At 31.7% G+C, this 233,848-nt stretch overlaps 10 protein-coding genes across 12 annotated transcripts; 6 read left to right on the top strand and 4 right to left on the bottom strand.

The window, feature by feature from the left end:
- Positions 1-8,103: 8,103 nt before the first annotated feature.
- On the top strand, positions 8,104-70,534 carry LOC136987385 (uncharacterized). The gene is made up of 4 exons (XM_067285124.1): positions 8,104-10,350; positions 37,084-37,252; positions 62,387-62,604; positions 68,805-70,534. The coding sequence occupies exons 1-3, from the start codon at positions 8,521-8,523 to the stop codon at positions 62,593-62,595; spliced, it is 2,208 nt and encodes a 735-aa protein (XP_067141225.1). The 5' UTR covers positions 8,104-8,520; the 3' UTR covers positions 62,596-62,604; positions 68,805-70,534.
- Positions 70,535-74,976: 4,442 nt separating this feature from the next.
- Positions 74,977-81,007, bottom strand: LOC136987395 (small ribosomal subunit protein uS7). Its single transcript, XM_067285134.1, has 5 exons — positions 80,890-81,007; positions 75,825-75,943; positions 75,544-75,753; positions 75,249-75,476; positions 74,977-75,117 (listed from the first exon to the last, which is right to left on the bottom strand). Exons 2-5 carry the CDS (start codon positions 75,939-75,941, stop codon positions 75,049-75,051), a joined length of 624 nt encoding a protein of 207 aa, XP_067141235.1. The 5' UTR covers positions 75,942-75,943; positions 80,890-81,007; the 3' UTR covers positions 74,977-75,048.
- Positions 81,008-88,991: 7,984 nt separating this feature from the next.
- LOC136987355 (high affinity copper uptake protein 1-like) lies at positions 88,992-115,677 on the top strand. The gene is made up of 5 exons (XM_067285087.1): positions 88,992-89,052; positions 94,729-95,044; positions 102,949-103,015; positions 106,974-107,142; positions 113,901-115,677. The coding sequence occupies exons 2-5, from the start codon at positions 94,748-94,750 to the stop codon at positions 114,100-114,102; spliced, it is 735 nt and encodes a 244-aa protein (XP_067141188.1). The 5' UTR covers positions 88,992-89,052; positions 94,729-94,747; the 3' UTR covers positions 114,103-115,677.
- A 2,552-nt stretch (positions 115,678-118,229) lies between these two features.
- On the top strand, positions 118,230-120,319 carry LOC136987358 (protein obstructor-E-like). Its single transcript, XM_067285089.1, has 6 exons — positions 118,230-118,660; positions 118,741-118,935; positions 119,047-119,238; positions 119,538-119,726; positions 119,802-120,009; positions 120,102-120,319. Exons 1-6 carry the CDS (start codon positions 118,621-118,623, stop codon positions 120,181-120,183), a joined length of 906 nt encoding a protein of 301 aa, XP_067141190.1. The 5' UTR covers positions 118,230-118,620; the 3' UTR covers positions 120,184-120,319.
- Positions 120,320-120,674: 355 nt separating this feature from the next.
- Positions 120,675-121,997, top strand: LOC136987356 (protein obstructor-E-like). Its single transcript, XM_067285088.1, has 5 exons — positions 120,675-120,786; positions 120,860-121,057; positions 121,125-121,313; positions 121,595-121,802; positions 121,865-121,997. Exons 1-5 carry the CDS (start codon positions 120,750-120,752, stop codon positions 121,941-121,943), a joined length of 711 nt encoding a protein of 236 aa, XP_067141189.1. The 5' UTR covers positions 120,675-120,749; the 3' UTR covers positions 121,944-121,997.
- A 10,610-nt stretch (positions 121,998-132,607) lies between these two features.
- Positions 132,608-136,954, top strand: LOC136987359 (protein obstructor-E-like). The gene is made up of 5 exons (XM_067285090.1): positions 132,608-132,707; positions 135,244-135,441; positions 136,046-136,246; positions 136,567-136,771; positions 136,856-136,954. Exons 1-5 carry the CDS (start codon positions 132,650-132,652, stop codon positions 136,929-136,931), a joined length of 738 nt encoding a protein of 245 aa, XP_067141191.1. The 5' UTR covers positions 132,608-132,649; the 3' UTR covers positions 136,932-136,954.
- Positions 136,955-137,410: 456 nt separating this feature from the next.
- Positions 137,411-140,743, bottom strand: LOC136987353 (LIM/homeobox protein Lhx9-like). 2 transcript variants are annotated; one of them, XM_067285084.1, is made up of 4 exons: positions 140,548-140,743; positions 140,161-140,435; positions 137,998-138,191; positions 137,411-137,896 (listed from the first exon to the last, which is right to left on the bottom strand). In XM_067285084.1, the coding sequence occupies exons 1-4, from the start codon at positions 140,736-140,738 to the stop codon at positions 137,747-137,749; spliced, it is 810 nt and encodes a 269-aa protein (XP_067141185.1). In that variant the 5' UTR covers positions 140,739-140,743; the 3' UTR covers positions 137,411-137,746. The 2 variants fall into 2 exon arrangements, with proteins under 2 accessions (XP_067141185.1, XP_067141186.1); XM_067285085.1 differs by having other exon boundaries at positions 140,579-140,743.
- Positions 140,744-141,672: 929 nt separating this feature from the next.
- On the bottom strand, positions 141,673-146,567 carry LOC136987354 (LIM/homeobox protein Lhx2-like). Its single transcript, XM_067285086.1, has 4 exons — positions 146,358-146,567; positions 145,957-146,279; positions 142,034-142,254; positions 141,673-141,941 (listed from the first exon to the last, which is right to left on the bottom strand). Exons 1-4 carry the CDS (start codon positions 146,534-146,536, stop codon positions 141,723-141,725), a joined length of 942 nt encoding a protein of 313 aa, XP_067141187.1. The 5' UTR covers positions 146,537-146,567; the 3' UTR covers positions 141,673-141,722.
- Positions 146,568-152,890: 6,323 nt separating this feature from the next.
- Positions 152,891-205,164, top strand: LOC136987371 (DENN domain-containing protein 1A-like). 2 transcript variants are annotated; one of them, XM_067285106.1, is made up of 21 exons: positions 152,891-153,039; positions 162,318-162,382; positions 165,679-165,722; positions 166,858-166,907; positions 170,336-170,443; positions 170,645-170,714; positions 173,264-173,359; positions 176,711-176,764; positions 176,861-176,922; positions 180,053-180,151; positions 180,229-180,279; positions 180,364-180,409; positions 181,646-181,747; positions 191,526-191,753; positions 191,823-191,960; positions 192,055-192,093; positions 193,613-193,681; positions 193,783-193,893; positions 200,864-200,940; positions 201,973-202,192; positions 203,740-205,164. In XM_067285106.1, exons 1-21 carry the CDS (start codon positions 153,023-153,025, stop codon positions 204,382-204,384), a joined length of 2,391 nt encoding a protein of 796 aa, XP_067141207.1. In that variant the 5' UTR covers positions 152,891-153,022; the 3' UTR covers positions 204,385-205,164. The 2 variants fall into 2 exon arrangements, with proteins under 2 accessions (XP_067141207.1, XP_067141208.1); XM_067285107.1 differs by lacking the exon at positions 193,783-193,893.
- Positions 205,165-207,340: 2,176 nt separating this feature from the next.
- Positions 207,341-208,835, bottom strand: LOC136987374 (glutamate--tRNA ligase-like). The gene is made up of 3 exons (XM_067285114.1): positions 208,717-208,835; positions 208,452-208,649; positions 207,341-208,383 (listed from the first exon to the last, which is right to left on the bottom strand). Exons 1-3 carry the CDS (start codon positions 208,754-208,756, stop codon positions 207,419-207,421), a joined length of 1,203 nt encoding a protein of 400 aa, XP_067141215.1. The 5' UTR covers positions 208,757-208,835; the 3' UTR covers positions 207,341-207,418.
- Between the last annotated feature and the right edge of the window lie 25,013 nt (positions 208,836-233,848).

The following is a 233,848-nucleotide window of genomic DNA, read 5'->3' as shown; positions in this document are numbered from 1 at the left end:
GCCATATATATCTATATACATACATACATATATAAATATATATCTATCATCTATCTTATAAAATTTGGAAAAATGTTTGAATGATGTGTTAAATATCAACTTGTCATAAACAAAATCAAGTATTTAGAAGTTATATGTTAGTTTGATACGAGGGATCGTCTCCATAAGTATATAACGACATCAAAAATTAACGGCGATCTTAAGTATAAAACGTAGCAATACAGCAATATACTTATTGCTGTAGCGAATTACTTCAGTGGACCGGTACGAATCGTTTCGGAAACTTTAGTTAAATGCACAGCGGAAATGCGCCATTCTGTTTACGTTTCGATTGCAACAAACATCTGAGAACTAAATATATAAAAGAATTTTCCTGTAATTTAATACAAAATACGCTATTTTAATTACACGATTATATATACAAATAAATCTATATATATATATAAAAAAAAATCTTCTCAAAAATACTAAAAAAAAATCATTAATTCTATATTGTAAAAGTATTATATTAGACTAAACATTATTCGAATTACTTAATAGAAATAATGTTTGAGGTTTTTAAAAGACGTAATTGTATTTTTTGAAGTTGTACAACAAGAATAAATTGTACAAAAAATGGAAAAATCATCCAGATTTAAGTACAAATTGTATATTTTCATGCTTTTTTTCCAAAGCATTCAACTTGTTATTTGTTATTTTTTTAAAATTTAAGATAGATTTGTAAATATTGTAATTTCTTTTCATTATTATTGAACATCGAGAAATGGTGAAGTTATTTAATTATATTTTTCGGAGATATATTTTATTATTATTATTATTATCATCATTATTTGACATTCAACAAAGTAATTAAAATTGATTTGGCTCTGTTAATGTATACTTCTTGGAATGATTGTACCTTGCAGAATTGGATTGTGAGGAAAAATTTGTATAGTATTTGTTTTACAAAGGCTAAACCAAGTAATTGTCAAAGATCAGAAAGTATAGTGTGTCTGTAATATATACATATGTGGTAAAGTTTGTCTGTGACTTCATGAATAGATTCTATAAATAATTTTAAATCAAGAACATTAAAAGGTTTCTCCGGTTCATTAGTATTTCGAAGAGTATTAGTTGAAAATCTGATAAAGTTGCTTATTTAAAAATAAACTGAACATTATTTTAGTAGTAAGAACAGATTTTATGGTTTGCTATGTAATCTAATGATCGCTAATTTATATTACAGCAATCTATTCTTGTAATGGTTAGAGGGAATATCAGAAAGAGAGAGAGAGGGTGGATTTGGCATCTGGGAGAATATACACATATATAATTGTAAATTTTTTTAACATTTTTTAGTATTAATATTAATGCAACATTTATAAATAAATATGGGTTTTCCTTTCCAAAAAATTCAGATTTCATATAAATCTGTAAACAGAAAACATAATAGCGGGGTCGAGGCCGAAGTTTTAAACGCGAAAACGTGTACGTCGGACGTTCGACGCTGCTTTCCTGTAAGCGTAGAAGTTTGACAATGGCATTTGGAATGCCGAGCATGATTCCGCCGACTTTCCAAACGCCATTGTCAAACTTCTAGGCTTACAGGAAAGTGGCACCGAACGTCCGACGTACACATTTTTGCGTTTAAAGCTTTGGCCTTGACCTCGTTAATATTTAACTTTTCTTAGTATATAATTAAAAAATTGTCATTTTATTAGGAAAATTTGTGTGTTCTTTCTCATTTAGTATCTCAGATATATCATCTTTCTACCCTCGTTCTACATTTCTGGTAATATCTGTCTATACGCAAAATGAAATTTGCTTAGATCTGCAAGAATCAAAACTGAATTAACGTAAGATATCTTTCTATCTTCAATGTCTAAAGATGGTAGAAAGAATCTTATATTAATTCAGTTTTAGTTCATATAGGTTGTCATTTAAGTAAGTTTTATTTTGTATGTAAATAGACAGTATACTTCCTCTTTCAAATTATACTCCAAGTCTAAATGATTTTTCTGTTTATTCTCCTTACATTATAATATATATATTTAGGGATCTATAATATATTTAGTACAGTAATTTCAGTTGTAAAGTTTCTCCAAATGATAGCGAATAAGAGAAAATATTAGTTTAAATTATTGATTTAGAACTGTGTATAGAATCTATCAACGACGGGTTACATCTTTCACGGACGCTCTTTATATTGGTAATGTCCCATTCTTTTAATATTGAAATACGTTAGTTGATTATAAATATTAAAAAAATAAATTGAATTTTGATTCAATTATTCTGTTTATTTGTTAATAAGTATATCTAATGCAAAATTTGTTTCTGCGGTAATGGTATTGGAATACTATAATTGAATTGGAAATAGTGAAGAAATATATTTAAAAATCTTAAATTTCTATCATATTAAACATAATTCTGTGATATAAAGTATTGTTAAATATTACATTTTAAATAATTATTGTGAGTTTTAGATGACTTATTATTTTAAAGTTATGTTATCCATGCATTAATGTGACCGAATACACCCAGTTACGACTGACGTATCATTGCCTCGTCAAATTAGAATAGTCTTCAATATTGTTTATAACAGCTATAAAAAAAGATAAATTAGTCATTAGATAGCAAACTATGTAATTACTATGTGAAATAATTCATATTTATGCAAGTGAAAGTAGCATCAATGTAAGAACAGTGGTGAAGCCTGAAAAGGGAGGCATTATAGGTAGGTCAGTGATATATTTTTGGCCTTTAAGCAATGCACCTGAAGTACTTTACTTACCTTCTGTGGTGTCGGCAAGCTTTGACATATACAACTTCATCAGTAGCATATGTTATTTAATTTTAAAAATGCCAAACGAAAAACTAAATTAAAAATATATATATATATATAATATGAACAGGATTGATAGGAGGGAGAAGAAGCCAAGTCCCTATAGCCCAGACTAGAATCTGCATAATAAAATTTTAATTATGAAGTGTAGTAAATTAATTTATGTAATTTCTAGCAAAGAAAACAGAAACATCATAAAGCAAGAGTATAACTAAGAGCTAAAAACTCGAGAGACCTGTACTAGATATGAATGTAAATCTACTTATTAAATGCAATTTAAAAGTTTAGAAGAAAAAGTGTGCTCGTATCTATTAAAAGTTGGTCACGTTGATGTTTGGATAACGTAATTTATACGAAAAATTCTGTGTGCGCTAATCTTGATCTTGCGTTTTCTTCAACTCTTAAATATTTAAAAAAATTTTAATCAGAGTTAGTTAACCATTACTTGGTCTTGGCCATTATAGTAGAAACATTAAACCAAATTCAATACAATTAAAATGCATTTTCAGCAATTTTTAAATAATTTCACCACTTCACACTTATACATTATATATGGCCAGTTATTACACATTTTTTCTTCATGTTTTGGGCTGTTATATTTGTTGAATAAAGAAAAAGAAAAAAGATTTTTGTGATGTACAATTGGGAATATTTTAACAAAGAAAAATCTTTGATGTTTATTACTATTATAATAATTAATGTGAAATCTTTAAATATGGATTCTGTCTGCATTGCATGAGCAATTTTTTATCCTCAGGGCTAATTTTTAGGTAGGAAAACTTGTAAACAAAAAATTGCATTTGATAGAAAAGTTGTTTTTTTGTTGTTTATATGAATGAATTTTATTCATTCGACATTACATATTATATATATATATAAATAATTCACAAAATTTTATATTGTTTTTGCATTTGTCTATTAAATATACAATGAATGTTGTCATTTTAAAAACAACCTTGTTAATTTCTTGTGTGGTATTTACCAGATCACATTTTGTCAAATGTGAATTGTACATTTATGGAAGTTGCAATGAATAGATTTTTTTTACTGTTGAAAATAACCGACTAATGTTAATTGTACAAGTTATAAATTGTCAACAGGGTAAATACGATTGTGAACGGAATTCAAACGATGTTTAATAATGTGAGTGCTAATATACTATAGAAAAAACTACGTGACTGTTTGTGTGATCTTAAAAAATCCTGAAATTGTTGGGATAGTATACAGATGAGTATTTATGTGTCTTTAATTGTATGTACAGTATAAAAGTATGGTGCTAGATTGGGTGGGGATAATATTTAGCACTTGTAGTTGTGAATTCATTAAATTTTGCTTATGTATTAAAGAATCTGTTTTCTTATAAATAATACTTTACATCGGTGATTCCCAGACATTTTTCAATCACCGTCCCCTTGTTCCGTAAACTTATTCCCAATGCCCCCAATTGTGTGGGAAAGGCTTGGAAATATTCTTTGAAAAGCTTTTCTACTACCCTCATACTTTGTGTCCTTACTGTACATTGTTGTCAACATCTGGAAAACATTAAATGCAATGTTTCTTATCCATTTTGATGGAGGAAAGTGAAAGGTTGTCTGTGACCGAAATCCATGCTTATGGTCACTGTTTAGTCCTGCCTTTGGTCCCGTTGCCTTGTTTCTTTTTCCCCTATATTACTCACTACCCCGAGGAAGAAATCACTTTGGAAACCAGTACTCTACATTTTATAAGCTTTAAATGCATAGTTTAAAAAAAAAAACCTTTATAATCAGCAATGATTTTATAATGAATAAGTGTTTTCAATCATCTTTAATGACTATCTTAGCCATCTTCAGGTTCTAGAACAGGAATTTAGAAACCTTTTTCTGTAACTGTGGAACATGATTCATAGCCGTACATAGTAAGGATTCTTGGAATAGCATCGATTCCTTGTACAGTACTTAGGATTTTTATTATACATGATGCAGATGATTAAAAGCTGTAATCTGAGAGTATTACTAGTGAGGTTGAGGCTAAAGTTTTAAACACGAAAATGTGTGTGTCGAACATTCGGTGGCACTTTCCTGTAAACCTAGAAGTTTGACAATGGCATTTGGAAAGTCAGTGGAATCATGCTCGACATTCCAAATGCCATTGCCAAACTTCTAGGCTTACAAGAAAGCGGTGCTGAACATTCGACGTACACATTTTCGCATTTAACTGGTTTATAATAGCAAGGTTGAGAACTTCGGCTTCAACCTCGCTATTTAGTGATTGAAAAATTACAGAATCATTTTCCTGGATTAGAGAATCTTGCAGAATTAGCCTGATGGCCACATACAAGAATCCCTGTTCTAGAGAATAAATTATTTAAAATGCAAAAGTCGTGGAATGTAAGCATGCGATAGAACAAAGCTAAATATTAACTTTATCATTTTGGTGATCCAATTTTTTTGAGATGTGTTACCACCATTAGACACATCTAAACAGAACTCTTACTCTTTATAATAGCCATTATTGAAATTGAAATGCATTTTGAACCTTTTTAGTCCTTCTTTGGTCTGAAATGCATTTCAATTTCAATAAAGAATACTAAAAGGTGTAAGAGTTGTCTTCTGTGTCTAACCATTGTGACAAATCTAGTAAAAAAATTGGCTATTCTATCCAATCACCAAAACAATAACGAATGAATATAAATACACATTTTGCAAAAGTTGAATAATAGTGAGGTTGAGGCCAAAGTTTTTAACGCAAAAACGTGTACGTCGGGTGTTCGGCGCCACTTTTCCGTAAGCCTAGAAGTTTGGGAATGTCGAGCATGATTCCACTGACTTTCCAAACGCCATTACCAAACTTCTAGGCTTACGGGGAAAGCGGCGCCGAACGTCCGACGTACACGTTTTCGCGTCGAAAACTTCGGCCTCAACCTCTCGCTATTATAAACCGGTTAAACATAACCTCCATAAACACATCTAACAATATTTGATTACATAATGGATAATTAAATAAAGCATTCCGATAACGAGGTTTGATACTGTCAAATATTGAATTATGAGTTGGAATGTAAATGTGACTTAATACAGAAAAATATAAATCAAACTTAATCTATAGAGATTATTCTACATTTTAAGCAGTATTTAGAAGAAAATAATAACCATCTTATTCTGAAGTTGTTATTAAATAACTAAATAGTAAAATTTAAAAGTATAGAAAGGGAGAGATCTCTTAAAACTATCGAACATTTAAAGTACAAATATGTGATTATTTAATGTTGCGAAAGAATAATATAAATATATTTCGATCTCATTTTAAATCTTTGTTTAATAGAATACATTTCGCAAATAGAGTATTTTATGCCGTTCTCTCTCGATATCGAAGACTTTAATATGCTTCTTATATTCAACAGAAATACAAAGAATTTATATTATTATGAACTGTAATGAATGTATCTAATTTTTGTTTTTACTTCACACTTGTTAAGGAAGTTTCTCAAATGCAAATCCAATTCAAACTGCTTTTGCAGAATGAAAACTTTTTAGAAAAGTATTTTTTGGGCTAATGCTTGTCAACAGGAATAAGAAAACTAAAGAACAAGAAACAGAAAGTAAATAATGTTAATAATTATTTGGCATCAAGCTCTCAAGCTTTAATTTCCTTGTTAGCTCATGATGATGGGTGTAAAGTCTGAAGACATTTGTTTCGTAAAAAGGTTTTGCTGTAAGAAAAGCAGTTTGAATTAGAATATTTGCTTCTTTCTCACAGTTTAAAACCTTTCAAAACCAATATTATAGTGTTTCAAACAAGTGATGCTCATTTTAGGAACACTTCACACAAAGAACATGGTTGCACGAGGGCTAATGAGAGGGAGAGGAAGCCAGGGCTGTAGCCCTGGGGCTAGAATCTGTATTATAAATTTTTACTCTAAAAATTAATTTACATAATTTCAAGTGCATAAAGGAAAAAAAAAAAAGAAATGTAATAAACCAAGAACATCATATCAGAAGAAAGAATAGAAGGACTCCAAAGATCACAGTCCAGTGGACCCAAGCCCCAACTTGTACTGTATTTTGCAGAACCCTAAGGTTCCACTGACAAAAATCTTGGGTTCTGCAACGAAATCAGTTTTCGAGATCACTAGTTTAATATTGATACGATTAATATTTCTTAGGAAGAGGACCCGTCACGTATTTGATTCTTTGTATTCAAATACCAAAATATTTGTTCCCGTCGGAGGAACCGTTGCCTAGGCGAGAGCGATATTTGTATACTTCAACGTTCGTTTACGACTCTCGAAGAAATTGAATGCATTTGATTATTCTGTTACCGATTTAGCTCTCGTCTGGTGACGAAATCATCTGTGAAAATTAATTCTTCATATTAATTATTGGTTTGAATTAATATATGGTTTCCTGTTATTAATCCTTTTTTTTTTTTTCTTGTGTGTTTTTACAATCAGTAAAAGTTATCGGGGTTTTGAAACTTCTTATCAACACGAAAAGGATTCTGCGACTAAAATAAGTCGGAAAACACTGTCCTAGTCCCAAAATATATGATTGCTCTTTATACCTTGATGATTATTTGAAAGCACTAGAGAAGGTTAATTTATAAACAAGCATTTCTTCTGGCCAAAAAACCAAAAAATCCTGATTTAAGTAACATGGTGGCTAAATATGTATTGGATATTTAGTACAGAATACTAACACTAAAGATGTTTTAAAGTTTAATTACATTTAAAGAGGTAAAATACTTTAAATATATATTTTTTTTACTTCATAAACATTAATTACATTTTAGATTAACTTCATATCAACATTATTATCAACTAAGAGAGATAAGAATCAAAATTTTTTGTAGTATTACACTTGGAAGTTCCTGGATTTAAACTAGTTAAGAATATTTCTACTTTAGCATAAAACCTGTAAGATATATATATATATTTATGCTGATAACTTAATAAAATATAACTGAAACGAACTTAGATGACAAATTCGCATTATCAGCCTTAAAATCTATATAAATAGAAGCTAAAACATTCATTCGTAATAATCTAGAATATCCACGCTTATTATTAACACATGGTATTTAAAGATCGCACACGTGGTATATTTAAACGAGAAAAACAAAATGGCGGAAGAAACGTAATAACACGTTAAATAAACATTACTATTATTATTTATTATTATTATTATAACTATTCGATTTAATAATTAAAAAACTGGAAATAATTAAATAAATAAATAAAAAAACGAATTAATATTTATATGTACGATTTCGACCACCAGATGGGGTAAAGGACGGTAATGTCCGGAGGTGATGTCAGAGGCGGCGGAGATATGACATTCCTTTGTCCAATTACAATAATATCCTTTATAATTCGATAAGGAAAGTTACGGGTAAAGCATGAAGTGGTGGTAGTTTTTGAGAATTAAAGATAAATCGACGAGGAACGATCGGAAGAGGAGAGCGCCGAGTGTGTGTTAAGAATGGAAGAGTAGGAGAGCGAATCGGCGAGTCGTCTGTCTTGCTGAGAAGAATTAAACGTTTATAAATAAGCTATTGGCCGTTACAGTAAAGCAAATAGTTAATTGGGACGGCGTGTTAGAATATGGAAGAGGCGAGAATGGCGTAGAGTCGTTATCGGAATCGGCATTGAGCTACCGTGGTTACGTATAGGGAGGAGCAGTTTCGATCTGCAGTTGTGGGGTGAAGGCATCGAGTCGGCCATGCCCGTTGATAGGGGACGTAGCGGCAACGTCGATCGCGAGTTAATCGACGATCCGAACATCCCAGAATGGAAGAAGTTGTTGATTATGAAGAAGAGAGCGGAAAAATGCGGCGAGGCCACCAATAAGACGAACGTAGGCATCGAAGCGTTAAGAAACGTCGCTCCACCTCTGGTTGGCGATAAAGCCGGTTTCAAGGGTGTTTACCCCGCCACGTGTGACGATCCCCCCTCGAGTCATTCGGAAAGACATCACGAAGAACTGAAGACCTTGAGAAGTTGCCCTGTGAATCAAAACGATGCCGGCGAGGCCAAGTCGAACGCCAGCGATTTAGCGTTATTGAGTGGCGGCGGTTGTGGAAGCGGTGGCCATCGTTCTCGTCGCTCTTTCAACTGGCAAAAGATGGGAGAGGACAAGAATTTAGCGAATTTGGATAGGAACGACGGAGTGGAGAGAATACCGGCTCATCCGGGACAGGACGACTACGACGATCGCGACCTGCAGTACGGCCCAGGTATCGTTAACAAACTGAAATCGCGTTTCATAAACATGACATTGAAAGAGAACGCCAAATCGCCGACTGTCGTGGATAATGGGCTGGGCATGAGACGTTATTCTAGTTTGGAGAATTTGGTAGAAAAGGAAAGCCGTATGCGCTTCATCGACTATAATAACAAAGATAGATCGAATGTATCGATAAGTAGGACGAAAGGAAGATACGCAATCCGCAACACGAATTTCAAAAGAGCCAAAAGTATGGAAACGCTTTTCACAGAACACGAACGTCAACAGTGCGAAGTTGGGAAAACGGGCAAGGGACAACGTCCCTCATCCATCGCGGGTCACCTACCAGAATCGGTACTGGTCAACGAGAATTTGATCATCGTAGAAAATAGCAACAACACCAGAGATATGGACGTCGGAGGCAAGTACGTCAAACCAGTTCGACAATTGTCGTCTTCCAATTCCATTAACGAGGAAGAGCTACCCAAGCCAGATACAGTTAAAACTTACAAGCGTATGTTCGAACCATCGGATAACAAGGTAGGTCACAACGTTAGAAGAAAACCACCCCCCGTCGTACGGGCTAGTACCAAGGCCGCCACGGCTGTTAATAAGACAACCGGTCCAAAACACAGAACCACGTCGGGTAGCAAAAGGCCCGGTCGAACTGTACCAGCCGTTCTCAATGGATATCAATATCAACCAGCCAAAAACAGTGCCAAAGAAGTGGAAGATGGTGCAATGAACGGAGAAACCGAACAGAATATCGTCGAAAACGGCGAAGTCGAAGATCGAGTCAAGTGTTCTTCGCCTGTAGACAAGGTGGCCAACAACCAAAATACGGGCCTTAAAGTAGTCGTAGTCGAAAATACCAAAATTCTACCACAACCGCAACCGTCTCCTACCTCTCCAGCGATCGTTTCACCCAAATCTCCAGAATCCGAAGATCAGGAGGATGTCCTGAAACCCAGCACCCTTTTAGGAAATAGACAGACTCTGTGGCAGAAACCTCCACCCTCGTCGACGTCTGTCGTCTTCGATTTTCGTGGTAAAGACGTTAAACCAAACATAGGACTCAATCCTACACCATTCGGATGTAAACCGGCGCGAGTATTGAGGAAGAAGAGATCCGGATCTCCACCCAGGATAGGAAAAGACGGGCTACCTGCCGTTAATGGCAACGTTAACGGCATCCTATTAGACGATAGCTACGAAGACGACGATTCCGGGATTGGTGCCGATCTACCCATAATATCCGGTATCTGTTTCGAGGGAGAAAATATCAAAATCGGCAGGGGTTCGCTGCTCAACACTAGGAACAAAAAAGTAAGTGCCATTCTTTATCCCTCCTCCCCCTTTCTCTTCCTCGTTATCTTCGCATCCGTCTTACAACGCGACGAAACCAGGATATTGATAAAAATGGACTTTAATTATAAAGAATTGTACAAATTACATTGTCTGATAAGGGTGTTTTTGTCTGGCTTTCTTCTCTCTCCCTCTCTCTCTCTCTCTCTAATCGCATTTAGTTCAGTTTAGGTTAAGAGATAAGATTTTCTAAGTGACTTTATCAGTCGATCCGTGTCATGAAATTTCCATTTCGTGATTTTCTTCTAATCTACGAAAATTTAATAATAAGTACATTTCTTCTTTTAAAAGGAGGAATTTGTTTTGATGAAAAATAGGTCGTGAAAGATGGCTTTCTAGCTCCATGCACGAAATTAAAACGATTTTTATTAATGTCTTATATCCGAATATGAAGTCCGGGTATGGTCGAAGAATGCACTTTAATAGGTATTCTGGTATGAGATTCGCTCGTATCTTGCTGTTTAATGTGTTGAACATCAAATACTTGGTGAATAATGCGATACTGGGTGCAAATATTAACACAATAGAATTAAAGTGATATATGTATTGTACATCAGAATCTCCATTAAGAATATAACCTAACAGCAGCTTATTTTTTTCTATACGTAACACCGAAAATATTGTTATACAGTTAAAAACTGTATGCTTAAGTGTTAAAATTATACAGAAAACAACGAATCAGTGTATGCTCTTCACACAGTTTCAGGATTAATTAAGCAAACCTAATGTGTATGTGACTATTTATTAAGAAGAATTGAAAATATCTGTGCATATTATACTGTACATGTAAACGCTTAAAAAAAACACAAATTTTGCCGATACAATCTGAAAAATACAGACTAACGAAATTACTGTCGCGGTATCTGTGTATACGTCTTTTAAGTATTACCTCTGTACATAGCGTTACACACAGTATACAATTGTTTAAATGTTCACTTAGAGAAAACCAAACTTTTCCATTACCGTACACATTACAGATGTATTCTGTCTCACGTCTAACAGCAGAAAATGACTCCAACAAACACCACTACTATTGTACCATTTGTATCCATTCACCGAGTTTAATTAATCTTTCCTCAGCACAACACCAACGGATAACACCTTTAACAATTGGTCTGTTAGATGTATGATTTTTAAAGTAAATTCAGTAATCAAAATGGCGAGAAGTTTCCTTTGTTCACCAACAGACGATAATTCGTGAGTTAGTGTTTGTTCCTTTTTGTTTTTTATATAGTGAAGTATGGGATTCGTGACGGGAAAAAGTTTCTTTGCTTCACAACTGCGAGAAAATGTTCACGTCAAGCTTCGTGTTAGATTAATGAATACTTAAAAAATAACGTTTTATTAGCGAAACGGTAGCATTTAGCACACCTTGACAGTTCGTTTCTGGTGTTTAGTAAACGCCTAACTAAAAGAATAATAATGCAATAATAATAATGAGAAAAAAAACCTCGACACGCCTGAATCGTATCTCAGCAAACTCCACCCCGATTCGGTTGGGAGTTTGCTTCTGAACTTTAGAAAAAACTGAGTTTTGAGTCGCTCTGTGTGTTTAAATTGGAGAAGAATGTACTTTTTTTTTTGTTTGTTTATCGTTTAACATCCGGATTTTTACAACATTCCCGCTCGTTGCTGTAGTGAATCCTTATTCTTGGATCCTCTGGGTGTGGTGCGCGCGTTATATAGAGCGTTAATGGCGGCAATTGCGTTTCCGTTCGTTTAAAATTAAATTATTAATCAGACGAAGGAAGAAGTATTTTTATGATTAATTTCGTTTTCTTCTTCGCATTGAGGAAGTTGTTTTAATCGGGCGCTCATCTAACCGTTTATCCAGAAACTCACGCTTGACTCGGTTCTCTTACAGAAACGGTTAATTGAATTTCTGTTAGATTTCATAAGAATTGGAATTTTGTGGTTAGTGAACTGTTAGAAAATATTAAAAATATATACGGTTTTTTGTATATATTTCTAGCAAATGTTTCGTTCTAGACACGTCTGCATTTTTTTGGGGGTAAAGGAGTAAACTGTACTTAAAGGGAGGCGTTACCGATACTGCCCAAGTATTGTTTCTAATTGTAATTTTTCGCCGTAGACCGGAATGGGTGTTAAACTATGCACGATTTACAAGAGCTGGCATTTCTAGAGGGAGGAGTTTCTCATTCTCTAGTTTGCGGTGCCACACCTCTGAACTGTTCAGCTGTAAAATCTAGGGTAGATCACGTGTACCTTTCTGGTAGATGAAGAAAGCCTATGATTATCTATACGCCTTCGCACTGATAATTTTATTCGTGTTATAACCCCTTTATGTGCTCGTTTGTTTGTCGATTTGGACTGTAGTTTGCTTACAGAGCAGCTCTAGAAATGAGCGTATAAGCTTGTTTCTATGTTATGTAAAGGTCATTTATAAAGATATATTAGCCTACTTATAAATTAGGATTAGATAGATCTGTAACGCTTAAATTTGCTAACTTTAAACTGCCAAAAACGGTATTAAAGTGAATAAAAAAACCAAAAAATTCTTGGGTTTAACAGTGGTAGTAGTAAGTTTAAGGTTAAGAGAGATTCCTCTTTGGAACAAGAGGAATCTCTCTTAATCAGAAGGTCACATCTCATGTTAGTGGGATCTGATAAGACATCTCGTATTGTAGGTTGCATAAGTGCTTACATTTTAACTCGAAATACATGATACAGTTATAATAATTTACAATTAACAGACCACATTAGAAGTCAGGAAAGCCCACATATGACCTGAAGGACGCAGTCTGGTGTATTATGTAATAAACTGAATTTTTCTGGCTTGGTATTGTATTGCAGACTTACGAAGTGGACTCATGACATAAATTAGATTTGAAAACCAAGTTCATTAGTGGGTTGCAAGGGCCTTGGCACTCTTAAAAATGACAATGGTAATCATTTAAATGCCTTATAAAGTAAGAAATTCATCTTTTTTTTTTGACACGATAAATAAACTTACGTATAGGTATCGTGCAAAACAGAACGACAGATTTAAACATTAAACACCCTAGATGATAAAGCAAATTTTACATCCGAATTAGCTGCAAGAGTTTAGAGCCATTTTGTGGCTGGTGCAAGTGCCCGTACACGTTATAGTTTTCACTTCGCCGATGAGATCACTAGAAGTGGGGTGTCAGAAACCATTTTATCCGTCTTCTCCCTTAATTTAATCACGAGAGCTCATTGATTAAAGTAACTTCTATACTTCCACCCACCGAAAATTAATTATAGCGTTTAAGGGAAGTGGACATTTTCTCCATCCATCTATCCATTAGATAGTGAATGATTGCGACAAATTCACATTTTTTTCTGTTGGAATTTGCAGTAGTCCCTATTCGAAGTGACCTTGACATGACGACAATACCAGGAGGAGGGGTATTTTTTTTTTTGCTAACAAGCAGCTGTTCAACCTCCTCCTCCTCGATAGGATCTACCCAACTTTTTTAAAATGGCATCGCCCGTCGGACATTTTCGTTAAGGTTCTGCTGCTCTCCGAACACTCATCACTTCGGAATTTTTCTGTCGCACCTCTTGCCACCTCCTCGTTTTAACCAAATAAGGATTCTTTATTAAAGTAGAAGCATCGGGGCATTGATTGCCACCATTGAAAATTTGAAAATGGCCGTTTACGATGCCAATCGATCGGGTTCGTTGGATTGTCTAGGTTGCTTCAACCCCGTATGATTCGGTATAACCTTGAAAATAACCAGATTATCCAAGTCGGGTCAGGTCATAGATATGCAAAAAAAAAAAATAAAGAAGGTCGAGATTCATCTGTGAATTGCATATCATCAAAACACGTGGTTAAATAAAAAAAACACAAGGATTTTGATTGCTCATATAAAGCACATACGTGGTTTTTTGGGGTTCAATTTTATACATAAATTGGATATTGTTTCATTCTCTGGCCTATAAAAGTACAAAGAAAAGAGTTTTATAAACAAAAGCAACGAGAAAAAATGATTAAAACATGTTAATGAGTCATTTATAGGTCGTAAATAGTGTATTTGTTTCAGTGTTAACAATGGTGACGTATCAGTTCTTTGTAGAAAATGAATAGTGATTGTCTAAGAATGTCGTTTATAGGCAATAGACGTTGGACTTTGATTAACAATTCGAAGAAAAACGTATATTGTTTGCTCTATTTTTAACAATGTAACATTACCGGGAATGGACCCATTCTCGATATTAATCTCCTTATACGTAGGCGAAAAAATTGCATAATAAAATACGTATAGTTACACACGTCACTTGCATGTTTTATCTTCCTTTATTTTCTTAAGGAAAAATAAGTGGGAGCACATTTATTACCCCCTAAAACTTGATGAATTTTACTGATAAATTGCCAGACTTTAATTGCATAGTAACTTGTATGAGTGCAAAATGGAGTTTTCTAAGCAATAAAAGTGTACATAGAGTTAATTATCTCTTGAACACTTGAATTATCTTTGTTTCTCCCTTGTAACCTTGACTTATATGTTTATAAATAATTTGACAGAATAGAAAATTGTGTATTACACATATACTGTATATATATTTTCAATGTTATTATATTTAAATTATTAATGAGGTTAATAGTATTCAAATGTAGAAAAAACTGTACTTTGTCACAGATGAGAATTGAGCAATTTATTCTTTGCTGGGCCTTTTGGCTTTTCTATATAAACATGTTTAGAAGTAATGAGAAAGTGGCCCTATGTGATCTGTTTTTATGTGCTATATTTTAAGTATTATCTATGTTCTATTTATTATTTGGGTTTCTGTTTACTCTTGATCTTTCTTTTATATCAAAATATCATTTTATGTTTATTTATAGTAAGTCAGATAAAGGATTTCTTTCTTTATAAAATACAAAAGTACTGTTTTAAAGAAGAAAAATATCTGTAATTTAGAGTTGTTATGACTAAAACTATAATGTATAAGTGGTATATTTTTCCAAATAGGCCCTATCATCAGGGCTAGAAAGGCCTCAATTTGTATACGGGAACGTCAAAAATCTGCTACTAATCACTCATTCCTTTGCTCTGTTTGTACATCAAGGAAAGAATTTATTTTTCTGTCAAATTTTATTGTTTAAAAAAAATATAATACAATATTTTAATGCTGTTTTGTGTTTTTAATATACTGGGGCCACAAAAAAGGCTGACTTCAATTCTAAGAGGCTCCTCCATAACCTAATTAATTGAGAAAATGCCTACTGATTATTTAGGGTCATATTGTAAAAGAGGCTTCAGTAGGCATAAATATACAATACAAATTGTTGGCCCTAAACTCTAACTTGTTTACCTTATGTGTAAATCCGGCTATGATTTAGAGATGATAGGAAAAAGTTATAAAGTTGTCTGGACTAGATATTTATATATAAATATAAATAAAAAAAAGTATATTCTATATAAATATATAGACTACACTTTACAACAGAAAAAGATAGAGATTAGGTATCTCACTCTGATATATCTTATCATTGAGAGGATTGCTTGGTAAAGAATTAACATGGAGATGAGTGGCATGCAATAAATAGATTACATCTCATGTTAAAATGTAGATACAGAGTATAAATTTGTCATCTTGTTTGATACTCCAGTTATAGATGAATAATTTATGCTTTACATATTCTTTTATACAAAATATAAATATTAAAACACATTAAAAATATTTTTCGTAGATATATTTTGTTAATTTTTCTCCATCGGTGCTCTCTATTCAATATTTTAACATAAACAGCAATTGTTTTAGGCACAAGCGATGCTTTCAGGAACCTCAGATATGTGTAATTTGTGTTACAAAAGAGTACTGTTTTGAATACAATTTTTGCAAAGTTTGTAATTAAATAAGTTTATAATTAATTCTTTACAGTGGTTAACTTGATACCCTGTATGTCCCCTGTCCATACTCATTCTTGGCCAGCACAGTTAGGATCTTGTACAGGCTCTAAATTACACGAAAAGAGCCTTGCAAGTCTTAAATTTATGCTGGTTTAGGGTTTAGCACATTGTTAATGTACGTTTTTTCGATTATATAATACACACAATGACTCGGGAATCTCTTTTTATCCAATATCACTTTAGAAATGACGTTCTTACTGTTCGTTCGGTAGACATTTTCGGTTATGTACAGTTCGAAAAGAAAATAAATGAAGTTATTTGCCATCATCAATTTTACAACGACCCCGTCTTAATGGTAGATTAGCATAACAATTCCATTTTGCTCCTATGAATCTTTTCTTTCCATTGCATGGGATTATCCAACCAGGCGCGACAATCTTGCACGCATCGTCCAACGTAACGAGCTTATCAATTAAACCGACCCAAGTTGTGGCCATCTGTATATGCGGCTATAACCTCCAACGAATGGAAGACATTTGTTTTTTTTATAATGAATTCCTACAGTCGCGATATCTCTATTTATAACCTCGATTTTTCCTCCCCCTCCTTCCACGGTTTTCACTACCACTTCTAGCGTGATTCAAGTTCATAAAAATTTCCATAAAAATAAACTTGGTTAGCGGGTCAAAGTGCAGTCGAGCAAAGATATAATCGCAAGAACTCTTTTGTGATATAGTTGGCTAAACGGTAACTAAATGCTGTACGAGGAAAAAAAGGGGTTTGTTAAAAAACCAATTTGGTGTGTCGCGTGTAGTCCACAGATCAACTACTGCGGTCATCGTGCTCTATTTCGTAAATATGTAAAAAAATTATATATATATATATATATATATAAATTTTTCATTGTTCTATCGGTAAAAATGTTCTTGTGACATAACACTAGAGTTGTGTTAAGCATACGTAGATCCATTAGATCAAAGTAATCAGATCAGCCTTCCTGATTGAAATGTGTTGTTCACTTAAGAGAAACAATTATCTCACTATAGCAGAAATCCATTCATCCACTCCGATTTCCGTATTTCGACACATCTATTAATAGCTTTTTTTTTTTTTTTAATGCGTGTGTCTAATTAGTAAGCGGGTTTACACCAGTTACAGTACTCTGCATCCAAATCTTTCACTCTACTAGGCTTGGCATCCCGTTTCGAAGGCTAATTTTTTCTTTTTAATGAGCATAAAAATAAATTTCGACTCAAACACTTCCGTATTATAACCTGTTACTTAAAGGTGAAAGATAGTTTATCAATGAATTTACCCCTATAAACTTCCTATTTATTTATTTGCCACGTCCATTATTCGAAGCACGTCTTCTTCCTCTACGAACTGATTGGTCGATTTCGAAAATTCAAATTTAATACGTCGACTCGATTGGTCGTATTTGAAATCTTAAATCTCGTGCGACGTCTCGATTGGACGAATTTAAAAATTTACTCGTACCAGATGGATTGGGATGATAAAAGAGATTGACCCTTCTCAGTTCCGTTCTCTTGCACCGCTTTTTTTTTTTCTTTCTTTTTCTTTTTGTTTATGTTTCTTATCTCCGTTCTGGTTGATAATACCGTTCGTTCCGATGTATTGCGATCTTGTCGTCATTTGCACGCGCCAAAAAGATAGCCGTTGTCACTTCCGGTTGACGGATTCACAAATGCGTTGATGGGTGCATGAGTCAACTCTTGCCTGTTTGCTCTGATTCACGTCGTGATTTCCTGCATTATTGTTGCAGACTTTTCTGTATTTTGACCATAATAATAATAATAATAATAATGATATTAACCTTATTTAATTATATTCCAGAAATTAAAGCTTTTCATACGTCATCAAATTTTATGGACACGTGGATAATGGGTTCCGTGCCCCAAAATTTAATGTTTCGTGTGTCTGCCTGTCTGCTTTTTAGAAGGAAATTTGTACCGAAAATCATTCGGAATTTACTATTTTGTAATTTTTGGTTTTAGTGAATGAACAAACTGAAAGTAATTTCCTGCTAGCCATAGTCAGGTCACTAGCCCCCACAGGAAATTTCACGTTTAAGAATAACCATTTCCCCTTAATACATTATCTGTATATGGCCTCCATAATACAATGAATTGCATGACTGAGATGATTTTTCTTTGTTGAGTGGATCCACTTCCAATACAGTGAATTGTTGACCCTGTAACAAAACCTATTATTGTTTTTTTGTTTGTTTGTTTCGTAAAAACTCTGTCGGAGTAACCAATAATTGCGTTTCTTTCTCTCATTTTACGTATTATGGCTTAATTATACGCAAGTTTAATTAATTAAATTTTAGTTAAAAATAGAAATGTTTAATGATTTAACTTGAGGGTATTAAATGCAAAATGGGTCACTGCTCATTTTGTAATAAGAAATTTTCTCTTAAATCATTACAGATGCTTTTTATAATTGTTTAATTCGAAAAAAGGAAAAAAAATATGCTCGATTTTGTTTGTTATAAGTAAATATTTAGAACGGAATTGCGTTACAGTCGCAGAATGTGATATTTTTTACCGATTTATATGTTCTAGAGACGTACGATATTTTAACTTCGCATTCTTACTTTAATTAATAAATCCGTACATTTTATACGAGTTAATACTAATCGAGGAAAACTTTCTAATTTCAACTTGTCCTCCAATATGATTTTTATAGGATTTTTAACTGGTTTTCTTCCAAAGAACGTGTCATTTAAGAAATATTTTTAATGCAAAACACGTGTTTTAAATAACGATGATGTCACTAATTTTATTACATGTGCAGTAGATAGATTAATTTAATAGATTAACTAGTCTTTGAAAGTATGAGTACATTAGGTCAGTGTAGAAATTACATATATTCACTTGAAAAGTAAGTTATGACATAGATAAAAAGAATGTGCTTGACCTCACGTGGGATCTGAATCCTTGTTCTTAGGTAACATAGTTTTTTTTATGTCAAAAAACACTTTTATTCGCACATAATAAATATAAAATTCTGAATTTTTTATAGTCTAGACCAGGCCTGGCCAACCCAAATTGTTTCGCGGGCCACTTTGATCATGCGTAACATTACAGTGGGCCACAATTTAGGCAAACATTCTTTTAAAAAGTAAAACAAATACAAAACGAATAAGATTTTACTGTTATACCAAGAGTTCGTACTCGCACTTGCACATTATAACAATGACACATGCAAATTTTCATTTATTTAATTGTTTTGGTATACACATAATGGGAAACAAAAGTTTTAATAGATGTATAATATCACTTAGCGGGCCACACAATTTAACGTGACGGGCCGCAGGTTGGCCGGGCCTGGTCTAGACGTATTCTAGACAGTAGTTGACAGAGATGAGATGAGGCATGTGACATTTACAACGGCAAGTTTCCGCTTTCCGAAAACCATAAAAACACTTGAAGAAAATCAATAAAACGAGTAAACAAATTTATTACCAGTTACTTAAATTTATTTTTCTTTCATATTTTTTACATAAAAGGCTAAATTCTGTATCCGGAGCTAAGACCAAATGGCCTGTTAGCTTTCTCCTATCTGGGTTTGATTCTAGATATTTACCAGCAAGTATCATTATTTAATAAAAGAAGCATAAATTACTTTTGATAAATATTATAAAAATATAATTAATTAGAAAGAAAACTTTACTGAAAGAAAATAAATGGTTTTCTTTGTATTGATTTAGCCATTTACATATTGCTGTTTTTTTATTATTTGTCTTTAAAACTTGTCCAGAAGAACGAAACCAGCATGTTTACCAAAGTTGAAATTGTTTTTCTTAAAGTTTAAGATAAGCTTTTATATTTTCCTTACTGGTTTTCTAGTTTAAATATAATAGATATATTTCTGTACGTTTCAAACATCGACAGCCAACCTGATATAGAGCAATAAACCAACCAAAGCCGAATTTTCGGGCTGGAATCGGCTATATTAATAATAAATTATGAGATAATTTGGCCTAACGCCTACCCCTAATACTGAATTATCTCGTAGTTTATTATTAATATAGCCGAAAATTCGTCTTTGGTTGGTTTATTCGAATATATCGCAACTCAAACTCTTTTTCGTACGAAGAAATATTACACAGTTTATCTATTAATTTGTCCTTCGTTAGTTAAATTTATTTTTCTTAAATTTTTTAGAAATTTCATTTGTTTTCAAATCCCGAGTTAATGTGATATTAATTTATTATTAGATAGCGATTTTTCAGTTTTTGCAACGATAAGCAAATAATCTGATGTAAAATAATTCTTATCTACTTAAAATAAGTTAATGTTATCATCATAATCATCTATGCATGAAATTCTATAGAAATTATTTAAAATACAAGAAAGAAACTTATAAAAAAAAATCTTTTTCATTTAAATGAAAACTAGATGCAAGTAGAGTCGTATGAATGGAGGCAAGGGTAGTGGCCTTTTTATTGTTCGATCCGAACTGTCTAATTAGCAAATTTTTTAACCTAGATTATATAGGAAGATGATTGCAGGTTAGTTTTATCAGTAATGTGGTTAAACAAGTTAGTATTTGTTGGAAGGCAGGTGTGGCTTTTTAAAATTTTGGCGTTGTTTATTGTTATAAGAGAAATGTGAAACTTAAATAAGATAGAATATAATGGAAATCTGTGTAAAAGTTTTGCAAAGGAAAACAGGGGGTTCGTCTATTTTTATAATATGTCTTTAACAAAATCGAAAAGAGAAAATATGCAATGGCTCACTGGTTATTGCATTTCCTTTCCTTACTTGGTAACTATTTCAGTTGTAAAATCGGTGATTTACTTTATTCAGGATACAAGGAATCGTGTCTTAAAATATAAACAGAAATTGTGTTTGTAAGTCAGTAGATAAATATATATAATGTATACGGAGCCAAAGTTTTTTAATAAACTAAATCTTCCAAAATCTTTTAATTTATTTAATTAACTAAACTTAATTTTAAATTATTAAGTAAAGACGGCAGCTTAATTGCCCATATTTAAACTAACTTCATTAGCTTAGTCATTCTTATTATGTCTTGAAAATAGTCTTGTTATTTAAACTTTAAGATTATTCATTCGACTTAGTCATTAGATATCTTATCTGTAAGAAATTGGAAATAATATTAGTCACAATAGTAAAGTATTTGTAAAACTAATAAGACAAAAGTCCGAAAATATGTCTGAAACAAAAATAATTTTATTCGGCTTAAATTTAACATTTCGTCGATGTATTTTGTTTCATCATAAATTGATTATTTATCAATAGCTTTATTACTCAATTTGTCGGGTCTGCAATCAGTCAACAAAAATTATTTATTAATTAAATTTTAGTTCACTTCTGTTCAGAAAAATATTTTGAATAACTGCAATGTTTAGCATGTTTACTAAGGATTTATAATATAAATAAAGGCAGCTTGATGATCCAGTTGGTAATGACGTAAACTTCTGTTTTGAGTAGTAAGTCTGGATCATATTGGAAATTTTTATGGGCGGTTTGATCCATATATGTTGGATCTTATCCCTTACCACCGGTTGTCACTATGAAAAAGATCCTCTTCGTGCCGTCAGGATGGAATTTAAAAAATATAATTAATTAATTATTAATACAAACCTTTCAAAAATTATTCTAAAGATTTACAATTCATAAATTTTTATAACAAAGTGGTGAGGTTTATAAAGTTTAAAATAAAATACAATTTTAAAAATATGCTTAGCTTTTTCAACTTTCTTAATCAATTTTTAATAATATATTATATAAAAGAATTATAATTAATGTTATTTTATTATTGACAGATAAAAAAAGGTATACAATAATTTATTATGAATAATATAACTTACATCTGCATAGAGAAAAATTTGAAAATTCTTTTCATTCAAACAAAATGCAAATAAATTTTATAGTGCTTGAATTATATCTAGATTTGAGATTGATTAATGTCTTAGAAAAGTAAAATATCGAGAATACGACAAAGAGACCGAACAGATTTTGTTTTAAAAACAACAAATATGTATTTTATTCGACGAATTTAAATAAATTGACGGTTAATGTTACCTCCGATTCCAAAATTGCGGCTCGTCTCCGATTCCAGCAAACAGTAGAAAGGAAACAGTGGGGACACAGGTTCTAACCTAACCTAACCTATTCTAATAATTTTGTTGGTAATAATTATGGTAATTTATTAGAAATAGGTTAGGTTAGAACGTGCGTCTCCACTGTTCCCTGTCTTCTATTTGCTGGGATCAGAGACGAGCCACTATTTTGGAACCATAGGTAACGTTAACCAAATTGACTAATGTAATGTGTTATTTTAAACTTTAAAATAATGATTCAATATATCTGATTATAATAAAATTTAAATATCATTTTAATTTAATGTTTAGTCTAAAAGTTCAGATGAATAATGAATGTAAACATAAAACTGTAACCAATTTTTAATATCCAAACATATTTAAAAGATGAACTATTTTTGGGCTAGTTATTAAATAATCAAATTATGGGATTAACAATGAATAGTAATATATAGGAATCAAAAAGTTTGAAATGTTATTACAGTATTAAAACGCACGAAAGGAAATTTGACTTAATTAAATAATTAATTTTTGGGTTTGTATTAAGAAACATATAGCAATTAAATTTGCTAAATGTCTATTGTCAGTTTGTGTTAAATTCCATAAATATTTCCCTCTGTACACTTATATATTTGAATGTTAATTTATGAAAACGAAACTTTATTTAATTTTATATCAAAATGTTTATCAGCTGTGTCATTTTTGTCTATATAAATATACATGAAAATAATAATGTATGACTCGTTAAATATTTTAATAAAGTATTTAATGAGTCACGTTTATATGATTTTTGTATCACAAAAATTGACTTTTTATCGCAAATTTATGTAAATAATTTTATATTTCAAGAATTTTGCAAATTATAATTTATTCGTAACTCGCTATCAGTGGTCGATTGTTTCTAAAACTGACAGATTGAAAAATAAATAAGTTTAAATATGCAATATAAAAAGTTAATATAATTCTCATCATATATTTTCATGTACATAATAATTGCCAAGGAAGCTGTTCTTGCTTCTTAGTTCTTCAAGGTTATTGACCTTGCATAGATATTTTATGCAATGCAAAGAAAGAATTCAAGGACATCAAGTCTAAAGAATCTAGGCAAAGGATCCTCCTAACAAACATAATTTTGAATTGATCGCGTATTGTAGATGATAAATGAAATTTGTAACGTAGTAGCAACCGTGAGGTGATTGTTGAATATATAAATTGTTAGTTTAAATTTGATGATTATTAGTTTTCAAAACTAGAAGAAATTCATTTTAATCTCTATCAATAATTTGAAAATGAAATACCGTATTTTACGGACTATGAGACGCACTTTTTTCTTCGAAAAATTGCCTCCAAAATTCAGGTGCGTCTTATAGTCCGTAAAATACGGTATATTGCAATTGTGAGAAAAACTGTTCTTATTAATGGATTTAAAATATATTTTTGAATTCAGATTTTTATCTTTCGTATCTTTACAAAATTCGAAATTGTGCAATAAAAAACTGACAAAAAAATAGCATGTTTATCATCATTCTCCGATTGTTCGGTCGAGATAATGATCTCACACTCTGACCTTGACTTATTTAGCATCATCAATATTGTACATATATAATAGTCTAATATATATGTATATAATTTTCCATCTATTAAGATAAATTTAAGATCTTTTTACTGTTACATTTACTAAATTAAATTCAAGGATGCATTCTTTAAAATAGGTAAAACTTAAAGCTTTCGTTAATACATTAAACGTGATAAAAAATAGTAAAATTAAACGAAGAAAATCATTATTAATGTCTGTGATAAATGTTACGTTATCGGATGTTAATATTTTAAAGATTTTTATATGAAATTATTGAAATAATTTAATTTTCTTTGTAAAATGACTTAATTTTAAATCATATTTCTGACTAATAGCAATAATTCCCTCATTCATTTAGTCACCTGAAGCCATGACAACTATTTGAATGTCATTTGTTTGATAACTGAAGCTGCTTTCGGGCATGAGTCATAAGTTTCTGCTTAATAAGGAGTAAAGTGTTAGGAATTTTCAATTCTGTTAACATAAAATTCTGTTTCACTGTTCTAAATTTCTCACAAATTTTAAAATCTTTTCAATCATGTTATGATGATTATACAAAGATATTTCTGAGAAAAATTTGATAAAATGGTATATATTAAATTTTGAATTACATTTTAAAAGAATTTTTTTTTAATTTAGTGTGTTCTCACTAATCTGAATTAATCATTGTATGTGGTTGTTCAAATTCATACTTTATATACAAAGAAAAAGAAGTCGAAAAAGAAAGATAAATACAGTAAATCCTCAATTTAATGGACTAATTGAGGAAGAGGGTATCGGTTATTTCTGAAAGTTTGTTAAATTGAATGCGTTTTAAAATTAATAACAAATTTAAAATGTGCTAGATGTGTTAAAATGTTGTTACGACCTGTATGAATAAATTAATAACAATGAACATGGAGTAATTTATACTCATTCTGACCTTTTAGCATGCTTTATTCACAAATAAAATAGTTTAACTTTTCCTACGGGATAGAAATTTTTTGTCTGTTAAATCGGGGTCTAATAAATTAAGGGTTCAATGTAAAAAATTGTATGCTGCGTTTAGTATATATTAATTTTACAAATTTGTCATCTTTTAAAAAATAAATTTACAATTCTATTTTGTTTTTGTCCGGAACTTTTAGTGGAAAAATTAACAAAATTGGTTTGGATTAGTAAGAATGCACTATAATTAACAAAATAAAAGATCTAATCACTTAAAACAATCTTTTAAATTTATATCTATAGATTTCTAGTTTGTCGAATTTCATTTTTCATTTTCGCGAATCTAAGTTAAGTTGTAATAGATTGAAAATAAGATATTTTCTAAACAAGGAAATAATGACACCATGTAATATACTCGTACTTGTTAGTATGAGTATACGAGCAAGCCATTATTTAAGGAATCGAACCTTTAATTGCCGAAATATATGCAGAAACATTATCTCCCCATTCTATGTAACTGAAGACGGAAAGATGATGCTTTTTGTAAACGTTTCAACAAAGTAAAAAAGTCGGTTCCTTAAATAATAATTTACTCGTCGATATAAGAAAGTAAAGTATTTGAAACATTACAGATATTCGGTTTTTTTTAAATTTAGTTATTACGTCTTTTAATGATGATTATTGAGGTCATCAAGATAAGAAATCTTAACTAATTAAATTATATTACGAATAAGGAAGTAATGCCAAAATGATATAACTTTAAGATGAAAATTATTTACAGAATCATCATACAATGAGTTGCTAATTTATTAATATATATACATTTTTATTGCTATTATGCTTAGTCATAATTTAGAACGGTAGATTAAGAATGATTAAATAAAAATTAAACAATAAGAATAGAGCAGAAAATATGTTTTTTTTTTTTTTTTTTTTTTTATATTCCACAGCATAGATAAAAATGTAATTTGCTTACATGAAAATCTTTAGAGTAAAGCTTAGATAGTGATCACCGATTGGCATTTAAAATCGTATAGTGGAAAATTAGAATAGAATTTATTTAAAAACTCGCTTTATTATTCACAGCTGTTGTAATTCTATATCGTTGCTATTGTCAACAAGACAATTTCAAAAATATAATTAATTTTTAAAGTGTGATTTCAAAAAAGACCATATTCTATAGAATTATAGTATTGTACTAAATACATTAGGAAGATTTACAATGATATCCGAGCAAGTTTTTTTTTTAATCAGATTTTGTTTAACAGTATAGCTTTTTTTTTTTAACTGTTAACACACTCTTCCTAGTTAAATCTAAAATTAAATAAAACTTCCTAGAATTCAGGAAAACTTTTAGTCGGACAAAAGTTTTCGGTATTTATAATGTAGTTTTTAAGCATTAAAAAAATATAAACAAAAACTTTGACTGTTTTCATTGTTCGAACATTTTAAAATAATAAATTATAAATTTATGATATATTAATATATATGTATATATATTTGAACTGATAAAATTGTTCAAAACGTTATGTTCAAGATAATCAGTTAACTGTTCTAAAGACAACTTATTGCAGTTTCTGCTATGGAAGTTTATAAGAATTGTTTAAGATGAGTTCGTCCCTGTTCAATACACCATTTACAGCATTCTAAAACATTTCTACAAATTTTAATGAGATAAAACTACTGTATATTGTTACCAAAAGTACAAAAGCTTCAGCAGTCATTTGTGTATATTGCGTGTATGTAGAAAAGATGTTATCTTTTCATATCTATAGCAGTTCTGGTCAATATATTTTTTGGTTAAGCATGAAGATGATTAATTAGCCAAGAACTTTTGCATATTTTCTTTCCCGTGCTTCATTTAGAGCAGTTATTTTTATATATTGTGTTTTGAAGCATTTAATTTTTAATATAGAAAATGGAAAAAGAACAATTATTATTATTGTTTCATTCCATTATATAAATAAAATTCATTTAAAACTCATATTTCTTAAGTTATAACCAAATTTTTTTTTTCAGTATCTTTGAGCTAAAATTATATTTTGGTTTCAGAATTTGGACTATAAAATTTTATTTTTAGCTTATATATTATCCAGTGCTTTTTGACCTAAATAAAGTATTTTGCGAGCATATAAATACTTTAAATTATTTTTTAGATATTGAATATTTGGAGTATTTAATTACAATATACAGGAAACAAGCCATTTAATATTTTTTATTATGAAAAATATGATTATAAGCCCTTCATTTTTTTTTTAATTGAAAGAAGTACGATTGCAATAAATTTTAGAAATATTCAGGATAACAGTTCATATTAAATTTCTAAAAACAAAACACGGAGAGAAAAAATTTGTTTTGTCAGAGTAATTGTTTTAAAGTAATTCGAAAAACAACTTAGATAATTGGAGTGAAGAGTTGTGCTATTCTTGTTTTTGTAGTTGTGTTGGTTTTTGAAGCTTCTGTATGAAAATCAGTGTGCACTCGGATTTAATTTCGGGAAGCCAAGTTACATGGATAAAAAAACTTTTTAATGAGAATTCTATAAAATTCTCACCTTATGTAACCACTAATTCATTAATAGTATAGAAACAGAAGACACTACACAATATAAATAAAAAAAGAAATATTAATTAGGGAAAAATTTTTAGTGTTTCTTTCCTTTTTGGAGGGTGTCAGGACCCCTTAGCCCTCCTCTGGGGTGCACCACTGATGAATATATATATATATATATATACACACAAGATAAACATATTTTTATTAACATATTAGCGAGGTTGAGGCCGAAGTTTTAAACGCAAAAACGTGTACGTCAGACGTTCGGCGCCGCTTTCCCGTAAGCTTAGAAGTTTGACAATGGCATTTGGAAAGTCAGTAGAATTGTGCTCGACATTCCAAACGCATTGTCAAACTTCTAGGCTTACGGGAAAGTGGCATGAACGTTCGACGTACACGTTTTCGCGTTTAAAACTTCGACCTCAACCTCGCTATTGAGAAAATTAAACAGAGGCTATAGTTTGTAAGTATATAATAGAAATTGAATTTTACATCTGTTAATTAGACAATTGTATTTTTGTAAATATATTAAAAAAGAATTTTTCTGCTTTTACTTTTTAATAACTCCAACATTTTCAGATTGACTTCCAACCTATACTCAGAACTACAATTATTTATAAGTAATTATAGCTATCTCTGAAGACGAATTGAAGTCAATTAGTTACAGTTATAAGTAAATACAATATAATTAATTCAAATAAAAAAAATATTTTTAAATAAACATCAGAAAGTATTGTTTTAAATACATTTTTAAATTTATTCGTACATTTAACGTCGATAAAAACCTATGAAAAGAGTTAAATATAACTTTCGTGACACACATACTTTGTATAATTATGAAGTTATATCATTTTCAAAAGAATTATAAAAACTTAATTTCTACCATTGAAAAAATATGTTGTCGAATGTTTATTATGAATTGTTAATAGGCACTTCAATGATAATGCAATAATCTATTCCGAACAAATTATTTTTATTTTTTATTAATTATATTAAAAAGTTATCTGAATACCTGCAATAAAATGTTTGATTTTTTTTTAAACTCATTTGTTAATAATTATAGTTTAATAAGTATTTATAAAAAATTAGTTTCTAAAAAAGAAAATTTATTATTTAGAAAATTAGAATTAAATTGGAAATTACATTTTTTTTTATTTCTGAAAATCATTATGTTAACAAAAATTCCAAAAAGTTAATTATAAATATGATTAAAATTTCATAAGATTTTTTTAATTGGCAACAAAATCAATTTTATAGTTATTTAATTTCAATAATAAAAAAGGATTTCATTTAAAACGATTTAAAAGGTCATTCAATTAAGATATATGCGTGCTTGTATTAAAATAATAAAATCGTCGAACTTATTTTGAAGGGGTCGTTTAGTGATTGCTGATAAATACCATATTTTCCGACGTATAAGACAACTTTTTAACCCAGGAAAATCTTCTCGAAAGTTGGGGGTCGTCTTATTGCCGGAAAGTACAGTAATCTTATACGGCGAGTATATCCCAAACTCTATATTTTAACCGTAAAAGTCGGGGGTCGTCTTATATGCCGGAAAGTACAGTAATCTTCTACGGCGAGTATATCCCAAACTCTACATTTTAACCATAAAAGTCGGGGGTCATCGTATACGCCGGAAAGTACAGTATTATCAAAACTTTCTGCTTTCTTGTTGGATCACAGGTTCAAAATTTTCTATTGTTCTATTTTAACTCTCGTCAGTTTGAAATCGACTGTAAAATAGAACAGCTGTGAAATCTGTGAGGTGATGAGAAAGTGGAGAAACTGAAAATACGTATCAGAAATCAATAGCAGTGACTTGATTGCTGATACATTTAATTTCATTATTTTATAAGAATGTAAAGAGTTGGTGAAATATGATTAAATCTTGTATTTTTATACTTTTCAAAAATTTCCTATATAAAACAGTTTTATTGAATAAAAGAATTAAAAATCGGTTTGATATGCAGATACTTTCATGCTTAGACTCATCTTCTATTCCAAACATTTTTTAATGAGTTGATTTGGTTAGAAATTGGACATATATTTATATTTAAGTTATTGATTGTCTAACTATTCATTCACAATATTATAATTTAAAATTAAATATATATTATGTTGTTTAAAAAAATCAATATATTGGTTAACCCGACACTCAGTTAACATTATAAGACTAAATTGCTGTCTTATTTAATACTTTAAATACTTATTTAATGCTTTAATACTTAACAAACTTCATTAATTATGTAAAGGAAAAAATATTTTATTTAGTTTATGAATGATTTAAGTAGAATACAAAGTCATTTGGCTGTATATATTCGAAAAGTTCACTTTATTATATTGTAGTTTTGAACATAAATCAATTGAAGTGTTCTTGTGAAATCTGTTAAAATTTCCAAATGAATTTTAACCTTGTCTTTAAGATAAGAAATTTATATTTATATACTTTACGATAATAAAGAAGATCAAATTGCACATATTTGTGAGGATCAAATAAAGGATTAGTAACCAAGATATTTAAAATAAATATATATTTTTTTAAGTTATATACCAAGTAAATTTATAAAGTAAGATAGGAATCGTGTGCCCCCGAGATTTAACTTTGCTGATTTTGTTAGACTCGATACATTTTTTGGCAGGTCGATGCCTTTATTGTTTCAGCCGTCAAATCATATTAATTAATGACTAAAAATATTCGAATTATGAGAATATTTTTTTACTTTTAGATTACACTTTTAAATAATATATGTTTTATGCGATAATCTTAGGCTCTTGTTAAGGATGTGTCTTCTCTACTTTTCAGACTAATTATATTTATTTTTCTTGGCTAAAAAAAAGTGACATTTTGGAAGGAAATAATTTTCTGAAAATTAAAAATGGGACAATGATTGCAAGAACCCGAGGTTGGAAATTAATTTTCACCTATGCTTTTGATAAATTAATTCGTATTCAAAACTGGAAAATATTTCATAACTCTCTATCAGAGATAACTTGCCCTGTAATCTTATCTTACCATAACTTATTATAGATGAGTCATAATTTTAAGAAATTATGTGTAATCATATAAACTAACATTTGTTCAGTTTATTAGATTGTTTTATTTAATTTTAAGTATAATCTTAACCGAATCAGCAAAACAACTAAACTTTTTTCCACATTTATTTTCTGTAAACACTTAATTATAGCATTAATATCTATAGATTTCAATATATCTGATTCTATAGCTAAAATGCTTGAATTATTTAGTTTATACTGCTTTAATGAAGAACAAAGATAATTTTTATTCTTTTCAAAACAGAAAAGGAGCTTTCTCATAAACAATTGATATAATTTTTAGATTAAACTGGAAGAAAAGAATCTGCCCGAAGCGGGACTCAAACTTGGATTAATGTTATCGGGTTTAGTGTGATGTTTATTTGTATATGTATACCTTGCCGGGGTTTTGATGGTCGACTGAGTGCCTTGAGTGGATGTTTCTGGCCGTGGGCATGGAAGTGTCCCCAGTCGGCACCGTAATAGCCGTTGATGGTTATGTCTTTGGCTTATATATGCTGGAAGAGGAGATTGGACCGAAGGTCCGGGTAGCGTAACTGGCAACGCGACCACACGGTAAGTGGGAGTTGCGAGTTTGAGTCCCGCTTCAGGCTGAAACAATTGATATATGAAATACTGATGAAAATTCTTAATATACATTTCAGAACATTTGACAACATTTAGGAATGTAGATTCACTATTTGAATTAATTATGGTTTTTTCATCTAAGCTTTGATTTTGATGTAATGTTGTTATTGAGTAGTATATTTGTGCTTAAAATGCAAAAATTTTCAATAAAATTCTTTTCCAAATCATCTGGATATGTATTATATAGAATAGTAGCTTTTTTTCCTTATTATACTTTCCATACTAAACTCTCTACTTTTTATATGCTTTTACTTGGGGATACAAAAATAGTAACAACAAATAAAATTGGAAATTTGATTCATTTACAACATAATAAAAGTGTAAAAGACAATTTCATCAGTAAAAATAGATAGAAGAGTCTTATGAGGTGGCAACTGTTAGCATCTTAGGCAGCTGCTCTATTAGTCTAATAATTAAGGTGGCACTGATCAGATAAAAGGTTTACCATACTTATGAGAAGTAAACTTGGTGATGCTATGAGCCAACCATACTTGTTACTGTCTCTTTATGCCTTGAGAAACATATCTTGAACACTAATTTTCTGTGAACTTATGGGGAATAACATTTGAAATGCTTTACTGTTATTTCCAAGTCTATATCTCACAATTAAATTTATTATTTGATTACAATATAGTTATTAAAACGTAAGAATATGATATTAAGAACTAATGCAATTTAAAGGCAAAAAATGAAATTTACTTTATTTTAAAGTACTTTACCCCTCGGTATTCTAATATTGTTTCAAAATTGGATTTTTGAATTTCCAGGTTCTGAGAAAGATTGTATTTTTATTAAATATGCTATTAGTTTAATTGCTTATCATTAATAAAGTATGTTAAAGTATAAAGTTTATTTTATTATTTTATATTTCCCTATGTAATCTGATCGCATATGGATCAGATTACATAGAAAAATATTTACTTATTATATTAGCAAGCAAAAACGTGTATGTTGGACAATCCGTGCCACCTTCCTGTAAGCCTAAAAGTTTGACAATAGCGTTTGGAACATCGAGCATGATTCCACTGACGTTCAAACGCTATTGTCAAACTTCTAGGCTTACAGGAAGGCGGCGCGGAACGTCCAACGAACACGTTTTTGCGTTGAAAACTTCGGCCCTAACCTCGCTATTGTCTTTTATACATTTCATCATAAAGAGAATAGAGAAACAAATTATAAAATAAGGACCTAAATATTACTCAAATCTATATGTATGAAGTACTGTTATTGAACCTTTTAGAATAAAGATGTCAGGTAATTCTGTCTTGGGCTAATGCTTATATTCTGAGGGATTGATCTGGAAAGATGCTTCTATTACTAATATAAGATTTTATAATTTTACAAAATGTTGGAACTATATTCTAGTGTAGTGTTCTGCAAACTTTTTTTTTACCAGTGATCTTCTTTTTTAGATAGAAATCTGATATGACCTCAGTTATTTATTAGTTCTAATTATCCAACAGTAATGTATTCTCAGAATTAATTCATTTGCTTTTTTTCTGTTTATACATCATATTTCATTATTATTCCAATTTTTTGTGATTCATAGTTTGCATACCATTCTTCTAGAGTACTTTCAACTTTCATGAACGGTAGAGAATATTACATGTATAAGCTCTCAAAAACAAATGAAAATTTTAACGAATGTATTTGTGTTTAAATAATAAAAATTATTTTTTAATAAATATACTTATTTTCGAGTTTTAGATGTTAAAAATATTCCAACATAAAAACCGCGGTTAATGTTACCTTAGGTAGCCAAGATGGCGGCTCGTCTCTAATTCCAGCAAGGAAACAGTGGGACGCACATTCTAACCTAACCTAACCTCTTCTAATAAATTACCATAATTATTAGCAAACAAATTATTAGAATAGGTTAGGTTAGGTTAGAACATGAGTCCCACCGTTTCCTTGCTGGAATTAGAGACGAGCCGCCATCTTGGCTACCTAAGGTAACATTAACCAAAAACACTAATAAACATTCGGGAAGCCACTTTTATTTTTTATTGTGATAAAACATTTTTTAAATGGTACAAGGCTCATCGTCAGATCCATAAAAATAAGATTTAAAGAACAAGATACTATAATGGTTTAACTTTAATCAGTTATAATATCTTGTTCTTGAAACTTTTTTTATGAATTTGAGGATGGAATTTGTATTGTCTTGAATAATGTTTTATGGCAAGTTTAAACAGAAAAAAGGTGGTTCCTGGAATGTTTATTAGCATTTTATGTGTGTAAATTTAACTGTCAACCACCGCAGTCATTTTTTTTTTTACAAAGAATATTAAAAAATATTAAAATGTTTCTGAAAGATTTTATAATATTTTTGAATTTTAATTAAAGAAAAATTTAGATCATTTTATTGTATAATTATTGATATATTTGAATGTTTTGTTCTCTTTAAAATAAATAAATACGAAATTTTCTTGGTATTGATACTTTGTAGTAAATTCTTATTTCATGATGACTAAATCTGAATAAATCATTGTTGTCATTGTCATCATTATCAATGTAATCCAATCACAGATTAGGCAAATTATCACTGTCTTGTTGTTTGTCGTCTCTGTCTCTTTACCAAACTAGCAAGCAAAATTCTTATTATTCATCCAGTCTACGGTCATGTTTTAGTCTTTTCTAAATGACTTAATTTTGTCATTGACGAAATTATATTCTTAGACCTTTCTAATGTCTTTGTTCTTGTAACAATGCAGTCTTGTACAAACTTTAGTGGCTCTTAGAAACATTGTTTTAGTTGCTTGTATTTTTCTACTATCTCATCTCTGTACATAAATCCTCGATACACATATCCGAGGCATAAATTAATGTAGGAACAGCTTTGGTTTTATAAAAAATTCAAATATTCTTAGAAGAGAATTTATATATGAATGTGATCAATATAATCTTGGAAATAGCTAATAAATATTAAGTTTGCTGTATATGATAAATTGCATTCTTTTTATGCTATATTCTTTCTTTTTTTTTCAATAGAATATTTGATTATAATATCAATAATTCAAGATGACATTGTCTACATGCACTTTGGTTTATGAAATTCTTCTGGAAATAAGCAAACAAATGTCTGAAATTCACTATTACAACAAATAAATTCCTCAACAGTTTTCGTAATATTACTGCCAAACAAATTTCTGGACTATTTATCGGACTGTAATAACTCAATAAATAATCTGGCAATTCATTTGCCATTAGTAATTGAATTGAGTTGATATATATGTTATTTCTTAATATCGCAATGGGAATAAACGAAAGTGTGCAATATTAAAATAGTAAAGGCTTAAATTGCAAGATAATATTAATTTCCTTAGTTAATTTTATTTTAAAAAAAAAATTTATGAATTTTATATTTTTATCTATCACTTAAATCTTATAATTAACAAAGATTCTGTTTATCTAGTGTGTTTGTCAATATAAATTTTACATAAAATAATAGAATTTTTGAATTTAAAGTTGGATAATGAAATCTTTAATACCAGCAAGAATATTTATTAAAGACCAAATATTTTCAACTGATTGAATTCATCATCAGGTTCCATTATTTATATTTTCAATCATCAATTTTTGGGAATCCAAAATAGCATTTTCCCAACTGAACTTACCTTTTCATCACTTAGATTAAGTTCAAATAATAGCGAGGTTGAGGCCCGACTTTTAAATGCAAAAACGTATATGTCGGACGTTCGGCACCGCTTTCCTGTAAGCCTAGAAGTTTGACAATGATGTTTGGAAAGTCAGTGGAATTCCAAACGCCATTGTCAAACTTCTAGGTTTACGAGAAAGCGGCGCCGAACGTCCGACGTACACGTTTTCGCGTTTAAAACTTCGGCCTCAACCTCGCTAATAAAAGTGAGTTCGCTCAAAACATTCCAATATATCAGCAGATCAAATTTATTACACATCAATTAAGTTTTTACATTTTTTAGTAATTATTTCACGGAAATGTCGTTTTGAAATTTGATTTTCATTTTATTATTTGCGTGTAAAAATGAAGTATTGTAAAAAGTGTAATAAAATTGAATATTCTAATCTTTTAACCATTTTAGATTTTGATAGATACCTAATTAAAATTCTTTTATAGTTTTATAAATTTATTATGGCATGTTTCAATATTAATATGAGTTTTAATAAAAACATTACTGTAACTGCTAAATTTCATAGTAATAATATGAGATATATTAGAGAATACATAATAATACATCAGAATTAAAAATTATTATAAAATGGTTAAGTTAGAACAAAATATAACAGTTTATACGTTGTTGGATAGCGTCTGTACGCAATTTGGATGTCCGTATACCTTGCTATTTCCTTATATATTGTATACATATTATGCTCGTAGCCTATTATTGTACAGTTGGAATTGGTCACTCAAAATATAACTGTTTATGGATTTATTACTCTACTGACTGGGAATTTCTTTCCACCCATGGCCTCAATCATTGCTATGTATTGTATGTAAGGGGGGGGTGAAGCTATAAGTCATCTGAGTGCAATAGAGAGCTGTGAACGTAAAGCCATTCCTGGTCAGACATTTGTTAGAATAAAGTTTTTAAGGAACAGTTATTTTAAATCCTTTATTAAACCCAACTTTTTGCATGTTATAGAAAATTTTATCTTATGACAATAGCATAATTAAATAAAATAACTTTTTAGTTCAGGTAGTCAACAGTTTTATTAAAAGAAAATTTTTGGCCAAATATCTGATTATTTTTAGCTTAAAACAACTCAATTAACTGATTAGACAGATGTAGAAAAGGTTTTAAATTAAAGAGTTAAATTTTGCGTAATCTGTTAACGGAGTTATGAGCCGAAGATGGTCAGGGACTTAGTCGAAAGCCTATTTTATATTTTTTATATATAATTATGAAGATATCCATATATATATAAGAAGTATATTGTTTGAAAAGCTATTATAAATTTGAATAAAGATAAATCATAATCAAAAATAGTTTTAAAATTAAGGTGCTTTTGATAGTTACATTTTACTGTTACATGCAATAAATTTTATCTTTATCTGATCTTATAATAATCGAGTTTAAAACTCTTTTGTAATCTGTAAGTAATTGATTTGCAGCATATATATATCACACAAGAATCTTAACGCAATGACTGTAAGAGGTTACTTGATCAATATTATTCTTTATCCACAAGGTTTTTGTTGAAGTGAAACTGGATAAATCTAGGACCTACATTGAGAAAAGAAAGAAAGAGAAAATCGTATAAATAAATTTAAATTTCAAATTTTGTATATTAGATTCAAATAGAATAAACTTTATATTTTATGTAATCAATCATGGGAGTTTCTTCCTAGCCAATTGGCTATTGTATCTTACCAGTCTGGAAAGGAGTTGCTCTATTGATTTGGCTACTGCAGCTATTATGGCCATTCATTTAGAAGGTTCAGACCAGTGATTTTTCTTTTGTGCTCGACGATAGCGGGACCGAAATGGAACTTCGGTAATTTATCTCCGAAACAATGGAACGGATAAATTATTGTTGCCGTCCAAATTTAAAAAAGTCTTTGAATATGATTTTAAAAATTTAAGAAGAATGCAATTAATCAGCATTTTTTAATATGTAAAATTACATTAATATTTCTATTTACTTTTGTCCATATTTTCACTAATATACGACATCGAAATATAACGTTTTAGCGAGTAAAACGTTAGAAATTGTTAAGAAAGTCGAATTTTAAATACGTAGTTTAAAATATATCACAGCTTCTAATTATAACAGACTCGTAGACTGTAGTAATTTGAGTTTAAAAAGAATTATTTTGTAAAGAGTAAGAATGTTAAATATAGATAAAGTTGGTTTTAAATATATTTTTACCGCACAATTGAATTTTGACCTCGTTAACAATTAAGCAATTAAACTATATTAATAGTCGGCTAAATATAATTTTATATTGACCCTTTCTTATAAAGATTTAGAAGTTATTAGAAATCTCGTAATCATTATTAAATATTGTTTTTTCTTTCTATTTTATTTTTTTTTTTTAGCTTAGAATTCAGTTCAATGACACAGCTACATCAACATTTGAATATCCATCTGAAGCATCTCTTTTAGAAGATAGTCCATCACCAAATAGTCCCATTCAATCCAGTCAAATAACAGATTCAGATATAAGTACAGTGGGAGGTATACATCAGTTCTCAGGCCATCAGTGTTAAGTTCCTTGGGTGAGTTTTTATTTTTACATAAATTCTGAATTTATCATATTAACTATTTATATTTTTGATTACGCTATTTTATATAATTCTATTTAATTATAGAAAATGTAACTTTTGTATTGAAATGTGTTGAATGTTTAATTTTATTTTAATTAATTTTTATTCCGATACGTGTACTATGATAATTGTATTGTAAAACTTAGAGATTCAACTCGTGTTCTGCATTGCTGGTTAGAATTCTTTGCATGCTGAAGATGGTGAAAAATGTTATGTAATAATTTTGGTTTTCTTAAATTTTAAATTTCAAAGCTTTTATTTTCAAATATAAGACAAAATCTTTAATCTCCAGCAATAATCAAATAAACAATTTCAACAGTTCTTAGTAGCTATCAGGTTACACATTCAAATCTTGTAAATTGTAGAACAGCATTCCGTAAGTCATTAACGTTGCAAGAAATTTTAATTTTCTTTGTAATTAAAAATTAAAATTTAATTTTTAAAGTTTTATCTAATCCTAAGAAATTAATTTTTACGCTTTTTTTAAGTGTTATTTATATATTTTTCATATATTAGTTCGCAATTACCGTAATAACTCTGATCTAGTTTTTTTTTATCTTATATTACTTCTCATTATTGTACAGAAATAATTTTAATTTTGGCATTATTGTATAAAAATTTAGTTATTTTAATCCTTTTACAATGCTATTGATTATTCTCTAATACTATAAATTAATTAATTTTTAAGGAAGTTCCTCAAATGCAGATAAATTCGAAACTCTTCTTTTATTTCTCTCCTTTTTTTAAATGTTTCCGCTTCGAACGAAACAGTTTGAACTGAATTAGCGTACTCTTGCTAATCCAAACTAAGTTGGTTTATTTTGTTGTTTAATGTTCCCCTCAGAAACAAAAAGTAATTGTAGATTATTTTTTAAAAACATGATAAATTTGTAAAATTAATATTTATTACCCGTTTTTTCATAAATACGTGTACCGGATAAACTAAAAAATGTTGGAATACAAATGCATAAATCAGAATATTAATGGTCTTTCGTAATTTTAATGACGTTTTTGTTTTACGAATACAAATTCATTAAAAACGTTAGGAAGAAATAAGGTTCTTAGTGTTATTTAAATAATTAATAAATCACGTAATGAATTGTCTGCAATCCTTTTTGAATTCTATTTATGTATATAATCCTAGTAATTTGATAAACTCAGTAATTAGTTCAGATTAGTGAGAGTACACTGTGTTTTTAAAAATTGATATATATGATTACCAGAATAGCAAACAAACTAACTAAAATAGAATAGTATTTTCTTATTTAATCTTTTTTACATACAGCCTAATTTTAAGAACTAGTGTGTTTGGTTTGGCGTGTTACATCTCTCTCTCTTTTTTATTTTTTTTCTTGTTTGCAATTTCTTTGAATTATCTATTTTGAAAGTTTTCCTTTAAAATAGAGTCTGCAGTTAAATTTGTCCTTTCATAGTCTTTTTTTTTCAATTTTCTGTAGTACAAATCTATATTTTCTTTGGCAAACTACATTCTATTAAAAGTTTTGTCGAATTTTATTGCATCTACAGCTTTCCAGATATTGAATAAACTTTTATAGCTTTCGGTGAGAGAGGTCTGACCGAGTGTTCATATTTTCAAAATGTTTTCGATTTATTTATTTTCATTCGAGAACGTAACTTATGTCGTGATCTGGCTGCGTATATTCATATATTTTTCTTTTTTTGATTATAATTGACTTATTTTTTATTACACGAACAACTTCAACTAATAATTATTAAATTAGTAATTAAATAATTTTAATTGTAACCATTATACTGAATGCACCCCACCAATATAGTAGACTCCACTTACTGTAATTATGGATACGGTTATCAAAATTAGCATCACAAAACATACAAGTTATAATACATTATAAAAACTACATTTACTGTAATCAAAATCGAGTTACTATCTTTAAGTAAATAGGCCTTTTTATGCTTTATTTTCATGGTAGCAGCTCAACGTGCGGCTGATAACACACAGTTGTTATCAGCTATTGTTATCCATCTTAACCAGTGCTTTAAGTTAATCATTTTAATTGTTATTTACTCATAATACAATATTGCTGGCATTATGCTAGCTGTTGTGAAGTTGGTAGAAGATAAACGACATTGGATTAATCAATTAATTAATAATAATAAATATAGTTAATAAGACTTTAAGTTATGTGTTCTTTAATCGTTTTAACATATCCTTCTTATATCTGCACTTTTCAAACCGGAGAAGTCCGAATGTTTAGTCTAATACGTAAAAAATATCATGCGTGATATAAATTGGTTTCTTTTGAAAATAATGAAATAGGTTTTTATGTTTTATTGATTTTTCTTCATGTATTTTATGGATTTCAAAGAGGTGGAGCTTAGCGTGTCTTTCACGGTCTCTGTTTAAAACCACGTATTGGAAAGAAGTTCAAAAAATGAATTATTGAAAATTACGTCTATTCATGATATATTGAATAGACTAACGCTACATGCACGATTCTTAATGATTCATTTCTAAGATAGAAAATTTTAGAGTTTGGATTAATACTTCGATTTAAATTGTATATTTCGAATACAAGAATTCGGTATCATGAATCGTAAGTTAATAAATTAATGAGAATTGAATATAATCAACAGTTAGTCAGCTGTTTTGTAATGAGAATATATTAAATGTAATTATATTTTTACATGTTAATGTTGTAAGATTTCTTGTTACTGTAATTAATAATCGTTAATTTTGACGTAATGAGAAATGCGGAGAAAGATTAATGTATTGATGATTTCAAAATCAAATCAATAGGAGTGTAAATGATTCAGCTGATTTTTACAAGTTAATTTAATATTTCTGTATTATTATAATGTAACGTAATGTAAGTTTTTGATTTGATATAAAAAACGTTTTGGTTTTTTCTGTTACGTAAATAACTCATTTTAGAAAGTTATAAGTGCATAATTAATTTAGATCAAACTATTTTCGATTTTCTTGGTGTAAAGTATTTTCGTAAAATTCTAGCACTTTCAAGCTAAAGTACTTTCTCTCGGTCTTCGTTTTTCTCTTAAATCTTCCTCGTAATGACATGCATAACCCTGAAAGTGTTAGTTTGAATTGGATTCATTTCATATTTTATTCATTTTGTTAACTAGAGAACAATATACAGCATTAAAATTAAATAAATATATACATATATTAAAATTATATTTTCTGTTTCAATAAATTTTTTAAATAAATTTGTATTATAAAAAATTAAATGTTTCAATAAAGGCAAATGCACTTTTGACATTTTCTGGTAAAGGATTAAAATAATTACATATCTATTAAGATTACTGTATCTATTTCCTAAAATTCTCTCATGCGGAAAATGAGTATGTAATATAAGGAAAAGTTCTTGCGCATCTCGCTACGAGAAACAGATACTCTTTTCAGTAGATTATGCTTTCGACAGTTAAAGGACATTGCCTCCTTTCATATCTTCTAGATTATTTCATTATTCAAGGACTAAACCACTTGTTTTGTACTAAATTTAGAAGAGTATATAATTCATTATTGTTCCAGAAACTTTATTTGCTTTGTTGAGTGAAAGAAAATAGTTTCTTTTCGTATATGAAAAGATATGTTTGTGTATTGATTGCACGTTTACAAAATGTTAGTGTATCAATTATTTTATCGAGTAAATTGCATTAAAAAGGTTTGAATTGATTGTTCTGGAGAATGAAAATATTTTTAAACATCTGTAAACAGTTGTTTTATTAACGAGCCGAACAGAACTGAATCGGGCTACTTTACATTACTTAGAATTTAATTATTAATAATAGTAGTAAAGTAGCCCGATTCTATGTGGCGATTGTTCGGCTTATTAATGTTTTTAAACTTTTAAAAAAATCGACGAATTAATATATATTTAACCGTGTAAATTTTAAGCACGATTAACTGTAAGAGACAGAGAGAATGAGTTTGAGTCCTAAGCTTAGACATTATGAAAAGTGCTTATACTGGAGCCTCCACTGTAGGATCAAAATTTGTCAGACCCCAGTTATGAGACTGATTTCAGGTTAAATTAACATGTTTTCTAATAATATATTGGTAAATTTATATGATTATAAAATTTAAATATAAGTACAGTACATCTGAAATTATATAGCATAAAGAAACTATTACGATATTATCTTACACGATAAAAATCTTTATTGAAACTAAGTAATTAAATAAATTTTAATTTATAGTTTTGTTTACATTTGTAAATATTCTTAAATACAATTTAATATTCTTAAAATATTAAAGGAGAAAAAATAAAGTTTTAATATTTCGAAAACTAACATAAGGAAAGAAAAAATAGAATATTCGTCATACTTTTTATTCTTTTTAAAAAAAAATTAAATTAAATGAAAAGTTTCTTTGAGTTATGATATTTAAAGTTTGTTTACTCTTCTTTTTTTTTCTTCTTTTATGTAAAATTACACTTAAAAATTCCATAAAAAATAAAATTTTTCCACTTAGAAATAATTGTAGACGTCTATTTTTCTTCTTACAACTAACTACCAGATGTTATTCATCCAACACACAATATACTTCCTTCTAAAAACAATTTACTGCTGACAAGAATTGTTCTTAACCACTTGAAATTCTTCTTTATTTATTATTAGATTCATTTTGTTACAATAAATATGTAATAATTACTTATCTTAATGATTTTAAAATTGGCTAATTATAAATATAACAATGGTATCATCATGTAATGAATACAATCATTACTACTTATTATTATTAATTATTGCTCAAAATTTATTACAATGCATTTTTATTCTTTTAAAAAATATTTGATTAATATTAATAATATATATTAAATGTTTTATTACAGACTTAAATATATACATAATTTTTGTTTATTCGAATATACTGTATACCAGTGGCGTGCCGTCCGTGGAAGCTTGTGCGATTATTTTCATATTTTAACGTGCTTTTGAATTAATTAAAATTAATATTTTATTATAACCGCATTATGTATCTTATTACAAATTTATATACATGTGAAAAACAATGATATATTTGAATATAAATTCTTATGCATATTTCCAATGTCACTATATTGTTACATACAGGACAGCTTCCACGGCGAAAATATTTGAATGGTGTAAAGCGGTCAGATTATACACATTCGCACTTGCGCTTTACAGAGCACAACCTTGTGCAGTTTAGCTCGTGGATGCAAAAAATATTGTATAATACTTCCAATGATTCCGTCCAGGGCCAGCCCATCTTCCCTATCGTCAAATGTCACCGCACGCCACTGCTGTATGTACAGTACAGCACAGCACAGTACATACATAATATTTAGTGTTTGAAGTGGAATAAGATGTTTTCTCCTCTCATCTAGCAGGAATGTGTGTGCATACAAATATAAATATATACATAATGCTTAAATATAAATATTTTACATCCTATTCTATCTCAAATCCTGGTTTAAACACGAAACACTGCAATTTTCTCTTTGTTACAGAAATAACATAAAAGCATCATATTTAAATATTTATCTTCAGAATTAATATAATTTTTGATTAATTTTGATTTAAGCTAGAAATTTTTTAAATCTCCTACTCAATTTAACTATAATATGTTATGAGGAAGAAGGATAATAATTATGTTTACACATAACGGGCAGTAAGTTGACTTTTTGAAGTGTGTTTGTGTCTTCATTTTGAAGGAATGTTTTTGAAAAGAAAACTACTTAAGTTCCAACTCGATTCATCTTGAGATATTAAATATTTTAGAAGTATAACAATTTAAAAAAAAAAACTGTTTATTTATTAAGAAGTTGAGAAAATTAACAAATTTTAGAACTCTCCCATACTTACTAGAAAACTCCTAAACTGATATCTAATTCTCCCATGTTTACTGGACAAGAACACCTTTTGGGTTATATATTAAAATTAGGCCAAAGATAAGGCAAGATTATTTTGGTATTGTTTAGTAAAAAAACATCAAATCACCCGAAATTTTCTACTATTAGAATGGAAAACTCTCAAAATCAACTCTGGGAGCTGGCAAGGTTACTCCAGCATCAGACTGGACTTTAAAAAAGAACTAGATGTCTAGTCATTTGAACTTAAATGTTTACGAATTAGGATTCAAATTTTAAATGCTTTTTTAAGTTATTTTTTTTCTTTGTTTAAAGAAGAATTAAATTTTTTGCCGACGCTGAAACTAAAGAAGTTTCAGAGACATTTATTATAAATTTTTTTCATCTTTAAAGTAAGTGGAATTTTATTAAATAAGGGAGTTGAAATAAAAAAGAATGGATGCCATTGTATATAAATTTAACATTTAAAAAAATTCTAAATTTAAGTTCCTACAATGGTTTGAATTCTATCAATTCATTATCACTGTTTAGAAGTGGATTTTATTAAGGATTTTAAAAGTTTCTTTGAAGTTAAACGAATTAAAGACCCAACTTTTGAACAAGTGCCGCGAATGCCAAGTTAAATTTAACAAATGCTTATGAACTAGAACATTGTAATGTAATTTGAAATTGTAATTCAAGATATTAAAAATTATAGGAACACTTAAAATACTTTCAAATTCAAAACTGTAACGAAATAAAACAATTTTTAAAAAACGACCAAGACGAAGAGAGCCGTTTAAATGAATACTTTGCAAAAAAATTAATTTATTGCCAGGAAATACTTTTACAGTAATAATCAGATTTCATTTCTAGTTGTGTACAAACATACATTATAATAATCAGTTTTATTGTCAAATAACCGAATCGAGTGCATTTGCGTCCTTCGCAAATATTGTAGAGAAATCAATCATATTGTATACTGTTTATCTAAATATCCCAGTTACTCAGCTGTTTGGAGTAAGGGATTTTTTTCTTCTTCTATTGTATAATGTTCTAGGAATCTCATTCTTTTATTTTCTTAGAACTTTTAAAGCCTGATTATTATGGTGATATACAGTAGATTGTAGTAGCTTGGCAGGGTTCCAGATATTAAAATCTTTTCAAGATTAAAGAAGGTACAGTACATAAATAAATATATATGTTTAACATTATTTTATCAAGAAATTTTAGAATTTTCTTAACTTAGTCATAAATCATATTCAATAGTTATTAAATTTTGGTAATTTTCTTCTTCTTCTTCATCTTAAGAAAAGGTGGATGTTTTCTGCATGTTGTTAAGCAAAGTAATTAGTTAGTTCATTCTAAATTAATAACCTATTCTATTTAATGGAAGTAATAACTTCAATTAACAATTAAAAAAATCACTCTTTATGTTCAAAGAACTTTTTTATTATTAAAGTTATTGGTTCCTTAAAGATTAAACCTTTTATTCATTATCCCATTACTTTATAAGTAATGGTTTACTTATAAAGTAATGGGCATTTATCATTAGTTAAATCTTAAATAATTTTTTAAAATTTCTTCTCAAATTGTTCCTATTGTTTATATAATAGATTAAATTCATCGTCATTAAAATTTTTTAAATTTATGAATGTTTTTTCCCCAATTCTATCAATAGTTTATATATAATTTTTATAATTATTAATTCAAATTTAATTCATTAAGTCCTAATTTAATTCATTATTAGTGAATTCTTAACGTTCTTAGTATCAATATCCAGTAAAAAGTACAATAAATTAATTACTCTGAGTGGGTTTTATCTGATATAAATACTTTCTACGTCCATTAACGTAGCACAAGGTCGATAAGATAAAAGATAAGAAGGAAAAAAATATATATATGTATTGTCATTGTTTATAATCTTAATGTTTTCTTTTGTTATTTTTATGCCTGTAAATACGATCACGATCTAAACATCTCGTCAAAGGCTTTTTCTATATTAAACAAAAACGAAGTTGGCTTAATGGTTGGATTATGGAATCGATAACTCATTGCTTTTACTCGTCATCATTTTTACTTCGATTTTTACCGTATTTAAACATTAAAAAAGATCGTAAAAACTTGTTAAATCTCGCGTATATTTAACGTTTTATTGGCGAGGTCGAAGCCGAAGTTTTAAACGCGAAAACGTGTACGTCGGACGTTCATCGCAGCTTTCCCGTAAGCCTAGAAGTTTGACAATGGCGTTTGGAATGTCGAGCATAATTCCACTGACGTTGCAAACGCCATTGTCAAACTTCTAGGCTTACGGGAAAGCGGCGACGAACGTCCGACGTACACGTTTCGCGTTTAAAACGTCGGCCTCAACCTCACTATTCATGTTAAACTAATTTAAAACCGTCCAAAACGTTCCGGTAACGCGGTTCGTTCGGTATAACGCGTACAGAATATTTTTTCCTTTAAAAAAAAGGGGAGGAAATATCGATTTTAAGTTAGAATTTCGTTGGTGCTTCCATTTACTACTCATGTTTATTCGAAGGGGACATTAGGTTATCCAAATGTTCGACTTTCATCACTAAAGCAGCCTTCTTACACGACATGCATACAACGAAAACGTTAGCAAAGGATCCCATGCAGAAAATTAGTTTTACCTAAATTTTATGCGTATATAATTTCCTTTCTCTTTATATTTTCAACTTTCGTGCAAACTTTAATGGGTAATTTTTCACCGCAAAGATTAATGACACCATTAAAAAAAATGGCGGCAGTTTGACGCGCGCTTCTACACAGATTCTTGTTGTTTTAAAACGAAACTTTTATAAATACACACCACTTTTCAACTCGTTTCATCCATCGTACAGTAATATCTTCTTGTTTTAGACGTTATAAAAGCCCGCTTCTCAACCTTTTTAACGTACTAGAAAGCGCAGCGTGCGCGTTTGTGTCGCGCACTACCGGTTGGGAAGTTCCGTTTTAAACTAATGATCGCAGCTGTTTCCCCCTTCTCCGTATTGATTTACGCATCGGGGGAATTCCGCGCATCGATTTTTTTTTATTTTCCCCTCCCTTTTTTTTCCGCGGCGTATATCCGGTCTGTGCCTAAAAATTAAAACGCTTTTCTTTGCACGAATGAGATTATTTTCTCCCACAAATTCGCGTATAAAACGTTTGTTTATGTTATTAAAATTTGCGTGTTAAAAAAGTATCGTCACTTTAGCGTGACATTCGTGGCGAACTTCGAGGTTATTGACTCTAAACGTTGTAATAGTAGACAGGGAATGTTGGGTCCATTTTTTTTTTAATTTTTTCCTCTTCTTTCATCGCCTATTCTCAGTTATAGGATAATCACAAAGTAGAATCTGCAATGTTGGCCTTATATCATAACTACCAAACCTATTATCGATCTACCGTCTATTACTGTCATGTGGTGGGAAGCTGTTTTTGCTACACAATAGCATTCCTTCTCGCCTGACGTTCATTTCCATCTGTCTATTGTTCTTTTTTCTCTGTCAACTTTTCCGTTGTAGTTTGTCAGCGATTTTATATATCTATATAAAGCATAAAAAATAACCTTCTTCCATAAGATTAAAGCTTACAGTTCTGGCGTAGTTTTGCCATTTTATTAGTACATGATTGGTTTTTTTATATATTTAATTTAATAATTACGACGAAACAAACACCGTAGTTATGAAACACCAGTTAAAATTCGTCGCCGCCGTTCTAAATATGAAAATACATACTAATCCTGAATTCTGATTGGTGTTTTGTTCATTAGAGTATTACTTATTTCAATGTGTAAAAAAACAATTCTTGTACATGTGTGTACACATAAAATATGTATATATATTTCTATATTATGATTATTATTATTATATATGGTTCCTATAAGATGAGCAGCAGCTACAAATTATTTGTGCTCGAAGGAAATGCAGACCATCTTCCTGGACATTCTTTCTCGCTTGATATTCACTTCCATCTGTCTATTGTTCCACTTTCTTTGTTGGCTTTTTGTTGCAGCTGTCAATAATTATAAGCATGATAAACAATTTTTATATTCGGGATTAGAGCATACAGTACGAGCATAATCTTACTATTTTATTTATATGTTTCCATAATTTCATATTTAATATATAAATATATTTTTAACTTGATAATTATAAGAGTTAATTTTCTATTGTTATTTGTTAATGGCATCTATAAGAGAAAGGAATTAACGTTTTCCCCTGCTGTTCTGATCATAAAAATGCATTCTGTATCTGTATTCGTGTACTGTACAGTACATACAGTATAAAATATATATATATATAACTTGATATCTGTTATCTAATTATTAGGAAATTATTTATATGGTTTGTAATAGTAAGAATGAACTGATAGAATGCTAAATGGCGCCTTGCCAGATGTCGGTAATCTTGTTTTATAACTTATATTTATAAGTATAATTCATAATTTACATAAAATATTTTTATGTAGATGATAATTAAAAGCTTGTAATACTTGTAAATATTTTTTTAGATTTGCTGGCTGAAATACGTTTAAATTTTAAAAATCCGAACAGTAAAAAATGTTTGGACATTTTTCTTTTCCCTTAAGTATTATTGTCAACAACTCAACGTAACAACTGATAGATTTTAATTTGTTTCGAATGGAAAATGATTACATCTTTGACAAATCGTCAAATGAAAAACAATTGAAAACTTTGTATTTAATTCAATGTAGCATGAAATGATATTATTCAGTCAAGCTTTAAATCTGAGGTCTTTCACACTTGATTCAAACTGGCAAAATTGGGTATATAATATATGTTAAGAGTAAAAAAATTTCTTTCTTTTTCTCTTTCTTTGTAAAATCTGTTATTAAGATCGAACGAAATTATTTGGTTAATTTGTAATTGTTCACACTGGATGAATTTGTTCCAATTATTATGTCATAAATGTAATATTGATGTACAATTATTGTTATTACCATTATGTCAAAGTAATATAGGTTGCAATTGAAGTATTGTCAATATAAATGCTCCATGCTAATTTAGTTTTACAGATATAAATGATTTTGCGTTCCGGTCGATCGATTACATCGAAGTGTACTGTACATAATATCTTTATTAGTATAAAAAAATGTTTTATTGTAAAATTTAATACAACTTAAAGTGTCTTTAAAAAAGATTTATGCTAATTTCTTAATAATTAACAGCATTCTTACAATTTACGACCTCATTAAAATTAGTAATTACCGAGAAATTTAATCTTGAAGAACTACTTAATTAATAACGTGTTAAAAATAGGTTGATATATATATTATTTTAATTAAGTTTATTTGGGAATATTTTTTCAAAAATGATTTATATTTAAAAATATCTGGTTAATGTTACCTATGGTTCCAAAATGGCGGCCCGTCTCGGATTCCGGCAAACAGAAGAAAGGAAACAGTGGGACGCACGTTCTAACCTAACCTATTCTAATAAATTACCATAATTATTACCGACAAAATTATTAGAATAGGTTAGGTTAGAACGTGCGTCCTCACTGTTTCCTTTCTTCTGTAATTAAAGTTGGATAAATTATCACTTATAATTTATCATTTAGGAAGGTTTTATTAATTTGCCCCGACGTTTACAATGATTTAAGAACTACAAAATATTTTGAAAATAAAAAAAAATTCTACGACTTAATATATCCTTTAACAAGCCATATTTTGGTAATGATTCGTAAGAATTCTATCATTTAGTAATTTGATCAACGGAGAGTTTCGTTAAACACTGTATCGTTTATTGTAATATATAGTTTAGGATACGGATTCAACCGTATATACTTCTTTATCAAAAATTATGTTTACAAGTACCATAATATGTACAAAGTCTCATTTACAAAAATATAAAACACTCGAAGTTACTTTACAATTTCTCGAAGTTGTAAATAAAATTAGAATAGTTGTCATTCTCCAAATGTAAAAATTTAATTTTTTTTTTTTTTCATCTAAAACTATATTTGATTTATTTTGAAATCAAATATATTTCAGAACAATATACAGTATATCCATTCCTTTCCCACATAAATGTATTTAAATTGAAAAAATTTGAATTTAAATCAATACTAAAGTTTTGGATTGATTTTGACAAAGTCTGCGTTTGGGATATGATTATGAAAATACCTTATCCTGTCGCCGAAGAATCAATATATTTATTTTATTTATTTATTTTTTTATTTTTTTATTTTTTTTTATTTTCCTGCAGCAACGTCGAAAATTTCAATGCTAAATTGCCTGTCTATTTGTATAAACATCAAACTTGATTGAAGAGATTTTGATTTCTACGTGAATCGCCGGAGGAAAAATATAATACGGCTTTAATGTATTCAGATTACAATAAATCTTACAAAATTTGTTTATTTTTTTTTTTTTTAATATATATATATATTAAGTATATATTTTTTTAATTTTAAAATAAATATATTCAAATTTTTTAGGCTAAAATTAAGCTAAGTTTCAATTAAAGTATAAAATTTAGTCCAAAGATAGATAGATATTTAACTATTATATTGTGTTAAGATTGATAATTTTTGATTTCGGTTCGATAATTTAAGAAACGTTTTGCAACATTCGAACATTAATTAGAATTAAATGTTTAAATTTTACATAGATTGTTAATCAGACGTAAAAATGTTTAATCCCGAATAAACTTACATGACGTATTATGAATTATTATTATACATCTATAGCCTCCCGATACCTCGGGGTGTCGCAAGATTCCCCGATACTCGATAATTTATTTAACATTTAAATAAATGATCGGTTATTAGGCGTCACACACACCACATATCGGCGAGCCAGCTGTGATGTCAGATTCAACAAAAGATTGAAAACTGCTGTTATATAGAGAGATCTTTTTTAAGATAGGCTATCTATTTTTCAGTCGAAAACTTTTCGAGTTTAGATTTTTAAAGTATCGAGTGTTTTGATATGAGTTTTATGCTTGTATTTCAAGAGGAGAAGACTACTACTCGCCGTTTGTGCCACAATACATCGAATATTTTATTATATTTTAAAAATTAAAAAATAAAAATTATTCCTATAAGTTTAATAGAGTATAATTTGTAAATTTTTATCTTATTCGGTTAAAAATTTCTGTTTTATTAGAAGAAATTTTATATGAAAAGTTTTGTAATTTTATAACTTCTTTGCATAAATTGTATATTATGTATCAGTGCTACATAAAACGCGAACTGTTAATATATCGCTGTTTCTTAAACTAGTTAATTAGTCATAGCCTGTTAAATAAAGACGACGCTTTATGAAATCCAGTAAATATTTTAATGCTTTAAGAATATTTTCAGCCTGGAATTAACGGGCCTTCGTCGGTTAGAACCGAACACCGTGCGGTACGCTTCTCGTCTAGTCTTGTGTTCAATTATACAAGCGCTAAGGTGGCTTTTCTTTTAAATTAAATGAATTCTTTTAAAATTTTTTAAAATTACCCTCCTTTTAGGTATTTTATATACATTTTTAGATATTCTTTTGGTAGCACTAAATTATTTAATTAATTATAATAGAATGGTAATTTTGTCTTCCAATCTGTCAATTTAGGTTTTGTTATCTTACCCGAATAATGATGGAAATAAACTTACTTTATATCGCGGTACACGTTCTTTAAGGAATTTTTTTATGTTTCGATTGCAAGTGTAGTAGAATTATTTGTTGAAAAAGTTCTAAACATTTTGTAAATATTTAAATATTAAGAATGTAGATTTACGTTTCTTATTCCAAAAAGAAAGAGAATTGATTAAACTTTAAAAAATGATGGATGAAAATTGAAAGAAGCATTATCTAGCGTTGTTTAGAAGAAGAAATATTTTAGAAAATTATTTAAATGAAATTGTAAAGGTTCTATATTTATGTTTTATTTAATTTACTTCTCCTTCATTTTTCATATGTATAAGTAAACAATTAGATAGATAGTCGAAAGTATAAATAATATATAAGCCTGATACTTAAAGGTAGAAATAATTTATTAAAATTTTAAGTTGTTTAAAGTTTAAATGCTTAATAAGTATTTTAAATTAACAAATAAACATTATAATGTTAGTAGAAGTATCATTCTTCTCATAATCAATTTATATTTTTATTAATTATTAATAAAATTTTTATTTAATTTAATGTAAATCATATTTACTAAGATGATTTAATTAATTAAACAGATAGAGATCTTTGTTTTAGAGTGTGTATTAATTATATATCAAAATCAATAGTGATTTACATGTTAAATCATAGTTCATTATGTTCGGGTGGGACCGATCGAACCTATTTTCATGCTCGTCATAGATATGTTATATAACAGACATAGGCAAATGCGGCTTCGAGAACTGCGTGTGGCTCTTTTTGAGTTACACGCGGCTCTTGCTGAAGGTGTTAATTTCTGTTTTTTATTATTATTTTTATAATTTTGTGAAAATATGTTTATTAAAAAAATTCAATATTTGTTTTATATTATATTTATATTATATAATAAAATCGCGTGCCTTACCATACTATCTGCCACGACAGTACAGAACTGCGGCTCCCATGCATTTTGCGAAACCTACATTTCGGCTCCCACTGAACTCATGCTTGCCCACCCCCTGTTATATAACATACCTTTGAAGTACAAATTTTAGTCTGAAACACATTTTTCAAGCATTTTTTTGTAGAAAATTTAAGCTTTGGAAGGCTACTGATATAAATAAGACACCTCACGGAATCTTCCTGCCCTTCCTACCTTTCGTTTTCTCCCAGTAATTTCTTTATGGACGTGTCTTCTCTCTTCTCTCTGTACTAATATCTATGCTTATGTTTAAATTATTTTAGCTAAGTAATTTTTTAAAATAAAGAACTTTCAGTTTTAGGAGCTTCTCTAATTTAGCAAAAGGTTAAATGGAATTTTTTAAAATTACACTAAACTAAATAATGCATAAATTTGTTTACATTTAAAAAAACTTTCATAATTTTGATTTCCTGTTTATGTTTACAATATTATCTCTTCCTGTTTACGTAGAACAGGAAGATATAAATTGAAGTTTTTAAAACTTTCTGTTAAGCATAGTGTTATTATTTACAAATTAATTCATCTTTTTTTATGCTTAAATAAAGTAACTTAGCACAAAAACTATTTTGTGTTGTTAGTTTGTATATGTACAGTTTCAACAATATCATTTATTTTAAATGTCGATAAGCGGTGAAAAGAAATGACAGTCAATTCGAAACAAAAACTGTTTGTGTTTAGTCAATGAAGTAAAAATTGTAAAGCCATGGTTCATTAATACAAAGTTTTGTATAGACAAAATTTCTGTATGAAGCTTAAATTTAACCACATTTTTAGTAAGGTTTTTTTTTTTATAGTTTGAATGAAAAGAAATTGTTAGAATTGCTGTATTTATATACAATAGCTCAATAAAATACACCATCTGACTTTAACTGAACAACCATTTTTATTATTGTCGAATGGTAGGGTCATCATCGCTACCATTATCATAACTTCTTTGCACAAATATGCGTTAAACAGAGAACAAGAAGAGAATTTTTATAGAGATAAAAAATAATATAGTGCATAGATAAATGAAAACAAACGTACAGACAATCTTCAACTCATAGATATCCTGCATAACATTTTGATACCCTTTTGTATGTCAAATTTGGATTTTTTCATATATTTTTAGCCAACAAATAAAAATTTAGTACTACTATTCGGCGAAACATTGTGCTAGATTTGGTTTCAAAATAGCAAAATTATTTGCGAAGGTTAATTTTTATCGTCTCTTTCTGTTTAACCTTTTGTTTTTTTTTTTTTTCTCTTAAATAATGTTTTATATATTGTATCATTATCATGTTCACTATAAAAAAATAACTAGAACTTTCTTATCTAAACTTTAATCCTTGTAATAATGTGTTTTTTGGATAGTTTTCTCTCGACAGAATGCCCTTTATTTTAGTTTTATCTTTCGTTTTAAATAATTTATCCTACAAACATGTACAAAGTTAAATGTCTTCAAGTCAAGCAATAGAGTTCATGTCTCTTGAAAGCATAAATTATAACATGTTGTCCATCGACTATCCAAAATGTTCATTAATTTATTATATGTGTGCGCGCGCGCGTGTGTTTTTTAAAATTTAAAACGTTACGTAATTTAATAAAGTTTTTCAACTACGTTAAAAATCAATATTTAATTTTACTGAGAAAAACTATTCAAGCTCGAAATCGAATTAAGTTTCAGCGATTCTGAACACACATGATTTGTTTAAACAGTATTTAGATTATCCTATAAATAACTTGCGTTTCTTCCTCATTTATTTACATTTTTTTTGTTTATATATAGATATATTTACACTGTTCTATATAAACTATCATAAGTAGAAATGATATTATACACTAAATTTTTATAATGAGATTAATTTATATTAAATGAAAATTTTGAAAAATACAGTGTTTTTTTTTATTTATTTTAAGTGAAAGAATTATTACTAATTTTACCATTCTGTCAAAATTAGAAATAATACAAAATATGTTTAAGAATTGAATAAACACGCAGATTATGTAGACAGGCGGTACGTAGGAGAGACGTCAAACATGTGTTGACCTTATTTCTCTCGTGTTTAATTTTATAATCATTTAAACGTTATTTTATCTTATGATTTTTTAATTAAACTTATTTCCGACCTAATTCTGAAAAATATGACATTTTTTTAGTTTAACTTTCTATAACCACGCACTGCAATACTATGACATCTTGTATAGTACTTTGAAGTTGTTTAATATGAATTAAGTACCGGTACAATTCAAGGTTCAAGGTTATTTTTGATTACAATAGTCTTCGGGCTGTTTAAAGAAATATTCCACAAGCAATTTTTTTTTTTTTTATGATAACAGGTTTATTTTACTTATATTCTTAATGTTAATAGTTGATTTAAGTGTTTAAATTCAGTTAAATGATACTTAAATATATACATTGATTGATTTCTTTAAGAAATGTATAAAATATGATAACATTTTATATATTTAATTTTTGTTTATTCTAAGTATCATAAATTAAACTAGCCTGGTTTCTTAATATAATTCTATTTAACTGTTATTGGTAATTTGTAAATAGTTTCAAAGGCTTTCTTTTTGTTAGATTAGCATGACTTTTTGGTTTTTTTTTTTTTTTTTATACTAGAGAGGTTGCGGCTGACATTTTCGATGCAAAAACGTCTACGTTGGATGTTCGGCGCCTCCTTCCCGTAAGCCTAGAAGTTCGACAGTGGCATTTGGAACATCGGTGGAATTGTGCTCGACGTTCCAAGCGCCATTGACGAACTTCTAGGCTTACAGGAAAGAGGTGCCGAACGTTCGGCGTAGAAGTTTTTGCGTCGAAAATGTCTGCCGCAACCTCTCTACTATAAAAGTATGTGTAGAATGGCTCAAATATCATATTACGTAAAAGCTTTACAAAAAATTGTTTAAATTAACAGCTGTGAATGTGTTAATTCAGCACATTCAAAGATCTTGAATGAATTCATTTAATGCACACGAAACATAGCATGATTAACCGAATTTTGGACTATTATTTGGAGCATAATTCATATAAAATTTATCTTAAATAATTGTTTAATATATAAAAATAAAATATATCAGTGGCGTGCTGTGACATTTGATGATAGGGAAGCTGTGTTTCTGTAAGAAGCCGACTTCCAGGGGCAATAAGTTACTTGCGCGTCAGTAATGGTCTAGGGTCCATTCGTACATGGGTGGTGGCTGTAGAGACAAAGACGACAAGTATCTGACAAAAACCGTTTATTTTAACATAAAATAAACATACACTATGTACAAAATAGTTTGCTTTAAAACAATCAGCCGTTCGGACATCCTGAGCGTCGATGTCTTCTTCGATGGTCGATCGAAGGTGGCCCCGGGACAGTGGCGTTGACAAGTCTGTAAGGCACGGGAGACTTCGTTCGTTGGAGTCGGGGACACGGTCTAACTCCGAAGTGGCACGGGTTACAAGTTGGCACAATAGACGAGAAATTGTTTTTTTTTTTTTTTTTTTTTTTTTTTTGCACGTTGACACACGGCATTTTGGTTATTCGGAACATTAATCGAGTGCCAGGTGTCCTCAATTGTCGGAGATTATATCAATCTACGTTCTTTCTTTCATCCATTTTGATTGGTCGTTCTCCCTCAATCATGCTTCCCGAGTGGTTGGTCCCTCGTTACTAAACGTAACGAGACTCTTACCTGGAGCGCGAAAAAAGTCAAAATCGAAGACGAATTCGATCTTCCACCGATCATAGGACGACTTTCTTCCGCGATTTATGGTTTCTGCCTGGCAGTTTGATATAAACAATGGGTGTCCGACTACAAACGACTTTTACCTATGTTTTTTTTTAAACTAATACATTTTTCTCTAAATTAACCATTTTTTTCGTGTCTTTCGTGACGGGTCAGACCTGTCTGGTACATGACATTTCCATAAAAGTTTTAAACAAATACTGGAAATGGCAAAAATAAACAATTTATGTATTTTAGTTCTAAAATACAAATAATACATACATAATACAAATTGATATGATGCAAACAATAATAGAAAAACTCGTTTTGTTTTAAATTTTTTATAAACTAACTCTATTTGGCGATTTTTTCCGCAAAGTCGTTAATTACTTTATCATAAAAGTCGCTGGTGGTCGACTCCATCAACGTATTTAAAAGCACTTTTTCTATCGAAAGCAACGCTAGCGACGACAATTTTTCCTCCGACCGAGTGTTTCTGGCCAATGTATGAATTCGCTCCGTGGTCGAAAAACTGCGCTCAACAGACCCACTGGTAGATGGTACCGTAAAAATTAATGATATTAAATCATATAATTCTTTTAGTATGTCTTTGTTCGGATCGACATTAATTATAATATGTTTTATGTCTAAGAGTTGTCAATGTAGTCCGGACACGAATATAAATATTGCGATTCACTACGTAATTTAGATAAATCAAAAAATTTCCCATAAAATTTACTTACTTTAAAGAATTAAAACACGCTTGGAAAAATTGTTAATAATTTTAATATTATGAAAAACATTTAAAAATGATAAAAATTATAAAGATTTTATGTCTGAAAATCTGTCAATATAATTATAATTTCTTTTAATTATACTGTAATTAAATATAATTTTGCAAAGAAACGTACATAAAAATAACATTGAATACTCTACTTTTTAAATCTTAAACAATTCACTTAGTCAGATAGCTCCATACCCAATGGCTAAGGGATAGAATCGCTGGAAGCGTTACACGTGTGTAGCTTCCACCGGCTAAACCGGCTGAGGTTGGTGCTCTGTAAAGCGCATGCGCCAATGCCCTCTGGCTGCTTTACACCATTCAGTTATTCTCGCCGTGAAAGCTGTTTCCGAAGCGCTTCCATTCTGCCACTGACATTCGAATGTACAATAACAATGTTATCGTTTTTTTCACATATAGTATAGAATTTATTAATAAGATACATAATGCAGTTATAATAAAATATTAATTTTAAGTAATTCAAAGTACGTTAAAATATGAAAATTTATATTTTAGAAAATACAAGGGAAGGTCATTGGAAGGTGGAATCGGCGCTTCCATCGCTTCCAATGACGGCACGCCACTGAAATATATATATATATATATATTAAAAAAGGGAAACTAAAATAGCAAGGAAACAAAAAAAGAATTCTTGTGATAAAAATTATTGTTATGAAACAAAAGTAATTGCTTAAAAGATTTCACTATCTCTAAGATAATTACTATCGAACAATTCGCTAATCATAGTCATTCATAAACATTTTATTGTACGACATTTGAAAAGCTTACATTACTGATAAAAAGTCAAAACCAAAACTATGATTATTAATTATCATTAAGCATTGCAAATTACATAAATTTCATTAATAAAAATGCTTTAATCCAGTAATTGTCACCTTTAGACTTGGCCACTTTTTTTTTTACTGGAACTTGTTAACAAAAATGAAAATGCGTGAAAATAACCTTTAAACAATGGCCACTTCAGAACCGCGACCAACTTTTTTACGTTCCCTTCAGTAGTCATTGTTTGAAGGTTTAACTGTAAATAATTTTTATGTTCCTATTTATGTAGTGTTAATGTTCCTAATGTTTTCGAGTCAATAAAGGATGCAAGTTTACTTTCAATCGTTAAAAATAAAACAAAATTTATAGTTATAATTTTAAATAATTCGGACGTTCTCTCTTAAAACATCATTGGAATTACATTTGAAATTTAAACAGAAGAAATGAAATGAAAATATAGAAAAGGTTATAATTTATTAAACTTTCATTAAATCTTTAGCCACAACATTCATTAAATATGAATACAACATACCATAACGCAACAAAGTAGTTCCATTATTCATTCTGCTATATAAATGGAATTTTTAATGAATGCGCTTTAATTGAAAACTATCTCGAAGATATTTTTAAAGAATAAATATCGAGGGAATAAACTGTATTGTTTACTGTCATTTAAGAGTTGTCTAATGTTGTAACTTATCTTTTCACAATCCTGATTATTCTGTTATTGTTATGCAAATATCCCTTTTAATTGATTATTCGCTAAAGATTATTTTCGGCATTTCGTGTGTCGCAATTCAAGTTTAATCATTGATATATCAAATAATCTATATAAAAAGTTAATATTAATTTTAAATTTTAAATTAGTCTGTAATAAAAATGCTCATTTTACTCATCTGCTTCATTTGAATTTAGTCTGTATATTTTAAATCCAAAGACAGACGATAAATGTGACTAAAAATATTTATTTATAGTTGGATTAAAGGTTGTTTATTCCGACTATATTTTTTACTGTTTAATACGTTTTTTTTTTTATTTTATTTCTTTCTAACTTAACTTAATTCCATAGAATAAATTAAATTATTTATATTTATAATTTACATATTTGATGATAATTACTTTTTAACCAAATTTAAATGATAAGACATTGTTTAATTTTTTGCACGTACGTGTACGTAAGTACTACCTGATTATGTGCGTGTATTAAACCTCAATATATTCAAACAATTGCCAGATTATATCAAGCTATATTATTACTACTATTTAATAATTAAAAGCTAAGTAATATGGTGCTAAACATAAGTATAATATAGCCTGATATAATCTGGCAGTCATAAAGGTGTTACATTATATTCATAATTACAGCTTTGTACTTTGTTCTGTTAACAATTTTTAATCCATGAATTATTCCTCTCTAAATTTCCAAACTTAAATTAATCAAATGGTCGAACTGCTTGGCACGAATGAAATATCGAGGATTGAGATTTCACATTTTTCCGATAACATATTTGATATCCCTTTTGTATTATATCATTTTGTTTCTCTGTAAGAAGTGTGTTTCTATTAAACATTTTATACCAGTGAGCGAAATCAACAGGGCTTCGTGTGTTTAAGATAATTTTAATATAGTTACTTCTTACATGTATATAATCAATTATGTTGACATTATCTGATGTTTTGTATAAAGTTTGACGTAAATTAATATGTACAGCAAAGCTTCTCTAACTCGAAGCTCCAAGGGACAGGAAAAAACTTCAAGTTATGGATGATTTGATTTAAAGAACAATACAGACAATTCCGAATAGATTTGTACTTTTACCTCTCTTGTATTATGTAAAGAATCTTTGGTAGTTTCTTTTTTCGTTTTAAACAATTCGCGTAACTCCTTTTAGCAAACTGTTCAACGTAACTAATGGAATCGAACAGTTTTGCGAGTACATCTTATTCGGATAAAGCAAGAGGACTTCTGGAACATTGTCTGAAAATTGGTGTTGGAGAGTAGATACAACCGTCCGAAAATGTTATGAAAATTCAATAATTAGGATCACTTTGGATAGAATAAATATTAAAATTTGAGCCGAGGAAGTTGAAAGTAACATAAATCAGTGTCGGGGAGCCGTAAAAAACTTTGACTTATAGGAAATTTGAGTTAAGAAATTCCAGTTGGAGACTATGCTGTTTCATTAAGACTTGCACAGTGCTTTGTTTTCTTCGAGTTACAGACATTTGAGCTAGAGAGGTTTTACTGTATTTTAAATGCATTTTTCGATATTTTTAATAATTAAACTGAAGACAAAATTATAACAAATTTGTTATAATGTCAAAAGAAGTTCAAACACAATTAAAGATTGAAAATTATATTTATGTCTATTATTTTTATCCAAAAAACAAATATTAACTTCTAAGCATGTTTAGAAGAATTTATTGATAAAATTTTGTAAGAATTACGACAAGTGTTTTCATATACATTGGGCTAAAGTTAAAAAGCTTCTTCTTGGTCACGTATCTGACAGTCTGTTCCCTTCACTAAGTCGGTAGAACGGTCCCTGCTACCGTGCATTTTTATAGCCCAGCAAAGATTTGTAGAACGAGATGTATGTCGTTACGAAGGCACGTACAATTTACTCTCATTGACCGAAAGGCAGTCACACACGAATGAATGTTTGGATAATTTTCAAAGATGTATAAAGAAAATGACATTTAAATTGTTTTTGTTCTCCTTCATTAAATGCACTCCTGCTGGACAAATCCCAGTCCCTTTTCTATTATCTCTCTCTGTCTTTCGTCTCTCCGATCCATTTCTATCTTGATATATTTTTTAACTTTATCGTGTTTTATTTTCAGTGCATAATTAGGAAATTTATCAGCAAAACGATTGACAGCATTCAAGGATATTTGATCGTTCGAGAAGCAAAGTAATAAACTTAACGCAAGCATTTATCTTTGGATATGTCAAATTATTTTCTTAGGAAAACATTGAAAATGCAGTTTTTTTAAACTTGTTTTATTAGAATATATATATATATATGTGATTATTGATAATTGAAGATAATTAATAAAGTAAAAAATATTAACGGATAGACGAAGAGATTTTTAAAATAATTTTATCCTTGTTTATTTCATAATATGATTATAAGGAAGCTGCAATTTATACTTAATGAATTAAATAAATTTAACGTAATAACTATTATTTTTTTAAATTATATATGTACTCTTCGAGTTAATCCATAATTATCTCTGTATTATTAATATTATACAAAAATCTTTATATAAAATTTTATTTTTAATGGAAATTGTTTAATAGTTACTGGCAGTATTGCATTCTAATTACAAGGTCTTTTCTGTCTGTTACGACTCAAAACTTACTAAATGAAAACAATTCATTTGTTTGCTAATTTAGTTGTCATTAGATTCAGTTCATTTGACGTAAGATTCGCAAACTCACTCCTTGTTAGTGTCTCGCATTACATCGTCATTTAGAGAATTAAATCTTCCAAATACTTATATTTAATTCTATATTTTATATTTAACAAAGGACGGAGTATTCCAATATAATAATACATTGAAAAAATACAAAGCTGTATGATCATATTTTTCCACATAAGTAAATAGATATGCATAAATTTGCATACAAGTTGTTTTGGAATAATTTAATTAGATTTTTCTCGGGATATTTATTATTTCCGAGCTGTAGATTTAGATAATTAATATGCAATGCTGTTGATACTTGATACGACAGACTATCGGGAGAAGCAATAGTATAATAATGATAAGAGACAAAACAGTCTATTATAGTAAATACGAAGAAGGAAAAACCTCAATTCCAAGCAAGGATGTAAATATAGCTGTAACATGTTACCTAGCGTACAACTCAAGTTCTGTATTTCTCTTCCAACAGATATCGTACAAGTGGATTTGATCTGTGGTTTCCAAAATCTCTTACGTACGAACCTATAAAATCGAGATCAATGGTATAATGATTTCAAATTTTAAAAAGTGATTAATGATGCTCCTTTTTTTTAAGTTAACAAACTTATTTTTATCGCATATTTAATACAAACAGAACAGAATTGTAACTGTGAGTTAGAACCAAAAATTTAACTCGTTACCATGTTTATCTTTATTATAAAATTTTTTTTCGAAAATTGACTTATATAATCAATTTTATTCTTTAGTTAAATGCTTTTTTCGGTTCCGTAATACTTGTATTTTAAAGAAACTTTTTATAATTGTTATTGAATGAAATTTAACATACAATACAATTGAGATTGAAAATAATTACACTTCTGAGTATTATATTGAACTTATTGGCGGAAAAAACAAAAGAATGTTAAACTCTGACAGTAAAAAAAAAAATACAGAGGTTTCTTTGGATCACTAGACCATTTAAAGAACATTTTTTGAACAAATAATTAAAGGAACTCGTCAGAAAATAGAACATGCTAAAAATAAAGAAGATTAATTAGTTAATTAAGTAAATAAAAACTTGCATTGATCGATTTTCTTTTAGAGACGGAATGGTCGCGGAAAAAGCTTGATCTAAAATTTAACAATTAATGCTATTTCTTAAATTAAATAGTAGGATAAATACTTCAAAAGTCAACTTTTATCTTTACGTAACTTCGGGTCATTAGAACAACAGGCTATTTTCCTAAAAAAAATGAATTTAAGGAGTATTTTTAATCATAAAAGTTTATTATAGGAGGCACAAAGATAATGTCTTAATGTGGTCTAATTCATATATACACTATTGGTTGACTCTTTGATAAGAATTTTTAAAGATTCAAATATGAGAAAAGAAACTTGTTCGACTTTATGTTATTTTAGTCTTGTCCATGATGGAGAAAAACTTTACTCCGAGGCTTTTTGTGCTAATTTTGATAAACTTTTTATAGATGTAATATACTCTTTACACTTCTCGGATCTTATTTCTTTAGTATCCTTTTTGTAGCCCTGAGATAAAGACGTAATATCATTTTTATGTGACGGAACATTTCACATCGCCAACAATTTTTCCTCGGTTCAGAGATCTTTATTGCAAAATTTTTATCAAGAGATAAAAATCCCTGGCCAAGGAAGAGTTGCAATGATTATATAAGGTTCAATTACATATAGTTTCACATTAAACTGTAACAGAACTGAAAAGAAAATACTAAAAGTAAGACTTAAGCATAAAAAATATATTATATCTGGAAAATGTTTATTAAAACTACAACAAGGCGAAAATATCTCGAGAGGTTTTCCTCCGTTATGAGATAAATCATATTATAATTTAATGTTTACAGAAGATAATTAAAATTAAAAGTTGATATCAAGTTCTTCTCATAAAAATTTTAAAATATTTACATGCATTAATGCTCAACATTTACTGTTAAATATGTAATCAGGTGTAATTTGATTAACATTTTTGTTTGTATTCTGTAGGTGGACTTGCTAATTACACTCCTACAATGATAAGTTCATCAGAAACATTCCACTTAGGAGTGACTAGACCTGTTCATAGAGATTCTGAAACAACTGTAAAACCAGAAAATGAGTTAACAGAGACCACAGAAGATGTATTAAAACCAGCAGATCCGGAAGACATGTCCTCTTGGTCTTCGTCTTCTACGACATCGGATCTTCTCTTTTAAGCAGTAATGGTAAAGATTCAAACCAGTATTAGTTGTAAAATTAATTAATATTAACATAATAAGCATTACCTTAAAAATCTCTTAATCCTCAGCATAAATTATAACTGTTTTAGACATCATATGATTTTTAGATTCATTTTCAGCATAATTATATAATTTAAATTAGTAAAATATAATTAGATTATGTTTGTGATCTTTAACACATTCGTATCACCTGTAGTACATCTGTTTCTGGTATTTCACACATCACGCAGTACAGATGGCGTGCGATTTACATCATTTATAATATAGAAATAATTTACTAATTCCAATATTCATTGTGTAAATTTTAGGTAGCAAACCCATTTAAAAACTTTTTTTGTATTTTTTTTTTATTAATATTAATTGCATGAAAACATGAAAAATAAAGTATAAAATGATTTGCAACTTTACGGGTAATATCCAGTCATGCTACAGCTATTTTATATTTAATGACACTTTAATATTTTTGATGTGACTTGATTCAATTAAATAGTAAACCCGACATCCTCATTTGGCAAGGATCCATTTTGATTCAGTCCAAATTCTCCTCGTTTATCACGGTAATACAAATTAGCACAGGAGTAGATCTGTGAGAAGCCGTAAGAACTTACATCCTTCTCATTGACAGAAGAAAAATTACTATTTATACGTTTGAAATTCAAAATGTTGTTTTTAAAAACATTTATGATGGCAAATGTGATTTATCAGACTGTCTGCAATATAATCACCTTGCACTAGGCATTGGCAAATAGTCGGGAAATCCTTGGAGAGGCTTTACTAGATCGTTTGTTTTCAAATCTATGGACAGTCTTGATACCTCAAAACAAAGCACTCCATTGTGTAGTTTGTCTACAAAATCATTATCGATGCTGGTGCATTTGATAGACTGAATGTATTCAAGCAGCATTTAGTTGTATATTTATTTTTTTAGGAGTACCAGCATATGGCTTTTATCAGCCTTAACTGCTACTATATTATCTCTTTCCGTCCATTGTTTACTAGCAGTTAATATAGCCCAGAATTTATTCTTAATATTGTATTGTAGTGCTTCTGCAGTAATTATGTTTCTTCCCTTCCTTTCGAGAATTTTCCTTTTTTTTCTTTCTCTCCCTTTTGATTACTCGTTAACTCTATTATCCTATCTTTCCATTTTGTTTTGTATATATCACCTTTTCAGCAATTCAGTGTGAGGACTGACAACTGGATTGACTGAAGAGAGCCGCATGTTTAGGGGAGGGATTGCCCCAGATTGATATAAAAATCAGTAAGGATGAGAGAGAAGGGTCTTTTTTTTTTTTTTTTTTTTCCCGCACCTCAATCTTGTATGTGTTTCAATTGGGTTGTCGGTAGAAGGGACATGCACCAGGACTAAAGAGATGAGCTGAAGAATGTGTCAGACTTTTACGAGGAACTCGAAGTGGCTCAATCTGTTCCCATTGAAATGTGCAGAATATATACGCAGAATATATTAGTCTGCGATAAGAAGTCTTATCGCAGACTAACCAGGCATGCTGTTTGAAGATACTATTTTTTGTTCAAGTTAGTGGAACCAAGGTAGTCCTAACAAGTGATGTCTATTCCATAGACTTGGCTCCCCCTTTTCTCCCTTTTCCCCCATTAACTTACTCTTCTATTCTCATTAAAGAAAAAAATGCATGCATATCCCGAAATTAGTATGTAATAAAAACCTATGTTGTCGGTGACAAAGCATGTGTTCGAATAGTTAGATCCTATGCATTAGTGAATCTAAGAATCAGAATGTAATTATCAAAAAATTGCAACAATTAGATCAAATTGATTAGTAGAGTTAGGAAAAACCAGTTGAGAATTTCAGAGCTCTGTGATTAGTAGTTATTGTTTAAGCCAACCATTTTTTATTACATTAGTTCCTTACGATCACATGTTACAAGATACTACAGTATTGACCTTTTCATTTTAAAAAGTGTTAATTTCATCCTTACCCATTATTAGTTTTTCAGTTTCTGGTATGACTTTACATATGTTGCAGTTTGGCCACAGAGCAAACATATGGCCTTATTTCATTGTTTTCTTTAACACTTTAGCGAGTTGATGTTAACCTAGCATACAGTGGCGTAGCGAGGGGGAGCAAGGGGGTGTATCGTGCACTAGGCGCCCCTTTGTGTGGTGCCCAAATAGTCTCCAAGACAAACTATATGTGTTTCTGGGGGGTGCCAATAAAGTGTCATGTCCCAGGCACTAGTTATATTCGCTATGACAATGCTAGCATATAAAAGTTTTGTCAATTAACAAATCATCTTTTTCCTCGCTTCATCAAATTCTGTCAAGTAGATGAATCTCTCTGAAAGAAGGTCAAGTTGTATTCATTTTAAAGATTGTGGCATCATTTCTACTGCCTAGAAAACTCTTTGAATTATATTCACATTCACTTAGTATATTTAGTTTTGAGCTTCATTTTGTTCTACATCATTGTTCACATGTTCTTCATCCCTTTATTGGAATACATTAAGGTCAGAATATTTCAAAACAATTCAAAAGGGCGGCACATTCGAACAGAAATATTCAGCGAAATTATTCATTTTTATAGTTTAAGTTTGAACTTTCAAAATAAAATGGAAAGTTGAACACCTGTTCTAGCATATCAGTTGTGTGCGTTTAGTCGTGCATCTTGAAAAAATTTCACTAATAATGGCCTTAAAAAAAAGCCAAAAACATTTTAAGATTAACATATATCAACCGAAGATAAATGTTAGTGCTGCTTTGATTGATTGCCTTCAGTATGGATCTAATAAAAATATATTTTATAATTCAAAGACACCAAAGTGTTCCGTGTTTAATATTTAAGGGAAAGATCTATTTATGAGTATTTATTGGCACTTTACGGGGATGGTGTTATATTAAGGTTTTCTTTAACACAAAACAGAGATTCTATAATAATTTGAAAATCGTTTAATTTTCTAATTTAAACAGCAATTCTTAGGAATTTTCTCTTCTAATAATGTTGAATTATAAGTCTCATCATCAACAAAGCTCATCATTGATTGATTGATTTTTTTTTTATTCTTAAAAAAATTGATTTAATAATGATTACCTGAAAAACAATTGACGTTCTAAATGTATATAAATTTAAAAAATTTAATTCATTTTAATTAAATTTTTCTCAGTTAAATCGATAAAAAACCATGTTAATTTAATTACAATCAATAACTCTAGAATGAATAAAGATTAGATAAAGTTGTGACTTGCTACCTTATATTTAAAGGAATGAAATGAATAAATTTATGCAAGATCATCATTTAATAATAAGCAACAATTACAAGTTACGATGAATTTATTATAAAACTTAGAACGTTGACTCATTATGATCTTAAATATAGTAACGACTTCCTACATCCCGAAAAAATTAATTTGCCAATCAAAAATATTCTATAAACAATACAAATAACTGGAAATCCCGAATATATTTAATGAACTTGAAAATGCAATCAATAAATCTTTAAGTATAGATTTATTCCTAATTTTTTATGGTAGATATCGCTTAGGGAACGGAGAGGTCCGTGGCAAAGCCTATAGTGGAGGAGGAAGTGCCAAGAGAATAAAATATAATTAAAGCCAAATTATTGGGCTGCTATCCTGATTAATTAATAAATGGGTTTATGGAGTTTTCGTTGCATAATGTGAATAAAATGGGCTCGTACCAACGAGCCAAGTCTCAACCTCGCAAACTCGCTAACTTGTAAGTATGTTACTGTTAGCCTGGTTATTGTGAAGATACTGTTGTGGCACACCTAAGTCTGATAGAACTCTGCATGACTATTTACCCTGAACTAGTAGTTTTTGAATTTACTTTGAAGCCATAATTCAATGTTTGGTATATGGAACACATCTGACATATAATAATTTGATTAAACTATAAATAAATTATCGAATGTCAGATATCGTGACACTTTTAGAAGCTTGTTATAACATTCTAAAATGTCCTTAAAGTTTTATAATTTATATGGAGATCATTTCGGCTGGACTAGTTGGACTATACGTTTTAGGGGCAGCACCATATAATAAGCGTGTTTTATTAACAATGTATTGCGAGTGGTTCGAAACACCGTGTTTGCCGTCGTAAATGTTTTTAAAAACATCGTGAAGTTCAAACAAATAAATTTAAAATTTTTTTTGTCGATGAGGAAGACTTAAGTTCCTGTAGCCCTCCCTTGTATCTGCCACTGGGTAGCATTAGTAGTTATGAATCAATCGTAGTGAAATGTAAATGAAACCAATTACATGTAATTTAATTAGTAATAAATTTAACTTAAAAGACAATTCATTTAGATACACTAAGGTAAGTAACGCTACAAATAGTCTGCCACTCTAGGAAACAGATGGTTTGCGTTGGTTTCTTGGAAGGACTCCTAATACGTTGCACCCCATCCTTCGTCAGCCGGCCATCTCATTATAGATTAGGCCGTGCCAAAGTTCAAAGCATGGAAAAAGTTCTTAGTTCCTACAAGGAAATAACTTTAAAAAAGAAGTGCTCCTAAAATGTTTTTTACAATAGCAATAAATATGAAAAGTGAGATGATGTGAATTCGTTTCTCTGTTAATTATTCATATTTTCTTGTTTATAAGATTTAAATTGAATAAGTTTATTAAAACTAATAGCTTAACAACATGGCTAAATGGCTTATCGCATCATGACAATTTGAATACGTTTAATACAGGGTGATTTGAAAAGCCACAAACATGTTAGGAATCAATGTACAAAAATAGAAGGTAGCAAAAATAGTTTATAATGTGATTGTCAAGAAAAGTGAAATCAAATGATGTTATTACAACATATGTTCAAAATGGCCTCTTCATTAATGAGTGCAGGCATGAACTCTTTTTGTATTGATTCTACCTCGTAAAGCATCCGAAAACTGATGCCGAAAATCTCCATTGTAATGTTCCTCTTTAGTTCATCTGTTGTGAGTGGATTATTTTATACATAGTTCCTTTGAGATACCTTCAGAAGAAAAATCTGGGGTGACGAACAGTGGCGTAGCGAACATAACTGGCGCCCGACACTTTATTGGCACCCCTCTCCCCCCTCCAGAAACACATATAGTTTGTCTTGGAGACCATTTGGGCGCCCCTCTGCGAGTGGCACCCGGTGCACAATACACCCCCTTGTACCCCCCCTTGCTACGCCACTGGTGACAGATCTGTCATTTGTAGGGCCACAATCCTTTAGAATTAAGACAGATGCCAAAGAATTCTAATAAGAACTGCAGAATTTAGAATTTTTTCTGCAACACGTGCATGAGAGCAAATGACAAAATAATGTTCAACAACGAAAATCCGTGGAAAAAAAACAATTATTCTGCAATATTGCAAAGTTATACTGTAGACCAATTTTATGACAGTTTTACACTACAAAATGAGTTGCATCTTGTGGCAGGAGACATAATAAAACTAACACTACAGAACTTACACAAAACTAATATTTTCACGTGCATGACTTCTTGATTAAGTTGTAAAATCAGAAATTGGATTTCACAAAAATGAATATAAAACATTTAATAATAATACAGTAGGGTCTTGCTTTAAACAGATTTGTGTTTTAAAAGGTGAATGGTTAGGTTAACTCACTCCTAGTGCTGCCAAATGTGACTTAAATCAGCAATCTGCGCTTTTTTGGCTTCCGACATTCCAAAAATGGAGAACTACGGAATGCTATTCACTGTGGTTCGAGCGTACTTTTCTCAAGTACAGAGTATGTCCTTGATACAGTGTAATAAAGTTTTACTCTATATATACAGAAACACGTTATTTATTATAATAAAAACACAAGTGAAACATTTTAGCATTTTTCTGTTAATTGTAAACAGATGCATGTCTAGGTCATCTTGGACTACTTGGGGTGGAGCAGAAATTTACACAGAATTTTGTTTTACGCTATATCCGCTAACATGCAACCATCATGTAAAGTAAGACCATACTGTGATTTGATAGTTATTTTCTTTAAATCGTACTAAACTGCTATATAAAAACTGCAAATAATCGACAAGAAAACCTTTTAGCTGCAAGGAAACGACTGTAAACTTTTGCCTTGGTTAATTTTCTTGCTGCTGAAAGGATTTCATAGTTATTTTCAGTTGTATATGATAAGATAGTAGTATATTAATTTTTTAAAACTTTAAAATTTAACACTAATGACCTTTTTTTTATTTCAGGAATCGTATTTTGAGCCGAAGTTACTTTTATTTGAGACTATTTGGTTGAATTTGTTAAGAGTCTGAACTGAATTTACTATTTTAATATCAGAAGAACGGAAGCAATGTCGATCTATTATGGCAAATAAAGTGAGATGTTGATTGATTGCATTGAACGAAACGGGACAAACTAGAATGGTTAGCAGAATCTAATTTAAACTTTAACATGAAATTGTTCCGTTACGAATCCGACAGTCACCGAACCCACTCGAGACGAGACGATCGGAGCAAGATTCCGTCTTCTGTCCGACTTCATTATTATGCAAATTGCTCTCACTGCCAAAAGTAGGAATCCGAGTTTGGTCGTGGACGATTCGTTCTGTCGAGTGAGGTTTGTTAAATGTAAAAACATCTAAGTTCGAATGTAGGTTGTTATCTTTGTTCCAATTTGAGTTAAATTACATTTTGCTTGAGTGGTTACGAACATTATTTTGCGATTGTTAAAATAACAGTTCTGTTAATCTTTTGGTAATGCTGTCGAGTAAATTTAAAAGCTAAAAAGTTCTCGGAAAAATGTTTGTACGAAAATAGGTGTGTATATTTGTATAGAATATTAGTCAATTCAGCTTCGTATTTATATATCAGATATGCTGCACGTATGTTTACGATATTGGTTTTTAAGTGAGAATGTGCTCTGGTATACATTATCTAAAAACACTTTAACTTAAATTATTAAGACCTTTCCACAAAAAAAAAATGGTGCATATGCATTTATATTCGACGTTCAATTAACATTTTGTTACGTGTATCACTAGTAGAAAACAAAGTATTACGACTTAGACGTGAATGGATTAATTGGATTTGAATTGTGTAATGTAAATTTTGCAATTGCAAGAAAAATAGAACTTGTATACTTAAAGAAATTATGCATATAAGATTATAAATATATACTTATAGATGGACTAAAGCCATTTGTCGATTGCTAGAGTAGTCCAACATATATCTTAGCAAAGGAATCACTTGTTTTTTTTTAACAACTTTGTACTCGTTCTACAATTTGACTTTTGTACCACTCAAATTTAGAGTATTTACATTTTTCAAGAATCAAATAGAACTTTTTTACATTCCCCGGAATAATTAGTATAGTTTTTGGACCAAACCGAGAAATAAACTTCTTTATTTTGATCGAGATTTACACACACGGTTTTGAAAGAATTTCATATAAAAAATGCAACTTTTGTCTCGAGTTTTATAAACTATTTTTAGGTCACATTATTAATCCGTAACTTATTATGTGGCACAGAAAACGTTTACATTTTCTGACGATCTGCCCGTTGCCCTTACACACACATATCTAACAGTGATAGAAGAGTATATTTGCATGCGTACTCCGTATCGTGTAACCGTGGTGTCGTGCTGAAAACGTGATCTGACGTCGTACGGTAGTATTTCATTCGAAGCAGTGTCGGTGTTTAAGTAATATTGATGGCATAGTCTCGTACAAATATATTAACAGATGATAATTCCTTCTTTTTGTGGACCATCTGACCGGAGCAGAACGACATACTCTTTAACAATTTTTGTATATAATTTATAACAATAATTACTTTACTTTATACGAAATAACTCGAAACAGTTTTCTCGAAGCATGTGGTAACGATTACCGTTGTTTACGATTTAGATGTATTTTTTAAATTGTGCCAGATGGCTTGTAAAATTTCAGTGATAATAAAATTTGTTCTAGTGATAAATCATATTTGTATATTTATTGTTTAATCATTAAATATATCAAAAATCATATAAACTAAGCTCTTAATTTATTTTGTTCGTGAAAACGTTACTATTGATGATATAGTAAATTATTATTTTATATAATAGGGAGTCAAAAGTTTTCATACATGAGCAAAGAGCTCACTTTATTATGTAGTCATTTGCAGTTCACAGACTATGTACTGTACGTAGAAGTTAAAAGAGTTAACTGAATGTGTATACGGGAGTGTAAGATGGGCCGTTAATACATTTGGTGTTGTGCACGTAACAAAAGCATCACAGATGGTTTGCATTTCGCAGCTTTATCCAATACATTGTGACCTTTTAAACACTCATCTCGAGACAAAAGCATCTCAAACGTACAGTATCAGTTGCAAGAAACTTCACAAACATGACTTCCCTTGTATGTTTCATGTAACATGAGCACCATGTATGTAGAATGTTTACAATTATGAATATGATTAATTAAACATTTTGTATTTATGAAAAATCAATACAAATTTGAATTGAATATTAATTTTGTTGTATAAGTTACTATAACGTAAGATGCTATACGTTTGATCAAAGTCAAAATTTTGTCATCCAGTCGACTTTTCGATAAAGTATTAGCCTACTGCCGCGGGATTCCGGGATCGGATTCAATTGAGACTCTCGTAATTTATCATGGATGGTACGGATCTGCCAATGACACGTGCAGCCAGACAGCATCTTTGAATTTGTTTATATTTTATTGAATATAAGTTAGAATCAGATTGGATGCTTTTGCTCCAATCTACCCATTTTAACTTTGATCAGTATGGACGGTTAACTCAGCAGAGCTTGCTGGCACGTCACGGGTAAGTAACGACCTAACTCGAATTACCACAAAAGCATTTGGGACTTAGATTAGATTCAAACTCCGATTCCTTGAAACGGTAAGAATGTGTTTATCGTGCAACCGTCGACCAACTTACGTAAAACCCGAGCATTTCCCGAGAAAGCGGCTTCGTCAAAAAACAGTTCAGCAACTTCCTCTTTAGCCACTGCAACATTTGGAAGCATTGAAAATAAAATTTAAGATGGCCGTCCACAAAGAAAGTTACAAAATTTTATAAATACTAAGTAATACTTCACGTTATTGTATGCCTCCGATATTAAAATATTTATAATACAGTAGATCACCGATTATCCGAAACAATTCGGGACTGGGGTTGTTTGGATAACCAATCATTTATATTAAACAAAACTGTACTGTATATATTTTGTATCGCACGTCTTACAAATACATACCTTACATAAAGTAGTACATTAAAGTAGGACTACAGTTTAGGTTGGCAGGGAGGGGGAGTGCTGCAGCGTCACGGCACTAGCGGAAATTTAAATTTGCCAATTGGAACGCTTTCGGTCGATCGGTATTCGGATAATCGATGCTCTACTGTAGTTGCAATTTTGTGACATTTCCGAGTAAATATTTATACAAAAGTAGCATTTACAAATGGCAAAACAGTAAGACCATTTCTGCAAAAGTAGAACTCAAAGTACTTTCGGCAGCTTAACTAAAGCACCCAAAATGTTAATCGTTTCCATCAAACTTTAAATTTTATCAGAAAAGCAATATAATATAATCATTCCTCAATTTGTAATTATTGCAAATAAATGAATCCCCCTTTGATCGATTTGATCCGAGACATATTAGGCTGTATATCCGACCATAATTATGGGATATAGATTGGGTTTGAATGCAATAGTATATTTATATCTTACCACACATCTAGCAAATTCCTTTTGGCTGATTCTGATTGTCTATGAGCAAGATTTGTCCTCCTATAAGTTTAATAGATTACAAATATTTTAACAGTTTTACATTTAACAATGATTAATACTGTATAGTGAGTGGTCTTTGACTCAAAGAACAATTTTCTATTATAAATAATCACATTATTTGTGCATCCTTGGCACTTCATGATTGTAAATGATAGATATTTATCAACACTAAAAAATTTTGAAGTGTTGAAATTCCATATATTTTGTTGAGAAACTATCAAAATTTATCATCACATACATTTAGTTTGGATGCTGGCACCATCCAGTGAGAATGCCACGAACTATATATTTACATTAATCTAATAATTATCTCGATAGCCAGTCGGTTGAGATAAGAGGTTCGTCAAACTGCAACGGAACCGAGTAATTGATCGAGATCACACCGAAAAGAGACTAATTAGCGAAATGCATTTCGGTCTTTGGTGGACCCTCCTCAGCCACAATATGTAGATACCTACAACAGTTGTAAAAACCTATACTGTGTATAACATTTAGCTTAATTATTACGTAAAAATTTTTAACAAATGGAAAAAACAAACTGTGATATTTAATACAAGATGGTTTAACATGTTCCATGGTTAAACCATCCATCTGATTATGTTTCTACTTGCAGTTCAACAGATACACCTCGTGTTACTGTGTTAAACGAGTCAACAGCGAATGAGTTCCCTTGACGAGAATTGGTAGTTGGGATTCGGTCACTTTCCTTTCCAAATTGTCATTATTTCTATAATTTTCATTAACATTCATAATTTTAATATGTTAATAATATTGTCTTTCGATAGGTTTTGTTTGTTTTTAATATTTGTATTGTCTTTTACGATTTCACACCCTTTGGAATTGCAGTGCCTGGCTACTGCCGAAACTAACAATTATGTTTAATTGGTCTTGCACATTCACCAATAGGTACACCTAATGGACGGACAGTTTTGCCAACGTCTTGTACTATTATTATTAATGTTCCAACTTGTATAACCAACTTGCAATTAAATGCTTTGGATAATTATTAAATACATCTTTAGTATGGCAAAATATTGAGACATTGATAATTAATGTGTCATATTTCAAAAATATCGGATAAGTATTAAATACATCTTGCATTTTTACTTCTTGGTCATTTTTATCGGTGGTTCTATTACGTATTTTCTTTATAATCATGTATAAGCGTATTCCTTTTTAAATGTAGTGGCATGCTTGCTCTATCGTGTTATTTTTGGAACATTAAAATTAATAAATACGTAAAAGAATGTAATCAAATTACGCAATCTAGTAAGTTTTACGTCCTAAGTATCTATATTTGTATTGTTGTGGCCAAGGAGGATCCACCAAGGACCGAAATGCATTTCGTTAATAAGTCTCTTCTTGACGCGATCTCGATTACTCTGCTCCATTGCAGTTTGATAAGCCTTGTATCTCGACCAACCGGCTATCGAGATAATTAAATTAACGTTTTAGAGACAAGCTTACGACTATTACATTAATCTCATCGCAATGACACAAGATGTTTATTAGAGAAAGTCAAATGATGTATCACATTTGTTTATTGAAGCATTCTGTTTCCAAGGGTTCTTTCTTTTAATAATACCATAAATAAATAAATAAAATACTTAGGACCTTCCTAAGGCAAGCAACCAAATGTGGTGATGCAATTATATAATTTCAGTTCAAAGATATGTGTAACGAAGAAAAACAGAGTAAATCACAATTGAGAGGAAGATCAAGATGAAGCTGGCGAGGAAAGATGCAGAGCATAGGACTAGATATGTTCTGTTTATTTATCTAATAAAGACGACAAGCCTAAAGGCCCAAACATGCAAATGAGTGAGTAAATTTGGCTCTACAAGTGGAAATTCATGTGTGCACACACATGCAACTTCTAAGATTAGTACTCAACATCTACAAGATATATTTAAAAAATTTCATGCGACGAGTTTTTAATCAGTTTGTCATTCAAAAGTAATTATCATTTCAATATTTTTATTGCAAATTGACATTACTTTGTTAGTTTTATAATGAAATGACATCGAAGACAAACGACGTCGTTTTGAACAAAAATTATTCGCCGATCTTTCTCGAAACACGCATCATTCCTACAACTCCAATATTACTCTAAATTATCTTCGCCCAAACTGTTCATTGAAAGAACACTGAATTAAAAAAATAAAAGTTACATTTTAATCTTCCTACAGCTTAAAATTGAGGTTTCGATGGCAAAATATTGAGACAAACATTGATAATTAATCTCTGTCATATTTCAAAAATATTTCTTCCTTTAATTTTAGATCTTTTCAGAATCTACATATGGAGCAGTTTATCTGGGATGGGAACAGATAAACTGCTCCATAAAAATTTGAACCAATCTGGACTCGAGATTGATCTGCGGAGTTACAATCCAGTGCATTCATCAAGGAAAACAAAGATTTTGTGCCATTCGCTTCGTACCTTCGACTTATCCGAGAGGAAAATCAAACTACGCTAGAAACATTTTTAGTGTTAAGATATCGTCTCAAAAACTTTGTTTACGGCACGTACTTTGCATATTATAAAGTCATTGTTTTATTTACTAAAAACAAACGTGTGACGAATCTTGTGTTCAAACACATTAATAAAATACACTCGCTCCAGTTCTGTTTCATTTTATTTTATCATCCTGGATAAGTTTTACACAGGCATTCGCAAAATATAAAAAGATTTATCGGTTGCTCTTGGCCACACGTTCCAGTTCGTCCTTCTTCTTGATGGCGTAACTGTTAGAAGAACCCTACAAAAATAATATAAATTGTTACTATTCTAAAATGACCCCATTTAAGAATACAAAATTTATCATATATTACACGTTTCGATAATTAACTTGGAAAATTACGTAAATATTTGACGCTTTGGTAGTTTTACCTTTGCGGCGTTAATTAGTTCGTCTGCTAAACATTCTGCAATTGTTTTGATGTTCCTGAAGGATGCTTCGCGGGCTCCCGTACACAGCAGCCAGATTGCCTGATTTACGCGTCTCAGAGGGGAGACGTCTACGGCCTGTCGACGCACGGTGCCGGCTCTTCCTATACGCGTCGAATCTTCACGTGGTCCGCTATTAATTATGGCATTCACGACAACTTGGAGTGGATTCTATACGATTTTGAAGCAAAAATTAAACACAATTGTCGAAACAGTCGTAAAATACAATCGCACTTACTTCGGCAGTCAGCAGATGGATGATTTCAAATGCGTGTTTCACAATTCTCACGGCAACCAGTTTTTTTCCATTGTTACGCCCGTGCATCATCATAGAATTAGTCAGACGCTCCACGATCGGGCACTGGGCCTTACGGAAACGTTTGGTCGCATACCTTCCGGCAGAGTGAGGTAAATATCTAGCATATTTTTCTTTGACGGCAATATAATCCTGCAAAGGCATTTATAAAATTTGTTTCGAAATCCTAAACGTTACAAAAATAAAGCAAAAATAACAATTACCGTTAAACTTATATCGCTGACTTGAACGTCGCTCGAGCTCCATCTGCCAAATAATTTTATTTCGGGCTGTTCTTGAATTACTGGACCTGAAGCAGGTTCATCCCACGAATCAGTCATGACTAATAAAAATATAATACAATATATATTATCATGGTATAATTCAGGGAGATAGTTACAAAAGCTCATCCACTGCTATTTTATCGAGAAAATTAAACATGCTAATTAATGTGACGGGAGGCAGATAATTCAACTTCTCAAAAGCAGGTGTATCTTCTGGCTAGGCTAACTAGGCTACATCATAAGGCTGAGTTAGCCTGACAATGGCCGTTAAACACAGATGTAAACATTTGCTTTCTTCTAATTTCTTCCCGCTGGATTTTAGTTATACGTGCAGTGTTTATTAACGAGACAGATAATCTCGTAATGTAAGCAAAGAATTTATAAACAACTTATGGATGCTTCAATGGTTGTTGGGACTAGGGTCCTGGTATGCCTCCGTCAACAAGTCAGCTAACATTGTTCTTTGTCTTAGACGGGAGAGGACAGTTGTCACAGCATAAGTCCTGTCATTGCTCCAGGAGGCAGAATTATGTTTGAATCAGCACTCCCTATGTGGAATGACCATCTCAAATTGGGCAAACGGTAATTACCACATTCAGGTTTGGGCAAAGGCACTATAAATAACGAGGTAATGTCTGACACGGCGGGCTTTTCTTTCGTGTAGTCAGAGCGATAAGATTGCACTCGGTACAACTGTCCCCATTTTAGGGGAAATAGGGTGACATTAGGGTTGCCACCCGGTCGGTATTGGATGGGGTTGATTGGCAATTTCAAAAAACCAATGTTACACAAAAACAAATAAATAAAACTGAAAGTTTATATGTTTGAACCTAGACTGTATAGCTCCAATTCCTACTTTCTTAACTACTCGGCTATTGCCAGTACAAAGAGAAACAAAACTTCTAAAAACTCAATTTTCAAAGGCCCGTTTTCTGGAAATGCCCAAAATGTGAGACCTCATTTAGACAAGGAGCTGTGGAATTGATATCAGAAGATATGCTGGGTATGTTTGGACAGAACTGGACATCTGCCATGTTATAAACAGTGCCCACATCAAACACTTGTAATGCATACGTGAAACTTTGTGCGGAGTTCTGTCTTTTTATATCATTACTATTGCCGTATGTTATTTTAGATACGAATAAATCAGCTTTACTTTTGCACCATCCTTTTTTTAATAATTCAGTTTGAGAAATAAGTAGGTCAAGGAATCCATTTTTCTTGGTGCTGAGCTGTGTGACAACCGAATTACAACTGACAGAGCAAGAGTGATGACGACATCAAAGCATGTGTGGCTTGGCCAATATAGAGCTAGTGGAAGGAACGACGAAACTAGATCGAGGCGCCTCTAGCGGCAACGCCAGGTAACAGAATCGGGGCTACAAAGCTAGCACCAGTGTTGTTCCACCTAATACTTTTGCACTAATCTAGTACATTTTTACTTGTTCCAGTATCAAGATACCCAACACCATTTTCCTTGTACTATTCATGAAATCCTAATACCTTTCCTTTTAATTTAGTAACTTTCAAAACATTCGTTTTTATTCTATATTTCTATATTTTTTTTTACTTTACTTTGGCAGTAAATAGATGCTTTTATTGCTTCCTCATTCAGCAGTTGAACATATTTTTTGCAATTAAATTTAATAAAAACTAAACTACAAAATCGAGTTCTTACCGATTCTTGTGAAGCACTGTTATTAGCAAAGGAGCTACTTAAAAGCAACAACGATGAAATGTTACACTTGGAAACCATCATCTGCTTCAACCATACCAAAACATCCTAGTGAGGAAGATTCCGACGATGATGATCTTACCAGTGATTTTTCAATGTGATAATTTTAAAGTTTAGTACTTCGTGTTCATTACTTTTGTTTCAACATTTTGTTCATTTGATTGTTGTTGAGGTATAATAGCGTTCTTGCAATATATGAATTTATCCTGTTTGAATTTTGTACACTAACACGTGTTACATGTTAGTGTACAAAGTTAGTGTATTTAGTGTTACATGTAACACTAAATATATTTTAATAAATAGAAATTTGATAAATTATAAATTTATATATTATAAGTGTATATTTAAATAATATATAATATATATGTACATACATTCGGCAGTTTACGGTCAAATTAATGCCTGCATTAGTCAATACATTCGCTTCTCGACTTACGACGGGGCTCGGTTCTGCAACTTCAGACGTAAGTCGAGAAGTGACTGTACTTACAACAAAACAGTTAGCCATCTTACATAAGCACACGCGAAGGGTACAACAAAACTAATGATGATGCAATCAATCGTCAGAAGCGTGCAAGATATATATGTATATGATATATATTTGACAAAAACTATAAAAAATTGATACATTTTTAAAATTTTTTAATGAAAGTTTTTCGTCATAACTCGAGAAATGACTGTAGATCATTAGGACTGAGCAGTATTAATATTCTAATATTTATTATACTCTTAATTTTGTACGATTTAAAGGGTGGTGTGGAAGAAGCAAACTGTATATCCATTGCATGATAAATAATGAAATTTATAACTAACCATATATATATATATATATATATATTAGAGGAGCTTCAATAAGGACTATAGCAGTAGCTAATAGTATTGTATTAACAGGGAGAACTTTTACCTTCATTTCCTCAAAATACTAATTTTGCTTCTTACTCCTTTCTTCCACAGATCTCTTAAATTCAAATATCACATCATATGCTAATTAATATCTGTCAGATTAACAAAATAATATAAAAGAAAAAAGAAAATTGCTAAAGTTTACATTTGAAAACTAAGTTTAAAATAGAGCCAACCAAGGTTTTATAACAGAAGATTGGTTAGAATGCAACACATCATTATATAGTTAACCTCAGAAATTAAATTGCAGCCAGCCATTTCTCTTTCCTCCCAGGGTATTGTTCATTCGGGAACAAATTAAACTTTGTACCTGGCGGCGCAGTAATATAGGTAAACATAGGTAACACTACAACCGACCACACAACAGTTATTTTTTGAAGTTTTGTGTGGCAGAAAGCTGTGGTTCATTATCACAGGTAGAAAACAACCGCGTTTCATTACGTATCCAACCCAAAGACGCACGTGTTTTCCCGAAGCAGTTTTCTTTGCCTGTGTACAGGTGGTGCTCAACTCAGTTCCACTAGCTCTATAGGACCACATCAGAAGGTAGAGAGGAAAAAAATGTGTACTTTAGCTATTTGGCAGAATAACTATATTCTTTGTCTTCACGTTTGTCCTCACACATAGGAACAAACATGCAGATGAAGAATATGTCTGACAAATAATGGTCATGTGTGGTAGCACCATCTGTTATCAGATTTTATTTACAAATTTTAGTTATTTGCTAATTTTTTTTGCAAACATTTTTAACAGTTAGCAAACTATTAAAAAATGTACTGTTATTGGTAATACATGTGTGTGCAAAGTTTCAACTAGATTGGAAATTGGGAAGGCATTGCTGTCTACAAGGAAAGTTGACAGAGGATGTTGAAGAGGTTTGCAGGATCGTGCAGTAATTTTCTCAGTATGATGCAAGTCTTTGAAATTCTGCCCCTTAAATGTTTTTTATGCCACCTCCTTATGGTGCCACCTCTCCGCATCATAGCACAGCATGGCCCTGGAGGTTTGTATCACTATCACTCACTTCTAGTGGATTCCCGAAACAGAAGGCAACAATTAATGTACTTCTGCAAATTAGTCTCCGCTTCTGAAAGATGAAGAAAACCGCCATCTTATTGCACAAAAATGTAAATCTGCATACAATTTAATAGACAACAAGGTGAACAAAACCAATTTCCAGTACAAAAATTATAAAATGTTTTCAACTGTGTTAAATGGGTGTAACTATGCAGTTAGCCTGAAGATGCCCATTTAATACAGTTGAAAACATTTTCTTTCTCATAATTTTTGTGCTGGAAATTAGTTTCATTCACTTTAAAGGTAAGTTCTTAAAGTCAAACGAAAATGTCATCAGTATTCTTACTTTCAGCAGACATTTCAACCGATCAGTCTATAACAAAATGGCCATTTCTAAAATCGAAGATACAAACATTGATAGTGCAGTCTTATCCGAAATATTTTTCTTAGCTTGCTTCGGGTGGACAGATATTTCTATCATTTCACCTTTTAATCCACAATTTAAACACAATCTAAACTAGATTTAGAAACATTGATATCGCCGGGCACCATTTTCTTAACGAAGTAAACTAACTCCTTTCTGAATTTTGTTTGAAACATCAACATTGAGCACGTGCACAGACTTGTTAGTGATGTGTTTAGCTCGTTCAACTTTACGAATGTACCCCAAGTATATCCGCGTTATCGATTAATAGAAAACTTCCATAACTACAAGCCAAATAGCCCTTGGCCATCGTTCTCCCGTCCGATTTAACTCAAAGCAATTTTTATGTTTGGACTGTTAAAAAAAAAGAAAGAGAAAAGAAATTTACAGCTGTCTTGCAAATATACATCCCAAGAGGAAAACTTTTTAGTGCTAAAATTCAAGTCCTTCTAGGACAATATGGAGGTAGTACTTACCTTGTAAAATGTAATGTTTCAAGACTCAAAAGTATAAGCTATGTTAAATTGTGAATTTATCCAAACTCCATCCCTTTATATACGTATATACAAAGGGACGAAAGTAATTTTTATACCCATACATTTTAAATAATGACTTAAAGCTAACATCTATACAGGCAGACAGGCGAAATAGAATACCTACATATTGAGTCTATATAGGTTAATTTTACAAATGAATTCTTTAATATTAATTACTAGTAATTATAAAGTACGAATAAAAACACTGGTTTCTTTTATTAATAGTTAGAACGTTAACTCATTATCTTCGATACGGGACATGTGGTTAGGCTTAACTAGAGTAAGATATTTATTATTATACTCTTAGAACGTCTGGCTTTTAAATATAAACTAGAGCATCGCATGCTGTATTCATCCGGCGTGAGATTATTTGAAATTCTTCATAATTACCTTCCAGTTTGAATTATATTTCAATTGCCTGGCTCCAGATAAAAATGTCTTCCTAACGAAAAACGTGGACTAAGAGCGCACTCTATCGAGAATAAAGACGAAAATTAAGTGTTGCCAGCCAAGAAAAAAGTAATTTTATAAAATTTACTTTAAAAAAATATATTAGTTTTATTATTAAAATATGACATTTTCGAACTAAAACATTATTAAAATAAAAATGTTTAAAATATACTTTTATTAGCTTTAATATATAACTACTCTACTTTTTTTTAAAACTCTTTCCGCCCTGTGGGCACTAAGACCTCTTTTAACAATGAGCCAGACCCACAATGGGGCGACCGGGTAGTGAGGGACGGGGGCCGACATATTCAATCGAATCACCCCCCTCGAATAATTCCTGGGAATCATTTTTCGACCCGTCCGGACATGATTCTTGTTCTTGTTCTTGTTCGTGGGTTTATGTTGGAAGGTATGGCGGTCCGGACATGATCCCGAATTGCAGAGCGGTAGACTGCACCTTGACCGCTCGGCAATTCGGCCGTCAGCAATAATTTATTGTAACATTGTCACAATGCCGTGCTGTAATTTTTTATCATATTTTTAATGTATTTAATTTAAGATATATGCTTTCCATCTCAAATTAGTACTGTAATGTCTTGCCGCTGTACTGTAAATCATACTTTCGCTTTAACAATAGAGTCGTGTTGGTCATCTATTAACATGTGACATATCTTCACTGGGGTCAGACTTAATAAAGATATTATACGTTATTGGTATTTACAAATTTTTATAAAATTGATCACTACCCTGAAAATTAAGCATTTTGTCATTCGATAATAATTAAAAATATAGAAAATTTTTATAACAAAATCTCGTAACAGATGGCGCTACGCACAGTTTTGTTTATTATAATTTAATTTAAAATATAAAAGTTATTTTCTAAATAAAATCTCATAACAGCCGGGAAAGTTACGCAACTCTTTACTAGATATTTTTAAAAAACTAAAACTTATTTATTCTATTAATATAGAAACTACATCTGTCTAGTTATTAAACATTTTTAGTAATGTTCAATTATTGACTTTAATTAATTTTAACTAGAAGAAAATATATTAACATGCCAAACAACCCCAAGATCTCCAACTACGTTACCCTCTCCCCCCTCGCCACCTGTCAGGACGCCCTGATATTGTACTGTACTTCAAGGAGTACTGTACGGTACATACATCAAGGCATATCGCTACTAGAGGACACCCCTATCGCTCCCACCATTAAACAGGCCGCGTTTCTTTATGCAGCGAGAGTGTAGCGAAATGACGTCACGAGCAGTGTTGGCCAATTAGAAACCAGTTTCAGTGTGTTCGCTGTAAAGCGCTTCTCGAGCGCTGCATAAAGAAACGCGGCCACATCCACGGGACGCAAAAGCCATGTAGCAAGCGTCCAACTTCCTCAACAACAAGAACAAGAAAAAAAAAAAGTTATTATTATGTTACTTTTCTAAACAACAGATGGCGTACCAACAGGAAAATTAAAGATTAGAATATTCTAATCTGTAAAAATATTTTTTATGCGAAAATAAAGATTGAGAGAGAGGCTATTGCTGTCTGTTATCTATAAAAATAATATTGCTTTATAACGGTATGTCTAAGGACATACGTACGTTGATTCGAATTTTGCTGTTAGAATCATGGTGCGCCATCTGTTGTCTAGAAAATTAACAATTTTATAACACTGTACCGTACTGTACTGTACTGTACATGATCGAATTTTTGTTTTAATCACGCAACGCCATCTGTTAAAAATAATTTTCATCTTAAAATGTATTTTTAAAAAAAAATAGTAAATAAAATGTATTTTAATGAGAATTTTGCTTAAATTCTTGGCTATTAACAATAAAACTTAATCATAATAATAACAACCATATTTTGATGCTTAAATAATTGAAATATTTCATTTAGAAAAGTAATTCTAATAAAAAAATTAAATAAATCTAAACGTTTTTGTTGTTCTTTAATTAAAAAATAATAACTTTTGTTAGTTAAATTATTATTATTATTTTTTTTAATTTAAATAATTTTTATATAGCAAGAAATAAAAAAGACAAACGCAGGGTCACGTGAATGCACTTTCCTGTACAGTACGTCACGACTAGTCAGACAAGCCCAGATTTAAAAGGCCGGTTTAAAAGGACAAAAGAAATTTCACAGCAACGGTTATAATAATAAAAACTTTTTGCGATAAACTAAAAATACAAAATTAATAATGATGTAAAATATATAAATAAATATAATACAAAAAATTATATTCAAATATTAAGATAGTTTTAAACAGTACTTAATTCATATTAATAATTGTCATTTAATTTTATTCATTAATTAAAAGTTACACTGAATCTAGTGTAGGATAAAACAATTGACGTAAATGTAGTAATAAATGAAAAAAAAAACTGGCAGCACAACATCATTTGAATTAAAAAAACATTAAATTAAAATTACCATAATATTAATAATATGTAGCATAACTTTTATGTACAAATAATTATACAACTTTTATAGTAAATAGTTCACTATCAGATAATAGAAAAATTACATTTATAAATATAACAGATGCATAGAGCCAGTCTGTATTAAAAGCCGATCTATTAGCTCCAGGCTGTTAAAAAAAATGTAATGTTGGAGTTAGTAAGATAACAATCAACAATACAGTCAAAAACATGTGTTTTTGAAGAAAAAAACGACTGCAATTGTAATTGTAAAGAATCATCGACATCAGCTAGTCCGACGTTCGACTAAAAGAATTTGCTGTGGGTCGGAATATTTATATTTCTAATTAAAATGACATTGGATAATAGAAAACAAATTGAGGGAGGCATCGACAGAACCTAAAACTAATCTGGATTGCTGGAAAATATAGCAACGGGAGCGATCTAAACACGATAACAATGACAGTGGCTATTGGCGTGAAACAGTTAAATTTATTAATACACAAGAAATACAATAAAAATGAATAATTTCCTGAGAATTTTGCGAGTTCCTGGCTAAATAATCCTGTTGGCTTCTCCGTACGATACCGCTTGGTTTTGAGTTAAACGATTTTTACATCATCATCATCCTCAATCGGTGGCTTGGCGGACAGAGCAATACCAAAAAATGATTGCTTCTGTAACTATCATCGACCGTTTGATTTGTTGATGAAGATGTCACCGAGAGAGATGCCTAAGCCAAATGGCCCCTCTGGCTCTCTGTATGACAGGACAGTTGTTATTTATGCGGGTTTTAAATCATCATCATCATCATAATCAATCTCATCTTGCTCAATTTGATTACGCTACTGCTTGGCGGGCGGCGTAAACTAATTGATTGATATATTAGCATTTCCTTGCAGGCTTGCAGACGTCATGGAGACATTCCATTCTTGTATCTATATAAGGCGGATAAGTCATTCAGTAAAAAACGTAATAAATTTAAAGGTGCGAGGCCCTAAAATGTGCCTTCTTAATGTGAGGCCGTAAGCTGCTGTTGCTTAGCTTGTGAAAAATTATTTATAATCCATCGTTTGTGTAGAGACGTAACAAATCCTTGGACAAACCGTCGTAAAGCGAACCATCCTAGCACTGTTTTATAAATCGAGATATGTTCTTGATTATATTAATACAACACTATGAAATAATTAAACACTTAGTAGTGGATTATGTTTCTTTGTGGCCCTAGGCGCAATATTATTATAAGGCCCTTTATATTCAAGTGTGTTTTATATTAAAAAGACAAATATTAACAATTTTTTCTTTGTTTCCACATCCACATAATTGTTCAGGCTGTTCGAGACGAGGCCCTTACCGCGCATCTAGTCTGCCTATTGGGTAATTTGCCACTATAAACCACTATATAAAAGTAATTATAAGATACTCCATTTTATGCAGTCATAGTTTATATCACTTGGGGTTTACAGTATATTTCTAGTGTTTCCTATTAACAAAAATAGATATATGCTAGAGAAGATCCATTTTAATAAGGTTTCATCAAATTAAATTAACTCGAGGGAAAATCGAGTCCCCTGAGAGGTCAATAGAGGTCTGGATCACCTATATTTTGAGGTCCTAGTACATTATAAAAAGGAAAATAATGTTAATGTTAATGTATATTTTTAAATGATAACATTTCTAATAAATTTCCTCTTTGAAAGTTCTGAGAGGATTTGAGGAAAGGAAGATTGTGTATTTAATTTCGTGAGGAATAACGGAATATACCTGGACTTATACTGCCAACGATAAATTATGGTGGTCTGAGGATAAGTTAAAACCCGAATCATCCAGGGCAGTAGGTTGGTTCGGCCCTCTCCAAAATTATCCTTCTACTGTGAATCTGATTGAATTTATGACAGACATTAGTTACGTGAAAAATCCTTGAAGATTGAAATTTTGGCCATCCTGGATATTTGGATTAATGTCGAAGGACCTACGTAACGTGTACTTACAATTCTGAGAGACTTAGACTCAGTTTGCCACTCTGAAAGATCCGGGTTAAAGTTCGGATCGAATCCTTATGAATGACGTGAGCCAGACATATTGGGTGCCGTCTCTTACTTTCTGGCCTCCCCATTGCGGGCAGAACTCACAATGGGATGACAAATAAGTTTAAAAAGACTCTTCGATCATCAATAATAATGTGCAGTAATAATGGTATTGTGTAGTATAAATAAACTAAAAATTCTCTTATTATGTAATGTAATGGAAGTCAGTAGTGCCATATGTTCAGGACTCACATGTTTGTTGCAAATACAGTAGACTCCCTATAAAGACTTCCTATAACACGGGTTCATATAACACGGTTTCTTATAACACGGCGAAAAAATTGCGATCGGGTTCGTATAACAGGCTCAAAGAGACTCGTATAACACGGTAAAACGTCATCGCCGACTCGTGTCGAGACAGGATTGGTCGATTCTAGACTAATAGTGAACGAGCAGCCGAACTACTTGCCGCTGTCCAGCGCCAGGCGTATATACGGAGAGTTTAGGCGGGAAAGTATTGATAAATTTTTATACATTTCTTGTGAAAAAAACATTTACAGTATTATTCAACGGCCATGAAAATTATATTTTTATGAATGATGTCTCCAAAGTTCAGCGAATTCTTCGCAGAAAGAATAATTTATGAGGAAATGCATCCGCCGTTCGATGAGTCGCTCCGCGACGAAAACAAGCATAGGCAATGGCATCATCGAACGGTGCACACTCGGTAAGTAATCCTACAATTTTTTGTTTATAGCATAATTTATGTGGATTATTCCCAAAAAATTATACGTGATTTGGAAATTTTGAGTTAAATTATTCTAGAATCGATTAATTTTATGGAAGAAACCTTTCAAACAGCCGTAGCCCCTAAACTGCACATGTGCCGGGCTGTGATTGGCTCATATATTTAAGGGACTCGTACAACACGGGTTCATATAACACGGAACGTATCTACCGTGTTATAGGGGTTCTACTGTAATTCATTTCACTTATCTCTTGTGTATCAAAAAAACATCCTTTATTGTTTTAAAAAATAACACAATTTTTAAGCTGTTCTGTTTCGTTTAATATACCGGGAGGCCTCAAAAAAGGTAAGTGGCCTGGTTTCTCTTTACCTCTGAGAGGCCCTGTCTCAGAGTACGGAGCTACAATCTAAAGTCTTAATAACTCCTGTGTTTTTTGTCGAAAATTTCTGAAATTTTACAGGAAGATTTGGGTATTTGGGACATTGACGTTGTTAAATTTTAGTGGTTAAATGTCGAGGGAGTATAGAGATAAAGGATGGTCACGTGTCATATCTCGACTGATTAAACATTTTACTCGTTATTAGCAATTACAATTTATAAAAAAAAAAATCGTCTCTAACCTCAAAATTAAACTTTATAATAATTAATAGCATAAAAAGTTTTTAAAATAAAATATCATAACAGATGGCGCCACACAAAATTTTTAAATTTTTCAACCGGAAAAGTTATGCAACTCATTGCTAGATTTTTATAATCAGGATTTAATGAAATTGCAATAACTGGGAGGGTGGAACTTCACATGAATAGGGAACAGCTGCATATAGTAAGCTTCTTTCTATGAAGTTTGCGTGTTTAATACGTCCTCTTTTTTGTTATTTCTTCGTCGTATTGCGTTTTAAGTAAAATTACATATAAAAAAAATTCCTCTTTTTATAAAATTATCCAACTATAAAGTTACATTTTTATAGTTATATTAAATTTTAATTCTTGTTTAGAATCAATATCAAACAGAAACTTTCGTTACTTCATTTAATTTAACGCAAGGACAAGGAACGAGAGAGTGAGTTGGGGCCTGAGCTAGTGACAAATGTGGGGGGGCTGTCTCTCTTCTAAATAAAAATTAATATTGATAGGAAAAATAAACTACCGATCCCTCTAAAGACTTTAGGTATAATATTTTTTCGAGGATATATAGTGTTTCTAAACGGCCAGCAGAACGTTGCCTAGGCAAAGTAAACAATTGCCTAGGGCCCGATTGCAGAATTCTTAAATAGATTTATAAATTCACATATAAATAAAATTTAAGTTCTAAATTGTTTTAATCGGCATTGCAGCATAATCATTTTTAAAGGGCCAGCAGCGCCATATTTATGAGGCCTCCCGAAGACTAGCTAAGCGAATTTTTACAAGATCCTGAAAAGGTATGTAGAGTCCGTATAAGAAAGGCTTGAGACCCTACACAGCTCTTAAACCCTTCTATTAAGCCCGATTCCTATTGTAAGTCACGTCTAACAGAGGAGGCCTATTGTAAGTCACGTGCCTGACATCGGATGGGAAAACGGAAATTAAAATATAGAGGAAATAAAAAAAAACATTATCTTGTTGCAATAATAACTTTATTTAAAAATAAAAACTGCTTAACGATATTTAATTACAAATAAAGAAACTAACTTTTTACACGCATAAAATTCCCATCATAACACATTGAAAAAATTGCCACCTGGTGAGTACTCTCGCAACTACAAGGTTGCTTCTGTGCAACTCGTTCGGTAAGTCGTGTTTATTTTTTTTGCTCCGCTTTAGACCTAAATAAACCTGCAATTTGGGCGAAATTAAGCAAAATTCTATCGCTTTATATTCACAACATACTCCGTATCTTCCCTAAATTAAAGGTCACAGGTGAGTTTATACGGATTTATATATATATAATCAATTTTATCACTTATATCTTGTTATACTGTGCATTGATTCACATAACATCTGCTTTCAAGATGCAAGTAATGTGCAATAGGTATGCTGTACAACATCCTGTTTTAGTTGGGTATTTACCTTCTTCTCAGAACTCTAACTGCATTTATCAGTATTTAAAGATAATTTTCTTCATTAAAAAAAGTTTAGTTTGATTAAAAGTATAAACAAACATTTAATTATAACTCATATTTAATCAAGCTATCCTGTTTAAACGGTACGTTAAGTGTACTGGTTTATAGTATCCGTGCGTGGGATCGAAGAAAAAGGTTGAGCGTAATTATAATTTTATTAATTTTTTTGTTTTAAAGATGTATTTTTCGCAATTGTAAAGATCGCGGGGTTGAATTCTGTCTGCCGTCGTCGTAGAATTGTATTCTGCAATCTTTTCTAGGTAATTCTCTCGTTTATCTGCGCAGGATATTGTAAATGAATTTGAGTTAAAAATAAAAAGGAAACACTTAAATTGTGACGACACTCTTTGTTTTTCAATGGAGGTTAATGAAAATTCATAGAAACATTTTAAAAATCCTTTATGTAATTTGTACTACCGCATCTTTTTGGATGAACACTTATTCATATTTATTTAACGAATTTTGTGTTTGCGCCTACAAATTCTATTCTTATGCGGTTCTTTCATATGTATGGAATAAACATCTTACGCTGTTATATATTTAAATACTAAAAGTGAATGCGAAGCCTGCGCATTAAAACTGTTGATAAAATTAGAAAATTATCAGATTGAATACAGGAAGAGAAAAATTATTGAAGTATACGTAACAGAAATTAAAATAGTCTCTCGGTAAAAACAGGAAATTAAGCTGCTTTTAACGTAAGAGTTATAAAGAGTATCAGAAATAATTTTTAATCATTATTTTTCGAGATTTCCTAGTGAAAACGGCACCACCTCTTTTTATTTTTTTCCTCGAAATTTCAGGTAGGTGATTTGGAAAACAGTTTAATCGTAACATTACATTGATAGTTACGAATAGAAAAGTCTTATTGCGATCGGTCGTTTCTGAAATCCTCAAATCATAGAATATTTAATTCTAAGATTTGAAGTTTTCAGAATAGTAATTCTAAATGAACAATGTATGACATTTAGTTATATTATCAAATAATACCATAATTATATATTTAGATACTTTAATAAATAAAATTTGTAATAAAAAATAAATACTTTATATAGTTTTTAAAATATATATTTGTCACTAAAAATTAACAATTAAAAACTTTGACACTAGTTAAGCAATTAGCAAAACTACCCTATGACTTGCTTTGCCTGTTACGATATTGCAGGAGATACTTGTAATTCTTTCCTGTGTTTTGACTTTCAACCCATTGAATTCTTGTATATATAGACAAAAAAAAACTTAAGAAAATAATATTCCTTTTTAAAATTATTCAAATCGTTCCTATTTTAATGATACTAATTACATGATTATTAAAAGTTTATTACTGTGTTTAAGTATACAAGATTTATTTATATGTTATTAGGAACATTCTTTTAATTACATTTACAGTGTAATGGAGGGAGGGGGTTTGCTAAAAGTATTGTACATCATTGTATGCAACGGGGAGAGGATCAAAAATTGTTCGTGTAATTAATGTATAGTTCTTTGTGATTTATAACTTTCTCAATTTTAATTACTAATATTAAATTAATGTATCGTGTATAAACTGTATATTATATGTTTTATAAATATTAAAAATATATTTAACTAGCAGATAAGCCTGGTGTTGCTCGGGCGAAAAGTAACGATAGCAAAGATTAAGATTATTACATTATAGCCGACCTTATCCGTTTTCTCAGAATGCAAGAATTAGGTCCCCCTGTTTCCAGACTAATTAGAGAATTTTTAGATGGGTCTAAAAATATGTTCAATTTCCGGCAAAAATGCAAAATACTGCATCTGCGCCTGTAAATCTTGCACGTCGCTTTCTCTTAACACTTCCATTCTTAACACTTTCAAAAAATATATTTAATTAATGAAATATCATTAAGAGAATATGATTACAGTATTAAATTCCTGTATTATTGCAAATTAAGTAGATATTAAAGATATTAGGAGAGAATTTAATTTCATATGAAAGATTGTTACTCTTCTGTTAATATGCTGATTTATTTGTTATGTAGAGTTCAGGTTTGTAATTGTTTAGCATAATATCAATATTTATACAATATCTAGCTTGTATCTAAAACTATTCAGACAATGGACGGTCTTTGCCGAACCCTCCGGTTCTTATCGGAACACTGAAATTAAGCAGCAAGAGGCTTAGAAATGGACAGAATTTTCCTGTGCTATTTCTTACACTGTCTAGAGTCTGCAGCTTTGGTTGATTTCTAAGTCCAGTTTAAAAGCCAGCTTCCTGATCTAACACCAATTCATCATCATTTGGAGAATTGGTGATAAGTAGGAAAGCTGGCTGTAAAGTCAAATTGGAAAAAAAGCAATCTCATAGAAAGTGGGACTAATATTGCTGGAAAGAAAAGACATGTTAAACTATTAAAGTAATAGCAAAATGTGATTTCTACATGGAGTTACAACACCAATTGAAAGACTGGAATGATACAGCAATAAACATGTCTGTTGAAGAAGAAAAATACGTTGACATGAAACAAAGATATAAGAACTTATTGTGTGATTATTTTCATAAACAAGTTCTTATATTTTTGTTTCTTGTCAATGTATCTATTTTAGAATTAATTCTTGGTATTGACACATTCCAATGGAAGCTTGTGACACGTACAAAACTACATTTGTCACGATGAACGGTCACTTTGAACGGCTCGTCATGGTTATGAAATACACACAATTAAGCAATTTATCTAAAATATCATCAATTTTAGAATTAAAATAAATAAATTGTTTATTTTTGTCATTTCCAGTATTTGTTTATAATTTTTATGGAAACACAGCATTCTTATCATAAAAATGCACGTTACTGGTATACTCAATGATGAATATATAATCCTGAAGATGATCTCCATTTATAGATCAAAAGCATTAGTCCAAAAGTTTTATTTTGGATTAAATTTCACTGGAATTCAATTAAGGCTCTTTGATAGAATGTGTTTATTGTGATTTCTACATATATTGTTTAGTTTAAATCACTCTTAAACTATTGACATTTAATTTTTTTAATATTGGTCTATTCAAGTTATTATGTGTAAAGTACTTTTATATTTTTTCCCTTTGCTATTGCTTTGTTTGACGTGAATTGTTTTGTTACAAATGACTTATTTTATATAAAGGTAACTACTGTTAATAAACCAACAATAGCAGTGAGTGAATTAGGTTTTCAGTGTTACATCCAGGGGCAGATGAATATCCAATAATGTTAGTAAATCAAATTATTCGATGACAAAAATAAAATATTTTGATTAACAAATTTAGTTTTTTATTTATATTCAAAATTTATATTTTAAAATCTAAATTGTTATAAAAAGTTTGCATCTAAATTATTGTTATTTATAATTGAATTTATCATACTCGGGGCCAGCCCACAGATAAAAATAACATGAGATATTAGATGTAGATACGCATGCCATTGCTACTAGTTGCCATTGGTCAGTGCTCTGATGGAATATGTATAAGTTTACCTTGCATCAGGATTGGCATGATTGAATCCTGTTCCCAATTCATTCTTTAATTGTTGCGTGTATGGGATTGTATGCATTGCCACACATTTTACAATCTTTGCATTTATATCTTTTACCGATTCAGTAAAAGATCATACCTTCACTTCACTTTCTCTCTCTCTACATGCCATATTAGAAATCCCGACGTCGGCGAGCACCTGGCGCAGGTTAATAAGTGGTTAGTAAGGCACCAAGGTGTATCCTGGGGGAAGTTACAACCAGAGTGGTTCCCCGTTGCCCTCTCTGGTGCGCGATGTTACGCGAAGGGAAATGCCCTCCAGGAGGTCTTGTAAGGGAAACTGGCCCCTATTCAGGTGTTACAAACGTGGAGAAAACCCGGAAAGCTCCACATGGCCAGCCTGTTCGAGCACAGCGCGAACCCGCGACAGAACCGCTTCACTTTAAGGGCCTCTTAAAAATTTTTATGCACATTTTACTAAATTATTGATGCTAAGGCTTATTGTAATTACATGCCTTAAATTTGTTGTCATCATATTCTTATAACTTTTCTGATTAATACCATAAATCTGTATAAACATAAATAAATAAACTGTATAAAAATAGGTATGCTTGCTGTTTTATTATTTGTTAAAATCCTGATTATTGTTAATCTAGATAATTTTTTAAATCTGGTCACGGCACATTTTGAGCCAAAAAGTCATCCCTAGTAGTATCTAACTTTGTTTCGTGCATGAATTAATATATGATCAGTTCATGCATAAACTGTAAAGTTGACAGCACAACAAATGAAAATTCAGAAAATTTCAATTAATCAATCAGAAATAGTTTTAAAATGATTTAAAAAATTTAATTATAATAAGTATTTAAATGATTTATTTATATACTGTATGAATTAACTGTAATATGAATTTTTTTTTGTGTTGTTCTTTTTAACTTATCACTCAATATAAATATTTACAGTAGAGAGTCGTTTATCCGAATCAATTGGGGACTGGGGTTATTCGGATAAGTGATTTGTTCGGATAACCGATTATGTACGAAAAAATATATTAACCTATCCGATGTTGAAATTTTTCTCCGTTGCGTGTCGCTTCGTGTTGAATTTTCGTCGATTTTAAACCTAACGAAAATTTTTATAATAATAATCGAGGCTATTGTATCGTTAAAAATTATTTCTTTATTTTGTACAAACAAAATAAATATATTGAAAAATATAAAAACATAAAAATTATACTTTAGAAGTAAATCTAGTATCAAAAAAGTTCGATTCGGCACGACACAGTCCGACTGGAAAGCATTCGGATAACTGACGATTTGGATAACCGGGGTTCGGATAAACAACTCTCTACTGTACTTCTTTGATAACCTATATTTTTGCATTTTAGAATCCAATAGGAATGTTCAAAAATGTTCATCCAATTTAATTCAAACTTCTAAAATAAACTTTTATATAAAAGTGATAATAGATACTGAAAATGCTGTAGCGTAGCAAGGGGGGTGCAAGAGGGTGTATCATGCACCGGGCACCACTTGCAGAGGGGCGCCCAAATGGTCTCCAAGACAATCTATATGTGTTTCTGGAAGGGGAGGGGGGTGCCAATAAAGTGTCGGGCCCCAGTTATGTTCGCTACGCCACCAATATGATTATAACACTTGTGGCGTTATAAGAGTGGACTCTCCAAGACTCCACTCCTGTAACACCACAACACTTAAGTGTTATAATCATATAAAATAAACAGGCATAATAACACTTTCATTCATAAAGAAATAAAAACATATTCCACAATAATAATAATTGTTACACGAAAAAGTAAATTTGATAGCATTAAATGACAAAAAAGAAACACAAAGATGCTTAAAAACAACTTATTAGAAAAAGATATTAAAAAATGAAATCACGATTTAACAGACTAATTTGGGCGAGGGATGTCCGAAAAGCCAAAAGTCTGTTATATAATGGAGTAAGTTTTCCAAACACATGTGTTTTTTAAAAAAAATTGAGAGAATTTTAAACTTACGTAGATACAGAATGTTTGAGTAATTAAAATTAAATATGTATGAGAAATTTAACTTCACAGAAATTTAATTTTATATATTTTTTTTATTTCATAAGTATTTTGCATTTTAAATAAATGAATTGGAAGAGTTATGTTTCAATGAATAGTGTTAAGTGATTTAAAATTATATACTATTACATAAAATATTTAAAGTAAAAAGTTTAGCAATGGATATAAATATCACTGTTTATTATTCAAATATTTTGAAATAAGAGAATATATTGGAATGAACGTTTTAAATACTTAAAGCAGAAAGACTTGAGAATTCTTAGATTTCATTTTCAGAGATGTGAAACTTATATTTTTTTTAAAAAAGCAAACAGAATTTACATACCAAAGGTGAGTCTTAAGGCTCAAATGACTCCATTAAGTTTAATTTTCTTATAATTTGACTGTTAAAGATTTTTTTAAATTTAATATTTTTATAGATATAATTGGTCTGTTAGTGATTATTACTATCGACTCACTCCGTGAGTAGAATATCTGCTAGACATTGTGCCAGCAGCTTGGAAGCGTGGTGTTGCTTCCTATGTATTTATCACAATATAGACTGTTTGTTTTTCTTATCATATCTCATATAAAGTTTATTTTGTAGTTGGTGACATCTTCAGATAATAAGACAATTGCCATTATCAAACCGTTGCTTCTTCTAATTAATCTGTTATATTGAAGGTCAACAATACAAAGCAATAAATAAAACGATAATGTTACATACAAGCATTTAAAGCTATTTTTAGTGTTTCTAAAGCAATAAACATCCCTGCATTTTAATTATGAACTTAAAAGTAACTTATAAAGTATTAATGTTATTTATACAGCTTGCCCTATAAGAAGGTATTGACATAAATATTTATGGCTAACAAAGAAGTAAGATAATATATGTGAATTATTTGTAATATATCAAATCATAAAATATTAATTTCAAACTAATTTAAACTATTTATTTTTGCAGATATTTTAAATTTATAATAATGGGCGATCATCATCACGGACATGGACACGAACATATGGGTCATATGTCTCATAACGATAAAATGACTACTATCAATGATACGACAGTGTCTTCTATAATGACGACGGCAGCAACGTTACTAGAATCTGTTATGACGACAGCTATGAATCACAGCATGCATCACATGAATAAAGAAGTTTCGGATCCAGCCAAACACGTCCATCACAATATGGCCGGATCTTTGACTACTGCGTCTTCGGATCATATCCACGATACGATCGTTCACGATCACGGCAGTCCAAATGGACACATGATGGTAAACTTCAGATATTTTTATAAAATTTTGAAGTACGGATTTAAATCTAATCAAATGTTTATAAAATTCTCTAAATGTTTGATATGTCGTATCATAAATAATGCCTATTTTAAAATATAATTCTCATTTATTCATTACACATTTGCAGTAAATAAAATAAATTTGTTTTTAGTCAAGTTATTTATAAATTATTATGAAATAATCGTAATAAATAAATAGCTAAATATATTATATCATATATAATTACATAAATATTTTTATTTTTGACTTTTTTATATTGGAATTCTGCATTTTAACTTATAGAATTTAAATTAAATTGCATTCAATGCACAAATTTTCAAAAACCTGCTGCACTACATTGAATTCGAGATGTACTTTTTCGTATGTTTCTGAACTCGGTTTGTCTTAGATTCAAAGTGTTTCTTAAATCTGGAGTATTGTCTAAAATTTTCTATTAAAGTTGCATTATTTTGAATACGTTAAATGAACTTATTAGAATAAAACTATTAAAATTCAATAAGTAATATTTCAACTTTCTACAAATTCACAAAAAATCTACTTTGAAAGGTATTTTTGCGACCAATAATCACAGTTATCTCCCGAGTAATTTCAGATTGATGAAACGTGTAATTACGTCTTATAATTTTTATTTTAAGAAGTGTTTTTTGTTAATATGTTGCTTTGAAGATAGATTTAATCAATCTGAAAGTAGTATTTATGAAACCGTGCCGGTACTTATTCTGCAACTTGAACACCAACTACATAGTGTATTTACTCGGACACATGGCAAATTTCATCACTAATTTTTATTCAGTTGATACGTGTATTAAGTGCTTGTACACGTTTCGGGCTTTTGATGCCCCTCTTCAGCCAACTTCAAATCACAGATCTTTGTAAACATAAAATTGTTTAAAACTTCTCTGTACATTAATCAATTTTCATCATCTGATGGAGAATTATACATTAAGTATTGCTTTTTTATCCATTTTCGATGACAATTCCATAAGTCTTTTTTATATATAATAATAATTTATAATACAACATACCTAGTCGATCTTTTTACATCGAAGCCAGAGGTTCTCATGGCTGAAGAGGGGTGTCAAAAGCCTGAAACGTGTACAAGCATTTAATACACGTATCAACTGAATAAAAATTAGTGATGAAATTTGCCATGTGTCCGAGTAAATACACTATGTAGTTGGTGTTCAAGTTGCACAATCTGAAAGTATTTAGAAGATTGTGATTAGAAGTTATTAGCGAGGTTGAGGTTGAAGTTTTAAACGTGTACGTCGGACATTTAGTGCTGCTTTCCTGTAAGCCTAGAAGTTTGACAATGGTATTTGGAAAGTTGGTGGTATCGTGCTCGACATTCCAAATGCCATTGTCAAACTTTTAGGCTTACGGGAAAGCAACAGTGAACGTCCGATGTACACGTTCTCGCGTTTAAAACTTCGACCTCAACCTCGCTATTATTTTGTGACTTCGATAAAGTGGATTTTTAAAAACATTAATAAACTATTATTACTTCTAATTACAATCCAATTGTATTCTCTTTTTAAAGGAGTGCATCTAAAATTTGAAACAATGCGTTATATTTTAATTATATTAAATTGTTAGTTAACGTACACGAATTTTGGATTTTTATCATTTTAAAATTAATAATAGTAATAATAATAATAATAATTTGAAAGTTGATACATTGAATGCATTTTAATTTTAATTATAAAATTAAGATTGCTTCCTGTAATTAAAAACATAAGTAATGTTTACAAACTTCTAAAGAAATATAGAATAAAAAGTTTTAAATCAAGTGCATCTATTATAAAATTGGTAAATTGAAGAATTGGATTAAAATTTAAAAATGAATAATTTCAATTTACTTCTCGAAATGCAGGTCATAAGATATAAAAATTAAATCTGTCAAATTAGTAATGAAGGATATCCTACATGTGATCTGATTAAATTGAGCCATTGACAGAAAAAGGAAAAGATTATTATCGTCGATGATGATTTTATTTATTTATCTATGAAAAATTTAATTTTTATAACAAAACTTTAATGTTGATATGATTTATTACAGAAACACAAATGCTATCAAAATTATCTACAACTATAATGTGATTTCTGTAAATATTTATTTGCATATCTGGGCATAAATATATGTAATAACAGATTTTCAGAATTTAATTTTGTTTTTTTGAATGTATATACAGGGTGGAGCATAATGGAGTCCCACATTTACGAAGTGAATTTTAAAAGAACAGTACAAGAATATGGAAAAAACTTTTTATTTATTCAAAGTACACGTAAGAAAGTTATTTTTGGTTAGGTTTTAAAAATGTTGTTGTCCATCTGTTAGCCTTCACAAACGATGCACATTTGGAGCCGTTCCTTGAAGTTTTCTTCGACTCTCACCAGCATATCCGGAGGAATTTTGGCGATTTTTCTCATGAATGGCCTCCTTGAGTTCTTGTATGCTTCTCTGCCTTGAGATACCCCCATAAGAAAAGTCTCAGGGGAGCAAGGGGGCCATTCAACGGCTTCTCGTAAAGAGATTAGTCGACCGGGAACATCTCTGTCAAAATGGCACGAAAACAACAGTTTGTGTGGGCTGTGGCTCCATCCTGTTGAAACCAAAAGCCACTTGTATTGTATTCTTTCATTTTGAGGCGCAAAAAATTCTCTAGTATGTCGCAGTATCGGTTGGAAGTTGCAGTAACAGTGATGCCCATTCTCTTCAAAAAAAAGGTCCCACGATGCCTACAGAGAACAAAGCACACCAAACGATGACTTTCGGGCTGTGAAGAGGTCATTGGTGGAGTTCTCAGATGTTTCCAGCGGTTGAATAATGAAATATCTGCTTGTTCACTGTTCCATACAAATGAAAATGTGCTTTGTCGCTACTCCACACAATACTTCTAGGAGGCACAGCTGTAAAGGTTTAACGACATCATTTTTAAAACCTAAGCAAAAATAACTTTCTTACATGTACTTCGAATAAATAAAAAGTTTTTCCATATTCTTGTACTGTTTTTTTAAAATTCACCTCGTAAATGTGGGACTCCATTATGCCCCACCTTGTATACTTTATTAGACACAGAGTATAGAGTATATGTTCAAATTTTGTCTATTTTTATCACAAATATATTCCAAAATTTACTGTTTATTAAATTATAGAATTATTTTCTGCTTTAGTATATATATATACAGTTAATATGGAATAATTACATCGTTGTTGTTCATATACAAAAATTAACAAGAGGTAATTTACTTAGGTTTTTTTTAATTAGGAAAGTGTGTTTTTTATTAAAAATTATTTTTTAAAAACTATCTTAGTAATTCAAGTTTCTGAATTTCCAAGTTTCCTTTCTCTTTTGTTTGAAGAATTTAAAACCTTATATTCTGTGTAATTTCCTGTTTTTAAAGGATATCAAATTAAATTCTCGGATTTATGTTTATAATAATATAAATTTCACAAAGATTGATATACATTTACTTAGTTTTCAATTAATAAATCTATGTTATTTTAATAGTGTATCATTTATAATCCGTATAAACATCCATATTAAACCCAATACATAGCGGGGTTATTGTATTTTACGTTAATTTATATGGAAGAAAATGTTTCGCTTAGTGAATGTTTTGTGTTACGAGTAAGATTCTGGAACGAATTATGCTCGTTAAGCGAGGTTTCACTGTATATGTATATTTTAAAACATTTGTCGCGATATCTCTAATTTAATGTATGATATATATTGTGCAATCTTTATCAATGTATTTCATACATTAAATTGGGAGAGATGATTATGAATTTCACTACCTGATGTTTCCATGATTTCTCTGTTTCATTAGATTTTGTTTTATTTTCATATAGATAACTGTATATATGTATTATATATACTACTATTTGCACCTGTTGTTTCTTGGCTATTTCTCTATACACATCTTTAATATAAGGGTTGAAGGCTCCCTGTCACCTTCAACCCTTATATTAAAGATGTGTATAGAGAAATAGCCAAGAAACAACAGGTGCAAATAATATATAGAAGAGGTCCTACAATAGCCCACATCTTATAAAATGGGAAAGACCCCTCAGACCTCAACAGAACGTACGGCGTATATATATACTACAGCAATGAAACCAAATGATTGCCGGATTTAAATCAGGCTATTATTATTTAAAGTATCTGTACTTAAGTAACTAATTAAATTGAAATTCATATAACTAATTGTCAATTATAATTTCCTAGAGCTTTTAATGTTAAATACTTGTTTTAGTTGAGGCTTGTTTCAGTGTCCTGTTGTCATCATATATTTGCTGTTATACAAATCAATTAATGATTTATTACTATTATGTTTATAGTAATGTTGAGTCAACAAATCTTCATTTTAATTTGTATTTATGCAACCTCATTTATATGATGAGTATGCGTAAGCATTAAATGAATAATTTTTTAAAAAAATATTCAAATAATAATATAAAAATTGCAAAATATTTAATGTCATAAAATATATTTTTAGAAATCTGAATATTTAAAAATTGAATGTATATTATTGCGACGTTGTCGCATTGCTGGGCTGCAATTTTTAATTGTCTTTTAATTTAAAACATTGCCCGATTTCCAGTCGTGACTTTTAAAATTAACTATATACGAGGCCTCTATCCATCAAGCTTTCCGTATCCGGTCTCAATTTCCATCTATCTAAAGCAGGGGTCACCAAAGTGGTCGATATAACATTATTAGGGGGTCAATTATCAAGCTTAGGCTAAGGATGAGGTGGAGCTAAGGATCAAGCTTATCCGTCTCACTGATTGTCAGTTACAAAAATTATTATTAACAAATATACTTGTACAATAAATGGAAAACAAATGCAAAATTAAAAGAAATGTATTAAAATAGTAAGTGCTTTGTTTTGCTTGTAACACAAACTTTTTGGTGGGGGGTCGACGCAAGGTTTCGAAAACTTATAGGGGGTCGACGATCAAAAAAGTTTGCCGACCCTTGATCTAAAGCCATTCTTGAGATAAATGAATGGAATGACGGCGAGAACGTATGTGTTTGAATTCTGAAAATTTCAGCTCGATTAATTAATCGGTTCTATAACTATTAATTATGACAATAAGTCTGTAAATTCTACTTTAGATAGAGAAATAAACTTATGAAATACAATTTAATATTATAAACTTAATACTTCACGTCTTTAAAATCTATTATTCCTCCAATAAAACAAAATTTTATTGGAGCTATTGGGCTTACAATCATTTGCTTTAAGTGAAAAATACATTGACCTTTTTTCTACATCATCAAAGGGTGTAAATCATACGAATGAATATAAAACAGGATAAATGTATTAATTAAAAAAACTTTATTTAAGTAATATAGTGTTCAATGGAAGATACAATTTTAAAAGTAGACAATATTTTATATCACATTTATCAGTTTAATTATATTTAAGCACTGTACTTTCACAAGTTTTCCTCCAATGAGCCATTAATTGTAATTAGAGCATAACGGAAACTTTCGGTATGTTGATGTAATTAATTTAGAAAATTACTTTTGAAATTTTTTAGGTTAAGGTGCGTTTATTCGTGTTGCTTATACAAATTTTTTAATTACGCGCACATTATTACGCGAAACCGTTATATTGAGAAATTAATTAATTATATTAAATCAATAAAACAAAGATAATTAATTGTTCAAGTTTAATGTTCTCTTTTAGTATCCAGTACTATAACTTGATTTGGATACCCGACTAAATTGAATCGGAAATATTTCATTTTTCAATAGTAAAATCTTGAAACTGTTAACATTTATTTACAGATAAATCCTACAATTTTTATATTATTACTTTGTATATTAAAATATTTTTTAAGTATTTCTGCAGTAATATGTGGTTAAAAGATTAAAAAGCAGCTTCTGTGATTAAAATTATTGAATATTAGAAGACTGTTTATCTCTCGTGAATGCTTGGAAGAAAATTCACGAAATATTGTTTTAAGTTAGACATTAAAGAAAGGATTATATATCTAATTAATTAATTTAAGAGAGTTAAATCATTTCAACATGGCTTATAATTTAAAAATAAAAATAATATAATTATGATTAATTTATTAGCACGAACTTTTAAAACCCGAGCATTCCTAACTAGAGATTGCATTATTGGTAAACAGTTTACTGGTAATCAGGTAAAAAAAAAAATGCATTGCTAAGTATGCTGATAATTTCATATTTTCTACCAATAAATTTGGTTAAAAAAAGAGGTGTACACACAAGCCAAGTATTAATCTGTATAACTTTCACATATATTTATGTTTTTATGTATTAAAGACAAAAGAATCAAACCTTTTTTAAACCATAAAAGTAGTTTATTCATCCTTTAAATTACTATTTAACAGTTCTTTGGAACTTTTAAAGTATCGTATTACAGTGCTACTCTGGACGTTTTGGCAAATCATTTCTTAACCCAATGTTAAATTTTAAATAACTTTAAAATGCTCCTAAAGACGAGTCAGAACAGCTCGAGTGTGGTTGGATTTTAAAAGTTAATTCCAGCAAAGTGCGGCTTTCTTTTAACACGAGTTTTAATTACGTGTAGCGTTATAATTTTAAATATCTAATGATTTGTCTAGTTGAAGTTTGTTTGTTTAAATTTAAGTAATAAATAATTAATTCATAATTTGACTGAAACAAATAAAAAAATGCATAGATAACAAGGAAATAGTAGACTAACTGCAATAACAAATAGACTAAACAGAATATAGAGTGATTTTTTATAATTTTTAAAATGGGGCAAGTCTGGAAAAAATAATTGTTCTATATTTTTAATAATACCATTGATGTCTAGACAGATAATAAAAGAGTGTTCGGAAATATTTATACAAGAACTTGATAATGCAAAGCAGGAACAATTACACATAATTTGGAGAGGAATATATGCAAAAAATATTGCCATATAATAAATAATAAGGATTCAGGTGGTTGTAATCTTCAGTTTCAATGTGTGTTGAACCTGAAAGTAATTCTTCGAAAGGATTGAAAGTACTTGTTTACAAGTAGACATAAAATACATTTATGCCTGCTAAATCATACAGTTTTTTAGATTTCCAAGATAAATATTAGATACAGTAAAACTTCTTTTATCTGTTGTTTGATTATCTATCAGTTTCTGTTGCCGGAGTATATCATAGCTGACAAATCATCTGATAGTAACAGCAGAATGTGCTTATTCCTCATTATTTTGTATTGTTGTCATCCTTATTTTGTGTAGTTCTTAATCACTGCACCAGTTCAACACTAATTACAAAAGTTTAGAAATTGTGGAAGTGAAGAGATCAAGAAATTAACCATAACTAGCCGCATCGAAGTTGAAATTATGCTATCAAAGTGCATCGAATGTTTTCAAATTCTTCACATTCTCAGTTCGAATATTGTTGAATAATTAAAATTTTAGTGTAATTTAGTTGTTATATGTTTTATTATTAAATATTATTTAGATACATAAAATGATTCATTGAAATGTATGCTATTGTTTCAAATTTTCGGTGTTCCCATTATTACTAAATATGTATTACTGGCATTTTATAGTCCTATACGTTGCTTGGACAAGATTTTTGAAACAAACTGCATTGTACTGTATTCTCTTGCCTTTGTCGACTAAATATTCTTCACAAGTTGTCTTGAATAATATGGTGTTATGGTTAATTGGTTATACATATATCAAGTTATTTAAGTATATTATAACCAGTCAAAACCTCATATATAAAACATTAATTCTTTTATAACTTCATAATAATACTTATGCTATTGATTATATATACCTATTTGAATGAATATATTTAAAACTTCGTAAACTTAATTTGATCACTAACATCAAAATTTAATTATTATTATTATATTTTTTAGATGTATTTTCATGCTGGAGTAGATGTCACAATATTATTTGAACAATGGAAAGTTACAACTGTTGGAGGTATGAAATTAGATATTAATTATTTAACATATTGTTGTACACAAAAGACTTTAAAAAACATAAAAAATACTCTTAAATTTCTTTGTACTGAATTGTAGGCTATTTTAATATAGAACATGATACACATGAAAATATCTATCATAGGAATGACAAAATAGAACAAGTATAATTATAGCATGACTGCTAGAATATTAATAGAACAAGTAAAATTAGATACATCAATAACAGTAATCTGTTTTTAACATGATTACATCAGAATGATGTTTTCCATTAATTTTAATTATTTAACCACTTTTTACTATAATATTCATAAGAATTTTAATTATCAAATTGTTTTATTTATGAATAGCTAATACTTCGTCATTCTTTTTCTAAGAAATTCGTAAACAAAACTTCGTAAAATTACTATAAGTTATTAGTTGCGATTATTTTAGCTTGCATAATTTTCATTCCAATTTTGAAACTTGAATTATAATTGTTACGAACTATTTATGCGTTACAGTAAGTTTTGAAACATGGTAATTTTAAATGTAGAAATTAATCTTGAAGTTACTGTTGTGAATCACCATTAACATCTTACACCTAAGCTCTGATACAAAAATATTAATAAACGTATTTAATATATTATATTAGATACAGCCAACAATAATGTAATAATAAATAAACTTACCTAAAAAATTAACTTGTTACGATTTTTTCCCAATGTGATAATTTAATTTCAAAAATACTTCATGACCCACAAAATTTTCTAGAATACTCCCACTAAAGTACTCCTACTCAAATTTTACTTGCCATATTTTATTTTTTACTTGTATAACTTTGGTTTGTTGAGTTTTTTATGAAGTAAAATATATATATATATATATATATCACATTTCAGTGAAATAATAACCTACTTTACATTAAATTCGAATTTCTTAATTTAATGGGGTTACTTTAATTACATCTTAAGATGTTTCTTTATCCATAAATTATATTACATGCATAAAAAATGAACATAATTCATTGTTATAGTGTTAGTTACAGGTTCTGTACAGATCTGGAAAGTCAGGGAATAAGATTTTTAGCAGAAAAAGTCAGGGAATCCACAAATATCACTGTATCCATCCGTTGCTCTCGCTCCTTTTTGATCCAATTACGTCTTTAAATTCGGTTGGGTATAGGGGGGTGTACGAAACTGGAACGACCAAAACAGTGGCAAGGTTTGTCATGCTTATATCTCGTAAACTATAAATGATAATCTAATGATTAAAATTTTGTTGGATAGAGGGTTTATGTTCATATTTAAATTGGTGGGTAGTGGAGTTGTATGTGAACACTGAAAATTGCCTAAATGCTGTGTGACGCTGCCGTGTATAACTTTGGATTGCAAAGAGATAGGACATTGAAATTGGTGTTTATTTGTACAGAATGATAAGATCTACTTAAATATTATTTAGCAATAATAACCAATAAAATAGAATTTGTAAACTTATAAGCAGATAAGTGTGCGAGTCAAAGAAAATTTTCATAATATCAAAGAAATTGCAAAGGAAATATGAACGGAAATGTAAGAACTGTGTATCATCAGAAAGAAAAATTCAAAAGGAATCAGAAAAGCCCAAAATGACTAATGTCAAATGATGCAGGTTGTATAGCGTAAGCAAACCAAGCACATCAACTTCGATGCAAATATTTTGGGTGTGCCACCACCTGAACCAATAGATATTGACTCACGATAACCACTAAGACTTTATTCATTTAAATCTAATCCTTCCTCTAATAACACAAAGACTGATTCACATCTTAAACAATTGCATACCCAACCCTCCCAAACATCTGGTTAAGTATTCTCTCTAACTGGAAATTTCCATCTTCAGATGACCCATAGAATTTCAGAAGTCCACATTTTTTGGAAGTATACCAAAATAATGCCATAGAGTTAAAGTCGTGTTTTCAAAAACACCATCAATGATGACTTGATTTCCCACCAAAACTCTGCTGCTTCCATTATAAGTTTCAGGAAGGGATGGGAAATGCAATGGCCTTGAATGGGTCTGTGCTGGACCAAAAATAACATGCAATCAATGATTTCTCCCTCTAAGTGTGGATTTATTCTGTTTAAATTATTTTGAATTTCCCGTCTCTTTAAGAAAATTCAATTTTATGATGCAACGTGAGACTTTTACTTATTTAAATAAAATTTACATATTAATTTTTAAAAAAACCATGAAATTTTTTGAGAGACATAGAAATAACACAGCTGATTACATAATCAATTTTACACAGTTTTTCAGTGTTTGTAAGTGAATAAAGTGTTTTTTAATAAAAAATTTTATATAATTGTGTACAAAATGGGCTTAAATAGACTTGGGCAAATATTACACAATGGAAAGCAGAAATGCAGAGACCTTAATAGATCAGGAAATAATATAATTGGTCAGGAAATCACAGATGGAATTACCTGTATGGACCCTGTAGTTAATTATTAGCTTATAATTAAAACCCCGTTAAACTTTGTTGTAGGAGTCAAGTAATTTTTTCTTTAATTCTGCTGTTTCAAGAAAATCTCATCCCATCCCAAAATTTTCTGACTTTTTAAATGGAAATTTCGAATAGTACAGATTTTTAATTTAAAAAATATATACGTAATCCTTCAAAAATGTATGAAATAAATTTATTCATAACTTGTTACTTAATGTTATCTGATTCTTATAACCAAAGCTTAACAGGATTTTAATAGTAAATGAATTTTAAGCAGTTATTTTACACTTTTTACAGAATGATCGTATTGTTTACATATTTATTTTTCAAATTTATCAAATTTTCAACTATTGTTTTGAAATTTTAAATTGTTCTTTTTTAAGTTTTTAGAAGTAGCACATTTAGTATATATGCGCATCTTGAGCTAAATAGCATTAGCAAAAATTACATTTGCAAATTTGAGTCTTTAAATATGCATTCGAGTATCTGTTGAGAATATATCTAGGTATCTAAGATATCAACACGACTTTCGTGATAATGTATGGTGTCACAAGCTTCTAAAGGTATTAGAACATTGCTGATACCCTGATACTTTTCACCTGATATCATATTGGATATCAGGTGCATCATTTATACTATAGTAATTCAGTTTCAATTCTGGCTTACGAAAACCATTGAAAACCATTAAGGTGTTGATTTACAGAATGATTTCTAATATTTAGAATAGTAACGTAATTTTTATGAAAACAATTTTCTCGGTTTATTAGTGTAATTTAATAGTCATTGATAAATTTAAAAACTAGATTATATAAACATCTCAATTGTGATATTTTAAGTATATAAATTAATAATGTGTTAGTTTATGTGAACAATTTGTGAATTATAGAAATATGATATTTACTTTGATTAGTTTTTGTTTATATTTTCATGATTGACAAATTATTTGTGCTAACCTTTAATATTAAAGCCAAACAATGGCTAAATTACATTGGGCTATATTAGTAGTAGTTAATTAATTTTAATTAATTAACTACTACTAATATTTAACCATTTAATTAATAATAGTAGTAATTAAATGGTAAGTAATTTGGCACTAGAGGCAGGCGTTAGATGCCAAATTACTTAGCATTTAATTAATAATAGTAATTAATTAATATAGTCCAATATAATTTGGCAATGGTTTGGCTTTAATATATAACTAACAGATTTGGATGTTTTTATTTTTAACTTTTAATCTTTTAACTTACACTTAATGATGGTACATTGATTACACGCGTAAATTGCATATTAATATCATAAAGTTTACAAACATATCTAAAGCTTACCTGAAATTAAATATAGCATGTGATTTATTTTCATAATTTGTTTAATATAACACACATTTTTAAAATTTGTAATATGTTAAATATTTTTATTCTCTAATCACATCTTATATAAAAAAAATAATTTCCAAAATAATTCGTTAGCTTTTTAATTTATTTCTTTAATTTTTCAGGTCTTATCGGTTCAATAATTGGAATATTTTTGTTGGCAATGCTATATGAAGGTCTAAAATTCTTCAGAGAATTTTTATTTAAACAATATTTTTCTTCTCTTCAATACACAACAATATCTGTTACTGGACAAGATGGAAAAACAATGACTGAAATTCATAAAATAGCTAGGTAAGAATTAAGTTAATTAACTCTTAGCTCATAACAATTACTTCTTAACTTTATTTAAATAAAATTAAATATTTAAGACATCAACTTTTTATTGGGAAACATTTTCAAGACTCTCCAGCTTCATTTTCAGTTTAAATAAATTTCTAAAATCATATAATTAAACACTTAAATGTAAAAAGGAATGATGCTGTTAGGACCGCATTAAAAAAAAACGCATAAAAAAAAATCTCACGAAACTTCACGAATGGCTGTAAATAATAGTTTTCGCGACACAATTAAAAAATATTTTTTTATGCGGTCAACAGGGACTGCATAAAAAAAGTCTCACATAGAAAATAACTCAAAACCGTACGAAATAGAATTTATTGACAACAGATGTCAACACTTGACTGCATCGTCTGGTCTATCGTCTGTTTTACATATTTTTGTCCAGGTGGTGTTTTGTTGACTTAAAAAGTAAATTATTTCATTTTTCGCATATTCATGCAATAATATTACTATAATAAGTGCATTTATGCTATAATAAGTTTATTTAGCTATAATAAGTCAACGTAAGACATGACAAATCGCACGAGACTAGTCGCCAACTATACCGCACAAATTAAAAATTCGCATTAAAAAAATCGCACAAGACCTAAAACCAGCTTCATTTTCAGTTTAAATAAATTTCTAAAATCATATAATTAAACACTTAAATGTAAAAAGGAATGATGCTGTTTATTAAATGCATTTAAAATAATAATAATAATTGTAATCACTATTGCAATGAGTTCTTCTGAAAGTCAAATTTTCTACAAGTTGTGTTCAGAAAGTTTCAAGAATGGATCAAAAAATCAAAGCATGTTAAGATATAAAGAAATTTATGTAATATTTTTCACAATCATCAAGTTCTTCGATACACTTTCTCCAGCATTTTCTCCAATTTGGGAAACATTTAGAAAAAAAACAGCTTCTTTGATTTGCTTTGACTCAAGCTATTTTCTTTTTAAAGTTTTGTTTTCAACTTTAGTAAAGAAAAAAGTCATTAGTAACTAGATAAAGGGATTAAGGTGATTTCAGACCAGTAGTCCTAATTTTAAAAAAAGGTAGTTTGAATCAGTAGAACTCGTACAAAATGAATTGAAGAAAGCTTCGCAATTCACGAAAGAGGCACTAATTTTTCTAAATGTTACTATAGTTGGAGAGAACATGTCAAAATTTAGGGCAAATATTTTGAAAAATATTAATATTAAATAAATTTCGTTATATTGGGTTGGCCTGTAAGTTCTGGCATATATTTTTTTAAGTGAAAATTTTGCATGAGAAATAAAATGTTTTGGCAATGCATTTTATGTTATTCGATAGAGAATTATGTTCTCTACGAAATAGTTTGTTTAGTTTTTTATGCTGATATACTTTTCCTTTTCAGGTCAATAACAGTGTGTCAAGTTGACAAAAAAGAGCATTTTTGACACCTTCCTAAGAGGCATGCTTCTTCTGCCATACACTTCACAAATCTCTTGAGCAGCTACTGTGGCTTTGGCACCTCAATTAAACGCAAAAAGCAGAAGGTGTCAAAAATGCTCTTTTTTGTCGACCTTGACACTCCATTTTATTGGCCTGAAAAGAACAAAAAGTATATCAGCATAAAAAAACTAAACACACTATTTTGTAGAGCACATAATCCTCTTTCGAATAACATAAAATGCATTGCCAAAACATTTTATTTTTCATGCAAAATTTTCACTTAAAAAAAATGCCAGAACTTATGGGCCAACCCAATATCTTACCATGATTTCATGTTTTGACCCATAACTGGAATTTTTTGAATATTCCTTATATTATTAAAAGTTTTATAATTAAAGTCAATTTGATACTTTATTATAATAATTGTATTTTATGTTAATTAATTAGGTAAATGACATCGCTTTGTAATGTAATTTTTTAGTTTTTTGAAGTAGTAAGTTGATTTAATTTTTTAGAATAAAAATTGTGCATTTGAAAATACTTTTTTGTTATTAAATAAAAATAACAATTCAAAAAAGCTCAGCAGATGACACTAATATTAACTAATTATCTTTATTAACTCATCAGTCAAACAACTAAAAAATTATTTCTCTTAAGTTCCTTAAACTGGAAAATAAGACATAACACTAAGTTCAAGGTCATGTACAGTACCTGGAATTTTGTGGATTTAACTTCCATTTGGAAAGAATTAACAAATTCAAAAAATAAAGTTTTAAAAAAGAACACATTATCTTTTAAATATCCTGTGCATGGGCCTGAACAAGTTGTTTTCATTTATATGAAACTGGTTAAGGCATAAAATTGTCAGTTATAACAATATAGATCAATTGATTATTTTAATAATCGATCTATATTCAATCAATAAATAATCAATTGATCTATATTCTATTCTGTTATTAAATAAGTATTAGAAAAGCCAATTATTTCAAAACAACTACCATGATATTACTGGTATACAAACTATGCAATTGCCAACAAACCAGGAAAAATTCGACTCGAAGACGACCCTTGAAAAAAGTCAATGGATAAAACCCATGACCCATGAATGGATGAAAAAAGACCCATGGATAGATGTTTAAGTGGACACCCCATATACAAAACGGATGAAAATGTTTGTTTAACGATTATTTAAATTGAATTTTTGCTGGCTTGTTGGTAATTGCATAGTTTGTTTAATTATTTTAAAGAAGAAAAAAATATTATGAATTTAAATTATATTTGTCATGATTACATTCTGTTTTTGATAAGTATAATGAAAGTTATAAGTTAATTTTGACTGATCATTATGTAATGAAATTCAATTTTATATAAAGAGAAAAACTTTTAGTTTTTACAGAATAGCAATGATGCAATTCACACAATACATATAATATTAATGTCTTAAATTTGATAAGATAGAAGAATGATCTTATAAAATAAAGCTCACATTTTTATATAATTTCTACAAATTTTTTTATCCTTTACAGTCAGGGATTATTTGTATGTTAAGATAAAATGTCAAATTGATATTCATCAGTTATTTTAGCTCCAGAACAAGCTACCAAGAATCAGTCTAAATTATAACATATCATAACATTCCACCACATGCCTATACTTGTGCAATGCAGAAAACATCTCTCTTATCCATGGATAGATGTTTAAGTGGACACCCCATATACAAAATGCTATTTTATTCATATGAAATTATAAAATATATATCTTAAATGACTTATAACTAGTGATGTAACGAATATTCGGTTACTACCCGGTATTCGGCCTATTCAGCCTATTTTTCACTATTCGGCCGAATACCGAATATTTAAATCACTATTCGGCCGAATACCGAATACCAAAAAACAGGAGTAAGAAATAACAAAAACACAGTAAATTAATCATTTTTGTAACTTTTATTAATGCTGAACATTAAACTATAATTATTAAAGTTAATAAGAAATAGCATCTAACTCTAGTATTAAATTATTTCGTAATTAAATAATATTATAGCCTTTATCTAGCCCGATATCTTATGGCATTGATGGCGTGTAGGTTAGAATGTATCGGTCATTAATGTTATTGTTTAGTTAATTATGTTATATTCGTATTCGCGTATATTTTAGTATTTTTACGATATATTTGAACTGTTCCACAACTGGGGAGAAACTACACCATATTGTGTCACCACAAAAGAATATCCTAGGGTACTATTCAGTCTACAAATACGTAGTAAAAACAAAATTTTAGTGTTTAATTAAAGAGTTAAAATGATCGATTGCAAATAAAATAACTTATAACAAGTTATAAGTTATAACTTACATCTAAATACCAACAATCATAGCGGGCTATTTACGGCTATTACATAAATTATAAAGCAATTTGGCACTAGAGGTAGACGTTAGGCTCCATCTCATATTAACTTTAATAATTATAATTTAATTAATTAATTTAAATAATTTAGACCTAATGGGAAAAAAAATCGTAGACAGCGGGCCAATAGAGAGCACAGTGCGCGATCTTTGCCATAATGCGGTTTGCGCGCCAATTTTCGTACATGCGTTAATCAAGCTGAATAGTTTGGCCGAATATTCGGCCATTCGGCAACGCTCCTGGCCGAATATTTGGTATTCGGCCACGCTCCTAGCCGAATATTCGGTATTCGGCTGAGGCTGAATATACTATTCGTTACATCACTACTTATAACATTTAAATTTGATTAAAAGTTCTCCCTATTATAACAGACCATAGATTGAATTAAACTTACTGTATTTTTGTTATCATTCAAATGATCTGCTTTTTTTACATAGGTTATATAATTTCTGTTATTTGATTTTTTAAAATGACTGTTTAAACTTAATAATAACAACACAGTAAAACAAATATTATTATTAACACGTTAACTGCCACCTGTAATATGATATTTTGCGTTTTATCAGGCTAACTGTAATATGATATTTTCCATTTTTTCAGGCCACAATGAGAAAATTTGATATTTAATATTTTATTATGATATAAATAAAAGGGTCATTATATAACAGTCGGTAGAGTGAAGATAAAAAAAATATATCAGGTTACAACAGATGACTGGCCATCGTATGGCCTGAAACCGGAGACTATAAGACCATGAAATATTTAATATTAATTACTTTATATGTAACAAAAGAGAATAATTAAACTAGTTTTCGATATTTTTTCCTTTTAACTATTCACTATTAGATATAAAATAGCTTTTTATTAAAAAAACTACGACAGCCGGCCGTCGGACCACTTCTGAGGCCATACGACGGCCGGCAGTCGGAAACAAACTTCATAGACATCCGCGAGAGGCCACCACTAGGATGTAAAACAACGTCTTACGAAGCCAGGATAATTTAACCTTGAGTGAAACTACATTGGTTATAGCGACGACGGGCGGTCGTATGGCTCTGTACGGCCTTGACTAGTACGACCGCCGGCGCGTCGGATGGCTCTGTACGGCCCTAATTAGTACGACTGCTGGCGTGTCGTATGGCAGTTAAAGTGTTAAGAGCTTATTATTTATCAGTGCTTTTATTTCATACTTAAAAATTGTGGCGTAAGTATTATCATGCGACGTATTGTTAGTTATTGGCAAAAGCAGACAGCAATTAATTTAAGATAAATCTGTTTGCTAGCGGAGTTGCGGAGTTCATACAAAAAGCATTGATTCAAAATCCTTTATAAAAGCTTGATGTTGTTAATAATAGTAAATAGTACCATAAAACATTTCATCACCACATCAAACTCATAAATGTATACACAGATTATAAGTATGAGTTAGTAACAAGCAGTTGATAAAAATATACTGTCTTTTTGCTGAAATTTGTCTTTAAAACTTTGCTGGAAATTTTTTCTGAATACAAATACAGTGGAACCTCGCTTAACAAGCATAATTCGTTCCAGAGTCTTACTCGTAATGCGAAACACTCGTTAAGCGAAACAATTTTTCCCATAGAAATTAATGTAAGATACGATAATGCGTTCCATGCTAAATAAATGCTCAAATGTTTTATGAATAACGTTTATTCAAAAAAAATTGTACAATATACACTGTTAAGGAGCGTGAATCATCATCATCTTTTCTTCTAACGCAGAATGAACCATCCTGGAATGAGAATTCGATTTGCAGAAACAAAAAGAAATCACAGCTAATATGTTTGATAAACACTCCAAACGATATGCCAGATTCTTGGGTTATGTAAATACTATAATTAAATATTAGAAATTAATTAATTTGACTAGAGGTATGCAGTTATGTTTCCATCTCGTATTAAGTTTAATAATTATAAATAGTTAATTTTTAATTCAGACATTTCTAAAATTTAATTTGGAATCAGTCATTAAATTTAATGACTGAAGAATTTGGCATATCGTATCGTTTGGTGTGTTTATTATATAACAGGCTATGGTTGTTGATGTTTATAAGTAATATGTGTGAACACAAGTTTGGAACAATGTGTGATTACAAGCGACACTAAGATGCTAGCGGAACGAGTACTAAACACAGACTGATGGAGCATGCCGCATGTGCACAATTTGGGACTTTCCCTCTCCTCATCACTCGTTATGCGAAATATCGCTCGTTAAGCGAGGCAAATTTTTACAATTTGTTTTGCTCATTATGCGAAATACTCGTTTGCGAGGTGCTCGTTAAGCGAGGTTCTACTGTATTCTATATAATGAGTGCCAGAGAAATACTGCATTGCACCTTTTGATTTATACTTAATCTTATTGATTTATTCTTGATCTATATAAATTCCCACTAATCTGTCAAGAATTTGTGTCATTTTTGTCATGCTTTTGAGATCATTTTTTTCTTCTTTGTTATCAATGCAGCTCTCTTCCTTGTATGCCTTGAAAATTTCAAGTGCTTCCATCTCTCTGATATGTACGGACATTTTTAACACGGAGACTTGCCGAAATAGCGGGACAATCCCTTCTTCTGATGCAAAATATTGAGAGGGCCATGGTGATTTTTCCTTTGCCGGATGTCGTATTTGTGCTCTTTAAGATGCTTGGATAACCACTCCAAGCATCTTAAGGAGCACAAATACGACATCTATTCATTTGCATACAAATTAATTAAATGGGAGATCTCCATCAAAGCATTCTGATGTTGTTAAAATAAATCTTACTAATTAATAATTGTAATTAAATAAATTATACTATTTAATTTTAATAATAATAATACTTTAATTTTTTAATATTTTATTTTAATTTTCTTAAATATTTAAAACTATCTAATGCGTTGTATCTTCCAGGAACCGCATGATAAGTTGGCCGCACGGAATTCAAACAATTCTCCACGTCGTTCAAATGGTCACTAGCTATTTTTTGATGTTAATATTTATGACATACAATGTGTGGTTATGCATGGCTGTCGCACTGGGTGCAGGAGCCGGGTATTTCCTATTTGGCTGGAGAAAGGCCACCGTGGTCGACGTAACGGAACACTGTCATTAACAAAGAATGTAAATTTAAATTTGAAAATATTTTCGGTGACCCGATTGCAGGAATAAACTCGATATAATTTTATATCGTTTTTGAGAAAAGTTGCAAAAATAGTTCTAGAAAATAATTTTTTGAAATTTTTTTTTTTTTTTTATAATTATTTTACAAGCATACAAAATTTTTAAAAAAATGTATAATAATATAAATAGAACCTTATTTTGTAATATTATAAAAAATTATTCCATTTTATCAGAATGCAGTTAAAATGATAGAATTTTAATTGACTTTTTCAAAGGAAAAAAAAAAAGAATATTTTATTAATATAAGTTTTAGTCATTAGCTTTAAGGTAGAATCTCAAAAATTGAAAATTCTATTAGTATCATTTATGAATATTTTGTGTTATACGCACGCACTTATATGCTTAATTAAGCGTTTGTCTTGAGATATGTTTGTAATTTAACTTCATAAGGAAAAAATATCTGATTATATTAATATACGACCAGATATCGAGTTCAAATTTATCTCATTTTCTTGGTTATACACGAATTAATTCTAAAAATTTTCCTTCTTCTAACGTCAAAAGGAATTTCCAAACACACAATTTATTATTTGTAAATTCAAGGATGAAATTTACAAAATATATTATTTTATAAATTCTTCCCTGTAGAAGAAATAAATAAGTGAATTTTATATATTGTATATAAATATAAAACTGAAAGTTATCCTCTATCTTTTATTATTGCATTCCTTTGGGTTAGTGATAAGTGATTTAATATAGTATTTGAATTAATTCCAACATTATTTTGATGTAAATGTTGTGTGTATATTAAAAAATGTTTTTAAAAACTGCAAATATATATATATATATATATATATATGAGATGACTGAATGTCTGAGTTCACTTTCTCATTTTCTAATTAGATAAAATGCTTTAAAACACAGACTAACTGTGAACTATCTTATAAAATTTATGGAAAACTGAATTACATCCATATTTAAGACATACCCACACTTTTAAACAGACTTGAAGGGAAAATTGTTAGATTATAATTAGTGGTAATTTTAGTTTAAATAAATTTATTAAAAAGCAAAAGCATTAATAGCACTATTTTAATAGACTTTTATTACAGACTTTTTAAAAAAAATGACAAATGCTCCAAACATATCTAAAACTACATTATTCCGGCTAGAATTAAGCTAATTCAGTAATAAAATTACAGAATTTGGTATAAAGGTAGGCAGTTAAGCTACCATTTTATGGTATTAGAAACTAATGTTGGTATAGATATGTTAGGTTATTAAATATCACATACCGGTTTATATCCGAATAATCCAAATCTAACAAATTTAAATGCTCTCTCGGATTTGATCCCAAATCCCTCGGAGTGGTCACTCGATGCCGTAACTGCCTTGGTTGTCCTGCCATTGCAATATGACAATAGGCGTGCACAATTCTATACTATATTATTACAAATTTAAAGCCCAATTTTATTTTATAATTTCATTTCACGAACAGTATTCTTTAAATTAAAAGTAACGATAGATTTTTTGGAATGAAATAATTTAATTTTTGCTTATTATCGTCAGATGTAAAATATTTAATAGGAAATTATAAAATTGAATTACTTTCTTCAATAAAATTGTTGAAATATTTTAATTCACAAATTAAAAATTAGTTATAGAATTGTTTAAGATACAGTAATTAGTCACAAAAACATATAAATATATTTTTTAAATATTGATTTAATTATTATGTTTATAATATTCAAGTTAGTTTTAAAGTATGTTGTTATTTTGTTATGTTGTAATGAAAGTTTAAAAATGTATAAGTCGAATGTGTCTATATATACAAAAATATAGTACTTAAAATCAAAATCAAAATAAAGAACTTGTATTAGTCAATGCGTAGAGTGAGGACATTTAGAAGTTCTGTACGCATCTCCATTATTTGTACACACACTAATTTTCCTCATTCTATTTGAGATGTGACGTTGGCTATGTTGTGGTAGTGATTAAAGTGTCTCACGATAATTGTTTGAGGCCTTAACTGTTATAAAGAGGAGGAGTTTTCTCTCGCAATGCTTCAAAGTGAATTGCCATGTGTTAAATGTGGACTTTCGAGTATATCACATTGTATTAACTATGCCCAGTTTGGCATTGAGCCGTTCTGTAACTTGGGATATTTTCATGCATGGGGGTTTTGCAACCACTCCTTAGTAAGAAAATATTTAGAAACTATTTAGTTGTAGATAATTTTTTCAAACTCGGACCAATAGATTATTATTGTTGTTTTTTTAAGTTCCTATATATTAGGATGGTGGTGGTGGTGGTGTACAATAGTTGACAAAAAAGTATATTTTATGTAACAAAAGTTATTGTTGATTTTATTTAATCTTTAATATTATTGTTGGTTTGGAAATAAAGATTTTTATACACAAGCAAATTGTTTTATATGTCAAATGCTACCTTAAACATTCAAAGAAACTATTAGATTTAATTTTAAACAAATACAAATTTAACTAAAACTTGCACTTTTCCTTTAATTTTTTTAATCAAATGTTAATGAAACTAAAACAATTATTAAAAAAAAAGTTTTTAAGGCCATTTATTCATGAAATTCAAGGGCACGAAATGTTGAGATTTGCAAATTATGAAACCGAAATACAGAACCTTTAAATTATAAACCAAAATGAAAAATATAATTTAAGAGAGCTGGATTTAACAGAACAGCAAGAATTTGGATAACTGAATATAAACTTTCTCATATATTACCCGAGAATCGAGTTTACTGAAATTAATACACTGACAAATAACTACATCATTTACAGGCAAACCTTGATATGGCACCGCCACCATGAGGTGCCAAATAAATCACCCAATCTGGTCTTCCCATAAATATTAGAGATTCATCATTATCTGTAAATTACTAAATGTCTGTATTAAATTAATGTGTGTAGTAGGCAGTAAGGGCACGGATATGAGAGACGGAATCCGGGTTCGTGTTCAAATCGGCTGAGGTTATACAGAGATACGAATAAGTCGAGCTCAGTACGCCGCCATTTTCCTCCATTTTGGGTCTGGTTTTACACACGGTAGACGTGGAGAAGGGTCCAAAAGGGCGGAGTGCTTAGCTTATATAATATATCTATGCATATAGCTGTACGATGATGAATTATACAGTGTATGTGGAAAGTTTAGAATCAGAAGAAATTCATCTTTAAGTAACACACCTCATATATTTTCAAGGATATTCTCGAAATACGGCATTTTCCTTCAAACTGCAGATATTTTTGCAGAGGAAGTACAGTGTTGAGAATTAACATGTTGATAGGTCGGTAATTCGCTCCGATTCGTAATGATTCCAGTCTTTCTGTACGTATTTGAATCAAGGTAAACGGAAAAGGAATTACCGTATCAAGAATGTAAATTTTATACAAAATTCAAAAAGGAGTTCCATCTAGAATGACACATTTTGCATTCTGTATTTCCATTACGTTACTAAAGAAAATATTTACTTTTTAAATTTTAAATTCTCATTTAAACTGCCCTACTTTGAAGAATGTTAATTGACATTGCTTTGCAGTAATTTACATAAATTTACAAAACCATTTAAACTTCATAATTTATCTCCAACCTGTAATTCTACTGGATACATTCCAGACTTAATAAATCATAAAATAAGATTTTCTTCTAAAATATTTTTGTGTCATTTAATTAAAAATTTCGTAAGTTTTATTTTTAACACTCCGCCCTGCAGAATCAAGAGCCTTCGTACCCATCGCGGGCTTGGCTGGACTCACAAGAGTGCAACGTACAGCGAAATATTCGGGCCTGTCTACTCCCGAAAATTTCTGATCCAACTGGGAGCTTCAGACTGGCATCTTTATCACCTCGACCTAAAAATATCGATGGGCGAATTGACTTGGCGTTTTTATAGATGGACAAGTGTGGCCGAAGCCACAAAAACGAGTTGTTACGTATACGAGTCCACCATCAAATAATAAAAAGTTAAGAAAAAATATCTTAAACTGGAGTCGTCTATTTTGAGTCATAAGCTGTTGTCTTGTTCTGCTTCCATCATGCCGTTCAGTATAATTTATTCCTGTGTTTAAAAAGTGAAACACGTAACTTGTTAAACGCATTCCTGAATCAGCACTTCTTGTCGCTTGGAGGCATTTAACAATAAGTGGAATTTTAAAACCGAGAATTAGCAATCCATTTACTAAATTCAAACCACAAATAGTAATTCGACAATAATAGATTAGTAAAAAAAAAAAAAAAAAAAAAGTTCAAGTGTAAAATTTAGATTGTTTTTTGCAGCGAAAGGTTATTTTTGGGAAAGTATTTTCGCAAGAATTCTCGGAGGAATGAGGAATTTTAAGTCAAACCCGTCTGTAGAAGAACTGGTTTGTAGTTACCCAACAATATTCCTAACGGTTTTCCTGACCTCAATAGAATGAAGGACATCGAGGAAGTGTAGTTTTAAGCATTCGAAATCCAGTTCTATAGTTTATTTCTCTGATTGAAAATGAAGTGGTTCGTCTGGATTACCCTCTGTTTCGGCTACGGTAAGTTTCCTTATATTCAACCTCTTTAGGGCCGTTTAATTGATTTAAAATTGGTTTTTTTTTCTTTGTACTTTTGATAGCTTTGGCCATACAATGTCCTCCCGAAAATGGATTTTTTCCTCACGAAACACAATGCGATAAATATTACGAGTGTGACGGAGGATACGCAAAGGAACGTTTATGCCCAGATGGGTTGGTATTTAACGAAAAGGGTAAAACTTCCGTGCATTGCGAATCCCCTTACGCCGTGGATTGTTCCACTAGACCCGAGCTACGTGAGTTATAATTAAAAATTAGTGCTTATATGTCTTAGTTGTGTAAAATTCAAACTTTTGTTTCGAAAGATATGCTGCCTATTCGAGAGTCTTAGATTATGTTTGGTTCAGAGCCTGCAAAAGAAAACGACGAATGCCCAAGAAAAAATGGTTTGTTTCCCGATAAAGACGACTGCGCCAGTTTCTGGAACTGTGTCGATGGTAAAGGAACAAAGTCCAGTTGCCCTCATCCCCTGGTCTTCAGCATCAAACGAGGAACTTGCGACTGGCCTAAAAATGTGGACGATTGCGAAGCGGCGGAAGGTACTTCACGAGTATTTGAAGCACGTTAAGTACAACTATATTTAAATTTGGAATTGTATTCTGGTGAACATTAACCTGATTTTTCGTATACAGTATATATATATATATATATATATATATATATATATATATATATAATCGTGTGAAAATAACCTGATTTTCGTATACAGTATATATATATATATATATATATATTCCACTACGAATTATACTAACCACGGTATAGTTTTGTATGAATAGCCAGAATACGGTTCCTAATCGGCAAGATAAAACTCATCAATTCAGTCTCCTTCTTTCAGAGAAAGAATCTAAAGATTCCGCATGTCTGAGACGTTTCGGAACGTTTCCTGATCCGAAAGACTGCAGGGCATTTTGGACGTGTGTCGATGGAACTGGTAGGCGATCCCTTTGTCCAGATGGACTAGGATTTAATCCCAAACGTGGATCGTGCGACTGGGCAGATTCATTACCAGACTGCGATTTGGGAAGTTAGTAACGCAATGCATAATCTTAGTTTTCGTATAAATTTAACACCCAATTTAACTAATTATTTTTGTTTTAAGAATATTATGACTTTAAATGCCCGGAAGACTTGGAACTCACGCAGGGAGATCACGCATATTTCCCATTTCCAAATGATTGCAGGAAGCATTTTGCTTGCATCAGGGGCAATGGCGATAAGAGTTTACTTCGTTTATTGACTTGTGACGTTGGTTTAGTTTACGACGACGAAACCGAACGTTGCACAGTTCCATCGAAAGTTCAAGGATGGTGAGTTTTATATATTAAAAATTCAATGAACGTTTTCGTTTTTTTTAAATTACAGAAATGAAAAATGTTGATACAAATTATTATATTTACAGCGAGGATTATTATAAATCGGATACATCTACAGAAGTTCCTAAACGGAAGTATAAGAAGAAAGAAGTTGAAACTTCCACGTAACAAAATATAGTTACAAGAACAAAATAAAAAAGAATGTCACATTTGTTTACAAGCGTGTAGAATTTTCTATTTTTGTAACTATCGTTCGTTGTTTTTGTAATTCTTTTTGTTAAAAATAAAAATTCGACACACAGTATTTTAAAATTCACTGTACGGTACCCGTTACTGTACTTGTAAGTATTAAAACTGAATATTTGTTCAACGTAATTTGTACAAATTCTGAAAATTTACAACAATATTTTGCGTATTTATATAAGGAAATCTCGGAATTAAGAATCGATTTTAAAAATAAGCAAAAAGAAACGGGTAATTCGGAATGAAGAACATAGGCACAGATTTTTTTTTCTCTCTTTCCTTAACCTACTAATTTTAGCAAAAACAGGTTTAACACGATGAGATAGAATCCGAATGAACAATTCCATTTTCGTCCAATCAGTTTTCAATGATTCCCTGACCTCAATCAAGATGAAGGACTTTCGGGTAGTGCCTTTTCAGTACCTTAGTTTTAAATCAAAGTGTGAACGAATATTCCTACATTCTGACTTTAAACTAAAAGGAAAATAAAAATGTATTCTGTCTTATTCCTGACTTGCATTGGAATGGGTAAGTTATAATCTAATATAAAGCAAACACAGCTGTGGAGCGAGTACTGTATCACGTTTCTGTATGTTTCTAGTTTGGGGATGGAAGTGTCCGTCTGATACTGGCTTCTACCCTCACGAAACGGATTGCGATAGATATTACGAATGCAAGAATAATGTCTCTACAGAAGGGTTATGTCCAGATGGATTCGTATTTAACACCAGGAGTGCTCCGTTGTACCTTAGGTGTGACTCACCCTTTAATGTCGATTGCTCTGGCAGGCCAAACTTACGTAAGTAGGTTCTGTAAATGATATTTCTAAAACATTTCGTGAAGATAATTAACGTTTATCTACACAGAAAAACCTTTCGCATCTGACAAATGTGAGAGACGTAACGGTTTGTTCCCCGATAAAGAAGACTGTCGAGTGTTTTGGAACTGTGTAGATGGGGTCGCATCTCAATCGCGATGTCCCGAAGGATTAGTGTACAACTCTAAGAGAGGAAACTGCGACTGGCCTGACTCTGTTAACGATTGCGATATCGAAAGTAAGTAGTATCGTAAGTCAAATCTCTCGTTTTATAATTGATAGTTATCCTTGACACGTAACCGGAGGGAGAAGAGAGGGATGATTTCATTCAATAGTATCAAAGAATTTAGCTTTTGACCTCATCGAGAGACTAATTTAGCGGTGACATATTGTGATAATGGGAGTTGAATGATGTGTTATTCGGATGTTATAAAAATTAACCGGTATTTCTAGTTACCTATCAATTATTTGCGATAATAATCGAATGCACCTGCCGAAAGTTTATACGCTTCTTTTCAGAACTTGTCGGTTTTGAATGTCCTCAAGATGTTACAGCTGCCCCTGGTGTATACGTTTATTATCCTCATCCCGACGATTGTAGAAAGCATTATGCGTGCGTTAAAGGTGAAGGCAGCAAACCATTACCTCGACTTTTAACCTGTCATTACGGTTTAGTTTATGACATCGACACAAAACAATGCGATTATCCCGAAAAAGTCAAAGGATGGTAAGTATATTCTTCTATTTACTACATCATACGATAAGTTTGACCTCACATTATTATTATAGCGAAGATTATTATCCGGAACTGTCAGCTCCTGCAAAGAAAGAAGACGAAGAGAAAGATGCACCCCTTCCTGTAAATTAAAAAAAATAACTTTATTTGTAACTGAAGAAATTAAATAAATATCATGTACCTGTACTTGTAAATTTACTTTTTGTCTTTATAAATTGTCATCGTAATGATGTAACAACAAGAAAAGTAGAGCTTAAAAACTGACAAAAGACACACTAGATACAAAGAATAGAATATTTCAACCGCCATATTAGCGAGGTTGATGCCGAAGTTTTAAACGCGAAAACGTGTACGTCGGACGTTCAGCGCCGCTTTCCTGTAAGCCTAGAAGTTTGACAATGGCGTTTGGAATGTCGAGCATGATTCCACTGACGTTCCAAACGCCATTGTCAAACTTCTAGGCTTACAGGAAAGCGGCGCTGAACGTCCGACATACACGTTTTCGCGTTTAAAACTTCGGCCTCAACCTCGCTATTAAGTCCGGTATTAATAGTGTATTAAGTTACTTTATATTGAATAATTTCCCATTATTGCATGAAATTGGATGAAATACGTAAACAAACAACTATTCTAAAGCAGAAACTGTTAACGTTACATAGCAAAATGGGTAATATATGGTAGTGTTTACGTAACGGCGTGTAAATGCGCTGATCTGCATTAGTTTGTTGGATTGAATGGGATACTTTACATTTTTTCTTCGATTTGATGTAATTTTTTACAATTAATCATTGTAAGACTGCATAAAAATCTGCAATGTGTTAACCAAACAATACTCCAGAGTGTTATAATAAGCCTCTAAGAATGCTGAAAGATTTACCGATACTTAATTATTGAGTATCGGGTGTCGTACCGTACATACATATCAAGGCGAATCAGCTAGGATACAAGCTCCAAAAAGGGTGAAAATCATAGCAATTCTAGCGCCATCTATTATCGAAATTTTAAGTTAATTTATTCAAGCAATTTAGATATGAGGACCCATGGACGTCCGTCAGGGTCAGATTTACCAATCCAGGGGCCCTGGGCACAAATTCGGTGGGGCCTCCCTTTAAGAGTAGGCAAATTTGATGATTTAGAAATATAATACTACTTTCAACTGTACTTTTAACTAGATTTCAACTAGGAAGTTGTAAATTTTATTTAAAAATAAGGTTATTGTAAACATACATATATTTTATTGTGTAAAACTAATTATTTTAATTTAATTCAAAAATACCTATGTAAAATTTTTTCCCGAAATTTTCTGATGTTTCGTAGATTTTTTCCCGGGTTTGGTTTTCTTTGCCTGTGGTCCTCATGATTAGACCACACTAGGCTGTCGCAGTAATAGGAAAAAAAAATTATGTTTAAACATAGTTTTGTGGGGGCCCTGGGCACCGGCCCCAAATGTCCCTATGTAAATCCGGCCCTGGCGTCCGTAGAAAATTTTTCGGGTGGAAACACGCTTCAAGACAAATAATTATATCAATAAATTTTTATTTATTTAATTTTTGGGTTTTTTTTTTTTCATAAGTAGATTAAAGTATGGCATCAAAGCATTCCGTGGTTAAAGACAAGGGGTCAAGGGTCATAAGTGTAAAGATACATACCTCAATCACTTTTACGATTATAATTTGTGGAATATTTTACTCGATCCCAAGGAAGGGCATGCCTCTCTGCATACGCCCATGCTAGAGCCTCTAGAATGAAGAGAGAGATATTCCAGTTTATTAGAAATATAGTTAAAAATTGTATTGTGCTTTATAGAATATATATATATATATATATTCAATGATTTGTAACAATTGTTTTTGAGGCCCCGAAAATTCGGATCCTGTTGAATCTATGATAGGAATATACGACATTACACGTTCTGTTATCCAAATACAGTCAAACCTGTTTTTATGCGGGGGATAGGGACCGCATTAAAAAAAACGCATTAAAAAAAATCTCACGAAACTTCACGAATGGCTGTAAATAATAGTTTTCGCAACACAATTAAAAAAATAATTTTTTTATGCGGTCAACAGGGACCGCATAAAAAAAGTCTCGCATAGAAAATAACTCAAAACCGTACGAAATAGAATTTATTGACAACAGATGTCAGCACTTGACTGCATCGTCTGGTCTATCGTCTGTTTTACATATTTTTGTCCAGGTGGTGTTTTGTTGACTTAAAAAGTAAATTATTTCATTTTTCGCATATTCATGCAATAATATTACTATAATAAGCGCATTTATGCTATAATAAGTTTATTTAGCTATAATAAGTCAACGTGAGACATGACGAATCGCACGAGACTAGTCGCCAACTATACCGCACAAATTAAAAATTCGCATTAAAAAAATCGCACAAATAAAAATCGCGCATAAAAAGAGCGCATAAAAACAGGTTTGACTGTATTTAGATTTAATTTCAAAGAATATCTACTTTTCCAAATCGCGTGGAAATTTGACATTGAATTCACAAGAGTTTGTAACAATTCTGGTTTCAAGTTATACCACGAATCCTCAATCGCACGTTTAAGTGCTGTAACGTTGGAAAACTGACCACCACCTGCATACACCTGTCTTGCCACAATCCCCCCATAAGTTTTCTATTGGGTTTAGGTCAGGACTTTATGCAGGCCATTTCATAACATTCACATTTTGATTCTGACACCATTTTTTGGTTGAACTTGAACAATGAATGGGAGCGTTGTCTTGTTGAAATGTCCAATTTGGACCACCTATCATTTCTTCTATAGGAAGATGTTGTCTTAATAATGCTTTAAAGTCTGATATCCAGAAATAAATGCTAGACTGGAAATTCCGTTGAATCCAAATGCTTCCCACATCATTAGGGAACCACCACCTTGTTGTCTGCTGTAAAACACTTAGTCTTGTTTTCTCAGATCATGCCAGTAGTAATTCCAGCCATTAGGACCATCTAAGTTTCATTCGTTTTTATTACTGAAGAGTGTACTTAACCATTCACCTTCCCACTGCATGTAGCTTTTGGCCCATTCCAATCTTGCTTTAAGATGTTCATGTTTGAGATGTGGTTTTTTACACACCCTTGTTAGTTTAATATAAGGATTTTTACTTATTATTCTGCGCACAGTATTTTAAAACGTATTTAAGTTAGACTCTCTTAAAACTTGTTTAACTGATAAATTTTGTTTAGATACCAGTCTAATAATACATGGATGATGTTACTTTAGGTCGACCTGAACGTGTTGCTGGCTTAAAATTTTCTTTTCTTGCCAAAACTTTATATATTACTGAAGCTAAATGACCCTATTTTGCTTGAAATTTCAGTAACTGAATGTTCACTTTCTTTCAATTTCCAAATTTTAGTAACTTCTTTTGAAAATTATTTCTGTTTTAAGTAACAAATTTGAATTAAAGATAAAATTTAAAAAATGAAGAAAGAGAAGGAGAAGGAATAGGAAAAAATAAGAAGGAAAAGGAGGAAAAAAGAGAAGAAAGAGAGGAGTAGGAGAGAGAAGAGGAAGAGAACAATAAAAAAAGAAAGAGAAGTAAGAAAATGGAAAAAAATGAGACGAGAAGAAAAGGAGACGGTGTAGAAAAAAAAGAAGCAAGGATGAAGATGAAGAGGAGAAGGAGAGAAGGAATAGAAAAAACTATAAGGAAGAGGAAAAGGACGAGGAGAGAAATAAAAAAATAACAGGAAGAGGAAGAGAAAAAGAGAAAGAGAGGGGGAGAATAAAAGAGAGAGAAGGAGCTGGAGGGGAAAAGAAAGAAAGAAAAAATAATAATAATAAAAGAATGCATTTAAATATAAAACTGAAAACTTTATTTTTATGAAACTGGAAAAATTTATTAATTTATTCTTTTAATTCAAAAACAGGTATTCTGGAAACTTAATGTAATTACATTCCGAACAATTTTATGCTAACTAAACACTTTTCGCCCACTGTTTTCGTTTGCATATCTTAAATATGTTCAAAAGATAAAGATGTCTTCCTACATAAAATATATAATAATAATTTAATTTGACATCAAATAGAGTTTGTGTAGATAAAATTTAAAAAAAAAATTAGTTTAATTTTAATTTTAAATTAAATCTAAATAAATCACTTTTGATTGAATGCAATGATAACAATCATTACCAGATAACAGGATGTAAGTTTTTGTAATCTATATTTATGAATGATGAGGAATTACGCCTTCATCTCTGATATAATTAAAAAAAACTTTAAAAACACGAATGGTTTAGTCGAGAATTATTCTGCTTATCAAACCGTGAGTGAAAACAATAGTGGGTTTGAAAATCCGGAACGGATCGTGACTGAAAATGGATAAGAAACGGATAATGATATTCTATTAGCATAAATTACGTGCCCACTCTTTGAAAGATTTAATAATTAATTGTTAGATCCACCAAAATTTTAGCGGGAGTATCCGGATTTTAGTTCCAGCAGGAATGAATCCGCTTCTCCTGTTTAACGACATGGAGAAATTTGAATCCTGTGTTTAATTTTTGTTTCTCTATTCATATATACGGCGAATGAAATGATTTAAGCCATTTTTTCCCATCTAAATAGAGAAAGAAGTGATTAAACTATAAGAAAATCATAAGAATTTCTTCTATATAAATTCTGCCTTTCTTATACAAAAAGTCTCTGAGTATCGTTCCAATAAAACAGAATCGTACTGTTTGTGAACGATTTGATATTGCGTTGCGGTAAGCAAATGTATATACGGTGAAGAATAATAGTTTTTAAGATGTTATAATTAATTTTTTAACAATTAATCTTAATGTAATATTTTTATAATGCAGTATTTCGAGCAAATTGGTCAAAACGTAAGTGTACATCAGAATACTCCGACAAAAGCAAGTTAAGAAAACTTAAAACTATGCAAATTGCTCAAACTGAAGAATCGGTTTACCTAAATTATTATGATGAATACCGCAGGTAAAACCTTTATAAAAATGTATTTAATATAAACAATACTTGTCTTGACAGCACAACATTTTAAGGAGGTGCCTTTAATAACAGCAAAGAATGTCTAATTTTATAAATAGTTAAACGTTTCCTGACAACTTAAGAATATGTGAATCAATTTTTTAAAAACTCAAGACTAGAAAAAATAGTTCTGTACGTTCAAAGGAACCATTTAGAACTATTTTATACTAGAACCAGAGAAAAATATAGAGTTGTGGATAACAGAAAATGGCTCATTCTCAAACGTTACAGTCATCTGATATTGTCAGGTCATTGTGATCATAGAAAATACATTTTAACAACGTTAAAAAGATAGAATTACACATGTATCTAATATCATTCTTGATATGTTTCACTACGCCGATCACCAAATACCATTAGATTCGATAACCTTAGTGCTCATTGTCGTCACTATTATATCAGTGCGAGTGGCGAGAGACGGGATCCAAAACATTCGGGACAGATTTCCCACGAAAAATTCCTGAAGTTTCTGACCCGGATTCGAATTCGGGTCCCTCAAAGCGGCAGGGATGAAGATTTTATCGCCTCGGCATGAACTATAATCAGTTATTAGGGTTGGAAAGAGTTTTCTCAACATTCTCAATGCCACTTAACTGGCGTTTTCTCTGTCTGGTATTGTCTGATAATAGTAATTTACCCAATTTCCTTAATAGAATTTCCTTTCATACATTAATGAAAACGTGCTTTTTTGACATACGATAAGAATCTTAGAGAGCGTTCAAAATGCCGCTACGGACAATTCTATGAATATGAATTTTTTACGGTTTGATTTCTTCGAATCTTACAGACACTAAGACTGCCTTTTATCGTATTAAATTTGCCAGGTTCACAATGGGGTAGCTGAGAAGTGAGGGTCAAACCATCCATAAAAATGTTTGATTATGTAACTAAAATCATTGTTCTATGTAAAATAATTAAACCAAATATAGGCCTAATAGAAATTCGGAGAGCTTATTTCATTTATAATTATTTAAAATACCCGAATATAAGTCATTAAACAAAATTAAGTCATCGTGCCACCTTCATTTATATTTATAAACATAGAGTTTTACTTTATATATATATATATTTACAAGCAAGTAATACCAGTTCTCAAAGACTTAAAAATATATTTAAGTTTTAATATAGAAAATTAATCAAAACCTAAAATATTTTAAATAGTTGTTTAGTTCCTTATGACAGAAACTTATCTAATACCATTATTTAACATAGAGTGGGACAGAATAGAATGTTGAAGTGCAAGATCAGCTATTCGGTGATAATAAAAACCTTGGTTTTTACATATAAATTATCCAAATATGGATAAACTTTTATAACAGCTATTTACACAATGGTTAAAAACTATTTGGTATTCTACGAATTAGAATTTAGAGGAAAAATAAATTTTAAATAACGAATGCTACGTCAACAAGAACTGGATTGAATCGTGAGGTGGTTGTAACTGCTACTGTTATGATTATAAATGTCCTACAATATGAGAAATTGCCTACACAACTATCTTCCACTTTAAAATACGTTCAATCTAAATATATTTACTGTTTAAATTTAGAAATTTATAATTAATCTCGACATTTATTTTGTAAAAATACTAAAATTAAACTGCATTTCCTGGTTCGGTCGATACGATAGGGTTCTTTGTTACAAAGATAAAAACATACCGTATCTAAATTAAGAATTGTGTAATTTGAGGGTACGTAATTTTTTCTTCCTCGAGTAAAATAAATTAAAACATTTCTTTTTTTTTTCTTTAAATTATTCGGCTTACTTGTTAGATCTTTAGAAAAGTTATATCACATCCGAAACTTGTTCGGATTGAACAGAAGAAACCTATCTTACAATCAAATATTATAAATTTACTTTTTCGTGTATAGCTTAAGGAAATTTTTAAATAAGGAAAACATATATACGCATAAGACACGAGCAAAGTGGCATAGAATGTAAAACGACGTAAAACAGAAAGTGGTTTGAGACTCAATCAGTTGGCCTTGTGTTGTTTTGAATAATAATTAAAGGCCTTTAACTGTTTATTGTAAGAGATAATATGGCATAAGATATTAGTGTTATATATATATATATTAAAAAAAACTTACTTTTGATATTTAATATTTAATAATTCCAGCAACAACGAAATTCAGAATGATAACGAACAGATAATGTCATTTAAATATCATTAAATGATTTGGTTCGTGTATCTGAAAGTAATTTATATAAATCATAATTAGATTTTTAACAATATATTAAATATTGCAAACATATACTTTTTAATTATTGATATGCTGTGAATAAAAGGCATTTCCTAAAGTAAATTTTGAGTTAAATCACATTTTTAATTTGAAATTTCTTTTATAAAGCATAAAAATTTCAATTTATTTATTTTTTCTTATTTTATTCATGCTCCAAATAAGATTTAGAAATTAAAATACATTTATAAGGTTTTTCCTCAAATGAGATTAAGAAAATCCTTATATGCTCACAAAAAATTATAGATTTATTGATGTAAACTTACAAAGATCCTTATAAATTTATTAAGTCCCTTATTGATCCTTCATTCTCTAAAATATCTTAGTTTACATGAAGTTATTTTTCTATGAAGATTTATAGTATGTATGAATTTATGTATGAGGATTTATAGAGACTTTTTTCCTCATATGAGGTTCCTTCGAGATGAAAAATATCCTTATAAGATCATATAAACTTGTATATTTATTGATATAAACTTACCAGAGCTCCTTATAAGTTTATATGAGTAAGACCCTTATAGATCCTTTATTCCCTAAAAAATCTTAGTCTCTATTTAAATGATGATTTATAGAGACTAAGACTTTTTAGGGGAGTCTCTATAAGTTTTTAGGAAAGTCTCTATACTCTATTATTAGGGAGTCTCATATAAAATGACTTATATGATGATTTATAAAGACTTTTTTCCTGATACGAGTTCCCTTGAGATAAAAATTCTTATAAAGCCATGTAAAGTTACAATACTTATAAGTTCATAGAATAAAAAAAAAGAAAAGGAAAATAATTTTGAATTACATCCTGTGTATGAAGTTAATTTGTTTAAATCCAAACAAAATAGCTGGAAGCCTACGTAACAGGTGAATGAGCTCGTCATTAGTAAAGATTCAGATTTAAAAATAAATCTGAAGGTTAAGAAAATAACAACGTTCATCCCATCTCGACGTCCTCAAAACCAGAAGAAAATAACCATGTTGGAAATACCAAAGACCTGATTTGCTCTTAGCATACATCTCGACCTTACTACTTACCTTTGACTCGACCTTCGAATGAATATGACTGCCTAACAACCTGTATTTGGCCTATTTTTCTCCATGCAAATCCGTCACGTTTTCCGGTGGCGTCACTAAACGTATCACTCCAAAAAGGATAAACAGTTTCGTGATGTGTGTCATTCTGCAAGAATTTTTTAATTATTTTACCATTTATAAAACAGGATTCGATTGTTTTAATATACGATATTACTTTCTTTAGCTTCTTTTTTTACGTTTAAAGTCTCAAAATTTTATTAAAAAAAGAAAAAAACTTACGTACTTAACTCAACTCACATTCCATATCGTCTGCTTATATATATTTTCCCTAAAAATTTAGAAATTTCCCTTAAATTGCCTTGTAATAGCGACCCCTGTTGTTAACTCACATATCTTATCGTCTGCTTAAATATATTTTCCCTAAAAGTATAGAAATTTCCCTTAAATTGCCTTGTAATAGCGACCCCTGTTGTTAATTCACATATCTTATCGTCTGCTTAAATATATTTTCCCTAAAAGTGTAGAAATTTCCCTTAAATTGCCTTGTAATAGCGACCCCTGTTGTTAACTCACATATCTTATCGTCTGCTTAAATATATTTTCCCTAAAAGTATAGAAATTTCCCTTAAATTGCCTTGTAATAGCGACCCCTGTTGTTAATTCACATACCTTATCGTCTGCTTAAATATATTTTTCTCTGAAAGTGTAGAAATTTCCCTTAAATTGCCTTTTACGAAAGAAATAAATTCTTTAAAATACAAAAGTTTTTCCTTATATTATTGAATGATATCATCTTTGAGAAATTTTATTATTTAAATGATAAATTATTAATAAAGTTTTAAATTTTTTTTCCGTTTACGAAAGAGGATTCGATTGTTTTGAAATTGAATAAAATTATATAATTTTTAATTCATTTAAAACGAATTTTTATGTGAATAAAATAAGCTTTATTCACATTTTCCATCGGCTGCTTGAATATATTTTGTCTAAAATTATATTTTAATAATAACGAAAATTCTCAAAAATCGCATTTTACAGAAAAAAAATTCCCTAAATACCGACTTTATTCCTACATTTTTGTACAGAGTACTTATTATTAATATAATTTTCTTAACTTTTTATTTATAAAACCGAATTTGATTTTTTAAAATATTAGATATTTGTTTATTTGACATCTTTTTACATTTAAATACTCGAAATATAACAAAATTTTTATGTTTACATATTTTACCTATATTTCTATCGTCTGCTTAAATTTACTTCCCTAAAATTTCCTTAAAAATGACGAAAATTCCCTAAAATTGAATTTTACAAATGAAAAAATTCCTTATGTACGTATATATTTATTTATTTAATTTTAATTAATGTAAATATTAATTTTGAAAATTATTATTATATAAATAATTATTTTTTTCAAATTTTGAAAAATTAATTAATATTTTAAAACCAGAGAAGCTTTGAAATTTATAAATTAAATTTTCAAGGAAGATTTTAAAAAAATATTTCATTATTTATTAATAAACTGCATAATCCTTAAGAACTGTTTAAAATTTTAAATTAAAGACCTTTCGTAATTTCTTTATTTAAATTTGTCACATAAATAAATAAATTAAATATTGATGTTTACGTCATCACAAAAATGTCCCTAAAATTAATAGCTGACGCAATTATTTTTAAAGAATAAATTAATTTTATTTAAATTTAATAAACAAAATTTATTTTATTTTAATTTAATTTAAGCAAATAATTATTTTACAATATATAAGAATTTTTTAAAATTATAAATATTTAAAAAAATTCGTTAATTGCTGTTTTAAAAAGTTTAAAAATATATTTTTATTATTATTTTTTTTAGAGATTTTTATATATAATTTACAGAATTATTTCAATATTTTTATTCCCTAAATTCTCTTAAACTTCCCTTATACTATAAAAGATAAAATTTAAAAATGTTTTCTTTAGAATGTATCTATCCGTGTTTTTTTTTTTAATATTATTATTTAATTTATTATTTAAAAATTAAAAAATATCGGAAAGAAAACTTAAAAAATGACATAAAATACAAACTGGTTAGGGAATTTTTTGTAATAAATTCCCTAAACATAAATAATCTCCCGTAGACATAGACATCAAAATTATTTTATTATTAAAATAATTTCAATTAAAAAAAAAAACACATTAAAAGTCATGGATACAGCATTAATAATTGAAAAAATATTTTAAAGAACAGATGTAAGAAAAAATCAAATAAAAACAAACAAATAATGAAGAAAATCGAGTTACACTCCTTCAACTATTTCTCTTTATCCTTGCCAAATTTGATGACCCAGACTAGTTTATAACGTTGACAGAATGGATAATTTCACTTATGATTCTTTAAAAAAATAAAATAATATTAATAAAATAATTTTGATTCTTTCCAACGCCTGTATTCATTTTTAAATTTTCAAATCCACCAATAGGAATAATGTACAGTTTTAACGCATGCGCTAGAACGGCACTTCTTTTTGATAAATTCCTCTACGTATGACCCAACTAGAAATTTTAATTATTAGAGAAAATGTCTTTGATGTGCTTATTCTTGCTTCTCGTAAGCTTCATTTATGCTACTGAATCAGGTAAATGTTTTATGTTATTTTATTGAGAGACTGTTAAAAAAATGGCCGCCGCTCATTCCGAAAGATGTTTTTTTTTCTTTTTTGGAAGGGATTAATCGATTTTAAACAATATTTTTATTATTTATTTTGTCATGCCTTGTTTTTTAAGGATGAAAATTTTAAATGACATTGAATTATAGGCAGTTAGCTACCGTGTATAAGTTTGAAGAGACGTGTCGGGCATTCATAGTGCCTCTTAAAGCACTGATGAAGTTGTCTTTTACTGTCCAGATAACATCGTTATTGAAGGAAAAGATTAAAAAAAAGGATAATATATAGAAGTAGAAATTCAGTAATTCATTTTTATGGCTTCCTGTATAATCAAGATTTTCCTTTCTTAATATCATTTAAATGGATGAAATGAGCTGCTGTTTTTACACCATTTTAATGGGAGCAGGTTTGAATTCTTTGATATTTTTTAATATTGCAAATTAATTAATTAACACTTGGCATAAACATATAAGCTGTATAAACAATCACAATTCTTTCTATTGTAACAGGGCCTTAATGGATGATAATTCAGTTTGGGTAAAAAATGGGGAACAACCGATATTCGGCCGAACATCATGATAAATTATAGGATTTTTGGTCAGAATATGATTTTCGGTCAGAATGTTAAGTATAAATTCAAGAAAATAGTAATTAATTTTGTTCAAATTTGGTAATAATTGAAGGTATTTGAGCAGGGTCAAGATACAAAGAGGTACTAAAATTTTATCTTTTGTATAAAAACTTTAATACGAATAAAATATAAATTAAAGTTTCTTTGATTTCAACTCACAACCCGGTTGAATTTGTTTAAAAGTAATTATTTTTGCGAAAGACCTGCATGGTCTCCCTGAAAAATATTTATATAATGCGTATATATTGAATGCCAAACGACTCTGGTGGTAAAAACATCAACTTGCTCCACTAATCATCTGTGTTCATGTACAGGTAAGGAACCCGAAAAGTAAAAGCGTTGGGGTTTTATAATGATAATATCTGGTTCTATTTCATGTATTGTCCTATTCTGGGCCTGCCTTTTTAGTAATCCTTTTCTCTCTGTGGACACTAAAAGTACCTTTTTTCATGCCCATAATGGGTCTGGCTAGTTTCACAATGAGAACCGACATATCCGAGACAGACTGCCCACGGAAAATTCCTGAAGAGTTATTCGCCCGAATTTGATTTCTGATCTCCCAGAGGGGTAGACTGACGCCTTATTTGCTACCAAGCCTCCGGTGGATGTGATTAAAAATGCTTTCTTAGCTCCTACAAGGCTGAAAAGAGTTAAATTATATACGTAACTGTAAAATCCACACCTCTTGAGCCCATGAAACTCAAAAAGGTGTGTGTATTTTACAATAATCTTACGAGGGGTGGAGAAGTAGTCTACTGAAGCACCTTTCTGTCTATTTTTGCATAAAAAAAAGGTTAAATTTTGGGGCACAAGTGGTTCCAAAATTTACTCTTTTTAGTAAACAACATAACAAAGAAGCGATACAAAATAATGTTCCTGTTGATAAGTGGTAAAAAAATCATTTTTATACCTTTCAAAGAGGAATGAAGCTTTGTGTTTATGAATGAGCTGAGTCCCCTCTCACCTCTCTTTCGCTTTACACCTAATTAATCATAATTGAATTATGTACAGTTATAATTACTTTTTAATAAAGTAGTATACAGTATTTCATATTGTAAAATTTAATTTCTGTTTTTCTTCCTTATAAATTTCCTATATAAATCCTTGATCTAGAGATTAACACTTTGGCTCTTTCGGAGATTCAAGATAGACCCATACAATTTGCCTTTTTGAGGCCCCAGAGAGGCCCATCAAGAAGGGAGCTGGAAATTTTTCTCAGGCCAGGAAAAAATTTATGAGCTTATATTGGTTCCTAATTTTGTTTTTATTAATAATGAAACATTCTATGCATTTCATTTGTCTTGAAAAAAAGAGGCAAAGGGGCCTGCTCTGACCCAGTCCCCATACAAATTCTGGATGGTTGTGGCCTCGGGACATTAAAAATATACAAAACAACGTTAAGAAATTGTATTACATTTTTTAAATAATAAAATTTGGCAAAAATAAAGGTCCTGGAACACATAAGAAATGCAATGGTACGAATAATCTGTAACAAAATTTGAGGCCCGTAGAGAATGAGGCCCTATCGCAGTGGTCCAACGTTGAATGACTCTGCTGAGAACTTTTTACTATATATATTCTAATTATTTATGTCAATTTAGTGTATTAATTATAACAATAACTAACTCCACTTCCTCCGACGTAACACCTAAATCACTTAAAATACCAACTAAATATTTCGAACTACCTATCAATTTTTTTTAAAAATTTTTTAAAATTACTAATTATAAAAAAATATTTTATTTTAATTTTTAATTATAAATATATATATTTAAATATTTAATTTAAAGAAAAATAAATAAATAAATGTAGCACTTTAGTTACTTTTAAAGCCAACAGATGGCACAACGAGTAACAACAGCTTGTCTTTCGTAGCTAAGGTGAACTTCACGTGCCCGTTTCCTTATGGATTTTTTCCGGACCCGTACCAGTGTGACAAATACTACGAATGCCGAAAAGGAAAGCCAAAAATGCGCATGTGTGGAGATGGTTTACTATTCACGGCCAAGACACCCCTGTACGAGAATTGCGACTACCCCTTTCACGTCAATTGTGGAAACAGGAAAGGAAGACGTCAGTATTTACTTTCCTTCCTAAATACAGTGATGATTTTTATCTTAGACAAGCCCTAGGCCCTAGACAAGCGTGACCTGCCTTTGCAGGTCACGCTTGTCTAGGACCTAGGGCTTGTCTAAGGGGCCTTTTACGTAACGTAACGCTTGTATCATATAATACACGATACTGCTAGCGTATACATTCGAACCCCGATTTAGCGTCAGCAATCCTCCTCTGAAATTGGCGCACTGTATCGAGTGTGGCGCTACAACGAAGTATTCATTGGGCACTTTACTAGGGTGGCGCGAGTTGAAAAGACGCTATATCGAGGTTTTATTGTGTTTATGCATGCATGTCCGAGGCCCCGAAAGGCTCAATCGGGGGCCACAGAAACGTGCCCAAAACCGCCACTTAATAAAACAACTATTAATACGACAATTTGCGTATTTAACAGATGAAAAAGCAGTTTTAAGTGTTAAACCCTTAAAATTCGCACGTAAATTACGCGAATCCTAACAATTGTAATATGCAAATTACTATTAAGAATCGTCTCGCGCGCGTTTAATTGTAATTAATGTATAAATGGGTAATTAATTAATCAATTTACTTTTGTCTCGTGCAGAAGAACCATACGAAACTCCTCACTGCCCTCATAAATTCGGTTTGTTTCCTCACGAGGATCCAAAAAATTGCAGTTATTTTTGGATGTGTGTGGACGGACAAGCTAAAAGTCTTACCTGTCAACCAGGTCTGGCATTTAATCCCAAAACTGGAACCTGTCAATGGCCTCATTTAGTTAAACGTTGCAGGATAACAAGGCACAGTAAGTAGCATATAAAGTAAATTAAAAAGGTGCAATTCGTTTCGTCACAATAGCGTGCAATTTTACGCCATTTTCTAACACTAGGACCATTCGTTTTCTTATAATAACGTACACTTTTATGTCATTTCGATATTACGTATTGCAATGGAAGCGTAAAATGGCACCACTGTAAAAAAACGGATGCACCTAGTGTCGTCAAGGTGTACGTTCAGAACGGGGGTTTCATCGTTGGAGCCGGTTCTGTGTACACTATTCAGACAAAATGAATGCACTTCGACAATTAGAGGAAGGTATATTTAACGAGAGGTCCGGTTTTTCAGTCTCGCATGGATTTCGCTGCCCCAAAGACACCCCCGTACATCTACAGGTATACGCACAAGCCCCAAGATATCCTCACCCTACCGACTGTAATAAATATTTCGTTTGTCTGTATTCTTTCGAAGTGATGCTAAGGACGTGTCAGAAAGGCATGGTGTTTAATTCGGTGACGTCACAGTGCGACAAACCCAGTAATGTACCCGAATGGTAAGCGAAACATTCTTCTATCTTTCCCCTATAAACGTTTAATTAATCGTACTGTACATATATATATATATTTTTAAATTTTAGTGTTGGTTTCTTTAAGAGAACTTCGCCATACAAAGACATCTTAACTAAGAAACTACCATCGTTATACTACATTTAAAAATAGTATTAAATAAGGTTCGACAGTACGTCAATTTGACGTCACATCTACGGTTTAACACCCGTAAAGATGACGTCAAAAAACGTATCCTAAGTTAAATATTAGCGTGAATATTCTTATGTTAATTTATCATTCATCCATTCTCTATTCTTGTAAATTTTGAAGGAAAGTTTTTAAGATATTAAAAATCATCTTTTCCACCAATAAAATCGAATGTTATTTAACCCCGTAATGACGTTTTAACGCCGTATTTATTAAAAATAATACTGACAAATGTACGATCTCGAAACATCTGTTGTAGTCCCGCACTTGTCTGCATGGCGTAGGAAGAAGGAAGGAAGTCTAATTAGTGAAGGTTTCCTGCAACGAATGTCAAGCAGGACAGCATCACACTTATCGTCCAGATAAGATTATTATAAACACCATTTTTTTTTTTTTTTTCTATCTCTCGCCAACGATGCAACAAGTAAGCAACGAAATTAAACGGGTCAACAACGCGCATTTTTATTGGACGATCCGTCAAGTACAACGAGAAAACGGATCAATTAAGAAGTCCGATCCGTTGTAACTTGGCTTTCTACAAATAGAACCTTTTAAACGTTGGCACGAGAAGGCAACACATCGCCTTAATTGGCCTTGCTGGACCACACGCAGTCATAAAAGAACCGTTTGTTACTAAATCTACCTTGACAAGCGAATGATTAATGTCGTCTGCTGCACCTGATCTAGTCTGCAGCAACATTTCAGACACACGAATTACAAACTAGAGTCGCTCTAAGTGCCTTTTTTTTTTTCCTCTTTCTCTCTTCCCTTGTTTAGTAACGAGTATCTGGCGAACTTTCCTGATGTATTATCACCATTTTTTGGCAAGGCTCGCACAATCTTTCTACTTGTTGAGTGCTGCTCTCCATGGTTTCGCGGCTCTGATTTCTTCTCCATTTCGCTCGGGCGTTCTGAAACCAAACCTGAAGAGTAAAAACCAATTGTTTTTTCTTTTCTTTTCTTTTTTTTTCTTAATTTTATCCGCGTATTTACGCCAATAAACGCTTTTAAATCCAAGATTTACCTGAAGGACCCTCTTTGAAAGTCCCGTTTTCTGTACTAATTGCTTCAGGTCCTTTGCGTCCGGATTTTGATTGGAGGAAAAGTACGACTTCATGGTTTTCAATTGGTGATTTTTGAATGTCGTCCTCCTCCTCTTGGCTTTCTGATTTCCTTCCATTATCGGATTTAAAGAAGGAACGGGAGGCTGAATTGGATCTAATAAAGACACGTTATAATAGAGAGATAAAGTCAACTACATCTTTAGACTAATTATTTAATCCTTTATCTAGGCCTATATATATAATTCAAGGACGTTTAATTTATCTATTTTAATCGCTCAAGGGTTATATAGGATCTATAAAAGGTTACAATTACGTAAATTATGGCGATTTAAAAGTAATGCTGATGACTTAACATCCGTGCAATAATTAGGGCATCTATTTAGGTATTTTGCTACGAATTTGCTCCATAATATGCAATTAAAATGAATAAAGAATGCCACTTTCCTTTGCACGTTTTGGAGCATTTTTTGGAGCGAAGTAGAATGCAATAGTGCATCCCTTCTTTGGCTTTCCTCGCATACTTTCGAACTAATTTGAGTGTATCCTTGTAAATTTAGAGAAAAACAGGAAGAAGGTGCATCATTTGCATCCTTTCTCTCTCTCTCTTCTTACCGAATTCGCTCATTTCTTTGGACCGAAGCGAGAAGAAAATGCAACATTGCATTCTTCCTCCCTCTTTCCTCGCATTTAATTAGCTTATTCGTTTAAAAATATATATATAAATCTACTTCACAAGCCTAAAATTTCGTTGAATTTTACGCAATAACCACCGGATATAGAGCAGTTTTTGTTGCAAAATCACAATTTACAAGCTTGTTTTTTTGCAAAAATTACAAATTGAATTTCTTGTAAATCTAATTCATCCTTGTTTAACGGAGTTTATTTCCTTTTTCTCTTCTTTGCGACACGAAAAAAACGAAAAGAAAACTTTGAAAGAAGTGTGAAGGTCGCCATTGTTACAAGCTCTAGATTAATGCCCCAGATTTCAAGTTATCTTTCTAATTTTGCTTATTTTTTTTAATTATTAAGCACAATAACCTACAAATTTAAAATACTAAACGTTATATTAATTATAATTATTACTTAAAAGATGATGATGATGATGATGATGATGCTCCTATTTATGTGCCACAAGATGTTCAAGTAATCATCTATTTCATAGCTTATCCTATTGAAAAAGCAGCTAATTTATCAAGAAATATGCCCAAAAATGCCAATTTCTTCATATATTTTAATTAGAATCGAGGCCTAAAAGGCTCATATATAAGCCGAGGCCTCTATAGATGCAGGGTCGGCTGGAGGTTTCGTGGGGCCTCGGGGTGAGGCCCGAAAATCCGATATCCGAGCCATCACTGGGTAAAAGGGCAAGTGAGAGGGAGCCTGGACACGAAGGGCCATCAATATACATATATAAAATTGTATGAAAGTGATTGTAAAATTTTTATTCGTAACTCGATAGGGCCTTAGTTTCGTAATATAAAAACTATTTATAAAATGAAAGGCCTCATTCCTTTCAATACAATAAGTAGAATCCTCTAGTTATATTAGTCATTTAAAGCCTTAATTTTAATTGACGATGCCCTATTCTGCATGCCTCCCTCGCCGTATAGTGTAAAATGTCTAGGCTTATTGAAAATTGTTACACTGAATATTTGCTTAGGCCTCAGTACTTCGATTACATGTCTTAATCGAGGCCCACGCGAGAATTTTTCATCAAGAATCAAACAAATTTAATATTTTGAGTGCAGTTAAAAGAAAATAATACATTAAAATAGCATAAAAACCCACCCAATTATGTTTAATTTAAGTGTAGGGCCTCTCGGAGGGAGGGAGACTTTGTTTTTTTTCTCGAATGCCCTATTATTAAAGAACGAATGGCCGTTGAAATACTTGTTAAATAAGTTTTCTTTTTAGTCGAGGCCCTCTTAAATGCAAGGCCCTAACCGAATGACCCGCAGGCTTCTCCGTGATTGGCGTATTTAAAACACAACGAAGAGAAATATACATGCGAACGTCAATTGGCATTGTGCGCTCGAATTAAGCGAATGTCGGTAGTGAGATTTACAGGAAGATACGACTGTCGAAATGTATAAAGGTAAGTTTGATTAAAACATAACACTTACCGAAATGATCACGCTCAATCTTCCTCAACGATTTGCACTTCTTAGAGGCGTTGGGGTGGGGTGCCAACTTGTCATCTTTGCCGGTCAAGACAAAATGCCTGTGACAGTAGACACCGTTCTCTTTAAGTCCGAAATAATCTCCACAATTGAAGGTATTATTGCACCAAAAACAGGTGAAGCACGATAAATGGAAGACCAGATGCTTTGCCCTCATGACCAATTCGTTAGCCAAGATGGCCGTCTGGCATCTGGCGCACGTTTTGATTGACACGAATCTGGTAACCATAAGAAAATCGTAACATGTATAACACCCATTTTTTCACTATAAAATGACTAATATACATACTTATACAATGATTAATTATACGTATAACACGAGAAACGTACTTGTAATAATCATATCTGCAATAAATATTACCGTTCTTGGAGAAGCACGTGGTTTGAGATTCGAGTTTTTGGTGGCAAAGGGAACATTTAAGGCACTGAACGTGCCATTCCCTATCTACCGCCAAAAGATAGTAGCGATCCTTAATTAATACACCGCAACCGGCGCATTTGGTACCCTCTTTCGATACCATTACTTTGCCCTAAACTGAGACATCGTGCCTTAAGGCGGGAAAATGCGTTACAGTTTGTACCGCCTCCTCGAGCTGCTTCGACCAACGGGACCCCTTTTCTACTCTTAGCAACACGCATGGCCCGACTGGATGCTTTATTGATCCATCCGTGTGTCTATCTACTCGCGTACTTCCCTTATTTTAATTTCGTGTGTCGGAATCCAATAGGTGAAGGAGCCGTTACGATCCACGCGTAAGGAGGAATTTTATAGAAATTTTCGGTATTTTACGGTATAATTTGCATAAATTTTACGCGAGAGGTTCTACGCTACGCGTTGCATAAGTGATCGTTAATTTATTTCGTTAAATTCCTCCTACTTACGAGGATTAAAGTGACTAATATAGACGTTTTTACAGTAACGTGAATTCTCGTATTGTCTAAAATAGCATAAAATAGCCTAGAAATTATAATTTGTAGCTCCATTTGTATTATTTATACCTTATTGCCGTGTTAAACTCAGATAGAAGGGCAATAGGGCTCGTTTGGCGCGCAGAGGGGCCCTTTTATATTAAAAAGAACTTGATACGAAAGTGATAAGTGGCGAAAAAATTCATTTTTGTTGGCTTCATTTTTATACTTTTATGGCATTCGAGTGGTGTTAGAATCTCATTTCCTCCTCTCTCAATGTCTAGCGTATAAAACGAGCTAATTTACGTATAGAAACAGAATTTGTGGGCCTTTTTTAGAGGTCCCGTCTCGTCTCTCAGCTTCTCTACCCTTATTCCTCTGTACAGTACCAAAATTGCAGTAAAAATCCACGCAAAATTAGCATTTTTGCACCAAAAAATCTTTCGTAAAAGGGTAATTTAATGGATAAATTGCTAAATTGTTGGAGGAACGGTTTAAATTTCGTGTTTTTCTCAACAAAATGAAGAGATTGGAGACAAAGAAATCTTTATCAGAGAACATATTTATTCATGATGATATGTAACAGAAGACAACATTCAGAGCATGTTGGCCAAACTTTGAAAATTTTGTTCTACTTGCGTTATGGGTGTCGGTTGCACCTCTAAAAGTTCCGTAGTAGACAACAAAGGGGTGCAGTGACGTTCCTGCGACGTCATCTCCACTAACGGTTTGGAATCCTGAACGACTTCCGGTCCGAGTGTTTGCTGTCTCAATAGGTTTCTTCTCCATTTAGCCCGGGCGTTTTGAAACCAAACCTGAATAAAATGTTTAAAAAATAAAAAAAACTAGAGGAAGGGCAGAATTATACACGTCACAATACGTTTAAACTCGATACAAGGCGATTTACCTGAAGGACTCTCTTAGATAAACCTGTCTTCTGCGATAATTGCTTCAAGTCTTTGGCATCCGGATTATGATTTATGGAAAAATAAGACTTCATGGTACGAATTTGATTGTGTTTAAAGGAGGTCCTTAACCGTTTCGGACGCGACATCTGGTGACCTGTCGATATATTAACATTTGGCAACTGGATGATACCATTGTCTTGGTTCTCGTCGCGGGTCGAACCTGAATAAAAGGGAAACAATGTTGCATTTAAATCGAAAAATAACCGATAAATCGGGTGAAAACGTAATTAGATTTGTGTACTTTTCAATCTTTTATTTCTAAATTAGTAAATTAATGTACCGGGTTGATCGTAATTAAAGTTAATCCCCATTTAAGGTAGTATTTAGCGGACCAAATCCAACCAATTCTGGTGGCATTTAGGTCACGAGGAAGATGTTTAGTAAAATAAATTAGTACTAAAATTCACCACTGTGGCATTTTCGGCGTTCGGGTGGTTTATCCGGAACATTTTGCAAATTTGGCAGCTTTGAAAGATGCTAACACAATGCATGGGAGAAGAATCAAAGAGGATTAACTATTTGGTCGATGAACACACTGTTCATAATGAAGAATGGGCCCCTTTGAGCGGTATCCTTTGCATTGCTAAGGCTTCTATAAAGCACGTAGGCCTACAAATTTCTTGCAGCGCCAAAAGTGCCACCGTGGTAATTCTTTTACGGAAGTGTCTTCCGCGTGTCTTGAAGTGCTACCATATTGCATCTGGACCGCTAAATAAGGGCATCTCTCTAGACATCGTTAAATAGGGGTAATTTAATTACAATTACTCGGTATAACGCTTACTTTCTGAGACTCATCATCGATCCTTTGCGAGGTACTGTACAGTACATTCCCCTACATCACAAATTATTGCTTAAATATGCAATTTACATCATAGAATATGGATTTACTTACCTTAATTTATACGAAATTATACGTCTTTAACTTGAAAGTGCAGCGCCATTTTTACCCTATATATTATTCTTATACTATAATTACACAATCCCTATATTATTAAATATAGAACAGTAGCAACAGTAGCAGCATATCTATAAACATAAGCTACAGCTTTGTGCCTCTTTATGTAAGGATAAGTAGGGCCACGCGGGAAAGGCCTCCCGGGAGGACTTTTACGGGTAAAGGGCCTCCTATTTAGGTATTACTAACGTGAAAAAACCAGTGTTCGGAGGCGTTTTCCACCCGGCACTTTACAGCGTAGGGCCTTACGCTTTTAAGGCCTTATTAGTGGATAAAGGACTTCAACAATTCTAAATCTACACAGATTAGACTTTTATGTGTATATTAAGTAAATTTAAAGGGCGAAAGACGTGTTAATTATTCAAATTTGGCCGCAAGAATTTTCAATTGGAACCGTCTTTCCGTCGAATTTATAGAAAGTAGCTCAACGAGGTCGTTAGAAATTAACTTAGAGTCTAATTTTATATCCTGTTAGAGACATTTTATCGTCAAGTGTAACACACAAACTGGCAATGAATCAGTTCACTTGTCAGCAGAGAAGAGTAACAGCTGAGTAACTTTCTTTTATCAACTGGAACCCAACCCAGCTTATAAATCTCACTTAAATAACACGACAACAATCCTAACGCCGCTAACTTTTGTAAACGACTCGCCCGTCTGTCTGTCCGTCCGTCGGCGATATCGTAATTACATCGCTATTTACGTTAATATCGTATAAAATATATAAGTAAAAACATTCACTTGTCAGTAGTAAAATACTGTAACTTTTAATATTTTGTACACAATGCAGAAGGGCCCCAAAGCGTAGAATTTTGGGGGCCTTCTAAGTAAAATAAGACACGATATACGATTAAAAAAAGAATCGCTATTGTTTGTTCTATTAGTTTTATTCGTGTATTTTAATGGCAGAGAAGAGTAGGGCCTCTACTCGACTGATCCGGGCCCCATCACGTCCCGAAAGTAAATCAATAAAACAAATAAAAAGAATTTTTTGCTGTTTGGGGCCTCCTTATATATATATATATATTAGGACCTCATACTGTCTGGGGCCCCATTACAGAATTTCTTTCTGTTTTATTGATTTTATTTATGTATTTTTATTGCTTAAAAAAACGATGTTAATCATTATATCTACGATTGTTTAGGGCCCGCTGAGATCCCAAAAATTATTTATTAACAGTTTCAATTTAAAATTCAAAGTTACCATAATGCATACTATGCAACTGCATAGGGCCCCAGTTAACTCGGGCCCATTTTGTCAAAAAGGGAGGTAAAAGGCTGGGGAACAAAATATACAGTCATACATTAAAGTACTGTACAAAATATCGGAAATGGATAACACACTATCCGTATTTAGGGCCCGAAGAAGCCAGAAATTTCACAGGAAGGCCTTTGTTGTCGCGTCTGCATAGGGGCCTATAAAATGTTGGTACTATATGTTGTATAAACTAGGCTACAGTAGCACAATATCCTATGTTATCGTACACTACTAGTGTATTCCATATATAGTATGCACTGTAATACGTATACAGTGTTATGTATTAATATATACTATATGCTGTGCAATACAGCGCAATATACGGTATAATACGTAGCGATTGTACTAACGTAACGTAGTGGCGGTAGGCTATACACTACATAATGCTATTACAATTGTTACTGTATTGTATATTACTATACAGTACTAATAAGTAACTAACACATTATATATAAGGATAAATATAAGCCTACTAGTATATACTAAATATTGATTAATATATAGTACTTAATATACAGTAGTAGTGTTGTACAGTATTCCCTCGATATAGTGAACTGTTAAAGGACCGAACTCATTCACTGTATCGAGAATTCATTATTTACATAAAGAATACTTGTTCATTGTATTGGATATTCGCTATATCGAGGGTTCACCGTATACCATACACTACAGAGTAGCGTAACGTAGCCTATATACTATTTGCCGTGTTAGTAAGCGTAACAAGCGGTATAGAAGAAGCGGTAAACGAACTTCGATTTAACGCCAACTAAATCGCTACAGCGAGGTCCACACACGGTTCCGAAAGACTCGTCCTTAAAAATCGCGGTGGGAGTAGTATAATTTCACCCCGAAACTACGCCAATATGCAAGTTTAATTAACACTTTACGCGGAATAACGATAAACAAAGAAGGGAGCGAATTAAAGGGGTGGAAAGGGGTGAAAAAAAAAGGAATTTACGCATGTATAATTTCGCTAGAACATAAATGAATTTTAGAAAAATAAGGGAGGAAGAAGAAGAAGAAGGAAAAAAAAAAAAAACAAATCATCAACAGCGATAGTTGTATCGAGTTACAAAACATCTAATTATGTGAGAATGACCAAATAGATAATCCTTTGGCGGTACTGACATAATCTGGACCGATCCGATTATGCATGATCACAGTTGTGTCGAGAGAATTAATTTTTATTGGAAGGACAGGAGCACTGATAATCCCCACATCTGAGTTCCCGCTGTAATTGGCTCTCTTGATCTTCGGCCACGTCATTACATGTGACACGAGAAAGACGTAAGCCGATCGGCTCCCTACCAATTCTCGTCCTAGCCAATCCTCTACCGACTTGTCTATCACGGCAGGCAGTAAACAACAGTTTTCGGTGTCTCCCTCTACCAAATTAAATTCTATCGTTTCGGCTTCAACTAATAAAGGAGGCATCTTTATTCACGCTTGTTTTTCGCCAAAATCTTTGTAAGGAGATTGACTTTTTTCACCCCCCCTCTCTCTCTTCCTCTCTTCTATCCGATCTCTTCCACCCCTTTTGTATATGTATATAACGTTAGAGGAGCGTAAGAAGGAGAAGAGGGGGGGGACAAACCCCGAATTTACTGGAAGGGACGGGGGGTAGAGAAGAAAATTCAATCATATCTCACCTGTATCCGTCCGTTCGTTGGAAGATTTATCTGGCAATCTGACTGGAAAATAACACAGAACTTCACACTTCGGTTTCTTTAGTGGCTTGACACTTTCTAGTCCTCCCCCCGTTGGGAATTCGTATTGCATCAGCAACTCGTAATGAAGCCTGCAATATATAATTTCGTTCCTCAGGCCGAAGTATTCTCCTTTTGCTAGTGTCTTGTTGCACGTGGCGCAGGTAAAACAATGGAGGTGATAGACGTACTCGCGTGCCCTCATGACTAATTCCGTTGCCGATATTGTCAGGTGGCATCTTGCACAGTTTTTCGAGGCGAATAACCTGTCGGAAACGGAATTTTTCTGGTTAATAAACGTCATTTTACCAAACCCCCTTAAAGTCCCTACGTTTAAAACTTACTTGTAGTAATCGACTTTGCAGTATATGTTGCCATTTCTAGAGAAGCAGGACGTTTGAGAATCCAATTGTTCCTTACACAGGGAACACTTTAGGCACTGCATGTGCCATTCTCTATCCACTGCTAACAAGTAGTAACGATCCGTAATTCGAACATCACAAGCAGCACAAGTTACAGCCATTGATTTAATCGACGTCACGTAGAAATGCCCATTGTATTGTTAAATGTATTGTCTTGGGAATAAAATAAATAAATAAATAACACTACAGTAAATTTTAAGAATTTATTTTATAAATCTATATGAATCGAGACAATGCCTAATTTTATTTTAAAATAGAAGAATTAAAAATCTAAAGAGTACGTCTCGTGTTTTCTTTCTTTAATACGTAAAAACGGCTATTTTTAAGCTTAAAAAAACACTTTTAAACCACTTTTAAAGGTATTAAATGAAGTAAAAAAGAGACGGGAGTGAAGATATAAATGATTTTTTATGAATTAATTAAAATTTCTTATGTCTTTTAAAAGGTTAAAAGAAAAATCTAAAGTCGTTACGGGACATTTTTTTACGCGTGCTGTTAAAAAATCTACGGCTTAAATAATTGTTTTTCGTTGTTATTTTTTAAATTAACAATAAAATCCTTAAAATTTTCACGGGTTTAACGTGATTTTAGTAGTGGAAAGCATCGTCCTAAAAGAGGAGGATGTAGAGGAAGAGGAGGATGAGAGATTATCCTCTTCTCATCCTCTTCCATCTTTACAACAAAATATGAAGATGAAGGGGTGATAATACTGCCGAGATTATATTGTTCTTATTAGTCTCAGTTGACTAACTCTTCATCATTAAAGTGGTATAAATGTTAAACTCCCGCGCGAAAAAGACACTTAGGTAATATCGAACACAATAAATCTTATTCGGGATAATTTAAATAATTGAAATTCTTAAGGGTACTTACTTTAAGAATGGTTTTCGAACCAGAAGCTTGCTGCTCTTTTAATAAAGTCCACCCATGACGATTTGGTCTTCGATTCTCCATCGAAGAGTCAACCTTTCGTTCACGTGACGGCGGAAAACCAATGGGAAGAGAGTTAAGGAGCCAATGGAGGAGCCAAGGAGCCGATGCAGAGGAATCTCATTTAACCCCTCATGGATTTCTATAAGTAAATATTTAAAAGTAATTCGTAAGATAGAAGAGATGTTATTCACTTGTATAATTCTCTTCTTTTGTAAGAGGTTTGAGATTAAATCTCTTGTCGTTTCAATGGGAAATGGTTCCCTTCCCTCCCCCCCGTTTCTCTCTCTCTCTCTTTTTTTTAATTGCTGCCATTTGGTCCTTTCAATAATGGCGACAATTAAACAAAAGAAAAGTCCTCCTCATTGATAGGGGAGGACATCTGTGACGTTTTAAATGATACAGAGTCGAGTTGTATGACGAAAAGAATGTCATTCGGGGTCCTTTCAATGACTTCTGAAGGAAAACTACTGATTTGTTTGGACAATAGGGCGTTTGTTTTGAAGTGTTAAAACGAGAATCACTTTTTATATACGAAGATAAAAGAGAAATTAAGAATAAATTTCTCTTTTCTCTTCGCCAAATTTAATAGTTTCAATGGAAATTGTAGCATAAGTTAATTACAATGGGGAATTTTAATTGTTGCGTGTCAAGCAAATTACATAAACCTCTATCCGGTCTACGGGACGAATTTCTAGAGGGATCTTCAAGACTTTAACCTTAAACGAAAAGACCGAAAGGAGAAGATTAAGGCTTTAACTAAAAGTTTAAGGACAAAGGCTCATCTTAATGATGTTATTGTATACAATAATGCCTAATTTTCATTCAAAATGAAGTAAATTTGTACACCTTCTCGTTATAACTTCGTGGAGCTCGGTCGAATTTTGGTTAATGTTACCTATGGTTCCAAGATGGCGGCTCGTCTCTGATTCCAAAACAAATAGAAGAAGGGAAACAGTGGGGACGCACGTTCTAACCTAACCTATTCTAATAAATTACCATAATTATTACAAACAAAATTATTAGGTTAGGTTAGGTTAGAACGTGCGTCCCCACTGTTTCCTTGCTGGAATCAGACGAGCCGCCATCTTGGAACCATAAGTAACATTAACCCGAATTTTAATTAGGGGGCCCCACGTATAGTGTTGATTTCAGACATTTTTCTTCAGAAGGGGATTGTTTTGGGGAAATCTTTTCTTATAAAAGACTGGTTCAGGGCCCCTTCTTGACGGGGACACCAGACAATTTCCCCTTTCTGCCCGTAGAATATCGCTCCACTTCTTCTCATCCATCTTTCCAAATTTTAATGGGGGGGATGTGTTTATTACACGTTTCATGCTATAACCACAATAATATGTCCAGTCTTCATCCCATTATCCTCGAGAAAATACGAACCTTTTCCTTCAGATTGGAAGATGAAAATGGAAGATTTAAAGTGAATAGAATAGGATTCGACTTCTCGTCCTTTTCCTTCAGAACAGAGGATGAAGGTAGAGGAAAAGGATGAAGAGAAAATTAATGAGATTTCCTTCTTCCTCATCCTTCTCCTTTAGAACGAATGATAAACGTAGAGGAGAATAATGAAGAGGAAGAGAATGAGATCCTCCTTCCTCTCATTTTTTTTCCTCCAAATAAACAACGAAGATAAGAGAGAAGATAATGAGATTTTTCTCCTTTTTTTTTATATCGTTTTATCATCGAGACATAGGAAGAAGTTGAAGGAAAAGGAAGAAGATGAAAACTTCTATTCTTCTCCTTTTCGTCAGGACGAAGAACGAAGAGAATGACGAAAAATAAATAAAATTCTCTTTTCCTCATCATCCTCTATCTTCAACACGAAAGACGAAAACGAAAAGAAGGACGAAGACGAAGAAAAAAGAGCTCATCTTCCGCATCCTTTCTCCTCATCCTTCTCTTCTTCCAGCGATTACAATCGACTTTTATACCCAAATATCTCATAGATTTCAATGCTGGCGTACAATTCAACTATTTAATATAATAAAAAAAAAACACAATTTACCCCTTTTTAGTAGTTATATACTCACGAACGAGCCAATCTCCGTCACATATTTAACACGTAACGACCTGTTACGCGTGTTAAACGTTCAACTAGTTATAAAGTGGCGATCAATAAACCGTAAACACCGTAAAGAAAATTGAACTTTAACCCCAATAAATTGTCGAATTTAAACAGAAAACGACGTCTACAGTAATAAATAAATAAATATTTAAAATTGGGGATTAAATTAACACTCGAGGAAATGTTAAAAATGTATATTTTTTTAAAGAGAAAAATAACAAAATTACACGCCGTTTGTAACGTATTAAAGGGAAGAAAATTGAAGGGGGAAAAAAAGGGAAAAATTTACAGATTAATTTTAATAAATGATTTTTATAAAAATATCCTTTTTAATTATTTTTAATTAATCGAAATAATCCTTAACTTGTTTATTTTTAATAACTTAAAAGAGAAATTTTTGATGGAATTTTTTTTTTTTTTTTTTTTTTCAAAATTCCTTCAAAGGTTTCTTTTTTCAATTCTATCAAATTTTCTATCGCTTCAATTTAATAATTACTTTAATTATTGTTCTTAATATTTTATCCAATGTCTTTCGTTTTAATAACAAAATGATGCTTTAATCCTTTCGATTTTTCTCGTTTTTTTTTGTAAAAAAAATATTTTACTTTTTAATTTATAAAAAAAAATATAAATTAACTTTCTCCATATCGGTAATTTTGAATTATTATTTAAATTTTTTTTAATACACTAAATCATAAAAAAATTTTTTTTGATGATTTTTCATAATTTTAATGGTTTTCTAGACAGTTTAATTATATTTAAGTTTATTTCTAATTTTTGAATTTTTTTAAAATATTTATTTTGGTGATTATAGTGTTATTTGTTATGTTAGCGCGTGCTGCCATCTGTTATGTGAAATGTGAATTATCATTATCGATGAGTGTTTATTAAAATTAAGAAGATAAAAATAGTTTTTCTCATTAAAAAAAAAAAAATATTTTACTTTTTAATTTATAAAAAAAAATATAACTTAACTTTCTCCACATCGGTAATTTTGAATTATTATTTAAATTTTTTTTAATACACTAAATCATAAAAAAATTTTTTTGATGATTTTTTATAATTTTAATGGTTTTCTAGACAGTTTAATTATATTTAAGTTTATTTCTAATTTTTGAATTTTTTAAAAATATTTATTTTGGTGATTATAGTGTTATTTGTTATGTTAGCGCGTGCTGCCATCTGTTATGTGAAATGTGAATTATCATTATCGATTTGTATTTATTAAAATTAAAAAGAAAAAAATGATCTTTTTTTAAATATTAGATAGACGTTTTGAATAATTATTTGCAAATTTTCTTAATTAATAAATAATTTATTAATTTTACCTGAATTCACAAATAATTTTTTAATTTAGCTATAAAATTTATGATTTTTTTAATAGTTTTAATTGATTTACAAATACTTTAACGACGTTTAAGTTTACTTATAATTTAGAAATAATTTTTGAACTATTTTCATTTACTTATTTCGGTGATGATAATGATATTTGATATTTTAATACGTGCTGCCATCTGTTATGTTAAATATCAACCATTGTGTGAATTATCATTATCGACTCCTGTTTATTAAAATTGGGAAGAAAGAAATGAACTTTTTCTGTACTAAATAGAAAAATTTTTAATTATTTAAAATTTAAAATATATTTATGTATATTGTTACTACTATTATTTTATTTTTATATTTTGGTATTTAAACGCGTGCTGCCATCTATTGTGTTAAGTATGAATGAATTATTAGTTATTAAAATTACACGCTATGTAAAAATTTATCTGCAGCTATAAATGTTCAAAATTGATAATATATTTATTGAAAATTACTGAAAATTTGTTGTTGAGGAAAAATTTAAATAGATTTTGCTCCTCATTTGTTATAACATTTCGTATTAAGATACGAATGACTTCAGTGACATCTGACGAGCACATTACGAAATACTTTTATGTACCATTACTGTACAGCTGTGTAAAGTTATATTGCACAAATTCTAGTGATTGTATACAAGAACCGCCACAATAATTAATAGTTTCTATTAATTTTTGATGTTATTGAAGCTCGAGATCAAAGGCTCCCGAGATCACCTACCGCGGATCCTCCAAAGATTGGCCATAGATTCATATGGGTGCAGATCTCTGTCATCCTTATAGCGACTTTAATCCATGCCGTAATAGGAGAAATTATGTCTCCCCTTAATTATAAATGTATCTGTGTACGTCTTTTTTACATATATACAAGGAAAAATTCGCACAAACTTAATCCCGATGATGACACCTGGGCACTTTATTATCAGTGAAGGTGATTTTCAATGGGTGAATGTGGAAATAGGTGAAGAGGTTGAGTGAGTGAGGAAAATGTGACACTTCAATATGAACTATTTGTGGAAAATAATGGTAAATGTGACCAGATACAAACTAGATCTATAACAGTGCATCAGGAGACCAGATAGAATTTGGCAATGATTTCCAGTTGCACAAGGCCCCAAAATTTAATCTTTGTAATATAAAATGCATAATACAAAAGTAATATAAATTTTCCTTGACTTTATTTTCAGAGGGTATACAGGGTTCCCGATAGATTATAGTCTGGATCCACCCCTGCATTTTGGTCTTGAAAATAAAAATCTTGATTTTGTCTTTGTTTCTGGGTCTTGGTCTTGAACTAAAAGTCTTAATATTAAAAGTTGAGGTTTTGTTTAATTTAATATCACGAGCAATGTTATTATATTTTCTATCCAATTCTGCCACCGATCTTTGCCAATTCTATGACACTTACGCAGGATTTTGAGGCTATAGGTGTCACTCGAGACATATTCGGGATACAGTGACTAGATACATACAGTGTGGCCATGACTTAGACCGTTTCTGATTGACTGCGCCATATTCCTTCCAGTTTCGTATTGTTACCTGTTTGTGTGTGTTTGTTGAAAGTCATTCACTTAGATATTGCATTCATAAATAACTAATTTTTTTCAACTCCTCCCCGTGGGCACTAAGAGGGCCTCTTTTAGCAAGCCCATTATGGGTTCGGCCAGGCCCACAATAAAGCGGCCGGGTGGTAAGAGACGGGGGCCGACATATCCGGACGAAACCCATTCCCGGATTCGGACTCCAGAGCGGTAGGCCGCCACCTTGACCGCTCGGCCACCCGGCCTCTATGACACGAATAATTAATAAAAAGCAATACTCTGTTAGATTTATTAAAATTTTTCACATCTTATCAGAAAACACTTTACACATACAAAATTAATATTTACTGAATCCTATATTTAAGTAGATATAGAAAAATTAATCACCATTATTATACGAAAATACAAAAATATCTTAACTTATTTATATTTATTAATACATATTTCAATTATATAATTATTAATTTACGTATTATATGATAATTCATTTTTCGAAAATATTTATTCTTTTCGACAATGTCTATGGCAGCAACCAGTCGGAAGTCAGCTTTCGGAGGAGTGGACGGACTTTGAAACTTAAAATGACTTAAAAAAACGTCACGAATGTAAATATGCTTTAAAAACTTTTTTTTAAACGCCAATAATATTAAGAAAATTAGAAAATCCAAGGAAAATATGGAATCGCGGCTAAGGTAATCTCTCTATGTATTCAATTTATGTAGTGTAATGGTATACAGATGTTTCTTTTCAATCAATTACATGTAAGCATGTCGATTACCGTGCAGTTATCTCCATTGAATTTAATGTAATCCTGTTGCAAAATTAATCAATTTTTAACATCTTACTGAGATTATAAACTGAAACAGATGGTAAACTGGTTGCGGGTGAGAGGCGTGCACCCCCAAATTTTAATTCCCGGGAGCTATATCCCGGCAGTGGTCACGTGCAGATCGTCGGTTCTGACCTTGTTAATTCCATGGGCATGGTCTACGGCTCCGATAAGGTCCCCCGACCGCACCGTTTGGAGTTTCTTTAGTAACTGATTGTATGTAATTTACCTAAATCAGAAAATTTTTCGGGGGAGCGTAATAATTATGTTAATAAATCTTTATCTTTTTGGTTTTTTTGCTAGTGTGCGGTATTGTGTCGATACTAAAGGACGGACGGAGCGTCTTGCGGTCTGGTGCGTGGGGTTATGTGTCTCGATCGTTTCGATGATTATGATTTGCGGAACGTTTTCACTCGCTCTCCGGGAGGGGACGGACGCTTCGCTTGCCTTCGGTGCGGATGCCCGTGGGTTTGTCTTCGGCTCCGACGAGTGGCGGTGCGTTGCGGTTTTGTGAGGCTCGGGCAAATTTGAATCGAGGCCCTGCATGTGATGCCGACTTAAGACGTTTTTCTTTGAGGGAAATGCTTTCGTATAAAAGACCGGTTTGGTTCTCACCATTTTGTGGGCTCGCGGCAATTACCCTTTTTTCCCGTGGGATAACGTGCTACCATCGATGATGCTCCGACGGTATCGTTTGGAGCTGCATTCGTATCCAGTAGAGGGTTGTATATAATTTACCGAAAAGTGCTTTTTTTACCCAGATTTCTTATGAAACTTAATTTGCTTTATGTTCAATATAATAGGTTTTAAAATGTTAACAGTGCATTGAACATCCACATATATGTGAATGCATAAATAGGAATAACAAACTTCTATCCATCCACTTATGCATGTATAAATGGGTGGGTAGAAGTTAGTTTTAGATAATTCATTTATACACAAGCATATAAATACCTATATCTATATTACTGTAAATTGTAAAATATATTATTGATATTTCCTGTCATAATGGAAAATATAAAAAGAAGGAAATATACTTTATATAATAATAAATTATATGTCATTGTACTTTATAATAATTTTTCTTTTTATAGCCTAATAGTAATAACATTACTGAAATTTTTGAATGATATGTGATGATGTTATACTATTAGAAAGTAATGTAATCTATGTATTTTTTGAAAATAATACTTTTTCTTATTACAGAAAAATAGCACATTTAAAATTTTCTGATAATGAATAACTTAACTCTAAAGCTATTCGGTTCCATTTTATTAAATTAGATGGTTAATGTTACCCTAGGTATCGAAGATGGCGGCTCGTTTCCGATTTCAGCAAACAGAAGCAAGGAAACAGTGGGGATGCACGTTCTAACCTAACCTAACTTAACCTAACCTATTCTAATAAATTACCATAATTATTAGCAACCAAATTATTAGAATAGGTTAGGTTTTGGAAAACGTGCGTCTCCAGTTTCCTTGCTTCTGTTTGCTGGAATCGGAGACGAGCTGCCATCTTCGATACCTAGGGTAACATTAACCAATTAGATATATCTTTTAGATGAGTCAGTTTGAATATCTCTTATTTTGTTAAGTATTTTCAAGAAAATTAATTCTTGTGAATATGTGAAGGTTAATTCTGTTCTGTAGGCAAGAGTTTTTATTAGATGTGAATGTCATTTTGATATTTTTTAGAAATTAAAGACTTAGTTTTCATATTTTAATTTATTCTTTAGTAATTACCAAGTGTGTGCTTTATACATTGCTTATTACTCGGATGTTTTCTATATTGGATGGCTGAAGCAGTAAAAGACCTTCCTGCCAGTTTGAGAGTCTCGAGTTTGACTTTGAGTTGACTCAAATTTTCATGGATGCTTCACCAGATATATTAGGCTTTATTTCTTACCATCCAATTGTCTCAACTGTAGATTTTTCCAAGGCAATATTAAGCACTTTTGAGATACCTGATCCAATTTATTTAGCTGTATTGTGTAGATATAGATAAGTTATAGATACAGCATAAGTAGCAAACAGTGAGATGAGACCCAAAAAGGCAAGGCTCTCAACCTTGACCTAGTTTGCCCATATGTTAATGTGACTCTGACCTGTCCAAACCATTCTGTGATGATTAAGAGGCCCTCAACCAGGTTGAACTTCCAGATGTCCCATTTTCTCAAATTGAGGGATCATTTTCCTAAAAGCTTGTGAAGTTAATTGTTCTTGATGTAAATTTTTATGATGGAAAAGTCTCCGAAGTACAGCTAGAGCATTGCTACTGTTTTCATAAAATGCATATTCCTGCAAGACGATCATAACTGTTGAACGACATTCTTATCTTACGATGCATCATAACTGATAAGAATGGCGTTCTACAGTTGTGCTCACTTTTATATCGAGAACATAACTGCAATGCACGTGTAACATACATGTAAAGGAAACTGTTTCTCTAAAACTATTTCTCTGTGGAACCATATTGTAGGTGTTAATTATACGTTGTGGAATTCTGAAATACTTATTCTGCACCTCAGAAATCGACGAATAATGTACAAAATCGTCGATCTATCTAACAATGAGTTGTTGTATTCTATTTTTTATGATAATATGCATTTTGAATACTTGTTCCTTATCAATTGTCATTTATCACGTGCTGAAAATTTTGTTACAAATATTAAATCAATTTATTTTGAAATTAAGAGAATTACATTAGTTATCTCTCCGATCATAGTTTGATCTAAGAACAAATAGTACAATAAGTGCTGGAAGAAATCTAGTGAGTGCCATACTTTGATGTAGATTTAAAGTATGCAATACTAAAATCCATTGTGTTTATTATAGTGGCTTTTGTACTTGATAAACTGAAACACAAAAGTACTGTTAATTAGATTGTTTTTGGTGTCTAAGAAACAACAAAGTATATATGTTAAGGTCATTTTATAGATAAATTTATGGTTAATGTTACCTTAGGTAGCCAAGATGCCGGCTCGTCTCTAATTCCAGCAAGGAAACAATGGTATGCACGTTCTAACCTAACCTAACCTATTCTAATAATTTGGCTGCTAATAATTATGGTAATTTATTAGAATAGGTTAGGTTAGGTTAGAGCCTGCGTCCCCATTGTTTCCTTGCTGGAATCAGAGATGAGCCGCCATCTTGGCTACCTAAGGTAACATTAACCTCACATAGGGATGTATCCTAAGATCATCAACTGGAATTTAATTTGAACTAGGAAATATGGTCTGATTTTCAAAGTATTAATTTATTCCGTTTGATTATTGATGTTTTTAACACTAATAATTTTAATAATTAGAACCTTGATTTAGATTTGTAAAAGGATGATTTTATAAATTCATCATACGTCGTCATAACTCTTATTTTGAAAATAGAAAGTATTACACAAACTGTTATTGTAATGGCTTATTTAAGAAGGATAATAACTGTTTTCAGGTTACACAGCTTGCAAAAATGGAACATTCTTTCAAGCTGTATAATATTTATGCTAATTTTTAAGTGATTCACTTTTTGAAAAATCATTTAATTAAAACTTTGCTGGTTTATGAAGACAGTTGTTTTCATTGATTTTAGATTATTATTTATGTAAAAAAAAAAAGCTACTTTCTTTAGGAAACTGAAAATATTTATTATGAAACAGTCTTGGCTTTGGGTCATCCATAAATGATGATATGTGGTTTTTGGCGGATTTTAACCCACCCCCTTGTCACATATCACATTTTTTTCAAACTCCTCTTTAAAATCATGTCACATCAGTCACACCCCCTCTTTTTTTTTAAAAAAAAGTACAACAATTAGAAGTAGAATTTAGTTTAAGAAGTTTTATTTACAGAGTAAACATCAAATAGCTTACTCCAAAATATTTTTCATTTCCATGCACTAGTTAAGTGTTCCATTATTAATACTACAGTTTTTCTATCAACACTTTCAGAGGGATTTTTCGTGTCAATAAATTTTTTGTCAATCCATTTGATGTCTTTGGCAGAGTCTTGCACGATCTTCACCATGAGTTCCTCTGCCTTCTTGTTGAAATGGTAACAAGTCTAAAAATTATGAAGTAAGATATTTTATGTACAAATCGTCATGCAAATTTTCTCCAATACAGTTTTGACATTTTTATTCCCGTGCAAATGTCCATAGTGACACCTCTGTGGGAGTTTTGCAGTATCGCTATTGAGAGTTGCAGAAAAAAAGAGCAACGCACGTGCGATTTTATTATGCAAGATCTACCAACAACCCAAAGCGTGTATTTAGTAAACAGTGAGATCACACTACCCTAAACCCCTCCCCTCTCTTGTTACAAATTGTCATGTTTCTTAAACTCTATAAATATTTATATATCTTAATATCTATTTCTGAATGTAAAACTATAACAAGTAAAACAGCGAAGCCATTCTTGGGACGAGACTATGTCTCGGAAAGCACGAGCAATGCATGCGCAAATCTCACACTCGCGCCTGCTTGTAGAAACAGTCTCGGCATTTTGTATTTTATTTTGATACGGTTCTCGGTCCCCCGACTAGGTAAAAGTCTGGTTTATTTTATGTGCGCATGATTTGGGGACCAAATACTGTGCCAAATCGCGACTCCTGACACGTACTCCTTCGTATCTCTAAGGTGTGCAGCCATTGACAGCAGCGCAATTTTAGAGACAAGACATAGTCTTGTCAAAAATATATAATTAATATTAATATAATTTTCTGAGTATAACCCATTGGTTGTATGTGTTTTAAAGTCAGTTTGAAAGTAGATACAGGTTATGTATTCTAACAGTTTTGCAGATTATATGCAGGAAATTACAGTTATAGTAATAGAAAATGAATTATGATAATGATAAATAATTTATACTACAAAAATTAAATAAAAATTGCAGCTTACTGATATATCGGAATGACTGAAATTACGAAATATTTCAAATTTCTAAATTTCTAAACCTAACTAATAAAATTGCTGTAATGGAGTAAACATATACAAATCACACTACTAAAAACCAAGTGATTCTATACAAAATTTATATAAACTATTGCTTAGCAGTGACATTTAAAAATTTAAATTTTGTAGGTTCACTCCGAAGACAAATATTTAGTTTTAAAGTGCTTATGAACTGATTTTATGGTTCATTTCATTCGTACAGATCTGCCATAGATTTTCTATTACCATTGGTTTGAAAGCCTTTCCAGATTAAATGGTTTTCCGGACTAAAGAGTCACGTAATATAACTCAACAATAAGTCCTAGACTGCTAATTACAATTCTCTAAAACTCTCTAAAACACTATGGACTTCTAGAAACTTCAATTAAGCATATATTAAGTTTGGACTGTGTTTCTGTGTTTTCTTACTGATCCTTTAATCTTTCTTAAAGCCAAAGCTAAGGTTAAATGCAAATGAAATGAGTCAAATGGGTTAATGTTACCTATGGTAGCGGACATGGCGGCTATCTCTGAAACAGTGGGACGCACGTTCTAACCTAACCTAACCTATTCTAATAAATTACCATAATTATTGCCAATTAAATTATTAGAATAGGGGTAATTTATTAGAATAGGTTAGGTCAGGTTAGAACGTGCGTCCCCACCATTTCAGAGACGAGCCGCCTTGTTCACTACCATAGGTAACATTAACCGTAAAATATGCAGAATAATGGGATCATCAGCAATTACAATGTAAACATATCAGTTGAACATGTTGCATGCAATGCCTTCTTTGAGTATTCGTTAAACAATAGTATGAATTTTAAATGTCATTTTGTAATTTTGTTTGGATTAAAAGAAGTTTCAGACCATTATGTGGAAAGTCAATTATGAACTTGTATTTACTCCATTAAATCACTTTCGGTACTCTGGTTTAAGCTACAAATTTTCAAACTGTATTTATAAATGTTTCATAATAAATATTTTTTTGTTTTCTAAAGCAATCGGTTTTTTTTATTACTGCTAAAGTGTTAAATTTTGTACAATTTCACCACTTATATCAGGAAATAAAATTTTTTTTATTCTTTCTAATGAAAACTGTTTGTTAAATTTTTATCAAATGAAGTGTAAAAGTTTCAGATATATAAGAGATATTATACAAAATAAAATATTTTGTGTAATATCTCTTTCAAGAAGAACAATACTTGTTTATTCCTTAGCAGTATTATCATATTAATTTTAGCAATAAAATTATAAAGATTATGATAAAATTGTCAGATAATAAATTTATTATGAAAGAGAATAACAGCAAAACTGGATAATTTAGCCTCTAATACCTAGAAAAAACAAAAAATATTACCGGTTGTGTATTAGAGTCAGGGCCGGATTAACGAATAGGCAAAGTAGACAAATGTCTAGGGCCTGTAATTTGGAGGGGCCCAGCTTTAGTGCAGAAGACTCCTCTGTTTGAAAAGGAGTTAAAAATGATTTAAGAAATAGGACAGAAAAGGCTGTATTTAACAATTCCTACTAAGCTTCGCTCGACTCGCCATTACCTAAAAAAAAAAAAAAAGGTCAACATCCACCCGTGTGTCAGAAGTAATGTACAGTACGCCACGGGATCTCTCGCGCCATCTAGAAATATTTTTAGGGCCGCGCCTCGTGGTAGTACTGATGTATGGATGGTTATGATTTATTTTCTAAATCTACACTTATACGTCGCGACATCGCATATTCGATATAGCGTTCAAGTTGCTCGAGTGCGAAGATATTGCAATTCAATAGTGTTTTATAAAAGAGTTAAAAAGGGTGACACTACGGTGTGACTTGGGGTGACTTGGGGTGACATCACGATATCCGCACCGGGTGTCACCCATGCTAGCTACGCTAATGTGACATTATATAAGATTTGTTTAGAAGCAACTTACTTAAATGGGGCCCCAATTTAAATTTTGTCTAGGGCCTGCTAGAGGCTTAATCCGGCGCTGATTAGAGTGTATTTTAATAGCATCTTCACAACTGGCTATTTCTATATTGGTTTTAAGGAGATAACTGCAGCACACTAGTGCTTGTTGATGCCTTAGGAATAGCCATATCTCACAAACTAAACACAGTATAAGCAAAAATGTCTTCTATAAAAATTTGTCTGGCATGCTTAATGGTTTCATTTATACTGTCCATCATTGGGGTCACTGGTGAATGAAAAGAGAGAATCCTAGCTGTCAACTTTGGTTGGCTTCTCTTTCTATATCAATGGGACCCACCTGACAACTCCAGTGGCACCCTGACTTTTCCAGGCATAAAGCATAATCTTCTTTGTCTAGTTTTCTTTCCTGATTAGATTAGGAAAGAAAACTAGACCTATCTACCTACTAATATATTATATACACTATATATAATGTTTTTTGCTGCAAAGAGTATGGATGGTGTTGAGTTGTTTATGATAGTATCTTCCAATCCTTACATATGAAATGTAATTTAAATGTATTGACATGTGTAGTATAAGAACCTACATTACGTTAAACAATACAAAATGTGATTATAATGTATTTATATGTATTAATGTGTATGTTATGGACAAAGTGATTAATACAGGCATTATGAATAATGACCAACAAAATTGGGCATTGTAATAAATTTCAATAATTTATCAAATTGACCGGTCATTATGAATACTGCTATCACCTAGTCGGGCAAAGTGATGTTAATAAGTTGAGGAGTGATCATACGACATACACTAGCCAATCGGCATTCAGTTGTGCGTGCGTATTGCGTTTAGTACCGAATTTGGCGGCAGTCGCGACTGTTTGTGCTCTCGACAGATTCCTCCCGGAGGGGAGCTGCCAGCAGGCCATCAATTGTTTAACGTTACTAGATATTGATACATACTAGTTATTGATACGTGTGTTCAAGAACTACCGTGAATAAATAACTAGTGACATTAAACAATTGGCGGCCTGCCGGCGGCTCCCCTCCGGGAGGAATCTGTCGAGAGTACAAACAGTCGCGACTGCTGCCAAATTTGGTACTAAACGCAATACGCACACGCAACTAAGTGCCGATTGGCTAGTGTATGTCGTATGATCACTCCTCAACAGTACATAACAAACAGTACAAAACAACTAATCATGCCACACCATTAACACATAAATGGTGCATAGGTATATAATGTTCTAGAAAAACTTTAATCATGATTTTCCTGAGAATGTCTGAATAGTGGGTTTGGCAGAGTTTAAGTACAAATAAATATTGATACTATATGTTCACAAAATTTTGTATAAATTAGTGATGACAACCTTCTTTGTGAGTCATTACAGTGAGTGACAACCTTCCTTGTGTTTCCTTGTGAGTCATTCTTGCACAGAGGGATGCCAGATAAGCAGTAGAGTATAGGTTTATAAGCTGTCTAAAAACAATGAATGATGTACACTCTCAACTTTTGGTACTTATTTTTTGGAGGCAGATGGCATTTTGGGCAAACAGTATGATATGCTGACATTCAATTCTGTATACAGAAATGAAAAACAAGTAAACAGAAAAACAGGATGTGTGACACGAGTAATATTTTTATGAAAATGAAAATGTACTTCTCTGCTCCTTACCGACACCGGGTATCACAACTATAACTTCAAAAAACGAACCTGTTACCGGTGTAAATCTTCTTATGAGCGTCTGGCTAACGTTTTCGAACCTAAAACAGTTCTTCTTCAGGCGAAGATGGAATAATTTAAAAGATCTTTTAAATTATTCCATCTTCGCCTGAAGAAGAACTGTTTTAGGTTCGAATACGTTAGCCAGACGCTCATAAGAAGATTTACACCGGTAACAGGTTCGTTTTTTGAAGTTATAAAATGAAAATGCATAGGCAATCACACTTTAAGATTATGCAGTTAATTGAGATGCTGGATTAATAAGAGTGTACTGTATCCAGTGGCATAGCGAACATAACTGGCGCCCGGGACACAACACTTTATTGGCGCCCCCTCCCCCTCCAGAAATACATATAGTTTGTCTTGGAGACCATTTGGGAGCCCCTCTGCGAGTGGCACCCGGTGCATAATAGACTCTCTTGCACCCCTCGCTACGCCACTGACTGTATCTAGAAATATTAAAAATACTTTTATTTGAGATTTAGATCTAATTAGCAATAATAAAAAACAATTATCTTCATAACAGACAGAAATACTTTAAAATTATATTAACAATTGCAATTATTTTTTAGAGAAAATCCAAAGCGAGTTTTTGAATGTTTCTGTGAAGTAGTCATTCCATCTTCTAGTAATGAAAGTAAGTATATAATAATTTTCAGAAGTTATAAAATTGCATAAAATATTGTTATTTTTTAGTAATAAGATGATAAAATTTCATGTTAAAGAAAAAATATATCTTTACTGCATTGAGATAGTATACTTAACTTCTTGTTGATAAGATAATACGTAGGATGAACATATAATACACTTCACGCCAGCGTTTATAAATTAAATAAACGACACTTTCGTGTTGCGGCGTTATTAACAGCGACTTGCTAAAATTCAGATGTACTCGCAAGCACTTTCAATAGCTTAAGCTATTGTCCTTGGGCGAAAAATCGAATACATTTATTTTCGAACAATCGGCTTTTAAACGGACTTTTCAAATTACGTAATGCCCGTAGACGGAATATAGAATAAAACATTAAAATTGAAATAATTATAATATTTTTATAGAAACGTGTAATCTCCCCAAAAATACATAAATAGCTAATAATGGTGCTGTGGCTGTGGTATAAATTAGAATGCAAAATTATAACTTGGACTGTTTAAATAATGTTATCCACAGCTGTGGGATATCCAATGTCGGTGCATTGCACGGCATTACCGTGGCTACGTAAAGGTTCTCCCGTATGAATATTTCTCTCTGATCGTTGCAATGTTTGAGCAATTTAGTGTGGCTCCAAAGTGGCAGATAATCCTGGTCTAGAACCTTTTTTGCTAATTCCGTTGCTGGTCTATTATTTCTAATATCCTCTTGATGTTCCGGGATGCGGGACCATAGCATTCTGGTGGTAGCTCCTATGTAGACAATTGCTGCCAATTAGGAATTTTTAAATAGGGTTTGAAGAGAAATAGGATGGGATTCTTTTTAAAATGCTTGAAACTGTCTTGATATTTTTTTACAAGAATAATAATCTTCATAAAGTTATTTTTGACATTATATTTTTGTCAGTTTTAAAAATATAAAATTAATTTCATATTAGTTTATATAATTGATTGTAAGTTGAGCAATATTAGAAGCTTAAAAGTTTTTTAATGCCATTAAATTAATGTTAAATTTAGAATGAAGCAGTCAGGTATTTCTTTCAAGTTGATTTAGTACAAGGACAACGAGAGTTTATACGTTGATGAATAGAGTTTACTTAAAATAAGCATTTTTAATCGAATAGTAAAATCAAATAAACAAAATTATGACAAATTAATATTTATAATTGATTGGTATTCGATTAAACAATCGTTCGCTTAATTTCGTTTTATTAAATCTTAAGTTTCTTAAATCTTAAATCTTAAGTTTATCTTTTATCATTTTATCATCATATTTTCATTATTTAGCATTTCCTATGAATCGAATCTGCAATTATTTAGAATAAAATATATTTGTAAACGTGAAAAAATTAAATGTTCCTTATACAGTAAAATAATTTCAAGAATTAAATGAAAAATAAAAAAAATTCTTCATTAATTGGATTTTTTAAATATTAAATTAATAATGTATAGGGTGGTCCATAACCATTGTTAAAGCTAAATTGAGATCTTATTTATTGTTTACAAGAAGTTAAGTCATACAGAGTTCATAGTTCATCAGTTTTGTAAAAGAAAAATAAGTTTTGAATTCAGTTTATGATTCACAATCACATACGTACCTTGAACACACACAAAACACACAACAACAAAACAGAATTAATTGAGTTTTGAGTCACTCCGTAATTAATTAAATTAATAATAATTAACTATTCATTTACTTAAGAAATTTTTGTTATGCTTAGTTTTTTATATATATATAAATTAACTATTTTTATCTATTCGGATTCAATAAAATTATTTAAATATTAATTAAAGTTCAGACTGAAGCTTTAAGTGACATTTTGCCAATATTTCTATTCTGAAAAGGTTACTTTATTTTAAGAGTATTGTGATTTAAATTATTTTATTCGTTTATTTAGAATACTTGCGAAGTAGCGATGCATATCGGAATTGAATTTGCGATCTTCCCCTAATCAGTTGGTCTAAAAAGGGAGGGAAGTGATTTTCGAAATGGTCATTTGTAGCGTGTCTGATGTGACGTACAAGTCAAAATATTTTCTTTCCTGGATGTAATATATAACAGAGAAAGTATGGCAATCGGTCAATAAATGACCACCTCAGATTTTTGGATTTAGGACCTTGAAACGTCAAGAAATGCAAAAAAAAAAAAAAAATTGGAGTTTTTTCTTTTTTCTGTATGTGTGGTTGTTAGTGTGTGTGGGACATGATTTTGTTCATCCTGTTTGAAGCGTAATAACTCCTGTGTTTTTTGTCAAAGTTTCTGAAATTTTTCAGGAAAGTTTGTTGATTAGGGGATTGATGCTATTGAATTTTGGTGATCAAAGGTCGAGGGAATGGAGAGATAAAGGGGGTCCTGTGTATCTCCATTAGGGTCAAACTTAATGCCGATTTTACTTGTTGTTAGCATTTATAATTTTTTTCATAAAACTCATCCTCGAAATTAAGTTTTTTGCTATTTTATAACAGTTAAAAATATAGAGTCATTAATAAAATTTCATAACAGATGGCACCTCCAAATGCTGCCAGGAAAGTTAAGCAATTCGTTGCTTTTAATTAATATACTTGAAATGTATTTCTGTTAATAGTAGTACCTAAATTATATAACTCACTACTCACCACACCGGAATTACTTCCGAAAAATTACATACCCAGAACCTTTTACAGTGTGGTAACTCATAAATATCGTCACGCAAACGTTTTCGAACCCCTTCTGGGCTCTGCTTCAGGTTCCAAATCGTTTCTAGATGGATGTTCGATTGCTGTTAAAAATTCGTTCGATTGGCATATTGTTGAAATATCAGTTCGATCATAATTTCAAAAGAATTTACAAAAAAATCTACGTCGCGCGTGCGTGACAAGTCGGCCCGTCCGTGTACAACGGGTTGACTAGAATGTGCTGTGAATTAACTCCTGCCAGGCTAACGATAAAACCATCTCCTCTTTAAAATTTATGCACGTGCTGGTGACGGAGGATTTAAAAATGTGCATAGTCTCCAACCAATTGAGGTGTTCAATGAGAGGTGCAAATTATAGTTACTAATTACAAAATTTATTGATTTTGCAAAATGATATATTAATTTTTTTTATTATAAATTAATAAATTTGTAAAGTATTTTCACTAAATATTTTCATTATTAATTTCTATTAAATATACTGTTATAAAATGAACAATTATTATTGTCATAATTTTATATTTTTATAATTCTGTAAATAAGTGCAGTAATTACTTTTTAAACCTTTAAAATGTGAATTATTTAAGTATTTTATTTTGAAATAAATTTTTAGATTGCTGGATTTTGCAGAAGTTTCCCGATTCTTACAATAACGAGGTAAAAAAAAATATTTTTAAAGATTTAATCTATCCATTTATTTTCTCAATGCGCTTTAAGACTAAAATACTCTACATAAATTAATTTTTTTTGTATTCTATTTTATTTACTCATTACATTTTTAACAAATATATAAAATTAATACAATTAATCTCTTGGTGAACATACACAGTACAATCTCGGGAAAGTGGATTATCTGCTGGGCCGGCACAGCCAGTAATATGGCTTAAGTGTCTTGTCTGTCGCCTTTCTGTCTGCAGTGGGAGCAGCAACAGGACTGAACATTTTTTTATGTATAGTACATCATATGTTACATACACTAGATAGACTTAGTAAGAAGAGTATTGGAGTTACAGAAAAAGACCATAAATTCAGAAATGCGTGTAAAAAATGGAGGGGTTACAGAGAAGTTAATTTCAAGTCGAAAACTCTAGTACCGTTTTTTGATTTGAAGTGTTCTTTTTGTGTTGTTATGATCACATAACTAGGCAAAAAAACCCTTTGAAAATTCAGTTTTATTCACAAAATGTTAAGAAAGCTTCAGTGACGTAGCGAACATAACTGGCGCCCGGGGCATAACTGGCGCCCAACACTTTATTGGTGCCCCTCTCCCCCCTCCAGAAACACATTAGTTTGTCTTAGAGACCGTTTGGGCACCCCTCTGCGAGTGGCGCCCGGTGCATGATAGACCCCTTGCACCCCCCTCGCTACGCCACTGGAAAGCTTGCAGAGCCAATGTTTTATTATTGATTGAGGCCCAGTTTTATTTAATCGACAAGTAAGTCTGGTTTTACGTGGGACACCTTGTAGTATAATTGTAGTCTGTAAATATTGGTGTATGGTTTGTATTTGTGCATGTATATTTATACACACAATTCCAGGCAAATAAACTTAGTGATGCCACGAGTTATGCTTGTTAATGCCCTGCTATTCTTTTCAAAAAACACTTAATTCTTGAACGTTAATATATCACAGACATTTGAAATTTATTTCTAGTGTTGTTGAGTCTACTCTGCACGAGTAAACCTTTTCGTTTTATCATTCTGTATATTTAACTTATAAATAAATTTTGAAATAAGAAATTTTTAAATTTTTACAATGTGCAATGAAAATTAATTTACTATATGAATTATAGGAAATGTTGAAGTCCATAATTGAATTTTCTTATCCTTGTGAATTTACAAAGTAAGTCATTTTTTAAGCTCTATACTTTTAGTATGCAATTATATATATACATTTGCTTCATTAAAAGTTTTTTTGATAATTTAGAGTCACTTAAAAGTTAATTAATCAATTAACCAAGAAGTTTTGGGTTAATGTAACCCTTGGTGCCAAGATGGCAGCTCGTCTCTGATTCCAGCAAGGAAACGGTGGGACGCACATTCTAACCTAACCTAACCTAACCTATTCTAATAATTTGGTTGCTAATCATGGTAATTTATTAGAATAGGTTAGAATGTGCGTCCCACTGTTTCCTTGCTGGAATCAGAGACGAGCCGCCATCTTGGCACCAAGGGTTACATTAACCTTTAAAATTTATTTTCAAAAATGCACGGTGTGTTTGAAAAGTTTCGGTAATGGTCAAAAGACCTTAACGTTCCAAGCTATAAAGAAATTTATTTATACTGCAATTTCATAATAATCAATATACTTTTCCTAACAATTTCTTTAATTCAGGAGACGTTTTGAAAGATCAGTTTCTTTTAGAGATTGAAAATAGTTTCTTTGTTACATCTTATACAAATTCTATTGATTCAAATGATTTTTTCTTTAATATTGGAACTAGTTTTTTAAAAATTGGTTCTTCAACCATTCTTATTCTCCTGATCCAGCTTCTAGACTGGATTTCTGAGTGGTTAAAGTGGCAGTCTACTTCTTTGGGGGACCTGGGATCAAATCTGGACGGTCAAAAATCCCCAGAAATTTTTTGGAAGTGGTCTGTACGGATATATTGGGCCTGGCCAAATCCATAATAGGATCAACTAAAAAATAGGCACTCTTAGTGCCTACGGGCTAGAAAGAAGTTTAAAAAAAAGATCTAGCTGCTAGTGACTTTTTACTCAAAGTTAAAAAACAAAAAGCTAGATTAAGCTGATAGAATCTTGTACAAGATAAATTGAAGAAAATGCTACAATTCCTTAAACTCGTTTTCCTAAATGTTTCTGAAATTAGAGAAATTATCGGAGAAAGTGTATATTGAAGCTCTGTGATTATTTTGAAAAAAAATTGATGCATTTCTTATATAACTGTTGTATTAGGTTAAAAACTACTTACGTGCAGAGAACTCCTTCAAAATATAAACATGCGTATGTATTAAATAATGCACAGAATCATAAAAGGTCAATACTTAATAACACATTACACCAAAGCTTTGCTTCTGTCCATAAGCTGTTTTTCATTATTTGATTCTTATTCAGATAAATATAAACTTAAAAGTGGTGGAGATTGAATGCACTCTCTGTGGGAAGTGACTTTTATACATAGTAATCGTATCGAAAATAAGTAATGTTCTGTGGCAAAACTTGTCATTTTTTTTTTATCGGTATATTTTGAGGAAAATAAACTTACAGCACAAAATAAATTACGTATCTTCTATATTTGAAGAACCTCCGAAATTAGATTACCGACCCCAGTTTGGGAACATTATTTTGAGACGTTTTTTTCATTTTTTTGATTTATCCGGACGTTTTTAGAACACATCTTGTAAGTCTTAGTAAATTCTAAATCTTGTCAAATTTGAAACTACAGTAGAGTGTCGTTTATCCGAATCAATTGGGGACTGGGGTTGTTCGGATAACCGATTATGTACGAAAAAATATATTAACCTATCCGATGTTGGAATTTTTCTCCGTTGCGTGTCGCTTCGTGTTGAATTTTTGTCGATTTTAAGCCGAACGAAAAGTTTTATAATATTCGAGGCTATTGTATCGTTAAAAATTATTTCTTTATTTTGTACAAACAAAATAAATATATTGAAAAATATAAAAACAAAAAAATTATACTTTAGAAGTTAATCTAGTATCAAAAACGTTCGATTCGGTACGACACAGTTCGACTGGAAAGCTTTCGGTTAACCGACGTTTCGGTTGACCGGCTTTCGGATAAACGACGCTCTACTGTATATATATATATATATATATGTTATGGGCAAAGTGATTAATACGGGCATTATGAATAATGACCAACAAAATCGGGCATTGTAATAAATTTCAACAATTTATCAAATTGACCGGTCATTATGAATACTGCTACCACCTAGTCGGGCAAAGTGATAATAACACGTTGAGAAGTGATCATTCGACATTTTAAAACTATCGACGAAGTAAGTCAAAGTTGTTCAAACTCTGAAAGTTCAGGTACCGTCCAAGAAAACATTATAAAGGATTATTCGATAATGCCATCCTCTCATAGCAATATAACTGATGAAGTTCAAAGATCTACATCGTCTTTACATGAAAAAAATCTAAACCAGGATGTTATTAGTATTCCAGAATTGATGAGTGAAGAAGAAACAATCCAAACAATTGATCCAAAAATAGAAGAAAAAATAAGAAATGTATCTAAAACAAGGGAGATGGCTTTGTTAAATCTTAAAAAGCAAGCAGAAAAAATGATTGGTACATCAAATTCCAAATACACAGCAGCTAATGTTGGTGATACAGTAAGGATTCGTGTACCTGATGTAGATCGAGCCCGCAGTGATGGAAAAAATATTTTAGGTGTCGTCGTTGCGGTTAAAGATAAAAACCTTTACAAACTGGGTACCAAATATGGCATATTAAATGTATTATATTCAAGAAACCAATTTACTGTTTGTAAAGAAAACTTCATTTCTGTTGAAGATGTACCAGGTGAAGAAATTTCGCTTAGAGAATGTGCAAGAATGTCATCAATTTCTGGAGGTCAAGGCTATAGTCGATGCTGCTGCAAAATTGGTTGCAAATCTAATAGATGCAAATGCTACAAAGAAAAAAAAATTATGTAATTCCAAATGTCATCAAAATCTTAATTGCTCAAATAAATAAACTATAAAACATTTAATATTTTATATAATTTATACCAAAAATGAAACTCCAGAAGTTTCCTGTAAATTAATTTTTTATTTAAGTATAAATTTGTTAATAAATACTTTTTGTTAATATTAGTTTAATTTATATAGTTAATAGTACTTTGAAATAATTTACAAAAAATAAATATTTCTAAACGAAATAAGTGGAGTTTTTTTTAATCAGATTTAAAATTCGGTACTAAACGCGATATGCACACGCAACTGAGTGCCGATTGGCTAGCGTATGTCGAATGATCACTCCTCGACGTATTATTATCACTTTGCCCGACTAGGTGGTAGCAGTATTCATAATGACCGGTCAGTTTGATAAATGAATTAATATTTATCACACTGCCCGCTCTTTTTGGTCATTATTCATAATGCCCGATTAATCACTTTGTCCATAACATATATATAAATACTTTTAAGTTAATTTTAAAATCAAATTAAATTTTTATAATTGATTTTCTTTGTGTTAGTGGTCTATGTATATGCTTATTTCAGAATTATTATTATTTTCTAAATGCATATTTATAAAAAAAAATTATTATTCTTCACTTTTTAGTATTGCAATTCAGCATTTTTCATTTGTGTTAACAAGTATCGATAGTAAGTGGACATTTGGCTACTGCAGACATACTTCGCAAGCACCTAATTTTTTTGTAGTCATTAGGTAAACTTTATTATTATTATTTTTATTTCTTTTTCTGTATAAATAAAACATGAAAATGCAAAATAAAAAAAATTATTTTAAATATTTTAAAGTTTAATGTTAAATAATTTTTTGAAATACATACACGATACGTATGTACACACGTAATGATATTCATAATTCAGTTTTTGGTTACATTATATAATAATTTTATTATTCTAGTTGTTTTCCATGGCATGAAACATTTTGTATGGTTCTCAATCATATTGCCGATTTAACAGAGCACAAAGATGTAAGAACTCTTAATGTTTATGTAATTTCTTTTTATATGTTTTAAAATATTTTTAATATGTTAAATTCATATTTAAATTTATAATTAATATGTAAATATTCAATTTTTGTAAATATTAGAGAGGTTAAAGTGCACGTATTCGGCTCAAAGTGTGAGCGCCCGCCATCTGCAATTCTAGATGGTCGATAATGGTGTTCGCTATGTCTATAATGGCGAGTAGACGATCGGCTTAAACTTCTTCATTTTTTTGTGTTTGTGGTTAAAATTATGACCTATTTTATTAAAATAATGATTACTTAAGCATTTATGAATAACATTTCAAAGAAACAGACGATTTTAATCCAGAAATTATTTAATTATTCAATTTTTTAGTGAGTGATGTGAAGAGCCTATAGAATTTACATATATTTGTCTTCATAATAGATTATCTTAAGGTAGGTTTGTTCTTCCACGGCATGTTCTACCATCAACAGCGTAAATTTTCTAAAAATTAATTTTCCGAGCTGCTTTTGAATTTACACAAGCTACTACTTCTCTCGACAAAAGTATGAGGTAGTCCGATCGTACGGTAGGAGACACCACGCTAATTAAAAATAATTATTTAGTGTTATTAAACATCCTATAAATACTTTTAAACAGTTTAATTTGTTTATTTACCTTTGCTGGGAACCTTTGATGTTAAATGTATCCGCCAATTTTTCAACAAATTTCCTGAGAGTCAATGCGCGACGTTCACCGAGTCACGTGATGTTGTGAACGAGCACTGCAAGGTCTTTTACTTGGACTGAAAACATAAACCGTGTACTTCTGCTTGCCATACAAGTTCAATGTTTGGACTTGCGCCTCAACCTCTCTATTATTGTCAAAACCAAATGAAAGGTTCAATACATTCTGTATTAGTTTAAAATTAATTTCAGTTTATTCTTATGTAAATGTTAAGTTTAATTAAAAGTTTTAACATGAAAATAGAGCATCATATTGAAACAAAACTTGAATATACTATTTAAGATTGATTTTTCATATGACTACCGATGACACTTTGATGCTTGAAACTGCTGTAAGCATGAATTTGCCTCATTTGAACAAACTTGCAGCTTATTAGTGACCATAGTTTGACAAGTCCAACCACAGTGTAAAAAATTAATGCAATTATTATAAAATTTACTCCTTGTCACATTATTGAACCAATCAATGATGAGATAAGAATCATACGTTAAATTTCATTCTCACATTCTTGAGAGAATCAATTGCTCTCGAACATGCTCAAGATAACTTACAAATTGTATTCCAGTTCACTGTGTAAATATCTGAATCGTCAACAAATCTGGTCAGTTTGATTTGAATTCCTTAGTTAAGCAGTTTATTTAATTTTGCTAAGTTTTAACAGAACTTATTATAAACTATGAACAAAGTGCAGAAGAATGATAATCCTTTAAAATTGAACAATATTTTAAAGTGAAGCAGCAGTTAAGGATGATGAAAAGTAAGCATTTTTATCACATGGTTGAAATGAATTGTTGTATTGAACTGGAATTAAAGATAGCGCTTTGTTTTTTTCTTTTTATTCATTAAATTTAATATCAATTAAATGTAATCATCACTATCAGGTTATGAAAATACTGGTAGAATCTTTTGGAATATGTAGATTGAATTCAATTGTAGAAAATTGGTCATTTGGACAAGATGTTTATAAGATTAGTCTTTTAAGTCTTGTTTGCTTGACTCATTAATACTTATCTAAAATATTTTGCATTGTGCTAATAACATATAAAGAATAACAATACATATCATAATGCTCACTAATGTGCATTGTCTAACTTTAATTTGACATTCATAACATTGCATGACAGTTTGACAGTATGCATTAATGCCAATACTATGTTTGTGCTCTAACAAGAAGAATATTCACTACATTCAAGTTGTGTAATACTTAGTAGTAACATTTATTTAGTAGTTAAACACATGCTATTTACCTACCTAAGACGATATTTCTCTATGGTTGATATTTCTATTTTTCATAAGAAAATAAAACACGAACTATTTGACAAGCAGAGTGAAGGTGTAGAGCCGATTAGCAGTGACGTCATTGTGTTGTAACGCTATGAAATTATAGCTTCACACCTTCATATATATTCATGTGTTTATTTCTTTCCCTTTTCTTAGTGGATTTGTAACTTGATTGTTTCTGTTTCTTTACATTTCTTGGACCTGGAGTCAATTAATTAGTAACTAATCATTAACGTAACACAAAGATAGCTTGATAATTCAGCTGATCATTCGGAATCAACGAAAGATAAAATTAGTGATTACGAAATAGAATATCAGATTCATTTATTTAAATCATGCATGTAGTCTTTTACATTGTTTCTCTTGGCTATTTAATTGCATTTAATTCTTGTATTAATGGTTCTTGTTTACTTCAGTAACATTACATCAAAGTGGATGTACCTTTTTAAATTTTTCTGTTATAGTTTAATCTAATTATAAGATTATGCATAATGTTGTAAACTGCGATATTATTAATAAAAAAAATTATAAATTTATTTTAGCCAGGAGATCTTTGGAAATTTCTTCAAGCTTTATATAATGTAGAAGTCCCAGAACCTGGAATGAAACTTCATGTTGCTTATAATCAGGGTAAAAGTGTAAGTTACATAAAAATAAATAATTATTGTATAAATTTTTAAAGTAATTTTTTACATGATCAGAATATCTTCAAGTTTAATTGAATTTAAATACTCTGGAAATATAGTGATGCCTTGGTTTACATGATTTTTATTTATGTAATTTCTAGGCTAATGAGATGAGATTTTACTTTTACTTGCAATTTTCTATGATCTTCTCTCTTGCATTCAGAGATTTGTTGTTTTGAAATTCAAATGATTTTTTCTATAAAAATACATTTCATTTTAAAAGTTTTAGATTATGTGATGTTAAGTACCAAGGATTTCCACTTACTTGATTTAAGGGAGTGTTATGTATTTCTGGAGTTAATCATGTAGATTGAGACACAGGTATGTTTTAAAATGCAGAATTTTCATAATCTTGAATATATTGTTCAAACATTATATTATCCTCATGTTTATCATGTAGGATTCTGAAATTTATTCCAGTTTTATCAATGTTTATTGATGAAACTGATGTTCTTATATCTACATATCAAAGGTTCTTAATTAAACACTTTAATATTCTTTTCTGTAAAAAAGCTCTACATAAAAAGTAATTTCAATTCTGAATTTATCATTAATTAGTTAATTTATTAGTTACAGCAAAGTTTGTTTCTTAGAGCCGCTGCAAACTACAGCTTTGCGAGAGCAAAACGCTAGCAAACGTGCACTAGCACACCCAATGACATCAAAGGCCCTGCTCCTTTCTATGTGCCTGCACAGTTATTCCTTTGCTAGTGCAGTGATATAAGCATACATTCACTGTTGATAGAATTCAACAGTGAGCATATGCTCAAATCACTGCACTAGCAAAGGAATAATGAAGCAGGCGTAAAGAAAGGAGTGGGGCCTTTGACATCATTGGATTGCTAGCGCACATTTGCTAGCATTTTGCTCTCGCAAAGCTGTAGTTTGTGGTGGCTCTCAAACCATACAGGCACCCTTGCTTACCATTTTTCTGCTTAATATTTTCCTAATAGAATGTCTTTTGATTTTTAACACTCAAACTTCATAGAATGTGCTTTTTTCTCAGTAAAATTTTTTTTTTGAGTATAAGAAAAGTTTATATTTATTCTAGAAAATTCAATATATCATCTTTAACAAGATAATATATGGGATATCTTAAGTTACATTTCAAATACAATTGGTTAGGACATTACATTCATGTTCAGACATTTTTGACTGTTAAGAAATATAATATACATCTCAAATACAAACACAATGCTGTGATGCGTCTTCCGGTTCCATTTATCGTACCAAGAGTTCCTATAACAAAATCTAAATATGTTTTTGTAATGTTATGACGGTTAGTCTGAAAATTGGGGAGGGCATCCTCCCGAGGGCAAGCATTGTATCATTAATCCTTGATGTTGCAGTGAAGTTTGTTTAAGCTAATTTAATACAAGTATGATAAATTATTGCTTTTTATTTATAACTGAATTCCACATGTTTGTTTGTTAAAAATATTGGTAACTTTAATTAAATGCTTAAATTCTATTTTTGAAATGTGGAAAATGAAAATGTTGTGCTAGTTTATGATGTATGCCCATCTGTGATGATAAACTTTTGTAAAGTAGAGAAAATATGATGTTCTAACAATTAGAGAGATTTCCTAATGAAAAATGTTTAAAACATTCTCTGGGAAATTTACCAATTGTTCAGTTTCTCTGCTGGTTACTCAGGTCACTATTACATGAAAATGTCTAATTTTGGACCTAGAGAATTTTTGGAGGAGGGCACCCATTCATTTAGAACTTTAGCCTAGTTCTTATTAGTCATTGGTTCCTTTAAAAATTGATTCCAAACCAGTTTCAGGACTTTTTTGATCAGCTTAGTTCCTTGTTAATTTCACATACAATGAAGAGAAAAGATGATGACCATTCTCTCTCTCTCTCTTCCTCTCTTTCTATGTCTCTATCTCTTTCTATAAGCTCTTAAAGATATTTTGTATTAGATATGATTTTTCAGCTTTGCACAAGTGCGATATCATGGTTTTTCTTTGTAATTAATGTGAATTACAAGTTCACTTTTATGCATATTATTCTTTCTGTAAAATGTAAATGTTTTTATTCTGCCGTGCAGGATTATGATTTGTCTGTGGTTTGAATGTTCACGACTGTAATTTAAAGCCGGTGGTATGCTATTACAGTTGACTGGTTGAATGTCTTTTGGTAATGCGTATACATAAACGGTTTAGAGTTATTGCAACTTGTTTTGATGTGTATATTTTGGGTATTTGTTATTTCTGTGTGGGATTTAATGAGGAAATAAGTTGTGGATGTGTTAAGTAATTCTGTGTTTATAGTGTCAATTGTAATTGTTTATTTTTATTGGCACATGTTATACTAGGTGCATTTTCATGAGTGACCGTTGTGTCAATGACTTTTTTATTTTCTATGTAATGTACTATTTGTGTTTGTTGATATATTTGTTCTGCAATGTATTGTTTGATATGTTCAAGTATTGTGTGTGCACTAGTGTTATTGTGTAAAATTGTTCTTTTCTGATCAACAGCCCCCTTTCTATAACAGTAAGATGTGGATATTTTTGTGTGAATTTGTCATTTAGTGTCTGTATTTTGCCATATTTGTTTTGTTTTGCGATAGTGTAGTAGGTACACATTATGAATTTCTTCATGTTTTGAGTCCATTTCATTTGTTTGTATAGTTTTTGGCCGTGTTGGTTAGTGGTTAGATTACCACGAAGCATTTTGACTGGGTTAACGTGTGTTATGCATTGTTTGTGAGTAATGTGGTGAATGTGTTTGTAATGAAGTAGTTACACTTGGACCAGGTCTTCATTTGCAACAGGTAGCCAAAGGAGAACGTGCATATTTTCAAATGTGAGCTTCTGCCTAACTTGTGAACATTTGTTAACCTGGATGGTGTCTAAGTCAGTATTACACTGAGAATATGTTGCAACTATTTTCTTTTTTCTGTAGAGAAGTGGGTAAGCTTAAAGTTAAATGTTTATAATTCAGCTGCCCGCAGTATGTTGAACAAATACTTGACTGCAGCTTCCCACTTTGGCTGCTGCTTATGGATCACTTGTTGATTCATTTTTCATTAAAGACTTTACTGGAATGGATGGCATTGGAAGCTTATGTTCTTCCAGGCATTGCACTATGGTTTATTGGAACTATTAAGCTCTCTCTCATCTCAAGAATGTGGTGAATAGCAAGAGAGTTATTATTAGAAAAAAACCCAACACTACTGATTTTTTTTAAAAGACATTGCTATATAATTAACTTCATTTTAAAAAATTGTTATAATTAAAATAAACTACTTAAGCATCTATTGCATCAGTATAATCAATTTAAATACATTTCAGGATTTTATTGCTAGTACTCCAGATCATCATAAATTATCAAGCATTCCTGAAGATGTAAGTGATTTCAAATTGTATCATAAAGAAACTGTTAAGAAAATATAACAACAATTTCATACTAAATGGAATATCTTTATATTTATTATCTTACAGAGGAATTTAACAGAATATTTCAGTGCTATAAGTGTCAATAATATGATGACTATATTTGCTAGGTTAGTTATAATTTATATGTTGTTGTATTCAATTAATAAATGATAAAAATCACATATTTTAATCTGTTCTTAAACATTTTAAGCTTGATTATTTACTTCTGATAATATATTATCTTAAAATAATTAAATCTTTTTAAATTTTCGAATAGAATATTTAATTATTAGGTGAATCTAATGTACTAAAATTTCTCAAATTCTGTTTTATAGTAAAATGATGTCTTTGCTAATTAATTTTCATTCTTACGTATAATTATCTTTAATGTATACCCTTAAAATTCTCTTAAAATATACAAGATGATTTAAAAAATATTGCATATCTGCAATCTATTTTAGTGGAGTAGATTCTACGCATGTATTGAAAGCAGTTGCAAACAAGTAGAGACTCATTGAAGCTATGAATGCACATCTATTATTGCTTACAAAAATTGTTTTAAAAAATTCTTGAGTAGACAATACATACAAGATGTGTCTTTCCATTCAGCCTTTTCAAACACACTTGAGGAAATAACAGTTCTACAATAAAACGGAGAAAACGCTGAGATCGGTGTTATGTGCGCGTTTTCTTATCGCAAGTACAGTAGAGCATCGATTATCCGACTTAATTGGGGGACTGGGGTTGGTCGGATAACTGAAAAGTCGGATAACCGAAAAGTATGAAAAACTACATCATTAGTATAGTGTATTAGGCCTGGTTTAAATACTAGCCTCCCTTTCATGGTAGAGCCAGAGCCAGTGCTGCCAGCTAAAACATGCAAAAATTTAACAAAAATAATATTAAAGTAGCCAAGACATAACCAAATATTGTAGCGCCACATCACTACGGGACATTTGAATTTGCCGACTAGAACGCGGTAGGTTAACCGATAAGTCGGTTAATCAGGGGTCGGATAATCGATGCTCTACTGTAATTTCGACGAACTTATAGTCATTGTCGTCAGGCAAAAACGGAAAATAAACGGAAATAATCTGATGAAGAACAGAATGCTTGTAATTCAAATGAAAACTTTTGTCAAGACCATTAAGAACACGTAACAAACATTCAAATATGTTCGAAATTGAACAAGCAGTGAGTTACATAATATGCAAAGTGGCACATGTGTGGATCTATGCTCATGCTATACATATGATGGAGGATACTAATAGTTGCTTAACCGCTTATATGGCATGGCCCATATACTGGGCAGGTCGAGGGTAGGAGTGTTGCATGTATCCAAGGTAGTGGTAAGCAGGGACCCCCATATAAAAACGAGTTTTTGATTTTTACAGCTCTTGAGCATAACTGATTGGGACCATAGCAGGTTGTAACCCTGCTCAAGTATCTTTTTCGTAAGTTCTGTAGTATGCTTTCCCTTCATAACATCCTCTTGGTGTTCTGCAAGATGGCTAGCAAGCATTCTAGTAGTGGCCCCGATATACCTTGTGTTTACTCCTGTTGCAACATTCTCCAGTGGAACTGCATAGACCCCCTGACTTCTCAAGAGTAGAAAACTTGTCTCTATCATTGCAAATGAGCTTGCGTAGGTTTGGAAGTGGGGATAATGGTAGGACAAGGTTATGCTGCTTAAAAATATGGCAAATACGTCATCAAATAAATTGTCATCAAATGCATGTATTAAGGTGTTTTCACGTAAGGGCAATAGTGTTAAGAAAGCCATGTTTTCTTAATGCTATCACCTTTTGTCTACTAGGATTCACCTTCCAAAGCTTTGTTACAATTCTCCTCTTTTTCACTCTTATTCCACAAAGCATCATCCCTGATCTATCCAGTGAATTTAAAATGCAGTGTTTCCTGAATGACTGCTATCAGCTTTTGAAGATTGCTTTTCCATGCACCTGATACCCATGTAGCAAAACCAAAAGATTATAATGCACATGACAGAAAAAGTTTATTTTTAATGATTCAGAATGTACAAATATTCATTAAAAATACTAATTTAACAAATATGAAATAACTACATTTATAATCATTGCTAAGTGAGCAGCTATTCTCGGATCATCTCTTTAAAAGCGACATTCACCTTGACCTCGATAGCACTCTGCTATAATGGAGTATGAACTATACACAGATCACAAAAATGATTGCAAAAACGCAAAGGATCTTTTGCTTGCACATATAGGACAACCTAGGTTTTTGAAGCAGCGAAAAATGAATAAAAACCTTGTCTTATGGCAAGTAAATACAGTGGAACCTCGCTTAACGAACACCTCGCACAACGAGTATTTTGCATAACGAGCAAAACAAATTATAAAAATTTGCCTCGCTTAACGAGCGATGTTTCGCATAATGAGTGACGAGGGGAAGTCCCAGATTGTGCACATGTGGCATGCTCCATCAGTCTGTGTTTAGCACTTGTTCCACTAGCATCTTAGTGTGCACATGCAATCACACATTTTTCCAAACTTGTGTTCACACATATTACTTATAAACATCAACAACCATAGCCTGTTATATAATAAACATGCCAAACGATGTGCCAAATTCTTGGGCCATTAAATTTAATGACCAATTCCAAATTAAACTTTAGAAATGTCTGAATTAAAAATTAACTATTTATAATTATTAAATTTAATACGAGATGGAAACATAACTGCCTACCTCTAGTCAAATTAATTAATTTCTAATATTTAATTATAGCCTTTACATAACCCAAGAATTTGGCATATCGTTTGGAGTGTTTATCAAACATATTAGCTGTGAGTTTTTTTTTTGTTTCTGCAAATCGAATTCTCATTCCAGGATGGTTCATTCCGCGCTAGAAGAAAAGATGGCGATGATTCACGCTCCTTAACAGTGTATATTGTACAATTTTTTTTGAGTGAACATTATACATAAAACTATGAGCATTTTTTTCGGCGTGGAATGCATTATTGTATTTTACATTAATTTCTTTGGGAAAAATTGTTTCACTTAACGAGTGTTTCGCATTATGAGTAAGGTTCTGGAACAAATTATGCTCGTTAAGCGATGTTCCACTGTAATTGTATTTGAATAGAAATACAATGAATGAATTTTGTATTTGAAGTGATAACCAAATTGTAATTTATTTTCTTTATTTCTTCCACATTATTCAGAAAATTTTAATAATTGCATTTACATTTATGAAATTAATTATTTTTTATATTGTTATAGTATGTTAAATGAACGAAGAATATTATTTACTTCCAAGAAACTAAGCCAATTATCTGCCTGTGTTCAAGCCGCTAATACATTAATATATCCAATGTGTTGGTAATTAATATCTTAAATTATATTATAATGTTTTTAAAATAAGAAACTACTTAAAATTATGAATATCTTGTTTCTAGGCAGCACATATTTATTCCAGTTTTGCCTAAGCACTTGCTTGATTACGTGAGGTGAGTATTACCGTTTGTTCGTGTTTCAAGTTAAAAGTAATTTAATTCAGTTTAAATTTTAATAAATCTTAAAATATATAATAGTGCTCCAATGCCTTTCCTGATTGGCATACCATCTTCAACGATGTCAGTAAGTAGTTCTTTTCTTCCTTTCAAAACAATATTTTTGAAAACATTGAACATTGAAAATACAACTAAATAAATGTCAAAGAATAATTCCATTTAAAAAAATAGAATTATCTTTTGACATTTATTTAGTTGTATTTTCAAATAGTTTTATTAATAAAAATATTCTTTGTGTTGTTTTTATTGAGATAAGATATTAAAATTCAGCTGTTTAGGAAGATTATGATAATCCTTACAATGTTACGGTGATATCTCGTAACTCAAATTCGATCTGCTCCAGAGGACATTTGAGTTCCAAAGCAATGTTTCCGATAAGAAGTAATGTAAAGTGAATTAATCTGTTTCTAAATCCCAAAAATACCCATTTTAATTCTAAAAAAGATAATTATTTAAGCTAAAATAACACGAATAAATGCCCTAATTAATGCATAAAACAATGGAAATGGTGATAATAGATTAAAAAGTAAATAGTGCAATAAAATACAGTAGATGAACTGTGCCTAGCTGGTCTCATTCAATATGTGTCTCAAACTCATATCAATGGATTTAGAAAAGTAATGGAGTTTCGTTGTTTGTGGCCCGAAAAGTAGCCAATGGCCTAAAATAAAAATTATCCTAATCTGGCAACATTACCACATCATGCGTACTCGTACATATATCATACACTATACAGTATGGCTGTCTTTGAGTTTGAATTTTCAGAAAAGTTTAACTTTTGGATAAAATTTTCTCAGTTGATTTCTAAGTTGTTTGACTTCTGGTCATTTGAGTTCCAAGTACCGCTGTATATTTATTAATTAATGAATTAATAATTATTAAACTTCAGTAGTACCCTGTTAGCAGACGACTGCCTGATAAGGTGTTAACCTACTACTGTGAAGTATCCAGGTTTGAATCTTGTTAAATCCTTACAATTTATCTAGAACAGTTTGGGTTAGGAAATAGTTTTCTATATCTCATTATGCTGTTTCATCACATTGCAGATTAAACTTGGCTAAATCTGACATAATTGTAGACAGCCATAAAGCATACACTGCAGTCAGGTCTCACATTAATTAATTGATAGTTTCTGATATATAATTAGTTGTAAATGGGTCCATAAGTTTAATACTAATTTTTTTATTTTACATCTGGAATATTACATATAATAATTTTTTTAATATAAATTTTTCAAATATTTGAAAAATTACTTGTATTTATGTAATTTTATAAAACTTTATGAATTTTTCTGCACTTTCAGAAAGTAAATACATCTGAATTAGGAGAAGTTGTTATCTTGTATGTTGATATTAATAAAGTTGAAACATGTTTTAATGATCTTGAAAGCCTTCCTTCAGAAATTGTAAGTATTTTATTTAATAAATAGCAAATTTTATAATAGTTAATTCTAAACAGATCTTTTGAGACTAATAAAATAAGATCATGGCTAACAAATACAGGTATACCTCGCCTTACGTCGGTAATTAGTTCCGGGAAAGTCGAAAAACAACGTAAGTCGAATTTACTTGTGTAGTTACGACGCAAGACGAAACTGCGGTGGAAAACGCCAATAATGAGCAACTTAAAGACCACTAAATAAGATGACAACACAGAAACACAGATGTTTTCATGTTTCGTTCTCTAGGATTTATGATGATTATATTAACATTTACTGTAAATGTACATATTTTAATATGATTTTATGTGCTTTTACCGCTTTTCTAGTGATATTACGACTTCAATATTGTGGCGAATGGATGTTAAGTCGAATAAAATGACTTAAACTTGATTTTTATTTTTCCATATAATTTTTTGACAAATGATGTATAATCGAGAACGATGTAACTCGAGGTATGCCTGTATAAATAATTATTTATACAGGCATAATTAATTAAATTTTTCTTATTTTTTAACTTCTTACAGTACAGTAGAGCATTGTTTATCCGAAAGCCGATCAACCTGAAAGCTTTCCAGTTGAGACTGTGTCATGCCGAATCGAACGTTTTTGATACTAGATTTACTTCTAAAGTATAAATTTTTTTTTGTTTTTATATTTTTCAATATATTTATTTTGTTTGTGCAAAATAAAGAAATAATTTTTAACGATACACTAGCTACGATTATTATTATAAAAATTTTCATTAGGCTTAAAATCGACGAAAATTCAACGCAAAGTGATATGCAAGGGAGAAAAATCTCAACATGGGATAGGTTAATATATTTTTTTGTACCAAAAAAATATCTGCAAAATAAGTTATCCGAACGACCCCAGTCTCCAATTGATTCGGATAAACGATGCTCTACTGTACTTTATTTAATGAAATAAACATGAAAAAACAAGTATGGCCTCCTGCCTTAATGTTTTTATTTATTATTTTTCGAATCGAAATAATCATCAGAATTTATACAAATTAACCATAAACCATGATTCCTGTTTTTGTTTTTGTACAAATTCAGTTTATTTCAAAGAGCTTGGCTCATTAAATGTTCTAAATAAACAAAACGTATAACTTTTACAAAAAAGCCGTACTTTATTTTTTATTTTAAGAATATTAAGAGTCAAAAGGATCAATTAAATGAGTTAATGCAAATAAAATAAGTAAAATCATTATATAAATAGATACATAATTTATATTAAAGTGTATTGCTTAGTCTTTTTTCTTTTATGAAAGGAATTTTTATAATAATATAGGATTTGTTTGTATTCTAATATATAAATTATATAACCTCCTATATACAGTGATAACTGGTTTTACAGTCATTACATAGAGATGACTGCTTAAAGCAGTTATCTCTATGTAATGGTCAGTTTTACAAAGTACTAATTTTTCTCCATTGACATTAGTGAAAACCTCTGGCAACTGTTCAAAATGGTCAGCAGTCACATTTCTTATTAATATAAAGAGCAAATTTAAATATTTCTAAAATATTGAAAGACTGGATAATCAGCATACGTCAACGGTTTCAATCAGCTGTACCTATTTCACATACCTGTATATAAGAATTTACCATTAAATTTTAATTTATAGTAGCGAGTTTTTTATTAATTTCAAATGAAATATAATTAGATGTCATTTATTTTAAAGATTTCAATAAGAATAAAATTTATTTTCATATTTAAGAAATTCATATACAACAAATTATTGCTTGCAATTTACGTGGAAAAAGTTTGAGAACACAAAAACAAAAATTAGTGGGAAAAAACAGTGTTTATTACTTAGTTTGTTTACCATTAACCTGAATAACATCAATCAATCCATTGATGTAGTAAGAGTTATGCCAATTTCATCACAAGTAGTCGCAATTGCTTTTTTCAGATCAGAAACATTATTAAATTGTTTTCCGTTGGCATAAACTACTCTTACTAAATCAGCTCGAAGGTTTTCTATTGGGTTTACACGGTGGCCATGGCAAAACATTGATATCTTTGTCAGACAACCATGTCATTGCCGAGGCAGCATTATCAATAGGAGCATTATTCTGCTGGAAAATAAAATGTTTGTCCACTGCTTCATCTCTGAATGATAGAAGATAATTTTCCAATACATCTTGATAGTCAACTGTCTTTGAACAATGTGAAATGAAAGCAGTAACTGATTTTAACTGATGAGTGAAAGCTGCCTACATCATCACAGATTATTATTTATAGTATTGGAAATTGGAAGCATTTTGTTATTTTGGCTTTTTATTTTCAATAATGGTCACTGAATAATTACTGTATCTATAAATTTACTTTTAATTTACATTGTTATAACAGAAGCAGGGCTGCTGAGAGCCTGTATGAAGCTTGAAGGTAAAACAAGCTCCTTTAGTTTTTTTTTTTTTTTTTGACAAATGAAATATATTTAAATGTTTCTTTTGTTAATAAAAAACAGCAGTCTTAAAGATTATATTCTCTGTTAGTAAACATAACATTAATTTTATAGGGTTAGGAATCACTACAGGCCCCTAAGTTTTCTCCAGGTCTGAGGAAAAATCTCCAGTTCCTCTCTCTCATTAGCCTTGCTTATAAGCCAAAACAAGCTGGCACACATAAGATCATGCTGTTGTAAGTAAAACAGGACATGTTTCAAAAACACAAAAACAAATGATATGCTTTTATTTATGCATAAATATGTTATTTATTTATTTATTTATTTATTTAATGTATATTCATACATTCCCTGTTCCGCCAGAGGCACTACCAGGGAGATAGTGTACAATTTAAATATAAAGCAATTGTGATATTGTAGATTACGAGGGCTGTTCGGAAAGTTCGCGGCCTTGCCTATATGCGGCGCTGCGATCAATTTAATTTTTGGCGGGAATTATTCAGACATCTTTGCTAAAGATACAATACCAATTTCCACTTGATTTGTCGTAAAGTTTTGCCACGACCGCTTAGCAGATAGTTAGTGTGCAAGTGCTTTGTGAAAAATGGAGAAGATGGAGACTCGTGCGGTCATAAAATACCTGACGAAAAAAGGGTTGACCCCATCTCAAATCAAAGCTGACATGGATGAAGTTTTGGGAGAGTCTGCTCCTTCGTACACCACTGTGAAAAAATGGACAGCCCTTTTTAAATCTGGCAGAGAGAGTGTGGAAGATGACTCTCGCAGCGGACGGCCGTCAACTGCTGTCACTGAAGAAAATATCGACAAAGTTCACGATTTTGTGTTAGCAGATTGCCGTTTGAAAACGCATAAGATAGCTGAGACAGCAGGCATCTCTGTCGACCGAGTGCACCACACCTTAACCGAAAATTTGGGTATGACGAAGGTCTTAGCAAGGTTGTTGCCGCATCTGCTGACTGCCGAGCAAAATTGTGTTCGCACTTTGATGTCAAAGGAGTGTTTGGACTTCTACCAGAAAAATCCACAGGATTTTTTGCATTGGTTTGTGACTACTGATAAAATGTGGATCCATTACTACACTCCTGAAACAAAAGAAGAGTCGAAGCAGTGGAAACACCACAGTTCGCCACCACCAAAGAAGGCAAAGACAGTTCCATCAGCGGGGAAAGTGATAACTTCGGTTTTTTGGGATGCTAAAGGCACCATTTTTATTGACTACCTAGAAAGAGAAAAGACCATCAATGCTGTCTATTACTGTGAACTTTTGGAAAAACTGAAGAAAGAAATCGAAGAAAAGAGGCAACACTTGAAGAAGAAAAAGGGTTCCGTTCCACCACGCATAATGCACCTGCATATTCCTCCAGAATCTCCGAACAAAAGATAAATGAACTTCGCTTCCAATTAGTTCCACATCCACTGTACTCACCTGATTTGGCCCCCAGTAACTTCCACCTTTTTCCAAACCTAAAAAAATTTTTGGCTGGAAAGAGATTCCACTCAAATGACGAAATCATTTCTGAAGTGAATGAGTATTTTGCACACCTTGACAAATCGACCTATTGTGATGGCATAAAAAAGCTAGAACATCGCTGGAATAAGTGCACTGCTAATAAAGGAAACTATATTGAAAAATAGAAAAAGTTTTAACATTATTTTGTTTGTTGTTCTATTTGAGGCTGCAAACTTTTTGAACAGACTTCGTACATGCAGCAATAAGAGTGGTGAAACAATATATACATAACATAAAATTGCGCGATACAGCTAGACGCACAGGCACAATGAGGAAATGAACATAAGAGAGAATGCTGTCATAGCTTATGACATGCAATTACAAACTGGATGCAGAACGTAGGCATTTAGCAGAGAAACATTAAGATAACCAAGTTACAATGATAAAATATGAATAGAGTAAGTAGAAATAGAAGTAGCACAAGGAGTGTGCTACTGAATGGCTATCCAAGTCAAATAACAAATACCACGTGCACGAGTTAGGCTGAGATGGCCCTTACACTTACACTTATTCCATTATGTTGACCGATGAGGCCTTCTTTGAAGGAGCGGATTGATGGTTATGATAGCTTTTTTGGCTAGCTTTTTGAAAGTACGAAAAATTTCAGTAGTTTTCCATATATCCTTCATGTCGCAGGGCCAGTCTGTATGAATTTCATTTAAGAGGACGCATAGTTCTGTTCGCTTGCTGGCGGTGATGGTGCAGTCGTATAAATAGTGAGTGGCGCCATCTCTGACGGTGCAGGTGGGGCAGTGCTCGGAAGCGTGGTCGGTGAATCTGGCCAGATAACTGGCTAAGCCGCCGTGATCGCTCAGGAACTGTGTCGTGTAGTGATGAGGTGTAAACCAGCCGATCTTGAGTCATAAATATGTTATAAGCTCCTTCAGTAATGGTCCTTGGAGTTTCTAAAAAGATCATAGATAGCAGAGTTCCTTCTGCAAGCTAGAGAAACATTGTTGCCATCTGCTGTTTCATAGAATATATCCATCAGAATCTTCTTATATCTCATTCTTGAATTCAACTAGAGACTGTGAGGAATAAAAAGATCCCAATGGGTACATTCTGTGAAATAACAGATACCAACCTATCCTTAAATAATATTAAAATATAAAAATTTCCAACCAATTTCTATTATTATTTCAGAGCTTTTATTTACTTGCATTTTTATGCATCAAATTTAACCTTTCCACATCTTTGACTCGCGACAACTTCATTGGCAAGTCTGTGACTCGCTGAAATTTGACATTGCAAGTATCAGTACACCATGTCTGGTATGCAAGAGTATGGCATCAAGAATGCCAGTACTTTACGACATAGTGGCCAACAACATAACCAAAGTTGTGTTGCCTTCCTTTGGGTAAAGGTTAAGATGTGTGCCACTCGAACTAGTATAGGCTTACCAGATTGATTCTGCAAAGTCATAACCTTGTTGACAGCTAGGCAGGCTCAAAGGGGACGAGTCTTATCAGAGCTGCCAACTGGGCGTATAGATGACTTAATTTCTAAATTCTGGGTGAAAAATCGGATATGCCCAGAGCAACTGTGTACAAATTTCCACTTTTCCAAAAAAAAAAGGCAAAAATTAAGCCAAAAATGTTCCGAAATTTAGTACAAAATGGAGGTAAAAGAAGACATTTTTGCATGTAGAACAATGAAAAAAAATCTGGCCTCCTTGAGTCTTATTTATAAGTATGTACTAGTGCTATATTTCTTAATACTTGCAATATCTGCAATATATTTCAATTTGTGATGTTGTACAACGTACACAATAAATGTGTTTTTTCAAAACTGACTGATGTGACTCGTGGATTACTTAGGTTGATTAACATTTACGGACCTAACGAGTCACAAAATTTTTAGGCTAATGTATGCTCTGATTATTTTCTCTATGGAAAATACTTATTTTTTATTTACGTTGACAGATTTAATGATTATAAAAAAACATTACGTAAATTAATACAATAAAATTTTTTTTAATGGTGACGTATATTGAATTAGAATTTTATTATTTCAAAGCACTTAAATAGGTCTAATTATCTTAAATATTAGAAAAAGTTAAGCAAAGAAGTAACGATTAAAATAAATAATCCAATTCTTTGTAAAGTTTAAGTGAAAAAAGAAAAACTAATGCTTACGCAGTTTATTTAGAAGCCATTCTTGTATCCCGAAGGTAACTTTTTAAAGCACGTCCACTGTATTTATTCAGAATGTAATAAAATACTTCAATTGAATCTTCAATATAACAGAAACAGGAATATTAATCTTATCAACGATTATAAAAATTTCTTTCTATAATTATTATTATTCCTTTTTAACATTATTTCTCTTAAAATTATATAGAACATTATGAAAACCTTATGTAGATAATGAGCGATTAATAACTATTTATAGCCGATCAGGAATAAATTCTCTTAGATCAATAATTTAAAAAAAAAATAGTGCATTATTTTATTTTTTGAAACATATTAAGGAAGATTATGCTTTAAATAATAATCAAGTTAGTAAGAATATTTTAATATTAGTTTTTAATAATAATAATTTTATATAACTTAATTATTGCTATTAAATAACGTAACTTTTTCCCTCCAAGTTTTCAATGAAGCGACGTATTTAAAAAATACAAAATAAGTAATTTTTATCATTTAAAATCTATAAAAAAAAATAATAATCGTAGCTATTTTAATATAATAATTGCAATTTGTTCTGTTCCGATACCGAAAAATATTGATCATTCTGCGATCGTGTATTATGGAGTGGTCTCGTGATGGGATTAAAATATCAACTGTCGATATCAATGTACCGATAAGAATAAGAACAATTGTATTATGCATTACTTTATAAAAGAATAAATGCGAAATTGGCTAAGCGAGTGCAAATTTCCTGCTTCTGGGAAAGAGAATATTTAAGGATATTAAGTTCCGAATCGGGATGTATTTCATTATCGCAAATTTATAGTGCTTGCAATAATTTGGTTTGTAATTTTTAATTAGTTTTTCTTTTACAAAATATTAAATGAATTTTCTTAAGTTTTTAAGTTTGTATCATATACGCCTTAAATGACTTTCAGTTAAATGGGAATTATTATTTTATAGATGATTGCTTGAATGAATTATTTATGAGCTAGAATTAAGCTAATTATTAATTAATTACAGAATTTGGTATAAAGATAAGCAGTTAAGCTGCTGTTTTGTGTTAAGGTTAACAATTGGAATGAGAAAGTGACTTAACCCCTTTTTTTCGGCCAAATTCTGTAATTTAATTAATAATTATTCTATGCGCCGTAAGCTAGAATTTCTGTATATTATTACAGAACACCTTTCTCCCTTTTCTAGCAAAGTTTTTAATTAAACGAACTAATTTTTCAGCTATGTTAAATAGCCTTCCTTGGGTTTAACACAATTTTGAACATCGATTAGAACGTACGATTTAAAACTTCCAAACTTCGCTCACGTCGTGGTATCAGAAAAATTGCATAATCTTAACCTTTTGGTTATCTGCTGTTACTAGTATAGGAGAGTCTCAAAGTTGTTATAATAAATGGAATCTACCGTAAATAAATAATTTGATGACAAAAAATTGGTTTCATATAACAAATGTATAGACTTTATTATGTATATACATTAGCGAGGTTGAGGCCGAAGTTTTAAACGCGAAAATGTGTACGTCAGATGTTCGGCGCCACTTTCTCGTAAGTCTAGAAGTTTGACAATGGTGTTTGGATAGTCAGTGGAATCGTGCTTGACATTCCAAATGCCATTGTCAAACTTCTAGGCCACCGAACATCCCTACACGTTTTCGCATTTAAAACTTCGGCCTTAACCTCTCTATTGATACAGATTTCATGTAGTATAAACTCTAAAAACATTTCATAAACTAAATTTTATGTAAATATTATATGTTGTATTTTTTAATAAAGAAACTAAAAACTTTTTCTTAATTCAACATATAATTATTTGGAATTATTTTAAATAGCCACTTTCAATTTCAAAAAATTGTTAGCATTGGAATTTTAGAATAATCATTTGAAAATAGGACAGTATTGCTTATTCTGATACATTGTTGTTTGTAGTGATGATGATTCCGAAGCTGTTTAACTAAGGCTTTAAGAGATTGGCTTGCTGTTTACATAGGAGCTGCCACGTGTTAAATAGGTTTTTAGAATCCCTATGATTTATGCAAGCTCCTTATATATTTTACCAATTTTTGAGTATTTGGATAGTGCCAGGTTTTAGACTCTCTTGACCACAACAGCATCATTCCATAAAATCCTTTGTCATCTTGTATATCAATAGATGGTAAGGAGTTAATTTAAAGGCCTTTATTAACATCATACTTGCATTCTTTTATCTATAATGGTAGGTGCTGGGAGGTGTATCCCATATAAGTAATGCTAATCCTAAAGTGCTTGCCCATCCTCTGAGGGGACTGTATACACACCAGAGTTATGGACAGGGCTTGACTTCCAGCTTTTCCTTATCATTAAACATGTTATAGACTGTTGGGTTACATTTGTACATGACGACTAAATTTCCTAATACTGCAGCTTTTGTGTATGTTCTTAAGTTGTAGTTCACTGGGTTTGCAGATGTGATGTGTGCTTATCGGGAAGGTGTCGATGTTTCTTTTGTTGGTCTGCATGATGAGATGAGTTTAATGATTAAACTGTTAGGTAAACCATGTGTTGTTGCTATTGTCCTTATTCTATTCAGCTCTATCTGTGCATAAGCTGACAACAGAGTGTATGCATACGCATCTAGCTAGGGCTGTAAAGGATGACAGCTTATGAGGGCAGGATTATTTGACACAAAAGGAATGTAAAGAAGAATGAAAGATGGTTTGACATACTGTAAACCCTCATTTTAAAGTCTGGTGCTTCATTATGATTTTTAGGTCTAGAAAAATTTTGTATATTCAGTCACTTAATATAAAGATAAATGACAAAAATATTCTTTCTTCTGGCTAAACAACACAGAATTACAGTTTAAAAAATGGGTTAATGTTACCTATGGTTCTAAAATGGCGGCTTGTCTCTGATTCCAGCAAATAGAAGAAAGGAAACAGTGGGGACACACGTTCTAACCTAACCTAACCTATTCTAATAAATTACCATAATTATTACCAACAAAATTATTAGAATAGGTTAGGTTAGGTTAGAACGTGCGTCCCCACTGTTTGATTCCAGCAAATAGAAGAAAGGAGAGACAAGCCGCCATTTTGGAACCATAGGTAACATTAACCAAAAAAGGACTAGGTCAGTTTGTAAACTAAGTGGTCCAAAGATTGTATTTTGGGAATTGCTGTCGAAAGAGTCATCGGTTGGCATTTTTACACATATATGTTAAAACTGTATATGGTTACTCTGTCACAGAAATGCAGCATGGATGAAACCAGTATTGCAGTAACATGTAAGAATGATGCACAAAGCCTTTATAATCTTGAAGACAGCATATTTTGTTTATAAATTTGTACTTTATTGTGCGTCCTGTTTGAAGAATTTGATGACAAAAATATTAATTTGAATGTGTTTTTTTATGAATGAACATTAATTTTTTATTACAGCATTTTTATAATTTTTTCTGATTGTGTTTTTATGTTTTGTAATATATAAGAGATGCAAATCGAAAACAAAGTTATCAAGTTGAAGTTTCCTTTAGACCTTTACTTTATCTACGATAAACAAAAACGATTAAGCTCCTCACCTAAAGACCTAGTCGTAGGAACGGCACTCGGCTGTTAAGTGAGGAGTGGCTGTAATTTAATTATATTTTTCATTCATATGTATTGCTATTAATTTACAGGTACAGGTTTTAAAAAAAAGCCTTAAACACGAGAATATTCTTCTTGGAGATGGATTAGCGAGAGCATTTTTGAGAGCACTAGTACAGTTAATAGGAGGTTATCGAGAAGCACTAAGAGTACAACTGGGAGAAAAGATAACCTTTAATTCAGATGCCTTTATACAAACCAGGCCCATTTCTATGCAACCTTTTTTAGAAAGAATGCTTCATTTACAGATATTTCAGCAGGTAAATTTATATTGAGTAATTGTCTTAAAATAGGTTAGGTCATACAATTTTTTTTTTCTTTTTGCGTAGTTTATCGACGGCCGACTGGAAATGCTGAATAGCGGACAAGGTTTTTCAGACGAATTTGAACTCGAAGTTAACATGTATGAAGAGAAATCTAGTAGTAGCTTAAAAACTCAGTATAAAGAATGGGTGCAAATGATGAAGGTAAGAAAGAAAATAATGATAGTAATACAAGTAATATATTTAAATTTCAAAGCCTTTAATAAAAAAAAATCATTTAATAAATATATATCTTCAGAAAGAAGGTGGTGCTTTTTTCAAAACAGTAAAGCATAAGGTAGGAAATTTTTTAATGAAAAATCTTCATGTATTAGTGTAAAAGTGATCAAATGAAAAGTTTATTTGTAAGGAGAAGCTTAAGGGTGTATAAACTAAAAACTCAGAATATGAAAATGAATTTATTCTGGAAATTGTTAGGTTACAAAATGAACAATGCGTGTAAAAGAAAACATATTTGAGCAATCTGTTTGTTTAATAAAGTTGAATATACTTCATGGTCTATTGCTATGAAGTTTTTGTTTTCACACGTTTAAAAACACTCTGGAAGTCCTCAGTTGTAAATTGGCAGAGCTTGTTCTGAACTATTTTGCAAAGTCCTGTGGTGTAATTGGTCTTCAACCTTCCATCATACACTTTCTGCTTTAACTAATACCAAAATTGCTTAATTATTCTCAGTTTGGGTACATTGTTTTCACAAAGAATGTATTGTATCTCATATTGGTGAAAGGCAGCACTGTGAACTATTTACTTCTATGTTAAGGCAAAGTTTAGACTGCACGACAAAGGCCTAAGATTGCCGGGAGGGCTTATACCTCTCCACACACAAGTCTTTGGAAACATTATATGATATATGAACTTTACTTTTGTATAATTCTTTTCCTTTCCACGGTAAAAACTTTTATTTTCCACACATTCAGATCCATTCAGTGTAAAATAAGACCGGTTGTCTATAACAACAATCAAGTAGTTTTAGGGCTGCAGATCTTTATCCAGCAATTGAAATAGCCTTGTTTGATTTTCTGCTTAACAAAGTACTTTAGTGGAGAAATTCTTTTCCTAATGATGATATTCCTTTCTTTTAGCATCCCTTTTACATATTTTGAACTTTTGACTCACCTTACCAGCAATGGCATCGATTAGCTGCCTTTGCTTTTCTTCTACCTTCTTCGGCACTAGACAGCATTTACTTTTCTCCTACACTCTTAATTATTTTGTATATGTGCTTTTCGGAATTCTCATACATTTAAAATGTTCCGCAGTGAAAAGTTTACCTTACGTCAAATTTCTAGTATAAAATTTTTTAATGACTTTTCTCTATATTTGTCTTCTTTTAGGTCTTCCATTTCTAAAAGTTGAAATTTAAAAAAAAAAAAAAAAAAGAACATTCAGAATTGAATAAGCAGTTTGCATGCAACAGAAAATCTGCGCATTCAATTTCTTTTTCCTAATGTATGTGCAGAAAAAGAGTGGAGGAAATTATTCCAGAGTTTTAGTTTAAACACCTATAGCGAATACGCTCCTTCGGTAATGGTGAGTATTTGTTTGTTTATTTATTTATAGTAAAAACTTTATTTACTAAAAACTCAACGGATAACATTGAAAGTTTTTAGTAAATAAATGTTCAAAATTTAAATATTTTTCACAATGTGCAGCACGTTAGTAACAAGGACGGCTGACTCGTGTTGCCGCCACTTCTCCTCGCAATTAAACTTTTCACTTGATCACCTGGCATCATCAAGCACAATTAATGATTTTCTTATAATGTATGATTAATTTCATATTAAAAACACAAATAGGTTAAAGATAAAAGTAAACGTGCGTATAAAGATCTAAGATCGAGATTACATGATATGCAAATACAAAAGGTAAATAATAAAATAAAATTTTCTCGTTTTTTTTTTTATATCACTTTAGAATTATTATTGTTATTCTCGAGATTTAAAAGAAGTATAAACATATATTTTAGGGTAATTTAGATGACATAATGGTAAGGAATGAAAAATCCCTTCCCCGCAGTGCACCTTCCAGCCCGACTGTATCTCGCCCATTATCGTTGCATGTATCCAAAAAAACAAGGGTATTTCTTCATTAACTGTTATATAATGCTAATTTGTAAAATTATTTTAAAATGAACAAAAATTTAAAGTTTGTAATTATGAAACTAACCGAAATCTTTCCTTTAAATTTCAGATTTACTAATATTTAATTTTGAAAACTGGTTTAAATTTAAAATAAAATAACAACAATAATAAAATAATTGCAGTACTTTCTGATAAAAGTGTGATTATTGTTGATATACAGTAAACTTTGCGTAAATCTTTAATTTTTTCGAAAAGTGAAATTGTTATTAGTCAGGTGTTTAATTTAATTCCGACGATTTTAAACAGTACAATGAAGTAATTTTCTGCATTGCGTAAATGTACGTAATGAACAGTTTTGAGTTATAAAAACGATGCTGTAAACAGATAAGCAGTGTAATTATTGTTTAAAATGTTCAAAATTATTTTTACTGACTTAATTTGAGTCTCTTGAGTTTGATTTCGACAAACTAAAGAAGGCTGAAATAACAACAAAAATATTTTTTGCATACAGGTTGTTTGTTTTTGAAAGGTCTTACTAAACTTTAACAATGTGTTCTATTGGCTATTAAATGAAAACATTTCATATAAACAAAGGTCTGAAGTTGCTTCCTGTCCAGGCTACAGCAGTTTGAAAAGTTCTCTTTGCAGTCATTGTGTTTTACATGTATTGCTGTTAGTTTGGTCATGTGTAAAATGAATGTCTGCCACTTCTGAATTTACGTAACAATTCATTATATTAAAGAATGTTTACAATATCACTTGAAAACAAGACATAGCTTGGTATTAGTTTGTATTATTTAAAATTTCTTATAATTCTGAAAGGAAATGCTTTTGAACATAAGTTTATATGGAGTTTTTAATGACCCATAGAACATGCTGTTAACAAACATACCACTGAGCCTGTTACCGGTGTGCATCTTCTAATAATTAGACCATTACGAATGTTTTCGAACTCTCAAGTTTTTCTTCAGGTAACTAATAACTCTTGAATGAATGCAATTCAAATTAAATTCAATTGGAACACCAGTTAGAACTCTATTGCATGGATATTGATAACGTCATTTGGGCATGCACCCCTTTAACTACTGTAGACTATTGTAAGTTCTTGTCTACGAGCACCTGCCAGGCTGTTGACAGAGTGATTTCATCCTTATGGTTAATACAGTTACCATCTTTGAGTGTAGCCATGCAGATGTAAATGACCATATAAGATTGTGTATGTATTGCATAGTGTAGATCACCATCGCTTGATTGAACATTGGGGTTCTATGCCTGAGACTGAGGCGTAGATGGCTAGAGCAGAGGAGGTCTTCACATGTAGAATATCCGCTGTGTGTTCTTTCATTCTCACTTCTAGGGAGCATTTGGTGGATCCTAGGTAGACCAGGCTTCTATCCTTTCTATGGTCCATGAGTTGGATGGTGTACATAGCCAGGAGTTATTCTTTGTTGGGGGTGTCTTTTCCATTCTGTAAAATGTCAAATATTGTAGCACATCTTCTATAAGCAATGCGAATATTCTTTTTCTAAGCTATCGCAGACTGTATCATCCTATCTCATTCTATCATATCATCCTATCTCCTATCCTATATCATCGTATCACCTATCCTATCTCATCCTATGGAGGGTAAAGCCAAACATATCAGCATTGGTCAATTCATTCAACAATAACCCATATGACTTGACCCTAGAGATAGACCAGGCTCATGTTTCCGAGGCCCATTTCCTCAACATTAACACCAGGTTTGAACAAACGGCAATCCACACAGAAGTCATGAAAGAACTGCTTCAACTTTCGTTGTGTTTTAAGTACTGTTTTGTGCTTCAACCTTCATGCACACATTATAATTGTATCGTGTACTGTTCATTTTCAATAACTCCTAGTCAGAGTTAAGCAGTGCTTTGTTTTCTTTTGTATACAACACTGTATGTACAATTTACTATTGTTTCTCTTAGAGTGTATCTGCAATGTGTAACGGCAAGCAGTCGTTTATCCTTGCTTTGTATGTAATTGCTGTGTAATCTATGACTGCAAATGACTGCAAATATCTGTATCATATTTACTGCAGGCATAAGTTTGTAGGGTTATATTTTGTGTATTTTAGGATTTGTTCAAACGGCCCAGTGCCGCATGTACATAATTTATGTTTCTTTTATAAAATCGGCAAGACGCCCATGTAACCTTCCCTTTTCACCCACTTTCCTATCTCCTTTCTTTCCCCTTCGTCTTCGTCTTTTCTCAACTTTTCTTCATTTTCACACTCAGGCAATACCCATGAGTAGTCCTGAGTTTTCACCCATCTTTATTTAAAATAAAAATAAAAATAAAAAAATCCACACAGAAGTATACTGTAAACCAGAATCGGAACATCTATGTATACTGGCAGGGTCATGTGACCCTCCCCATTATAAAATGGCAGCCTTTAACGCCTTAATTAAGAGGGTCTACACACACTCATCTTCTCAGATAGCTCTCCGAGCCGAGCTGAGGCATATTGAATAGTGATGTAACGAATAGTATATTCGTCCTCAACCGAATACCGAATATTCGGCTAGGAGCATGGCCGAATACCGAATATTCGGCCAAACTATTCGGCTTGATTAACGCACGTACGAAAATTGGCGCGCAAACCGCATTATGGCAAGGATCGCGCACCCTGCTCTCTATTGGCCCGCTGTCACTACGATTTTTTCTTCCAGTAGGTCTAAATTATTTAAATTAATTAATTAAATTATAATTATTAAACTTAATATGAGATGGAGCGTAATGTCTACCTCTAGTACCAAATTGGTTTATAATTTATGTAATAGCCATAAATAGCCCGATATGATTCGGCAGTTGTTGGTATTTAGATGTAAGTTATAACTTATAAGTTATTTTATTTGCAATCGATCATTTTAACTCTTTAATTAAACACTAAAATTCTGTTTTTACTACGTATTTGTAGACTGAATATTACCCTAAGGATATACTTTAGTGGTGACATAATATGGTCTAGTTTCTCCCCATTTGTGGAACAGTTCAAATATATTATTGGGGAATTTCTATTTGTGAAGTTTTGTGATATTTTGTTGCTATTGTTTTTGTCAATATTTTTAAAATTAACATGATTTCAAATGTTATCTTTTGTATATAATGAAAAATGCTCATTGTTTGCTTTATATATAAAATAAATTATATATTAGTTACTCATCTTCTAGAAATAGATAAATAATTCTTTCATTAAATACGATAAGTTTCAATAAAACGTTTCGTAACTCATTTTAAAATATCGTATAAATATTAAAATATATGCGAATACGAATATAACATAATTAACTAAACAATAACATTAATGTCCGATACATTCTAACCTACACGCCATCAATGCCATAAGATAAAGAGGCTAGATAAAGGCTATAATATTATTTAATTACGAAATAATTTAATACTAGAGTTAGATGCTATTTCTTATTAACTTTAATAATTATAATTTAATGTTCAGCATTAATAAAAGTTACCAAAATGATTAATTTACTGTGTTTTTGTTATTTCTTACTCCTGTTTTCAGGTATTCGGTATTCGGCTGAATAGTGATTAAATATTCAGTATTCGGCCGAATAGCGAAAAATAGGCCAAATAGGCCGAATACCGGGTAGTAACCGAATATTCGTTACATCACTAATATTGAACATATAGCCAAAGAACGTGGTTATCCTGCCATCACACATAATTGATGCCCAGATGGCACTGTTGCCTAGAACTAGACCCAACCCAGGCACCCAACAAAGTTCCACCAAGTATCATCCCGGTTACATACAATCCTTACCTTAAATCGCTATACTCTGCGATAGATAAGAAAAAGAATATTTGCATCACTTATAGAAGATGTGCTACAATATTTGACATTTTATGGAACGGAAAGGACACCCCCACAAAAAAATGACTCCTGGCTAGGTACACCATCCCACTCATTGACCATAGATGGGATAGAAGCCTGGTCTACGTAGGATCCACCAAACGCTCCCTAGAAGTGAGAATGAAAGAGCATACAGCGGATATTCTACATCCAAGGACCACTTCTGCTCTAGCCATCTATGCTTCAGACCCAGGTGTAGAACCAATGTTCAATCAAGTGAAGGTGATCCACACTACGCAATACATACACCATCTTAGATGGCTAGAGGCTATTTATATCTGCATGGCTACATTCAAAGATGGTAATTGCATTAACCATAAGGATGAAATCACTCTGTCAACAGCCTGGCATGCGCTCGTAGACAAGAACTTACGATAATCTACAGCGGAGAAAGGGGCGCATGCCCAAATGACATTATCGATATTCATGCGATAAAGTTTTGACTGGTGTTCCAATTGAATTTAATTTGAATTGCATTTGTTTGGGAGTTATTAGTTACCTGAAGACGAACTTGAGAATTTGAAAACATTCGTAACGGTCTGTTTATTAGAAGATGCACATTGGTAACAGGCTCAGTGGTATGTTTGTTTACTTTACTCAGGTGTAATATCACTGTTGTTCGAACATGCTATTAAAGTTTGGCAAGACCTTTCAAAAACACCCTGTATTTTTGATGATGATTTCACTGTTCCTTTATTTACAACAATGTTTTTGTAATTTAAAACTGTTTGTTATATATTCTTAAACATGAAAAAATGAAAAATAAATCTTATTAATTTGATGATAAATTATATTTCTAATTATTCAATTTTCGGCTTTATAATATAAGTTTTTTAAATAGGAAAAAGAAATTAAAAAATTTTTTAGGACATATTAAATAATTTCTAAACTGTAGAAGTGAATAATTAATAAAATAATCATTTCAAAAATGTAAAAGTAAACACTTTGATTAATACTTAATTTGATTAATATCTTGAAATGTATGATTACTAAATTACATCATCAGAGCACTGAATAACAGGAATATGACTAAACAGAATCTTGATTTAATTTGAATAAATACTTAATGAATTTAATTGTAAATTTATTATTAAATGTGAAGATAAAGTAGAAAATAAACAACTGTACAAAAATTTGAATGCTTTGCTGATATTCTACTTACAATAGTTCTCTAGACTGAGTATAAGTACTGTACACAGCACAAAACACATCAAAGAACCTTAAAAACTCCAGTAAATGTTTAATTAACTCTTTAAGCTCCGAGAACTTTCTCTTTCTGTGTATTTAAAAACTAAATTGTTTTTATCTCTCAGGCTACAAGGGGAACTTGTATAGCAAAACCAGTTAAACAACTTTTCCATTGGCCGATTTTGTCTGCTGATTTTGGCCGATTTCGTGTTTAGAAGTAAAAAGTTGTGCCTTTCAATGATCACGAGAATCTATCTATTGGGAGACAGATCTGCAGAGGATTTTGCTAAACAACTTTTGTGTCTCAGTGATGGCAAATTCTCTGAAGATTCAGATAGTAATTTGATAACACTTACCACATAAAATGCAAATGTATATACGAGAGAGCAATATTTGCATGTAAAAATAAATGCATTGCCGAACTGAATTTGCATATCCAAGCACAACATCCAGGAACTTTCACAACGTACAAGTTCATCGATTCCTTCAGATCAGATGGTAATGTACCGAGTAGAGTTTTTAAACTTTTTGGAACCAGCTGGATTACCACCTCATAACCTAGAGCTAAAGGTTGGAACACTAGTAATGCTTTTGTGAAATTTGGACCCACCAAAGTTATACAATGAGACGAGAATGATCTTTTATTTTTGTCTTGCAAGCCTGAGTACCATTTTGTTTTTTGCAATTTCATTATTTTAAATACTCGGGTCAACAAATGCATGTTTTAGTTATCATCACCCTCTCTCAATTCTACACACTCAAAAACCCAAGCAATGCCATGCACATGTCACTAGTTAATAATAATGGTGACGCTGTAGTGTGAATTAATACTAAAGTTCAGTGTAGCATTACATATGGTGTGGTCAAGAAGAATCAAGAATGAATTTATTACAGAAAAGCTTACAAGAATATCAAAATGCTAATCTAAAGTCCTTTAAAATAGTCACTATCTGAATCATATTTAGCCAGCACTTTTTCCACTTCTGGAAGCATGTTTTTGAAGTCCTAGTGAGCATCTACCTCTGTTCTGTTTTTATATTCTGATATTCTATTGTCTCTCCTGAACATCTGAAACCTTTTTTGTTTTAATTGGGGGAAAAAGTCACAGGAAGCTAAGTCTGAAGAATAAAGTAACTGCCAGACCTGTGAAATGCTGTGTTTAGCAAGAAACTATGTTACAATGCATTTTCAAGGTGGAGTCTCTAGTTGCTGCTTCTATGCAATGCTAGCCTTTTGCAATGAATTATCTCTTAATCACCACAAAACTTCACAGCAATACTGTTTGTTCATTGTTCTGCTGGAGCATATTCATGATGCGTGATTTTCTCATTCAGAAAACTATTAGCATTGTCTCCACATCGTTGAAATTCTGACTTGCTTTTTTTGCACCCAAAGAACTTGGTGTCTTCCACTGTGAGGACGAGGTCTCAGTTTCAAAGTCTCTCCGTAGACATTTTTCAACTTATTGTATGTTTCTTTGCACAATTTGCCAAGATTTTGGCAAAATCTAATGAAAAGCCATTGCTCAATTTTTTCTGTCTTAACTAATGCGACATACAATGTTCATACTGATAGAGGACAAAGTACAACAGTAAAACGTCACCTTGAAGCAGATACGCTTCAGATTATTATTAGGTTTTGTAGTTATACCACCATTCTTGATACTTTCTTTTATCACACTTTATGTATAAAATAACAGTTGTTTTTTGAATATTGCTATTAATCAACATGATAATGAGTTCAATCTTTGATTTAAAAAAATTACATTCAGTCTTTTCAGATCAATGTAATGTAATTTAGTTTTTGTGTATAATATTACTGCATTAATAAGCATATACCATTAATACTATTTTCACATTTTAATAAAAGTTTATTTTCAGTTAAAAAATGTAAAGGAAGAAACAATGAAATCAGCAATAGAAGAATTAAAAACTACCAAAGCATTTAGGCATACGAGGTGATTAATATTTTTTCTTTCTATAAAATATACGAGTCTAATTGGAAAAGTTTTAAATTGTATATTTAATTAAGAATAAAATTATATAGGGTGATTTCGAAAGATCGTAGACAAACTTTAAAGGTAGGTCGGTAATACGAAAACTATATTTACCTAGGGACAAATAGCTACAAATGCCATCCAAACTTGCTAGAAGTACAGAAGGGAATATATGTAAGATATACGACATGTTTGGTATACAATGTGAGAGTAAATTGTTTTCGACCGTGAATACATTATCAATCGTATCGGGTTGTAAAGATGAAATTTAGCATTTTGGAAGAAAAACTATTGACAATTAATTCAACAATAATTACAGTTCAGTCTTGTAGGTATTCGCCATTGGTATCAATCATATTTTGTCACCTTTACTGCAAATTTTCAATCTCGTCAGCATAGAATGACTGGGGTTTTCTTTGAAGAAAGTCTCGAGTGTTGTGTATTGTAATTGAACTTTATACTGATGATACAGTTCTGCAGAGTATGAAATAGATTGTAGTCAGTTGGAACAAAATCTGGGATGTAAGATGGATGAGGCAGAACCTCCCAGCCCAGACTGGTCAACTTCTCTAAGGTCATCTTTGTTCTACATGCCGATGAGCTTTCATGATGGTATTGGACTGTCAATTTTTGGATGAAATTCTTTGATCTTGGTGTTCAAACAATTTGGTTGTTCACAGTAGAGTTTTTCACGATTAATGTTGGTAAAAGCAGTTTTATTATGATGTTGCCAAACAAACAGATTATCATCTGCACTATTGGCTCTTTGACATCTGCAACGGTGCAACAGCTGGTTCACCTTTGTTAACCCACAACAAATGCTTTGCAAATGCTAATGCTTTGCAAAATGAAATTTCGGTTTATTTTAGATATCGTATATATATAATTTTGTAACGATTAAATTTATTACAACCTCGAATTTGTATTTGTTGCTATAATTTATCTGTAATCTTTTGAATTTTTTCATTTAGATATGTTTAAAATATTTTACAGGATTCAACATTATAATCTTTTAAATCCCGAAGAAGGGATGAGAGATTCGGAAGATTCGGTTTCGGATAACGAAAGTAGTAGTAATTTTAGGCTTCAGCGACTCGATATGGATCTTATGGGTGACTTACAAGATTTGATATTCCGAAGATGTTCTATATCTTTAACCGAAGAATGTACAAATGCCGACGGCAACGTGCAACCTAAAGTCGATACGACACTCGTAAGTATTCGTACCTTTCGTTATAATTATATTATTCTAAAACCTAAAATTAGAATGTACGAGGGTTGATTGATAAATAAGATCTTCATTTTTATAAAATTAGTTTGAGGAGGAGTAAAATAATGTGACCAGTTTTAAAAGTAGTAAAGAAAAAACATTTTAATTATACATGTTTGTTTATTTATAATATAATCGTCATTTAGATTAGTATTTTTTCAAGCGTTCAATCTATTTTCGACTTTCACACACGAGAAAACTTTCTGGTTTTTCTTCGATTTATTCCCAACAACAGCTTAAACTCTGGAATCTGATAAAAAGCATCGTTGAATATCATTAATTTTGGGAACGTCAAGAGATCTTACGACGGCAGATTTGTTACGAGGAGGGTTTGGAGTAATCTGTAACTTTGCGTTGCTGTTTTATTTAGCTGCCCAGGGTATAAAGGGTAATTGTAAGGGATTTGAAAACATTAAAATATTTCAAAAACGAATTTTATTGATATTAGATTATTAGGAGTTCTCTCAAATTTATAATTTCGTCTAAGCAGCATTTCTAAAGTCTCGAAATGTTTTAAAATTTAACTATGAAGGTTGATACCGTAATGGGGACTCGGTCCTATCTTCTTTGTTTCATTTCACGACGACTCATTGTTAAATATTATAGTAACATTGACAGTAAGTAAACAATAACGTCAAGCAATAATGATGAATTAATGGAGAAATTTCTCTTATCCGAAATGAACAATTCCAATTTTTGAATGTTTCAATTATTTATGGTGAGAGTTTGTTAAAACAAATGCAATTAGCACTACAGTTGAGATAATTTATACAGTATCAGTCTTAGTATGTGATTTCTGGCTTATCGCTTCAAATGCGTGAAGGATAGATGACGACTGTTTTATAAATTAAAAGTTTTTATTTGAAAAATTACCTAGTTTATGGACAAATGATTTATGAATATAGACAACAACTTATTGATTTATTATATCAATTATTTACTTAATTTTACTTAAAATGATAAGTGTATTTATTGGAAAGAATATAAATATAATAATTAGAAGAATATAAGTTAGAAACAGAACAAATACCATAAGATATTAAAGGAAGTATTGACTTATTGGGTATTTTAAGAATTCGTTTCTAAAAAATAAATCTAAAATATATTATATAATATAACATATTATAATAAGATGATTGATGGTAAATGATACGTAATAATCTGCTGCTGTTTATTATAAATAGTTGAATTTAATAGAGCATATCAGAAAGGAAAAAAGTAAATGATATGTTTACAATGTTTAACTATGATAAGAAAATAGTTGATTGTAGCTTAACGCTGTAGTTATTATGTAAGTGATGAATTTCTAAAGGTAAATAATGTTGATAAGATTACATTCTTCTGTACCTAAGATTTAGTTTTATTATCAATTTTTCAAAATACGTGTCAACTAACTTTATTAAATTTATTAAAGTTAATTGCCATTTAACTTTATTAAATTTTTAAAATCACAATACTAATTATATTATCATCATTGATTTTTTTTTTAGAACCAGTCTACAAATACGACTAAATTACCTCCACCCATACCGGCACCTAGAACTAAACGGACTATAAGGGCAGCAACAACTAACGGAAAAGTTGCCCAGAATACCTCTTCGATCGATACTCCGTTGATAAATCTCGATCTTTCCGAAGATATTTTTGATCCGCTACAGGAAGGTTACAAAGAAGCCGTCGTGGATAATAAATCAATTTCCAGTATCTTAAATACCATTCCTACACTTTCTTCAAGTCCCACTTCTCAGCAATCATTGGGAACTTTCCTGGATCAAACTATAATGCAGTCGCCAGTGCCATCGTCATCATGTAATAGTTATTCTGTACACAGTACTCATCAGCCTCATTCGTCAAATCAAATATTTGATCAAAGAAGCAACATGTTTGCGGCCTCTAGCAACCCATTTATCCCTTATCAACCGGTCGACGTTGCGAATTTATCTAAGAGCCAAGATACGTCGACTCACAAATCCAATATTACCACTCCGACTCAAGATAGTAAGTCTATGTTAGTTTTAGATCACGCTAGTTCCACCGATGATCCATTCGCAGATTTAGTTAATTGGCAAGTTAGCAATCTATCGAAAGCAAGTGAAAATAAATCTGTTCCGTCGTCTTGGGAACAATTTCAATAAATTTCGTTTAGTTACCATGTTCGAAAAGAGTTTTTCAGATCTTTTCATGGTGCTATTGTAAGATAACTTGTAAATTAATTGATAAATTGTAAAAAAAATACGAGCAGTTATACAGTCGCATGTATATATACACGTGTATAGTATATATACATATCATTTCTGATCCGAAGATTATATTTAATTAGTACACATTATGCTTAATTCGAACATTGTCGGCATCGGCACAAAATTATCGTGCAGTATTTTTCTTACACGACATTATAACGAGCACAAAAATATATTTTTTTAGTATATTTTTAATCGATTAATTTACGGTATCTTAGAGCATTATAAAAATTGTTTTGTAATTTAAAAATGAAATTCTAGTCAATATTCTATTTTTATTTGATGTAAAATACTGGCTTTATTTTATCCAAATTATTTTAAAAAGTATATACTGGTATATATATATATCATAATTATCTTTGTAAATTTCAAAATAACAAGAAGATATATTAATCAAATCTGTTTAAATGCAGTATAATGCCATAAATAAATTTTTTATTACAACTCAAATAACAGCAATGTAATCCTAACAACAGAATCTTTATACATACGAAAGAAGAATTTATTATTATTTTAGATACGTACATTTGACGATCCGAAATTTATCCATTTTGAAACTGGGACGGATTTTTCTCTGTCGCCTCTCGTAAATGCTATCGTTGACTTTTACAGTTTAATAATGAAAATCATAATTTAGTAATTTTAAAGCCTATTATTCTTTAAGGTTTGTTTGTTTTAAAATCATGATGTAGATTTAATATACAAAACTGAGTTTTCGTTGTCCAAACAAGTCTCTCTGGTTATTTTCGAGCTAAATTAATGCTAACTTAATTAACGAGTTAAAGGAATTTGATCTAAAGTAAGATAAATGTGTCTAGTGTTTACTTTTAGGCCGAACTCTGATAATTTAGTTTGCCTTAGTAGTTTCAAAATAACCTGGCAATTCAGCTTATTCCCTAATCTATCGTCAAACGTAGTCTGTACGGCCGAGTTATTTTCGGGCTACGTTAAAGCCAATTTAATCGTCGCAATTTGGCCCGAAAGTAGGTAGTCGCGTCCGTTGCCCGCCTTAAAGATACACACAACATCCTACCAAATTTTTATTAATTAACTAATTTAATTAGCTATAATAACTGGATTGACTTGTATTCAGCAATAGTACTTTAGTTATAGTCTATGTAAAATTTCATTTATTTTATTTCAGATAGCTTATATTGTCTGTATATGTATGTACATGTATACAGTACATATATATATATATATTACACACAATAAACTATACTGTATTTATTTCAATAAATAGCACATTTGCAAGCTGAAAAAGTTAGAATGCTGTTTATTAGAATAAATACAGTATATAACATTTTTTGGTTAATGTTACCTATGGTAGCGAACATGGCGGCTCGTCTCTGAAACAGTGGGGAGGCACGTTATAACCTAACCTAACCTATTTTAATAAATTACCATAATTATTGCCAACCAAATTATTAGAATAGGTTAGGTTAGGTTAGGTTAGAACGTGCGTCCCCACCGTTTCAGAGACGAGCCGCCATGTTCGCTACCATAGGTAACATTAACCCATTTTTTTAATTCTTTATATAAAGAGTCTGTTGTAAAAATCAAAATATTTTATATTTAAAAAGAAAAAAACGATTTTTAAATAAAATTTTTAAGTCATTACAAAGATAATTGTACGAATTTTTATTGATAATTCAGAATAAATAAATAAATTATAGCTTAACGAATGCCACAATAGTAAATAAAGGGGGAGATATGGAATAAACGTTAGTATTAATACGAACAAAAATCATGCAATATCAAACAAATGTAAATAAATTTGATTTACTAAACGAATCAAAAAAAGAAATTGTAAATTCATTCAATTTCATGTAAAGTTGTTGGAATGGCAATTGTTGTTGCTCATGCGATGAGGGGGAAAAAAAGAAAAAAATATGAATAATTCTGTTGTTGTTAACATTATATTCGTGTATCGCATTTTCCGCAAGTGTTAATTCAGTATACGAACAAAAACAAAATGTAGATTTTGTAAATACCTTTATTTATCAAAATTTATTTATGTACAGTATATATATTTTCAGTTAAAAAAATTGAAAAAGTGCCATGCTAATATTTAAGTATTGTCGAAATGGGAAATAGAAGTCTGTGACTGTTTTAGATTATGCGAGGCCCCGAGGACCTTTTTGCGTAATGTAAAGCCCAATCGCTCATAATAGCGGAGTATTAACGAGCATAAATTTGCGAACGGATATATGTCGTTAGGTTGCCTTTGCCTACGGTCGAGGATCCCAAATTTCATCCTTAAGATTTTTTGTAAGTGATTCAGGCCCTCGTTGCCCGGCGGGTCCAGCCAAACTCTTAGTCCACGAGTCGGAAAGAGTAAAAAGAATTCGGGGCCCGTGCCTAAAACCATTACCGACCGAACTATGTTTGTGTGTTATCTGGTCACCAAAATTTCGTAAATTTAAAAAATAATTTTGTTTATTCAAACTTATACTTAAAGAAGAAGAGATATTCTCAATTTTCTTTGTAGAGATGATTGAAATGGAAGCAAGTGCCATCTGATATCTTAAAAATTTGTTAAATTATTTATAGAATAATATATTCAAGTTAGTTAATTAAGAAAATTTAATATTGGTTAAATTCTTGGTATTTTAAGTTATTGTGTATTATGATGAGTATATTAAGTACCTGTATTAAGATAAGTGTGATATTTTAAATATTATTAAAGATATATATTATTTTTTGTCACAAGAAATGTATTAATATATAATTTATCTCATGGCTTAAACTACATTCTATATAAAGACATTTTTCTCCGAGATATCATATTCCAGAAAGAATTTTTAAAGCTTAAAAAATATGTAGTACTTTTATGAAATAAAATGTCAGTGTTTTGCATTAAACTTGTGTCATTTTATTATTATATTTTCAACACCAAGACACTCGTACATATTACATTAACATTTTATTAGTGTTTCTTTATCCTCCAAACACACACTTTCATTATATTATCAAAGACTAAGTTGCCTGGACAAGTTAAGATATGGGGATACCATTCTTGACAGTGTATGTATTTATGTCTGTCTGTCGGATGTGGATATAGTCCATATGCTTCTGGACAGATGATGTCAGGTAGAGGATAGTCATCGTAATCACTTAAAGTTGTTTGAATTCTTTTGGTGGTTGATTCATGATCACTTAAGGTGGTTAGAACTCTTTCAGTAGTTGATTCTTCATCATCTAAAGTGGTTAGAACTCTTCCAGTAGTTGATTCGTCATCATCTAAGGTGGTTAGAACTCTTTCAGTAGTTGATTCTTCATTATCTAAGGTTGTTAGAACGCTTTCAGTAGTTGATTCTTCATCATCTAAGGTTGTTAGAACTCTTTCAGTAGTTGATTCATCATCATCTAAGGTTGTTAGAACTCTTTCAGTAGTTGATTCTTCATCATCTAAGGTGGTTAGAACTCTTTCAGTAGTTGATTCTTCATCATCTAAGGTGGTTAGAACTCTCTCAGTAGTTGAATCAGTTTTGTTGGCATCACCTTCAGTAGTTAGTTTAGATGTTGACTGAGTAGACATTAACGAAGTGTAACGTATACTACTTATATCAGGTACAGTTGTAGAATTGATATCCAATATCAAATCTGTTATATTTACAGGTTTACCGGGCTCCGTTGTCCAATCCTGCTTGGAAACAGACACATTGACCGTTCTTGTAGCACCGGTGATGAAATCAGATACTACATTAGTAACATTTGATGCAGAATCTGTTACATTTCCACTTGTATTATTAGTTATCCATTTGGATTCATTAACCGTGGTAACGTTATAATCTATCGGACGTGGCGTTGTATTATTGACAGTTATATTTACAAAAACACCACTGACTGTATGTTGTGTGTGTGTGCTGTTAACAGGCATTTCAGTTTTGTCTACAAGAAACATTGCATTATTACTGCATTACAATAATTAACTTGTTTAAAGTTCAGCTGTTACTTACCTTCTTGTAATCTGTCTCCACACTTGACTTTCGAGCGAGTGAAACAGCTTCTTCTGTTGACATCAAACAGCATTTGGTCGGGGCACGTTTGTAAAGAGCTTTTATTGCCCATACAGACGTAGTATTTTTTACATTGATGAGGATGGGGAAAATATCCTCGAGGTCGAGGACAGATAAATTCTCCATCGATACCCCAAACTGAAATAAGCGAATGTTAGATAGATTGTTCTTTATGTCTAACAGCTATTTAATATTAAATACTCACTACATAAGAGCAGCAACGAGGTGATTTTGATAGAGAACATGGTGCTGAACGGGATGGAGTGACTTGTTAACAGGATTTAAGATGGAGTAACTTGATAACATAGGACGAAGTGGATTCTTATCGTAGAGACTTGCTATTTATTTACTTTATCAGTTAATATTTACACAGGTACCGGATATTACAGAACTTTATTTCAAGAAAACTAAAGTGTAATTAATGACGTAACTTATTTCGTCATTAATATTTCTTCTTAATCTTTTATGGATATTTAATATCTTTAAGTATAATATCCGTGTTGTATGATTCAATCTGAATTTTAGAACGAATCCAGTTTGATCCGTAAGCTATTTTTAATTTTTTAGAGCCCGTAGCGGATTATTTGAGGCCCTAGACGCAATTTTGTTATAAAGCCCTTTATGTAAGAGTGTTTTTTTTATATTAAAAAGGCAATAAAATCCTTAAATAATGAGTTTTTTTAAAGCGTTCTAAACGTTGGCTAAATTTCAAAAGAGTATTATCTTTGTGCTATGTAAGTTTTGAGGCCCCTCGAGATAATCAGGCCCTAGTGGGTCTGGCAAAACCCATAATGGACTTACTGAAAAGGCCCTCTTAGTGCCCACAGGATGGGAAAATAATTTAAAAAATAAAAAGATACCTTAATAAGCTAAGTAGAGACTGAGAAATTCTGTAACTTTGTCATTCAGTATTTCAAATTGGAAACAACTGAAAAAATTATAAATTATTAAAATATTTACATTAAAAACAGATTATTAAAACTATTATATTGTATTTTCATTACTTAAAATTAAAAGATTATAATAGAATTATTTTTTTTATTTCGTTTAGCTTTGGAATAAACTCTTAAACAATGCATGCCTTGTACGTGATAATAACTGTTTACAGTTTCATTAACCAACTATAAATTGTATTATAAAAAGTAATCTATTGGGAAATGATGTAACGTAACTTTATGGTTTTATTGGTTAGTATTATTCTAAATTAACACGTCACACACGACGGTTATTTCGGCTGGATACTGATACGTTTTTGTGCACTATTTTTACCTTTTGGTGGCTATTCGGGTATGTTTTATGTTGGCATCTATAGCCTACAATGCTTAAAGAACAGAAACGAAAGTATTTTATACATTGTAAATAAGATAATTTATTACACGAAATTCAAAAAGTGAGAAACGAAAGTATTTTAATTTGCACTCTGTTAGCAGCATCTAAAGTCACTCGGGAGAAACTGTAAAAATAAATAATCGCCGTGTCACCAATACAAAAACACGTACAGTACGTTGTTGTACATCAACCTTTAAAAGAAAAGTTGGTTAATGTTACCTATGGTTCCAAAATGGCACCTCGTCTCTGATTCAAGGAAACAGAAGAAAGAAAACAGTGAGGACGCATGTTCTAACCTAACCTAACCTACTTAATAATTTGGTTGGCAATAATTATAGTAATTTATTAGCATAGGTTAGGTTAGGTTAGAACGTGCGTCCTCACTGTTTTCTTTCTTCTGTTTCCTTGAATCAGAGACGAGGTGCCATTTTGGAACCATAGGTAACATTAACCTAAAAGTTTATAAGATATAACCAATAGTTTAAATTTATGGTTTAGTCAATTGATTTTTTCGTTTATTCCTCTTGTTGCCACTGAGAAGGTCTTTTAATCAAGCTCCTCGCGGGTTCGCCAGGCCCGTAGTCAGTCTGGAGAACCCACGATGAGATATGGAACGTGACATATCCGGAACGGTTAACCCGAGAAAAATTCGTGGAGTTTTTCTATTCGTCGAACTTGTTCCCGAGTCCCCGGAGTGGTGGGCCGACACCTTAAGTAATTCTTGGCTCTGCCACTGATATGGGGGCAGTCTTAAAACATGAATCCTTGATCCTGTTTTAAAATAGTACTGTAAGAATCAGGCTCATATAGAATGAGTTCGAATTCCGTTCTAATAAAAATTTAGTCTTTTAAGTAATTCTATTTAGCACCAGCACCACCAAAAATTAGCACTAAATCGAGTGTGGTACTAAACCGAAGCATCTCGATAAGAATTATAGTAGTGAGGCCTACACATGATTTTGGGTTTGAAAGTCGAATAAATCATTCGACTTGGTAGTGGTGTCTGAAGTGAAAGAGCGTATATCTATTATTTCAAATAGACTAAAGGGTTTTCTATTTAATATTTACGTAGAACATCTGTTTGCGAGTAAGCCTACTCATTTGTACTATCTAGGGAGGCGTTATATCGAGGTTTTTCTGTAAATCAAGGTTTGTTTTGATAAATGACAAAAATGTACGAATAAAATCTGTATTTAAAATGAAAAATATTGTATTATAAAATCAATAAAATACATACTTTATCGATTTCGGTTAATGTGAACCTAGGTATACAAAATGGCGGCGCTTCCGGTCACCATCTTGTTTGCACATGCAAATGTGCAAACAAGATGACGACCGTCAACTATAACCTAAAACGCGCCTGTATTTAAACTTTTTTTTAAAACTAAAACATTTTTAAAACGTAAATTTGCTACTTACTTTTTCCCCTGCTTTTGGTTACTTTTCTTACTCTTGTACTCTTGCCATCGAAGTTACCGGAAGCGCCGCCATTTTGTATACCTAGGTTAACATTAACCTTGATTTCATCCACACATTTTTATAGGTTCGTAGAAAGATATGACCAATGTTTATATTTGATAAAGCTTCTTTTCTCTTGAGTTTTGATGAAAAATTCACATATATAAAGTATTTATATAAGCTTATATAAAATATTTGCCTGTTTGATTCTCAATAGTTTGTGAAAGAAACTGTTTATTTAAATTTATGCTTGAATGATTGAAAAAACAAATCTTATAAGACTGGTTTGGTGTTTTGATTTGGTTATTTTATGTTACAATTTGTTAAATGTTTGTCTATGAGGACCGAGCTTATTAATAGGACGTATTGCACTGGTGTTTTGGTTTTGCAACCGAGAAAAAAACTTATTCAGAGAAACAAACAATCTTTATATTCACAAAATATAAAGATAATATATGACAAAATACATTTTGTTATTCATTATTTTAAAGTTTCATAAATTTTGTTTTAGAGGGCCAGATGGCCGAGCGGTCAAGGTGGCAGCCTACCGCTCTGGGGACCCGGGATCGAAGCCGAACGGGTCGAATAATCCCCAGGAATTTTTCGGGGGTGATCCGTTCGGATATGTCGGGCCCCGTCCCTCACTACCCGGTCGCCCCATTGTGGGCCTGGCCGAACTCATAATGGGCCTAATAAAAGAGGCCCTCTTAGTGCCCACAGGGTGGAAAGAGTTAAAAAAAAAAATTTGTTTTAGTGCCATGCATTTGTAAACCTGCTGAGGAGGGAGCCGAAGGCCAGAAACACAAAGAAAGGGTGTACAGGTACAACACAAGGTTTGTCCCTCTGAATAAGTTTTTTACTCTGTTGCAAAAACCAAAACACCAGTGAAAGTAAAGTGTTATCATTTTAATATAATAATGATAACGTTTACTGTTTTTTGAATAATATATTATATTATAAATTTTCCTATCTTATTTACATAAAAGTTACATTACTTATATAATTAATTGATAACAATTGAAAGAGTGAAAAACTGAAAGTTTTTAAAGCCTTAGTTTTGAGGTGTGATTTTATTGGGCTGCAATTTTCAAATTGCAGACCTGTAAATTACCATTGTCTTCCATCTGTTTTTCGCTAAACTCGAAAGTGAAGTTAGATGAAAATCGAGACTAGATATGGAAAGTTTAGGGGTCGAAGCATGGCCGCCTAGTTAGATACTAGGTAGCTATGTACTTTTTTTTAAACTCTTTCCGCCCTGTGGGCACTAAGAGGGCCTCTTTTAGAAGGCCTATTATGAGTTCGGCCAGGCCCACAATAGGGCGATCGAGTGGTGAGGGACGGGGCCCGACATATCCGAACGGACCACCCCCGAAAAATTCCTGGGGATTATTCGACCCGATCGGATTCGATCCCGGGTCCCCCAGAGCGGTAGGTTGCCACCTTGACCGCTCGGCCATCCGGCCGCGATGGCTATGTACTGTACAAAATATACTCTTGATTTGTATTTTAAAATCAAATAAGAATTGCAGGCGATAAGTGTCATGCATGCATGCATGAGGTAGCTTCAAAACTATTGATAATTTCATGCAATCATCGAAGATGGATGAATAAATGGTTACATGTGACCAAAGTATAGCTTTTATTCTAGTTTATTTATTTATCTTTTTTACTCTTTCTGCCATGTAGCCATTAAGCAGATCTTTATTTTTAGTCATGTCCATCGTAGATTCGGCCAGGTCCACAATGCGGCAACCGGGTTTACAAATCGAAACTTAGTTGAAATATGTAGCATAATAACAAATAATAAAAATGTTCGATAATTGACAATTCGATAAAATTAATTTAATTAGAATTATTTAATTTTTTTCCAGAGTAGCTACCAACTACCTAATAGCGAGGTTGAGGTTGAAGTTTTAAACGCAAAAATGTTTACATCGGACGTTTGGCGCCACTTTCCTGCAAGCCTAGAAGTTTGACAATGGCGTTTGGAACGTCAGTGGAATCATGCTCGACATTCCGAACGCCATTGTCAAACTTCTAGGCTTACAGGAAAGCGGCGCTGAACGTCCGACGTACACGTTTTCGCATTTAAAACTTCGGCCTCAACTCGCTAATATTGGGTATCTCTGGCTGGGTTAACCATTAGGCAAAAGAAGCACGTACTTAGGGCATCGAGGAAGAGAGGCACCACAACGAGCTAGAGTATTCTACATAGAGTAGCTGTGACTTTAGATACAACGCTCTTGGTGGCAACGACGGATACTATCGACCGCCATTTTAAGTCAAAACATTGAGGTCTGTACAACGTTTAGGCAGGATTGTTACTTTATAATTTCTTTTTTCATCTAAATCTAGATTGTTTTTATGCCCCTAGATTTAAGATTTAGGCAATTAGAAAAAGGATATAAATCTAGATTGTTTCATTATTAATTTAAATATTTTCTAGATTTTTAAAAAATGATTATAAAGAAGGCAAGATCAGAGTTTAAATCGGTGAGTGTAATACTTTAATATACCAATATTTTTATAATCTAAGTACGAGCCGGGTCTTGAAGGTCAGTTGTCACCTTTACTCTCAGCCATATGATTGTTTATTTATAGTGTGCTTATAATTTTGGTCTCAACTTGTAAAACTATAATGAAAAACTACAGTTTGATCTTTTTTATGTAATAAACCACATTGTTAGAGTTAAAATCTTTCCAAAAGGAGCTAATAATTATAGGAAATGGAAGAAGCGTTGCATTTGCCCATGAAAAATGGATGAAAAAACATGTCAGTAAGTGCAAGAGACTGATATGTAGAAACTGTACCATTAGGATGTGTACAAATTACGCATGACATGCATCATTTTGGATGACAAAGCTAAATTAAAACGAACGAACCTTTTCTTCGTTATGTAATTTACACAAATGTCTAGAACTAATTTAATTAAATGTCTTAAGAATTGTTAACGTAGTTTTCTTAAAAAAACTTAAAACACTTCTATATTTTAAACCTAGTAGCTTGTGAAAAAGTTAAGAATGTTATGAATAATAAGTTCTTAATGTTAAGAAATTACACAGTTTTTATCTCTGTTAGAAACGTTTAAATTAAAGCTCAAAGAAAGAACTGATTATTTACTTCCAAAACTAAAAATTAAGTAGGATCATTTTGACTCTCACCGTATCAGTTAACGGTTAAAACTCTTCCTTTCCTTTGCATATCTTTACACAACGATTTATAATATTCTAGCTCGTTGCCTTTACACAGAGCACAAATGGCTAAATGACCCATGACTAAAAATAAAATGGCAGACGCGTATTTAATTTTTTTTAAACATGGCGTCGCTACAGTCACTCTATGAAGAATGTTATAGTTTGTTGACACCACAGAAATGTTTCATTGCCTGATTTGCCATGGCTGGTTCAGTGCACCATTTGCAGATGAACCAGTCACAAAAGGGGGCTTCTACAATAAATGGAAGAATTAAAAGTATTTGCTGGTGTGTAAGACTGAAGACTACTGAGAGGCCATGCTGAACGATAATTCACATTCTTTCACGCATAATAGAGAGGCCGAGGCGCAAGTACGAACGTTAAACTTGTACGGCAAGCAGAAGTACACGTTTGACGTTTTAAGTCCAAGTAAAAGACCTCGAGTTCACAACATCACGTGACTCAGTGAATGTCGCGCATTGACTCACGGGAAATTTGTTGAAAAAATGGCGGATACATTTAACATCGAGAGGTTACCAGCAAAGGTAAATAAACAAATTAAACTGTTTAAAAGTATTTGTAGGATGTTTAATAACACTAAATAATTATTTTTAATTAGTGTTGTGTCTCCTATCGTACGATCGGACGATAGGACTACCTCATACTTTTGTCGAGGGAAGTAGTGGCTTATGTAAATTCGAAAGCGCTTCGAAAAATTAATTTTTAGAAAATTTACAAACGTATTACTCTGTTCATGGTAGAAGATGCCATGGATGAACAAACCTACCTTAAGATAAGCTATTATGAAGACAAATATATGTAAATTCACTTGCAAAAAAATTAGTTAATGTTACCTATGGTGCCAAAATGGCGGCTCGTCTCTGATTCAAGGAAACAGAAGAAAGAAAACAGTGGGGACGCACGTTTTAACCTAATCTAACCTATTCTAATAATTTGGTTGGTAATATTTATGGTAATTTATTAGAATAGGCTAGGCTAGGTTAGGTTAGGTTAGAACGTGCGTCCCCACTGTTTTCTTTCTTCTGCTTCCTTGAATCAGAGATGAGCCGCCATTTTGGCACCATAGATAACATTAACCAAAAAATTTAATAATTAAATAATTTCTGGATTAAAATCGTCTGTTTCTTTACAATGTTATTCTTAATGCTTAAATAATCATTATTTTAATAAAATAGGTCATAATTTTAACCACAAAAACAAAAACATGAAGAAGTTTGAGCCAATCATCGACCCTCCATTCTAGATGTAGCAAACACCATTATGGGCCGTATGAAATTGCCAGATGGCGGCGCTCGTCTGTCTGCCGTTCATGTTTTGGGCTGAATACGTGCGCCTCTTTAATATTGTTATATAAAAGACTTAACTTTTTAAAATTGCTTTCTTTAATGATGTAAAATCAAATTTGCAACAATAATTTAATGTAATAAAATCATATTGAAATTATTCTAAGATAAACGAGTAGAGTTATTGTTACACCTATAATGTAGTAACTAATTACATAGACAGCTGGATGGCCGAGCAGTCAAGGTGGTAGCTTACAGCTCTGGGGAACTCAGGATTGCATCCGGACGGGTCAAAAATCCCCAGGAATTTTTCAGAGGGGGGTGATCCGTTCGGATATGTCGGGTCCGTCTCTCACCACTGGGCTGTCCTATTGTGGGCCTGGCCAAACTCATAATGGGCTTGCATAGAGAGGCCCTTTTAGTGCTCACAGGGCGGAAAGAGTTAAAAAGTCTAATTACATTTATAAATCCAGACTAGATGTGGACATCATGCTAAATAGTGATGTCCTACTTCACTGAGGTAGAATGGACAATATGGCGAGGATATACTTTGGAGTTTAGAGTCGAGGGAGACACAGTCACTATTCTGGGATCCCGGTTCAGAAATATTTACGAGTTCCCATCCAGGCCCAAAGACAGGAGACAAAGCCCATGAAAATCCATAGGCCTTGTCTCCTGTCTTTAATAGGAGATGAAGTCCAATGCTTTCGTTGTGGACCTAGTCAAATGGACGATAAAAGACATTTTTAGTGTATGCAGGGATTTCTGAATAGTATTACTTACAATTCTGAATTCATGACAAATTTTGAATTGTCTCTTTGGAAGACTTACCATTATTATCATCACCATCATCATCAAAAAGAATACATTTACTAATAAATAAACGCATGAAATTTTATTTTACAATATTTCTACATATTGAAAAGTATGTATGAATGAAATTTATCTAATAAATTTCAACAATATTTCAAAACTAACAATCGACATTTTTCCTAAGATCGCACGTAAACTTTGACTTATTGAAGAACAATCCGGGAGGACAGAGTCGTTTCAATGGAGGAAAACCTTTATAACATTGGTAATAAGCGGCGCAGTTATTTTTGTCTGGGATTCTGCAGTTACATTCACTTGGACAAATTGGTTTTTCTGTAGTGGATATAAGTTCCGGAGTGGTTATCTCTGTGATAAAAGTTGTAGTCTCATTACTGTTCCTTAAAGTTGTGGTAGGTTCAGTTTGTTTCTCAGTTGTGGTAGGTTCTGTTTCTTTTTCAGTTGTTGATTCTGTTTGTTTCTCAGTTGTGGTAGGTTCTGTTTCTTTTTCAGTTGTTGGTTCTGTTTCTTTTTCAGTTGTGGTAGGTTCAGTTTCCTTTTCGGTTGTGGTTGGTTCAGTTTCCTTTTCAGTTGTGGTAGGTTCCGTTTCCTTTTCAGTTGTTGTTGGTTCCGTTTCCTTTTCAGTTGTTGTTGGTTCCGTTTCCTTTTCAGTTGTTGTTGGTTCCGTTTCCTTTTCAGTTGTTGTTGGTTCCGTTTCCTTTTCAGTTGTTGTTGGTTCCGTTTCCTTTTCAGTTGTTGTTGGTTCCGTTTCCTTTTCAGTTGTTGTTGGTTCCGTTTCTTTTTCAGTTGTTGTTGGTTCTGTTTCTTTTTCAGTTGTGGTAGGTTCAGTTTCCTTTTCAGTTGTTGTTGGTTCCGTTTCCTTTTCAGTTGTTGTTGGTTCCGTTTCTTTTTCAGTTGTTGTTGGTTCCGTTTCCTTTTCAGTTGTTGTTGGTTCCGTTTCTTTTTCAGTTGTTGTTGGTTCTGTTTCTTTCTCAGTTGTGGTAGGTTCTGTTTCTTTCTCAGTTGTGGTAGATTCTGTTTCCTTTTCAGTTGTTGTTGGTTTTGTTTCGATTGTAGGTGGAACAGTTGTAACTGAAAACATATAATTATTGTAATTATACAATTTATACTTTTAACTAATCATTTTAAATATATATATCAGGAGTGGGCAAGGAAGAGTTCAGTGGGAGCCGGAATGTAGGTTTTGCAAAATGGATGGGAGCCGCAGTTCTGTACTGTTGTGGCGGATAGTATGGTAAGGCTGGGAAGGATAGCACTTTCAGCAAGAGCCGCATGTAACTCAAAAAGAGCCGCATTTACCCATGCCTGATATATATATATATATCAGTTATGGACAAAGTGATTAATCGGGTATTATGAATAATGACCAAAAAGGGCCCGCAGTGTGATAAATATTGATTAATTTATCAAATTGACCGGTCATTATGAATACTGCTATCATCTAGTCGGGCAAAGTGATGATAATAAGTTCAGGAATGATCATCCGACATACGCTAGCCAATCGGCACTCAGTCGCGTGTGCGTATCGCGTTTAGTACCGAATTTTAAATTTGATTAAATAAACTCCATTTATTTATTTAGAAATATTTATTTTTTGTGAATTATTTCAGAGTACTATTAACCGATGTTCTTTCGGTAAGTTAGAAGTAACTTTCGTTTTTGACTCTCACTTTTTGTATTGTTGACAAATACGCTGATTTTGTAAAAATTTGATTGTTCTCGCCTTTTTCTGCTATTAACTCGTTTAATTTGTTGTTGAAGCGATTATTCATATCACTTAATGATTCCTCCATGATCGTTACTTTTGTCAAAGAAGAAAAATTAACTTCTGGTCACATAAATTTAAAATTCGGTACTAAATGCAATGCGCATGCGCAACTAAGATGTACGTTCTGATTGGCTAGCGTATGTCGGATGATACATATTATTATCACTTTGCCCTATTTTGTTGGTCATTATTCATAATGCCCTTATTAATTACTTTGTCCATAACATATATATAACATGAAGACCTAACGTAAATAACTGTTTAAGGAAATTAAACATAATCATCGTACAGTAAATATTATTTACCTTTACAATCGACATTAGTTGGGTGATCACAGGTCATCTTTTCCGGATTATAGTATAGTCCAACAGGACATTTTCTCAAACACGCTTTGTTGTCAACGCAACTGTAAAACGAGCTGCAGTCGTTAGGATTAGGAATACGGCATACATCGGGTGGACAAGTTATGAAAGGATCTTCTTCGCACGGCACTAAAGGTGGCACAACAGGCTTACCTAAAAAAAAATATATAATTAATATTTCAGGTATAGTTAACGAACCTTAAAAATCGTTGCCTCGAGAACAATACGAAAATGAATTGAGCTTTTGTTCAAGTTTAAACTTGAATTTCTCCGAGCTTCTTGAACTTTGACATACCAAGGAATGTTCGACGTTTACTTTAGTATTTGTGCACACTGTTTTGTTGGTATTTCGCAGTTATTATTTATTAGACAGAATTACTTCAAAATAATAATAAAGAAAAAAAAATGAATTCGTAAAATATTAATTACCACAATCGTCAACATTTTCGGGCCAATCGCAAACTTTCAGAATTGGGTTGAAAACTAATGGCAATGGACATTGTTTCAGAGAAGGAATCCAGTGTGAACAATGGTAGAAACTACTACAGTCGTCTAGATTTGGAAAAAATCCAGATTCGGATGGACAAGTCCAATTTGTAGGACGAATGGTTGGAGTTGGGGTCGGAGTAACTGTTATAGTAACTACAATAAAATATTTTATCTGTAAATGCCATATATTATGCAAATTATTAAATAACCGTACCTTCGCAGTCCGTGTTTTCTAAGAAATCACACGTCATTTTTTCCTTATTATAATACAGTCCAGGGGAGCAGAATTTTTTGCATGCCGTACCGTCTTCCAAACATTGATAAAATGAAGTGCAGTCTTTATAATTTGGCACTCTACATGCGCAGGGAGGACATTTGATCCCAGGAGTAACGTCGCAGGTACGATTATGAGTTCCAGGCTCTAAATGACATTAAAATATATAATGTATTTTACAGATAAACTAGTAAAATAAATCATATACATTAAAAAAATAAAAATGAAACCTTTTCCGCAATTGGTATTCCATGGCCAGTCACAAACTTCGAGTTCGGGATTAAAATTTAGCGGATTCGGACATTTTTTATGATGTGCCTTTCCGTGATCACAGTGAATGAAAGACGAGCAATCGTTCGGATCGGGAAACAAACCCGTCGACTCATTACAAATTGGATCTTTTATTATTTCACCTAAAATAATCATTTCCAATTAGAACAGCAATAATTATTTTGATACAAGATTTTTCATCATTATTTTTATCAGTATAGTTTTTATGTAATTGTTTTATCTTTAATAATTTCAATCGGGTCCCACTTTGCTAAGGCAGGGCCTAGACTGTGTTTTCCATGTTTTATACCCATGGTGACTATGAATTCTATGTTGCTCTCGAGGCAACATGAAATTCACTCTTTCAACCATGTTATTTTGAAGGCAATGAAAACTCATAATCTCGGTTAGCTGTCCTGGCATTTATTAATTAAGTTAGTGGATCTATAAATAATTTTTAAAAATTACATTCTCTGGCACCAGTTTACTTGCAAAACATCATGGTTCTTTTATTTGTATCAAATGGAAACATTTGGCATTTCTGTGAGTCGATTCAATTCTTTTCAAGTGCTTTTTATAGCAATTTATAAATTCTACAATTCTTCCATGAAACTAAAAATTTATACAAGCATCATTTCTTATATATTTTCCTACCGTATTCTGTACGAGCCAGATAGCCGTTACAACAAAGGAACCAACTTGGTTCTCTGGAAAGACCTGCCTTCCAGAGAACCAAGTTATTTTTTGACGCTTGGACAACCGAGGCGCTTAAAGCTTCAGCCTACCACTCTGGGGACCCAAAATATCAAATCTGGATGAGCAACTACCCGGTAATTTTGAAGAAGAGTTATGTCCCCGCCATTCACTCCCGGGAGCTCCCATTATAGACCTGGTCCCTTAGTGCTATAGAGCGAAAGTGCTAAAAAAAGGGCTTAATTTACTTTTAAATTGAAGATATGCTGGATTAACGAAGATACGTTAGCATTTTTCTTCATTATTTGGTCGTATTTATTGAAGCATTTCACACTCGTAATGAGCATGAAAACAAAATCACACAGTAATCACAGGATTAAGAAAAAAATTAAAAATTATATATAAAAGTTTATTTTAATTTAAAATCAATATTTTTATAGTAATAATCTTACATCTTCCTGTTGGTAATGAGCAAATTTCTTGTTCTGCATCGAATTCAAGATTAGCAGGACAGTCTTTAATATATGCAATTCCGTGAGAACAGTGAATAAATTTATGGCAATCAGACGGAAGGGGGAACAGTCCGTTGGGTTTCAAACACACAGACGGATCAGCTATGTGAGGGCAATCCACTTCCGATTCGTTTCGACATTTTCCAATTTTCTGATCAAAAAGATAACCACTTTTGCATTTCACTTTTATCGAAGTATTATTTTCACAAACATAATATGAAGAACAATCGATAGGATCCACGATCAAACAAGACGTACAAGTACACGGAGCGGGTGGAAAATTAGTTGGGCAAACTGCAAATAAAATGTTGTATGAAAAATAATGTAATAAATACATTTCTTAATGTAAATTAATTCTCTAGTTAGATAAGAAAGTAAATGACATTAGTTTATACTACTAGCTATCTAAACGCATGGTACATAGTGGCTTGATGGCCATTTCTGATTGGCTTGCGTCATGGAAATGGATGTATTTAAATGCTGGCAATATAAATACAGAATATTTCACAATAGTTTTAAATTTTATTATAGATGAACAAAGCAAAAACATTTTGAAGTCCATTCAAAAATAATCATGTTAATTCGTGAGAAAGAAACTGGACTGATTCAGTTCAAAATTTACCCTCATAAATTGCCATAAGAAAGATTAAAAATAAATAAACAGGATTTTTGTAATGAGAAGAGATTGATGTTATTTATCTAACTGGCAAAAGCTGACAAAATTATTATAAAATTGTGTCTAAATAAAACATTCATTCAAGCGAGGCAATAATTTTATTACATCCCGTACGGTCTTTATGCTAATTTTAAATTGCTAATACTGTTACAAAAGTCTATAAATGTTTAACATAACTTGTTAAACTTCCTAAAAACAACTTTCAAAAGAAATACAAAAGTTCAAGCAGAACAAAAATTTTGAAGAAAAAAAAATTACATATTTATGTACGATGGACAAACTTTACATACTGTGCTAATCTAATCTAGAAGCTCTCAATGCGCGCACGTTCTAACAGACCTTCTGCTCACTAACAATCTCAGTCTAATATCAATTATTATATTTCCACTTCTGCAAATATCGCGAGACAAACAAATTTAGCCTGTTTAAGAAATCAATTATATTACAGTCCAAAAGGTCAAGAGTTAAAACTATAGAAAAATATAGTGTTATCCAAAAGAAACGTCTCATGACAAATTATAAAAAGGAGTTTGCAGAAAAAACATCAGGGGCAAGTCTTAAATGCACTGTTAATATAATGCATCATTTCACGTCTGCAATAGAATATAACAAAAAAAAAATTACACAACAGTTACAGGTGTGGTTGAATCATTTTCCAGCTTTACAGTTCTGTAACCAATCAGTATGTTGTGAACACTCAGCATGTTCTTTATAATATTTGACGATAGTAAAAAACGAACATACTTACATAAAAAATAAATATTTAAAAATTCTTACCTAATGATTTATTACAGGAAGCATCACAAGGCCACTCACAACGCTTTGTAACAGCGTTAAAATGCAGTTCAAGTGGACACGGTTGAATGTATTCATAACCATAAACACATTGTATAAAACTGCCGCAATCGTTCTCGTTGGGGTACAGGCCATCGGGTAAATCGCATACCGGTAGTGGCGTCGTTGTCGTCGTTGTTGTACAGACTACAAAATTACGTTACAATTGTTACATATGCATCTATATCAGAATACGTTTATTGACAGAACTCTCGTTACTCACCGATGTTTGGATCACATTCTGCTTCGCACGGATATTTACATTCCCTCAGTTTTTCGCTAAAGTGTAGTCCTTCAGCACACTTATGTTCGTATTTGAAGCCGTTTTGGCATTGTATAAAACTGCCGCAATCGTTCTCGTTGGGGTACAGGCCATCGGGTAAATCGCATACCGGTAGTGGCGTCGTTGTCGTCGTTGTTGTACAGACTACAAAATTACGTTACAATTGTTACATATGCATCTATATCAGAATACGTTTATTGACAGAACTCTCGTTACTCACCGATGTTTGGATCACATTCTGCTTCGCACGGATATTTACATTCCCTCAGTTTTTCGCTAAAGTGTAGTCCTTCAGCACACTTATGTTCGTATTTGAAGCCGTTTTGGCATTGTATAAAACTGCCGCAATCGTTCTCGTTGGGGTACAGGCCATCCGGTAAATCGCATACCGGTAGAGGCGTCGTTGTCGTCGTTGTTGTACAGACTACAAAATTACGTTACAATTGTTACATATGCATCTATATCAGAATACGTTTATTGACAGAACTCTCGTTACTCACAGATGTTTGGATCACATTCTGCTTCGCACGGATATTTACATTCCCTCAGTTTTTCGCTAAAGTGTAGTCCTTCAGCACACTTATGTTCGTATTTGAAGCCGTTTTGGCATTGTATAAAACTGCCGCAATCGTTCTCGTTGGGGTACAGGCCATCGGGTAAATCGCATACCGGTAGTGGCGTCGTTGTCGTCGTTGTTGTACAGACTACAAAATTACGTTACAATTGTTACATATGCATCTATATCAGAATACGTTTATTGACAGAACTCTCGTTACTCACCGATGTTTGGATCACATTCTGCTTCGCACGGATATTTACATTCCCTCAGTTTTTCGCTAAAGTGTAGTCCTTCAGCACACTTATGTTCGTATTTGAAGCCGTTTTGGCATTGTATAAAACTGCCGCAATCGTTCTCGTTGGGGTACAGGCCATCCGGTAAATCGCATACCGGTAGTGGCGTCGTTGTCGTCGTTGTTGTACAGACTACAAAATTACGTTACAATTGTTACATATGCATCTATATCAGAATACGTTTATTGACAGAACTCTCGTTACTCACCGATGTTTGGATCACATTCTGCTTCGCACGGATATTTACATTCCCTCAGTTTTTCGCTAAAGTGTAGTCCTTCAGCACACTTATGTTCGTATTTGAAGCCGTTTTGGCATTGTATAAAACTGCCGCAATCGTTCTCGTTGGGGTACAGGCCATCCGGTAAATCGCATACCGGTAGAGGCGTCGTTGTCGTCGTTGTTGTACAGACTACAAAATTACGTTACAATTGTTACATATGCATCTATATCAGAATACGTTTATTGACAGAACTCTCGTTACTCACAGATGTTTGGATCACATTCTGCTTCGCACGGATATTTACATTCCCTCAGTTTTTCGCTAAAGTGTAGTCCTTCAGCACACTTATGTTCGTATTTGAAGCCGTTTTGGCATTGTATAAAACTGCCGCAATCGTTCTCGTTGGGGTACAGGCCATCCGGTAAATCGCATACCGGTAGTGGCGTCGTTGTCGTCGTTGTTGTACAGACTACAAAATTACGTTACAATTGTTACATATGCATCTATATCAGAATACGTTTATTGACAGAACTCTCGTTACTCACCGATGTTTGGATCACATTCTGCTTCGCACGGATATTTACATTCCCTCAGTTTTTCGCTAAAGTGTAGTCCTTCAGCACACTTATGTTCGTATTTGAAGCCGTTTTGGCATTGTATAAAACTGCCGCAATCGTTCTCGTTGGGGTACAGGCCATCCGGTAAATCGCATACCGGTAGAGGCGTCGTTGTCGTCGTTGTTGTACAGACTACAAAATTACGTTACAATTGTTACATATGCATCTATATCAGAATACGTTTATTGACAGAACTCTCGTTACTCACCGATGTTTGGATCACATTCTGCTTCGCACGGATATTTACATTCCCTCAGTTTTTCGCTAAAGTGTAGTCCTTCAGCACACTTATGTTCGTATTTGAAGCCGTTTTGGCATTGTATAAAACTGCCGCAATCGTTCTCGTTGGGGTACAGGCCATCCGGTAAATCGCATACCGGTAGAGGCGTCGTTGTCGTCGTTGTTGTACAGACTACAAAATTACGTTACAATTGTTACATATGCATCTATATCAGAATACGTTTATTGACAGAACTCTCGTTACTCACCGATGTTTGGATCACATTCTGCTTCGCACGGATATTTACATTCCCTCAGTTTTTCGCTAAAGTGTAGTCCTTCAGCACACTTATGTTCGTATTTGAAGCCGTTTTGGCATTGTATAAAACTGCCGCAATCGTTCTCGTTGGGGTACAGGCCATCCGGTAAATCGCATACCGGTAGAGGCGTCGTTGTCGTCGTTGTTGTACAGACTACAAAATTACGTTACAATTGTTACATATGCATCTATATCAGAATACGTTTATTGACAGAACTCTCGTTACTCACAGATGTTTGGATCACATTCTGCTTCGCACGGATATTTACATTCCCTCAGTTTTTCGCTAAAGTGTAGTCCTTCAGCACACTTATGTTCGTATTTGAAGCCGTTTTGGCATTGTATAAAACTGCCGCAATCGTTCTCGTTGGGGTACAGGCCATCCGGTAAATCGCATACCGGTAGTGGCGTCGTTGTCGTCGTTGTTGTACAGACTACAAAATTACGTTACAATTGTTACATATGCATCTATATCAGAATACGTTTATTGACAGAACTCTCGTTACTCACCGATGTTTGGATCACATTCTGCTTCGCACGGATATTTACATTCCCTCAGTTTTTCGCTAAAGTGTAGTCCTTCAGCACACTTATGTTCGTATTTGAAGCCGTTTTGGCATTGTATAAAACTGCCGCAATCGTTCTCGTTGGGGTACAGGCCATCCGGTAAATCGCATACCGGTAGTGGCGTCGTTGTCGTCGTTGTTGTACAGACTACAAAATTACGTTACAATTGTTACATATGCATCTATATCAGAATACGTTTATTGACAGAACTCTCGTTACTCACCGATGTTTGGATCACATTCTGCTTCGCACGGATATTTACATTCCCTCAGTTTTTCGCTAAAGTGTAGTCCTTCAGCACACTTATGTTCGTATTTGAAGCCGTTTTGGCATTGTATAAAACTGCCGCAATCGTTCTCGTTGGGGTACAGGCCATCCGGTAAATCGCATACCGGTAGAGGCGTCGTTGTCGTCGTTGTTGTACAGACTACAAAATTACGTTACAATTGTTACATATGCATCTATATCAGAATACGTTTATTGACAGAACTCTCGTTACTCACAGATGTTTGGATCACATTCTGCTTCGCACGGATATTTACATTCCCTCAGTTTTTCGCTAAAGTGTAGTCCTTCAGCACACTTATGTTCGTATTTGAAGCCGTTTTGGCATTGTATAAAACTGCCGCAATCGTTCTCGTTGGGGTACAGGCCATCCGGTAAATCGCATACCGGTAGTGGCGTCGTTGTCGTCGTTGTTGTACAGACTACAAAATTACGTTACAATTGTTACATATGCATCTATATCAGAATACGTTTATTGACAGAACTCTCGTTACTCACCGATGTTTGGATCACATTCTGCTTCGCACGGATATTTACATTCCCTCAGTTTTTCGCTAAAGTGTAGTCCTTCAGCACACTTATGTTCGTATTTGAAGCCGTTTTGGCATTGTATAAAACTGCCGCAATCGTTCTCGTTGGGGTACAGGCCATCCGGTAAATCGCATACCGGTAGTGGCGTCGTTGTCGTCGTTGTTGTACAGACTACAAAATTACGTTACAATTGTTACATATGCATCTATATCAGAATACGTTTATTGACAGAACTCTCGTTACTCACCGATGTTTGGATCACATTCTGCTTCGCACGGATATTTACATTCCCTCAGTTTTTCGCTAAAGTGTAGTCCTTCAGCACACTTATGTTCGTATTTGAAGCCGTTTTGGCATTGTATAAAACTGCCGCAATCGTTCTCGTTGGGGTACAGGCCATCCGGTAAATCGCATACCGGTAGTGGCGTCGTTGTCGTCGTTGTTGTACAGACTACAAAATTACGTTACAATTGTTACATATGCATCTATATCAGAATACGTTTATTGACAGAACTCTCGTTACTCACCGATGTTTGGATCACATTCTGCTTCGCACGGATATTTACATTCCCTCAGTTTTTCGCTAAAGTGTAGTCCTTCAGCACACTTATGTTCGTATTTGAAGCCGTTTTGGCATTGTATAAAACTGCCGCAATCGTTCTCGTTGGGGTACAGGCCATCCGGTAAATCGCATACCGGTAGTGGCGTCGTTGTCGTCGTTGTTGTACAGACTACAAAATTACGTTACAATTGTTACATATGCATCTATATCAGAATACGTTTATTGACAGAACTCTCGTTACTCACCGATGTTTGGATCACATTCTGCTTCGCACGGATATTTACATTCCCTCAGTTTTTCGCTAAAGTGTAGTCCTTCAGCACACTTATGTTCGTATTTGAAGCCGTTTTGGCATTGTATAAAACTGCCGCAATCGTTCTCGTTGGGGTACAGGCCATCCGGTAAATCGCATACCGGTAGAGGCGTCGTTGTCGTCGTTGTTGTACAGACTACAAAATTACGTTACAATTGTTACATATGCATCTATATCAGAATACGTTTATTGACAGAACTCTCGTTACTCACCGATGTTTGGATCACATTCTGCTTCGCACGGATATTTACATTCCCTCAGTTTTTCGCTAAAGTGTAGTCCTTCAGCACACTTATGTTCGTATTTGAAGCCGTTTTGGCATTGTATAAAACTGCCGCAATCGTTCTCGTTGGGGTACAGGCCATCCGGTAAATCGCATACCGGTAGAGGCGTCGTTGTCGTCGTTGTTGTACAGACTACAAAATTACGTTACAATTGTTACATATGCATCTATATCAGAATACGTTTATTGACAGAACTCTCGTTACTCACCGATGTTTGGATCACATTCTGCTTCGCACGGATATTTACATTCCCTCAGTTTTTCGCTAAAGTGTAGTCCTTCAGCACACTTATGTTCGTATTTGAAGCCGTTTTGGCATTGTATAAAACTGCCGCAATCGTTCTCGTTGGGGTACAGGCCATCCGGTAAATCGCATACCGGTAGAGGCGTCGTTGTCGTCGTTGTTGTACAGACTACAAAATTACGTTACAATTGTTACATATGCATCTATATCAGAATACGTTTATTGACAGAACTCTCGTTACTCACAGATGTTTGGATCACATTCTGCTTCGCACGGATATTTACATTCCCTCAGTTTTTCGCTAAAGTGTAGTCCTTCAGCACACTTATGTTCGTATTTGAAGCCGTTTTGGCATTGTATAAAACTGCCGCAATCGTTCTCGTTGGGGTACAGGCCATCCGGTAAATCGCATACCGGTAGAGGCGTCGTTGTCGTCGTTGTTGTACAGACTACAAAATTACGTTACAATTGTTACATATGCATCTATATCAGAATACGTTTATTGACAGAACTCTCGTTACTCACCGATGTTTGGATCACATTCTGCTTCGCACGGATATTTACATTCCCTCAGTTTTTCGCTAAAGTGTAGTCCTTCAGCACACTTATGTTCGTATTTGAAGCCGTTTTGGCATTGTATAAAACTGCCGCAATCGTTCTCGTTGGGGTACAGGCCATCCGGTAAATCGCATACCGGTAGAGGCGTCGTTGTCGTCGTTGTTGTACAGACTACAAAATTACGTTACAATTGTTACATATGCATCTATATCAGAATACGTTTATTGACAGAACTCTCGTTACTCACCGATGTTTGGATCACATTCTGCTTCGCACGGATATTTACATTCCCTCAGTTTTTCGCTAAAGTGTAGTCCTTCAGCACACTTATGTTCGTATTTGAAGCCGTTTTGGCATTGTATAAAACTGCCGCAATCGTTCTCGTTGGGGTACAGGCCATCCGGTAAATCGCATACCGGTAGAGGCGTCGTTGTCGTCGTTGTTGTACAGACTACAAAATTACGTTACAATTGTTACATATGCATCTATATCAGAATACGTTTATTGACAGAACTCTCGTTACTCACCGATGTTTGGATCACATTCTGCTTCGCACGGATATTTACATTCCCTCAGTTTTTCGCTAAAGTGTAGTCCTTCAGCACACTTATGTTCGTATTTGAAGCCGTTTTGGCATTGTATAAAACTGCCGCAATCGTTCTCGTTGGGGTACAGGCCATCCGGTAAATCGCATACCGGTAGAGGCGTCGTTGTCGTCGTTGTTGTACAGACTACAAAATTACGTTACAATTGTTACATATGCATCTATATCAGAATACGTTTATTGACAGAACTCTCGTTACTCACCGATGTTTGGATCACATTCTGCTTCGCACGGATATTTACATTCCCTCAGTTTTTCGCTAAAGTGTAGTCCTTCAGCACACTTATGTTCGTATTTGAAGCCGTTTTGGCATTGTATAAAACTGCCGCAATCGTTCTCGTTGGGGTACAGGCCATCCGGTAAATCGCATACCGGTAGAGGCGTCGTTGTCGTCGTTGTTGTACAGACTACAAAATTACGTTACAATTGTTACATATGCATCTATATCAGAATACGTTTATTGACAGAACTCTCGTTACTCACCGATGTTTGGATCACATTCTGCTTCGCACGGATATTTACATTCCCTCAGTTTTTCGCTAAAGTGTAGTCCTTCAGCACACTTATGTTCGTATTTGAAGCCGTTTTGGCATTGTATAAAACTGCCGCAATCGTTCTCGTTGGGGTACAGGCCATCCGGTAAATCGCATACCGGTAGAGGCGTCGTTGTCGTCGTTGTTGTACAGACTACAAAATTACGTTACAATTGTTACATATGCATCTATATCAGAATACGTTTATTGACAGAACTCTCGTTACTCACCGATGTTTGGATCACATTCTGCTTCGCACGGATATTTACATTCCCTCAGTTTTTCGCTAAAGTGTAGTCCTTCAGCACACTTATGTTCGTATTTGAAGCCGTTTTGGCATTGTATAAAACTGCCGCAATCGTTCTCGTTGGGGTACAGGCCATCCGGTAAATCGCATACCGGTAGAGGCGTCGTTGTCGTCGTTGTTGTACAGACTACAAAATTACGTTACAATTGTTACATATGCATCTATATCAGAATACGTTTATTGACAGAACTCTCGTTACTCACCGATGTTTGGATCACATTCTGCTTCGCACGGATATTTACATTCCCTCAGTTTTTCGCTAAAGTGTAGTCCTTCAGCACACTTATGTTCGTATTTGAAGCCGTTTTGGCATTGTATAAAACTGCCGCAATCGTTCTCGTTGGGGTACAGGCCATCCGGTAAATCGCATACCGGTAGAGGCGTCGTTGTCGTCGTTGTTGTACAGACTACAAAATTACGTTACAATTGTTACATATGCATCTATATCAGAATACGTTTATTGACAGAACTCTCGTTACTCACCGATGTTTGGATCACATTCTGCTTCGCACGGATATTTACATTCCCTCAGTTTTTCGCTAAAGTGTAGTCCTTCAGCACACTTATGTTCGTATTTGAAGCCGTTTTGGCATTGTATAAAACTGCCGCAATCGTTCTCGTTGGGGTACAGGCCATCCGGTAAATCGCATACCGGTAGAGGCGTCGTTGTCGTCGTTGTTGTACAGACTACAAAATTACGTTACAATTGTTACATATGCATCTATATCAGAATACGTTTATTGACAGAACTCTCGTTACTCACCGATGTTTGGATCACATTCTGCTTCGCACGGATATTTACATTCCCTCAGTTTTTCGCTAAAGTGTAGTCCTTCAGCACACTTATGTTCGTATTTGAAGCCGTTTTGGCATTGTATAAAACTGCCGCAATCGTTCTCGTTGGGGTACAGGCCATCCGGTAAATCGCATACCGGTAGAGGCGTCGTTGTCGTCGTTGTTGTACAGACTACAAAATTACGTTACAATTGTTACATATGCATCTATATCAGAATACGTTTATTGACAGAACTCTCGTTACTCACCGATGTTTGGATCACATTCTGCTTCGCACGGATATTTACATTCCCTCAGTTTTTCGCTAAAGTGTAGTCCTTCAGCACACTTATGTTCGTATTTGAAGCCGTTTTGGCATTGTATAAAACTGCCGCAATCGTTCTCGTTGGGGTACAGGCCATCCGGTAAATCGCATACCGGTAGAGGCGTCGTTGTCGTCGTTGTTGTACAGACTACAAAATTACGTTACAATTGTTACATATGCATCTATATCAGAATACGTTTATTGACAGAACTCTCGTTACTCACCGATGTTTGGATCACATTCTGCTTCGCACGGATATTTACATTCCCTCAGTTTTTCGCTAAAGTGTAGTCCTTCAGCACACTTATGTTCGTATTTGAAGCCGTTTTGGCATTGTATAAAACTGCCGCAATCGTTCTCGTTGGGGTACAGGCCATCCGGTAAATCGCATACCGGTAGAGGCGTCGTTGTCGTCGTTGTTGTACAGACTACAAAATTACGTTACAATTGTTACATATGCATCTATATCAGAATACGTTTATTGACAGAACTCTCGTTACTCACCGATGTTTGGATCACATTCTGCTTCGCACGGATATTTACATTCCCTCAGTTTTTCGCTAAAGTGTAGTCCTTCAGCACACTTATGTTCGTATTTGAAGCCGTTTTGGCATTGTATAAAACTGCCGCAATCGTTCTCGTTGGGGTACAGGCCATCCGGTAAATCGCATACCGGTAGAGGCGTCGTTGTCGTCGTTGTTGTACAGACTACAAAATTACGTTACAATTGTTACATATGCATCTATATCAGAATACGTTTATTGACAGAACTCTCGTTACTCACCGATGTTTGGATCACATTCTGCTTCGCACGGATATTTACATTCCCTCAGTTTTTCGCTAAAGTGTAGTCCTTCAGCACACTTATGTTCGTATTTGAAGCCGTTTTGGCATTGTATAAAACTGCCGCAATCGTTCTCGTTGGGGTACAGGCCATCCGGTAAATCGCATACCGGTAGAGGCGTCGTTGTCGTCGTTGTTGTACAGACTACAAAATTACGTTACAATTGTTACATATGCATCTATATCAGAATACGTTTATTGACAGAACTCTCGTTACTCACCGATGTTTGGATCACATTCTGCTTCGCACATGGATCATACAGTATTTGAGTTTTGCACTGAAATGTTGACCGTCTGGGCATTTATATTCATATTTGTGACCATTTACAGCTTGTATGAAACTTTCGCAGTTATTTTCAATGGGATATAGTCCATCTGGCAGATCGCAGGCAGTAACTGTTGTAGATGTTGTCGTCGTTGTATCGCAATCTATGTAACATGAATTGTAATTATATTTGTTTATTAAAAGTTTGATATATTTATTGGTATGATAGCATGGTAGATCTCATAAAATTTGAGAATTGAATCGCAATAATTAGTTGGTTTGTTCAATTAGCTTTAACTGGTTTATAATTTTTATACAGAATCTGAGTTTTTCATTGATGAATGATTGAAATATCAAAATTACATGACTAAATTCGATTAAAAAGTATTATATTAATCTGCTCTCGCATTTTATAGCTTTCAGCCATGCATACAACTAAACCTTAGCAGCTACTAGTTTTACATGCAATTCAGTGGTCCCATACTCAACAAATTCATCAATGAAATTCAAGGAATAAAATGACTGAAAAATAAAGCAAAATCTTTTACTTTTAATAAAAAGAATTTAACGGGTATTTATGATTATTAATCGATCCTTGTTCCACTTTGTAACTATATTAGTTAAGACAAGGTAAATATGAAGTACTTAAATCAGCAATCGCCGCTAAACTATCTTATAAAGTATCTAACCTTCGATAAAGGGTATAGAAATGCATGAGTTTTACATATTATACAACCAGCGTATAAGGGATCATTCAAATATGATGCCACCAATTCTATGTTCACTATGACTATCTACGCTCTCCCTGTCATATTTTGTCACCACTAACTAATACTTCTTGTAGATGCCAGATTTTATCTGCCACCCTGATATTATAAACATATAATTCTGTAAAAATCTTTATTCATATTTCCTGTCAAGGCGGGGCATAGTTTTAAAACATACTAATAGAGAAAAAAACGAAATTCACTGATTTAACATAGAAGACTCTGATGGCATTGTACTTTTTTAAAAAACTTTTTTCACCCTGTGGGCACTAAGAGGACATCTTCTTTGCAAGCCGATTATGGGTTCGGCCAGGCCCACAATGGAACAACCGGGTGGTGAGGGACGTGGCCCGTACATATTCGAACGGATTAATCTCCGAAAAATTCCCGGGGATTATTTGACCTTTACGGATTCGATCCCGGGTCTACCATAGCGGTAGACTGCCACCTTGACCGTTCGACCTTTTGGCCGTGTTGGCATTATACTAAGAAATTAACTCTCCTGGACTAGAGTTGTTATGTTATATACCGGTATATTTTTCAGCAGTATTTTTATGTGTTATGTGTTTACTGTAAAAATTAAATTGTTGCCATTATTAAAAGTTCCAATTATTAGAGTGCTTCCAACGGAACATATTCTTATTTAGTACAATGCTTCTACACTTTTGTAGAAGTGCAGCTAGAACTTGATGCGTTATCATTGATAGAACTATTTTAGCATAATAATTTTCGTAAAAAAATTATTTCGAATAAGAAAATTTTTGAGAATCTTTAGGCCATTAGCTTTCTACTAACAAACCTCGCCCCTTTTACAATCGTCGCAAAATTTTTACATATCCACCCATCCCAATGCAACGTCAAATTTGAATGATTGTAATCTGTTATCGACCACTCTACCGTTTGCCTAGAAATTCTGCATTTCTATAGTACGAATATTACACTTTATTTGAATTTCAGCTTTCCATAAAATGACGTTAAATTTAAGTAAATGGAAAACAAACAAAATTTTTCTTAATTTTCTCTGTTTTTCATCGCAATTTTCCAGAAGTTAAAACTAGGCTCTGTTAA

The sequence above is a fragment of the Centruroides vittatus genome, unplaced genomic scaffold, assembly GCF_030686945.1.
Source record: "Centruroides vittatus isolate TY-2023 unplaced genomic scaffold, ASM3068694v2 scaffold_1519, whole genome shotgun sequence".
In the NCBI taxonomy this organism is placed as follows: Eukaryota; Metazoa; Arthropoda; class Arachnida; order Scorpiones; family Buthidae; genus Centruroides; species Centruroides vittatus.
This window is presented reverse-complemented; position numbering and strand designations above follow the sequence as displayed.

Excerpts from the sequence above, each read along its gene's own strand:
- LOC136987353 (XM_067285084.1), bottom strand. The coding sequence starts at position 140,738 with ATGGTATCGAAAGAGGGTACCAAATGCGCCGGTTGCGGTGTATTAATT. Across the intron at positions 140,436-140,547 it reads TGCAGATATGATTATTACAA|ATTCGTGTCAATCAAAACGT; the intron begins GTACGTTTCTCG and ends TATGGTTACCAG. Across the intron at positions 137,897-137,997 it reads TTTCAAAGAGGGTCCTTCAG|GTTTGGTTTCAGAACGCCCG; the intron begins GTAAATCTTGGA and ends TTTACTCTTCAG.
- LOC136987354 (XM_067285086.1), bottom strand. The coding sequence starts at position 146,536 with ATGGCTGTAACTTGTGCTGCTTGTGATGTTCGAATTACGGATCGTTAC. Across the intron at positions 146,280-146,357 it reads TGCAAAGTCGATTACTACAA|GTTATTCGCCTCGAAAAACT; the intron begins GTAAGTTTTAAA and ends CGTTTCCGACAG. Across the intron at positions 142,255-145,956 it reads CAACGAACGGACGGATACAG|GTTCGACCCGCGACGAGAAC; the intron begins GTGAGATATGAT and ends CCTTTTATTCAG.
- LOC136987355 (XM_067285087.1), top strand. The coding sequence starts at position 94,748 with ATGGGCGATCATCATCACGGACATGGACACGAACATATGGGTCATATG. Across the intron at positions 103,016-106,973 it reads GAAAGTTACAACTGTTGGAG|GTCTTATCGGTTCAATAATT; the intron begins GTATGAAATTAG and ends TTAATTTTTCAG. Across the intron at positions 107,143-113,900 it reads GAAATTCATAAAATAGCTAG|GAACCGCATGATAAGTTGGC; the intron begins GTAAGAATTAAG and ends TGTATCTTCCAG.
- LOC136987359 (XM_067285090.1), top strand. The coding sequence starts at position 132,650 with ATGTCTTTGATGTGCTTATTCTTGCTTCTCGTAAGCTTCATTTATGCT. Across the intron at positions 136,247-136,566 it reads TTGCAGGATAACAAGGCACA|TCTCGCATGGATTTCGCTGC; the intron begins GTAAGTAGCATA and ends CCGGTTTTTCAG. Across the intron at positions 136,772-136,855 it reads CCCAGTAATGTACCCGAATG|TGTTGGTTTCTTTAAGAGAA; the intron begins GTAAGCGAAACA and ends TTTAAATTTTAG.
- LOC136987385 (XM_067285124.1), top strand. The coding sequence starts at position 8,521 with ATGCCCGTTGATAGGGGACGTAGCGGCAACGTCGATCGCGAGTTAATC. Across the intron at positions 10,351-37,083 it reads TCAACACTAGGAACAAAAAA|CTTAGAATTCAGTTCAATGA; the intron begins GTAAGTGCCATT and ends TTTTTTTTTTAG. Across the intron at positions 37,253-62,386 it reads GTTCTCAGGCCATCAGTGTT|GTGGACTTGCTAATTACACT; the intron begins AAGTTCCTTGGG and ends TGTATTCTGTAG.
- LOC136987356 (XM_067285088.1), top strand. The coding sequence starts at position 120,750 with ATGTATTCTGTCTTATTCCTGACTTGCATTGGAATGG. Across the intron at positions 121,314-121,594 it reads TAACGATTGCGATATCGAAA|AACTTGTCGGTTTTGAATGT; the intron begins GTAAGTAGTATC and ends GCTTCTTTTCAG. Across the intron at positions 121,803-121,864 it reads CCCGAAAAAGTCAAAGGATG|CGAAGATTATTATCCGGAAC; the intron begins GTAAGTATATTC and ends TTATTATTATAG.
- LOC136987371 (XM_067285106.1), top strand. Across the intron at positions 180,280-180,363 it reads CACTTGCTTGATTACGTGAG|TGCTCCAATGCCTTTCCTGA; the intron begins GTGAGTATTACC and ends AATATATAATAG. Across the intron at positions 200,941-201,972 it reads AAAGCATTTAGGCATACGAG|GATTCAACATTATAATCTTT; the intron begins GTGATTAATATT and ends AATATTTTACAG.
- LOC136987395 (XM_067285134.1), bottom strand. The coding sequence starts at position 75,941 with ATGACTGATTCGTGGGATGAACCTGCTTCAGGTCCAGTAATTCAAGAA. Across the intron at positions 75,477-75,543 it reads TCCATCTGCTGACTGCCGAA|AATCCACTCCAAGTTGTCGT; the intron begins GTAAGTGCGATT and ends AAAATCGTATAG. Across the intron at positions 75,118-75,248 it reads AACTAATTAACGCCGCAAAG|GGTTCTTCTAACAGTTACGC; the intron begins GTAAAACTACCA and ends TTATTTTTGTAG.
- LOC136987374 (XM_067285114.1), bottom strand. The coding sequence starts at position 208,756 with ATGTTCTCTATCAAAATCACCTCGTTGCTGCTCTTATGTA. Across the intron at positions 208,650-208,716 it reads CTCGTTGCTGCTCTTATGTA|TTTGGGGTATCGATGGAGAA; the intron begins GTGAGTATTTAA and ends CGCTTATTTCAG. Across the intron at positions 208,384-208,451 it reads TGGAGACAGATTACAAGAAG|ACAAAACTGAAATGCCTGTT; the intron begins GTAAGTAACAGC and ends TGTTTCTTGTAG.
- LOC136987358 (XM_067285089.1), top strand. The coding sequence starts at position 118,621 with ATGAAGTGGTTCGTCTGGATTACCCTCTGTTTCGGCTACG. Across the intron at positions 118,661-118,740 it reads TACCCTCTGTTTCGGCTACG|CTTTGGCCATACAATGTCCT; the intron begins GTAAGTTTCCTT and ends TACTTTTGATAG. Across the intron at positions 118,936-119,046 it reads TTCCACTAGACCCGAGCTAC|AGCCTGCAAAAGAAAACGAC; the intron begins GTGAGTTATAAT and ends TGTTTGGTTCAG.